This window comes from Passer montanus, unplaced genomic scaffold (genome assembly GCF_014805655.1).
Source record: "Passer montanus isolate IOZ18808 unplaced genomic scaffold, ASM1480565v1 scaffold10, whole genome shotgun sequence".
Lineage (NCBI taxonomy): Eukaryota > Metazoa > Chordata > Aves > Passeriformes > Passeridae > Passer > Passer montanus.
The window spans coordinates 12,484,275-12,762,266 of NW_024356505.1; the positions used below are offsets into that span (position 1 = coordinate 12,484,275).

The window sequence follows — 277,992 nt, forward strand, 5'->3', positions numbered from 1 at the left end:
CTATATTAAACACAGTGCTGGCTTTCATTTCCGTATCCTTTCTTCATCTTCAGGCAACGTTTTGTTTGCACTGGAAAGGCTCCACACCCCCAAACCCCTCCCCCACAAGCCCACCATTGTATCTGTACGAATGTGGAGAATTATGAATGGTTCCTTAGACCGGGCAGGGGGAGGGGGGGAGGAAAAGAGGGGGGGTCGCCAAATCCCTTTGTGTGCCGTTACCAGCCGAGGGCAACGGTGCCTTCGCGTTTCCCCCCACGCCGTCCACCATTGCCCAGATGGGAAAGGGAGCGCGGCCCCCCCGCCCCTCCCCGGGCCGGGCAGCTCCCTCGCCCCAGGACTCTCTTCTTCATCATCCCCCAACTCTCCTCCACCCCTTTGTCTTTTTTTTTTTTTTTTTTCTTTCCCCTCTCCCCCTCTTTCTCCTCTCCCTAAGACTCGGCGCGAGGGGCACGGCGAGTAATGCGGGATCATTACCATATGGGGCTCCTCCGGGGCTGGAGGGACCCCCGCCCCCGCCCCGCAGCCCCCCAGCACGCAGCCGCGCTGCGCGGGAGCGGATCCCGCTCTCTGCCCGGCCACCTCCCCCCACCATCGCACCCCCTCTTTTTCCTCTCCCTTTTCCTCCTCCTCCCCCCAGCCCGTACTGCCGGGGAGCGGGATCGCCCAGGCACGACCCCGATGAATAATCCCCACCGCCTGGCACGGCGGGGGAGGAGCGGGACGGGGGGGCGGGCATTGCGGTGCCTTTTCCCCTCCCTCCCCGGGATCACACCCCGCTCACACGGGGGGAGGTGCGGCCGCCCAGCCGTTTTTGGGCGGAGGGGGCGAGCAGAGCGAACTCCCCCCGCGGAAGGGCAGAGGCGGCGCAGACCGGAGCCCACCCAACTCCGGTTTCCATTTCCCCCGCCCTCCGGCCCTCTCTAAACTTGTCCTGTCCTGTCCAGCCTCCCCCCACCCCTCTCCCCGTCCTTCACCCCAGCCATCCTCCTCCTCCTCCTCCTCCTCCTCCTCCGTGAGTGTGTGCGCGCCCCATCCACTCGCTAATTGAAGAGCTGGGATTCCTCACGTGAGAAGTTGATTTGTAGTTTGAACACGTGGCTCATTCAAAAAGCCGGAATATTCAAGTAATTTTTTTTCTCTCTCTCCGTCCTTCCCTCCCCCCCCCCCCCCCCCCCCTCCTTTTTTTTTTTTTTTTTTTTTAATACGGAGAGGCGGCGCCTGCATGCACGTAGTGTGACATTTTCATAGTCCGCCTGCTGCTGCCAAAGGGGCTTGGGGGCAAGACAAAAAAAGTAGTTTTTTTTTTCCCCTCCCCTCCTCCTTTTCCTCTTCTCAGCCCGCCATCCGCGGCCCCGGCGCTGGGTGTTTCCCCCGTGCCCCCCATGCGCCCGGGTAGCACGGCAGGCACTTAGGGCTCCCGTTTGGCCACGCTTTTTTTTTTCTTTTTTTTTTCCTTTTTTTTTTTTTTTTTTTTTTTTTTTTACCCCTCGAGAGAGAGAGAGGGAGGGACACAAGCTGCAGATCTGATTTTTTTTTTTCCCTCTCCCTGTCTCTCTCTCTCTCGCTCTCTCCTTCCTCCATCGCATTTTGTTTTATTTCCCCCTTCCTCCCCACCTCCTCTCGCAAGACGAGGGTTGCAGCCCGCGGTGCGCGCCTCCCCGAGCCGCCAGGAAGATGAACAAGCTCTACATCGGCAACCTCGGCGAGAACGTCAGCCCTCTCGACCTGGAAAGTCTCTTTAAGGACTCCAAGATACCCTTCTCGGGCCAGTTCCTGGTGAAGACGGGGTACGCCTTCGTGGACTGCCCCGACGAGAGCTGGGCCATGAAGGCCATCGAGGCACTTTCAGGTGAGCGGCCCCTTCCACCACCCCCGCCCTCTCCCCGCAGCCCCGACGGCTCCCGCCTCTCGAGCTCTTCCGCGGCCGCGGAGCGGCCGTAGCGGCGGCCTGGGCCGCGCCGCTGGTCTGGGGGGTGCTGAGGGGGGCCGGGGGGGTTCCTGTTCCCTCCGCCCGCAGGTGAGGTGGGAACTGTTTTTTCCCGAGCGCGGCCGGAGCCGCCCGGCCTTCCCGTGGAGCCTTTGCGCGGGGCTTACGCGGCGGTGGCCCCCCGGGAGTGGCCGGGGAGGGGCGGGAGCCTGGGCCCAGGGACCCGCGGCGCGGCGGTTCCCATGTTTTTCCAAGCCCCACGGCCAGCCCTGCCCGCCCGGGGGCCCTCGCTGCATTGGGGGGGCGGTGAGTGCAGCGAGGCGGAGGCGGGCTGCGGGCGCGGAGCCCTGCGCGGGGCAGCGGCTGCACACACCCCCCGGGCACAGCTGGACTCCCCCGCGGCCCCTCGCAGGGGCCGCCTCCCCCCGGAGCGGGCTGAGGCTCCTTTCGGCTCGGCTTAGGCCGCGGGGCTGGGGGCGAGCCGCCGAATTGCTCCAAACTTGGGAGGGGGCAGCGCTGCCGCCCCCCCGCCCCGCGCTGCCCTGCTATTTATTTCGGTTTCTCTTCGCTGCTCTCACGCACCCATCACCGCCTCCAGCAGCGCCGGCTCCCGGCCCGACATCCTGTTTTTGTGTGCTTAAAAAAAAAAAAAAAAATTTCGCGTGAAGCGGCTTTGCGGAGGTCTGCCGAGAGAGGCTGCCTCGGAGGAGATGGGCTCAGGTCTGCTGGGAGCGGCGGTTTCGGAGGAGATGGGCTCGGGCTGCGCTCCGCGCCTCCCTTCGGCTCCTTCCCGCCCGCTGCCGCGCAGAAAATCGCCCGAAGTTGGCGGCACGGGGGGTGGCGGAGCCCCCGCTCCCCCTCCCCGAGCGGGGCCGAGCCCGGCTCCCGCACACGACGTTTCGCGGGCTGTTCGCGGCGGGGCGGGGAAGGGGCCCGGCCGAGGGCAGCGCGGCTCCCCGCGGCAGCGGCCCCGGGCCGTGCCGCCCTGCCGGGGTTATCCAGTGAGAAGCAATTTGAAAAATGCTTAGGTTTGTGTTTCTCTTCCCTGTAGATAAATGGACCGCTTTCTTAAACCCACAGGCGTGCACTGAGTGCAGTCCGAGAGGTTTTCTAGAATCACTCTATGTATTTATAATGTAGTGCTTTGGCCAGACAGCAGTGGTACTATTTAATTTATTTTTTTAAAAAGGCACCTTTCTATGGGAGAAGCAAATTATTATGGTTTGATGGCAAATGACTGTGTAGATTTTAAAATTTAAAGTTCCCTGAGAAGAGTTAAAATGTGTGCTAGCAGGAAATGAAATGTGGTGTTGTGCACTGTATAACGGGCAAGCACGTGAGCTCTGCTTCAGCAACAAAAAGCACCTTGTAAATATACTGGTGGTTATATTTTTTTGGTCCTGCCATGTTGGAATCTGCAGCATTTTACAGGCACATAGTAGAAATCTCATCTGTATTTGAGGGGATTTTATCATCGCTATTTTGAGCTGGTCTATAGAAGCAGCAGGAGAAGGACTCCTTCCCAGTGAGGGGACACGATTTATGCATCCTTAATTTCTAAACATGCGTTTAATTTTTGCAAGGCAGTAATTTTGCTGGGCCTCATGTAAAGAAACAATATTTGTAATAAAACAGTAGTATTTTTATGCTGCCTGTAGCAATTCAGCCTGCTTCTTTCACAAATATTTATATGATAGAAAACCTGGCATGCACTAGAGAGTAAAAAAAAAATAGATCAAACTTTCCACGTGCTTGTTCCTGCACTCCATTATTGAATCTGGGAAGTATGTCTGTCTGTGAAACTTTATTACAAGGGACTTCTACTATTTCAGGATTATTTTTAAAATTGCAGTCTTTTTAAGAGAGTTGATTGGAAAAGATGGTTTATCTGTCTCGATGGGCATTGTGTCATGGTATTTTGAGAATTAGAAGTTTGGTCATCTGTTTAGTGTTAGAAGAAAGCTTCACTTGAGAAAGTATGGAGGTTTTTTGCTCTAGTTAAGGGAAAGGGGAACCCCTCTCTGGACAAATTCGTTGCATGTGACTCTTTATGGCTGCATTTATTTTATACTTTTCATTGAAAATGAATATGGTGTATGTGCTCTCTCAGCTTTAATATGCAATGCATATAGTTTTGAATTACAGTAGCCTGCATTTAATAGATCTTGTATAGAAAAATACTGTTGTAGATGGAATATACTTTCAGATTTAAGAAGACAATTCCATGGGACACATAAAAATTGATGATTTCCTATTAGTCTAATAAATTTACTGTTATGCTTGTTAATCTTAAGCTTGCACAAAGAGCATTCTATTTATGCTTTGGAAAATAAATTCATTAGACTCATACAATGGTAAATTTAAAATCACTGCTGCTTCCCCCACTTTTTTCTTGTTTTTTAAAATAATTGTTTAATGTGTTTAAAAGTATTTTTCTGTTCTTTTAGCTGCCAGCTGAAATGGTGTAAAAGTCCATTCTTTGTATTGGGTACTGTGCCCTTTTTGTGAATTAGCAATTACCAGAAACATTTATCTGTCTGTAACTTGTTGAAAAGAATTCTGCACTGAACTTCAAGCACTTTCCTAGGCATGCGTTGCCTGCATATAGGCATAGTGAAAAAATTGCAGAGGTAATTGTAACAGCACATCCGTGTTGCTTCTCCCAAAGCCCTTGTTTGTTAAAACACTGTTTCATCGTGCATTATCTTGTTGGAATGCATTGGATATAGTTCAGATTTATACTACTGTTTAACAGAAAATTAAATTGTATTTCTCATGACTGTATTTCCTTCCCCTTTGTTTCTGCTCCCCCTCTCTCAAAATTTAATATAGAGAACTACTTAAAATTCATTCAGTGGCCTCCATATGTAATAGTGACTCTCTTGTTCCTTTTATAAGTGTCTAATTTTTTTTTGGAGGCAGGGGGAGGGTGTCAAAAAGTTGAAGATTTTTTTTCCTTGTTTTTCTAAGCATTGCTTACTGGGCGCATATTTAGAGCTGTTGGTTACACCTAAAAGCTCAGTTTTCAAATGTTGAGTATTGTTGGTGAAAGTGGTAAAGGTGATTTCAAAGTAACTTATTTGGAGCCTTTGTATCTTTTTGCAGCAGGGAAAGGTGTAGGAGCAGCTGGGGTGTGGTGGGGGGTGTTGCTCGCCAGGCCCACCCAGTGTGTTTGCACGCTGTAAGGCCGGGAAGCACTTTCCAAAGAGCCCCGTGCTCTCCAGCGGGCGAGATATGGCTGGAGAAGTGACGCCATTTAAAAAAAAAAAAAAAAAGGATGCGTCAAGTCTGCCTTTCAGCGTGAAAGTACAATTAATAGTTTGGTCAAATGACTGCTTCGTAAGAGCAAAAGTTGTTTTGTAGCGCAACAAAATTATTCAATACATTGTATTGACCTCTGCTGCTTTGAGGCTGCTTCATGGAGACTCCTAGCTCTCCTCCTCACAGCCTCCTTGAACACGATTTTTATGGGGGTTTCTCTTGTTTTATTTTTAATTTTTTTTTAATCAGAGTGCGTTCATTGTCACTCCCAAAGGTAGTTGGTGGGTATCTTTCTCCAGAGACAGCTGAGGTGCACAGGAGGAAAGGGTAAGGGTTTGGTAATCCATATCCTTGTCACATAAAGGAAGGTCAAGAGGTGGTGTCAGCTAGGGTTGCCATAAAGTTGGGCTGACTCTGGAAGACATGGAGTGTGCCTGGCTTGCTATTCAGGGCGAAATTCTTGGGCCCAGTAGTCACTGCATTCCAGCCTTTGCTGGATCTTCTGATTTGAAGTGGGCACACCCAGGTTTGCAAAATTGCCTTCCTACCTGCTGTGGAAGGAAGCAAGGAGAGAGCCTGTGTGTGGCTTTCCTCCCCCCCACCACTTCCCTGGAAGTATTTAAAAAACAGACCAGGAGATATGCTGTGGTTGAAAAAAGAGCCCTGGTCAAGGTTTTCTTGATGGAAGGGTGGGGAATTACTTTGGGGGAGGTGCAAAGCATTTAATAAGCTCAGGAGTAGATTCCTGACTTACTATTGAAATCTCAAGGGAATGCCAAAGGAATGCAGCATTTCTGCATTCAGACCCCTTGGTGTGGAAGAAGGCTATTGCAATATTTAAGGGTTTAGGTCACTTTATGCAAAAGTTAGATGAGGCATTGTGATGATTTTGACTCTGCCAGGGAAGGCAGGGCTCCGTTGGTCACATCCAGCACTTAGATGAGTTTTCTCCTGACGAAGCGAAGTGCCGGTGCGGGAGGAGGATGGTGGCTGCCCATGGCGTACGTGGAGCTTGTGGTGCGAGGCTTTGGGTACTACCTCGCACAATCCAAGAGCAGCTGGTATCTCACAAGGCGATGTAGGCTGCAATCTGATTATTCAAATGGCCTGATGTCACTTGTGCGTAATGAGGGGGGAGGGCAGGCGCTAACTCTGGGCACCTGGGGATGTGCTTGGCGCAGCCTCCCGGCCTGGCTTCCATGTCCAGGTGGGCTTCCCACCCAGACCTGATCCACTCTGCCTGCTCCTGGGGCCCTCAGGTACCTAAAATGCTCACAAACACCTCAGTTGTGATAATGACGAGGTGTTTTTCCAGTTGGAAGGTTAATTTTTTTTTTTTCCCCCCCACCTCAAGGGCTCTTTGTTAAGAAAATAAATTCATTGTGTCTCTTCTGGGGGATTTGTTTGGGAACAGAGCAGGAGAAGTGGGTAACAGGGCTTCACCCTATAGGTAATGCTGCTCTATGGGGAGAGAAATAGCCTGCCAACTAGGCTTAACCTCTGATGCTGAGGTGTCCAAAGGCTGATTTGAGGAAAACAGGCCCCAAGTCCTCTTTGTGCAGCCACCTGTGTTCCACGAGTGACCATTAGATGGGAATTGGATTGTGTGGCTAATTTTCAGTACAATGAGGGTTCGTGTCCCCTGTGCACAAGATGGTGGGAAATGGTTTTGTGAGGCTAAAGTATGCATGGTGCCTGCGATGGTCATAACAGTTATTAAAAAAAAATAAAATTAGTGGCATTGATTTTTAGTTTTGCTTCTGTAAATATCAAGTAGATAGAAGTATGCTCAAAGAAGACATGTTAGAAAATACGCCATTTCTTAGCTGTATATGTTGTCTTTTCTGTGTGCAAACAGTGTTTTTGAGAGTGCAGGGCCAAAACTTCACATAGTGATTTAAAGTTTTTATTCTGTTTCCACATTTGTTTTTTGCAGATGTAAACAGAAGATTTTTTTTGTTTTAATCTTTGAAATTTTACAATTAGAGTGGAAACGCCAGTTGTGACTATTTCTATACAGACAATGAGTTGTTATGGCAAAACCAGATAAACTTCACCAACCTTGTTAACTGTTACATTGTGGGAAATTTAATTTTTATAGTTCCTCATGTTTGATCATTAATTAAGAAAAAAATCCCTTCTTGATGCAGTTTTTAAAAATCAGCTGGAACACATGAAACACAGCTGTAAATGTGTGTCCTGAAAGGTTGGTCCTGTTCTCATTTTGCTAACTTCCCTTTACAGGAGGTACCCTGAGAAATATACTTGTAGCAGATTTTAAATTGTGCGTAGATATGGTAAATTTTAAAGGGGTGGAATAAAAAATAACATTTTGGAAGTGTAATTCAAGGGTAGTAAAAATATGATCAGGAAATGTTTAAGATTTTTTTTCTATTTCTCCCCTTTTTTCCCTTCAAGCATGGCATAGTAACATTTTCCACATTTTTGAGACCTTGAAGGTGGCATTTTTATAAAATGGGTCTGTGTTCATTTCAGTCACTCTTTTAAGCGCAGAGCATAGGACTCTACAGTGCTGGAGTCCTTTTATGGCTTCTGGCTAGCTACTGGGTGGACTTCAAATGCTTAGTTTTGACCTGAAAAATTTTAAATGGCCTGAGATTTACCTGCCTAACAGAAAATGTGATGCTTCCCAGAATGCCTGTGAGAGAGGGACCCAGAGAGAATTAAAATACACCTAATACTTAGCCATGGACGGGGCTAGTCCTTCAGGGAACCTCACAAAAAAGATTCTTCACTCCTTAAACCTGTTCCTCTCCTTAGGGTCATCTTATCTTTTGACATTTTATTGTTCTGGGATTTTGGTAAAAAATACATAGTGGCATGGATCACAGCTAAAGACACTCTTTCTTCTGGGGAATTCATCCTTACATGAGCCCAGTGAGACAGGCACAGGACAATATTGATGTAGGACCTTTTTTCTTGTCATTTAAGAGTAAAATTTTTTATTAGAATTTGATTATTCAGAATCAGTAAATGGATAGAGAACACCTGCAAAAATGGAATGCTCTAAAATCTAAGTATGGATGACTACTTCATGCTTTGTATATAGAGAGGGATAGATTAGAAAGTTTGAATAGGTTTGATACATTTAGCAAGATCAAGGTGCTTTATGTAGTTCTAGAGTGCTTCAAGACCATTATATTTTAATGCACTTTTATTTTTATGTGCAAAGTGTCTATCTCCACATCAGTCCATTCTTCATGTCTAATGATGCAGAATATAGAACTATGTACAGTTATATGCTAATTACTGTTGAAAGCTAAGATAAAACCATAACTTTCCCTTATTTTGTCTAGAATCATGATGGAATCAAATACTTGAGCATTATTTTATAGTTTTAGTCTTAGGCTTCCTTACTTTTTCCTTTATTTTTTTTTCCTGGGCATGTCAAATGTAGGCACTTGAATTCCTTTTCATCCTGCATCTTTGCTGGGTGAGTGTTACCTCTGCTGTCCAAATGAGGAAAATGTCTTGAATATGCCATTCAAAAATCTCCCTGTGTGTCTGTGTTGGGGGTGTGCTGGGAAGACCAGTTACCCAGTGCTTGCTGGTGCTACCCAACCTCTCTGGGCATGTCTGTCCATCTGGATACTTCAGTGATAGTTGTTCCTTGTCATCAACTGGAATACGTGATTTGGCTTTGAAAAATTTTTATGTGGGAGCAAGAGCTCCTGTGTGTTTGTGGTAAGTATAAAAAAAATTGTAATTTTGTATTATCTCCTGGTTTTGCTTCTTTCCAGATCTGCAATATTGGTTTGTGAGTGTGTTTTCAAATATGGATATATTTAACAGAGAAGAAAATCTTGTTATATGTAGTGGGATACTTAGGAAATGAAGTGGATTACTCTAATATTGACCACAGTAAACTTTAAAATACTGTATGTGTAAAGGCAGTAAAAGAGTGGTGCCGTAAAAGGTGGCTTTCCATTTTTTTTTCTGCCAGTGCATTGAAATTTCAAAATGAAAAATTACAATATTAATTGTTATTTTGCTGACTTGTATTGCTGTGACAAGCTGGCACAAGGGGAACCTATAGTATAAAATGTCTCCTGTTCAACACAGCCCAGCAGCCATGTGCTTCCCTATAGCCTGCCTCTTCATGGTGCAGGGTGGAATCAGCATCTACTCAAAGTGCCCTTTTGCAGGTCTGAATGAATGGAAAACTGCCAGTGACATGCAGAATGAGGTATTCTGTGCTTTTAATTAAGTTAAAATTGGGATAAGATGACAAAAAATGAGTCAAAGAGGGATCTGACTCTTCTTGGATATGGTACTAAGTACAGAAATGAAACCACCTTGAAACAGAATCTTCAGCTGGGAAGGGTTTTACTCCATTTTAAATTTTTTGGTGTCTAGATTATCTTGTGACTGTAGCCTCTGCATTATTTCTCACCAATCAGTAGTTTCTAAGAGAATGTGTATGTATATGTGTGTCTCTTGTGTGTGTGTATATATATAACTGCATATGCATTTTAAAAGATTGTATTACCATAAAATAATTTGCAGTTTAAGAAGGGACCAGCTAAAAATATCTGGAGAATTTATAAAAATAGTAAGGATAGGGGTTTTTTGGTGTTGTTTTTTTTTTTTCCTAGTCCAATATCCTTGAACACAACTGGAGCTGAATGTTCACTTTTGAAAGATTAACTTTCATGCTCAGCTGAACTTTAGGAATGTTATTTTAAAATATGTAGTCTACACCATGTGTCTAATACGTGTTTCTTCTTTGAAAGTAGAAGTGTTTTATTGTTTTGGTAAATTGTTTTCTAATTTTTAAATGTTAAATGTACATCTTCTATATGTTTTCCCTCAAAAATGGAGCTCACTTCACCTTAATGGAGCCTTCAAAATTGTAGTGCAGAAATCAGAATTCCCAGTAAAGGAACTCTAGTGTGTGTGAACAAAAAATCCTGTTGGAAAAAATAATAAGCTTAAGTTATTAGTTGGGTTTGCAGTTACTTATTTTCCTGAAATTTCATATTAAAGAGCAGTCAGAGAAGGAGTAAAAAGCTTGTTGGGCTTGGATTTGGTATTATTCATTAAATATCTAAGTATGCATTGATCGAGGTCGGGTTCCAATCTTCTAGGAACGATCAGGGCAGGAGGGTTGGCTATGAGATTCCCTGCCTCGGGTGAGTTGTGCTAAGCAGGTGCTCCACACAACTTTGAGCCTAGAGCCTGATCCTGGTCTCTCTCTGTCCCCCCTCCCCTGCCATCAGAGGGAATCCTGAATCCCCGGTGTGCAGCAGGGAGATTCCTGGGAAACAGAGTTGACAAAATGTCTCTGGCTTTGATAGGGAAAATGCATATATCTAGCAAAGGCAAAAGACACCAATTGTTTGTTTGTTTGTTTGGGTTTTTTTAAACAGTAGTTTTAAAGCAGTTACAGAACAGGTAAACCAGAAGTTTATTTTTGGTGATAGAGTGGATTATTTGGTTTATATGCATTGGGGAAATTCTTTGCGATGGTGACTTCCTGATTATCATGGAAGAATAGTTCAATTTTTCTTCCTACATCTAAAATAAAAATTTCAAGGAAGAGTGTCTTTAGGACAGTGCTTGGAAAACATAATTTGTGGGATTCTAGAGGAATTTGGATAGTAGTTTAATCCATGACAATAAATAGTACTTATAATGTAAATATTTTTTTTAAAATACGAATTCTGATATACATGCTTTAAATTATTTTCTGGTGAAAGTTTGGTGGCAAACTTATGCAGTTAATGGCTAGGGAAAATATCTTGGACTATTGCAACTAATTTAGAAATAATTTTTCAAACGACTTTGCTAACTGTACACCAGCTTGCACAGACCCCCCTCACCACTGAGCTGCTAGTTTGTTAGAGTTATGTACTTCTGTGCTGTAGAGAGCACAAGGGTCTTTCCTACCAAGACAACAGGATTCCTGGATGAACCACATCTTTCTTCATGGAAAACCAGCTCTCTGGTGTACAGAGGGAGCTGTTCACCAGGGTCAAGCGAGAGGGATTTGATGCTAAGTGTCTCTTAGCGGTATCGATCTCAGTGGGTGCTGGTGCTGATCAGCAGCAAGAGCTCTCACATGGCGAGGTTTGTGTTTAATAGGGGCTTGATTATTTAAATGAGTTCTAGATGGTGGTGGGCAGCAGCCTAACTTGGTGTTCTGCTAACCAAAAGTGTTAAAAACTGCCATTGCTGATCAGGAGGCACTACTACTGACCCCAGAGAAGTGCTGCAGTATCTCAGTACTTGTTACCTGATTGTATGAGTTTTTACAGGCACAGAAACTTTTAAGATAGGATGAGAAATTATTGAGAGAGGGACAGCTCTTATTGCTATTTTTTTTAAAAAGTACTGTGTAGTCATTATTAATTTTTTGTTCAGAGTTTAATTCTGGAACTCAGTAGGAGTGGTGAAAAATTGTTCTTGTACTGCTAATACTAGTTCATTTGAAGATCCATCAGAATGGTTATTCTGCTAATTTTTTTTTTAAATCCACTTCTTAAAGCAACCAAACATCCCCATTGTTGTAATAGTCAAAAAGTAGAGGATATTTTTTTATTAAATACTAAGATTTTTTTCCTCAGAGATGGTCTGAGTCCTAATAGCAAATGGTGAGTTCCTGTTCTATTTGATGCCTTGCTCAAGGCTGCTGCTTATTGTATTTATGTATTATATACCTCTATTCAGAAATTTAAATTTTTTTTCCTGTCATGCACTTCAGAGAGGATTTTTATAAATAATGTGATTTCTACCCATTCTTTTGCACTGGCTAGTCTTAAACAAGAAGTGATTGTGGACATGTAAATATGTCCCAAATTCTGCATTTGACATAGAATGGTAAGCTTTAGATAAAAGTGGTGTACACACCCTTTGTACAACTGGGCTTTATGACAGTTGTTCAATTGAACTCAAAGCACAAGCAGAATTGTGCTTAACCTATTTATAGTTGAAGCTACCAATTTTTTCTTGAAAGTAGTCTTGGGAAAACAGTTTGAAGGCTTGTCATTAACTGAAGTCTTGAAATTATAAGGATTGCTCTACCTTTGTGTTTGACTAGCTTCGCTAAAATCACAGAATTTCATTCGCTGGCTGCGGTTGGGTTTTGCCTGCCTCTGTGGCAAATAATAAGCTTATGTATATTGCTTTCTTTCCTGGCCCTTGGGCTCACGTCACCTGATCCACAGAGTTCACCCAGAATGACTGTTACTGGTTTTGCACACGCTAAGCTCAGCATCTTAATGTGAAACTGAGACTTCTGCTCGGATCCAGCACCGCACGTGTGGTTATTTCAGTCTCCCACTCTATTGCAGTGCTGTGTGTTGTGCTGGAACACTTCAAAAAATGGTTTTTCAAATGAAAGTCGAAGTTAAGATTAACTTTTTAAGCTAGAGACTGCCGGTGGAAATCACATGTGATTTTTGTATTCCAGACAGGCTCTCTTTGACATAGTTCTTGCTTATGTCACTGGATGTATCATTTTGGGTGGTACCTTTGGGAGAAAAGGGCAGTAAAAGGGAAAAAAAAAAGGGCAAAGCATGGAAAAGTCTGTCCAAAACTTAACCATGTTTTACCATGATGAAAGTCTGCAAATTCCAGGGGAGCAAATGGCATTAGAGCAGTGATAGTTTTTTGGAGGTGGCTGTGGTGTGTCACTTATCTGAGGAGAGATAAGCAGAGGTTGGCCTGGTTTGGGGGGCTCGGGAGGTGTCCTGGTCTCTTTTCCCTCTAACATTCAGCCCTGTGACCTTCCCTTGCTCTCTGTGTATAACATGTATGTGGTTGTGAGGTATTAAAGCATGTCTTTGAGGTTTGGGGGAGGAGGGGGTGGGAGTGATTGTTTTGTTTTGGGGTTTTTGGTAGTTCAGGTTCTGGTTGTTACTGGCAGTTTTGTCTCATTGCATAGTCCAGCTCTAGGCACAAAGCTGGTCCTAGCATAGTTTGAAATAAGCTGAATTTTTGGGGGATGATGGTGGGGAGTGAAGAAGACACACAAGCACTAATGTTAGCAAAAAGTTGTTAGTAACCCCCAAAGAAGGATGGCTTATATCTGTGGTTAAATACCTTACAATACCAGTCTTCCTTAAGCTTTTTTTTTTTTAATTTGCTATTTTAACTTTCTCCAGGTGTTTAAAAAAAATGTTCTTAAATCCTCAGTTGTTTGGTGTATCTATATCCAGGTGGAATGGCTGAATTTAGAAGCTCTGAGAGGTGTATTTAAACTATGCTAAATGGTGCTCTCAGGTAAAAGCAGCTCAATCTGTTTGTGGGGGCAAGTACCACCTAATTTGGGTATCTGTTTATGAATCAGTACCATACGATTGTAAAAATAAAATAGTAATTACTGTCTTGTGTGATAATAAGCTTGCACATCTGTATACAAACTAAATTCAAACTAATTATCTACTAAATAATTTATTAAATGTGGTCAAAATTATCATCTTCATTTGTATGAACTTTGCTCATAATCTTGATTTAAATACCCAGCAAAATGCCATGTCTTGAAAACTGCAACTAACTAAATGCAAATAATCTTGATGTTAATGGTGATTAACTTATAAATTATATTTATGATTTAACTGGTTAGCTGTAACATGATATAAGCCTTTTCTCTTCTTTAAAAGTAACTAATCCAAAATTACAATTTTGCTTAGTTTAATGTGAAGTGAACTAAAACAATGTCAATGTTAAATGCTATGTAAAGAGTGTACTTTCCAGTGCAGAAATGTAAACTCTTATTTTTTGTTCTCTGGTCATGGCAGTGTATTCAAATCTACAATGACAGTGAAAAAGCCAGTGCTGTCTGTGATATTCATCCTCAAAACCTGGTGCTATATCCTGTTTTCTGTGAAAAAGAAATTAAAAAAAAAAAAGAAATTATATACAAGGTGATAGTATTATCCTATAATTGCTCTATATACCACTACCTAAAGTCAGAGTAGATTTTTTAATAGTATTACCAATGTGGAGGAAATTATTTTATATTAACTGTAAAGGTTACTAAAGAAAATACACTTACACCTCTTATATACAAACAATTTTTCAGAATAACTTCTCTTTGAAAGAAATTGTAGAATTGAAATGTTGCATAATTTAAAGTCAGTGAACAATTGAATTTTAGTTGTTGACTTTTCCAGTTGAACAGAATGAAATGATACTCTAAGGCTTTAATCAAGCCCTGGTATGAAAGCTCAGGGATTGCTTTCATATATTATACTATGTAAGCCTGTGTGCACTAATCAAAGCTGCTATGACAAAAGCACAGAAGATTGTTTTGGTAATTCTTAAAAATGAAGTTTAATGCAAGATATAGTTACCAGCATTTCTATTAAGTCAATATAAAATATTGCAAAAGATTCTTTACACACAATCTGTGTATGTACAAATTATTTACTGTGCGTGAGGATTTACTAGTGTAGATATACTTACTCTGATCAAACCTATTGCTCAAAAAAAAAAAGGGAGGGGAAAAAAGAAAATTTTGCATGGTTATAACTGCATAAATTCAACTTCTTAAAACATGTATATTAGAAAGCTATTTTTTTTTTCAGTAATCAGTCTTTAGATCACACCTTAATGTAAAAAGTATTGCTTATGTGTGCAAGGTGTGTCTCTTTAGTTCTGAGCACCAGCTGAAGGATGGCACATTCTATACTTCAAGGGTGTAAAATTTTTTGATGGGAGACTGTGCAGGTCAATTAAATAACATGCTACATTTTTCTGAGAGTACAGGTATGAAATAATTTCATTTGGTGCTCTTCTCTCCGCAAAATTTTTGTGCAAGTGGATAACGTTGGATTTGTGGAGGAGAATTCTTCAGAGAAAATTACTAAAAAAGTGAAAATAATGTTTGAAAGCCATACACCAAATTTGTTTCTCTTTGCTAGTAACAAATTATAGAAGTGAGAAGTAACAGAAATATAGAAGAAGCAATGGCATTTAAAAAAGAAATTTCTGCATCTCTTGATGCTCAGCATAAAAATGACAAGTCAGACAGCAGAGTGGTCACTTTTGATGACTTTTGGGTTTTGACAGGGCAAGAGAAAGGAAGGGAAGCTGTTTGGTGGTGACAGTGCAAACCCTAAGGGTTCTAGCACTCCTCTGGTGAAGGTGTTCCATCTCATCTGATTTAGGTCACTTAATCAGTTTAAGGCCACGTGGAATTGTCATTAGTAAGGGACAGCACCTGAGTGCTCTTCTTGCTGGTCTTCCATTAGTTCAAAAAAGTGTACTACTGAAATGATGACTAGAGCATCAAAGAGAGAATTGGTATCTGTGCAGTCTTGGCTACAGAATGCATCAATTCATGCTTTAAAAGTTTGTTTTAAACTTGCGTTAATAAGGCTTATTGTACTGAAGCTGTTGAGACAGAAGAACTTATTTTAAAGATAATGGGAAATGTACAGTAAACTTGACATTTCTGATGTAAAGCTGGTGGAGTATTCTACTTTTTTTTTTCTTCTAGTGTGGTCTAGAAATTTTAAATAAACAGTTTGTCTTTCCAGCACTTTTTAAAATTTTCTTGATTTGCCTTGAGATTGAAAGGTAGAAATTATTTTTAATTAAAAAAAAGGTTTGTCATGTGAGCAAATTACCTGCAGGTCATTGTTGGGCTTTGCTGGAACATCAGATGATGAGCATGAACATAATATCTTTCAAATGCTCAATTATCATGTCAGTCTAAGCTGTCCTCTGCAAAGTTTATTAATATATGTATTTCTGAAAAGCAGTAATAAAAATGGAAGTTTCAGTCAGTGTGGATGCAGAGTGAAAGCCATGTGTGCATGTGCACACACACACTCTAAATACTTTGAGTGGCTCTAAACACTGGAAAGAGTTTGAAATCTGTGGCTGTAAGTTTTGAAGTGTTGATTTGCTCTGTGCATTTGTTAATTTTACTTTTAGTTTATTTTGTTCTTTTAAGCGCTAGGACTATTAGTATTTTTAGATGTTGCTATATACACAGTTGCCTAAATGAAGTAGATTGCCCTTGTTGTTATCCATTTGTATGGTGGAAGAGACTTGAAAATGTCAGGGAGCCAGTAGGGTAGCTGAAGTTCACATCTACACTTAAAACCAGACTAAGGAGATATTTCACTTATTCTAGTTATAGGTTGTAAGCTTTTTGAAGTTAGATGGTGTTTTCAGCAGCACGAGTGTTTGTGTTTCCATTTTCTAGACCCTGCAGGAATCTTTATTTGCCGAGATCCTTTTTTAGGAATTGGACATTAATTTGTGTCAGTTTTTGTAGAGTAGCCTGAGAGAGGCAGCGAACAAGCTTGTCTTTAAAAATTGCACGTGTGGGATGAGTCCCTCAACTACCCTAGTGCCATGCTCAGTTTAGGTTCTGAAATAGCTTGTTCTCAACCTGAATGTTTTGAATCTGATATTTGATAGCAAAAAAAAAAAAAAGTAGCAAATGATGAGACTGTGTAACAGAGGTCTTGCAATTAAATATTTTAAGAGTATAGGAGGAGCAACTCTTGCTATTTTGATTCTCCTCCACTCCCTCCCTCCCCACCGCAACTGAATTTGTTTCGTTTGGAGCATACCGTGAACTCAAAATGAGTATGAGCAACTGTAGTTTCACTTAAGTGTGACCTGAAGGAGACCAAAATAGGCTGGACTCCCTGTCTATCGCTGTGGTGTAAGGAATCTGGGAAGCATTTCCGATGTTCTCTGCACACACAGGCTCGTGGTTGAGCAGTTGGTCTCAGCAGCATGGTGGCTACTGAATTTGTCTACCAGTGCTGCTAATTTTATTTGGATATTTCAGTCTGAGAAGGGTGAATCACTGAGTTATTGTTAGATGAGATCTAATCTGGTGCCATACCTCCCATACCAAAAAAAGTTGCCAAAATTTTACATAGTGTGTGCTATGTGTTACTTATTTCTATGGGATTTCTAACTGGTTTGCAAACTCTTGCCAAGTAAGAGATGGTAGTAGAGAAGAGGTGCAAAATAAAAGCACTACGAGGCTTTATCCAGCAGCAACTTAGAACAAAGTGTCTTGTTGGCTTTTTAATTATTGCAGTCCTGGTACCTTTTTTGCTTTCAGAAATTACTCTGAAGCATCATTCACCATTCTTTTTTGCTGCTTGAGCTCTTTAAAGGGAGCTGAATTCACTGGAAATTAAAAAAAAAAAAAAGAAAAAAAAAAAGAAAATATTTTTTTTAACAACCTACTGCTACCTAGTCCCTTATATCACCACATACCGCAGGGGAACCTGATGCAAATTTCAGTCTGGGGCTGCTTCTTACAGCTGATGTAGATTTTCATAGCTGGTCCATAATGGAAGTAGTGACTGCTCCAAGTAGCAGGACCCTGTGGGCACTAGGAAAACAGGTGATGGGAGAGAAGAAGCCTTTGGCTATTTTGGTGGCTGAAGAAAATGAGGGGTGGGGAGAAGAAAATAACCTAAATGGAACACTGTGCTCAGCTTTTATCTAAGTAAACAAAATATTTTTGCATGCTTAGAAGTAATTTTGCTTTTAAAGGTGCTTATTTTCAGTCTTTTATGTACCTCATGAGTGTTTTCACTTTTATCCACATCCCAGTTAGTTGCAAGTTAGTTGTGTGGTGAGAGAATAAATGACAAGTGACTGTAGCTTGAAAAAGTTTGGTCAACAAAATCAGCTCCATAGAACAGTTGTTTAAGGAATGGAGACCCCTGCCCAGAGAAGGAAGGAAAGAGAGAATGTAGCATTTAGAAAAAAACAACATACACCCCCACCCCAAAAAGAGCAGGAGGAACCAAACAAAACCAACCCAATCATAAACATCACAAGCCACAAAGATAGACCCATTTTCTAAAGGGCACTAAAACTTCATGTTAGATTTAAAGCAGTTTAATTCTTTATTAAAAAAAAATATCATAACAAACTTTTCTGTTAACAACACCTGAAAAATGAAAGTTTTTTCCTTTTTTAATGAGAAATTCAACATTAATATGGTAATGACAGAATCTTCAGAACTTGCTTTTTAAAATGCTTTATGATCCACTCAAGGGAATTAACAAATAATGAATATAAGCCTATAGTTTAATTAGCGATGTGAAGAATTGCTGGGCTAAAATCCAAAAGCAGGTGGTAACAGGTGAGAGCCTACTATCCAGGTAATCCACATAAACACAAGAACTACAGCTGGGTTTATGCTGCTTGCTTTGCCCACGGTGTGACTTGGACGTGCCCACATAAATCTTCTGGCCGTACTCGTGGAGCTGCCAGCCCATTCACAAAGCTGCAGGTTCTTTCGGAGTGTCCGAGTTACTCGTGCAAGGAGAGCAGGGCTCCGTGGGCTGGTGGCTGTGGGCATGGGGCTGTGCTGGCCCCGTGCACGGGCAGCTTTGTGACGGCTCACCCCGGGGAGAGGTAGTAAACAAACCCCATGTTTTGCAGGCAGTGGTAGGAAATTTGATCGTCAGCACAGAGGGATCTGTGAGGTAATCCAAGAGTCATATTTTCATTCTGAATGCTGAGATAATGCACCTCTCCAAAGCGGCCGCTTTGCTGGGCTGTACGTGCAAGATGAAAGGGGAAAAGTGTAGTTAGGAGCCAACTATTATGTCTTGCATGAGCTTTGAGAAAAAATTTTCTTTGTCTAAATTTTATGGAAAATCCTTATTCTGAGTGGTAGTACAGACTGCTTTTAAATCGGGTTCTGGGATTAAATGAGTCAACACAAAGAAGTATTGCTGCAGTTTGCCTGTGGCTTAGCCAAGTTTTGTCTGCTTGAATTGCTGAATTGGGTTTGAAATTGGAGCAATAACATTTCCTCTTCAAGTATTGTGCTGACCAGATCAGTGTGTAGAAATAAAAAGTGGTGCTGTTTCTTAACAAGTCAGTATTTGAAACCTTTCTCCTTTCTTCTGCTAGGTAAGTTCAAGACGAACTGGCTGTTTCACAAGCTAATGGCTTTATTTGACAAAATGTAGTCATGGTGCCATCAGGGTGCCTTGTAACATATACTAGATATTTAATACCTTTTTATATAAGTGATAGAAACACCTCTGTTTATAAGTTAACTGAACCTGAGCTTGTTTTTGAAAGAAATTCAGAGTACCTTCATTTTAGGTGGGAAGTGTGACCCTTTGGTTTTGTATTTATCAGAAGTACTTTTTAGGAAAAAGCACATTGAGATATGTAACTGCATGAGTAGATCTTTATCTATAAAATTTTGCATACAAAATTTTATAGATAAAGATGGCTTAGAATGTCCATTTAATAAGCTTTATTTGAATGGACTTACTGCTGTTTGTGAGGTACTTGCAGGAATGAAATGTGAACAATTTAGAGTGAAAAGACTGCTTAAGTCCATGAAATTTCAGTGTAAAGAGGGGGGTGACTGCAGCACCTCTTGCAGGACAAGGCACTCCAGTGGCTCAGTCTGTATCACTACCTCTGTTTACCATGAAAAAAATAATGACAATTACCCCTCCCACACCCTGTAACTAGAAAACTACTGCTTTTTCTCCCAACCACACTGATCTGAATTGAGAGTTCAGGATTATTTATTTTATCCTGTAAACTTGCCTTCTTTTTTTATTTTCTTTTCTTCCCACTAGAAGAGCATTAAAAACACTGATTCACTCTGTTGTGCCCAAGCATCAGCTACTTGAAGCAACCAGAGAGGGAGAAATTAATGAACTTTGTGTGGGATTCTCCCTGGCTGTTTTTATTTTGCTGGCTGCAGAGTAAACAATAAGACACCTCTTTTCCTTCCCCTATAAATTCAGTTGATTACAAGCAGTTTTCCATTTGGCTATAAGAGTTGCTAACTTTGTTACTATGGCTGTTCCTGTCAGGACTTTTATACAGAACTCATTCCTTACCGTATGGCGTTACCCACACTTCATAGAAGGCTTTTTTCCCTGTGTGGTGTGTTTTTAACATTTCATCTCCAGCTGTCTATGTTCAGTTTGGGTTGTCAGTGAAGTAAGGCTGAGAACTGACAATTTTTGTCTCGGTGCCATTCTTCGGAGCTGGGGGAGAAGAGGGCTTGTTTTGGTGAGTGGGTTTGCAGTGGCATCACGTGTAGCTGTCAGAGCTGGGGCACCACAAGCTGGGAGACAGTGCTGGGGGATATTGGCACACTCTGCACCTCTGGTGGGACGTGCAAAGACCTTTTCCAGGTACCCAGCACGGCAGTACAGACCTAGAATGCATGAAATGAGCCAGCATTTGCTCTTTGCGTGTTCTTAAGAGTGGCAAAGGTAGACCATTTGCTTTCTATCCCATAGGTATTGAGTTCAAACAGTTGAATGGACTAAGATTGTGGATGTTCACTTGATCTGCTTTCAAAAATGTTGAAGTCTTTTTCCATAGGCTCTTGTTTAAAAGGAGTATGTTTGTGCTCTGTGAATTTGAGGCATTAATGTTGTGTGTAGTTCGTATGGTTGCTGAAATAAGAGACTATTAAGTGATGTTATTGTTGAGAAATGGGAATTAAGGAGTAGGAGGCAGCATGTCTCCGGGGAGGGAGGATGGTGAGAAGGGGTCTGGTGAGAGTGTAGGTACAACCGTGTGGAAGTGCAGTCAATTTGTTACTTGCATTTGTTTCCCTCTGAAATTTGTTTCCCTCTGTAAAATTTTCACACATCTATGAGATACAAAAAAAAAAAGTTCGGACTGCAAACAAAATCATGATACTTTATTGTTCTTTTCTTTATAATTGTCTATCTTCTCTTATTTAAAATTATTTTCCCCTATCAGGAGGTACAATCTGATGTGATTTGACTTTGCTAAGTGTCATATAAAGCATAGAGTGAGATTGTATTAGTGAAAGTCTATCGTGAGACTTAATATGGGGATGCAAAAATAGACAATTTTGACACCCTTTTAACTAAAGGGGAACTTGATCTATGGAAGGAAAAAATCCTGGTGTATATATTGGGGGCAGAGAGAGAATGAAAGGGTGTACATAAAAGAAGTGAAGAAGAAAAGCCACAATTTCAGCATTTTCTTTCTCCCACCACCCTCTTCCTAAGACATATTTAGTATTGTTTCATATGTCTGGAGGGTTCTTGTGGGTTGGGAGCACTGGGTGTCCCTGAGCATGTTTGTTCTGTGTGTTGATGTCAGAGAGGTGACCCCTTCAGAGATCACTAGAACGGCTTTTAGTAAATTATCCATCTTTATGGCACTTTGCCCTTTCCGTCTCTGCACACATGTGTAGCACAAATATGCTGCTTGCCTGGTGAGGGGGCACAGTGGTGACTGCTTGTTTTACTTGCTTTCAGTGTTGCAGAGATATTTGTGTCCCCCAAATACAAAGCTCCAGAAGAAATATGTTGGCATATGGTCATCAGCAGTGGCTTAAAGTAACTGAATCCCGTTACCTGGATAGTACCTGAAAAGAAGAATCTGAATGTGTGCAATTCTTCTTAGGGAAAGTAAATTATTGCCAAACAATTGGTTATGGACTAACCTTGTACAGAAACAGAGAAGTCTCTTTTATTCTTGCCCAAAACACTTTTTATTGGGTATCTTTGAAAAAGACAAATGATTGGGAATACCTGTTCACATGCTGTGAGTATAGGTAGCTTTCCAAAACCATAGTATTATACAGAGCACAAATCTAATTTGCCCAGACTTTTTTTTCAGTTGATGTCTATTTGCAATGCCTATTTAGAATGGGAGAAATGAGTTAAGAAATTTGCTTAAACTGGAAAAAGTGCATACACAAGGCTTACGTGAGTCACATTGATGAGAGGTGCTGGCAGGGTTTTACTAAGAAGTTAAGACTAAATGGGCTAAATATTAAAGGAAACTAGGGTAATAAAATACCTTCATGGGATGAGAAAGGACTGTTTCCTGTTTTACCCACTTGTTATGAGCGCAGGTAGTCATAAAGTAAGAAAACTTGAGATGATTTCAAAGTAGAACATAACAAAGCCCTCTGTAGGGTTCTGCTGCCTGGGATAAAAAAGCTATAGGATCTTTGCATATTTCTACTTTGCTGAAGAAAACAGGGTCATGAGGAAGATGGAAAGCATCCTGAAAGAGCTAGCTGCCTGAGATGGGAGTGTATTTCCAGGAAGATATGCTTTTCTCTTTCTTTTCCCCACCCAATGTGTGGAGTTTTGCTCCGTGCAACAGAGTGCTTGCTGAAGTCAGAAGGCATCCTCGTGGAAGCAGTTGCTGCTCTGTGAAATCCAGTCAGGATTTGTCAGCTTCGTCCCTTACCCTTTGCTACACTTTTGCATTTGGTTTGGGATTTTTCTTGAGGAGTTTGAGAGGCGGTTTTCTGCTCACACGCGAGCAAGCAGTAGAGCAGAGCAGCGAAATCCCCGGAATCACTGCGCTGCCCTGCCCGGGAGACAGCGGGAGGAGCGATCTCCGAGCGGGAGCTGCATCCGCGGTGCTGGCAGCACGTGGGAGAGGGTCCCTGTGCCTGTCGCTGCTCCTCCTGCTCCTGCCAGCACAGAAACAGCTAGGTCACTTCTAGCCCTCCTTCCTGCGTGTAGAGGGGGAAAGAAGCACAAGCGTTGTGGACTTGTAGGCATTCCTTAGGAGTATATTAGGACTTCTTAGACAGGGGCTCATAGCAAATGAAATGGCAAAATCTTAAATGTGTTCATGATCTCTTACGCTGGTTCTGTGTGAGTCCTCTCTCAGACATGCAACGTTTTATTCAATTATATTTTTTCCCCATGGCTAACTGCGATACAGAAAAAATGAAGAAAAAAAATTTCACACGCATCAGTAAACACCAGATTTCAAACTTGTGCACTGGGTGACAAGTTAAAATTACTTGCAGCCAAGAAACTGATGAAGGCACAAATAGCTCCAAATTAAATGGTGTGTTTATAGCTACTCTTGTACTTTTGAAGTGACCTTTCTGTTTTGTACAATAGGTGTCTCACTATTGCCATAAATTGAGGTGCACAACAGGACTGTACCTGTTTCATACTTGGCTTGCCATTTTCTTTTGCTGTTTGTGAATGTGGCAGGAGTTCTAGTAATTTTAAGGTGGCATTTCTTCCTTGCTCTTCTCCTTCCTTCTCCTTTTCAGAATGTTGAAGTTATTTCTGTGCTGCAAATGTTGTCTGGCTAAAGTTTTAAATTGTATCAAACTTTTTTAGTCCCTTGAAGTCACAAGGGGAAGGAAAAAACCCAGCGCCAAACCTTGCGCTAGTCCTCAGCATTAGAGTGATTAAAAGCACAGAGTGCTTTTTGTTTGGTCCATCTTTTGGGTATTGAGCACTAGAGAAGATTTTCAGAAGGATTTCCTTCTGAAATGAAATGTGAGGTGGTAGTTTTGTTGAACTTGTTTAAGTGTTTCTGGAAGGGACTTCCTCCCCTCCAGCCCCCTTCTCATCAGTGGATGTACCCTGTTCAGTGGGAGCATTGGTGGCCAAACTTGGGTGTGGGGCTGGGGTGAGACCTGCTATTGGTGTGGGGGCTGTTGGGCTTGCATCCTTCTGTGAATGGTGCTCTTGCTATGAAACTCATGAATTTTAATTTGAATCTACAAGTGTGAGAGAGTAATGGCACAGCACGGTTTGAAGCACATTGAATAGTGTATCGGCTGCCAATTTTGTGGTTTGGGGTTTTGCTGTATTAAAATTGCCCAGTATTTTTAATGTTGTATGAACATCCCCTTTTATGTTCTACCTCAGGACCCAACTTCCAAGTTCCAGGTTGCAGTGTGAGATTATTTTGATGTTTCAGAGCAGTATATCACTACTTTAGGGTGACTGTTTTGCAGCTGCATCACTAGCTGAGATGATGGTTTAAGGGAAACTTTGCAGGCTTCAAGGAAATTTTCTGCTCTCCCTATCACAGTGACGCAGCTCCTGACTTTCCCTGCTTTACTGAAAATGAAACCTTAACAGGGCTGTGTGTGGTTTGGGTTTTCGTTCTCCCTTCCTTGCCTATTTATATGATCAAATGCTGAAATCTGCTCCTACTTGCTTGAGAGGGAGTGAAAACAGCTGAGAAATGCTAGAAAACTAAGACCTGATTCTGTTTTCTGGCCAAATCATGTTTGTTGCTTGATCCATGGTTGCTGTAGTGGTGGGGATGACACCTCCACATGAGGAGCAGTTTGGGGAAGTGGCTTTGTGCTGTAACCTCTGCTTGTGCTTTGTACAAAGCCTGTGGGGAAGAGCATTTCAAGATGTAAAACACTCACTGCAGGCCTGGGTAGGTGGTGGTGTTAGGGAAAGGAGTGTATTTTAAAAGGATTTGGGGGCGAAAACGAAAGCTTTTGATTTTATTGCTAGACAGGAACATCTCTAAAACTTGTTTTGCTTGAAGACTTCACTGGCTTGTATAAATTTAACTGTTATAAAAAAATCCTTAAAATGTTAAGCATTTTTTTCTGAGAGACGCCATTATTGAGCAATTAAAATGTGAGGTAGAACTAAGTGCTTGAACACAAGACACTTATTTTAGCTGCTTTGGTCTACCATAATAATGCAGTTGAGACCTTCAAAGTCTTGACTGCTTTCTCTTGTCCCCTCTCCCTTCCCCAGAGCTCCTCAGGATGGTCAGGCTGACCCTACCAGCTCAACATACCTGAGCCTAGCCGAAACTCTGTTAATCTACACATTCTTGTAAATCCCAAGGGGTTTGTGGCATCTCTGGCATTTATTTGTTCTCTCACTTTGGGGGAAGGGAGAAGACAAAGGACTTGGCTGTGAAGGCAGCCAGCACACTGCCAGGCTTTGCAGTAGCACTTCAAAGTGAATGTTTTGTTTAGTAGATAAGTGAAAACTGATGTAAATTTGGGGTGAAGATACAATAAATTTACTGATTCTTACCCTCTCCTCCCAATAAGGAATGAAGAATGTTAATAACCTAAATATTAGAAAATGGTCCACAATTAGATTAATGATAAGTTTAATATTAAAACAAATGTATTTATTAAAATTTATATTCCTTACCTTGAAGTATTGTAACATCGTGATGTATTGTCTTGGTGAATTATAAAAAACAAAATAACAGCAAAAAACTCTTAAAGTGTGTAAAGGAGAACCCAGCACAAATACATGGGTTCATCACACCCATTTATAATAGTGAATTAGATACTGAAGGCCTTAAAGCTAAAATAGAAATACTCTTCAAGAAAAGTGGAGGCTTCATGAAATGTAACAGCTGTCAAATGTGTAACAAGTATTTCTGTAACAGTTCTTTGGACTTGAAATGGTTTTGACCTGACATTCCCCCCTCGGCGATCTGTTGGTTTTTTTGAATTCTGTATTTGGTTTTGCCCCTTTTAGTATGACAGATGCTTAAATGTATGACACTGCTATGTATAGTCTATCTTGCAATAATGTTTTCTCTGGGTTTTTTTTAAAACTATTTTCTTTAATTTATCTGCAGGAGTCGGAAGCTTCAGATCAGGAATATCCCGCCTCACTTGCAGTGGGAGGTAGGAAGTTACTTAAAAAAAAATTTATTTTTGCTTAAAAACTATGCTTCTGTTTCTCTCTTTATCCACAGGACTTTTCCCCTTCCCCCACCTTTCACTTGCTTTGCACACACCACCCATTCTGTTCTGGGGAAAAATCCTTTGGAAGGGGGAACAATAGAGCCTTCTAAGCAATTCAGATAACTGCCTTCATTTCTGTTTTCCAAGTTAACCATAAAAAATGTTGAAATGGATTCCTTGGTGAATGCCAACTTCCTGATGCAGACACTCTCTTTGACTGAAAACTCATCCATTTTGGACCTTGCTGGTGTTTGGTGTATGAGTTCAGCAAACTTAATAAAAGTTCTTATTTAAATACTTGGTCAAAAACCTTTACAGAAGCAGATCTTTAGTTCTGGTCCTTTTTTGGATGTGGGGCTTTTTGGGGGCTTTTGTTTTCCTTGCTCCTCTGTATTGGTGGCATTATGGCAAATTGTTTGTTCACAGTATTCTGATTATTGGCTCTCACCAGTATAATATGTACTTGTTATTTACACTCCACAAATAGTGTTCTAATTTTTGCAGTAGATTGCCAACTGTGAGAACGGATAAGTTTTCTTTGCTGTTTTTCTGCCTAGTATATATTTAAAATGTTTTTTCATGTTTTATTAGTGTTAAGTCATCCTCTTGCCTGAGGGAATGTAGGGGGTGGTGGTTTTGGGGATAAAGCTCCGGTAGCATTGTTCTCCAGTGGGTTTGGTCTGCTGCCTTCATCTGACTCTCCATCTGCAGCTACTTCTTTGTTTGCTCTGCCTGATTGCCTCCTAGCTTTGAAGGAAAATGGAGGCATTGGTCTGTTGAATCAAGGCTGTCACCTACAGGGTCTCTGTCAGGTATCACACCACCTCTCATTGCTCCAATCTCCCTTTCTGGTGCCAGCTGTCCACATGAGCTTTTCCTCTGCACTTTTCCCAAGCCTTGCATACCCCTCAGCTTAACAGTATCCACTTGATATCTCTTATTTCAATTTCATAACTGCTTTTTTATGTCAAACTTCTGGGAAGCATAGTAATAGAAATGGTTGAGGCTGACTAATTTGAAGATTAACTTATTTTTTGGTACAAAATTCCTCTGAGGATTTTGTGTAGGAATAGTAAGTATCAGAGCAGAGGCATACAACTCAGATGTGAATAAAGAGATGTTTAAGAGAAGTGCTGTTGAGCAGAATACTTAAAAATGCTTCTACCTGCTCATGACTCCTTACATACACAGCTAATACTGCTTGTATATCATGAGTATCTACCCTGCTTCCCATCTGATTTCTGACTTAAATGATCCCTCTTCTCCATTGTTGCAGTTTCTGTCATGACATCTGCTCTCAGATATTTTCTCAGCCTATCTTTTTAAAAACACTTTGTCTTCCTAAAGAGCCCAAGGAAGAGTCAAAATCATCCCTGTTAAAATCATCTCAGCATTGCCCACATGCTCTAAAGTTACTTTTTCAGTCCTGACCCTTTAAGCACAGAACTTATAGACCCAAAAGTTTCTACAATATTTTTTTTTGCATTCTCTTGCAACATCAGGGTTGCCTGGCAAGTACAGTTCGTCCCCTAACTTTCTAAAGTGTTTCTTTGTAAGTGTTGGTGGTCTGGCACCTCTGCACTTAAGCAGGTAAGCTTTGTCTGTCCTTAAAACAGTGCTGATAAAGTACAGTGACTGGTGATTAAATTAATCAGGAAATTGTCTTATGTCAGTTTACCTTGGGTTCTGATATCTTTTTTTTGGTGTTAAAATCCTTGACAAAATTTCCTTTGAACTCTGTAAGAAGGTTTTTGATGATTCCCCCTCAAAACAAGTCTTTCTTAGTGGGGAGAGTAGAAATGTATGTGTTCAGAGAGGTATTTATAGTGAAGCAATGTTCCTGCAGAATATTTTCTGAGTGGATGGTATGTGAGTGTGCATGTGTAGCAGCTGGAGTGATTTTACTTAGATTGTGTTTTACAGTCCCTCTGTGCCAATTCTCTTGCCTCATCACCCCTTCGTTAATTGCTTGAATCAAGACTGACTTCTAATAGGTGTGAAATCCTTAAAACCAGAGCAAAAGAACTGATGAAAGAGGTCTCTAGGTTAGTTAGTCCAGCCCTCATGTATGTTCCATATTGAAATACAAAACACACTTTGTACTCTGCAACACCTTTCCTTTTTCTGTGACATAGGATATGTGAAAAGAACAGCAGATTTATGTTCTTGTGAACAGTTTTTCCCCTGGTATAGCCATTATTCAGAAGGCTACAGTGCCATTCTTTGCAAAAGCTCTAGTAACTGTCTTGTTTTAAATTTTTTTCTTTATAAAAACAAGCTCTTTATAAAAAGCCCATGGGAATGCCCCTAGAAATCAGTGATTCACAGCTGTTCTTGTTGCCAGGATGTCACACAGTGGTACCTGTGTGCCTTGGGCCATGTGTACCTGGGACCAGCGAGGACCTCTGTGCACAGAGATGGCCCTTGGCTCACAACAAAACACCCACAGGGGCCTCTTAAAAGGAGGGCATCTCTAACATTCTTAAATACAGCTCGTCTGAAGCAGAGTTTGGTAGCAGCTCCCACTTCTGGTCACCATGGATGAGTTTTGCCTCCTGGTTTCCAAAACCATAAAATTTTTCAGGAAATATTGAAGGTTAATTTGAATGAGAGTGTTTTGAGATCCATCACCTGAGGAAGGTGCCCCACTGTTGAGACAGGTCCTTTGTTGTCCATGTAGGTAGAAGCTGTCATTTGAGATCAGTGAACTGCTGGAGTAAATCTGCTTCTAGTGAAAACCTAGAAACCGTTCCACTGATCTTTCTAAGAGATATGCATGTCTATTTAGTAAAATTTAGTGCCTTTAGTAGAAGAGAGAAAACATTGAACTTTAGTGATAAGGAAATTTTGACTTCCCCTTGGATGTAACTGTGTGTCCCAAAAACTCCTGGTAAACACTTGGCCCACAGCTATTCCATATTGATTAGGAAACAGTGGGTATAAATGGCCACAGAGAAACAGGCATTTATTAGCAAGACTTGTCAGGAATTAAGTCTTGAAATTCAGAGTAGCTATTTGCCTCTTTTGACAAAAATATTCCAACTAGTGTACTTCTTCATGGAGGTTGACATTTCTGATTAAAATACTGACTCTTAAAACCAGCCACAGCAATTGGGCTCGTTTCCTCTATTTTATGTAAGACTTCACTTATGCACTTATCAGACCATCATGGTATAAGCAAAAAAGGTAAGATAACCCTTTTAGACCATACTCAGAGCTAAGTGGTGGAGAAAAGGGCAGATAATGAACTGCTATAATCTGCTGAGTTACTACTTTGAAGCAAAACCATAAGGTTGCTATCCTGAAGAGCTCACTTGAAAAGTGCAGCTGTAAAAGATAAAATTCTAATTTATTCCAAGTCATTCAAGGTTAAGTTTGTACAAAACTTGTCTGGTAATTAATTTGAACTTGACAAGATTTTTGGCAAGGTTCTGTAGGTTTCTCTATGTGTGGGTTGGGTACTCTTGTGCTCCTTGCCCAGATAGGAGAAACTGGAGGTGGAAGGGAGACAGCATCTCTGTATGAGCTAAGAAAATTTAGAAGTTGCCTTAGACTGCAGTTGAAGGCTGGACTGATAGAGGATTAGCCAGGGTCAAGTTTTCTACTCATCCCTGAGTTCACTTGCATCTTGCCCCTACCCTCACTGGGCTGTCTCTGAGGATCCTGGATCAGGGACTGGTTCCATAGGTCCATCATAAATTCTGCATGCATAATCTTCCTTTTCTGCTGCTTGCACATAATTTGGCTATAGAGGTTATTGCAACCATAATTTGTAATTTGGAGAACTCGTGCATGATCAGATCTTATTGTTTAAATAAATAATTTTATCTTGTTGCAAAGTCGGTTTTGTGAAGCAAACTCTCAAACAGTTAGTGCATATTTTTTAGCGGTAGTATGTGGGTAGTAGCAGTGTAATGTGTAGTGGTAGTATTCTTCCCCTTTTCTGTCCTCACTCTTGAAATACAGAGCCCAGACTGATGGTAAGAATCATGACCAGTGAAGGATTTGGAAAACCCTTGTTTCCTATTCTTCACATATACCAGTCTTTCCTCACTAATTGGAAACAAGTACCCTGGCTCTGCTGTTGCTGCAGAAAAAGTAAATAGATCTTTTCTTACTGTAACTTTCCTGAACTGCAGTCTGTAGCTGATTTGACTCCTAATTTTTAATGGCAAGTACTCTCTCTCTTAGCAAGTGTGTATTCAGCACTGGAGGTGTATTTGCAAGACTAAATTATAGACCCTCTGGAAGGAGATATAGGTATGGTGCTTAAAACTGAAGTACCTAGAGTGTTTCTGGTGTAACACAATGGGGATTTGAGTAGAGTTCTGAGAAGGAACTGTGCAATGCCAACCCCTTTTATTTCTCTTTCTTTTAAAACATTTTAAAACTGGCATCTACGGGTGTAGAAGATGCTTAGAGAGATTTTCTCTCCAAATATTTTTTTCCATGTTTAGTGAATAAAACACTAGAGAACAGACTTTCAGGACACAGATGGTGCCAGAAATGGCACTTGCTGGCTCAGCAGGAAGGTAGCTGTTGAAGAGTTCCCACTTATCTTCTGTGGGCTTATTTCCTTATCGGTTTGGATGGAGCAGATAAACAGATAGTGTTGATGAACTTGGTAACAAAAAAGGTAGACTGAAAGCCGAGCCTGTGAAGTGTGAACCTGTTGAGTTAGCAAAGAAAGCAAAAAAAAAATTTAAAAAAATGCTGTGAATGTGTATTCCTAGCTTTGCTGTGAGACTTGCAGGTTGCTTTTGGGGACAGAAATGTGTGGGAAGAAAGGTCTGATTTAGCTCTTCTGAAAGCAAAAGAATGTTACTAAACAGAGTTTGCTTTTCCTCACTTTTTCATGGAAATGAAAAATGAAGTCTCATAGTTATGTTGAGACCTCCAATGTTGCAGATTCTCCAAGCAGAAGTAGTAATGGAAAAGGATTTCTAGAGCTGCAAAGTGAGTCTGGGTTCTGCATCGAGATTTCTGACCAAGCAAGGAAGGGTGGAGATGTCTAAAACTTATCTGCACATTTTGTAAGACATCTTTGAGTATCATTAAAAGAATAGAGGCTGATTCTCACTGGACAAATGTTTGTAAGTCTTACAGTGCACTGAGTAATTGTCCTGAGGATCTGTAGTAGCTTGTATCGCTGCTTTGAATAAAGCACCTAAGCTCTGTGGGGTGCATTAATTGTTCTTCAGAGATGCAGTGTAAAAACTAATTTTGATTAAGGGTACCTACTTAAGATGCAGGATGTGAAGAGGATGGGTGTGGATCTTGTGGGTTTTTGGAAAAGAAAACCAATGAAACTATAGCAATTAAGAGTGAGTTATGATAATATAAAGCAGATATTTATCATAAAACCAAGACGTAAATAGGAGATGCAGGAATGAGCTGTAAGTAAAATGAAAAGAACCCTAGAAGTAAGGTGACTCAACAGTAAAGATGTATACAATATATCGAAATAGGGCCTCTCACCTCAAGCTTCCTCTAAGAATCCTAACTTGATGTACTGCTATAAAAATAATGTTTAGCTATAAAACGCTAGCAGAAAGCTAAGCATGCACAAATCTGCTGCTGCCTGCTAGGTCTGGGAATCTCTGGTAGGGATCTTTGAGAAGCAAACAGAAAACAGTGTGCTACATCAGGCACTAAGCTGTATTTCTTGTCAATTTGTACTTGTTCTACTCAGCAGGTGAATGAAGAACATGTTATTCTGCTCTCTGCAGCAGTCTTTTACATATTGGAAGAACTATGATGCTTTGGGAGGGTTAAGGAGGGAGTTTAAGTTCTTTCAACTTCTTCTCAAGACTCTTATTTCTAGGCTATTGATGTGAAGTCTCTTACCTGAGAATGTCCCATGAGGCTTCTCCAGAGTAATTTCTGTAGTTTAGGATTGCTTTGGCTCTTGGCCCCAGGTATATTGTCACTCAATTTCAGCTTTGTGCTGTCTTCAAATTTAGTGAGCAGGAACCTGATGCAACACTAGATGGTGTATTCCCTACAAACCCTGTGAAATGGAGCTTTTAGTTTGACAGTAGGCTGGCAGTGACTGATAACTGACAGGGATCCCAAGGTCGGCCTCTCACCTGCTGTTGCACTGTTGTCAGTGTTTGCTTTATGAGCTTGTTGTAGGGACAGTGCCAAAAGCCTTTGGAAGGGAGATTCCCTTCCTTTCCCCAATTAATTCTGTTATAATGAGAAACTGGAGAGATTTATCAAGAACTATGTGCATCAAACAAAATTTGAATCTTGATCACAAGCTTAATTTGATTTCTAACTACAGGATAGAGGGCAGAGTAGCTTCTGGGGCAATGCAGAACCTCAGGCACTGCTTCCTCCTTGGCTTGGATCTATACCCAGGGGAGCATGGGGGGCTGCCTTTGCTCCTCTTCTGACAAGAAGAGAGGGTGATCATCTTTCCTTTCTTATCTGACCTGGGACACACACACTGAATTAACTGTTTTTCCTGATCCGCATATATTTCCCATTATCTGGCTGGGCTTAGCTGCAGGTGAGGCAATCTGATATACAAAAGTGACCATGGCAGACCACCCAGTTTTCCCTTCAAATGACATGTTGGGATTTTAATTGCCTGGCTTAATCATATAGGGTGATATTTGCAGCTATATGTGAGGTAATCAACACCACTTCCAGATGCTTAAAATACAGTGAGGGAGTGGAGGTCCTGGGATAAATATGCAGTTAGCATATTTCTCACTTAGATTGATTTATTCATACAAATATGTTGGTTACAGCACTGCTGACAATTGTCATACAATTGTTATAAACAAAGGGAAAAGTCCTATGAGGAAAGTTAATTTTCTTTGAGATTTGGGCTACAGCATTTTTTCATTTAAATCAGAGGCCTCCTAAAAACAGTTGATAGTGGTACTTTTATTACACTTCTGCTCCTCTGTAAGACTTAATGTCTTAGAAGTCCCTAATGAAGGTATTTTGTTGTTCTTCTGTTATAATTGTAGGCTTAGAAAAGTCACATTGCATTAGCTAACACAAAGGTTTCTCCAGGAAACTTGTATTGTAGTAGCTTAAGTAGTGAGCAGGGAAATTGGAGGTGAGGTCAGGGCTCTGTTGCACTAAGAACCTAGAAGATATAGAAGGTAGTCTTCCAACCAGAAGAACTAGACATAGTGTTAAGACAATTTCAGAGAAGTAGTACTGTTTCAGAGAAATTGGAAGACTCATGGGATCAGAGCTGGTTGACTGACCTAATTCAGAGGTGTGCAAGTTGCTCTTCTTACTCCAGGTGGCCCAGGTAATTAAGCCAAGAGAAGAGGAAGTAGAAGATTTTGGGCTGTGCTGCAGGAAATGTGGTGTTGGGTGGATGTTCAGGAAGCCACAGGACTCACAGGGCAGAGGCAAATAATTTGGCTGAGCTACTTTTAAACTGGGCTGTGAGGCGTCTCAGCTTTTTGACCATGATCTTGAGACAGCTGAGTAGTAAATTGCAGTGACTTCAGAGCAAGGTTTGTGAGATGCTGGGGAGGGGACAAGGAGTGGAGAAAAGCTTTCACTTGGACCCGAGACTTTTAAGCTGGGCTGCACAGCTCTGTGATTCAGTGAGTTGCCTACTCACTCTGTCTGTTTTAAGAGTGTAAGCTGCTTTTGGTTGTGATGGGCTCTAATTGTCAAAACACAGCAAACTGGTGAGTTTTAAGTGTTAAATTCCAGCTAATATGTGCGTAATGTTTGTCTTTTGAGACTGTTTTTATAGCCTGTTCTTACTAGTCTTACTTCCCTTTCAGAATTCAATGCTAGAAATAGCCAAGTGAAGGGTATAGAAAAAGGAAGAAATGTTTCAGTGCAACTGTTTGACCAAAAACTCTCCCCCCATCCAAATTTGCTGCATTGTTCTGTGACTGAAATGAGAGAGTCTGTTCTCATTACTGATTTTTAGTCTTCTGTGATAAAGGAAATCACAACTTGTAATCTCTCAAATTTTCAGAAGTGTTCTAATACCTAAAACAGCTGCTAGTGTGCAAGAATTTTGGCATTGTCTCCACAGGGTTGCTTGGCACTGTTAAAACAATGTGTTGCTCACAAGCCTAGAATAATAGTTTCTTGTTTACCCTGTCACTAACAGTGACTCCATAGCTTGAGAAATCTTAACAGACATACAAAATTTTCTTGGTACAAAACTTTTTGGGAAACCAGCCACCAATCCTTCCTTTTTATTTGCATTTCTAGAAAGGTGTCAGTGAAGACCTTTGTTCAAGGACTCGGTTGTTAAGGTGTTGCACTCCTTAGCTATAATTTCTACTTAAGAAGTCACTTTAATCATGATGCAACCACTTTACCCAGCATTGTGACATGTTTATTATGAGACTTACAAAACCATTCAGGTTGAAAGGGTCTCAGGAGGTCTATAGCCCAACTTTCTGCTCAAATCAACACTCTGTATTGAATTCAAGCCGTGTTGCTTAAGGTTTTGTCCCCTCTAGGAGATCTCTAGAAATGTAACCTCTCTGAGTGACCAGTGCAAAGGATTAATTATCCTGTTGATGAGAATTGTTTTCCTTATACCTAGTGAGGACAACTGTTGTTCCAACCGAAGCCTGGTGTCTCCTGCTCTCCCACCCTGCACCTCTGTGGAGAGCTTGGGTCTATCTTCTCAGTGAGCTCTGGGGCAGGCTGCTGCTGTGCTCTCCCCAAAGATGTCCATTGCTTGGTGAAAAGGGCAGGTTCTGAAGCTTGCAACCTCAGAGCAAAAGTCCTAAAGTGTGTTTTTGGTACACAAAGTAATATACTTTTTTAATAAGAAAAAATTTACTTATCCTTGTCAAAGCTATTGACATAGTTTTTCTTTGTCTTTCTCATGGAAATTGTTTCCTAATTAATTATTCATGATGCCTGGTATCCAAATCTTCCTTAGTTTTCTCTCTGTCAAATAAGGAACCAGTAGTTCCTACTGGTGTTGCATCTTCTGCTGAGGTGATGGCTTTAGATGCTGAGAGTGCAGCCCAAAAACTCCTGAAGAAATTAGACATCCATGCCTTTTCTGTTGGTACGAAGCTGCTGGTAAAGCTACATGCTTTTATAAACAAGACCACCCTTCAAATATTGTAAAATTGGTGTGATTATGAAAGTAGTTATTTCTGTCCTGCTCTTAGGGAAGTTCTAAACTAATTTCAGTTACCTGCCTTGAAAGAAGAGGCCACTAGCAGAGATTGTTGCTTTCAGACTTAGCTATTGTATAATTTGAAAAAGAATTGAAGGAAATGTATGAAAGAGTTGTTCCTCAGGCAGTAGTACAAGAAACTTTGAGCTCTTGTTCATAGTAGCCAAAGGAATAGAAAAATGTTAACTTCAAGTGACCTCAATGATTCTTAATCCACTCTACTCAGTTTATGTATAAAGAATAGGAAATCAGCAACACTGGGTCAGAAGAGAGGTTAACCCACCTTTGCTGTGCCTTGGGACGGGTACAAGGGCAAGGATATAGTGATAGTTCACCAGAGCAGTCTACTGGTTTTTGGCATTTTGCAGCCCTGAAGCCTACTGACCTAAAACCAGAGAGTTTGTTTGAGAAATTAATCCAGATTTTCTGGCAAGCATGTTGTTGAGCCATGCAGACTCCTGACATCTGCAATACACTGCAGTGAAGCGGATTCCTAGGGCATGTTGAAGGAAGAGCCATCCCATTTCACATGCTTTGAACTTCCACCTATTTCCCAGTTCCTGTATTGGAAGGAAGAGTGAATGGAAATGTCTCTGTGTTAACTTTTTCTCCTTTTTTTTCCTTACTGTTTTATCAGCCTTTATTTCTTAACATTTTATTTTTCATGCTGAAGAGGTAGAACCTGCTTAGCTGTTTTTTGGAAGCCGTTTCCCATTCTTTGATTATCTTTGTCCATTCTTGGAATTTTTTTATTGATTTGGAACTGAGAAACTAAATCTGTGCATTATTAATTTTAGGTTATTTCACTTTATGAAGGTAGTTGCTGTCAGACACCTCTGTGTGTGTGTTAGGCTTTGCTCCTTTAAATAACAACAAACCCCTTACCCCTGCCAGACCAACCAACCAATAAAAACCTGCAGTAAAACCTGTAGAAAGCTAATAAGTGGAATGGGACTTGCTTCTTGCATCTCAAGAGATTAGCAGACTTTTCTTTTTTATGGTGGCCATGGCAAAAATTGACATTATCAGTCAGTAGTGCAGATCCTCCTCTGGGCACGCTGCTGGTTGCCAGGAAATGTTACATTTGAATCATATGTGTACCACATGTTGACCTAACTTTATGCAACTGACTCTTTTGTGGAGGGAGGGAAACAAAATGTGATTATTTCCAAGGGTCTGGCTGGTTCCAGTCCTATTGATGCTATAATGCAATGGTAGTCAGCACATCTCTCTCTGCTCATAGTTTTGCTTAGGCATGTGGGATTTTTGTGTTGTTTGCTAGCCAAGTGGAAACTGGCTCTTGGGCTGTCTCTCCAATGACCAAGTCTGTTGTGGGGCTGCTCCTGACACAAAACTATTTCACTGCTACTTGTACAAGTTACACTGCTGGATGGCCTCTGTGCTCCCTCCCACAGTCAGTTTTAGTTGTAGCCTTGAAGTTGACCATTCAAGACCGAGGCCCCATCTGTATCCCTTCTTGCCGCTCCTATTTGCTTTCATCCAGTGCTACAAGAAAATCTTGTGTTATTTCTTGGATGAGTGGGATAAAGGAAGAAAGTGAGCTCGGCTGCAGAATCTCCTGCAGAAGAAAAAAGGAGACCTACAACCGAGGCAAGCAGTGAAGCTGCTGTATCAAGCACAGGAAAATGTCAAGAGGCTTACAGGAAGGCAAATACCAACACAACCTGCAGCTGCACAATGCCATTTCACCAGCAGCTAGTGTCACTCCAGGAGCTGGGTGATTTGGGTACTGGCTGCTGAGGCCTTCAAAACTTGCAATGAGGACATAAAGCATAGGTAGGAGGTCTTTAAGATGTAGGTGAACACCAACAGAGCCAAATCTGCTGAGCAGGGGGAAGAGAGGTAAAGGTCTGTTAATTTTGTGTTATTCTGAAGCCTGAAGCTCCCTCTGATCCTGTGTCCCAAATTGGTAGCCAAGTACGTGTGGGTAGGGAGGGAAGGAAACGTAACTTGAAATAACTCCCTTATTTTCAGACATTGAGTGTTGTGGCAATCAAAAAGGGGGGATGTGACTAAAAGCCATCAAAACCACTTCCAAGCACATGCCTTTTAGTGAAGCAAATGAGCAGGATTTTTAGAATATAATGCAAACAGGAAATCACTCTGAAAACTGTAGCCCACCATTAACTTGCTGGGGGAAGGGAAGACAGATTAAAACTATCCTTGCAAACAGCTGCTTTGTTATGAAACCTAATAGGGGATTGAATGCATGTGTAAGAAATGAATCCAAATCAACACCTTTTATTGGGTGCTGGGTTTTTTTTGGTTGCTCTTAGTATATAAAATCAGGCTGCTCTTATGTGAGTAGTAGATAGCTGCTCATGCAACAATTTCACTTATTTGTTCACATAGTTCCTTTACTGGACTTATAGTTGCCCAGTGTGAGCAGCAGCTAGGAGGCCAACCTCAACTATGTACTTTGAAGTGGAGGAGTTATAATGATGTGCCAGTGGCTTCTAGGAAGGTGTTGCTCAGCCCTTTGCATGGGATTTATGATTAAACCTGTAGCCTTCATGATTTCATATAGCAGCTATTGCCCTTTTGGATGTGGTTATTAATCTGCTGCCCATTAGTATGTGCTAGTGTCATTGTGGAGATTCAGCAAAGTTTTGGCCTGGGCAAGTCTTACATCCTTCTCTGCCCTTGTTTCCTTTTCTTGGCATGTTGTTTTCTGGTATCTCTGCTTTTCTCTCCAAATCTATAGAAATTTACAGGAACCATCCATGCAAGCCTACAGTAAAGTGATGTGTATTGCATCCCAACTACAGGAATAGTTTTGTTTCTTCTTTTTAGGTACAGGACTCATGTGGACCTGCAGCATTCTCACAGGCAGTGTGAGATCAGCTCATTATCCCTAACTTTAGGATTTGTAGGTACTGGTTTTTGCAGCCCTAATGGTTGCTGTCACAAGCTGGGATGACTTTAGTACTTTAGTGACTGCAACCTTATAGACTTGCTTGTTGCTATTTAATTTCATCCTCTTGCTAATGTTCAGTAATTAGCATGTGTCTAATCCATCAGCAGTCTGGGTTTCATACCCAGGAGGTAATCTGCTCCTGGTGGCACCCCATTTTTTTCCAAACATGTAGTGGAAGAAACAGCACAGTGGTGGGAATATTTGGAAACATGGCTTTGTGTCTGGGACTGCAGTGGGAGTGTGCTGAGGGGATTCATCATAGATCAGTGATTGGGACTCTTCCAGCTGTACAATCTTCTATGAATTGTGATGGACTCTGAACACCTTTAGCTTATGCAGGTGGCTGTATAAAAGGTATCAATGTTTTGGATATGTAGTATACACACTAAAGCCAGCCTTTAAGTATCTGAGCTCACTGGCTGTAGAATTAATTCTGGGATCTAGGAGGAGGGTGAAAGGACTATGAAATATATCAGAAGAGAACATAATCTTTTGCCAGCTCAGCAGCTGTGAGGAATAAAAAAAATCAGGTGTTGCTAACTAATGTTAGAGACAAGTGCTTTTGACTTCCACCACTTCGCTACATAACAGTTTCTAGTCTAAGCCAATGTCTTGTGGTCCCTCTGGACCTTATGAAAATGCACATGCTGCTGACCCTTTTGGATGGCCACATGTTCTAAAAGTAACTTCTGCCTTTGTAAAACAAATAGAACTCTCAAAGTGGTGTCCTCACCTGACTAATGGAATATCTTAACTTGCTTCAACATGGAAGTGTGGGTTTGTTTCCAAAATAGATATAAGCTATGCAATGCTTTGTTTCAGCTTGCCAAGGTGATCTTGCAGCTTCCCTGGGATGCATGAGGCATTGATGTGCTTGCAACTGCCCTGTGTGCCTTCCTGTTTAAAGTCTGCAGGCAATCACCTCCTCCATCCTTTTGGAATGTTACTGTCTGCAAAGCAAAGACAGGAACAACTTATTTTGTTCTTGCAGTAGGAATACTTGATTTTCTGAGATTATGTATGTCAACAGTTCCAACTAATTTGCCATAACCAACCTGTTTTTTGGCCACCCTTGTGTTCCATTGTTCATGTTTCCATGGAGTGGCTGTTAATTTCTCCACCATTTAAACAGTGAAGAAATGTACCTCACAGAGGTGAGGCAAGAATGGGTCATTGGGACTGTAAGGGGTGTCAGAGTTGCAGCCTCCAGCATCCTGGGATTACACTGGCTACTCTGCATTGATCCCGATTCTTCTGCTGGCATTATCTTCTGAGCTTTGTGGGATTAAAAGCACTGCCTCCTACATGTGATTTGTAAGATGTCTTTCTGCTTGGCAAGGAAGGTGCAATGATGTCTTTTGCTTGCATTTTTGTTGCAATGAGACCAGCTGTTTTAGTAGCTGATGGGAGCTTCCCAAATGCAGGGGAGACCTGACCTTGAGATTAAGAAGCAAACTCATCAGGTCTGTTTGGTCGTATGACCTTTGCTGTGCTGGGGTGATTGCAAACTGGAAAATCTCTCCCTTAAAAATATTTTAAATAAACATGAACACCACCAGATCAAATATGTAACTGAAAAGACCACAGAGCTTCTGAGTTGCAGCAGAATTTGCCACTTTCAGAGAAGCAGGTGGTACAGGTTGTGTGAAAAGGTGGAGTGGAAGTAAAGTAATATATACTGTTTTCTGTACTACTTCAAAAAACCCCATCATATCTGAGCAGGTTGTAGACTATCCTGTAACTAGTAGAGTGAAAAATCTTCATGGTGCAGTGGCATTTGACAGATTTTCTCTTTAGATGCCTAGTTTTAGAGGAAATAAGTATAACTAGAAATTATCAACAGCTGTTCCAGCAGAACTTTGACTATTTTCTACTCTGTATGTGGTAAAAAAATATGATCTTTCCTGCCTTCTTATATCTAACCAAGTTCATGTGATTGGGTTTGGGACAGAAGAAATTTCCATTTTACAAGAGAAAAAGTTGCCTTCGGTCTGAATGGGAAATTTTCAATGAATAATGCTAATGTCTAAAGCATAAGAGCAGGTGCTGCTGACTTCTGCCAGAGAGATCAGTGTTGGGGGGAAGACCCTAAAAAGCCCTACTGACTTCTGCAGCATGTTGACTTGGTTCACCGTCTCTTCTTTGGGTCATGGCAAAAGCTTCTTAGTTGTAAAAGTTAAGAGTTTGAAGATTTTTTTTTTTAAATGTGGAAAAAGAAATACTTCTCAAGAGTGTTTATCTTTTGTCATCTAATTAGGGCAGATAAAGGTACGCACTTCCTTTCACAGGAGTTTTCTCTCATTCAGGCAATGGTAAATTTACAATCAAGTGAAGGATCATTTGAATATTAAGTTTCAGGACATTGATATCATCACATTCAATTTTTGTCTAGGAAGTTAATTATAGATATTGAATATTAGTTCTGCTTTCCTTTTTGACATCTTAAACTTGGCAAAAGAAAAATGTAGATTATAAAAAGGTTGAAAATTAAAGTCTCTAGCTGAGTTCTAACATCTCATGCACAGTTACTTAAACTTTAAAAAAAATACTTTTAAATAGATCTTCCCAGACTGTTAGGCTGATGCCAGATGAACAGTTTTGGGGTATTTCTATAAATCAGCAAAGGAAAATTTTACCATGAGCTGAATCCCAACTTTTGTCTGCAAAGAAGAAAAGTTAAAAAATAAAACCCAAATAATCCAACAACAACCACAACCCCAGCCCTTTCTCTGTTTGCATTTAAAACCCACTAATAAGCATTTTCATAACCTTACCTGAAAAAAACCCCACTGTAGTTGTCCATGAATTACTCTCTCATTTGAAGTCAGTCTTCCTCCTTGCAAAGTATTTGCTTTTCACCACTTTGGTTTCTTTCTCCGGGTTGAGCAAAAGGTGAGCTAAAAAATAAGCTTCTGTTATCTTACCTGCTTGGTAACCCTTCTGATGCTGGTGCTAGCAGGGAAGTGTAGGTGCTGTGAGCCATCCTGGTGTATTTTTTCAGCAGGCAGTTTACTCAATGGCTTTGTAGCCTTGAAGAGTATTGGGTGAGGCTTCATACCTGGAGACTTACTGCCCCAAAAGGAGACTCCTGGCCTGTGAGCCAAGGGTCTTGTCCTTTCTGTCAAATAACAGTGCTCTGCAATTCCCTTTTTCTTTCATTTCAACTAACTGTTGGAGGAAGTTGCTTTTTATTTTCTTGACTCCCACCTCCTGGTCCTCCATGCTCTAACCACAGCAGCTCATGGTAGCATCCTTATGCTGTATTCCATGGGTGCTAGAGGGCCTCCTGGGATTTGTAGGACACACAGCTTTCCTGGGCCTTTTGCTTCCCTCAAACATCAGGTCAGGGTGGGGACAGAGGGCATTTTATCCTCCTTGCCAGGGACCAGTGCCTGGTTACATTGGTATGGAGAAGGTCTTTTATGAGCTTAAGCTAAAGAATTTTGAATCTCTGTATGTGGATTTTTTTCCAGTTTTTGTGTTGTCCTGGTGCTGAAGATGTCATTCTTTCCAAATCAGTTTGGAGGATACAGAGATGATTAGTATTCCAGCAGTGCTTGAAGATAACCAATGTGAAGGGGCAGGAAATCTTAAACCTATTCTTTTTGGGGAGTATGAGGAATAAGTAGTTGGAATTATATAGCTGTGAGTATTTCTTTCACCAAATTAAGTAGGTTTTCAGATCCCTTTTTTTCTCTTGTTCTAGTGAGAAAATTAAAATTGTAGAATCACTACAGTTGTTTGGAGGCATAAGAAATACCTGGTGGGTGTTGTGGCAAACATTACTTTAGAACTAATAGATTGCTTCAACACTTGCAACTTCATGGATGCTTTCTATGAATTCTGTCTAAAATATCTGCTTCGATTTAATTTTAAGGAAAACTGGAATTAATTTTCTAAATTTAAAAAAATCATCTGTATAACCAGAACTGCCAGGAAGTTTTATATTGTGCTAGCTCAAGGAGGTATTCTTAATATAAAACCTTTATGTTCTGTGGTAGCCCATAACAGGAATCTTTGCACCTTTGATAAATGTCAGCATGTGCATCAGGCTCTCACATGATCCTAAAGTAGAGATTTTATTTTGTGGCTATCTTGTGTATAAAGCTGTAACCCATAGAATAATCAGCTTCCTTCAGTTGCTCATGATCATTATGAATACAAAAATCTGCCAAATGACATATACAGGAGGGAAATGACCATAAGTGAGCTTAGACCTCCTAATTCCCTGTTCTTTGCTTTCAAGTCATAGTCTGCTAGGGGCTTAGAAGAATATTAGTTGAATTTGGGAAAGACAGGTATAAATATTATCAGCACAGCAAATGTTTCATACAGAACTGATTGTGGATTATGTTGTTTTGCAAACCGCTTCTGGAACCAAGTTCTAGAGGTATTAATTTGCAGTTCTGCACACTGACTTTCTCTTCAAAAATGTCTGAATAACACTTTCTTGTTCACACTTTTTAAGGTTTCCCTCACCTTGTTGAGTTCATGAAACTGCTTTTTTCACCTCACTGCTTGTGTTGCTTAACTACCTATCATCTGATTGTAACTAATTTCTAGTGATCATTGTTATGTGATGCTTGTGTTTTAACTTGCCAAGGTGTGATGGTCACCTGAAACCGTGGTAATTATTGTGCCAGGGTGCCTTAACTTCTCCTTTATTTTTGCTAGCATTTCAATTCATATCATCATTGCCTCTTGCATGCATTTGTAGCTCTGGCATATGTGGCAGAATATCTTGTAGAAGCGTTGCTTTTCATTTCCCTTGGAGAGAGATCCAGATGTAGCAATACTGTCTAAGGAAATCCTGCTGCTTGACTCCAGCTGCAGTCATAAGGGGTCATTAACATGGTCTTTGCTCTTTCCTGCAGTCCCATGCTATTGTAGCTGTTGTCTCCTTTGTTGTGTATCTGTCAAATTTATTAATCAGCCTAGCCTTTCACAATCTATAAGAGAGAAGATCTTTAGTCCAGGAAGCAAGCAAACAGAAGATTAGAGAGAAATGTGGGAAATTAAAAGGCATAGCTTCTTCCTTTCTGTTTTCTTGTGACATAAAATGTAGAGAATAACTTTGGAATGTATCTGAATGTTAAATTTGTTTCTTATTTCTAATAGCTATTTCATCAAACTGTTCACTGAGTAATGTGAGAACACTGAACATGAACATGGAACATGTGCTATCACCCAAAATACACAACCCAGAGGGTGATACTGACTCTGTTGGATGCAGGTGCCATGATGCATACCACTTGCACTGGAAGTGGCATGCTCCACATTAGAGTCTGTTTTGGGATCATCAGAGGCATTTGAATGAGCAGGGCACTTGCTCTTTCATGTGCGTCCTGCATAATTCACTGATTTAGCGAAATTGGAGTCTGGATGTGTGGATGGAAGTCCACCATAAGCAAAGGTACTTGTCATTTGGATTTTCTAGTTTGGTTTAGGGGAAGAATACAGGCTTTTTAAAATATTCCTGAAGTGTGTTATGCACTGTTCCCTTTTGTTCATGACGAGTCCACTTTGTGTTGTACAGTTCTTCTTAGGTCTACTTACAGTTCCTGGGGGACATCTGTGCTGCTCACTTTGTAACCTGTGACACCTCATTACATAGTTTGTCCCCACCACCCTCTCCTGCTTTCTCTGGACTGTGCCTCAGCCGGTGGGGCTTGCCAGGGTGTGGAGAGGCACTTTCCATGGTGCAGGAGTCCTCTGGGTGGGTCTTGCCGAGCGCAGCCCTTCCCAACCCAGGCAGGCTCCCTGGTTTGGCTGAGGCTGAGATGTTCCTAGAGTGCGAGTGCCGGATTCTGTGTGATCTGGCTTGGGAGACTGCCCATTTGGCTGCGCCCCTCCCTCGGTGACGGCCCAAAATAAACATTGCGCAAATCGCAAGTCCCTCAAACAAGCAATCAGTGAAAATTGCTGAGCTTCCACTAAGATTAAGACTAATCAAAGTGGGCAGTGGTTGCAGGAGTCAGTCTTTGCTTGGAGTGTGTTCTAATGAAGCCTTCGCTGCCCCATGAAGGCACGGAAAGAATACGAAATGACACAACCTACAAAGACTTTACCACTAATTGCATTTTATGTTGTTCAGCTACACCACAATCTTTCTTGGTCTCATTTTTGGTGGAAAACCCTTCTGGTAAAGAGGAAAATTTTGTGTAGGCTAAGTAAGTAGGAGACATTGAGCTTTTGCCATGAGGTGAAACACAAATTCTGTGGTAAATACACTTCAAAATGCTAATCTAAAAAAAAAAAATCAACACCACCTCCTGCAAATCAGTGAATTCCTGTGTCTCTAATTAGTTTAATGGGAAAAAAAGATGGTATATGAAATGTATACAGTTTCATTTTATGAATTCTAGTTTACTGTGTGAATAATTCTTTATAAACATAGCTAATAATTCTTTATAAACATAGCTAGTGATTTAAGTGATGACTCATTAATGGTTTAAAAGAAGTATAGTAAAAATGAAACGTGGTTGTTTGTGTGAGAGCTATTTTTATGTGTGTGTGTGGTTTGGTTTTTTTACAGTTATTTTGGGAGTTACTTTCAGTGGAATCCTAACAGTTCTCCACAGTGCAACCGTGATTGCCTATCTCACTGGTTTTGGTTTTGCCTTTAGTACAGTGGCAACAAACTGGGAAATGTTGATGCCAGGAAAGCTAACTAAAGGTACAGCTTTAAAGAAGGGTTACAATGAAGGTGATGTTAAAATGATGGTAAATTTTGATTGTTACAGTACCAAATCTTTCCTCCTTCTGTATTGAAGTTATGATTAAAACCCAGTGTAATTCTAACTTTTGAAGTGTGCCACCTCAGTGATTCTTGCCTGGCCAATTCCATTATATGCAAGAAAATTCCTCTTCTTGAATACAGGTAGTAATCTTAAGAAAAAATTTTGCAGTTAAGTTTTAGAAGACTTAAAGCTTTGTACCTTTTCTTATGTACTAGTTCTTCAGAGTGAGGCTTTTTATGATTCATTATATAAGTCACTGTGTTTTATTTAGCACTTTACTGAGAGTATTGGACTTAAGAACAGTATGCATGCCTCCTAAAATGTGCATAAATATAAGAACTAAGTTACACCGATAAAGTAATGTATTTAAATTTCAAAGTGTCATTTCCTGTCCATTTTACTACAAAAACTTGTCTATGCATGGAGTTGCAGGAAAAACAACTAATTGAGATGTGTTCTGCACTTGAGCAATGTGTCCCTTAGTAATATTGTTGCTCTTGCATCTTCCAATTAGCAGAATTTAATTCTAAAGATAGGCTGGGCTTAAAGTAACGGGAACTCCAAATTCAGTGACTCGTGGGAGGTTCTAAACCAGTCTGCTTTTCTCAGCCTTGCCTCTTCATGTGTGTATAATCAGGTCTTGAAATCCATAGTTCTTTTCCATTATCTAAAAGATGTACGTGATTTTGTATGATCCTTCTGTCAGACCCTCTGCTCATCTGAAAGAGGCAACCACACTTTCAGAACACTTCCAATGAAGAGTTAGAATTATTAACTGGAGTCTTAAAATAAAACATTTGCCTTGAATAACACTGTAGTATACTACTGCTGTTAGATTGGAAACACTGACCTATGATTTTTAAGCAAGCTATTGACTTTGTGGACACTTGGTGTGACACAGTTTTAACAGATGCCAGTGAAAGGTTGATGCATTTTGTATTAAGACAATGTTTTTAACACAGTATTTGCTTTCATTTTAGACAAATTATTTTAGAATGGAGAATTTCACTTAATCATTTGAGACGAAGGGGTAAAAACCAGCCCTGAGCATAACTTTGATGCCTTCAGATTTATGTGATTATATACCCATTTCCCCCCTTTTTTTTCTTTTACTTTCCTGAGGCTTTTCCATTTTGCTGCTGCTTCTCTTCCCCGAGTCTCACCTGCTTTCCCTGGTTCCCTTCCCAACAGAGTGCTGCCCTGACCAACCAGTTTGGATCCCATGTGCAAAACCCTGTCTGGATGAGGCAGTCTCAGAGGGTCAGAGCTGGAGGGATGGTGGTGCAGGCAGACTTTGCTTGGAACAGAGGGTTAAAGGTGGCCTGGAGTGACACAATTTGTGCTTGCATGATAGGGAGAGCGGGGGAAGGACAAAGGTAGCCACATGCCATACCTGAGATCAAGGTTTTGAGGTCAACGTGCAGCAACCCAGTTAGTGATTGCTTGGGCTTGGAGGGCAGATTACCTGCACCCATTACCCCTTGGCTGTAGGGCTTAGCTGGGTAATTTTTCAGCAGTAGAACATCCACAAATCTTTAGTGTTGAGCTCTCTAAGCTTCAGCAGTGTGGATGCTCACAAAGCAGTTGTGCTGGGCTAGTTTGTGAAAATGTCACCTGTGGTTTAGACAGATCACCTGAGTAGAAGAACAGGAGTATGATCATATTTAGGAGAGAAGCTGCAATATGGGCATTAGGTCCACATCCTATTTTGCTTATCCCCACACAGTAACTTGGAACTGTCTTTTGTTTAATTCAGTTTTCCCTTATTTTTTTAGCAGCATGTTTTGTGTGATGTATTCTCTATGAGCAAGTGTTGCAAGTGAGGTAGTGTTAAGCAAACATCTGTTCCTATGGAAAATTAGTGGGATTTCTGTTTCTCAACACCTTATTTACTAATGCAGCCAAACAGAGATGCAAATACCTCTCCACTCTGTTCCTCCCCCTCAACTCCCCCAGTCCCAAGCTGTATTTGTTTTCTTGCTTTGCTGGCAACAGGAACTTTACAGTGGTCCCTTGCTGTCCTTATTTACTGTCCTAAGAACATCAGTTTGCACATCAGTTGCAGCAGCCAAGGCCGTATGAGGCTGTTAAAGCAACACTGTCATTCTGTTAACCCTTCAGAGCAATGTCTGACCACATCTTGTGCCATCTGCTCCTGTCTTTGACCTGTTTGCTAGATGACCTTCTCTTCTGCCCTGAACTCTGTATGGATAGCACTGGATGTAGCTGCCAAGTGTACTTGTAGTATCTGTATTCTGTGGACCATGCTGATCAGCACACAGCACTTAAGTGTTTCATTGTCTATGAGAGTTTGAAAAGAAGATACTCTTGAAAGTTCTGCTGACTTTTCTGAAACAGAACTTAAGGTAGTTTCTCAAACTAGTGAAAATGGGTGTTGAAGTCAGCATACCTGAAGATTTTCTTATGCAATTAAAAACTCAAGTAAACTGACCTAGGTTGTTTTTCTTCCAATTTCTGACTTCAGTCCTGTAACAGCTGAATGACTTCTTCAACTAGAACTCTGGAGAGCATGTGGCAGCTAATTTCCATATTTGTGCTCAGAATGAGCAGAGCATACCACAGGCTGTTAATTAGTACCTGCTCTAGTATTTCTGGTTTTTGCAAATCTGTTAAGGATGCTGCCAACCACATACCAAGTTGTAAGGTTTTTTGGTGGGATAGGCATGCCCATAACTTCGAAGAATAAAACTCTTGGGTACAGAAACCTCCTGTAACCTTAGATAGAATGCTGGTTGTCTTGCACATACATTTGTCCTATTAAAATCTTATTTTATTTGGTTATTGCCATGTTTTCAGGCAATGCAGTGCTTCATAGTTGATCTGTTTGTTTACACACAGCTGTGCTAGCTTTCTGACTCAGCTGGTGAAGGTTTGGAGATCTGACCTTGCTGCTGACCAAAGGTTTGTTTAATTGCTTGTAGATGGCCTAAGAACAGCTCTTGTGGTGCCCCCATGCCACTAGAGTGGAGAAAGGAGGAGTTTGTATGCAGTTTTCTGGAACTGTGCATCTTTTAGTCCTTGTTGTCTTCCTCACCGCAAAGCTTATTAGCTAAGCGTGAAGATGCTCAGTGCCTCATGGTAAAGAATTTGCTTGGAAGAACTCAGCTGATATTTCAAATAAAGGACACTTGATAGTGGAAAATAGACTTGTTTGTGACAGTGGCTAGAGAGTAGTGGGTATATAAGTATTAATTGAAAGCAGAGGGTCAAGTGTTATATGTACTGGCAAAACCTTTGTTGTTTGATAATTTTTCCTATTAAAATATGAGAGCTACCTGGTAAAGCGTGGCCTTATGGTGTTAGCACAGTGTTAGAGTTTTGGAAGTATTGAATGACAGTAGAAATGGTGGTCAGGATTAAGGCTTCTTGCCTCCTTTAGGTGGCTGTACAGGCTTTCATCCAGTGATGAAACATTTTTTCTGGGCTTTTTTTGAACAGCTGATGCTAGAGGTACTGAAAAGTTGGAAAATTAGTCATATGCAGAACCTAAAATAGTAAACTAGTGGGGAATGTAAGGTCTTTGACAACAGTTCACTTGTTTTTGCAGACCCTTTATCACTCTTGCCTATCTGAAAGATTTTCTTTTCACTTGAAAGACATTAATGTAGTCCATTAGCTTTCAGTTTACTGCCCAGCCCCTCTCGTGCTGCTTCAGGATTTTTGAGTGCTGTGCAGCCATTTCCTTCCGCTAGCGCTGAGCTCCGGGGCTGTGTCAGGAGCCTGATGCTGCCCTGGTGAGTCACCCTGTAAAACTGAAGCAGTCCCATGTGATTATTCACACACAAGATTTGGGCTCATCTGTCTGTAAATAAGCATGTGCTTGTCTACCTTGTTTTTCCTGTAAACTGCTGAAGCAGTGAAAGCGCTTTCTAGGCATGTGCCCTTGACACACAATGCTAAAAATAGGGCAGCTTGACATTGCTACAAACTCGCAGGCTTCCTAGCTGTCTAAAGAGTCACTCCCTTATTTAAGCAATTGTTTGAATAGGCACGCTTTCACTTGCAAGGTGAGTTCTGGGGTGGGTTTTTTTGTGTCCTAATCTAATACATAGAACTTCCAATTTTATTTCTTCTGTATACAAGTAAAGTTGGGCAGCATATCTGTCATGCCCTCAGTAACTTTTTATAATGTCACTGAAAGAGAGCAGAGGTGGGTTTCAGCCTGTTTAAGGCATCTGTGCCCTTTATGATATTTGTGCTTTATTGAGTATTTTAAGCACTTGTTTCACTTGTGAAGTGATAGAGCTGTCTTTTGTCCTGGTTGTTGTCACTTTTACTGAAACCACTTCAGATGTGGTTGAGACCTTGTTAAAAGAATAATCAGTTATATTAGCCAAAGCTGGTCTATTTTTGACTGTGCTTTTGTCATACCTTTCTTCCAAAAAAGCTGAACTGGTTAAGCCCCTGAAAGCATTTCATGCTGTTTTACTGGCGTGGCACTGGGTGCACCATGTGAAGGTTTGCTGTGCTTCCCTCAGATGTGTTCCACAAAACTTGTGCTTTGGACCCGTGTGCTGTGCTGTGACACCATGTGGTGTTTCCCTCTGGTCATTCAGGAAGCAATTCCTCAGAGCACAGCCTGGTTGAAGCACAAAGCTTGCATTTGGAGCCTGATCCAGAGAGAATACTCTGTTCTGGGAGTGGGAAGGGGGATGTTCAGAGCTCAGTATATGAGGCCAGGGGGAAGGGGAGGGGAAGAGAGATTTATTTTAACTAACTGAAAGCTTGATGTAGCTTCCTTCCTTCCCTGCTTCCTTTGCCCCCTGTTTTACCTTTACAGTAAGAGCATACAATAGTCTGTGTTTCTTTATATCTGCTGCCCAAAAGCAATGGGTTTGCCCCAGACTGTCCTCCCAGCGTGCCTGTGCCATGTGGCGTGGCAGGGTGTGAGGACAGCACAGGCAAAGCAGGCTCTGAGCAGGGGACAGTGCTGGGGGTGGTTGCTGTGTGAGGAAGGACTATGTTCACCCTCTAGCCCAGGCAGTGGAAACATGTTGGTCTGGCAGCCCTGAAAGTTCTGCAGCAGCGGAAATGCGGCGTGTGGGGAGCAGGGCTGGCTGAGCAAGCGGCATCCGTGGGCCAGGGACAGGCTGGGAAAGTGTCAGAGGTGTGAGCAAGCACTGATTTTGGTAGGGCAGAGCTTTGCTTTGCTGGGTTGGTGCTGATGAGAGGGCAGTAGTCTGTCGCATGGCCTCCTCGTATGGCCTTGCTAATCAGCCTCCTGTTCTCTTGGTGTGGCTGTAGCCAGCTTACAACCCAGCAGATCTGCTGCTCTAGGTGGAGAAATTCCCTGTGCCCCCTCTCTCTCCACTTCCTCATGTACATCCACAGGCTTGAGACTTCTCTCAGGCCTTTCTCTTGTAGCTGGTATGACTGCAAGCCTTTCAGCTGTTCCTTGGAGATCATGTTTTGTGGGCTTTGGAGGGCTCTCACCCCTGTGCTGCAGAAGCCTTCAGAGCAGTTTTTGTGTTTTCTCAAGTGGTGGCACATAGAGAGTGACCAGGGCTGTGGGGAAAAACCTAGGGTACTAGCCAGGTAGAGGGAAGACTCAGAGGTTCAGTGCTGGGAAGCAGCATTTGCAGGGAGCCTTGCCTCTGGAAACATAATTTGGCTTATGCCAAAATGATTGCCCTTTCAAAGAGAATATCTCTTTAGGGCTTGCACTGTATCCTGCCTTACAGCAACACTTAGTGTTGCATGGAATTCCTTGGCGCTTATACCCATGAAACTCTTGAGTGACTTTCACTTTAAAATAATCTGAGATCCTTGAGAAAATGAATGTTTAGTCTCTGTACTTCATCATTCTCTATTGCTTTAGAAGTAGAACTGAGGAGTTTGCAAGCTGCGCTTAGTTTCTTTCCCAGCTTGAGCCACTATAAAGAACAAGTTACACGGCGTTAAAAGACACAGACCAGGCTGTAAAGCAGTACAAATTAAGCTGTGCATTTCTAAATCACGAATAATTCTGAAAACCCTGTTGTATGAGAGAAATGCATGCCCCTGCATTTTTGAATCAGTCGCAAAAATGGGGTATGGTTGGGACAAAGAAAAGGGGAGGAACGTGACTCATGATGCATGAAAATATATAATTCACTGAAGTCTTCAACAGCTCATAAGCAACAATCTAAAAAGAGAAGAAACACAGCTTAAAAAAAAAAATCAAAGCATGAAAGGACTTCCTCTGTTAGCATCCAACAGGTTGACATCCTTGGTAGAGTGGCTGCACAGCTTTGTAAGCAGTGCCAGGTCTCACTTTGTGAGGTTGGTGGCCAGCCACCCTCTCCAGCCTCTCATCCCATTGTCACCATCTGCAATGGCTCTTGGTGGTGCAGGAGAACATGGGCTGTTGCTAGTGAAGCTGCAGGTGCACATCTGGCGCCCACCTAAGGCTTTCTCCCTCCTCTCTCTTGGTTAGAAGGCAGGCTCTCTGTCCTTGCTGCCCACGTGCTCGGAGGTGCAGTGCAAAGGGCAGCTCTGCCTGCTGCAGCCACTCCCAGGTGTTTCTGCATGGAAGCCCTGGGGTCTGGATCCGCTCATGTGTGCTGGGAGCGCAGCCTCCTCGGCAGGGACGAGCAGTGCAGGGCACGAGCTCGTTTCCACGGCACTTCACACAGCTGTGTGGGGCTGCATGCTCCTGTCGCCAGCTTTGCAGCCTTTTGAGCTTTTCTTGGGCAGTTACTGTGGTAAGCAGGCATGTGCATCACATATAGGGCGTTGTGCTGTGTTTTTGACGAGGGAGGAGCACGGCACCCGCACAGTGCTGTGCCTTGCAGTCCTCACACAGATGGCCGTGCCCTCGCGGGTCTGGTTCCTGCCAGAGCTACAACTGCATGCTCGTTGTTAGATCTGGAGCTGTGCGTGAGTGTTTGCTGTCTGCATATTTCAAGTTTGCACAGATACAATTCTTCTTGGTGATGGCTGGTAGAAAACCATTCTTTACTTAGCAGCTGACACTGGAAAAAAAAAATAAACCCAATATACTTGTTGTGAGCATTTGATTTTCTGGAGCCAAATAAGTAAGATTGGACACACTTTTGGGGGTCTAAAATATTTGCTGTCTCTGCTGGGAAAGGCAGGGGTGCTGAGCTCTTCTGCTAGTTGGCTTGTTCTGGATTACAGAATTTATGTTTTCACATCCAAGTTAGAAAACTGAGTATTTTTTGGAGCTGATTAGTGGTTTGGAGCCACTGCAACAGTACAACTTATACTTGCATGGGGTAATTTAGAGGTATATACAATGGAGCATTTATTCAATTTTTATTATTATTGGCCAGTGCAAAGAGGTGATTGTATTTTACACAAAAACCCAGAATATTTCAGCCTCTCCATACATAATTTACCACTTGGAATTTTGTAATTATGGTTCTAGTTGAGTTTGCAGTTGGTAACTCCAGAACTTGAACCATTTGCCTTCTCTCTAATGGTTAGAAAATGAGCTTTTATTGAAAGGTTTAGGGTGACCGATGGCTGCTCTTTCTTCGTGGTGTAACAAATGAAGGACAGGCATACAGATGGTTTCCTGCCTGGTATGCTCACAGCACTTCTTGGGGCTCATGTGCTAGTGATGTGTACTTACATATTGCAGTTAAACCTTTTCAGACCTTTGGAGCTGGAATTGCAAGTGTTTCCTTAAGCTTTTTAAAGAAAATTTATTAAGAACTTTATTTTCCAAAGCTCCTGATGGCTAGGAACTAAGAGATTTTGTAGTTTGTGCTTTTACATCTTGATTCACCTCTGTTACAAACTCAGGCTGTTGTCTGTTGTGTTCATGGCACTGCTGTGATTGGTAGGGAGTTATGTTGTCACTTGTTCTTACTCTAACTGTTTTTCATGGTTGGCCCCCACTGCCATATTTAGAGGCTTTTTTAAAGGCAAAAATTGTATGTAAAAAATATCAGCCTTCAAACCCCTAAACCAAACCTTTGCTATCTTTTCTGTTTACAGCTGCAATCAGCTCCATGTACCCTTAGCATCCACCAGCTCTTGAGCTGTTTTCCCTTTTTCTTCAAATCACTGCACACCTATTTGATACTTCTACAATGCTTTTAATTTCAATTTAAGAACCAAATAGAAAGTAGATTTGGAAAAACCAAAGGGAAGAAAACATAAATCCTTGTAATACTGTTTTTTTCCTTACATATTTTGTATTTAAAGGGCAAATATGTTTACACAGCTGTACTTATTTGCTCCCCCAGTATGTGAACTGTATAAAAGATGGATGATAATGTTTTGTGCCTATGCACTCATGTACAGATTTATATTAACAAATGATATTTTGCTTTATGACCCCATTTCTGTCTTTTAATGCTGCATAACTTGCACGTCATAGTTGGCTCAAACTGAACAAAACTAAGTAGCTTGCAAACACCTTGGTACTGTTTCGAAAGCAATAGAGAATGATGAAGTGCAGAGTCTAAGCATTCATTTTCTGGAGTATCTTGGATGATTTAAAAATGAAATTTATTCAAAGATTTGATGAATGTAGGCTTACTCTATGCCAGTTACTGATATATCAAATTCTATTTGTAGACACGAGTTTTAACAGATGATATTTTCCCACTGTGAGTGGAATGGCTGTAGGTATTTCCCTTTACTTCACACTGCCACCTCCTTTGAGATGAACATCCTCCTCTCTGCTACTTCTCTCTTGTTAGTCTCTTTACCCAATTGTCTCTCTGGAGGCCTGGGTTTGCTCTTTGTGTGCCATTGTTAGATGTGTGTGGACAACTTTGAGGGTATCTCCAGCAGGAGAAGTAAGACTGGACCAAGAAAGGCCTAAGGGCATAGAGTCTTTCTACTGCCTTTCATGAAGATGAAAGTCTTCAAGTGCATAAAGTGTTTCAGTACCTGTTGTGAAGTGGTAGAAGTCACAATAAGTATAAAATCCATGGTGCTATGGGAAGGATATCCAGAGTGGTGAGTGTCTAACATTCATTCATACTCCAGCTGTACAGATTCAACGGTTGACTTGAAATCACTGAGGTGCCTTATGCTGGGTGAAATGACCTGGTGTTTAGACCTTGCATAGCTCTAGTGATGGTGTTTCACATAGCTGTTTACAGAATTTGGGAGCCCCACCAAGAGCCAAAACCATCTTCAGCCTAATGCTGAAGTCTTGGTTCTGACACCAGGTAGCTGAAGTTGTCATGGGGCAAGGTCTAGATTTAGTCCTCAGCTGCAGTCCTACTGTGACATGAACACTGGTGGTTGGCTTGGCTGGACTTCAGCAGATACTGAAGGCCAGTGAAAGCGTTTGAACTTTAAGCCAATGCTCTGTCCATGCAGCTTTGTGTGTGTCCATGTTGGCATTGTCCTCTTCAAAAGAGTGCGAGTGGGGAAAACACACAGGTGCCTCAATATTGAGATAAGGGAACACAAGTACAGGGTGTGCACATGTCCCAAGTATGGTATTCAGGTCTCAGAGTAGAGGGTTGCTGTCTTAGAAAAAGATGTGCACAAAGCCTGCCGTGTACTGTACGGCTGCTGTATATCTTTTCCTAAATTAGTAATTTTTGTTGTTGTAAAACTGTCCCTGGTAGACCTGCTCTCAGCTGCTGATGTGAGTTCTAGTCATGTTTTTTCTGTTTTGCCTGAGGAATGTTTAGCTATGAATACCTTTAGGAGACCATTTGAATTGCATTTATAATGATAAACACAATGCTATGACAAGATGCTGAAATCAGCAAACAATATTCCATATGTCCTACCATACTTTAAGATGTCACTTTTTAAATCAACCAATTGTGAGTGAAGTGACCAATATTCATCCTATGCTAATGCTGTGCAGAGTTCTTTGAGATGTGTGTTCTGTGAACACATCCCACAACCTGTGTTCCTATGCCTGAAGCAGCTTCTCGAGTCAGCTTGCTCTTCCATGCTGAGTCCTGCTACCCTGCAAGTGGGAGGGGTATGAATGAATATGTATAGTATGTTGTGTGTGTGGATATGCATTTGTACACAGTGGAAGGATGCTATTTTAACTTCTAGAAGAAATATGTAGTCAGCTGCATGCATTGAAGCACAAGCAGCTGCCGTCCACATCTGTAGCAGTGGTAGTGAAGACCTGTGCAGGAGTGTGGTGAGAAATGGGGGGCTGGACCACTTCTGTGAACAAATTTAGGTTATCCCAAGGATGGATTTGCTTAGACTTACATCTGCCAACTGCCAAAACTAATCTGAATGTTTTCCTATGAGGTTGCTTGGAGAATAATATTCCATATTACAGTATTACTTAGGAGAATGTACTAACATGGTTAACATGACAAGTATCTTCACTAGCTTTATGTTTTTCTTGTTAAAGCTTGCTTTCAGCATTTCTCCTGTGATGAAAAGCCAGCTGAAGGTGTTACCTGTACCATAACAAGAAACAGATGAGAGGAAGTGGATAATGGTTATTTGTTGGCTTTTTTAAAAATTATACCAAGTATTTATGTAACATGTAGTCACAGATGTAGTCAAGAGTGCAGATAAATCAGGCTTCCTTTTCCCAGAATTTGGACAGAGATCTCTTGAGTTATTTCCTCATTTCTTGTCTGAAGATATAAAAATACCACAAGCACTGAAGATTTTAACAGGAGTTTTAATGCAACCAAAACAGTTTGAAACATCATGTCACACAGGCATTGTTGTTCAGAGACCGAGGTTCTGTGCCATTGTCACATAAGAATTTATTTGTTGGCTAGGTATTGGGAAGAAAATGACTTACAGAGGAAACTACTTAAAAAACCAAAATGGATAGGGGTGAGGTGGAGGACAAGGGGAGTCAGTGATTTTTGATTCCCCCTGGAAATCCAACTGCTTGGTTGTCTTGTGTTAGATCCCTACACATATGATGTCCTGTTTTCATAAAAGTACTGAGGGGAAATTTTGTCCTCTAGTTTTAGTCAAGACTCATGGAAGGAAAATAACCATTAAAAAAATCACTATAAGTTAGCATTGAGGTGAGTTCAAGGGAAAAATTGAGAGTGGAGCAGTTGGTCCATCAGTCCAGAAGAAAATGGTAATTTTCTCATCTAGAAGTAGGTTGCTGACATTTTTGTGAATGTCCATTCTTGTGAGGATTCTTCTGAAAGGGTCAAGGAAAAAAATAGCTGGCAAACTGAAAGTGAAATCAGTCTTGTCTGTCTCTGAGCATGCAGAAATGAACATTAAATGAACCAAAATTTAACCTTAGAAGATGCCAGTTGACTGAAATTGGATATCTAAGAGAGAGTATTGAAATGGCTGCCAGGAAAAGGAGGGTCCAAGGTAAGTTAAGTCTGTCTGTGGTAATGCCTGGTATGTGCTTTAGGAGCTGTTCTGTGATGGCCACTGCTGATAGAGGTTAAGGAGTGCCCTGCATTGTCCTGGTGGGAGACAATGAAAGGAATAAAGCTTGCATGATTCCTTGTCACCATCTATTCATATTTTCAGAGCGTTAACCCTGAGGTGATTCCTTTATCGTATTGGAAGGCATAAAAGCCTTCATTAACCACAAAGAGGGCACACCCTGTGCATGTTGTAGTGTGCAGAGGCAAAGTGTGTCTGCCTTAATTGTGCTTTTTGTTCCTGAACACCCCAGAACTGGGCTGGAGGGTGACAAGAGGAAAGCCTGGGTTAGGTTTTCCCTTGCTTCTTCAAGGAAAAACTAATATGGTCATCAACGTGTATTAAACTATTTGCCTTTTTCCTGTGAAAGTTCACTATTGTAGATAAGGTTACGTGCAGAAATTTTCCTGCATGCTAGTTGGGAATAACAGCAGATAAGTTGGAGCCTGCAGCTAAGATGAGCATGTTGGAGTGTCTGTTTACAAATCAAATATCTGCCTGGCATGGCCTGCCCTGGCAGCAGAGCTGTGTGTGCACTAAAATTAAAGAGGAGGCTGGAAAGGGAGACATTCCTTGTGTTCTGGGCCGGTCTCATTGGTTCAGCAGCATGTACCACTACTGTGCTGCTGGCATGGTAGCCAGCACAACTACAGTAGCACATTGTGCACTGGTGGGTAAGAGCTCAACAATAAGGGACTGGAAAAGACCACTTTCCATAGAGAGGTTTTTAGAAGGCTGAATATTACCAAAATAATTTTGCAAAGCTATATAATCTGAAAAGCAACTGAAGTGACTGCTCTTGATCTGCTGCCAGACCTCATGGGGTATTGCTTTCCACAGGCTGCTGCAGCACATTCGGCCATGTTACCCCATCCCATAATTTTTTTTCTGCCATAACTGAGCTTACTATTTGTGCTGATTTGAAAGTTAACCATGCTCTCAAGTAAGCAGAGGGAAAAGTGATTTTACTGTTGCTATGTGGCAGAATGGCCAAATGCTTGCATGTATTTTTGGGGTGGTACAGAGTGTTTAGACTTTAAATTCTAGCCAAGGGTGTTCAGGTTTCTAAGCTTGCCTCTGTGCCTGGCAGCAGCTCCTCTAGTGTTGTCAGCCCTGCTGCCAGGGATGTTGTGATGTCCTGGAGGGGACAATATGGCAGCCTGTTAGCCTGAAACTCTCAGATTCATTTAAACTCTAAGACATTAAATGTTGGTAAAAGGTCCCCAATGCGTGGAGCATTTTCTCTTTTTAAAGTAAAGAAATGCTATGATGTCCTCGGCTTCTCCTGCCTTGCAGTTTGGAGCAGTAAGTCAGCAGAAAGGCACCATTTGTAGTGCTTCCAGGAGCTGTGCTGGTGCAGGAGCCTGCTCTCCACATTTAGTGTCCATGTTTTATTTAGAGTTTCTGACACATTCTCGTTGCTTATCGGGAAGTTTGCTTCTAGTTTCACAGGCGAAGAGGGTGGTTTGGGCTTTTGCATTTATTTTTTTGGCATTTAAATATTTCTCATCTCCTCTAGGATGCTGTGCTCTGTGTCTTGTGGTCATCATTCATAACTTAAGAACCTGTCTTTATAGTAGTGTAACCAGGCCCACCTTTATTCAGTTGACTCATGTCTGAAGACCATCTTGGAGTACCTTGGTGCTGAGCACAGCTCTGCTGTGTTTGTTAGAGGGTCTTCTCTGTCATGCTTCTGATTCTTCATCCTGCTCCCCTGCTTTCAAGTATCTGGTGCTGAAAATCATGTTGTCAGTGTTGTCTTGTGTTTTCTAGCTTCATGGCTTTCGGTGTATGACTGTTTAAGCATGCTGAGCTATTTCTATTTCCCTGAAACCAGGCATCAGGGGATGTGGCATGTGTAAGGGTATGTGGTTATAAGGGAGTGTGTATTAGGTGACTTCTAAGGCTTCTTCTACTGTGTTTCTCCATCCTTCTCATTTTTGTTCATCATATGTTCCCTTGCACTGATAAGCTGCTCTTGTATGGCCACTGACCTGGCATCCTGATCTTCTTATTTGTTCCCTTCTCTGTCCTGGTTATGATGCAGCTTGTCCCTAAATGTTGTTGAGATTTTTTTTTTTGATGGCTTTCATTTTGCAAGCACCTTTAGAACTTATTGCTTCCGCAGTAGCTGGAGACTTAATCAATGTCTCTTCCTACAAGGCACAGATCAAGTTTCCTCAGAAATCTCTCCTGACCACTCCTGCCTCACTGTTCAGCTCCATGTCCAGGAGACCTGGCAATGGCTGGCCACTGGTCCTTGTGTCCATCCAGCCTCCCAGCTAGGCTACGCTTCCTTCAGCTGCCTGTTTTTCATTTTGGCATCGGGGCAGCCCTTGGCTACACCTGCAGGCTCTCTGGGCTGCCCTGGGTTGGTGCTGCTTGTCATGCACAGCTGCTGACCTCATTCTAGGGGTGAGTGTCTATAATGCTTCAAAATAAAGCTTTCCCCTGTTCTAGCAGTCTACTGTTCTAGCTTTCGGCATCTACTTGCTATCCTTAGCTCCAAATAGAGTGCTCATTCTTATCCAGATGCCATGAGCAAGGATTTCAAGATCCGTGGCTCCCTAAATATTCAACAGGCGAATAACCAAGATTTCTTAGTTCCTCTTACACCGCCTCCTCTTTCTTTCCATGTCAAGAGCAAAGCACTGAAGTACTCTTTCCCTCAGTGCCTAAAAATCTAATTCCCCTTCTGTTGAGCTGAGTATTTAGCTATGAATCAGTGAAAAATCAGAATGAAGTGTGCATTCATACAGGCGTATACCGGGATTTACACTCCTACTTCCCTTATTTTAAACAGTGCTGGCTTTTTAAATGTCAAAAAATTTAAATTTTAAGTTTTTTTAAGGAGAAGGAGTTGTTTTGACAAGGGAACATAGTTTGTTGTACAGTAAATGTGAAAGTGGTAAATGGCATACAACTTCTTTATGCTCTTGCAGTATTCTTCACCTTTACTCTTAAATTTTACTGCTACAGATTGTTTTTATTAATGCTCAGGGAAACATTGCTGTAGAGAGTTATAGTACTTTCAGCAGAGGATGGCTTGTGCAGCTACTTATGGAGCAGCAATGAAACACAACTTGAGCCACTTATTCTAATATTTGCAGTGCCTGTTCAGAGCATAAGAAAGAGGTTGCATCAAAACTGAGTCCAGGCTTCTGGAAAACAGAAGGTTTGTGTTCATGGGTTTTTCTTAAGACCAAGTGTATCGGTCTAGTCTGGTGTAACCAAACTCCTCAGATCCTTGCGCAATGATGACTTTTGCAAAGGACAGCTCTGCTTGAGTAAAAGAACAGCAAACACCCTAAAACTGTATATCATCCACATTATTTAATATTCCCTCTTTTCCCTATGCATCTCAATGCTTGTAAGGAATGAGGGTAGGTTTTTTCAGATCTGTACAACTATAGAGTAATAATTACTGCAGAGTGAGTGCAACAGTGTAAACTTGCCTCCTTTGTGATTGCATTTCTTTTGTTTCCCCTTTAAAATGAGGGAAATTCTAATTTTATTAATAATGTGGTTGAACAATAAGCTTCAATGTTTGAGAGCTTGCTGAGGACTGAGTACATTCTGCAAATGGAAAGCTCACTACTTTGTAGAAGGCCCTGAATGTAAGTAGATGGAAGTGAAGATCACTCTTACACCCTAGGTATAATTAACTCATTTAATTGTGGCCCTTTTCCTTGAATTGTTCCAGTGATCTTACTCTTCATTTAACTGCTCCTTCAAAACTAACTCTTAAAAGTAATTCACAGTCCGTAAGCTGTCAGCTAATACTCAGCATTCACACTCTGAATTGTTTTGTTTTCCTACATATAGGTCAAATGTTGTTAACATAGAGTATCTCTTGAAATCTTAATTTCTAGTTTAGATAATTGCATTCAAAAATTTGTGGCTATTTGTAAACATCCTCTTAAACCTTACCTGTCAGATTACTGCATGAGTTGGCCTAAATACTGGGATTCTTTAAGGTAGACTGGAAAATCTCACAGATCTTGGTAAATTTGTGTTTAACAGAATTTCATTATAATATTTCTTTAATGGGGATTTTGGTAACTTGGTTTTGGGTGTTTAAAATACATACACCTTAATTTTTATGACGGAGTGATTAGGTAGCCACTAGATTACATGTTTTACAAGAGAAATTTTCTGCACTCAAAAAACCTATGCTTCCCCCTTGCTCCAAGGTTCATGTTTTTGAAGTCTGAAGGCTTTGACAGCATGTAATTGTTGTTGTTTGCAAAGCTTTCATCTCAGTGTTAGCACTGTGGAAACTTTTATTGTGGATTTTATTTCAGTTCAGTTTTGCAGCTCAAGTAACTCAAGCACTTGAAGGTGGTGTACTTGTTCTACCAGGATCAGTCCTCGTTATAAAGTGTGTATGATTTTTGCTTTTATTTGATTCCAGGCTTCAGTTCTTGAGTCTTACCTACAACTCCTCTCCACTTTTTTCAGTTTTTAGTGGGGACTAGGTAAGGTTGCCCTCTTTCCTCCCCCTTCCCTGGAAACAGCCATACAAACGAGGAGAGGTAGGTTAAAAAAAAAGGAAAAAAGTCTTCTCTAGCTGTGGGGATTGACTAATGTAATTTCAGGTACAGCTGTTACAACTGCTTGGGCAACAGGGCTGCCCTGTGAGTTACAGGACAGCTACTGATGGTCTGCACTCAGGGGCAGGAGTTTGGTCATGCCAGCCCGTCTAGGGAGGTGAAGTATATGGTGTGTACTGACAGCTTCAGGGAAAGCTTTGGATGAGGATATCCAGCACCCATGTGCCTGTAAGCCTCTGTAAATGCAAATTGCAGCTCCCTCCCTTCAGCAGTCTCTTGTCTGTCAGAGCCTCATTGCTTAGAGGCCAAACCTGAAATGTCTGGTCCACAGCAGTGCTCTCCTGAGTAGAGCTGCTGGGAAGCCAAAGGCACGGCATGCATCTTATGGATGACCATTTTGAAAAGGGAGAAAGGAAATCTTATTGCTCCAGAAAAATGCTTCAATCTATTTATAGTTTTTTCTGGTTATAGAGAGATTCAAGATATTCATGAAGTGGTTGTTAAGGACTTATCTTTCTCCTGAAAGCTTGTCATTTTGCATCTTGTGCACAATAGAGGGAATGTCTCAGACGTGATCTCCATCTGAGTTATAATATACTTCCTATTTATCCTTTTAATCTGCATTAATCTGTGAACAAAATCCATTTTACAGGATTTTCCTCTGTGATTCCCTCTATCATTTTTGGATAGTTACAAGCAAATCTTAGCAGAAATTCTTAATGTTAAAATATGGGACAACTTTCTCAGGAAAGGTTTCCCTGGTATCAAGCTCTGGCTTGGCTCTGTTTCTACAAAGCACAGTCATATCTGTACCAGAGGGAACACTTTTCATACATGTGGCCCCTTCTTGAAATTATGCCTGTGCCCTTGTGGAGAGATTTCTCGGAATTTGTAATTGTTGATAGGTTCCAAAATGATGATTTGAAAATTGATTTTTTTTTTTTCAGTCTGACAGATATTTGTTATAATTGCAGGATTCCAGCTTTACAGAAGGCATTTTTTTTGAATGCACAAACTATTATTGTGCTGAAACTAAAAATATCAGACTAGCACCAGCCTTGTAGAGGAGTAATGAAGTGGCATCAAGACTCTTAAATAGCTACAGAAAATAGCTTTTAAAAGTGCTATTTTTGCACACACAGACAAAAGAGAGTAAAGTGTATAGGAGAAATACAATTTTCCCTGATAAAGCTTGCAATTAAAAAGAACACATTTTCTGTAATGACATGGAGGTAGCAAAACTGAGAGGACTGAAAGGTTGAAGGGGAAAGGATAAAACATAGATGTTTCTGTTCTAGTTTTCATGGCCCAGAGCAGAACATGGCAGCTTACACTGTCAGGCAGAGCTACAACCTTCCTGATGGAGACCAATGCTTGATGCCTCCACAGGAAAGTATAAAAACTGCCAATAAGGCACCAGCTGTATCTTGGTATAGCCCTGTGAGTAAAGCAGAAAAATCATCCTTTATCCCAGTGTCTCTTCCAAACATTCTTTTAAGATTTGCTGGTTCCCTTGCTTTTGTGTAGTCTATCATTTAATCAGAGTTGGGTAATGAGTGTTCAGTGGATAGTAATGCTTTTATAACTTTTTTTTTCTTTCCCTTTGGCAAACTCCAAATGACATCGTAGAAGTAGTGAAGAGTGTTTCCACTTAAGCTGGCCTCCTCAGTTGGAGAGGAGGCAGATGAACACGAGCTAGTGTTGCTGCTGCATCCTACTACGTTTCACAACACCCATCTGCCAGCCCGGCATGTGATCCTTCCCTCATGCCGAGCCGCAGAAATGTCCTGGTAGCCCGTCTGCCTGAGGAGGAGGGGGCCCCAACAGTGCCCACAAGGAGCACTGGGAACAGGGATTAGCTCCATAAAACAGCAGTTCCTGCCTTTAAGGACCAATCAGTGTGACAGTGCTTTTTAATTTTCTGGAAATAAGGATGGGTAGTGAATCAGGAGCATTAGCATTAGTGTTAACCTGGCTCATAAACTCCAGTGTTATCTGAAACTGCTCTTGAAGTTACACCTTTAGCGTGAAGAGAGGGGAGATTAATGAAGTATTGTAGCAGATATTGTGAGGTGCTTAATTGTATTCAGATAATGTTTCATAAATACTTATTCTCTGTGTTTTCAAACTTGTTTTCATTTAATTTAGATGAAGGGTGAATAGAAGCTGCCAATTTGGCCATCTCTACATGATTCGTTATTTCATAATACCTGTATCATATTCACTCTCACTCCTTTCCAAACCGAATTATCCTGCTCCCTTTAATCTCTTTGTGAAGGAGGCCACCCATGCATCTAATAAGTGGGGTTTTTTGCTTTTCTCTTAAACATTTCTCAAGTACTTTTTTTAGCCTTGCAGACCATTTAATGCCATTTGTCAGCCTTGATACTATGCTTTTTCTTTCTCCATCTCATGCATCCTTAGCATAATGTACACTAATCTTTCTTCCTTATCAGACATTAAAGAGACTATTTCCAGCTTAGGGTGTAATGTGGGAACATGAAAGCACATGAGAACTTTCTGTGTGCTGTGTTCAGCACCTGAGCTAATTTTGTAGCCCAAAAATATCTTTTGAAATTTCTTCTATTTTCAGAGCTTTATTAGAATATTATCTCAGTGAATTTTTCTATTGTATGAGTTATATTTTAGAAAAAAGAAGAGGGAGTTTTGATACCGATGTTATCTGTAATGATTTATCGTGTTGCTTATACTTGCTGGATTCCTCTTTTTTTTTTTTAGAAACCAACCTTCTATTGGTAAATCATAGTAATTATACTTTAAGCAATTTCTGACTTAGCAGATTCAAGGGCAGGTACTTTTATATGTTATTTCATATTAGTGTGGTTTTAAAGCATTTAGCCTTCTCTTTCCTTTACCTTTTTTGATATACACAGGGTTGTGTGGGTATATATATGTAAATGTAAATGGTCTAGCAGTATTATCTGGAAATACTTAAATACATGTGGGATGTGGAGTTAGTTATGACAGTTGTACTCATAGTTGCATATGATGCTCTACCTGAGACCTATTTTCAGTTGCTTTCTGTCTTAATTCAAAACACTGGAACTGAAATAGTCTGCAACATCTCTTACCTCCTTATTTCTTTTAATTGAGCATTTCAGAAGTCCCATAGTGACAGCAAGGTAAATGGGGTGTGCTCTTAGCACTGTAGGGAGGGAAGTTGGCTGGGCCAGAGGGCGTCTCTGCTGCCACCAACAAGTCCAGCCTGTGCAGTGGAGTCCATAAGAGTTGTGACCTAGTTATTCACCACACGCTTTCTTAATTTGGTAGCAAGTTGAGGACTTTACAAACCCTTTTGGGGAAGACAAACCCTTTTGGTTAAGTGAATTGAATTTGTTGCCATGGCAAACTGAATCCTGCACGTTCTGGTCTCTGTGCTAACCTCCCTAAGCAGAAGTTGCTCTTAGTTGCTAACGGTGCCTTCAGCTTGTCTTGTGATGAGCCCGAGGTCTTTCTTGCAGAAGTGCCGTGTTCCCCTTACTACCAGAAGTGGCTTTGAAGCTGCCCTTTGAACACACAGACGTGCTGAGCGCTATGGAAAATCAAGCCCTTGGTGTCCAAATTGGTCACTCAATTAGTAGTTCCTTTGACAATTTTGTCTTTGTTCTCTGTGGTTCAGCATTACATTCTTAAAACCCTGGTAATGCCACCTAAACAGAATTGTATTATAGGGTAAACTTATTATTAGTTTTGAACATTTGGATATAACTGTAAGTTCCCAGGAGAAGAATTCACTCCAGGGTTTGTATGGGATGTGGTAAATAAGCCAGAGTTATTGTTTTCAGGCGCTGCCTTTCTGGTGTGTGCAAACAATGACTTCAGCAGCTTCCAGGCTTATTTTTCTGATTCTTCCAGACTATGGTCATGGTTTCATGAGACAGTAAACTGGGTTTTGGAGGGCCTACAAGATGAAAAACACCATCACCACATGCTGCAGCACATTGAGCCATTGCAGGCTGGCTTTGCCTATTCAAATGCCTTCACGAGGTTTTGGAAAAATAACTGTATCCTAGCAGACTGAATTCGGTATTTCATGTCCATGCTGCTTGGTCTTTACAAGGAACCAGCATGCTCTGACCTTTTTGGTGAAAATGGGCAAAGTTGTTATGTTTGGGCTGTGGAGGGGTGGCAGAGAGACTGCCCAGGCTGGGAGATGCACTGGGTGACCTGGAGCTGAGTTCACCTGTCCACCATAATCTCCATTCAGGCAATGCAGTGTTATCCAGTTATTACACCTTTCAAAAATAACCCTCAGGAATTTATTAGGGGCTTCTTCCATTTAATTTTCCTTGTAAAGCCATGCTACCTGGTTCCCTTGTTGGGGATATTGTTTCTTTTTACCAACCAAAAACAATGCCAAACTGAAGGTGCTTTGAGGAGCCTTTTTTGCTGTGGTCAGTTGTTGGCAACTGGTGTGGCTGTGAGAGGAGCAGCACCTCTGCCAAGGTAATGTCACACCTCCAAGCCACAGAATGCCAGGTCTGCTCCTGCTGCATTGCGAATTCTAGTACACCAGGGCCAGATCAGACTAGTTGAGCTCAATTAATATAATTAATGGAAATTGGCATTATGGAGAGTTTTTTGGTTGGGTTTGGTGTTTTGGTTTTTTTTTTGTTTTTGTTTTGTTTTGTTTTTTGGTGTTTTTTTTTTTTTTGTTGTTGTTTTTGTTTTGGGGTTTTTTTTCCCTGTTGTTTGTTGCTTCTTTTTTGTTTGGTCTGGTTTTTTTTGGTGGACTTAGGCATATCAAGAAAGTACTTGAAATACACAGAAGGCATTTGTGGTTCAGTCAGGCTCAGAATCTGTGATATCAGCACTGCTCTTTACTCACCCACATCCTCCTTCCCTTACCTGGGTCTTTTGTTCTCCTTCACCTTGCCCCTGGTTAAATCAAAACTGTTTGTTTGTTAAATCACATTGTACACTCAAAGTCTTTGCAGCCAAACATTTCTATGTGGTTTTTCAAATGAATTGCCCTAATACTTCTGTCTCTTTTAGCCTCTGCTATTTATGATTTCAGTTTCGTTGTCTAATTTTAATTCTTTGTCAACATGACACAGGAGTCATGGAAACAAGGGGGTGGTGGTGGTCTAATGGATTTGATCTACATGAGTGGAGAAAATAACTTCAGGTTCTCCAGCTCCACTGCGACGTTCCTGTCGCTAAGTGCATGTGTGAGAGAGAAACAGTATGGATAACCGTGCTTACAGACCAGATGTCTTGAGACTCATTTCCTTCCAGTGTACGGCAGAAGTCCTACAGCACTATAAGATGATGTGTATAAAATAGTCTGCTCTGAAAGTGCAGAACACAACTGCTCTGATTTGTTCAAAAGTGCTACTTCTAAACCTGTGAAATCTGTACGAGAACTGCAGTATTTTAACGTGTGCATCAAGCTCTCGGTTTCACTGAAGAGTAATGTTTCCTTCCTTTTTTTTCCATGTAAAGCAGCCTCGATCTGCGGGGCTTGGTGTAGGGTAATGCTGTTTATAATGAAGTCAGAATTGGCTTTTAGAGCCTGATGAATGAAAGTCCACAGTATAAGACTGCAGCTTTTTGTGAGAGAGACATCTGTGCTATAACAAGAGCAGGAGACCCAATTTAGACAACTGCTAGAAGGAGAGCTCAAGAAAAGGAAAGACTTTTTTTTCTAGCTTAGATTAAATATTTGTACAAATAAACTTTTCAGCTGCTCATCAGAATTGCTGCTGCACCACCAACTTGGCTTTGAATTTTGTTCTGATTGCCCAACAAGGCTGTATACGAAGAGTGTTACGGAAGAGCAGTTCAAACAAAACATGTTTGTTTTGCAGCAGAACTATGGGCTTTGGGCTAGAGATAAAAATTTGGGGAGAGGGAAAAGACAGTGAGAGACATATTAAGAAACGAAAGATGTGAGTAGAAAGTGACTGTTGCAGTAAATACATGTGAAGCAAGAAACATGTTCAGGAATTGAGTTTTGTGTTTTGAAAGTGAGTTACAATAGAGGATCTGGCTTTGAATATGACTGCAATGACTTTTCCCCACTGGATCAGCTGGTTCAGTTAAAAGTGTTCTCACTCATGGAGCCTGCTCCTCAGAGTCACTCACACATACCCCAACTGCTGCTGAAACATTTGTTCTAGTGCATTTTTAGTTAAAAGGCTACATCGGCAGTGTTGATCACACTTAAAATCCTGCTGCATGAGGCTGACGGTGATGAAAATTCAAGTTTCTCCTGAAGACAGTGCCGTAGAGAATAAGTGTCTTTGACCAAAGAGGATTGTTTTTCATTTTAGTTAAAGCAAGCTTAAGTCCTTTGAGGAAACTTCTCATAAATCTGTTCAGTAAAACAACTCTTTTAAAAACAAGGGAACCCAAATCACTTGGATTAAAGCCCAGATGGACACTGTCTCTGACCAAAATGGATCAGAAGAGGATTAAGGAGCAGCATAAGTGGGGAACTCCTGCTGGAGAGGGGTGTGATGCTGTATGTGCCATTCTGGGCTGCTCCTCAGCATTAACAGTAAAGCAGTCTTTGGGTTCTTAGGCTCCTGGGAGCAGATGCAAGGGATAGTGTGGTGAAAAGTTTCTGATGGCTGATCACAAGCATGCTGAAAATACTTTTTAGAGAAAATGTGTCTTTTAAAAGTTGTGTGGATTCATCTTTAAAGCATTTCTTTTCTTAGTGTAGATGGCTACTTTAATATGTGGGCCTCAGAATATAAATTTAATACAGAAATACCTTACAAAATACTGATTTATTATTACCAAGTAAACTGTTGTGGTACCTTTGGTATTCTAGCACTGCTCTTTGCCTGTGTGAATAAGGATGAAAATGAACTTCTGCTTTGAAATGATGCAGCTTTGGGGGCAGAGTGGCCATGAGCTCGTGGTCTGCACGATTCAAACAGAATAACAGCTAAGCAGATTTGCTCATGTTGTGGCACAGTCTGAGGTGTAGAACAGCACAGGTGTTGGCATACTGTAGGGACAAAGGAATTGCTTTATCAGACTAATGAACTCTGTGGAATCTTATTTCAACTAAACATCTCAGAAAGGATCTCTAAGCCAGGAAAAGCTTTGCTTTTCTTGTTTTAAATCCCCGACCCCACCTGAGATTCTGTTCACCCACTGGTTTCAGTGGATCTCTTAAGCAGTCTGTGGAAGAAGGTTTTCCTCTAATCTCTTGCTGTGGCTCTCTTGGCTTGTGTGAGGTACAGCTGCAGACCTGCAAGACCTCACAACTCTCCCACTCATCTGTGCCAGTGTTTTAATTGTCTTAAAAGGGTCTTCCAGAGACTTTTAATTTATTTTAATGCCCTGGAGCATCTCTGCTTCAGTAATATTTAGCAAATTTCAGAGCAAACATTCGCTTAGATTCCAATTGTCAGATTCGAGGAGCAGCAGAAAAAATATTTTTTAGGGGATTGAAAAGGGAAACTCTCAGACTAGGCTAATCTCTACTTGTAGAATGAGAGGACAATTAACAACTTGTCTATGAAAACAAAACTCTTGCCAAGAAAACTTACTAGAGTCTCTACAAGAAAGACGGGGGAATTCTGCAGTTAGAAGCAGTAATGCATTGCTCAAACTTGGTGAACACTGAATTGCTTTTTAAATACCTGGTTTGAAATGTCACCTTTGAAACATCTATGTGCAGTTTAAACTTTAGTGGGTGGTAAAGAGTGGAAACTGCGCTGATGGAAGTTGTCTTCAGGTTTGGCATATAAACTATAGTTTATCTTAGAAATGTCTTTTACATTGCAGTAAAAGTGTGTGGTAGATTGATAGATTATAATTTAGGAATTTTAATCTCATGAAGATGTACTCTGAATTTTACATTTTTAGAGACTGGGGTTTTGTGCACACTTGATTGCTGGTTATGGCAAAGGGAAGTGTACTGCAACGGGAAGTGGCACAGATGCTTTTTTATGCCTACTGCCTTCCTTTTATCTTTGCTTCCTTGTTTTCTTCCTTTCCCAAAGGGGTTTCCTCCCTTTCTTACTTACATTTCCCCTTAAGAGATTAGCTGAAGAAATGTAATTTTTTTTACAGAAGGGAGTGCAAGCTTACTTTTTCACTTCTTGGTGTAAATTGTGAACTTTTCCAGCATCAGTTAAATTTGAGAAAAAACGTTAGGATGCAATACACCACGGTGCTGCATTTGTGTCTGTGCTAGTTACTGCCAGAGTCACCATTTTCTGCAATATTATTTCTCACTAGGAAGAAAATAAACTCTATACCATGTGAATTTTAGATGTGGTACAACTGTGGGTGTGTTAATGCTTTTACTGGAATACTGACACCTTGATTTTTTCCCCAGAAGCTTGTGTATTTCCCCTTTCTTCATCCTCCATTTGACAAGAATAAAACCATGTGAAATACAACTACTTAATTTAGATTTCTTTTGCCCTTTGTCACATACATTTACCTGTTTCTTCCTAGCTTTCTACTGAAGGAAAAATTAATTGTGACTTTCAAATAATGATGAAGATATTGTTGTGAGTGGTTCCTCTGGAATGGTGATCTTTGAGAAATCTGCCAAATAATTGTGAAACAGCTCTTCACATGCTGGTTATTCTTGTTACATTTTCTGCACAGATAATTCTCCACTTAGGAAGAGAATAACACTTACGTACAACCTAAATGTGTTGGGAGGAAAAACCCTAATAACTCCAAACAGGGACAAAGTTAGATATGTGTTCTTGGAATACATGGAGAAAGTTTTATTTTGGATTTGCTGTTGTCTATTTTTTCTGTCTTTGCTTTAGCCCACTGTGAGAACAGGTGATTTTTTTTTGAAGGTTTATTTTTATTGAAGGTTTATTTTCAAAGTTTGGAATATAGAGTGCAGTGTGTCTTCCTGAAGTTATACTTTGTATTTTCACATTAATGGACTTTTAAATGCAGATTTCCTGATGTGAGAGAAAACAAGCAATGTATGCTTATTCTTCCTGGGATAATAATTTCTTCTCTATTGGAATGGCTGTCTTAAATGATCTATATTTTCCTACAATAATTTAAAAAATTTTGGTGGTTTTTAGAGGCTTTTTTGTTTTGTTAATCTGCTTTGAAATTTAAACCTGTAATTTCTTTTACCTCTTATAGGTGCTGGATAGTTTGTTAGCTCAGTATGGAACTGTGGAGAACTGTGAGCAAGGTACTGTTTCTACTCTCAATTTGCTTTTAAATTTGTAGTGGGAAGTGAGTGCACACTGAACTTATCCTCCTTCTGTTGCATTTTGCTTTCTAGTGAACACTGACACGGAGACTGCAGTTGTAAATGTAACATATGGCAATAAGGACCAGGCTAGACAGTAAGTATCTTATTTAGTTTTTTCTGTCATCTAACTTGCATTTCATGTTGTGACTTTATATGAGACTGCTTCTAATCACATCGCCATTTTAACAGTAAATTAAGACTTGACTTTTAAGAAAGTATGGTGTAATTCACTTTAACAATTTTTTTAATCAGCTTTTATTTCATTTTGATAAAAAGTGAACACTCTTGCAGTGTTCATTGTTTTGTGTCTGTTTCTTAACAAACCATCATAGCAAAAATAACTGGAAAAAAAGAAAGAGGGTAGCTGCTAACCAGAATACAGGGCTTTTTTATTAGAAAATGTAATGCTGCTTTTAAGCACACAAAAGGTGTAACCTGTATACCCAAAATTATTTATTTGGTATTTTTAAAATTTAGGCCACTTATTTTATGCTTGCCTACATCTTCTGTAATTGAGAACTTTTAATCTAGATATTTAAAATTTAAAAATGTTTTACTTAATAATTTTGTGCACAATTTTCCTTTTAAAAAATCTGTATTATGTACCATGCTAAAGGTTTAATTTTGCTTCTCTACCACAAAAAGAGGACTTGTGTGGTTCATAAGTTTTAACCTGGTGACATAAACTTCCTCTCTTTCTAATGATAGCAGGTTGAACAGAACCAAACTCATGGAATAGCCTACAATGATCTTTCCATTTTAACTTTGAAATTTCTGCCACCTTGTGGCAAACTAAAACCAGCATCTAAGATGCAGAGTGTGCTTATGGTATGCATTAATTCAAAATTACAAATGAAATAATATTTGTACATATAATTAAGTAATTATCATCTGTGCGTAACTTGAATGCGACACATGTATTTAATCTTTCAAAGCATTAGGTTACTTGTAAATGTATTATAAACAAATGTGATGGGAAACTTGTGTCAGTGGCATCTCCTGTGTATGCTGGAGCTGAAGGAAGCAATGTTTTCCTTGAATTCACTGTTTAACTTTTCCCAAAACCTGAATTGTTCTAACAAGCTCTTCAGGTTCTTCTGTTGCTTTTACTTCTGTTGCATAGCAGTTAAGAAAGGCTGTATTTCTAGTTCTGAAGAAACTTACTGTGCAATGTTACAGACTAATACTGCACGTGCCAGTTTCTCCTTTGAAAGTATAAGGAAGTACTAAAAATACCATGGAAAGAAGTATAATATATTTTTTGAGCTGTCATCTGTGATGTGGGTTCCCAGACTTGTGCACTCCCTTCTGAAGACAAAAAAACCAGTTTCTTCCCCAACTTTAAGTGCTAAATTTTAAGGTGGATCCCAAGGAAATGCTGGCATAAGCAAAGACTGCAAAGAAGTGTCTAAGACAGTTTTTGCTTTTTCATAAGAAACCATGACACTGAGAACCTCTTGAGTTTGAAGCAGGCAGGCAAACTGGCATGCAGTATGGATGTTGTAGGGGAGCTGAAGCAGTACAGGTTGAATGATGGCAGTTTGGTTCCTTGGAGCAGGTAGGGAAAGTGGAGGAGCACTGACTTACATCTGTGAATGGTTTCACATGACACAGATGTTCTAAGCAGATGAGTCCATATTCTGTACAAAAAAATGTTAGCACAGAATGAGTTTGGGAGATGACTTTGCAACTGTTTAGAAACCCCTAGGAGAAGTGTCTAGATAAAGTATTTTTAGGGGAAAAAAACTGTGAGGAATTGGAATGAAGGCTCACTACAGGACCTGCATGTGTGTGGGTTTTCCACAGTGACTGCAGTGCTGTTTCAGTGAAATGGTTTTCCCAGACCTGACCTAGCTTTGCTGCTTGGAACTGGCTGGGGGGGATGGCAGTGGAGAGTGAGCAGCGTGCAAGTGCTGATAGCTGATAAAGGCAGTGCTGGTCATCCTGTGAAGGACGTGCAGTAACAAGAATTGACTTTGCAACCCTAAACAGCTTTTGATAAAGAGTCAGCAGCTGGTAACAAGCTTTGTAGTTTGGAATTCAGCTCTTTAGGGTAAATGGTGCTCTTTGCCATGGCTTTTGGATCAGACACCACGACGTGAAGATTTCTGTGCTGCCACATTCAGTGGGTCCCTAGTACTAACTGCACCTCTGCTGTACTTTTTGCAGTGCACACACTAACCTCACAGTAGTGTTGGCTGACAGAGCATGCAAAGTTGGCTACTTCCCTGCTGGATATCTGTACAGCATTGCCATGACTGTTGGAGTGTGCACTGGCAGTGTGTGGTGAAGGTGCTGTAACACAATCTGGAGATACATTTGATAAGCAGTTCTAAGCAAGTGTGGTATGCATTGCTTGGAGGACAGTACTTTTGAAAAAAAACTTGTGGTTCCACCCAGCTGGGAAGCTGAGCTGCCTTCTGTCTTGCAAATCTAAGTAGTTGTGGCAGAGGTTTTTTCCTCTAGGCTGGTACTACAGTTGTGGCATGTTCAATTCAGGTCTCCATCCAAAATTAACTTGGAAAATGAAAGCACTGAGGATTGCTGCAGTCTTTTTGAGAAAGCAGTCTTAGAGCACACAGCACACAAAATCTGAGATGTGCAGAGTTCCTGACTTCTAGTTGGGACAGAGGTCTGTGTCTTTGATCTGTCGTGGTGATGCCCCTTTCCTGGCTGGAGAGACACAGCCTGTCTTGTCAGGAAAAACAGGATGCTGCTTATGTGACCCCAGAGCCAGGGAGCCAGCATGGCAGATCAGGTACTTTTTGGCAGCCCAGGAGCATTGTGGAGGGGTGTGCAGAACAATGTGTGGGCCTTGGAAAGCCACCCTTTGCTCTCTAGGACTGTGAGTAGCAAAGAGAAGGCTGTACTACCAGGTCTGACACCACATCCCTCCTCTCCTCTCCTGCAAGCACTTGGGAGCAGGAGGGATTTGCTCCAGCTCTCAAATTGCCTCTGCTGCTCTCCTTCCCAGAAACTGGAGAGGGCTCTACAGAGTGTGTGCACTGCTGTGGCATGGGCAATGATAGAATGTTGTGGTGGGTTGTGGAATATTTGGAAGAGAGGAGAGAGAGTGAGGGACAGAGCCTGGAGCCTGTGGTTCACCCTGCAGAGCCCAACCAGCAGGTGCTGAGGCAGCTTGGGACATGCTTGCCAAAAGACAAGGCCCCTTCTCCTGATAGCTGTCCTTATGGCAACCAGCAGGACATGCTGGCTGTGTCCTTGTGATGTGCTGCCACCTAAATTATGGGTGCTGTCTTTAAAAGTTGTACCTTCTCTTTCCCTCCCACAAAGATTCCAGTCTGTATGAGAAGTACATGCTACAAGATTTAGCTCTACCCAGGATTTTGAAAGTCCACTAGTCCACCTCTTAACCAGAATACTTGCAAAAAATTTTTATTACCCTTTCAATAAAGGGTAATTTTTATTACCTTTTCACACATCTGTGTGTGTGTGCACAACATGTGTCCTTGAATGAATGAGGGTTCACATAACTAATACTTTTACATGCCATTGTGGGACAGGGCTAATGTTGCCATAGGAATGATAATACTGAAAATTCAGTGGTGTATTATAAGCTTAGGTTTTGTTTTGGCTTTGTTTTCAGAAGTCCTGGTGAAACCTATATTTTTATTTAATGTAAAAAAAAATTATTATGCTAAAGAAAATGTGCCATGTATGTCTTTTCATATGCAATTGTATCTGTTCAGGGATGAAAAAAGTGGTGTGTGTAAAAGCCACATGTGGGAGTGAAATATGTTCTCCTTCTATTGCTTAGTGTCATCATGCTATCAGTGGAAGAATGATTTCCAGCACAAGACTGTGCTTCTCCTGTAATAATTTATCTAGGGTGTCTAACCTGCACTAGCATTAAAAGGGAGAAGAAGGCTGGATGAGCATCCTCTTGCAGGGAGCTCATGAAAGGACAGTGGTGAGATGTCGTTTTGATGGGAAAAACTCAGGTGACTAATTTACAGAATATTTGTTTAAAGGTTTCATTTTTATGAGGAACTCTTGCTTCTGAGCAGGTGTCACATGAACATAAGCCAGGCTGCTATCCATCTTATCAGTGCATAGACAGTAGTTGCTGCAGTCTCTTAATGAATTCATTTTATTTAAAAATTCAGAACTATGCTAAAAGAGTTCTGTGTACCAGGTCTCGCTGGTATGTCAAATGGAAGCATTTTCCATTTTTACTAAATGTAAATTTTGAAGGATGACTTCAGGGAGGAGGACACCTCTTAATGGGACAGGTAACTGAATTTTTCTCCATCTTTGTCTTCACTGAGTGAGTTTTTAGGCTTTTAGCCTCTGTGTAAAAGATGTTTTGCGGGTTGTTTCAGCAGTGCTCCCTGACAGATGTAGTCTGGGTGGTCTTTATTAGCTTATGCTCGTGGAAGGAGACTCTCCCAGCACTTGGGAAGGCAGAGGTCTTTGTGGGAGGACAGAGGTGGAGTTGCTGTGTTCTGGAGCTCTCAAGTCATGAGAGGAGTATGTGCTTTACAGAAGGAGCTCAGTGTAAGCTGTTTGGTGGACTGTAGCAATGACAATAGCTTTGCCTAAACCAGATGCCCCTAGTGCTGTGACAAGCTGGTCACTTGCTTTCAGCTGAGGCTCAGCATTCCTGTGAGAGCAAGGCTGGCTCTCCTGATAGCAAGTGCTGTCCTAGATGCTGTTCTACAGGAATTTTGCATCCATCTAGAAGACAGTTCTTAACCGCTTCTCTTCCTGGGTTTTCTTCCATATCTGTCTCCAGCCCCCAAAGCAGTGCCTAGATGCCTCTAAAATTGAGCTTGTTATGGTGTTGAAGGGCTGCTGAATCATCATATTGCCTAATTCTAGCCCTATGTTTTGTGCCACAAAATTGATAAAAATTAGTCCAGAACAGCTGAAGAAAAGCGTATGACAGGATTTTAAAAGCCTAGGAACAATTGTGAAATATTGGAATGTGAAGGCCAGAATTAACAGCCAAAGGGACCTTTCAAAAGTTGTTTTGTTTTTTTTTCTCTCTGTAAGAAATGCACTAGAACAGTGTATGTGCTACATCCACTGCAAATGTTATCTTGGCATTCCACTGTGTGTACTCAAATGGGTGTAGAATATGGAACCACGTACCCAGGAAACATCAGTTCCACAAAAGGCTTGAGAGATCAGTATTTAATTACTGATTCTTCTTTTGACTTCCCATCATTTGAATAAGTCAAATTATACAACAAGTCAGGCTGTAAAATATGGAGAACTCAGTGACTCACAGGGTGAATTAGTGTGTTATTTTTCCATGTCATCATATGGCTTTGGTGGCCAGAGATTGTTCACTACTGACATAATTAATTTTCCACAATGGCAAATGAACTTTTCTCAGTTTTCTTTGAATTTAAGGTACTTATAGACATATGTAACCATTTAGCAATTTATAAATTGTTATTAAGAAGAAAAATTCCAACCTTCTTTCTAGGAAAGGTATGGTGCACATATATGTGTATATGTATGTGTGAGGATATACACATACTTGTTGCTGTAAAGTGTTTTTTGTGAAAGCATGATAGGTATGAAGCCTGGTTACAAACAATAAGCCTAGTCTTTCCTTGCCCAACCACTTCTAAGGAAGAGTGAGAAGTCTGTTGCACTGATTTACTGTCAGGTTTTTTGTTGATGCTGGGATTCTGGTCAAAGATGTTTTAAAGCCAGAGGAGGCTGACGCATTTTGGGAAAGAAGCAATGTCTGAACTTGTCAAATGAACGTGTGGAGGGAAATGAGTTGGGATGGACGTTAATCTGGAGCCTATCAGCACATTTGCAAAATTGTTGGTGTTTATCTCTCCAGCATCTCGATGTTTGAGTCCAAGAGAAACAGGGCTTGTGCAACTGGATGGTCTGGCAGTGCCGTTTCCCTTCCCCGTAGAAATTCAGCTTTCTGGTTGATTTTAGTGAAACTCAACCTAGAAACAGAGGTCATGGATATTTGCAATGAACAAGAAATTAGCATGTTCAGGGTGTATAAAAAGGAAAGGTCTCAGACCCCTTTTCCAAGTAGGATGTCCAGAGAGAGAGACTTGAGTGAAATGCCTTTCAGACATTGGAAATCTATGCAGAAATTAAAAATCGAGACAAATCCATAGAAACACAAGTTTCACTAGTCTGCTCACTGCTCTTCCTGTTTTGTAAACATGTTTTATTGTGTAATAAAATGTTCTTCAAAGTCCATGGAGTAAAAGATTAAAAATGTCAGCTCTGAAATAACCTCACCAAATTTTAATCCAGCTCGTTTGCCACTTACTCTAAAGGATTCTTCTATTATGGGAGTAATTACACTCCTGGCAATTCCCAAAGGACCTGTGTCTCATTTGGTTAACGGAAGTATTTAATGAACAGTGATCAGTTATTCAATATTTTGCTTTCTTTGTTCATTGGCATTGCCTTGGGCCTTATTTATTATCAGCCCTTATTAAACATTGTTCCAAAGACACAAATTACTTCTTTTCTCATAAGCTCTTTACTGTCAGACTGGAGTATTTTGAGGATGCTGGCTCAACCCCAGGGATATGAGGGACCTGTTATCCTTGGTATCCAAATACCACTTCTTAACTGGGCTTCAACAGCTGCTTGTGACCCAGACTGTCAAATGGGACACCCAGGAGACAAATAGTATTTTTCACTTGCTGCCCTTGAAAATGTAGGCAATTGGCTCTCTTCATCCTTTATCTCTGCAGTAGAGGCAGGCATAAAAGTGTTACTGAGGCTAATGTTTGGTAAACTGGCAGCAGTGTCCTGCAAATGTGCATGAATGGAGGAGCTGGGTTAAGTTTCTGAATTCAGAAGCCTTCTTCCAAAGCGTGTGGTTGTTGGAGCTTTTTAATGAAAATATTGCTGAGTTCTTTAATAAAAGATGGAGACTCCCTCCCTCCCACTATGGCCTTTAATTTAAATTTTTTTCTAAAGAAAAATCTGTCACTAATCTTTGGTCCAATATTAAGTTTGGCATTTATAAACTACAGTGCATATTTCAGTGATCAATATATTGCTGATAATCTGAATAGTAATGTTTGTAATAATAGTTGTAGTACTGGTACTAGTAATGTTGTAGCAAAACTTGACATGCCTTTTTGGGGCAAATGTGTTTATTTTATACCACTGGTTTACCAATGTGTTGCATGTAGCTTAGTTGTCCCTACTGTTTGCTAGCTATTTAGTCTTATTGACTCTATTCTGTTTGTGAGTGGAAGGTATTCTACCTTCTGTAAATCTGTCATTTTTGAGTTGAGTTGTTCTGCTCCTGTGAAGAGGAGACCTAAGAGCACCTTTAGACTTGTCCTTGGTTAGAAAGAGGGACAGAGCAGAGGGAATGCTGAGTGACCAGGAGGTTTTCAGCATGAGGGACCATGGTGAGAGGGTGTATTTGGGCATTATCACTCTGTGATGCTTAACTAAAAGAACAAGAGAAGTTGAAACAACATTTTAAATGCTTTCTAACAACTTCACTTTCATGGAGAGTTTAACATAGACATGGGGCTTTAATTTCCTTGTTAACTTTTAAACCTACCTACAACATGACTAATTAGGAAGTTGCAATGTGCTGTTGCAGTCTAAGGGGCATTTCAGGTGCCATTGACTGGCTTTGAGTGTTTCCTTTCCTGCTGAGGTGAAGGTGCTCTCTTCTTTCATAAAAATGGTTTTTTTCATTCCTGTCACAGCTATATCAGTTATTGTGAAAGCTCCAGCCAAATAGCTGTGCTGGCAAAAACCCTAATGAAGGTGCTGTGATAGCAGCTAAAAAGTTTTCCCTCTGGTGCAGCTTTAATTCTATTTGGGAAATTGATTTAAATTAAATCAGGCAAAAGAATGCTTTTGAGTGTATAAGCTCTGTCTCCTGTGAGGTTTTGCTGATAGGGTTGGACCAGCAAAACCTTTAAAGTGCATAGAAGCCCAGAACAAGCAAGAGCTAACTTGTAGTTCTTAATACAGTGACTTTGTGTAATCAAAATCTTGGCTGAAGAATCTCAAATGTAACTTTTCATCTTGGAATGTGTTTTTAGTTTCACCACGCAAGTAAGAAAGGACAGAAGTCTGTCTGAAAATTGTCATTTCATACGGACCTGCATGTGCTCGTGGGACTTTTTTTAATCTCCTCTCTCCTCCCCTTTCCAAATAAACAGAGCAATAGAAAAACTGAACGGGTTTCAGCTTGAAAACTATTCCTTGAAAGTTGCATACATCCCTGATGAGATGGCAGCCCAGCAACCTCCACAGCAACACCCCCAGGGAAGACGTGGATTTGGCCAGAGGGGTCCTCCCAGGCAAGGGTCACCCGGCGCAACCACTCGGCAGAAACCACAGTCGGACGTTCCTCTGCGGATGCTGGTTCCCACACAGTTTGTAGGAGCCATTATCGGGAAAGAAGGAGCAACAATCAGAAACATCACCAAGCAGACACAGTCCAAGTAAGTTATTTTACAAAACTGATTAATAGCTTCAATGTTGTGTCATCACTTCTTGTGTAAAGAGGAGTTTGTAAAACTTCATTACTAATCTGAGTGGTCAGAGAGCAAATTAAGATAACAGAACACGAAATATTTTGCAATATTTATTTAAGCACTGGATTCTGTCCTTGATACGTGTTCAAATACTAGCTGAATTTTTTATTCCTCTCGAAAAGAGGAGAGCTAGCAGGATGGTACTCTGTTGGAGAGTTTTGCTTACAGATGTACTAATATGGGTCTGGCACAAAAAGTGAACCTGAAAGAGCTGTAATGTGTTGTTCTGGGGGACCTACAGTCAGTGTGGTGATGTACCCAAGTGTCCCAATTGTACTTCAAGTGTTTATTCTAGTTTTAGTTTGATTAGGGCATTTTTAGGATTTGTCAATTCAAATGTTGTCGATTCAAGATGTGAGGGGAAAGCCCTAAGCAAAGAACCTTTTTATCTCTCCTCACTACTTCTTACACCTTACACCCCTCTGTTTCTGGAAAATACATTTGTTGCTATCAAGTTGCAGACCACACCGAAACACAGATTAAGGAAATGCACGGGAGGCAAAAAGCAAGCTGCTAAGTGACCTAAGAAGCTTAGAGCACTGGGGTCTAGAGACGCTGGAAGAGATTGTTTCCAGTGTGTGTTAAATCCTACCCACAAGGAAGAGCTCAGCACAGATGCAGAGGGAGGTGGGGGTTCTTATTCCAAGAATTTTTCCTGGATACCCCTAAAAGCAGAGAATTAAAATGCTGCCTTCAGCAGCCCACTGTAGGAGACCCCAGCTCTGCAGCTGTAGCAGAGAGGGCCTGGGAATGAGCTGTGTGTGATTGGAATGAGGGAGGTTGGGAGCCTCAGTTTTGAGAGTAGTTAATGAGGACAAGGGACTCCTCTTTAATTACACCTCAACTCCCACTAAACAGACTTACCCCCCTCCCCAAACCCAGGATTATCATGATGCTCCTTCCAACCTCTCATTAGCACGATGTAACCCAGGAGACTATTTAGCATGTTTAACAACACAGGTTTAAGAGATTTGTGGTGTCCTGACAGGACTTGGGTGTAATTTTTCTATGGGTAACCAATTTTTCAGGTGATATATAAAACATTTAATTCTTGGACTGTAAAAATCCTGGAATATTGGCATAAGGAAAGCTTTTATATCTAGAAGAAGGGTGGGTAGAGCAGAAATAATTGCAGGTTGCTAACTTTACAGATACGTGACTTTGAGAATGATGTTTTCATTGGTTTGGGATTAAAAAAAAGGAAATTTCATCTACTTTCGTTTCCACCAAGGATTGCTAAGATGGGTTTCTTGGAAAATCCTGCATTGTGAAACAAAATGAGTTTTCAATACTTGAAAGAATTGCAAAAATAAAGGGGCTTCTTGAAAAGCAGCATGGTTGTTTCAGTTAGAAAACAGCTGTTACATGTGGAAGAGGGGCAAAAACAAACAGAGGTGGAAAGAATATGTGAGCTGCAGTTATTGGCAGGTAAAAGTAATATCCAAAGCATTGTCTTTATGCAGGTCATAACTAAATTTGTTAAATTCTTAGAGCTGCATAAACCTGTTGTAGAACAAAGCTAGTAGTTTCCGGGTGGTAGAGGGTACAGTAAAGGTAATTTCAGGATAAAATCAGGCTGGAAAAGAATAAGAAACTAGTCTTGTGGATGGATGCAAAGTACTACCATGCTACTTGCTAGCAGAGGAGTGCTAGGAAATTCTGCTGCTGATGTATTTAAAACAAGGTGGGACAAAGCCTCACTGTCCTGCAGCTGCACAGTCATTGAGTGGAGCAGTGGGGCTGGAGATGGGGCACTGGGAAAGCTTGAGATGTTGTCTTCAGGGGTGTACCAAATTTTCTGTCCAACAACACCCCTCAACACCTTGATGGGAATTTACTGAGAAAAGGAGATCCCAGTGTCCACAAAGGTGGGTTTTAGCATGTAAAATCAAGATAGGAGAGGCTCTTCATAACACACAAATTTGTATTTAGGGTATGTTTAAATAGTCATAAGCTTTTCAAAGTTAAACTACTAATATGTAGTCACTGTTAGCTCAAAATAAGTTAGTTTTATGACAGTTGGAAATACATAAGGTTTACCATAGAGTGTGTGGTTACAGTTAGTGTTTTTCTTTCTTTCAAGAATTGATATTCATCGTAAAGAGAATGCAGGTGCTGCTGAGAAACCAATTACCATCCACTCAACTCCTGAAGGCTGCTCAACAGCTTGTAAAATTATTATGGAGATCATGCAAAAGGAAGCTCAAGATACTAAATTGTAAGTAAAAAGCATTTCATTGTGGAAGCATTAAAAATTCTGAATTCTCACTGGCTCCATTTAAAGATGTAGTCTTTAAAGCTGTTAACAAGTGAATATTTGCTGTTATCCATATCTAAGTAGGTAAAGAACTGAGATATTTTACCTTTCAGGACAGTCTATTTGCTTAATTAGCCCCAGCATGCTTCTGTGATTTCAGTTGTTGTCTGGCTCTGATTTTGAGGTGAACAGGAGCAAATATGGAAGTTTCTTGAGCAACTGATAGCTTCTAGTTTGAGCGAGCATAACAAGTTGTGAGCCCTCACTAAAAGCTTGAAGATATATTCCTTCCTTTCCAAGAGCTCTGGTTACTTCAGTCTGAGCTTTATGTAGTTGAAGGTGTGTTGCAGTTAAGCTATAGGTGATAGTGCTGGAAAGCCCATTGCTCCTTGACTTATTCTGCATCCAGTTGTGGATATTTCAATGAAAATTGAATTCATGCATGACATGCATAAAAGCTTGTACTGTGGTCTCCAAAAGTCTCACTAGGTATAACTTCCATTACAGCACAGAAGAAATTCCTTTGAAGATACTGGCACACAACAACTTTGTCGGCCGACTTATTGGCAAGGAAGGAAGAAACCTGAAGAAAATTGAACAGGACACAGATACTAAAATCACAATATCGCCGTAAGTTTTTGGTGGCCTAATCTTTTGGTGACATGTCAAATGGCAGCAATGCTGCTGTGAGACCTTCAGATACAGAGTTTTTAGAAAAATATTCTGTGTGTTGAAGGTTGAGATAACAGCCCTTCAGAGGCCTTTCCAGCATATAAATTAAACTGTTACTTAAGATCAGTTAAATTTTATGTAAACAGTGAGTCTTCATTGTAAACTCAGTCAAGAGTAAGTTAAAAATAACGTAGGTTATGTGTAGCTTTTGTTAGACTATATTTTAAGTGTCAGTTGTTTTTAACATATTATACCATATGTAATGATGAGTGTTTGAAACTATAAGTCTGGTTCAGTTCTGAGCTATGTGTGAAAATGAGTGAAATTACTGATGTTTTAGTTTCCAGTATATATTAAATTTTTGGACTAGAAGGAAAGAAATAGAGCAAATAAATACTGAAAAGGTTATCTCCAGTAGAAGTTTTGTCCCACTTGAACACTTAACAGCCAAATTACACTATGTTGGCTAGTCTGCTGCAAAGTAATAACTTTTTCAGTCTGAGTTTGTGAGGGTAATTGAGACCTGTTCAAATTTAGCTGAGATTAAACAGGAGTTTTCACCTTTACTGGAAATCTGTAAATCACTGATTAGATTAACATCTCTATAGAAGCTTGGCAGTCAATAGTAGTTCTACCCTGGAGTAATATCTTCAGAGAACCTCCTGTTCTGAATAATGAATGCTCTGGCATGAACTTCCAAGCATTTGAAGGCATCCTGGATTTGGCTTTAGCCAGGAAGGGTGAGAATTAGGCTTACAGGCTGTAGGAAAGGGAAAAGGTTTGGAAGACACATGAAGATGTATGAAGAGGTGTGAATACATGCAGGAGACAAGAAAAGTAGTGCAGGAAATAGCTCAAATGAGGACAAGGAAGCTGGGAGTAAATGTGGCTCTTCAAAAAGAGGAAAACAAATTTGGATGAAAGCACCTGAGGCCTTCCTTAAAGGTGTGTAAGTGCTTATGGAATTAGTCTGAGGAAGAGAAACAAATAGAGAAAAAACACCTAAATAAGTGTGCTTCAAGAATAGATTTTGTAAGGCTAGCATGCTGTCCTGATTGTGTTTGCTAAATATTTTGTCTGCAAACAGTAAACAGATTGTTAATGCTAAAAGGGGAAAAAATGTGTACAGAGTACATGAAAAAATGGTCTTCATTCCATGAAATCCACTTGTCTTTATTGATGATGACACAAATAACACATTGTCTGTAAATAGCTGCAGAGTATTTTTTAATTTAGCGAGTTAAAGGTATATTTGCATTAAAATCTTGGCCTCAAGATTGTATTTGTCATACTATGCCTAAAATAGCCCCCTGAAGTCATCTGGTGTAATCAATACAAAAATGAGAGCATATATGCCCATTGATTTTGCTGTTTCTAACAAGTCTTTTGCATGATCTCTTCATTGTGGCTTTTTGGTAAGCTTGTCCATAAATTTATAGTAAGGCAGCTGGTTTGGGAAAGCGTTTCCTCTCTTCTCTGGGATGTTTCCCAACACTTTCCTTCCTGATGCAGTACTTCAGTGCTCATGCACCGGAGAGTTAAGGAGTGCTTCGTGGGTGTGTTCTGTGCCTGCCACTGCTTGGCTGAGCGGTGCAGGCTGCCACAGTGCCTGCTGTGCAGGAAGGCAAGGCCTTGTGTGCTGCTTCCTCTCCTTCCTGCACGGGCTTCCTCACGCCTGCATCGTGCTCTGGACTGGTCTTCACCCCTTTACCTTTCCTCAGTACGTGGCTATGCCACGGCTTCCCAGCGTGTTTAATCCATGTGATCACACTGGGTTAGCATTTGTTGCCAAATAGAGCACTGGTTTAGTGCTGTCACCCTTTCATTTTCCCTGAGGAGATGCTGGTGATGAGCAGCAAATGTTGACTTGCACACAGCTTTTCTTTTCCCCATTTTGAGGGCTTGGAGGCTCTCCTGCAGTTTCACTGAGGCTGGGCTTTTCTCCAGTTTCCTTAAGGAATACACTGTAGTTCTCAAGGAAATAATGATTTATGGTGTGTTTCAGGGGTGTCTAGAATGAGTGTCTGAAGCCTTCTCCCTGCTGGTAGTGCTGGTGTGGATGTGAAGGGGGACGTTTCTGCACTGCCCTGCAGCAGCTCTGTGTGTCCATGCATGGGATGGTGGCTTTGTTTTTTGCAGCACCTAAAAATGTCCCAGCCACCCCATGCCAAACCTCTCTGTGAGGGTTTTGTTGTGTTTCCCATGAGGACAGAGTTTCCCCAGCTTATCTGAGGACTGTATTTGAGCCCTGTTATGAATTGATACTACACTCTTTGGAGGGCAAATTCGACATGCTTGGATGTTGTTGCACTCAAATAATAAATCTGGATTATTTTCTTTGTTTGCTAATTAACTGTGCTTCTGTGTCGTTTGCAGATTGCAGGACTTGACACTCTATAATCCGGAAAGGACCATTACAGTTAAAGGCAGTATTGAAACTTGTGCCAAGGCTGAGGAAGAAATCATGAAGAAAATCAGGGAGTCCTATGAAAATGATATTGCTGCTATGAATGTGAGTTTCCTTAGGGTGTGGGCTCTTTCTGCGACTAAAACCACAGAGGGATTTTAGGTGTGAGGGACCCTGGAAGGTTGCCTGGCCCAGCAGTGGGTTTGCTCCATGTAGGCCACACTTCAAAGTTAAACCAGGTTGTGTAGGGACTTTTTTTCTCCTTAACATTTCCATGGATAGAAAACCCATAGTACTTCTGGGCAGCCTGTGCCCTGTCTCACTCCTCTCATGATGATTTTTTTTTTTGTCTTAATATCACATCAGATTTTCTGTTGCAGCCTTTCTGTTGCCTCATTTATTTGTGGGAGTGTGGGCAAGCCTTTTTGTTATTTATTTATGCGTGCTATTTTAATGGAAGATTTTTCTGGTTTATTTTTGAGTGGGGGAACTGAGAACTTTATTTAGACTGAGAAAATTAATGAGCATTTAACTTTTTTCTTGTTGCAAGAACCTGAAGCAGGGTGTGTTTATGCTGTTGTGGCTTATGTGCTCTGGCTTGCATGTTTTTTAAAGTAGTGATTCAGTCTCATCACATAAATAGCACAATAATGTACGGAAGAAAGATCTCTACTGTTTTTAATTATTTAATTTAAGAAGATCTTATTAAGTTTTTTTCTTGATATAGGTGATAAAGGCATTTAGCAATTTGAAGATGATTGGTGATTATATAATGAAAACAACATACCTCATTAGTTTGCCAAAGTATTACTAATGCATATTGAGAAATGATTGAGATTTTTGGTAGTTAGGAAAAGCATTGTATGTGCATGTGTTTCCAAATCTTATGGTCTAGAGTTAGAATGAAAATATTTTTTCAGTTTACAGTAGTCCTGACTTTTTAGAAATGTCTGTTATTCATGCTTATCCTATCAAGTGAATATTCTCCTCACTTTTCCCCCCTGCCTTCCCCACAAAGCAAATTGCAGTACATGAGGTGCTCGTGAGGAGCAAAGTATTCGATAGTGGTGCATTTGTGTTTCCTATAACAAGCAGGAACATAGGGTGAGTTAGAGACTGTATTGCTATTTGACAAATGTATGGAAAGTAAAAAAACTACCTCTGTTACAATATAGATTTTGAGGTTAGTTTGTAGTGATTATTAAGGTAGTTTGTGAGGTAGTGAAGTTTTGAGGTTTTTTGGTGTCTTGTGATTGACTTATCTTAGTGGCCTGAGATAACATCTGTCTCTCTAGCTGAAATATTTCTAAAGCATATTCATGCTTTTGAGTAATAATCTGGAAAAGGGTGCTGACAAGTTTTGTATCAGACAACAAATGCTTCCTACCACGTGATGATGCCAGTTTTCTCAGGTGTGGTCAAACAAGGGACATGCAACTTTATAGTTAATCCTTTCCCAGCAATTGCTGGAGGTATCTCACTTCATCTTTTGCAGGAGAGGGAGGATGGGGTGATAGTGTCACATATATATCCCCCAGTGTAAGAAAAGCAGGTCTTTGTGCATGATCTTTCTCTCGTTCTACAGGGCTGTCTTTCTAGTATAAAAGTAGTTTAGTATAAACTACTGATACATTTGTTCACTCTGAATGTAAATAGTACTATTATCTGAATTGCTGTAAAATTTTAAATGTGTTTTGATGACTAAGCTGTATCAAGTGATCCCTATCTGCCTTTCCTACTATGTGTTTTTAATGTTGTTGGTCTGTACATGTGTCTGGGAAACAGGTTTGAATGAGAGTCCTTTGGGTAATGAAAATGACTTTTTAAAAAAATAACATCCCAAAAGGTTAATAGCATATGCCAGGTAGGATTTTACCAAAGTTAATAACCAGGGCTCTAAATCTTAACTCTTCTACCATTTCAGCTTCAAGCACATTTAATTCCTGGATTAAATCTGAATGCCTTGGGTCTGTTCCCACCTTCTTCTTCAGGAATACCACCTCCCGCAGTGAGTGTTGCCTCCGCTGCTGCTGCTGCTTCATATCCACCTTTTGGGGTAAGGGAAGCTCTGATTCTGGATGGTGATACTGATCTCTGCAATGCTGCTGTTCAAAATTAAAAAGAATGCTGTGTTTTTTGCCTTTTTTGCCAGAAAATCTGGGCAAGGTGTTTTGCTAGCTGTGTTCTGTCATTTTTCTAAATGTTGTCTGTCTTCCTGTTTGCACACTGAAAATTATTTCATTTGGCTGCAGTTGGGAGCAGGCATTAATTGCTTTTCTAGTGAAATGCTCAGTGAAACTGGAAAATAGTGCTGCTTAGAAAAGTGTTAGATTTTATTTTATATAGAATTTGAATTATTGCAGAAAGAACACATAAAATAGCATTTCAAAATTGCTGGAATTGGCAATTAATAATGCTAGTCTGCAATTTTATTCCTTGTGATATGGAAGGAAAAGAAATGATCTCTTATCATGAAGTGGGGATCTATATGTACCTGAAATGTTTGTTTGAATGTAGCAGTTTTATAAATGTCCTGTTGAAATGCAATACTGCTAAATATATAGGATGTAAATTGTATGGATTAATCTCCAGAAAACTGTGACTTACTTGCCACTTTGCTCTCTAAAAAATACCTGAAAAAGTTTAATAGACTGCTACTCAGATTCTGTGCTGATTAGTAAACATAAATGAGGAATTTTGCTATGGAGCAGGTGACCAGAAAGCTCCAGAGTCTGTCTGGACTGAGAGGGTATTTTGTGTTCAAGAAAAGACAACCTCATTACAAGGAGAAGGTGGTTTTTCTCATCTCTTTCCTGTGTCTGACCCTGGTGGTTTTTAGCAACTCAATGCAAGGTGAATTTTCTAAACAATTCTAACAAGTCCCTTAAGATGTAGATGACAGAGCTTTACAAACTCTGCTGAGTTTGACTTCGTCCCTTCTTTGCCCAACAGTGACATCTAGAGAGCTAAGTTTGAGACTCTTCATGAACTAGAAAAATGAAAATGCAGCACAACACACTAAACTTCATCAAATAACTCCTATTATATTGTACTAAAGGGTAGCTGTGGTCTAAATATTTTTTTCCCAGAGGAAGAAGCCAAGAGAGTCTGTGCAAGGAGCAGGAAAAATTGCTTTCTTGTAGCATTGTTTGTAAGAATGAACAACTTTGGTGTTATGAATGTATCATGAACTATATTGAGTATAATAGTGGCTTTATCAGAAAAATGTTCTTCAGTGAAAGGTACAATAGAAATATGTTTACACTCAGTTATTTTACTGTCAATAGCAGAGCCTCCCTTTATGACAAATTCTCTCCCTCACAGTCCTCCTGTACTTCAATTGGATTGGCAGACTGAACTAAACAATACAGGTTTCTGCTTTAGTGTATTATAGAAAATGCTATCTCTGGTAACGAATTGCCTCAATTTTTTTCTTAATAGTTATTAGATGTGGTTTGTTAAAAGTCTATGATTTTCTTTATTGGTAATTATAAATTGTGGCTTTTCCTGTCATTTTACTCCAGACTTGCAGACTACTTTGCTATTCTTGAGACTCATACTGTAAGCCCACAGTTCTGTTCATCTCTTGGTTTATTTTCATTTCTTTCCCAATTTTTCCTCCCCCGTTGTGGTTCCTTTTGCTTTAAATATGCACCTAAACAGTGCTGAATTTGGTGGTTACTCCTGTCTGTTCCTCTGTTGCTAGTGCACCTTTACCCCCCAAATGCACCTTTTTTGGTCTGCTAAGATATCTGGCAGTATCCAGGTTTCTGGATATAGGATAATGGCAACATCTGGAAAAAAGCATTGAGAAACAAATGTCATTGTAGAAACTGTGCAGCTGGAAGGACCAGTGTTTGAACTCTCTAGCTTCTGTTTGTGCTCAGTGCTCTGAAATGGCTCCCATTCCATGCAGTCTAGATGTGTGACAAGCTAACATGCAGAAAGAAGGGATAAACTCACAGATTGGGAGGGTGAACTCTTAACAGATTTTGTGAAAGCTGGGGGTGGTACTGATACAGCCCCTGAGGCAGATACTAAGAGCTTCTAAAGCAAATGTATGAACAAGGGGAATTATCTCACCTGTTTGTACTTAAATGTGTTGGTATTTGGAAAAGAGCAGGTGGTTCTGTGGGCTTCAGGTGAATCAGCCCCTCAAATTACTTGGAGAGCTTGTTGCTCTCTGAGGAGAGAACACAAGAAAAAGTATGAGTCTATTCCTTTAATGGATGCATTAGTTTCCATTTTTAAGACTTTCAAGTCTTGTTTGGTATGATTTTCTGTAACTTTTGAGCTTTACTCTCCTCTAATTTTTTCCCCAGTAGAACAGTTTTTCAGACACTGATTGAATTGGTTATTGGGGCATTCACAAGTAGAAAGAGAAAAAAGTCTGTTATATTTTGAAGGAGAAATTGATACAATTTGAAAGGCTAAAGGTAACCACAGGGGGAGATCTAGGAGAACTCATGAGGGATTTAAAAACTAAAATGAAATCGGCGTATCTGAAAGAGGTTTTGGGGAAAGAAGGTCTTAGAAGAAAAATTAATGAAGAACTCCCAGGGAGACTTTATGTCCATTTATCTACAAGCTATTTTTTACCAAGCTCCTTATTTTGACAAAAGCATTTGGACAACCAAGTCCCTTCACCTTGTTTTCAGTCCATGTCCTTTTATGCTTGGGAGCAGGGGTTAGTGAATATTGAGGATATCCCTTTCAGAAAGTGGAAATCCTTTCTGAAAACACTGCTGGCATCAGGGTGTAAAGTAGTGTATCCTGCTTCTGTCCTGCTTATTTTTGTGTAGTGCAAATTCTGCCTTCTGCTCGGGGCTGACAGGGCTGGCTCTTCCTGTCTCCTGCAAGGTGTGCTCCCCAGCAGTTTCAGCTACACTGTCACAAGGGGCCTCTTGGCATCCAAGTGTGTGAAGCCTGTGCTTGCAAGCCATACAGTGAGCCTTGGGACACCCCTGTACTGTCTGAGGGTGGGTTTGAAGCTCTTGTGATATCTTTGTATGGACCTTTTCTTCACCTTATTGTGGGGATGGACTCACCTGGGGCTCTCCCTTGGATCAGAAGAATTAGGTGGATGAGTTTGGGCATTTGCCAGCAGGGTTTTCATATGGAGTTGATGGTTCATATGTACTACTTTCAAGTGACAAGGTGTGGCTGTGACCTTGTGTAGGACTTGTTCCCAAAGAAACTGAAGTGTCATCTTAATTATTGAAACAATTATCTGTCACATTCCTGCTGCTGCTTTTTTAACATGGGTGTAAAGAGGAAAAACCTGCACAGTAGACAGATCCAGGATTTTGTTACAGTGCCAGGGCTTAGCAACAGTTCTCAATGCTCATATACACAGCTGGAGCCAAGTGTTCCTAAAACATTCTGTACTCAGGAGCTTGGGGCTGAGTATTTAAATAGGTTTGGCTGTGTTAACATGCGTGTGATGCTTCATCCTATGCCTCTTCATGCAAACCTTTAAGACATTTGACAAGAGCATAAACATTGTTCTCCAGCTGCTTCAGGTACACTGTGGTATCACAAACTTAGGGAATGGTGATGTTATCAAACACTAATTTACATTTAGCTCCTTGGACTGGGTCACATTCAGGAGAATGATTTCCATGTGACTCAGAGACCTTACTCCATGGCGGTTAACCCTGATGTACAGCACCAAAGCCTCAGCTAAGTTAATCTAATGAGATGCAGATTGTGTCTCACTAATAATCTGGGTGCTGCTTTTACTCTTTGTCCTGCAGTGGAGTCCCCACAGGAAGGCACAAGTTGCCCTTGGTACCTGTCTGGTGACAATACAAACACACACACGGGCACATGGCATTGCACGTGGCTAACTGTGTCTGAGCACCACAACCAGGGCAGGCTAACCACCCATTTTCTTGGTTTTTTACCTATTGCTAGCAACAATTCTTGATATTGTAATTGTATAATTCATTTGCAGATTCCAAGTTCTGTCTGCCTGTTCAAAGCACTCATTTTGTGCAGTTGCTGAAAAGGGATGCAATGGGATTGCATATTGTGCTTCCGTTCTTGAATGTTCCTCTCTCTTCTTGCAAAAATCCAAGATCTGTTTGGTTTTTTCCTGGACTCCTAAAACACAAACAAATCAGAACATGTGAGAGTCGTTGGAATGTTTTATGGTTTGAGGAAAAAGTAGGACTTAAATGTTTCAGTTAAAAGTATTAAGAGCTAAAAAATTCTTTTTACTGTCAAATGGGCATGATTTTGCTCTTAATGATCCTGGTGATACAACCAAGCTAATGGCCTTTTTTTGACTGATCTGTGCCCTCATGTGACCATGTTAAGGATCAGTAGCCTTTCTGTGCCTATTTGTACCTGATGTCTTGTCCAGCTGTTTTGGGCCTGGAAAAACCACCACTTTGTGTTTATCCTTAAATCTTTCTCCTTAGCTGTGCACTTAAATGCTTGTGTGTGTTGCAGCTCTGACACTGCTGCAAAGAGCTCTGTTAGTCTGCCCACTGTCACTCGTAACAAATGTCATGACCTGAGCACCTGCACAAAGTGCTGGGATTTCTGTGAGGAGGAGAGTAAGGTCCTACAAAAGGGAATATCATCCATGCTTGTGTTTTCCAGAAGATATGTTGCCACCAAAAAAGTACTTTTAACAAGTATCCCAGCCAAACTGCTTCAGATGTAGTGTTGTACTGCTCAAAGCTGTTTTGATGGAGTTGTTGCTTCTGTCTTCTGAACTGTGGGGAGAATATGCACATACTTGTCTCTCAAGAATAGAATTTTGTTCTCATGCAACACTGAAGGTTTTAAAGCTCCAAACAAACAAGAAATCCTTATCTTGAAATCCAACTGTGTACAGTCATGCAATTAATACACCTGGCCCACCTACTGGGGTTAAGTGGGTTGCACCCTTCCTTTTATAATTGGAACTTTGCATGTTTAATTTTACATCCAACTGCATTTCTTTTGCAGCCTCTGGATCTGAAATTTGGCATCTCAAGGGCATGGGGGAAGAAGGGATAACCTTTGGAGACCTCATCCTGCCCTTGAATGCCCTGAAACAGGGTAGTAGAATTAATTCTGTCTCACGGCAGGTAAACTCAAACATAAAATAAGGTGTGAAGTAGAGAGCTTTTCTCCCTAAGACAAGTTCACACCAGCTGCTCTCCTTCTGTGAGGTCACGGAAGAGATACATGAACTTCTGCCCTGTGAAACTTGGCTAGAGTGAAGAGATGCTCCTCTGCCTGCAGTGGGACTGCTTTCTCTGCTGCCCTTTTTGGACACCTATTGTGGCTCCTTGAAGCTGTGCCTTCCCAGAAAAGCACTCTTTCTAACCTTTTCTTTAGCCTCACAGTAAACTTTCAGGTTATGTGATATGCATATGGGCTTCTAGGAAGAGACAGGGGGAAAAAGGAAAATTTTAAAAAAAACTAAAACCAACAAAACCAAAGAAGAGGTAGTTTAATACAGTAAACAAAACCAAGAAATCAAACCACCTTTTTCTGCTAACAAAAAAAAGTCTTGTACAGTTAGGCTGATAGGTTGCTTTCCTTTATTCTTTGTTGCCATCTCTTGAAGCTTTTTGTTGCAGGTGAGGAACATGCCAGTGGAAAACTTTCTCCTTAGAAGATGTTGTGGTCAAGAGAAAGATTCCTTCTTTACTCTCCAGTCATTTTCTTAAATAATAATAGTAAAGAAGACATCTTCTATATGGAATAGAAGTAAGAGAAGAAATAACTGTATTGTGCTTTTGGCAGGAAAGAAAAGTAATTTAAAATGAAAAATTGCTTCATTGAGGGCCTTCATTTGATGCCCTGAGCATAGATGACAAACACAAGGAAGAGGAAAATCTGTCCTATGTTTCCAGGTACTTTGACTCTTACTGGGTGAAGCTGGGCTCCTTTGGATGTCTGGGTTTGATAGGATTAGCTCGTGCAACTGTTATGTCTGATCTACCCAGAGGCAGTAATGTCTGTACATCTATGATGTGTGTAGTTGCAAGTGGCTTTGCCCTAATTTGCCCAGCTTGTTAAGCAGTAGATGCCTTTTGAGAAGCTGTCCTGCAGCCAAAAGAGGATGTGGTTTTGAGGGGGAAGAAGGATTTGCCAGTGTTTTTACAAAATGATTTTATATTGGTGAAATTAGAACCATACATGTGTAGCACATGCAATCTTGAGGAGGGCACTGTAGGACAACAGCACTGTCTGACAAAATCTACCTGCTAATTAGACTTCTTTTGAAGATTGTAACCTCAGTGCCTTGAAATACACCTTTACTGATGCTTAATTTCTTACATTCATTAATGATGCATTTTTTTGACAACTAAAAAATTTACCTCATGGTGTGTAACATTGTGGGATTGTTTTGCCCTGTGGAGAAAATGGTTGGTCTTCCCACTGTGCTGAAAGTCTCCTGCTTCTGCCATGCTGTGCTGGCTAGGATGTGTGTCCAGAGCAGTCAGACTATTCTGCCCCTGGAGATGGACCAACCCCTCGGCGAGGGAACTAAAAATGCAATTGGCACCATATAATGTACAAAGATCTGGCAAGTCAGTGGTAGTTTTTCAAGGTGTTCAAGTTTTTCAAGGAAGCCTCCAGTTGTTCTTAATAACTTCTTTTACGGTTCTACGGTTGTCATAATAGCAAATAGCATCACTAGTCATCCATGCTTTTTAAAATAAAAATGATTTCTTCTTTGCTGCAGGTTTGAATACTTGTGGAGATATTTGCAGTTTCTTGGAACAAGGGAATTAGAATTTGTGTTGGTTCCCTGCTTTTAGATTCTTATGAGAAGATTTCATTGGAGTTCCCCTTGACCATCTCAGACTCTCAGGCCCTAAGTACCAGGCTCCAAACCTTCTGAATGCTAAACTGAATGGGAAATTTAATTCCTTAAGGTGCCAAATATTTTGTTACTAGGGTGTATTGAGCTCCTTCAGGCCAGAAACAAAAGTAGGTCAAGTCCTCATTCTGTTATATCTGGCTCCATCTCTGGTTTGTTTGTTAAACATGATGGAAAAATAAGTGATCTTTGTGTTTACACAACCTGTTTTTCTGGCAGCTGTCATGGAATCTGAGAGCAGTGCCTTTATAAACCAGAGCTGATGAGTACCTGCATCTTCCAAAGCCACTGATTTCATGGGCAACTTCTATGGATTTTGAGTACTCATGTGACTGCTGTTCACAGCTATGGTTTTTGAAGTGAAAGTGTTTATATACATATACTTTTTGGTGGTCATACAGTGTTGCAACACTGAATACCTATGCTTGCTGCTTGTGAATGACCAGCAAAATTCCTGCTTGCATAGTTTCACAATCTGTTCCTTATGTTGATTTCTGATTTTGGCTGTCTGTTCTGAATAAAAGGTGGCAGATTGCTTTTTTTGGCATTGTGGCCAGTCAGATTTTGCAAAAACAAAAAGTTCATGCCATTTTCAGAAATATGTCAAACCAGTTCCTGCTTGTAAAATGCCTTATAACCAGCCTGCCAGAAAATGTTCCTTCTCTGCTTCTGTGATTTTTACTCCCGTGTTGCTAGCTAGGCTGTCATGTTGGAAAAACTTCTGATATGCGTGGTCCCTTTAGTGACTTCTAGTAGAACCAAGAAGATTCCCAGTTCAGAGACGATCGTGATGAAAAGTACTAAATTTGAGAGCCAAGGTGAGTAGTACTGAGTGAAATTATTTCAGTGAAATGATCTCACTTAAGGTACTGACCACTGTGTAAGAACCAGCTGTGTTTGAGTTTCAGGTATTAAAATGTGGTAGTCCCCAAAATGGAAATGTAGACAGGGTGGGTCATTCTTAGATTTTCAACCAAGAGGGGAGGACCAGCTCAGCTATATGAAGAGAGGACACTCACAATTTTTTTGGTTAATTGTGGGGAAAAGAGCTAGAGTTGCATGGCCTTTCCATGGGCTGCGTGTCCCAGAAAGGGTCATGCCCTTGGTTCATCTAGTGACATGAGTGTTTCTCACGTAATGCAGCAGTTAGACTAAAGGGATTGGATTAACCTGGAGCTCATGGCAAGGTGAAACCCTGGCTAGATGGTGGCTGGACAGTTCATGCATGGCAATATGAGTGATGCTTTAGCATTCAGATCAAAGTGAAAAATACACGTTGCTTCTTTTAAATTGTTTTGCTACTTCTTGACTGACTGAATTCAGCAGCACAGAATTCTTCTGAGTGTGGTGCTGGCTTTTCAGGCAGTGAATGTGGCAGAAAGCTTTAGACTCTCAGCATGGATCTAAATCTGTTTGAAGTAGAGCTAAAAAGCCTGGAGGGTGCAGGGAGTTCAGGCTGCAGTTTGTTGATTTGCACTGGCAGCAGCACTTCAGCCCAGTGATTGTACAAGATGGTGCCACAAGGTGTATCTGCAAGGATGTTGTGAAACTGTGGATCATGTTAGACCTATCTACTAAAATTTTGTTTTCCTTAATGAGCCCCTTGTTTCCAATGAAGGTTTAAAGTTTTAGCGCTAGTATTGCAAAATGAATACGCTAGGATTTCTTTCACCATCATCTCGAGCTTATTTCTTATCATTGCACTGAATCCAACTAGAATGTCTTCAAGGATACTTGGCTTAATATTCATTTCCCCTTGCTGCAAGTTTTTATTACTAAATAAATAAGAGCATTTAATATAGCTGTGGGCCAGGATAATTCTTCACAGTACATTGCAAAAACGTGGTTTAAATTTTGGCTTTGGATCTGGTACAGGGTTTGAATAATATGATACCTCACTTCCTGACAAACTCAGGGTATTCGGAAGACTGAATGAGTTGTCTGCAAATCTGCCTTGTCTTGGTTATGATGGTTGTTGGGAAGGGGTAGAAAGACAAAAAAAGCAACTTTTTAATGCAGTCACTTACTGTCTGTATTTATTTACTTCTACCAAGTGGATTTGTTTACTATGTAAAAAAAAACAAACCAAAACCAGTATCTCACTAGGCTAGATGGTAGCTCCATGCAGTCTTAAAACAGCTCTTAAATATTTCCTTCATAACTAAAAATCCTGATGCTGACTCAAAATGGATAACATGACTTTGTGACTTAAAATAAATGTCTCATGCTAAGGTAATTTGCAACATGAAACATAACAAGCTTTGAAACCAGGAAAGATCTGATTCTTCTCTCATTCATGTCTGGCTTAAAAGCCTATTTACTTCAGTGGGTACAATATTTTTAAAGATTTACAGCCTTATCCCAAATGTTGCCAAGGATTTACCAACCACATGCATTTGATGGAGCAAGGGGTCTATGGAGACACTTACGCACACGACTGGAAAAAATTTTGTAGTGTTGGCAGACTTGCAGAAAAAGACTGAGATTAATGCTCAAATTAACTTGAGGGACATAAATAACAAATATACCCCCTTATGAGGCCTGACTCATGCTGACTGAGGGAGCTGTGGACTGACCTAGCAGCATCATCAGCCAAAATCAAAAGAGGAGGGGTCGTCTTGGGGAAGAACTGAGGAGGCAAACCTCTCTTGGCTTTTCTGTGTATTATTTGTTGCTCTGTGTTGTTCTTTGTTTTGTTTTTCAAGTGCCATTTTTCAAATAGGATGTCCATTCCCCCAGCTGTAGTTGTTTGAAACCTGCTTTTTTTACCTACCGCCCTCTACTCTGGAGGGTCATAGCTTACTTTTCTGAGTTTTCATTCTTGCCTGGCTGTACTATGGCTCTGTTACCCAAGTGTGAGATGAGGAGCAATGCTTTTCTTTCTGACAATCTAACAGGTAAGGGAAAAGCTCTCCTCCTGTGTGGCTTTCTGCAGTTTGTAGGACTGATGCACCAGGAGTTGGCAGAGAAAAGTTATAACAGCCTTATCCTAAGGGCAGATGGTCTCTACAAATCTTTCTAACCCTGCAGGCAAGAATTGCAGAAAGAAGAGTGAATCTGCAAATTTTCTTGGCTGGGACTCCTCAGCTTTGAGCTCTGGTGTGGAGCAGTAGCCCTCATGCTGAAGGACTAGTGGCAATATCCCAAGGAGAGGAAGAACCTCACTCCTGCTGAGGCTCTGGAAACCAGGAAATGATGGCTGTGCTAAGCCAGTTGCCTAAGAGTTAATGTGTAGGGTTGGCAGCAGAAGGAAAAATCTCCTGTAGGGCTGCAGGGTCTGGCTGGAGTGAAGGGGATAATCCTGATGCTACATGTAGTGCAGGAGCTCCAGGTGAGCCCAGTGTAATGGGGAAGCAGCCAGGGTTACAGGATTTACCAAGAGATGAGTTTGTCTTGGATAGTGATGGTGGGAATTTAAAAAGAGAAATATTTTAAAAAGAAAACAAATAGCTGATATAGACTGTTAGGCTGGGGACAGATGGCTGGAGCTCAGGGACCTGCAGGGGGTATGGAAGGAGGTGTATCCAAGCTGCTTCAGGAAAGAGTTGTGTTAGTGTAAAAAGTCAGAGCTAGTAATGTGCTGTAGCAGTTGCTTAGTGTCATCCAGTGGGGGAGATTAATTTCCATCTCTGTGTTAGATCACCATTTTCATGGTTTCATGATTTAAGTGAGCAAGAAGGAAATCTGATTTAAGTTGCTTTATCAAATTTTACATGTGTACTTTGGTTACCTTTCTGAAAGCCTTAGAGTGGTCTGTACTTTTGCTTACACTGAATATATCTTTCCATTTATACAAGTATGCAATTTGCCATTTGCTTTGGGTAATGTATTTTTTCCATTTTCTGTTAAAAAAATGATGAATGATACTTTTCTTATTTGCTTGATTTATTTTAACTTCTGATTTTCATCAGGCAATATTTGGATGGAATTGGAATCCAATTAATGAACAAAACCAGCATTTAAAATTGTTTTCATTAGTTCAATGTGCTGGATAGAGACAAAAATTCCTTATCAACCCTTTTTTGTGACTAAAGCAGACCGATTTTTGCAGAAACAAAGCAAGTATTTTCAGCTGTTTATGAACTGAACTAATTATTTCTGGTCACCATGCTTTTGAAGAATCTGTTTCTTATATCTAAGAATCTTGTTTTCTTGGAGCTCTTCTCTTGAAACGCAAAACCCCTGGAAAAAAAAACAAACCCAGAACCCCAAAACAACCTAGATTCTCCATTGAAGTGAATATCTCAGTGGTATCTGTGTGCCACAGCTGCACAAGACAAACTTCTCTTATTTGGGTGGACTGGCCATGAGCCCATGCTGCAGATATTGCTGAGGGTAGAAGAGGTGGTGTGTGCATCACAGATACTGCAGATGGTTACTTGCAGATTAGGGTCGATGCATGGACTATAAATCTTGGTGAACCCAAGCTGCTACTCTAAAAGATTTTCTTTCTGCATTCCTGTCTGTTCCCAGGGCTGGGTTGACTTTGAATAAAATATTTTCTTATGTGGGGAAAAAAATAAACTGAATGGGGAAGAAGAGAAAATTGTCCAAGAGATCTTACTCTTGTCAAAAAATATATACACATACATATTTTGGCTTTTAAATTGTAAGTATATATTTAAGCAGACTTGGCTATAAGGGAGTGAACGTTGAAGCTCAGATTTCACAGAGTGGGAAATCAGTTCCCTAAATTTAGTGCTTCTAACATATGTTTTAGGTCTAGGAATCTATTTCTGATATAACTCATGTTAGGAGTTCCTGGAAAGCTCTATGACTTATGTGGCGTGGCATGGGTAAGATTAAATTATAGCTGATTTTCTTCCATCCTGAGATCCCCAGAAGCATCTGTAAGATTGATGGGTGGTGTAGTCATTGCATTATGTTTTGATGTGTTTCTTTTGCAGGCTAGGTTTCCAGTAAATACAGAAGGATTTAAAAATTATTGTGGGTAAGGAGATGGACAGATAGTGATTTGAACTTGGTGTTGTGATACTCTCAGAAGCCTTGGTTAGACTTGATTTCTGCAAGAAGAAAAAAAGAAAAAGGAGTATGGTTTTTGAGTGGCTAAAAATCAGTGTATATAACATAATTTCTCTAAGTTATGTGTGATGTTATACTGGAGATGAATTTGGTTAGATGTATATGCAATGTGGTACTCCAGACAAGAATGAACAGCTGAATATTGACAGATTCTCCACTATTCCTTAAACATGTATCACTATTGCACCAAAATGCAAGTGTAGTATTAAGGAACCTCAGTAACTCACAGAAAAGGACTTGTTAAAAAGTCCCTTAGGAAAAAATAAGTTGAAATGTATCAAAAAGTCAAAACTATGAGGAAGGGGATGGGAGGAAAGTGCTACAGTGAGGTGATTGTAGTTATAAAGGCACATGTACATCTTCTGTCTTCTGTTGCCTTTGCTGCCTGTGTTTCATGCTTAAGGGTGAAGCAGCAAAAAGGAATTTCAGTGGTGGATTGAATCCAGCCAAGAAAGTGGCTTGAAATCAAACTTTGGGAACGAGAGGGGAAAACTGCTCAGCAGGCAGATGGGCAACAGAGGGAAGGCAGGAAATATATGCAAACAAAAATAATGAAGTTTGATTTGTTTCTATGGTACAGAAATGTGTCTGGAGGTGGGTTTAGGTAGAAGCTGTGTAAATTCTTGAAAACCAAGTCAAATTACAAGTTTGCTTTGCTGCAGTGTTGTAGTAATTAGCTGGAAGAGGCTGGCTGGAGAAGCACGGGAAAGGGAAAACTTCAGCAGTGAATTTTTTCAGGAGCTGGAGCACGTGTGGACAATTGAATGTAGGGGTCAAGAAGAGGAGCAAGCAAGGGGGGTAGATAAGTTGTCAGGATTGGAATGAGGGGTTGACTCTACACCCAGTGCAATGGCTCCTTGCAACAAAGCTGGAAAAACCCAAATGCTTAATGAACTTGCAACCATTTAGAAACAGTTTTTTGAAGTGCTAAGATCAAATGAGTACCTACAGTAGCATGTCCAAATTGCTGGAAATCTTGCTGGATTCACAGTGAACATGTAAAATGACTTACTATGACAACACTCAGGATGTCTGTAATAACAGGAGGAGAATATGAGTAATCTTCTGGAAACTGGTTTAACTTATATACTGAAGTGACTGTACCTTTCATTACAAATATGTAGTTTTAGGGTGTAGTTTTGAGATAATTTTAAACTGATCTGTAGGCAGATTAAAAGGGGTGCTCCCACCTTTTCCTATTTTCTAATTGTTGTTACTTCTCCTTTGGTCACAGACTGCCACTTGTGTGTTGCTCTGGTTATTTGGGTCAGGGACTTACTGCCTGCCTTAAAAATCAGCTGGATCTGCAAACCTGCTGGCCTCAAAGCATACAAGGCAGTGGGGAGGCTGGGAGTGGAGGGCTGCATCCATGTGGACTTAAACCAGCATGAAATGCCTCTGAATCCTAATGCCTTGTATGTGTGAAACAGGGGGTAAACTGTGCAACTGCTGCAATTGCCTAAAGTGTTTCTGTTCCCAATATCCTATTTTGGGGTTTCTTCACCTGGTACGTGGAGCTGTGCCTGGAATTCGTATCCCCTCGGGTTACAGTTGACTTGTGTTTACTGAAAATGAAGTGGTAAAACTTGGAAACGAGCATTTTGTTGGGATTTGTTTATGGTTAATGCAGTGGGACCTTGCCTTGAAAGACTTAACCTTGAAAGGAGTTACTGAAATTTAAAAATAAGCTGGGGGTGCTGTTTTTAGGATTGCATCTGCTTTTTGCTTTGTGTTGCATATAGCGGTGTGGAGCTGTTTCTGAAAATATCATAGAAAAAGCTGTTCAGGCGAGCTTCTCTATGCACCTGTATTCCTATCAAAATACACAGCTGAGCAAAGCTCAGTGAGCTTGGTTGGTCCCACGTGCTCTGCTTGCTGGTGTTCAGTGCTGGTCTGCATGGTGGGTACTGAGACAGCAAGGACAAGGATGTCTCAAAATACGTTGCCTCAAAATACCTCCACACCAAAGGGGCTTGTTGGCTTGTCTTAATGAGGATGAGCAAAAGTAATTTTGAAAATGCATGAGATGGGTACACAGAGGAAGAAAAACTTTAGAAGGAGAGGTGTGTAGTGTCTTAAATACCTGCTAGTTCAAAGAAAGGCTTGTGTGAAATGCTTTTTAGGGGTAGCCCTGACGGAAGCGGATGGATCAATGGTCCAGCAGCATGGGGTGTGCTTTATGGTGCTCCCTTCCTCTGAGACAGGCTCTTCTGGGGCTGCTAACATAGCTGTGACTTACTGTGGCACTTGCAACCCTGCAGTTTGATCATTGCCACGTAGAGAGGATCTTGAGCATTATGTCATGCTCTCCAGCTGGGGTGTCTGCTTGAAAGCAGTAGGAAGATGCAGTGATGCCTGATATCCAGTGGGTGCAACGCTGGGGTCCTCTCACTTTTCAGAAACACGGTGTTTAATTTACTAGCCTGTGTGAGGAATGCTGCCAGGGCTCCAACTGTTGCATAATGTTACACAGGAGGAATCACTGGCAGATTTCAAGCTGGCTATCATTCCAGATCACTCCCACACAAAGGAAATTGTAGCATATATGTAACTCTGAGGCTTTTTGTACTGCTCTCAGCACAATCTAAAATTAAAAATATAACTGGGAAACTAGAAAGAGTTTGCCTGCTCAGGCTGTAGTAGCCTCACGTGCAGGGTCTTGCAGGTGGAAGAGTATCCAGACAGCTACAGGTAAGAGTTGAAAGCCTCACAAAGATGCAACTCCTCAATTGTTTTTTAAAATTCTGTGCATTAAAATTGTGAGTATTTCATACAAGATGAAAGAATCCTCTTTTGGCTCAAACTGGTTTTCTTGTTCTGTGGATTTTGTGATTCCCAAAATGCCAGACCCTTAATACTCAGACATCACAGGGGGAAATCTTATTTCCCCCTCATTTCCATGCATGCCTGTTCTGTACCCATTTTCCTGTCAGTCTGATTCATAATGTTCAAAAACATTCACTGCATTTTTCCTTCTTCCCCACAGCAACAGCCCGAGTCTGAAACTGTTCATCTGTTCATCCCAGCCTTGGCAGTTGGAGCTATTATTGGCAAGCAGGGACAGCACATCAAACAACTTTCTCGTTTTGCAGGCGCATCTATTAAGGTATTATTACACCAACTATAACTTTCTGCCTATTCTACATGACACCTTCAGCAAGTTTGCACAAGCCGTGCTTTCCTGAACATCCTCCCCCACTCCATGCTTAGAATATGATGTGATAAATAGTACATTTGTTTATAAATCATCTTTTAATCTTCCCTGAGACAAGATAATTAGAAGCATGTTTTCAGACGTCTCCTGAGGTGTGAAATATAAGCTGCAAAGAAAACTACTTTGGTGGTCTTAGAAACAGACTTGTGCCTTAATGATGCAGTGCTTAAAGGCTTTCTCCTTGCTTTAGGTAAAGTGAAAATTGGTGGGGTGAATTCCACTTCTGAACACAGCAGCCCAGTTGAAGTCCCTGTTCAGGTGGCTGCCCTTGATCTGTGCCAGATGGATTGGTCTAGGCTGTCAAGCTCAAATGGCTCCATGCTGAATTATTGGTGGTGTAACTTCACCCATGTGCTGCTCCAGGCTCCTGGGGCCAGTCAGCTCTCAAACAGCACACTTGCCTTCTTGTTATTTGGTTTAACATCCAGCTGTTTGTGTATTGACCACCTCAGGGTAGCTAAGAACAAGATGGTTTGCACAGGCTGACCTCTAACTGAAGTTTGAGTTTTAGTCAATTTGGTGAAATCTTTCTTGGCTGTCTACAGGGCTTAGAACCAGTTGCAGCCTTAGGAAGGCCCTGGCTTTTGCCACTAATCCCCTTGTAACCACAAGTATCTTCTCTAGATGGCTGAGCATTTTTTTCTTACAAATAATATTTTATGCTGTTTTATGCTGTAAAGATAATGTTTTGGCCTAAATTAAAATAAAAATCCTAGAGAACAGTGCATTTAAAGTACAGCTTTAATATGCTTTGAGATGGACATTTTACTGCACAGATAAAATGTTTTTTTCTCACCCTCTCTATTTTCGTTTCAATGGAGTGATGTGCTTAATGAGTGCTATGGCAGGGATCTGCCACAAGTCTGGGGCACAGGGCAGGAGCTGGCCATGCTTAGCTGAATTTGGTGAAGCTGAGCTTGGCTTGGAAGATGTTCATCTAAGTATGCAGAGCAGAATAACTGGGAACCCTGATGAATGAGTCTTGTGTGTGGTTTGCCTAGTGCTGATCTGTTTACTGGCCAGTCAACCAATGACACACTGCCCAACTCCATCCTTTTTTGAACAGAATGCTAAATAGTTATATTACCCAGATTGTTTATGTTAATTGAGCACTAATAACCATATTTTTAGGGGGAAAAAATGAAACAGGAGAAAATGAGAGGTGTTAATATTTCTTGATTGAATCTGTCTTGCATGGGGCTGTGATGCATCATATGTATTTCCTCTTGCCCTCTCCATTCCTGCAGCTTGTATCTAAGGTTTAAGCAGTGTGTGGAAGGTACTGCTAGGTGGAAAGAGAAATGTGAAACAATCTGGACCTCCAAGAACCCGTCCAAACTAGTTCTTCAGTTGGTCCTTGGAAGACAGTTTAGTGGAAAGGGAGTTTCCAGTATTTCTCATGCATCTGGCTAACAGTGGCCTCAGGCTTCCTCTACTGGCTGGCACCACTCTACCCCATGCATTTAACATTTCTGTCTTAATTTAAATTCAGATAAAAGTTTTCTCAGGCTCTGGTCTTTTGTTCTTTCAGTAGGAAAAAAGTAAAGGTGTTTTTTTGTGAAACTATGATTAAATCTTAACAAAAGTACACAGATTCAGGGTGTGCTTGCAAAATTGGGACACTGCATGTGTATTTATCTGTTAAAATAATGCAACTTAACCTGTAATCTGGCAGAACAATGTGGAGCATCAGGCTTGCTTCTGTGTGAAAGTATTAAATATGGCAACTGGTAAATTATTCAAAACTTGTAAACTTCCCTCGTGTTGAAATGGGCCCACTTCAACTTACCCTCTGTCATAACTTTGGAACGAAATAATAAATTGTGAATCAAGGAATCTGTGCTTTTAGCTGAGAGTTGGAGGAAGTGCTGCCTGAGTAACTTCTAACTTGCCAAACTGCAGTAACCATACTTTGTGGAGGAAGTAAGTCTGTACATAATGCTTGTTTTGAGTTGTGCTGTAGCTCGTTACAGCTGAAAGCCTTTTACGTCCTCCTGCATCTCCTCTGTGTTCATTCTGAGCTTTGTAGATCTGGTGAAACTCCTAACCCATGATGTAAGACTAAACTGCAGATGCACTGGGGTTCTCTTCGAGGCTGCAGTGTTCAGGCTGTCACCTCAGAGGTGAACATGGCTCTTGCTGAGCTCAGGTTGTGTCCCAGTGCTGGGGCTCACTGCTTGGCCAGGCAGGCTCAGTGTGGCACTCCAGCAGACTCAATTATTCAGCAAAAGAGCCAGGCAGAGATTTGAGTTGTCTGTTGCCCACCCTGTGGTGCTGGGACCTCTTGTGAACAATTGTCATCTCCTTGGTTATAAATTCCTTGCAGAGCAACCCTTCCTGATGAAAGCTGGGTTTGGGTGTATAAAGTTGTGAGTTTGTGGCTTGGCATATAATATATTGTTTTCTGGTTAGGAATGTAAAGTTGCTTAATCTCAAAAGTTAAATTCACAACTTGTATGCTATTTGTATGTATAGAACTACTTTTTCCAAGGGCAGACAGACAAAATTAGCACAGAATTCTCTTAGGTTACCTGTTCAGACATTGAAATGTTAGTTGGTCTATGTTTCTTTTGCAGCCCTCAGCCATGCTTTACCCCAGCTTCTGAGAACAGAGTATTCTAGGCTAAAATTAAAGCAAAATATGTCCCAGAATATTTAGACACACATAGGATGTAATGAAGATTTGATAGAAAATATTGTTTGTAAAATTTTAATGAAGGTGCTGGTGTTTGCTAAGAAAACTAGAGGTGACTGAGAGACAAATCTGTCCATTTTACACGAATGACAATTGTCAGGCTGAACTCTGTTCAGTCAGCTGCCTCTAAATGTGTCCTGAAATTCTGCCCCTCTAAAATACCTTTTCCAGAGAATGAATGGATTTAGTCTGTGCTTGTTCTTACAACGTCATGTCGTATAAATGTACTGCTGTAAAATTAATGTGTATTTTTAGATCTAGCCAATTGGAATTCATAAATTATGAAAAATAGATATGCAAACCAGATAACTAGTATGTAATGCCTTCTCCATCTTAGGGTACAATATGAATAATGTTATAAACTTTCCTTAGCAAAATTCTTTAGTGAAAATGATGCCTGGTGACTTGTAATTTGTCTGAAATAAACTACAGCTGTTAAATATGAATAACATCCCTATGCCAACAGCTGAGATGAAATTCTGTAGTGTTTAATATATTGCTCATTCAACAGCAGCTATGTAATACTAGATGCAACAATGGAAATGTCAGTTGAGATAAACAAAAGATTCATTCGGAATGTCAGAGGCTAGCTTGAATTATTCAATGCCACTGGAGTCTGAGAAAAACACCCACAGAAATCTTACTGTTGTGGTGACATGAACTGCTAAAGACCCTACAGGCATCTCTGTCTCAGCTCTGGTGGAGCTTAATTTTTATTTGGGTCACACATTGTCCAGTACAGAGGAATGTTTTGGATCTGATTAGTTACAACAGTAAAGTGATCTTCTGTTCTCAGGGGAATGGATGAGAGCTTTTGCTAATGAGCAAAACTTGTTAGAAGGACTATTCAAGCTAGTGGGTAGGGATGAGAATCTCAGTTTATTAACCAGATTTGTCTTTTTGAAGGCTACATGTCTTACATCACTCACAGCCACATGAAAATGCCGTGTGGGATCCTGCCATGTGTGAATGAGTAGCTGTGTCTTTAATTTTCAGAAGTAAATTTGCTCATGGTGGTTTAGCCAGTTTCTCCATATTTCATTACAGCTAATTAATGCACTTTAAAGAGAACAAACCCATCATGACTGAAGTGTGATGCTGCTGCTGTAACGAATAATTTTTCACTCCTGAACAGAATGTGAGACTGAAATGGGGAGGAGGTGGCTTTAAACTATTCCTTCAAAGACAGCTACCAATAGCTATGTTTATGCATTCCAGATTGCCCCTGCTGAAGGACCAGATGCTAAGCTGAGAATGGTTATCATCACTGGACCCCCAGAAGCTCAGTTCAAGGTACAACATACAAAAACTTGTCAGTATGTAGTGCCCTTCGGATCCTAAGGGACAATACTGAAAACAAAAGTCTTGGTTCCAAGCATGCTTTATTCAGAATTTTAGTAAATACTTGAGTTTAGCTTTCCTTCTTCTGAAAGGTGTCTCATAGGAATATGAGTAATACAGTACTATTAGAGGCCATATTCTGGTCACCTGAAAACTCATGTGTTTCATGTAAGTAAGAATCAAGTCTAGCATAAAAATATGGCCATATTACACTCCTAAATGTCTCTTCTATCTACAAGCACCTTTGAGTTGAGTCTTTTAATCTCTCTTGGTATGTGCAACAGTTTTGTGTGCTTAATTGAAATAACAAAGCTGACAGATGAAATTGAGTCTTCCCAGGTTGCTGTTTTGTGCCAAATGGAAAATGCATTTTGGGTAGCTCTGCAGATAAATGCAAGATTTCTAATTGTATTTCCACCGCAACTACAAGGAGATACTCAACCTGATTATCCCATCTGTGCTCAAATTAAGTTCCAGAGTGGCCTTCTGCCTTAAATGTCAAGGGATAAATTTAGTTACCCCAAAAGGAGTTGACTGTGCTAGGAGTGATGCAGGCAGCTCAGTGCAGCAGCCTGGCATCATCACAGATGTGGCCTGGAGCATGTAGAAAGTCACTTGAGAATTTGTATCCTGGCATTGTTTTCTTGCCTGTTCTCGTTTTTGACTTTGTATTTTTGCTTCAGGGCATCTTGCAAGAAGGAGGTGCACAAACTTCAGGGATATCAGTTTCAATAATGCCTTTAGGATTTTTGGAAAATTATCAGGGCAGGTATTTTGCAGTGGTAATTACAAACTTAGATGTATTTGGGATTGTTGCTCAGTTACCATATGCATTTGAGCTGCCATTGAAGGCAGAGCATGATTAGGAAGCTCTGTCTCCTTGATATTTTCTGTGTGTATGTGGGCTTGGCCACATATACTCTTATGGTCTGGGGTCAGCACAAGGTCAGATACTGGCTTCTTTTCATCAGGTGTCAGTGGACTTGCCCTCAAGGAGTAGCATGGCAAAGGAAATTTGGGCATCCCTTATATCCTGACTTTTCATTTAGGCAAAGGCTTGTCCTCAGGTTTCCTCCCCAGGATAAACTGGGAGTCCCACAGGGTTCTTCTGGATGCTCTTCTCTCCAACCTGACTCATGCAAGGAAGAAAGTGTCCCTTTTCTGCACTTCATACATAGTTTAATACCACATCAATCAGTCACTACTTGACACTTGAGCTCTGCTTGCAAAGGTGCATCAGTGTCATAGTGCAGCCAATGCTCCTGGGGTATGCTGGTCTCCAGGAAGGAAAGGGGTTGTCTCTGGGGCTTTATTCAGATCCAGACCTTGTAGTCTTTTAGCTTCTCTTTGAGCAATCCCTCTTGACTGGGATGGGCAGAGGCAGAGCTCAGTCCTTCCTTTTATCACTACTGTCAACCTGAAGCTGGCCTTAGGGCCAGGTCCACCTTCCTTAAACTCTGATGAAGAAGGGTCTCCTCTCTTGGGACAGTGGTTGTTGGGGAACCAAAAATGTAAACTGGTGCTCAACAACTTGGAGAGGGAATAGCTGCTGCTCAGATGAGTAATGGGCTCTTGGAAAGGCAGTGTTACCCCAGAGCCCATGACTTTGTCAATCCTTTCCTTACTGCGCTCTGCTGTCTGTGATTCATGTGCCCGGCAGCTGCAGTGGCTGCATCCCTTTCTTCCTCTGCTGCTGCAGCCTGAGGATGTTGCAGTGTGCAGGGCTAGTTGTTAGCAAGGCAATGGGAAGGGAATGTGCCACTGTTCAGAGCCTCTGCTGCAGTGCTGCCCAGGGTTCAGGCACCCCTGTGACACCGCTATTCGTGCATGGCTCTGTTGCCTGGGATCTGGGATATATGAAAATGAAGTGGAATCCAGGGTAGACAACACATTTCAGCCACCATTTTACTGTGCAGGGGCTTGCAGCCCAGTTATGTTGTTTCATTCCTAAAGACCTTTTAAAGAATTGACAGATTGGAGATGTTGGAAGACCATCTACAACCTTTTTTTTTTTTTTTTTAAAGAAGTCCACATTGCATCTTTCTTTATAATTTGGCAGTAATGTATGTTCTTTTGAAGCATCTAGGAGCCAAAGAGTAGAAGATTGGTTACCATTTCTCACAAATTTGCCAAAAAATGGCTGTGAATAAGGAAATAAATGTGTTTAAAAATCAGCAAATGTACAACCTTACTCTCAGTGGACATTCTTCTTGCTATCTGGCACTTCTGTGTTTCCCAGAAAAAGGAACTGTGTGCTGGTTGGAATAATACTGTTCCCATGGAACTATTTAGATCTGGGCAGTTTGATTCTTTACTTTGGAAATTTGAGCAAGTGCAAATTTATTTATTTTTAAACAATATGTTGTAATGGATTGTAAAAGCAAGCTCTTTGCTTCAGTTGGAGTCTTTAGACCATGACTTGTTGGGGTGTTGTGGCTTTTTTAGTTTAGCATCTTAAAATAATGGGTTTCTGAATCAATTAGTTGCATTTTGTGCTTCTGGGTGTAATAAAAAATTTGGGATTGTTGTTCTGCCTGGCAGTTCTTCTCTCCACCACTCTTTACCTCTACAGAAATGTGGTAGTTTCTTTTAAAAGCAGTATTTCTACTCAAAGGCATAATAATAATAATGATCTCTGTTAAATTGCTGTGTCGTTCCCTGGTTTGTCAAGCAATCCTTAAGTTGGACACTGGTACTTCCTAGTTTGGTACAAAGACTTGTTTTAGAAAAGTAGTGTATTTATTAGGGAAAACACTTTGTCAGGATTGTGTACTAAGAATTCTCCTTTCTGTGGAAATTCTTGATGTTAACTAGATCCCAAGAAGAACATTCTCTAACTGAAAGCAATTTTACAGGCTCAAGGGAGAATCTATGGAAAACTTAAAGAAGAAAATTTCTTTGGACCTAAAGAAGAAGTGAAACTTGAGGCTCATATAAAAGTGCCATCCTATGCTGCTGGTAGAGTTATTGGTAAAGGAGGCAAAACAGTAAGTAGCTGAAATAAAACCCTTAGTGTTGCTCTGTTATGTTTCACATTCAGTGAAAAAGCTGAACATATAAAGCTTAAACTTTTAGCTAAACTAATTCTTTGGTGCTACATTAAAGCAGGAGCTGCTTTCTTAACTGTACTTGTTACATTTTCCTTTCTTCTACTGTGGAGTTGAAGCCAATCTCAGAAAGATTTATTTCATTTCTAAATAAGTGGTAGAAATTTAAGACATGTTCAGACCTCAGTATTACAAAAAAAAGTGTACCTATCTTTGTTTCAATTAAATTGATGGCATTTCTTAGACTCAGTTTGTAAAATAACATCACTGAGATTTTTCAATCCTAAAAAAGGTGCTGGTGCTCAGGTGTTTTCATATGGTGTTAAGTCAGAAGCTAGATGATATTTGCAAAGACTGGACCATGTCTTGGGTGTCAGTCCTGAGTGCAACAGGGTCTTTAGGTCAAGTGTCAGGAGGCAGTGTGGCCTCTTCCATTACTTGCAGTGGCAAGAGGTCTAAGGACAAACAAGTCTGAGAAGCTGCTCATCTAAAACTTTAATTACACAATGATAAGCATTTCTAAAATAAAATTAGTTTTAATGAGACAAAAACTCTAACCTTACCTCTATTTAACATGACGAAAGCCTAATAAGCTGCCGAAAATAATTTGAACAAACAGAATTTCCCACCTGCTCAGTCTGAAGTTCTCTGTATTGTGTAGGTTTTTGAAGGAAAATCTGGCATTTTTCTTCCCTATATTGTATGATTTTCTGACCTTACACCTTTTAACTCAACTGTAAATACTGTGGCATCTATTTTCTTTTTTAAAGCCATGTATTTAACACCTTCTGTGTGTTGTATTTAGTCTTTAAAACACTTCTACAAACCCAGAGGACTTGGTGCTAATTTATGTTAAGAGGCACATGAGGCTCAGCTTACAGAGTGCACACTGCTGCATAAAGATGCTTTCTGTTAGTGAGGGGTTTAAAAAAATGTAGCTTAGAGGATGATATTTCAGTGGTTGGTGTCTTTGACGCTTGGTGGTTGTATAACGTTTGTTAAAGTTTTCTGACTTCTACTATCTGTTTATAGGTAAATGAGCTTCAAAACTTGACAAGTGCAGAAGTTGTAGTCCCTCGTGACCAGACACCTGATGAAAATGATCAGGTGGTTGTGAAAATAACTGGTCACTTCTATGCATGCCAGGTAGGAGGACTGCAATGATTTTCTGTATTTGCCTTGATGTTTCCATGGTCTTTCTTTTATAGCCACGTGCAGGAGCCAAGGGATGGAAGACTTTTGCTCAGGATACAGAAAGCAGTGCTTGCCAGGCTCCTCTGGTTGTCTTGCTGCAATAAACTTTCCTCATGCCTGTGAGAGAGATTTATAACAATACTGCACATTCACATATGCAAAACAGTCTCCTTAAATTCTTCTGTCAATTTATGCAGGCTCTGGCACTGCTAAAACTTTGCTAAAAGCAAAAGAAAACCCAAGTTGTGATTGGGCTGAAATTCAGAAGGAACAGAGACACAAGCCATACCATAGGATCTGGAAAGAATACACCCAGATATGTAATTCATCCACATTGCCCAATCTGTTGATATAATATAAAGAAAAAGATCACAAGATTCCTTCCTTCACTTAATGCAGACTCATTGCTTTTGATACTTTGCTGCAGGTGACTTGTAGTTTAGAAAGGAGATGGGGGGTGCTGTGAAGTCCTGGAAGTCTGACCTTCTGGTTACTCTAGTGTATAAAAAAATGGTACCCTCTTTATTACAACAGTAGCTCTTATAAAACATTTGTATTTCCAGAAGAGTAAAATTAAGGCTGTAGCTTCAATAATCTCAACATTGGTAGTCCTCTACCTATTCTACCTATTGTGTTCTACACTACAGATGAGAAAACTGACCATGCATGTAGTTATGGTAGGTTGAAAAGAGAAGAAAAATTAAAATTTAGGCTGTACATCACAATTAATTTCAAGTGTATTTTAATTAACAAGTAATCAAGTCAGTACTAGAAATTTAGTCATTCCAGATTTTCTTAATCAGAGTAGCATCTCTTGTTGGTTGTAAACAGCAGTCACTGCAGCATGGCATCATGATGCGTTGTTTCTTCTTCTTTGTGTCCTTCAGCTTGCTCAGAGAAAAATTCAGGAAATACTGGCTCAGGTAAGAAGGCAGCAGCAACAGCAAAAAACATTGCAAAGCGGACAGCCTCAGCCAAGACGGAAATAAAGGTTTAGGAAATGGCCCATCAGAGACAGATGCCAGACCAAAGACAGACTGTGTGACAGAGAGACAGGTGGTGAGCACCTGTTGAAGTTTTATGCAGAAGATCCACCAAGCCAATCACCTGTTCGAGGACCAGGCAACCGTTGAACGCTGTCTCTGAGAATGTATTCTTTAGGCTCTCTCAAACTTTTGAAACCCAGCTTTAAAATAAGGACCCCTTCACTTCCCTTTTGTTCTATTCTCACAATTTAACATAAACTCGTTAGTCTTTTTTATTGTTCTTATTATTCCCCAACAACTTTAGAACTTGGTTTAATGAAGCTTTCTCTTCTGAGTTCACTGGTTAAAAAAAAAGAAAAGAAAAAAAACCAACAAAAAAAAGAAAAGGCATTGCTCTTATAGGTCCAGTTAATAAACACATTTGGAGGGTGGGATTGCGGGTGGGCTAGGGTTAGAGCAAGGGTATTGATAAGAGTTTAAGTGTTAGTCCCAATGTTGAAACAAGTGGCATTTTTTAAAAAGAATTTGGTTGCATTTTTACATAACACTGCCATGAATAACCTAAGGGAAGTGTTGAATGGTGTTGGCCAGGGCATAAAAAGATAAATATGCATTTTACTAAACTACCTCAGGCATTTAGTACCTCAATGAGAAATTGTTCCTTTTTTGCTTTTTTTTTTTGGTATTTTGTATACTTTATAAAGCTAATAGTTCTTGAGCATTTTATTTTTTTAAAAAAAATTAAAATTTGATCAGCCACCAGCCAGGAGTACTACAGACTTATCGGGGAAAAATATAGTAGAGCACTTCTAGCTGCTGGCTGATGGGAGTAAGGTGGGTAAAAAAAACACAGCCTCAGATTTCCTGAGGGCTTCAACACCATCATTTGTTTAAAAAAAAATTCAATGAATGTTCAAAAGATAGTGAATGATGCCAACATTCTGATAGCAGCAATGCCGTTTAGTTTTCTTTTAAGATGGGATGAAAAAGTTTGTGACGGTACTTTTTTGGGAACAGGACAAGGAAGTGATGGCAAGAGGCTGGGGTTGGGGGAAAAATTTAGAAGGCTGCAAGAGGCTGAATTTTTTTTTTTGTGCTACTTGATTGAATGCATGAACCCTTTGTGCCTTTGACCATCACTACCTAATAATGCTACATTTAACCATTTGCAGCCCATTTGGACTTTGCCATTTTGTTCAAAGAGCAAGCTTCATCTTCAGTTTGATAGAACACTTGATCTGCTGGAGCATTTTTGAGGCCAGGAGGGTCTCTGCTGTCTGCAGATCACATCATACTGCTTTCAGTTACCACGATGGGGGAAGGTCAAACAGTGTTTGATCACATTGAAAGATAATGAAAGGCTAAGTTTACATATCCAGCCGCTGTTATGGGCCACACTAAGCCACTTTGAAGGTTTTGAAAATGATTACAAGAAAAAAAAAACAAACAAAACAACAACCTCTCTAGCCTGGCTTATAATAGATGCAGCAGGATTTATGCACGTTCTGCAACCAACCATTAGAGGAGAACAAAAAAAATGTCAAAAGGCAGGGATAACAGGAAAGTTACCAAATTTAAAAATTTCCAAATGTAATTTGAATGATGATTGTGGTAATAGTGACACATTCAAGTTTCTACAATAAACTTCAGTCTACCTCAGTTTAAGAAAAAAAAATGTGGCAACACATGGTGCATAAAGACTGCTGTGTGTGTGTGTGCGCGTGCGCGCCTGTGTGTGTGTGGTCGACAGAGCCATGCTATTACCTCTGAACCTTTTTTTGTGATGTTTTTTGTGCATGAGATGATCAGAATCACCATGCTGCACTGATTTGAGGGGCACAGCGAGCAAAAACATTTGTTTCATCATTTTGTTATCTACCTCTTAGGTTCATGTTGAAATAGAGGCATTACTACATAGACTAGATAATTTTCCCAAAGATCATTGTTGTACAGATTAGATAATTTTGAAAATGGTCTGAAGTGTTTTTCCTGCATCTCTTCTTTACTAATTGGTTTAAAAACCACAAACTTATGTTGTAGTTTTAGCAAAGAAAATGAGTTTCTTTTCCTTTTTTGACAGTGACCTTCATCTAGCCTTTAGGATAATTTTTTTTCTTACAATGAATTTAAAATTTCTGAAGTATGGAAAGTACATAGCATTTTAATTTTTGTTGAGGCTTAAGTCAGTCGGACGTTCCTTTCTTAACATTTGAGAAGGATTTGACTTCATTATTTTCCATTAAAAATTACTTTACAGATAGGCGCTGCATTTACATCTGCTGATTTAAATACTGTCATCTTTCTTAAATTTCTAGACTTAATATGGTATCTCATGTTTTTCTTTTCAATTGAGACTTGGTAATTTGGAGTATTTGGGAATAGCTAGAAAGTAAATACTGTAAATGATTTCAATATCCAGAAAGTATGGATCATTTTTCATCTGTAATGTGCCCCCCAATGCAGCTCTACTTGCCAGATGCCTCTGAATGGAATAAAGAGTTTAACTCCTATCATCAGATAAAGTTGTGTGGTGTTTTTTTAAATTATTGAGGCATAGGGACAGACTGTCCTGAGTACTTGTGCTGCTTTGATCAAGTTGGTTTTCTGTCTGTAATAACTGGAGAAAGATGAGCAGTAACCTACAGGTATTCCACAGCTCCTAGGACAGCCATGTTACAATGTTTGCACTTCCCAAAACAAGCTGTGACTCCTGTGGCTTGTAATTAATCTTCTTCCTCCCATCTAACAATGCCATATAGTCAGTAGGACAACCCACAGTTCATGGTTTGCCTTGCACCACTCACTTAGGCTCATTTGCTGTGGAAGGAATGTGGACTTGACAGTACTGACTGTCAGGACAAACACGAGATTAGAAATGCAGTAATTTTTTTTTGGGGGGGGGGTGGTGGGGCGGCAGGGGAGAGGGAAGCTTTTTTTTACCCAGTCTTTACTGTGGTGGAGTGATGAAGCTCTGTCATCACTGTGGCCCTAGAAGGCAGAACCAGCCGCACAAATGTTCACACCTCTCACCCCTACCATGACCACCCAAATACACCACTTGCCATTGAGGTGGTATTACCTCTCCATTTAGATCCTTTTTAACATTATTTGGAGTAAAATGAGACCAGATATTTAACTGAATGCCTACATGTGAGAGGGATGTGTTAGGGAATGAAGGAGCATTATTAATTACACAATTCTTTGTTTTCAAAGAGAACTGGGATGCCCACCTTGTTTTCCAAACTCATTTGCCTTCCTACTTCACAGCTCAGTTCCTGGGACCAACCAGTAGAAAGAGGGAATTGAAGATATTACATCTGTAGAAGGCACTGCATAGAGTATTGCATTTCACAGGGCACACTAAGCTCATTTCTCCATGTCAATATCAAACTTTCAGAAACAGCACCCTGTCATTTGAGCAGCATAAAGTCAAGCCTTGCTCTGTACTGCTGGTACATTTGTGACAGCTCAGCTCCTGACTGTTTTAAGCATTTGCTTTATCATAACACTTTTATTTGCTTCTAACCTTCCAGAGCTTTTATTCTTAAGCTGCAATTTCCAAGGCATGCGCTCTTTTCCATTAAACAGAGCATGTGTGCTGGGCAAGACAGCCTGGGCTTCATATGGGTGAGGCGCAGGATTCTTAGACAAACATAAAAACTGTTGAGAAAGCACTCAAGCTGGGCTCTGACAGATGTTTGTTCAAGTGATGGGCATAAACACTGCTTGAAAATGAAGTTACTCAGATGCAGTGCAGGAAATCAGAGAAATGATGACTACAGTCTCAATTGTTTCTCCCATTCATCTCAGCAAGGGATCCTTCACAGAGCCAAACCTACGAGTACCTGTCTGGAAGGACTGAATGCTGACTCTACAGACTCCTTGCACAAACTGTTTGGTATTTTTATTTTACCCAGAAATCACCTGATTTATCCAAATCATTCCCAAATGTTTTCTTTCCAAAAGGGCTTTAGTGTTGCACAGTACTGGTCATCCAGCCTGGGTTAATTCCTACCTCCCAGCTTCTAGGACTATCAGGCCATAGTCCCAGCAAGGCTGGCAGGTAACGTGGCTGGGGCACTGCAGTAGCTCACCAGAGATTAGAAATGCTTCTTTTAAATGTATGAGGATCAAGTTCTTTCCCTGGGCTGGCATTCTGATTGTTTAATAGCAACCAGTGGATGTTCATAGAACTCCTTTTCACATTACACTTTGCCAGTTAAGTCAACTGTATTTGTTTATTTTACTGGGTTTTTTCTCCTCTGTTTTTTTTTTTTTTTTTGTCTTGTCTTAGAGAGGAGTAACCCTTTTCACCTCTAAGAGTCCTAGCCTGTTCACAGAGCTGCTCTTTTCTGGGTACTCCTTTTTTTACTGCTCTTTCAGACAGGATACTGTATGTGGTTCTAGTTACTAAATGTGGCCTCACATAATGGTGTAATGTTTGCTGAACCTACCTCTATTCATCACATATCCACAGCAGCAGTGAAAGGGAATGAGTTGAAGTTACTCCTACGCATCACTCCTAGGAGGAAATGCCTGATTTAGAACCCATCAGGCTGTAAGACAGCCAAGGTTATCTTTCTCCCATGTGATTACTTTCAAGAAGTGTCATGAAGCATTTTGAAAACCTTTCTCTGCAGTTAGATTTCCCAACAACATATTTTCTGTGGGCAAAGATGTTTTATCTGCATGGTTTAACTACACTTAACAAATACCCTTAATCACAGAACTATCTGCTGCCTGGTATCAAAGAGCAGGTGAACTTGGAGGCAATGATTCATTAAAAACAGAGGGTAGACACAGCAAGAAAACATGACCTGAAATAGAGGGAGAAGTGGGTTTTGGCTTGTTTGGATTCTTTTAAACAAACACACTTCCTCCTGAACAACTCAGCTACAGGCATGAAAACCAGGCTCACTTTGAGCATTACAGAAGCTGTGGGCAGGGCACAGATGCAGACAGGGCTTGCAGTAATTTGTGGGGCTTTGGGGAGAAAAAGATGATTACCCTCAAGATCTCCTGTTTCTGCTTTCTGATACATGGCAGAGCAAACTTTTCCAGGAGGCAGAGATCCTAACCCAGTGATGAAACCCCTGTCCTGTAGTATAGAACAGCATCTTGTCTTACACAAATTGGTTACCACCTTGCAGTTCTTTAACTGGTTATGAGACCATGCATCAGTCACACTAAGAACCCACTCAACAGTGACTTCTGAAATTGCTGAACAGTCCATTAGCAGCAAATAATGCTCAGTGACCAAGGGCTTCCTATAGAACTTTTTTCCCCCTTCAAAGAGTTGAAGGTTTTCACTGCCTTGGTGTATTGTCTCAGTATCCCTTTTCAGAAAGTAGGTGAGAAGAAAGCCAGGAGAGGAGTCAACTGCACATGCAGGATGAGCTGAATCCTCTCACATGAAAACAAGTAATTGAAGCACTTCAGTTTGGGGCTTTTTTATTATTAAAACCAGGTTTGCCTTGGCTGGAAAACTGATTTACTGTTCTGATAACTCAAAGCACATTTATTTGTCACTGTTGCTCTTGGCTTTTATGTTCTCAGTAACACCAGTCTGTTTTCAGCCCCCAATTCAGACCATGACTTGCTTTATTGTGACCAGAAGCAAATGGCTCAACACAAGAAGCGTCATCTCAACTGTACTATTTCAGTTTTTCCTTGCAGCACTCCAGTCTGTTTTGCACTACCACTACAGGGTGTCTTTCAAAGATTTAGAAAAACAATTACTCTAGAGGCTGAGCATGAGTTCCAGCTTAAGCAGCTGTCTTTGCCCTGCTCTTCTCACTGCAAACTCCACTAGGCCAATGGCTTCCCTGGGAAGCTCTGCCAGGACTCCTTCTCTGACATTTCATGGCTGGACTCTTCAGGGTTTTTCCCAATCCAATCTTAAGTTTCCATGATTCTGCTCACTTTAGCTTGCTCAGAATTCTACCTGGGCAAATCCAATAAAAACTCTGTTTTGTACTGATCAACTGTACTGACTGCTCAGTTCTCAAGACTGTATGACTCAGGCACACTTGTCCTCTTTCCATGCAGTAGCTGCTTCAAGTTCTTGTCTCAAGATGATCACTGCTGTTAGGAGTCAGTCCAAAGATAAAGTCCTTTGGCAGGGACTGTGGAGCCATCTGTGCTAACTGGTCATCGTAGGGACCAAGAGTCCACAGCTTCTCCAGTTCATAAACTTCTCGTGTCTCTGGCAGCATGAAATGGACCACTATGTTACCTGCACAGAACAGAAATTCACAATGAATTCATGGGAACAGTAAAGCACTACTACACCTCCAGCTGAGCAAAGAGTTTAAGCCCTCCATCCCCTTTCTGGCTAGATACAACATGGCAGCTGACAAAGGTCCCTTCCTAAGCTGCTGCTTCCAGGTCGCAAGCAGCGTTAGGAATTGGTCAGTCTTTCAAAAAACTCCACGACTACAGTAACAAGACATGAGACACAATACTTTCAAATAGGACACTATCACAAGATTCCAAACCAAAGACATTATGACTTCTACGAAACAGAAGAAATACAAAGGAATTTCACTTTGTGAAGAGTTCCCCGAGGTGACAGATGGATTTTAAGCTTTCTTGTACTGTCAGCATTCTGCTAAAGCCAAGTAATTTTCCCTAGGTGTGTTGCTCACACTTCTCAGGTGGTTTTTATAATGAAGTAGGTTCAAATTTTGATGTACTAAGTTCTTCTGGTTTCATTAATCCTGTGCAAACAGCACAGAATGTTAATTCCACTGTTTGTCTAATGCACTTCTCTGTAGTTATTCCCTTAAATTCCAATCAATTTCTGCTCAGCTCCTCAGGTGGTTTTTATAATGAAGTAGGTTCAAACTTGGATGTACTAAGTTCTTCTGATTTCATTAATCCTGTGCAAACAACAGCAGAGAATGTTAATTCCACTGTTTGTCTAATGCACTTCTCTGTAGTTATTCCCTTAAATTCCAATCAATTTTCAGTTATTACCATCAATAATTATTATCATTAAGTAGCCAAGGCTTAACATCAGTGGCTGCAGTGCTCCTCACTCATCCGTAAGTGAAGTTTTCATCGTTTATGTCAAAACACCAAGCCAGGGGCTGAGATTCTAAAAGTAGCAGTGAAGGAGAACTGCTTTTTGAATGTAGTCTTTTGTACTTGTGTAGAGTTTCACACTTGTAGAATACAAGAATTAAACTCAATTTCTTAGGACTGAGGTTTTACCCTGATAGCATGATCTGGTCAGAGAAAAGTCTGTTCAACAGTTCACTAGTAAGGCAGTCTACAATGAGCTCCCATTTACCCAAACATAGATTACAGAAACCTGAGAAAACTGACTGAAGCAGCTTTCTTCCCCCCACTATTGTTACCTTCAATTTATTAGGACCTGTTTTAGCCACTGAAGAGTAATTACTGTTTTTTTTTCTTAGTGCCAAAGATATTTAATGGAAAATCATTTATTATTTCAGTGAGTTCAAGCAACAATTGGAACTCCCAAACAGCAGAGAACTGTGAACTTTCCACAGCAACCAAGGTTCATGGTGAGATGCTTCTGTCAACAAAGAGCTCATGCAGAACTTTGTCTTCTCAGATTCACAAATATTTACCAAAGTCAATGCACAGCCAGTCATCTGTCTGTTTTCCTTCAATGTGAGTATGAGGACCACCTTCTTCTTTGAGATGCTTGTACTGAAAAAAAAAAAAAAAGGAAAATTAAGTCTTTTACATTTATTTAAAAAGCACTCAAACTTAACAGAGAAGGTTGACTTTGCTGAGTTGTTTTAAAGCTTAAATGGGTTAGATTGCTTCATGTTGGTCCTGGGGTCTGCACAAAAGAAAAAGGTTAATATACACTTGCAGTGTAAGGAAATAGGTACAGATTTCTCAAATCTGAAATCCTAATGCTCTGGATTTCCATACAGTTGTCCAAGAATTTTATAGGTATCTTTTATCAAGAAGAATATTAAATACAACTGCTTACAGTAGTCTTTCCATTACTGGGTCCCTATAGCTGCCACCACCACCAGGTTTCATTTCTGATTCCTTTCACTGGTGGTTTACACTGGCAGGCTGAGGATGCAGAAATGGAGATGCTGAGCTTATTCTCTTCTCAGATGGAAGGGAGTGGGGCAAAACCACGTTTCATCCCCTGCCATGAAGAAGGCATTCAAACCAGCCCCCTGCCCCTTGAGGGCACACAGCCAACACTCACTGCATGCTGGGGGAAGCAGGACCAGCACACAGACTCCTGCCTGGGAGAGGGGAGGAGCAGCTCAAAGCAGGGCTGCACAAGGGCAGTCAGGGAAAGTGGGCAGTTCTCTGTGCAGCACGTGGTGCCTTTTGTAGGTGCCAGCTTGAGAGGCTCAGCTGTCCCCAGCCAGAACATGAAGAAGCCAAACACCCACCAGAGCGGGAGAAATTTGACAGCTCAAGGCTGAAGTATGGTCACTTTCAGATCTGGCCATAACCTACTTGTTCCTCTACAAGGAGTATGGACAGAAATGGCTCCAAAAGTCCATTCTGCCAAGGAAGACAGAACACAAAACATCATGTACCAGCATGGCTGGCTGGCAAATGAGTCTCACTTCACTGGGAATGCAATTACCACAAAATGCAGCTGTTCCTGGTTGCTCCACACAATGTTAGCTGCTGGGTAATGATGCTAGCTTTCAAACCAGCATGGAAAACTTTTAAAATGTTAACTCAGAACCAGTTCTACCTTCCTTTCTTTAAGATGGCTTGTGAGGTATCTTCAAAAGACTCCAACAGTCTGCTCAAAATGCTAAAAAGCCCAGTATGAACTGCCATCAGCTATCATCAGGTTTCAAAGGCTGATCCCTGCTACAAGTTTCCAAGCCTCCTCTTTAGAGGCTGTGTAAGGTGAACAGATACAATACAGCCAAGTGTTAGCTTCTTCCTCTGACATGAAACCAGATGGGGATGTGGGCCTTTGCCATTCACAAGTTCCTGGAAGTGGAACAGGAAGAAGATCTCCTGCTACACCTGAGCACCTCTTTGTTTTACTGAGAGTAAATCATGAAGGTTTAGGAATGGTAGTAAAGCTTGCCACCTGCCTGGCAGCACTCTGGAGCACTTGTTCTGCTTTACATCTTAAGCTTCTGTGACTATTTACCTAGAAAATTTCCAATGTGAGACAAACTCAGGAACCCCCAAGTACTTGACCAGGCTTCCCAGTTCCTCAGGATGCCCAGGAGGACACCATGCCTCCCAAGAGGCTCTGCCCTCGCAAAATTGCTGTTTTTACAGCCACCAGAGGGTGCAGCCATGAAGCCCAGCCAAGTTTTTGCAGGGCAAATGGTACTCACTGATCTCTCCTGGTCTGGAGGAAATGAAAAACTGTTAAGACTAGCAAGTTATACAAGCAATAGAGTACATACTAAGCACTTTGATTTAGCATACTCAAATCACATTAATGCAACTTCCAGCTTAAGGCAAAATTTTGGTTTGCAAAGATGTGCCAGTTCCTGCAGAGAACACAAGAAACTCCCCATACCTGCTCAGAAAGGCCCTGAAAAGCTAAACCATCTCTCCCACTCTCCTTTCCCCCAAGAGTCTCACAGCTGAAACAATGGGATTGGAAGGAAGAAAGCAAAACCAAGAGTGAAAGGAAAAGTGGGGTCAGGAAGGGCAATAAAGTAGGTGGTGAGGAGGCAAACTCCAGGCTGAGTACAGACAGCTGCCTGATGGGGCTGGTCACATTCCTCACGCTGTGCTTTTGAACAGCTGCATGGATCTTCTCAGGCAAGAAAGTTTCTCCCTCCTGAGTTTCACCCTCATCTCTAAGCTCAACTGGTAATTTCACTCTGACCTGCATTCCTGTACTGAAAAGCTCTCATTCTTCCAAAGCCAAACAGCAGAGGATTTCTGGGCAGGGATGGCTGCTGCTGCTTCTCCTCTCCTGCAGTACATGCACAGCAGGGTGACCAGTTTGCTCAAAGCTCATGAGGGGATCCTGGGCCTCTTAAGAGGCCAAGCTTTCTTCCAGCCTCATAAGGTACCTAAGAAAGTGGAAATTCTAAGATCAAGGTTTGAGAACAGCCAGATGAAGCTATTTTGAATGACTGAGTATTCCCAGGTGCTTGCTGGACAAAAATAAAGGCAGACAGAGGTCATCATCACCATCTCACATCATTCACGTTCTAGTCACCCAGCTGTGATGTCCTCAGGGTTCTACACACAGAGAGGGCTGTTTCTAAAACATAATACCTATATTTTGTGCAGTACTGCTAAAGGAAATAAACCAGTTACTTCCTAGATGTATTCAGGACTAAATGACATAATGTCACCAGTTTCATCTTACCTGGCACACCCCTACACATGCAATCCTGGGGAAATTCCCATCACAACACTTAAACCCACTCCCAAAATTCAGAGAGAGCAGCAAGATCTGTCTTACCATTTTCAGCATGTAATTTGCCATTGCATGGAGATGCCGTGTTGAAAATCCGCTCACAATTATAAAATAATCACAGTATTTTAGTTCTGGAGATAGCTGGATGACACAGATGTCTTTAGCATTTTCTTGCCTCAGCAGTGCTACAGCCAAGTCAATGTTGAACTTTGGAAGAGCAGTATCTGGAGCACATAGAAAAAAAAAACAGTACAGCGGCAAATTTTCTTTTTAATTGCAAAAATAAACCATTTAGAGCCATAAATTAACAATTAACTGAACTATAGCCTCACTGTGAGTTTGGCTTGATACTGACAATGCAACATGACTGCAGATTTTTCAAAATCATTTTTACAGCCACCAAAGCGGAGAAGTAAGCACTCTTCCAATGAACAACACTATCACTAGATGTAACAGTTGCCCAAATGAAACGTTGGTATTTGCTAAGTTACTTATTTCTTGGTTTTGCCATTTAAAAGCCAATAATATCATCACACTTGTAAATGCAAATGAATTAAACCTAAAGACTCGACATTATTAAAACAACAGACAAAATTGAAAATATTTCAGAACTATGCCTTTCAACAATCTGTGATAATACATTGTGATTAAACTGTTCTAGAATCTTAAGCAGAAGAAACCAATATTTTAAAAATGGAGCTGACATGATGCAGAGTGAAGACATTTTTTCATCTGCAGGCAGAGTAAAGCCACTTTTTCTTCTTTTTCCTAGCCTGATCTGGTGCAGAGCACTATGATATTGTAAACAATGCTTCAGTCCTTCAACAATTTAAGGAAGCCAGCTTACAAAACAGTAAATCAGTGAAAGTATGTTCTGTTCACACTATGAAATGAGTTTATTTCTAATTTGTCCTAATTAGGTAGATACAACTTGTATGCGCACTTTAGGCATAATTTGAATCTGTCAGCAGCGCTAGTCTACCACTATAAAATGAACATTAGTGCAGACTGAGCACCAGCACAAAGCCAAGCTTTATATTTCCCAATATAAAGAAGCCAAACCAAGGAACAATAGCTACAATTATATGCATGAATGGGGATATGAAATTGGATCAGATCTCTGCAAATGTAAGGCTTTCAGCTCAGGGCACACGTTCAACTTTTTGCTGTGGTCACACATCTTGAAAATTAGCAGTGGCCACAGACACTCCAGGCACAGCGGTTACAGAAGTCAAACATTTGCCCGGCAGCCACCTGAGAAGCCTCCCGAGCCTGCCTGGAGAACGGACGGCCTAGAAGTCACCAGGCACGGCTCGGCGCGGTCAGACCCAGGCCGGAGGAGCTCTGCGGAGCGGCTCGTGCCGGTCACCAGCTGCTGCCGCCGGGGCGGCTGCGAGCGCAGCACTCCCCGCGGCCGGGCAGGGCCCGCGCACACGGACCGCACACAGCTCCCGCTCCCCGCCCGGCTCCTCACTGCCAGGGCCGGCCCAGCGACCCCGCGGTCCGGGCCGGTCCCACCGCACCGGGCACGGCGAGGATTCCCCGCAGCCGCGGTTCCACGCCTGCCCCTTCTTCCAGGGGCTCACACTCCGCTCAAGGTCCCGCCGGGCGCCTCCGCGGCGCGGCCCCGGGCTGGGCCCTACCTGCCGGCTGGCGCCGCTCCGCCGCCCCCAGCGCCCCNGGCGCGCGGCGCTGCCCCCGAGGCGCTCTGGGCCGGCCCCGCTGGGCCCGCGGCTCCTGCGCTCGGAGCGGCCGCTGGCTGCGGGGCTGGGCGGGCCACGGAAGGGCTTCGGTTGGGAAGGAGCTTAAAGATCATCCCGTTCCGACCTGCCTGCCTTGGGCAAGGATGCCTTCCGCTAGACGGTGGCTCAGGGCCCCATCCAGCCTGGGCTTGAGCACTTCCCAGGGATGAGGCAACCTCACTGAGCAACCTGTTTCAATGCCTCACCACCCCCATGCCTCACAACAGAGAAATTTTTCCTAATACCTAAACCTCCTATCGTTCAATTTGAAGCCATTTCCCCGTGTTCTGTTGCTTGTCTTCCCAGGCAGGTGCAGCTGGTCTGTTGGGTTTGCAGCCGCATCTGGCCTGTGGGATTGTGAGCCAGAAAACAGATGCGGGTTAACTTGGGATGCATCCTGAGGGTGGCTGTTCCATACCACGGCTTGGGAACGTGGGCCAGACAACTGAAGAAGCATCACTTCTAAAGATGATTTGGCCTGTCTGGATTTGAGAGGATCATTCCTGCTCTGCAAACACCGCTGTGTTGTGCGGGGTTGATGGGCAGCTGGAAAGGGGCAGGTACAGTACATGGGCGCTTCCATATACACCCAAACCACATATCCCAACTCAAGCCTTTTGCCCCCTTTTATAGGCCACAGTTTTGCCTAAAAAACTGCACCTTCTTTGAAACTAACATGATTTTCCTGTGGAATGTGTTTTCTGTTTGTGTAATTCCTGCATGGTGTTAACGGGCACAGGTTGGCAGTCTTGCTATGCTTGGTTTGCTATGGAGAAAGTTGTCAAGGGTTGAGAAATTATGACCTTTTAGCATTTGTATTTAATGTGGGTGAAACATATCCCTCCGTCTCCTTCCCCTGGAAATCCTGGCATTCACAGGGACACTAAGAGAATTGCTATTCAGAATTCCCACTCTCGCCAAGTATGATGGTCAAATAATGATTTTAAGTTTCAAAGACATAGTCATGGATGGTGCCAGACTCCTTCTGGTGGTACCCAGCAACAGGGCAAAGAGCAGTGACCATAAACTAAAACCAAGAAGTTTCATCTAAACATGAGGAAGAACTTCCTTGCATTGAGGATGGCAGAAGAGGGTGTTCAGGGAGGTTGTGGAGTCTCCCTCTCTGGAGATATTCCTGGACACACTCATGTGTAATTCACTGTAGGTCACCCTGCCTTGGCTGGGAGTCTAGACTAGATGGTCTCCCGAGGTCCCTTCCAACCTAACAAATCTGGGATTATGGAATTTTGTGTGAGTTGTAAAGACCTGCAGTGATATCAGCTTTATCATTAAAGAAGATTTGACTATGCTGCATGAAGCTGGAAGTGATTGTACTAATAAGCCACAGTGGCTGGATGGCTCTTGAAAAGTTTTGTTTCATTCCTCTACAATTCCTTCAGAGGCTGGTGTTTTTTAGCCTTGGTCTCAGCTTAAAAATACTTTTGGTAAGAAAAAAAAGCCACATCTGATGAGCCTTAATTGTGTGCTATAAAAAATATTCAAGAAAAAAAGGCGGGAGGAACAAAACAAATGGTTTGAAGTAACAGCTCAATTTTAAAAGTAATTCTTAACAAACTTGCTACCCAACTGATGTTTCTGTTTCTCTTGAAGACATGTTTGAAAGGATGTTCTTTCTATGAAGACAATGTACATTTATCTTTGATGTCATTCTTGATGTTATTTCTCCAAAGGGAATGCCTGAAACCTGTCTTGTAACATTTGCTGACATTCACAAATCTGTTGTTTGTCAGCTGTTCTTGCCTTTGAAGGACATGAAGCTCATTTGTATCCTGATCTGCTCTGAAATTGTGTCATCTGGGTGTTAAGAAAGTCTCCTTGCTTCTCAGGTTTGTGGTGCCATTGCTCTGAGTACCCTTGAAGGGAGACTGCAAAATCAGCTTGATAACCCATGGTAGAGCCAGGTGTGAGCTGAGGGTAAGGCAGATCCTGTGTTTTGTGGAGGTAGACACTCTTTTGATCAATAATTGGGCAACTCATCAAGTTGCTTGTCTTGCAGTTTGGCATTCCGAGACAAAGCAGCAAACTCTTTAAAATCATTACATGGTTTATTTGTCAGTGCAGCAGTTAAATTCCATTGTATAAAAGTAAAGATGTATGAAAAATTACAGCTGAAAAGGCAAAATGGTCATATAAAAATGTACTATTCTGATATGGCACTTAAAGGGAGATAGTGCAAGATATTCCTAATATTTAGGTTAAAGTATAAAATAGTTCTTAAGGTATGCCTGAAAGCTATTTTCTATGCAAAAGTTTAAGATGAGCATCTAAGATGCAGCATTTTGCAGAAACAAGATGTTTTCTGTATGTAGCCCAGGTGGTAGCCTGCATCTTCACTGATCTAAGCTGTGACAGGTTTTATGTTTTCATGCTTCATTACAGGTGATCTTAAGCTTTCCACTAAACCCCTGTCCTGCCTCAAGCTAGAGCAACAAATACAAATTACGGTCCTGCCTGACTGATAACAGAGGACACAACACTTAAACAGTAATTTTTGCAGAAAATGTGTTTCCTGTTTAAGTCAGAAAAGAATTTGAGATGCTAGTTCTTAGACAATAGGATGTTACGTATGAGGAAGAAGGAACAATAGCAAATATACTGCTTTTAATAATATAACTGAAATAGCCACAAAAGAATTAAAATAATGGGAGAACCTGGAAACAAAAGAAGAAAAGGGGCTGTTGAATTTTCGAGCTAAAGAATTAATCTCACGGGTATGTTAGAATCTGCATTTTTTAAAAATATCCTTAAGTCAATGAAAGGTGTCTGTGCACACTGGGAAGGAGCAGTGAAGACTAGATTCAAATTACAAATAATTAATATTTGGAATATCTAAAACACTGAGAAAGTGTGTTTATGATTACGTATTGCCACAGGAACAGAAAACAGTATGTATCAGAGTTGTTTCAAGAGATGTCAAATAAGCTAATTATATTGAAATACAGATCTTTAAAGAATTCAGTGTTTAGAAATGGATTGTGTAAGGTCATTTGCCAGCCTCCATTTTGGCTATAACCTTTGCTGACAACAAAGGAGTTTTTTGAAACATGAGCTATAAAGAATTTTTGGTCTGTTTGCTCATCTCTGTGAACCTTTTTAGCAACCTCTTCCCTTTCTGCAAATAAGATGCTCTCCTTTCCTCATCATCCAGTGAGCCAGCCTTCAGCAGTTTGTGCTGGTCTCCCACTGTGAAATGCCATGATGCTGAGTGATGAGCATGTGTGGCTGCGAGGCCAGATCACTTGTGGAAGGCTTCAGAATGAGTTCTTTTAACAGAATTGCAGCTCGAGTGAACAAGTGAAGGCACACTGATTTTGCATAAGTTTACATTTTCTAAGGTGTGTCATGTAAAAGCAGAAACTGGAGCAGAGCGTTTTAGTTATCTTGGGGTTTTTGGGGTATTTGATTTAGTGGTCAGAGGGATGGAGGAGCAAGCAGAAATTAATGTCTCTTTACAGCAGGAAGGACAGAAATGAAAAAAGAGGAAAAGGCAGATGAATGCTACCCCTTCCTGCTAGATCCCTTCTTCTGCTGACCCTTCATTGGACATAGATCATATCTGTCCCCTTGGGAGCAGTGGTGCCAGTCCAGACCAATGGAAGCAAAGGAGGCAAAGGCAGCATCAGCAGCTGCAACTCAGAATTTTACATGGGACTCAGTTTGAACAGGGAGAGCCAAGCCAATGGGTGCTTGTGTGTCTGTGGTCTAATTTATAGTGAAACTCATGCCCTGGTGGCCATGTCCAGTGGGAAGCTAAGTGTGTCCAGCCCTGTTTTCTGGCCCTGAGGCCAGCTGGCATTTAATGAGCTGCACCCATGCTATTGAACCCTGAAAAACAGGGTGGCTGCTGCCAAACTCACAGTGGGGGCTGTGCCTCTGGTGCTTCCCAGAATCTAGGGTTTGCTCGGTGGGGAGCTGGCCTGCCTGGGGCAAGTCTGTGCTAGGACCTCCTGAACAGTGCAGCAGTGGCAGCAGCTCAGTGCCAGGGCCTGGGAATAGGCCATGGCACGTTTCATTCCACAGACATAACACGTGCCTGCCCCCCATGTCTCCCTTTACAGCAAAGGCATGAATCCTGCTAAGGCAGTAAGCAGCAATAAAAACTAAGTGTTTACAAGTTGGTTGGTTGATGGGGTTTTGTTTTGGTCTTCTTTTTTTTTTTTTTTTTAATTAACCTCTTTTATTTTTCCTCCCCCTTCCAGATTATGGATGTGATTAATTTTGCAGGTTGCTAACCTAGAAATAAGAAAAGCCAGATAAGGGGGTGGGGAATATTAGTAATTCAGAAGAGTGTATCCTACATCACAAGCAAAAAGAGCAAGTGCTAAAACCTACCTCCTTGTTTTTCTACAAAAGACTACTTTAATGTTGCTAATTGCACCAAGCCCCAAAAGTTACCATCCCATCTACATGTGCTTTCACCTTACTCCCTGGGGTTTTTTTTATAACAAGAAAGCCCCATTAAAGTACAGCTCAGATACAAGTGCTGAACTTAATCTAATAGTCAGTGTTACACTAAAGGTTTAAACAATGCCTGGTTTACTCTTCAGCAGAGGATTTCTCTCAGTGCTATTAGGGAAGAAAATGGCTTTGAAAGTGCTGAAGTAGGCAGTAAATCCCTCCTGCTTCTCTGTTTGCTCTGCACTCCTCTCAATAGGCTTGTATTGCTTGTATCTCCTGCAAGGAATGGGAACAGTTAGTTGCTGAAAGACTTTTAAAGGAGGGTGCACATTTGGCATGTGACCAGTGTATAAAAGCACTAATCATGTGCTCATCATGCATTCTCTCTCCTCCTTCCCTGTTCAGTCACATCTGGTGTCTGGCAGCCATAGGTCAGTAGTGGTGACAGGGACCTACTTAGGGAAAAGGAGTACTGCAGTACTGCTGCTCCATGGAAGTGTGTGTTTCTCACTGGGAAGGGTGAGCACACACTTGACTCAGGGGTCTTTGTGCAGTCTCAAAAGAGAAACTTCCAAAGTCTCACGACAAACTTCCAAAATAATAATGCAGCAACATGTGCTTCTGTCAACTACTGGCCTGCATGCTCAGCACCTTTTCCCCCAAATAATTTATTGATCAATTAATGAAGAATTTGCTTGATTTCACTGCATATATAAATCACATCATGCAGTTTGAGTTTGCTTTCTGCTTAGATGAAGTTCCCAGACCTGCTAGTATTACTGTTTGTGCTTATGGGCACAGAATGTGCCCATTTTTTATTTTTTTTCTCTGAAAGTCCTTAACATCTGCATGTTGTTCAATGGTTTTGTGGCCTAAACCAGTAATCTCATTTTCTTGAATATTTGCCAGAATATTTGTGAGCTGCAATAGTAAAGAAACAAAAATGTAGCTAAAGCAAATCTAAATTGTTCGGTTCATTAATTTAAATAATACTTTGACAGTTCTTTGAACTGTTTTCAATCATAGAAACTAGCAACTTACTTGTAAAGGACAAATGCCCCAATGGTAGCAAACACTGCCAACAAGCCAAGGAATATAAAGACACCTTCTGTTGTTCCAGATGATGCTCCTATAGTTCAGAAAGTAGATTGATTAAAAGTTAGCCTCTGTTTTACAGTGAGATACACTTTCCAAAGAAAATGCCATTTTTACTTATTGCTGTACGAATCAAAGCACAGTTAGTAATTCTAATATGCTAAGCACTGGAGGTCAGTGACTGGCAGGAGATGGTGCTTTCACATCCTAATCCATATAATTCTTCATTCCACCAGAATGTGAGTTGTGCTTTGCCAGTTTTCTCATATGAGCCCTGCTCCTCAGACACATGGCTACGTTTCCAGCATGGAGAGGAATGAAAGGCCCTGTTGGCACCCCACAAGGTGAAACTAATTTGATCCTTGCCATTTGTTATGCTAGAGAAATGTTTACACTGACTATAGGATGACTTGTGATGACAGTGATACTGAATAAATAGTTTGTGTAATTACTGTACTCATTGGATTGTAAACAGAAGTCAAAACAAGGTCTAACAGCTACAATTCCCACAGGGAAATGATCATCATTTTATCTTTGCATGGACTCTTGGACAAGCTGATGCAGTCTCAGCTGAGGCTTCCAGGCATTAAAAAAAAACCCAAAACCCTGTGTATTCCTGTGTTCTCTCCCCCTGCAGGGAAATGACCACAGGGAGAAGCTTTTCACCAACGACCCACGTCTGCTCTTTGTGCACTCACCTCCATTTACAGAAATCAGGGCACTGGCAAGGGCTTGACTCGTGTCATCCCCCAGGGTGATGTTTATACAGTATGTCCCAGGTTCCTCAAAAGCTCTCCTGACGGTGAGCAAACATTCATCCGTGACGACGATGGGGTCACACACCGCGCTCTTGGACACCTGGCACGTGGGGTCAGAAACTACTGTGCAGACATCTGTGGGGAGGCTGCCATGGGAAGAGAGAGCACATTGCATCTGTGGAGTCCTGCCAGCCCAGTTAGCCCAGTTCATAGACACATTGCACTGGTGCACCAGTTTTATGCTGGTGTCTGTTGAAATCAGTGGCACTATAGTGATTTTTTGGCACTATATATATTTTTTGCATACCTATACATTGATATATGTACATGTGGATTTTACATAGAATGCATGCATACAATCTGTATAATTATCTGCTTGTTTTGCTTATTATTTAACATTTTAGGGTGATCGCAGGATTACCTGGATCAAATCAACTTGTAAAGTCCATGACCTTTAATACACTTAATACACATCTTTAAGAAAGGAATGCAGATTCTTTTAAGTAGTATCATATGCTGGAAAAGAAAATACTCCCTTAAGAGAGGTTAATTGTATTCCAGTTGTATTACCTCAGTGTTTCTTGTAATTCTTAGTCCTCTCAACTCTAACCTTCTAAGACCTAGGAATACTAGTCTAATGTTTTTGCATCCAAGAAGTTGCTTGGACTCACCCATTTACTCCCAAGTGTCAAAAACTCATGGCCAAAAAGAAAGGATTTCCTTACAATTTCAGTAAACTGCTTCCCACTTTACTGTAAGTGCTGAAATCTTGTCTTGGCCAGGAGTCTGTAAAGCGTTTTTTCCCCTCAATCAGTTCCTTATTTTGAGACTGGATGTTTGCTCTGAATCCTAAGTCCCTGGCAGTAGCCTCTGTTGGCATAGATTAAAAATGAGACTTACATTATCTTTAGTTCCCATCAAGAAATAGAAACACTGCAGTTCCCAAATTTTGTTTGTACATCTGCATCTAAGTGCATATAGCATTCCAGCACCTAATTAGTTTTAAACAGGGAAGATTGACAGCTTCATTCACAACTTACCTCCCTTGGCAGGTAACAACAAAGTCAACCAGTGAGTTTTCAGCTTGACTTTCTGTCATCTGGATGCTTGTCATCTGAATAATATTTACCTCGAGGATTCCCTCTGGGAGAGGAAACACATATCAACTGTAGGACACATGACAAGCTTTGAAGTCTATGTGTACTGAACCTCGAGTGTTTGGCTGATGCTCAGTTCAGGTCTTGTTTTTCATAACCTACTCCCTCCCTTAGCACTCCTCTTGAAGACTGAAAGCTGAGAAATTTTCCATTGCTTTCCTGTGAGGCTGCTCCTTTCTGGTCTGTCTTTTTTTCCCTCATTACTGTTATTTACTTCCTTATTTTGCTAAATCACTTCCCACTACATGAGATCTCTTTGCATTCAAAGGCCAGTTCATCCTTACGTAAACCTCCTCCCCAGCCCATGTGCTCGCTGTGGCATTTCAGAAGCTGGTGGCAGAGAAAGGAGTGACACAAGACACATCCCCACCAGCACTTGGGGTCAGCCATCAGCAGGGATCCAGACCAAGGTCCAGCCTCATGTGTCTGAAAGCAAGGGCTCATAACCTCTGCAGCTAGCCCCTGGCAGAAACCAAACTTAGATGTCTGTACATTAATCCTTAAAACTCTCAGCTATGTCTATGAGAAGGATCTTTTTGTGGATGTCATGTAATTGATAAAAATATGTCTAAATCAATATTATTTCTACCATGCATTGTTGTTCATTGTTAACATCATTTCTCTGTTCAGGCGTTGACACACATCCTTACCTACAACATCAATACTACTTCCATAGTATCCATTTCTGTAAATATGGCAGCCTCCATCAGGATTGTCCTCCACTGACTCCACAGTGGGAGAAGAGTCAGAATCAGAAGAGGGTCCAGTTGTAACTGAGGCAGAAGAAACAGAGATGCAACAACTTTAGAATAAGCTCTGCTTTGGGGTACTCTGAACTCAGCCACATGTTCCAACTCTTCCTTCATTCCATGGGCTGTCAGTGGCTTTGGTTTGGAGCTGTGCAGTCATGTTTGTATCTGTGTAATGAGCTCATGGCTGTGATCCCTAAAGAATACACATGTGCCCAGCTTTAGGACCCTAGAGTGGCCTGGGGAGCCCCACTCCAAAAGCCACCTGGCTAGTCACCCATCTCTGTGAAATAAAAGGGGGACTACAAGGTGTAATACAATTAAATACTTCTTTAAAATCCCCAAATCAATTATGTAAGAAATCCAAAGGCCAATAAAACATTTAAAATGCTTTTTTAAAAGCTGGTATTTTCCCACTGCTCTACATTACAGCTAGTGGAAAAAATGAAGAGGGGAAGTGGTGAAAATTAAATCTTTCCTTTCATTTTTCATTCTCACTCCATATTTTGGTAAGAGCATATATTAAAAATATGAAATTTGAAAAATATAGCCACATTTACAGTTTCACAGTAGTATTATTATGGCTGAAACTGTAGGCCTTCTTAAAACCCTCTGAGATGATAAACCAATGCTGAACATAATAAAAGTTATTCTGAAATATGTTAGTCAATAAATTTAGAGTGGAAAAGCTGTTCTGGGTTAATGCCATGTGGAAATCCCATATTTTTGAATATGGCTAGGTTTTTCTAGTTCAATCCAATCTCATTTAATTTTGGATGGAAGTTAATGAAATCCAGACAGGAGCTTGCTATAAGAGTGTTCTGAAATTCCTTTTTCTCACTTGAAATTTACATCTTATCTCAGAAGATGACCCTGAGTAGACAAGACTAGAATCTCCTGACCAAGTGTGGCAGAGATAATACAAACTTACATTTATGTTCACCTGAAACCTTTGCATGCTGTAAGTGTGGTGGTAGAACTGGATGCATAAGGAGTTAAATGTGTAAGTGATCCCTACCATAGAATCCTAGAAGAGTTAATGCTTATTGATTCTGTCTCTAAGCCAGTTTTATAGAGGGTTTCCAGAGGCTTGCAGCTCTTTCATGATGACAGTAAAACTACTAAAGATATTAACTTAAAACATCAGTTTTAGCATAGCTCCTAATGCCAGTGCTGTTTGATAAATTCTTACCTGCTGAGGTGGGCGGTGGTGCAGTGGGTGTTACTGGCCTGCAAGGTACAGGTATAATGGCTTGGACAGTTAAATTCAGAGTGAAGTTTCCTTGCAGAGTGTAGGTGTGAGATGTACTAGAACCGCTGGCTACAAATAAACCACTTCCATCTCCGAAGTTCCACTTGTAGGAGATGGCAGAATTATTCAGATAGTAGCTGGGGTCATGGATCTTCACATCAAATGTAATTGGCGAGTCTTTGATGAAAATGGAGTCTGAGATGTTGCGGTCATGTTTTTGGAACATACTCACAATTAATGGGATTTTGTCTGGAGGGGGGAAAAAAAGAGGTAAATAAATAAAGCAGAGATGCCTGGCTGCAAACAACAAACAGTTCCAAAGCCCCTGAACAGCAACAGCCAGAATGTGAGATGTAAACATGGTATCTTTAACACAGGTGTTACTTTAATTTGATTTGTGACCTGATGAGTGAATGTCAGTAGGAAACAGCCAGAAAAATATGGGAACAAATGAGGAATCACAGACATCTGTGGAAGATTGCATTATCTCTCATAAACCGTTTTCCATTACAAAGTGGAGGTGTCACTACTGAGCTAGGCAAAAAGGTTACTTAAGCTACTCAAGACAATTTACCAGAGATTCCGCTTTCATGCTAAAAACCTTTCTCAGGCCAATGTCTTCTTTTCATGCCAGACTATGCTTGTGCTGAATTTTTTTAACAGCTAAGCAACAAATCCCCCCAGCATGTCACCACAGCCGACTCCAGCACGCTCACCTGTTACAGAGTAGGTGGTTTTTGCTCTTGCAACTGGAACAAACCCCGAGTGCCCTCTCCTGTAAATGGACACTGCCATCCCGTGTTCCCCAAGAGTGATGTTTGCTGTGTTGACCGAAAACTTGGCTGAAGATCGTCCCGTTGTTTGGTAATACTGACCTGAAACACAATGTGAACTTAACATTTTCCCCCTCAGCCTCGCCACAAGTTGGTTTATGAGAGGCAAAGTCTCTGAGAATCTTGGATTGTCAAAGTCAAAATTAATAGTTTAGAAATGTTTTCCAATAATATGGCAGGTGATTTTGAAAGACTGGATACTTTTACAGTGTGTTTACTCACATAATTTCTGGTTTTTCAAAGTTGTCAAAAAGATGTCCCCAGTTTCACTAATCCAAGAAAAAATTGCCAAGACATCTACATCTTTCCAAAGCAGTTACATTACATTAAGTCATTAGGATTATGTAGTGGATGGTGTGAGGCATTTTAAGTGATCTTGTGTTTGCTTTCAGAGTAGCCAGAAGATACAATACCTCTTGCTTCATACTCTACAACCATTTTTTATATATTTGATTACTTGTCTTTTTAACAGCTGACTGAGGTAGGTAAATGGTATCATCTCTGCATAAAATTTGGAATATTATTATTACTCATACTGACAATAATACCGATTTAGCCAGGAGAACTGAAGGCACTAAGATTTAGTACATAGCCAATGGCAGGAATAGCCCAACCATTACACACTCAGGAGCAGGAAACATTGAAAATCAGCATCTGTGACCAGAGCAGCAGAACAGCCAGTGGCAGCTCTCACCTCCCTAGAGACAAGAAGTGCTGCACTGTTAAACTGGTGATACACAGCACTGTGTTCTCTCTTAAATCTAAAAGTCTTAAGTGGCAGTGAGCTGTCAATAAATTGTCTGACTGACCTGCTCAGACTCTCTGTTTTCCTAGAAAATGATCTTGAGTAGTACTGAAAGGAAATTAATTTTCTTCAGTGGTAGTATTGTGAATGCAGGTTTAAAGAGAATCTTCTGGTAATTCATGATTTCTGGACCAAAAACTGATGGCCCCTCTGGAAAAGTGGGGAATTAATTCAGTATTTCCACTCAAGAGTGTGGAATAATTTTTAAAGTGCTTTTAGTAAAACATACTTGACAAATGAGTTGTGTACAAAGGGAATATAAGGTTTGCAGCATCACCCCAACCAAGGCATGTGTTGCAGTACTAACCAAAAGTGTGAAACACATAGACAAAGTTCCTTCTCCTCCAGCCAGGGTGATGAGGGAAGGGACGTCCATCTGGGAATACATTGTGGCTGTGGTTGCTTGTGCAGTTTTCCCAGCCACAGTTGTCAGTCCATTCAGTCCAGTTGTAGACGTAGATTTGCTGATCCATGGAAGCTGGAGGATCTAAGGATAAAAGTAGGGCATGTTCTGGTCAGCTGAGAAGTGTGCAGAGAGTCAGAAAACAGGAGGCAAGCACTGCAGGTTATAGCAGTTGCTGCATTTAAACAACAGGTGAAGTGGGGTATTTTTAGATTGATGTTGCTTCTTCTTTCCTGAAGTTGTGCTTTGTTTGGTTTTTAATGTAAACACAAAATGGTTTTGTCTTGGTGCTATTTTATTAAGAAGTTTTAAAAAGACTTTACTGTCTCATGGGCCAGACACAATTTAGAAGTGCTTGCCCAAAAATTTGGTGTTGACTACACAGGATGCTACTGTTTTGCCTAGGGTAACAGAGCTACCTATATATTTGGCAGGCAGAATCTAAAATTGTAAGTACAAAGAGTAGCTGTGGAAGCACTGTAAGGAAGTGACTTTGTTTGTTTTGTCAGAAAAGTTTTCTATGGCACCTTTAAATAAAGTAGACATGAATTTCTGTCATCTTCTGAATAGTAAATAGGAAGTTTCCTCCCCCAATATCAGCACAGCAGTTATTGAATATGGATATAAGCTGCTAACAAAATATTAGATGGTTAACTGCAACTTAGGCTGACAAAAAACTTGCTGATATGCCTTGAAATGAAAATTACTTTGATCAGTAAAAAATTTGTTGAACATTTATGCATTCAGAGGATGAAAGGTAGAACAGCATGTGTTGTTCTAGATCCAGCAGCTTAAAACTGGAATTATGATGGGCTTTTTTCTCCATGTAGTAGTAAATAAGATGAAAAAGGGTGATTTTTTGAGGAAAATATTTCTTGATTTTTAGATATTTACTTGTTTAATTTTTAATTTCTAAAATGTGGAAGTGTGAGATTTACTCTTTTGCGCAGATGTGGTAACTGCATATTCTACAATTCACGATTGAAAAAAACCCCTCAATTTCATAAATTGACAGCTTTATAAGTTTGAAAGAAAACACAACATTGTGCCTGAGCTGAAAAGCAGTAACAGTTGTGTTGGGAAGTCAGATTGTGTGACTGCTTTGGGAAGGCAAGTTTATAACGATGGTCAGTGTCAAATTACCCGGTCAGAGTATACGGAGTGGGGCAGAGCACGAAAAATACCACAGTGATCTTCTTAGGAAAAAACTGGTGTAGAACAGGCTGGGTATGACAGGTAAGTGTTATCAGTTACCAGTTATCAGTTATCAGTTTTCAGTTAAATATCCAGCACTGCTGTTCATCGGGTGTGCCTGTGGTGCTTTCAAAGCTCAGTGACACGCTCACGGCAGCACCAGGCAGATGTGAGCGCCATGCAGGGAAATTGCCATTACCTACCCCGGGTACAGTTTCTCCTGTATACGATGTTGCCATCACTATCTTCTGTCTGGCACTTGGGAAACTGAAGAGTCACAACAAAGCTCACGTTGGATCCTACCAGTGCTGGGCTGTCACTGTCCAGTTTGGCTGTCACCCTTCCGCCTGTAGAAAAGAAAATCAGTCTTTGCAGCAGCAAAGGGTGCATCGCAACAGCAGCTGCCATCAACTGTGCACCATTTGCAGTAGAAATGCTTTCTTGGTTACTCTAAGGGCTTTCATGCTCCTAAGTCACTTGCGCTCTTACCAAAACCCCAACTTCAAACAATCAGAGGGACTCAGCATATCCCCCCAGGTCACTTATTGGTCTGCCATTAATTTTCTTCCTAGAGTTAAGGATATTATTTTCTGCCTGTGGGGGTCAATATATTTAAAAGGAGAAAATTTTTATTTCTCCCCAGGGATGGTCATTGGCCCTGAGCTCAGACCAGGTGACAGTAGACATGGTGTTTGCTGAAGCTGTCAGTCTGAAGCCCACATGCCCTACTGAGGTAGCAGTTGAAGCTGCCTGTCCTCCAGGGCATGTTTCATGTGGTGGATTGTGCTGGATCCCTGACCATCAGTACTTCTTGGTAAATATTAATGTCTGAGATTAGCCACAATGGGAAAGCATTTTATGAAATAACTCACTGTTCTGCTTCCTCAGGCAACCCACTGGGAATGGTATCAAACCCAGTCCTCTCTAACTTGCCATTCTGTGCAGCAGTGGATATTGCCCCTATGAAAATGCTCTATAGCACCTGCACTCTGCACTGTGGTGGATTTTGTGGCCACTACAGTTTTTCAAGTGTGTTTGAAATGTGTGTGTGCTATCACCTTTCCAGCAGTCCTTCCATCTGGGATCTCCTTCTTCCCAGAAAGGATAAAGTTTTTCATTCCATTTATTTTGATCACTAGACCAGCCTTGTAGCTTCTTGTAGGATGTGACAGGAGAAGTGCTTCCATGGGTCAACACATCTTGAAACCCTAGAGAGAAAATCAAACATCAGTGTTAACATAATGCATGTTTCCCTACTAGTCTATAAAAACATTACTCTTGTGCTGAACTGTAATCTTGTACTGGTAGAAAACTTTCCACCAGTAGGAAATGACAGAATTTTATCATTGCAGCTATAAACACTTACATCAACTATAATCAACATAAAGACAATTCCACCATTGTCAGGCTGACATTTTTTCCTACTTGCAGTATTGCAAACTTCCCAGACAAAGAATAAAAATTTTTATAATGTTTTGAGCATATCAGAGCAATGGTTTGCAAGAGTTTACATAACCCTGCAAGAGTCAGGCTCTCTGCACAGAGGTTGCTTGATTTCTGACTGCTTTGCCTGGTAATAAATCTACAAGTAAAAGGCTGACAGGATACATTCATTCTGTGTCTGAGCTGTGCTCTGGTGGAAGTTGTGCCAGGAATTAGCTTTGACCCAGTGCAGCTCCTTTGGTGAGTTGGCTGGTGGTTTGAGTGGGAGGGGTGGAACCAATTATAACAGAAGCTGGTATTTCCAGAAAAGGAAATTTAGAGCTGAATAGTAAATTCAATGTGTTTATAATATAACAACAATAACATATTAGCTTCATGCCTTTTATTTAGAAATGGCTCCGATATTAAATAACTTCAATAACCTCTTTCTTCTCATATTACTATAAATGATGGGCTCAAACTTTTCCCAGGCTTCTAGGATCCCTCTTTCTGTCACAAAGGACACATAGTGGAAAGCAACGTAAATATCCAAGTAACCTGTAGGAACACGTTGGCCACTGTAGGATGCCATAAAAATATGTTAATAAGAGGGCTCATGGGCACAGTTCCATGAAAGCCTGGAGGCTTTAAAGAGCTCTGTCGTGTTAATCATGTAAGGTAACTGCTGGGTGTGCCATTCTGTCACAATGTTAAGGGACTTGTTAGAATTTCTGCTTTCCATGGCTTTATTGTAAAAGTACAGCTGATGCAGAATGCAACTTAGATTTATACCCAAGTGCAATGAAGTTCTGGATGACTTCAAAGAAAATGCAGAGACCTGTAAGAAGGGCAAGAATTGCCCTGTATGCTGTAACCTAACTGGTTGTGTTGGAATTTCTCTGAATTTTACACCTACAGAGCAGGTGTAGCCAGTTTAAGCATGGTCTTTAGAGGTGGGTGGCTCCTAATTTTACTGCAAGAGAGAATCAGAGAAACAGCTCAGAGGAAGAGGCAGGAGCTGCTTTCTCTTGGTGTTTTATTGCCCAGTGAGATTTCTGCTGGGCAGGAAGAACATCCCTTGGCCAGTCCCATCTCCACTCTGAGCTGATGCTGGTAGCTCTCTCCCCACTCTTGAGGACTGAACAGTTAAAGGAAAATAACAGATTTTGCACTCAGAGACACAATCTCCCACAGATTTTTGCTCTCCAGGAACTCCCTGCAGTCTCACTTAAATCACTTGAATCAAGTCTTTCCTGCAGATTTAATATTTTTTGATGTGAGCAAGCATAACATTATGACTGGTATTTACTTAATGACCTGTATTACATGGTGTATTATTTTGAGTCTTGGTCAGAAGGAGAGTTTAGTAATGTTGTTGTTCAGAAACTTTACTCAGGAAAAAAACAAATTAGCAACTATAAAAGTACTTCACAAAGGCTTAGCAAGTTCAATTACACTTTAGGTATCATTAAATTAACGTCTTATTCAAAAGTAAATGGCTACATAATTTTTGTAATTTATTTTTCCCATTCTCCTTGATTTTATCTAAAATTTATTTGATGAATAAAAATGTTTTGATTTTGTCAGATCAAAACTTTTCAATCATTGTTTTTTTCCCAAGTGTTCAATTTATCAAAAACAGCTGGAGCACTTTTAATTGTAGAAATGCTTTTAATTTTGTGTTTTCATTAACAATCCTTGAATTCAGAATTCATTTTCTAGTCTAGTGATAGCTGTTGTTACTGCTTCTAAATCACAAGCTGCTTAGGTATTTCTTTGCCTCTCTGATGTGCTTTGTTTGCTTCAGTCAAATATAAAGTGTTTCACAAGCTTCAGGGCAAGTCAAAGATGGTTTTTCAGATGAGGAAAGACTTCTGCACTGGTTTCTCTAACACATGGAACTGAAGATTTTCAGTTGGTGAATTTAAAGGAACAAAAAGCTTTAATGTATTTCTTTTTTAACAATGAAAACCACTCAAGAACAGATGTTGGTCATAACCAAAATTAGAGCAATTCAGTTCAAAATAGACAGAGTAATGTTATGCTCCAAGGAACAGATTCCTGTAATAGTTTTGGTGAGGTGATCATAGGGGAAGAGATCTTATACTCTGATTGACTTTTTTCTTTCTCATTCTGGCTTTCATTTTGGAGAAAAACGTAGCAGAAACAAGTTCAGTATTTCCTGTGAAAGTGTATTAGCCATGAAAGAGAGAATGAGAGCCAATGTTAGGACAGCAGAAATAGAAAGATGACCCAGCTAAAGAGGATAAAAGTGTATTAGAAGTAAAAAGGCTGATGGAATGGCACCAGACTGTAACATAAGCTTTCTAAAGTTATGTATAGAAACATAATAAAGCAGGACATAAAGGAACTTGAGGAACAACTTGAAAAAGCATAAAAACTACAAATTAATTTTTTTTCACCAAATATAAACTAAGTTGGAAAGCTTGCTAGGATGTATAGGGCCAAAAGATTATGTAGATGCAAAAGAAGCATTCAGGGAAGGTAAAGGAGTAGCACAAAAGTCAAACAGGTCAATTGGTTTATATTTTCATTCACAAAGGAAGAACTTAGGGAGTTTCTGTGATAGGATTTTGTTTTTACAATGACAGAGAATATCTCTCAAAATGAAGTGTTGGCACATAAAACCCAATTATAGAACAAATCAACAAAATGACAAAGTTGTCTAGATAGGATGGCCCAAGTATGGAAGTTATTCAAGAGTGAAATAAATGAGCTATTAACCATAGCATGTAACATCTTGCTTAACACTGCTTCAGTGACTGAGAAATAAAAATTGGCAAATGTGATGACAGTTTTTAAAAACACTTCCAGGGAAGATTTAGAGGATTAAAAAAACCCTTTGGGGCTCAAGTTGGAGAAGCTGGTAGGAACAGCAGTGAGGAACAGAGCAAGTAGGTACAGTGCATTAATATGATTTGCCTTAAAAGGAGTGCATTGCTCACAAACATATTCTGAATTTTGCAAGGGAGACAGAGAGCATGGGAACAAGGCTGACCTGCTTGTTACAGTCTGCTTGAGTTCCAGACAGCACTTGATGAGGTCCCTTGCTAAAGGAACATAAAGCAATTAAGTTACCGTGGGATAAGAATGAAGGACTGATTTCACATGAGTAAATGATTGGTTAGGATATTAAAAAAAAAGTTATGAATAAGTGCCCAGTTTTGTCCATTGTTAAAATAATTTTAAATGTTCAGAATCTGGAAAACAGGTAAAAAGCAAAGTTCTTTAATCTGCTGAGGACTGTGCATTAAAGTAATAGAGGGGAGGACTGTATGAAACTAGATGACTCAAGAATAAAATTATTAAAGACAGAGTTAAATGTAACCTTACATTAAGAATGAGGGACTCTAAACCCAGAACTGGGATCTTGCAGCTTTACAGTTTTGAATGCAGTACTCATTGGTAGTTGAAAACCTAGGAAAAGGCTAGATAGAGAACAAATATGGGAACATCATTACAGCATTTTATAATGCCATGTCTTGAGTACTGTATGCTCTGTTCTCTGCAGCTTAATCGCTATAAAAGAACTGAAAAAACAGAGAGAGGTGATGAGGATGCTACAAAGGGATAGAATTGTTTCCATATGAGGAACAGCTGTATAGACTGTGTCTTGAAGCCTGGAGGAGAGGTGACAGGGGAGAATATAAAAACAGAACCATGAACAGCATGGAGGAAGAAGCTGAAGGTACAAAAGTTAAGGGGAATCAAATGAAACCAGCAGGTTACAGGTTCTAAGCATATGAAAGGTACTTCTTCACATAAGGTACAATTAAGGTGTGAATTATTTTGCTGGCAGGCCATAGCGTGTCCCAAAAATTTACACGTGTTGCAATGAAAACCCAAATGCATGAACAGATGGAAAAAGTCTAGTAAAAACTGTTAAATGCAATGACTCTGCATCTGACAGAAGCAATTCTATAAATGCTATAAATCATCAAAAGCTGAGAAAGTGTCCTGACCTGTGCAGTTATACATCCAGTACTATTCTCCATTGGAGGCAGGCACAAAGCTAGATGGATGTTCAGATGGACTTCAGCTTTTAAGGTTTTCAATTTCCATACTGTACATTCTGGAATCTGAGCTTAAAATCCCGTTTAAAATTCCCAGCCCTGAACTCAGGGAGTCATCCTAAGACTTGAGTCAAATTGGGAGCCCAGAAAGAAGCAGATCAGCCCACTCCCTGCCCACTGTGGCTTGCAGATCTAATTCCTTGGCTGGGCTCCTTGAGGTTTGGGATCCACAGGTGCAAGTGTCCCAGTGGGGAGCACTGTTCCTGACCTGGCCTCTCCCAGCCACAGCTGAGCCAAGCCAACTGTGCAAAGCCCATTCTGCATCTGCCGTTTTAGCCATGCTTGAACCGGGGAAGTGTTGCTAAGAATTGCTGCCGAGAGCCAAGCTTTAGCTCCAGTCAGCTCCATGCACCTGTGGACCACAGGGAGCAGATTACTGAGCAGTTCTCAGCACACTTCTCCAGCTCAGGCAGCTCTTCCACCCCGAGCCAGGCAACCCTGTGGTGGAACCGGCTGTCGCCTACTGGGTGGCAGGCAGGGCTCCAGCAGCCACCCAGGTGCTGGGAGCAGCCGCTTTCCTGCTGGGTTGGCACATGGAAGAACCCTCCGAGGCAGGGATGCGGGGCAAGGGAAGCACTCACGTGTGGCAGCAGTGCAGAGCAGCGCTTGGGCCAGGAGCAGCAGTCCCAGGGGGTGGCGAGCAGCGCCCATGGTTCCGAGAGCCGGGCCGGACAGCGCCTGCCGGGAGCCGCACACGGACACTCCTGCGGTTCCCACCGGGAGCTCAGAGTGGAGCTTCTCTGCTGCTCTGCTCTCCGATTAAATGAAGGGCCCCGGGACTCATCATGTGATGGAATTAAGCAGAGATGCATGATTTTGTCTTCAGCTTCTTTCAGCTCATGTGCTTATGACTCACTCCCTTTGCTTTCAGCGTTCCCTGGGATTACTGAGAGACCTGTTTGGAGCCACACCATTCACCTCACAGGCATTTTTATACTAGTTTTGCACTGTGATCAATTTTTGTACTTAATTTGTTTTTAAATTAGGAATCCAAATTAACTCTTGCCCCAGCCTGATCTGCAAGTGTTACTGCACCAGCTCACTGCATTTGATGAACCCATTGCTACTTAACCCCACGGCTCATCCCATATGCTGGGCACCAACTCTGAACTCAATGGAAAATGGCCAATTCCAGCACATCTCTTGACTTGGCTCCTGATCCGAGTTGATTGTTAAGGAAAATAATATTTAAACATTTATTTGGTACATGCCTAACAATCTAACCATGGCTGGACGTGCCATCACAGCCCCTGTGTGGTGATGGCCACTCAATATCCACAACCCTCACACAGACAACTGGTTGTATAAACTTCTGGATTGTAGCAATAAACAAAAAATAGACTTTGCTGCCCAGCCTAACAATGAGGTTAGCACATAGATTGGCAAACACTGCAGTAGTGTTTCAAATTCAGGTTCAGTGGGCTTGCCCAGCCCAGGTGTTCTTCCACAGGCAGCGCAGCAGCTGCTTTTCACTGAAGCCCTGGCAGCCTTGTGAAGTTTCTTGCTGCTGTTTGCAGCAAAGAAGGAGCTTTGGTAAGATGGCAAGGCATAGGGCCAAGTACAGTCCTCAAGAGAACATTGAGTAGTAGTTTTAGTAAACCAGTGAGTTGGGCAGCAGCAAACCATTTTTATTTTGGGCAGGGCAGGTGGAAGTCCATCACTCCAAGGCACTGTCAACAGAATGAAGACATTGCCCAATGAAAAGGATTTTAGAACTCGAACTACTTTTTTTTTTTTTTTTGTAATTTCTTCTATTTTTCTAGTGTTTTTATTATCTGTGTAAGTTACTACCACTATCCAGAGCACCCTAGCCAGCATTTCTCTCAGTAGTGCAGGCTCTGATGTCCAGTCCTGTGGATCTTGCATTTTTAGAATCCATGCTTCAGCATCCTCCCGGCTGGAGCTAACCCTCCCTGCTGCTGCCAGCCAAGGAGCAGGGTGACAGCAATAGCCTTAGGGCTACAGGCTTGTTTAAACTAAGCCCTCATTATCTGACAGAAACAAGGGGGAGCATAAATCGAAGTCAAACTGTGACTGACTGTGCAAAAAAAAATCATATGACTGCAGCGTCCTCATGTGATTGTTGCTTTTTTTTGTTGTTATTCAATCAGCTGCATTCCCAGTTGAAATGTCAGGTTTCGAAGGCATTCACAATTATTTTTTAAACCATGTGGGATATTAACTTTAATTGCACTCCTTTGTTTCCAGGTTGTTGATCCTAGAAGTGAAAAGTGACCTTCAAACACTGTGGTTCAGCACTGGGAGCCTGATCCAAAGTCTGCTGGGGAGAAAGGAAGTTTGAATGCTCATTCCCAAGAGGGTTTTGAGAACCTCCAGAGGAAAACTGCTGACAACAAATGCCTGTTAATTAAAACCAAAAATTTATCAGCCTAAAAACAATAACGTTGGTTACGATGGAGTTTTTTGCCATGTTATTTGATACATGAAATTGTTACATAAATTTTGAGTGACAGTCTGAATAAGAACCAGCTGGTAGAAATTATTAAACATGTTGTAAATAGACTTCAGAGGCACTGAGGATCAGGCCTGTGGTTAGAGGAATCCAAACCCACCAGGGCTGGGGTAATAACTAAAAGGTGGCTTTGCTGTGACACTCCAGTCCTTCACATTCTTCCTCCTCTGCTCTTGGGCCTTAGATTACACATTCCTGCAGGGCTGACACAGAAAATATTTGGGTCCACTTGTGGTGTGTTTGCAGCCAACATTCACAAGAGGAGAGGAGAAGGGAAGAAAGAGCTAGGGGGAACAGAAGTGTAAAGGAAGTGAATAAAAAGCTAAGAAAAGTATGATAAGTCAAGACTGAAGGGACCATCTGAAAACTGAGCTGACTTTTCTAAGTGTTCTAGCCATAGCTGACTGTGTCTGAAAATGAGTGTCTGGGACACTGAAGGGTTGCTTGAAACCTGTGGATCATCATCAGATCTTAAATTACCTTCATATTTTCTACATTATTATTCTTGGTCTCTGAGAAACAGCTTTGCAATTTAAACAAGTGAATTGAATCAGGCAGCTATAAAGAAGAAAAGGTTTGAAATATATCCTAAACATTCTCCCAGCAAAGAAACACACATTCAGGGAGATTTAGGGCTTCATCTGACAAAGAAGTGCGTGGGCAGGAAGTGCGTGGTACTTCACAGCTTTAGCAGCTCAGTTATTAAATCTCATTGAGGAGATACACATCTCTGCTACCTGAAGGCTGTCAGATGACAGGGTGTGAACACATCATGTGTACCTGCATGTCTAGACTGACAGAGCTGGCATGCTCACACTGCTATCACACCGCCAGCAATGCAACACCAACATAGGAATTGTTTATCACCACTCACAGGAACTTAAAAAAAGATAAAAAGAAGAAAAGTGCAAAGAAAAAAAAAAAGGAAAGGAGGAAAAAAAAAAGGATTTGAAGTATGAACTTGGCTTTTGGCCAATAAAGTAAAGGAAAACAAAACAAAACAGACAATCTTGTTTTGGCAACCAGGTACATTTAGGTAAATGTTGTCTGCCAGTAACAGTGATCTCTCAAGGGAACTCTGCTTAGGGCTTGACAAATTCCCTTCCTGGGAAGAAATCTTCTCTGCCTTGCTTCACACGGGACAGTGGGCATCAGCTGATTGAACCAAACATGTAAACAAAGCTGCCTTAGCAGTCTGCAGTTCTTCTTGTACTGGGAAAAAAAAAAAAAGCTCCTGATCAGTTTCTAGTACCAACTATCTCAGTTTATCACTGAAAAATTATTTAACCCTTGCAACTGATCAAACAGGCTTTCGGTAATTCCAGTACCTTTATTTTTTGCCTTTGTAGTAGCTAGAGCTATGCATTTTACCATATTTTGTGGGAAGGTGTTTCCTATCAGTCACGCATTTCTCAGATTCCTGTGTTGGGGCTGGTCATACAATCATAGAGTGGTTTAGGTTGGAGAAGATCTTTAAAATCATTGAGTCCAACTGTTAACCCAGCACTGCCACTAAACCACATCCCTAAGGGACCCAGCTACACATCTATTAAATACCTCCACCACTTCCAGGGCAGCCTGTTCCAATGCTTGACAACCCATTCTGTGGAGAAATTTTTCCTATCTAATCTAATTTTTCCAATCTAAAACGGTTTCCAATTTTAAAGATTTTTTTAAAGACAGTTTTCCAAACTTGGCATTTGACTACAGCATAGGAACAAGGAATGACCACAGCATGAGATAAGGCCCAGGAGTGACCTTATCTCTCTCTACAGCTACTTGAAAGAAGGTTATAGCAGGGGCTGATCAGTCTCTTCTGCCAGGTAACAGCACACAGGATAACAAGAAATGGCCTCAAGTTACATCATGAAAGATGTAGAATTTCTTTTGTGATACAAATAATTTTTGGCCAGATTTTCTCTTGAGGGAAGGCTTGAATGAGCCTGCCAGCTCTCTGCTTTTTTTGGTCCCTCCCTACAAATGCTGAACTCCCTGCTCAGTCGTAGCCATGTGTGTGACCGTGGCCCAAAATGCCTCATGAAAGCAGCTTGTGGGGAAGGTAGGGGAGCCCAGGAAATCATCTGCAGCACTTTGCCAATCCTCACAAGAGCTCAGCCTGGAGACACAGACCCACAGAGTGCCCTGGCCCACTCATCCTCACAGGTGGACTTGTCTTCCCTGCCCATAGTAGGGCTGCAGATGACCAGCAGCTGAAGACAAAGCACAATAACAGATACTGATCATCCAGATTGCACCACACACCTTTTTTAGAGGTATGTAAAGCAAGTAAGTTTATTTATTATCTCTGGATAAGTTTGTTGTGGTTTTTTTTCCACTATGATGACAGTGCAAGGAGGAGGGGCAGCTATCCTGTCCCAGGGCTCTGCTGTGGTAGCCCATGGTCTCCCAAAGTCTCTGTAAGCTTCTGGCCTCTTGTATGTGCACCTCAGCTGACCCACTTTCAGTTTTGCAGCTGCCAGAGTTAATTTACAATCTGGACACTGGTTTTACTCTGCTACTTTTCTCATACTGATTTAATGAATTGTTAGTGATGTATTTTATAGTCACCATGATTCATTGAGGTACAGACCTCTTCCAATCAGGAGAGTAGCTAATTGCAGTGAAAGCACATGATTGTGGCTGCACGAGACCCATATTTTTTCATCATATTTTAATGAAATTGATTCAGGCTTCTCTGTTGCTCAGAGAGGCATTAAAATATTGATTTTGTATCATTCAGCTCAAGAGAGCTATCAAATATTTGCTGAAAAGTTCTGTTTTCTCTAAAAACATTAATTGATATTTTGGCTAGGAAGAAGCAAAAAATTTCTTTAAAAAAAAAAAGTTATCCAGAAACAATCAAACCAGCAAACCCAGCCAAAAAAGTGACCTATCAAAGAGAATATACTTAACAAGAAATTTGTTCTGTAGTCTCCTTGGTGGGAGGACACTGAAGGAATAGTCTCACAGCCAAAGCTCCTTTAAAGCTTTTCTAAGAAATAAAGTAAACTGAATGTACTCAGTTGCACCTTGCTCCCTGTACATGCTATGTTTCACTTATTATGGGTAAGGGATAAGAGTTCACCACAGCAGCTCAGTTGTTTTATGGTCCAGTGAAATTGCCTTGACTGCTTAAGAAATAACCTCAGCACTTCCCAGAAATAGAAGTCAGACATAATGAAAATGCTGGCAGCTGAACTTCAGTGTAACATACTCTTTAACATGTTAACATAAAAAATGGGCAAAATGCTGCATTTTTTGGACTGTATTCCCACTGACTAATAGCAGTAATTCAGAGAGTAACCTCTTCCTTGGAGGCTTGAACAAGCAGTGAATATACAAGCAATAGAGAAAGGAGAAAAAAGATAAATATGTACAAAGCAACCAGCCTTCTATCTAAATGCCCAATTTAGATACTTATATTTATGGCATAAAAGGGAGGCAAACTGAGCAAGTGGGGCTGTTGTGCTCCCAGTGAGGTGTTGCTGTCATCTTAGGACTTAAATCCACCTGGATCCACCTTCTGTGGCTGACAGCATTGAGGAGGACTCATTGGGGTCTGGGGGCAAATAGAAGGAAAGAGATCATACAGGGCTTGGCTTGGCTTTTCCCAAGTTTGCCATGTGCACAGCGTGGTCAGGGCTTGCTGGGGCCATGGGTTAACCAGGAGGAGCTGTGCCATAACTTGCCCATTCCCACCCATCCAGCACCACCCTGACTCACCTTCAGCTGCTGCAGAGCAGCAGGTGGCAGGGTCAGGCCCTGGTGTTCTGCTGGCAGGGCAGGGGAGCACCCTCAGGCTCTTGCAGCCCCAAATCAGGGGGTATCAGCCCGTTCCTGCCCCACAGCTGGAGGGGCTCCTGCTTGCAGAAACTTCAACAGGAACTGCTGCTTGACTGGGACAAATGTGTATTTTTAATGCCCTGCTCCCAAGTGCATTACATAATAATCTTTAAAAGTTCTGATCACATGTGGGCAGGGAAATATATTAAATGTATAGGAGTTAGTCTTCTGAGTTCATCTTAAATGAACACTCATATCCATTATTCATGTTCTCTGTGATAGGAGCAGTAAATTTTCACTGATTCTGTTGTAAATCTGCATTGGAATATGGTTATTTTATTTCAGCTTTCTTTGCCAATGCTGGAAAATCTAACATGGCTTTACTGTGTTACTGTGTGAGAACCAAAAAATTGATTTAATACAGCAGCCTACTTGCAATCCCTGGCTTAAGTGAAGTACTGAGGGTAAAATCTGTCTAGCATGTGGACTGCACTGGTCACCAGAGCTATGAGCCCAGCATGGGAAACACTATATAACATTATTAAAATCATTACAGAGATGTGTGTGCATCCTGTAATAGAAAAATCTGCTTCTTAGATCTGTAATTTAAACTGTCTCCCTGAAAAGAATAAAACAGCTTAACAAATCTTTCCTCAGCCACGCTGCTTGACTGCAGCTGGGTGCTCAGAGCATTGCTGCATGCAGTGCTCTGGGAGGAAGGGAAACCTCTTTGGTGCCCAACACAGGAGGCTTCACTGCAAATGGTTCAGTTCTGCTGCTCATGGACAGAAGGTGAAAAAGGTTATTTAAAAAAAAATCAGATCCAATGTGTGGTCATTGCTGTTCCTCTCAGTAAAGGTTATTACATCCAATATGCATAATCTGAATTTAGTCCTGTACTGTGTCTGGCATCAAAGTCTAAAAAATGGAATAGACTTGAAGAAAAGAAAGTAAAGAGAAGCATAAGTAAAAGGAGGAAAATGTGTTGCACATTCAAACCTCTGTATATTCACTATATATATTCTATATATATTTGCTATTCAGTATATATCTATTGACTTTTCATGCTGCTGTTATAGTGAGTGGTATTTGGATGAAGGCAAAAATTAATTAATAACAAAATGAGGAAATGAAAATAGATGTTATTTGATCTCTTGGTTACTAATTGTTTGTTCTATTACATTTCAGAGTACCTACTTCTTCCAGTATTACATAATGCAAAAGAACTTTTGGCAAGAAAAAATAGTAATTGAATGGTGTGTTGTAGAATGACAAATAAAAACAAGAAAAATCAGGTTTTGCTAAGACATAGAGGCCAAAGAAATTCAAGTTATAAATAATTCTTCACTGAGCAATTTTTTTATCAGTTCAACTTTTGTGGATGTTCTGGTAACAAATAAAAACTATACCAGATGAGTGCTGAGATAACACTAATTAATTACACTAATTAATTACTAATACCTTCCCTTGTGTTTGAATTTTATTCAAATCAAGAAGAAATCAAGAAATTTAGCTGAGATATTGACAAAAGTAAAGAAATGTAGTATATAACCCAAATGGCTATATTTGTTTTATTTAGAATATAATAGGAAGTCAGAGCTTCTTTACCTTTTCAGGCTCTTTATTTGTCTAGGCTGAAATTCAAAAGTCTGAAGCCAGGAGCAAATGATGAAGGTTTTTACCTGTTTTGGCAGCCAAATCACTGGATTTCACCCAGATACACATTTATATTCCCGTCCTCTTCTACGACCCCATACTTTTACTTTTGACGTACAAATGTGTACATTTTTAGGCATAATCTTCCAAGTAGAAAAGCTCAGCTGAAGGCCACTGATGAGTGAAAATGAGGAGATGAACCCCACAGTGAGAATGCCACTGGATGTCATTGCTGTGGCGGCATTGTCACTTGGCAGTGGGGTGAGAAGTGGCCTTGGCAGGGCTGGGTTAACATTGGGTGAACCACAATCTTAAAGGTCTTTCCCAGCTGAATCTGTGGTTCTGTGATCAAGAGCATTGCCGAGGCACCACAGCCCCAGGCTGCAGACTGCCACTTTGGCTCAGTGTTTTGCATGGGTATGGTTTTCAGGAATCTGTGGCTCTGTGATCAAGAGCTTTGCTGGGGCACCACAGCCCCAGGCTGCAGCACTGCCACTTTGGCTCAGTGTTTTGCATGGGTATGGTTTTCACCAATACCTCAGGAGAAATCCAGCTCTGGCTTCTGGTAGATGTCTTTACCCAACAAGACATCTCAAAATTTTCTTGTCAATCTGCAGATGAACTATTTGAACAGTGATATCGCTGTTAATATTTTTTTTTATATATAATTTTTGCTTTACACTTAGCACAGAAGTGAGTTACAATGCAAATCTCCCTAACTGGAATGTGGTGGAAAGCTTCAGAATAACTTCTCAGGGCCTTGTGTCTGAGGACAGAAGGGAGAAAGAATTTTCAGAAAAAATGTTAAAAACAACAATTCTGAGGCTGCTTTGCACAGTGTCTGCAACACAAGGGTTCTTCATGATCTTCTTCATCTCAGCCATGCAAACTGAGAGGGAAAGCACAACGAAGTGGAGTGCTCCAAACATCTTCTGCAGCTGTGAAAAAAGATGCATGAATATGAAGAAGAAAACAACTTTACCACTCTAGTTTTTGAGTAAAAAAATTATTAATAATTCTACAAGTGAGGGAGGAAAATCAGGTGAAGGGAGGGTTAGTAATACTTTAAGCAAAATGAGCTCTGCAAGTATAACAACGTGTAAAATAGCGTGCAGCTGTATCTGTACTTAGCAATAACCACTCTCGAGGCTCTGCCCCCTGTCCTGAGGAATGGCAGTGGATTTCTGACCCCCTACATTCCCCCAGCACCCCTGATGCTCTGTTAAGGACATGTGCTTGCAGTGATTGAGCACATTTGAAGGAAACTTGGATTTATTTCTTCAGGTCATATGAAATGGGAAGATTCTGAAAGAAAGTGACTGAAAATGACATTATGTTTAGCAGCCCTCCAAAACATGATGAACCAGCTCCCCTTCCCTGGATAAGCCAGCATGGTCTTCCCAGGAACTAATACAATCTCTGCCTGGGATTGATCTCACACTGACACTTCCTCCTTTGTTTAAGCAGCTAAAATGTTTCTGGCTAGTTGAATTGTGTAGAAAACTGTATGAAAATCACAAAATATTTAATTAAGGGTTTTGTGCTAGGTCTTCAAGGCTTTTATAAGTACAGCAACTTTAAATAAAATTAATTAAATAAAAATTATGACATTTTTGAAGTCAACCATAGTAGGGCTAAAGGACATTATTTGATTGTGCTGAAGGGCACAGGGAGGATATTTCAGCTGGTCAGTAGTGACATGCTTTGCACTTCAGGTGACATTTGTTGGAAAGCTTCAACATAGTCTGTTCATACAGATAGAAGTCCAGAGCTCCAGAAAAGGCAAGCTCCTTAAAATTTTTGCTCACATTAAAGAGCTAACAACTCTGCACTGAAAGCAGAGGGATGTGCAAACTCTGTCTTGTATTGATCTACAACATTTTTTATAGTTTTCGTTCCTGCGGAATTTGAATGCTTAGCGTGTGTTTTCAATTATGCAGAACTCTCTCTCAAAATATATTTGTAATGGATACTATTTTTAAATTGAAAATAAGAGTTTTAGGTTATTTACAAAAGAGGAAAGGTGATTTCCTGTTGGATGGGGACCACCAAGACATCCAGAGCTTTGAGATAACTTTAGTTAAAACAAGCATCCATGATAAAGGTTTTGACTCTTAGGAGCTAATTCTGGTTAGAACATAAATGAGAACTAGTCATTATTTAAATAAGAGCAAATACAGACTAAAACAAAGCAGGGAATTTAAAAGACACTCCATCCTTAGTCATTGCATTCTTATTGGATGGGTTATTTTGCTAGGCCTCAGTTTAGAGCCTTTCAGTCACCTTTGGTTAAATTCCTTTCTGAATCCCATCTCCTTTGGTGCTTGAGTCAGTCCTTTAATGCTTTTGCAGAAGTTTGTGTAAGGAAAGTTGATGGGCACATTTTTTTTGCTAATAATAATTTGCAGAGATGGGGCTGAGAGCAGGCAGATACATCTTCAAGATACATCACAATCTTTAGTGAGAACTTTAAAATTCAGTTAAAAAATTATTGGACAGGGGATTATAAGGCACAATTTGGGCAACCAGAAGGCTCTTTAATTCTATTTCTTACGTATCTGCAAACCATTAAAAAGAAGCAATTTTGTCCAATATATGTAACCTTTCATTTACCTTTAAAGTCTCCAAATAAGCATATATTAATTTAAATTCTAACAGCCTACAGCAGGTTTTCAAATTGAATAGGGTGAGAAATTTTAAAAGGTCATAGGAATAAAGACAAGACTTATCTGGTTAGCTAAAAGGATTCCTTTGATGTTTTTATCTTCCCAGGTTTCACTGCAATTAAGAACTGCCAAAACGAACTTGCTAATAGAACCACTTAGTGCTGGAACCACAGCAGTACTTAGCAGGCATAATCAGCTACCTCTGCTTTGTGCTAAGCATTTCATGACCATGTAATGACCATCCAGGCAGCCAAGCAGCAGAACTGCAGGAGCATTTTCATGTGCTCTTGTGGTTCTGCAGTACAACCTTGGCTCAGCCAGAATTCCACCACTCCAGCTTTGGTGTCCTGGACAAATGCAACCCGACTTAGTACTTTCTTATTATCTGTATGATTCATTAACTGTAAGCAAAGGGCGCTCTTGTATCAACCCAAGCTCTTCTGGCAGCCACAGGGTCAGCAGGGGCTCTCTGGGGGGTTTCAGTCTGGCCAGCACCTGGGGGCAGGGAGCGTGTGGCAGCAGAGAGTGAGAAGAGGCAGTGGAGTTACACCTTTTGTGTATGGTTAGGACAACGCTTTGGTCATCCAGGACAGAGGAGAAGGTGCACAGAGATGCAATCCCCTCCCTGCTGGGGACCCAAACAAACTTCCAGTGTCATCCTTTTCTCATTATCATTGTAGGGGACTTCTCAACACCTGCTTCCTTTCTTTTACCCTCTCAGGCTCTAATGGGCCACAGCTGAAGCAGGCAGGAAGGAGGTTCTGTCCCCTGCCAGTGCAGGTATGCCAGGAGTGATGCAAGAGGGATGAAGACTTGATCTGCTGGTTGTGTCCTCTTTGCTTTCTCTTACTCTTGAATGGGTCAAGTCTTGCCTGACTGTTTCAAAAGTTTTATCAAGCCTCGTATAATAACTAAGAAGTCCCTGTCTGGAGCTGATGGAACATAAACAGGTAGAAGCTGCATCATGTTAGAGGACTTGTGATTACTGTTCAGTAGTGTTTCCTGTAAAAGCCCATCTGAGCCATGCTCTGGAGTCTGCCCAAGCTTCAGTCTTCTGGTGAGTTTAAATATTCTTACTCACACTTGGGTTGCCTTGAATGTTTTGGATCCTTTTCAGGGGGCCATGGTTGCCCTGTGGAAAAAAGGAGGCTTCATATACTGATGCATGGACAGCTCTCTTCAGTTTGAGCAGAGGCAATCACTGGCTTTTTCAGTCTGCTCTTTGTGAAGGAAAAACATCTCTTATTGTCTGGATTTGTTCAGTCACAATTGCACTCTCCTGTAGCTTAAGCCTTATGGAATAAGTTACATTTAAAATTAGAAGATGAATGAATATGCAAATTTCCTCAGCTGAACCAAATAATCAGGATATGTGAAATGTCTTGAAAAACTTCACATGCTTTGGCAGAAATGCCATTCTCTGCTATATGAAAGGGCAAGCAAATTAATATATTGTGTCATATGATAGGATAAAAGGTTAGTGATACACTAATGGGTTCATGCACAATTATTTCTAGAAACTGATCAGAAGGCAAAAAATGTAATAACAATTGTTTTATTTTAATCAGATTGTTATTTCCAGTTTCATTTAAGTGAAAGATTGCCCACAGTTTCTGTTTCATCTTAGAAGCTCTTCTGCAATGATCCTGTTTTTCTGCTACGTTCTGGGAAGCTGAAAAGTTCTACAATGGTAGGATCCTAGGAATCCTGTGAGAGGACACTTGAGGTCCAACTGCAAAGCTCTTGGATCATGGATAATTTCATTGCTTTCCATTAAGTATGAAACTGGCAGCAAGTTGGCAGTTCCCAGGGTGAGGTCATGAGCTTTGGTTCTTTTACATCTGAACTTACATAGCACCTTGTTCCTTGGTTAACTTCATATTTGAACATGGAAGAATCTTGCTTTGATACTTGAAACAAGATGATTTTGAGCCACAGAATGTGTGTATGAAACCTGGTTTCCTGCAGTTTGGTGCCCTTTATCCTCTTTAATACCCCAATGGGGCAAAAGTCTGGTAAACTACTCTAGATGCCAGATTTCCCTGTGTGCTGCTCAGCCAGCCAGTTGCTAACAGCATCCATAGCAGCTGAGTTTAGCCTGCTCTTCCTTCCATCTTCGAAAATTAATTTCCTGAAAATTTGCTGCAGGGTTAAAAAAAAGACTGGTGCAGAGGGAACCACAACAGAGGATCAGATGGTATGATCAAAACTGTGTAATTTTTTTTAGGAAACCTGCTAAGATTGAGTAATTTGGATATAAATCAGAAAGCATAATGGATTGGACCTCAGCAGTTTCCTGGCTCCTGTGCTCTGTGCCAGAGACTAAAATTGGTATTCGGGAGTCCTGTATTCATGGGGAATTTTTCAGATGGATACCAGCCAGCAGCACAACCCTGGGACATCTTCTCTAAAGATGAGTCCACACTGAGGGCCTGTGAGAGCTGAGCAGAGCACGGGAGATGCACAGTGTGCACTGGGGCTTTGTGGCTTCTGAGTCCCCTGGCTGACCTCCAGGGCTGTGTGAATCATCACAGGCCCAGCAGCAGAGGTGGGAATGCTGTAAAATGCAATTTATTTCATTTCCTCTTCCTGTACACCAAGTACTGCAATATATGCAGAGGTCTGAGTAAATTATTTTGGATGCAGAGCCATAAATTTCAATCACACACACTCTAAGAGATTTTTTAAAACAACAACAACAACAAAAAAATCACATATTGTTCTCATGTACCCTTTAGTTACTTTATAGGACTCCCTCTGTTCGTGACTGTTTCTGTTATTGTTGGAAGAATAAACCTCCTCAAAATAGATCATCGTAAGGATGGAATCTGTCCAGTGACCACTTAAATAGAAGCTTGCTGCCAGAACCAGTTTATTTCAGCTGTAATCACGAGGTTTTTTGTGCACTTATTTGTTTGTTCTTCAATGCTGTCTGTAATATTGAGACGCTCTGCTAGTGTCTTTAATGTTATCCAATGTTTTTCCAAAACAAAGTAGATAAATACATAAGAAAAGGTCAGAGAGAGATCCTTGGGTTTTTTTCAACAGACAGGAAAGCCTAATATGTCATCAGGTGTCCACCATACCTCGGTTACCTCAGTATGGACCTATTATTGGCATATGTATTTTCTTCTGCAAGAACTAACTTAGATTGCTTGTGTTACTTGCATCATGTGTGCTCTTTGATAGGTGCTGCTCTGAAGCTTTGCTGTGAAAAGGAGGATGAGCTTGTGTTTCAGCCATATAACCCAAAGTTAGGGTGTCTGGGTTTTTTCCCTGACAGTATAATGAATTTCAGCAAACCTGCCTGGGTATTTTGTGCCCTTTTTCTCCCGTCTTTTCCTCATCTTCTGTACAGCGATTTTCAGAAGGGAAAAATAGGAGAAAGTTAATTTGATTGTTATCAGACACAAACAATTAAGCAACTGTTTGCAGACAGATTGCAGTCATTTCTGTATGGAGTCCAGAGGTGTCTCCTCCTTTCTGGGCTGTACCCTGATGGATGACACAGTGTGCTGCCCCTCTGTCCCCAGTGCACTGGAGGGGTGGGGGGCAAGAGCACAAGCCAGAAGGAAGGTACATCACTGTAGCAGTGTTCTTTGGGAGAAAATAAACCTCTAGGTGTGTTTCAGACAAGTGCCTGGAGAAGCAGAAGCACTCTCCTGTCATGGTCAGGGAGGACTTTAGCCCCCCTGAGCTTCTAGATGTACTGCCCCTGAAAAGTGCAGGTAGAGGCAGCTGTCAGGGAAGAGCAGGCAGGAGGAGTTGAACAGTGGTTATAAACCATGATCACAGGTTAAGTGGGAATCATTTTGCTAGAAATGCCATGTGATAGGGAATTTGAATACATGAGCAAAGGGCACTGATGGGACAGAACCTGGAAACAGCACCAGCTGGAAAGACAGGTCCTGCTGGAGCTGTATCAGCACCCACTGTGATGTCCAGCTCTGCCTGCATGCTCGGGCTGGCTTGGAGGTGTCTCAGGTCATGAGCACGGTGTCCTGATATCATGGGAGTTCCCACACAGGCTTCAGGTAGAGGCAGAGACTTCTGGAGAGGAGGGGATCCTGGTGGCCACTTCCCTCTGCAAAACCTGCACAGGGAGGCTGAGGAAGTCAGAACTCCATGTATGCAAATGCAGGGACCTTGTGTGCAAGAGCTTGGAGGATTGGGAGGCACACAGGGCAGGGAGGGAAGAAATCAGTCTCCAGCAACTCAGGTAGGTTAGATAGAGATGTCTAAAGCAGACTGCAGGGAGAAGGATCTGCAGTAAAATTTGGAAAGGCCTTATCTCAAGTCAGGCAGGTCTGCCTTCAGGCTGGGGCTCTCTTTTAGGCTCTGCCAAGCCCCTGGGGTGAAGTTCAAGCAGTGCTTCACTTTGCAAGGGCCTGTTGGCCCCAAGCCCATGGGAGCTCCTGAACAAGACTATGGGAGAATGCTGAAGGCTCTCTTCTGCCCCAAAGAGTTCATGTATCCTGAATACAGAAGGTTCTTCTCCACCTCATCTGTTGTCCATTTATCATACAGGAACAGTAAGTGATACCAGCCTTTTATTTTTGTTTTTAATGCAACCCATGGTTATAAAGTTTTATTTCAGTTTTATATTATTTTATTTCTATTTAGTCATTACAGATACTTCAGGAGAAGCCATACTTGCAGAAGTAAACTGTAATAACAAAATTTCATGTGCCTATAAAGAGTACCTTAATACTGAAGTGCATCACAAGCCAGAGATGCACAGATGCTCGCCAGAAAACCACCACAGCATTGGGTAGTCTTTTCTCTGATAGAAAAGCTCTCAGAAATCAAAAATGTACCTCAGTCTCCTCTTAAATGGGATGTGACATGGTTTTACATGCACACATGCAAATGTTGTTTGTTTGATTCACACAGGAGGATTGGTTTATTTGGTATAATTAGAACTAATCTAATTAGTTTGCAGGGCATATGCAATGGGAATATTTCATGTGACTTGCAAAGATAAGGCTCTCTTCTCTTGAAGAACAGAGGCCTTCCTTGATGTTGACCAGAATGCATTTAGTTTGCTAAGAACTCACTGCCACAACAAAATAGAAATTCAGGTAGAACAGGATATAATTGCTGCAGGTACTTTAAAACCACCAGATTGCATTTCTGATGACTAACATGCAATTAGCACCGTAACAGACCTGCTTGCTGGAAGGGGAAAGGCATAAAACTTGTTTCTTACATCCCTCATGTACATGGTAAGAACAAATCCTACTGGCTGTGGAGGAAAGACAAAGCAAACCTGAACAAAAATGTGCATCAGCCTACTGACATTTAAATCTTGTTCTTCTTGCTCTTCTTCCCTCCATTTTAAGATCTGGCTGTGGTTTTTTTGCAAGAGAGTAAGTCCCACCAAGGAGCCTGTTGCGTGATACTGAAATTTGCAAGGGTGTTGGAGATTAAATAAGCATATTGCCTAAGGCTGAGCTGCTAAGAACAACTGTGGTTTTTTACTTAGCTATTCTCAGCAGGAGAACCAGGCAATTGCAAGTGAGAGTTTCAAGGCAAGTGTAAGTTTCAAGACCAAGAGGCATATTCACTCCCAGGGTTAGAGAGTTAATCTGCCTCTTTAAACTCGGTGGAGAGAGGCTCCCTCTTTATGGCCAGCACCCTGAATCATTCCCAGCACAGGTGGCTGAGACACACAGAGCTCCCTGCCCCAAATGCTCAGTGTTGCAATCCTGTCACTCTCTGTGAAAGTATTGGTGTATTGTGGTTCAAAGGAACTGATCAAATCTACTTGTGCTGACTGCTGCATCCCTGAGGACATGTGCTGTTAGTCCTGACAAGCAGGGACTTGGTTCTCGTGTTTTGGTTGGTTTGGCCAGATCTTAACAGAGGTGTAGAACAGGACTTTTCCAGGTGGGAAACTTCCTGTCTAAGAGAAGCCCGTGAAAATAGCACAATATTTTGGTTACTAGAAAAGTCTTGTTTCCTCCTTCCTGAGAGGGTACCCTTTCAAAAAGACAGTCATTGCTCGTCACAGCCTCTGCTTTCACCAAGCAGTAAATATTCAGCTCTCAAGTTCCCTCCTGAATTCTCATTTCCAGTGGCTTTGCTTGCACTCTGAATCTCCTTCTACTCATCTTGCAGCTTTCTAGCAGTTGCAGGCTCAGAACTAAGCACAGCATCACTGTAGCTACAGGAGATTCCTACAGCTCAAACTACATTTTCCTGATCTGAACCAGCATGGCCTCAGATCTATTACTGTCAGCACCTTTCTACTGCACAGTTGGCTCCCACTCTCTGAACACTAGTAGTCCAGACTTTTCCTTCAGCTTACATTAGGCTTATATTGGCTCAAATATAATTAGATACCTACTAAAATTGATATCAATTTAGACAAATTGTCTAAATAGAATTTGTGGCTTTTTTTCGTCCACTGTTGCTCAGGTAAATCTCTCTCTCTGTCTTCTACATTAGGACATGGGAGGTGGACTAGAAACAAAAGCATTCACTCATAGATGTTTCTGATTGATAACTAACCCTAATCACAGTCACATAAACCTCTGAAACCTCCTAAATGGTTGTATCAAGTGCCTTACTAAAAGCCAGTTAATCTGTCTTTATAATCTCCTCAAATTATTTGTAACTGTCAACAAATTAAGTATCTTTGCTCATTGAGGTATGTTTTTTCCTCAGTCTGCTAGCAAATCCCTGGTGTTCTGCCACTTATCTGAGTGATATCACTTACCAAAACTGTGGTAAGTCCATTATCTGATTCCTTTACTGACCAATACAGCAAATTGTCTGGACTCCCACTATGCTGCAGTAAGCTCACATTTCACAAATATTTTCTTACTTGTTTCCATCAGTTACTTCATGACATCCTTATTGATTTTCAACCATCCCTCATTTCGAGTACTTTTTAAATAGATTTCCACCATTTCAGTTTTATCAATCTCAATTCAGAGTTCCTGTATTAATAGGCTTTTCATATTCCTTTCCCTCCCCAGGCACATTTATGAAAGCTCTTCTTCCCTCAGCCTTCTGGTCATTGTTAATTTATTGTTGTGGATGCCCTTAGCTTGTTCTCTGAGGCTTAAATCCAGCCAGCTGATCATTTGCAGTCCATCTTCCCTCATTCACTGTAAGGCTACCATGCCACTTGCTGCTGCACATTGTGAAACTACAGAACATGGGGCTACTGTGATGTTTCATTTTTAAGACCTAATTGTAATGCTCTCTGAGGTTCACAGGGTTGGGTTTTTTTCCTTCTTAGATGCTAAATCACATTTTGAAATCTGCCAATGCTGCTAATATATGAGGAAAAAGGGCAGAGAAAATTCCATTTATTAGATGCTGGGCTGCTTCCCCAGCTGGGCAGCAGAGAGTTTTTCTCCTGTATACAGCCAGCCTCAAATGCTGCTGTCTGGGGATTAATCCAGGATATCTTGAAAACCAAAACTCCATTCTTCAAATTAGTTGTTTGCACCACACTGCAGGAATTTCAGTGACTCATAAATCCTGTTATTTCAAAGTAAGGGAAGTACTTGAAAATATCACATGGAGCTTGAATGTTCCAGCCCATTTCACAGACCAAGATTTTCAGCTAATCAGGGGACATTACACATCTTTGCTTAGACACTCACCTCATGTTTCCTGTTCTAAATCAAAATACAGTAAGTGACATCTGTGAGTTTGGTGCCACCCTATATATGTTTTTATATGCCAGATCACAATATTATCATGTTCTGGGGAGCAGCCATATACCAAACAAACAAACAAAAAATAACAGTTGCAAAAAGGAGAAGTTAAAAAAATGAAAGAATTGTAGCTAATAGAAGGTATTGTTTAGCCTCCTTTGTGCTTGCAATCAATGTTGATATAAAGTATACCAAAAGCAGAAAAGGATGAACAGGAAAAAAAAAAATTGGGATAATTTTCCTTGGTCTAATAAATTGTTGCCTATTTTCTGCAGTTTAGTAAGCCCCCTAGAGTAATATTATTCCCTTCCCTTCTGTCCTATCCTTATCCCTACTTCTGCACCCAGCTTGCCTTTGCCAGATAAGTCACATCACACTGCTCCCTGCCATCATTTCAGAAGCTCATTTGTAAAAACACCAAATCCTAGTACCTCTGTAACAGTAATTAAAAAAAAAAAATTAAGGGTGAGGAAATTATTTTAAAAATCACATTTGATCAAACTTTTTTATTTTTTGTCATCAGGAATACCTCATTTAATCTTTGTTTATTAATGGCAATGTGACCTAACACTTAAAAATTCCTTTCTTCCACTAAGTCTCCATGTGTTAGAAGGATGCTTGAGAACATCAAGCCAATATTGTCTGGCTGTGTGCAGGAGAATATCCATATTTTTTGCCCTTACACTTTTTTTTTTTTTTAAAAAGCAAAATACTTCCATTTAAGGCATCACATGCTCACCTTTAAGCCTGGGAAGCTCCTAGAGTTTAGCAGCAACAGGCTGCTGAGATATGTAACACCTGCAATTTCAGCCACATCAGCACTGAGCACTCACAGTGAGGAACCTGGATCTCCATGAAGGCTGCAGTGTCCACCCCCAGCCTACCATCCTAGCTGCTGTTCCAGTCATTCCCACTCTTAGCAAGTCAGTCTGTGACGGACCTGTGGTTGGATACACAACATAGGTGAAGTTTTATGTAGGACCTGAGAACTGAAATGCTATCTGCAAGTGTTAAAGAAGCCACTGATTTAGTTATGTGTATCCTGAAGTAAACTTTTGCTTTCCTCTTGAAGATGAGGTCTGGCAATTATAGACTACTAAGGGGAGGGTCTGGTCAAGAGCAAATGTTCTCCTTCCCTGAGTCCAGATGTCCTTTGGAAGACTCCTGACTCCTGCTGTAGAGCGTCTTGGCAGCAAAGCTGATCCCTTAACACCATGACTTCAGGAGAGGCAACGTTAGTATATGCACCCATCAAGTTTTCAGGACCTGACAACAAAGTGCCATCATTCACAGAAAGGCAGTTTTGCTATTGCTTGCAAAGTTTCACCTAAGAGGCACCAAAATAACAACCCACAAGCTCCTTCTGCAGGAAAAATGCTTTCGGGCTGTATGACATTCCTGCAGGCTTGGTGACCTCAGGTGAAACTACTAAAACCAGCTGAATTGTGTCAACTGGCACAGGAACTGGCTCCCAGGGGACAGAAGGGTGTAGTGTGGCACAGACCACACAGGAGCCATACCTCTCTCTCAACACACAGTCCTCCAACAGTGCACAAACCTTTGAAGAGGCATAAGAAAAGGCTGTCCAACAAAAAGCACCTCCACTGCATTTCTAGGGTTCCATTCACAGCAGGCTCTGAATACTTGACTGAAGCACTCTTTCTTTTGACGTAACCTTTTCATAAAGAGTGTTTACCCAAAATTTCACAGGACAACAAAGAAAAGCAAATGTTCCATTTTATTTTCAACAGTTCATTTCTCAGATGTAAAAAGTCTGTCCCAAAATAACTAAGAAATTATAAAATACAATGTCCACATGTTTATACTTGTAATTTTATTCCTGCAGGAGACTTGAGAGATTAAAAAAAAGTTAAAAGTAGCATTTCATTTCATTTCAGAACATGTTACTTCTGAATAAACTTACAAGATCGAAAGCATCCATTTGTCCTGGAGGGGAATTCTGCTCCAGTCTGCTGATCCTCTCTTGGAAGAGTCAACCCAGCACATGGGAAAAATGGTGTGGTAGGGATTGGCCTCTTCCTGGTCATGTACACAGCCAGATCCCAAACTTAAGCTCTGGTCGTTTTCATGTGGCTTGCAATGAGAGTATTCCAAAGCTGGGATCCAGCTGCTGCCTTGCTAACATGGAAGCATCCCTATAAGTACATTTTTCCTCAGTTAACTGAAGGGGTTTATAATAGCACCTGGAATTCACTGATTTCAGGAGTCCAGAGAATATGCCCAGGTGGCACATCACAAGTGCTACATCTCAGAAGTTTTTATACCCATAAGAAACATCTGTGTAAATTACTGCATTAAAAAATGACATCAGGCACAGAGACATGTTGGTATTCGTTAACACTTACCAAAGCTGCTTTTGTTGATGCATTTAAAGCTTTTAACTGAAGTAGCCGATTTTTCCATTGTACTGCTAAGTTTTGGACAGCATTGATCTGAAAAGGGGTAAATAAAGCATGGTATTATTACTGAAGTGTCAAAAACATAAGAGTTATCTGGCAACTGAAGGGAAAAAAGACATCCAGAATTAGAAAAGCAATTTCATTGACCCAATAATATATTTTCTTTCCTGAAACTTCAACGTGAGGAGCTGATGTCTCTGTTATTAACAGAGAATTCCTTTAAACTCTCTTACTATTGTCCTTAAATCAACCCTTTTACTTTACATAGGAGTAACATTCAAACGAGTTCTGGGACTTTTTAAATCCAAGTTCTATTTTTTTCTCAATTAGATGCTGGGGACAAAAAGGACACAAACAAGATATATAAGTTTTATGTGTATGAGAACAGATTCTTCAATCTGGCCTTTCCACTTATGCACTCACTCACTGAAGTCCCATGATTCACCTTAGCTTCTTCCTTATTTTCAGAAAATAAAATGCCCACTTTCAAAACACTGTAATTCAGAACAATTCCATTGTATCATCCCAAAATAGTTACTTCTGATGAAATTAACTTCCTTCATTTAAATCAACCCCCTTAATGTGATCCATCAGATAACTGCACAGAACAGTGCAGCAATAAATGGTATCTGTGTCTTGATAACTGTGATTTAGTATTAAGCAAAAACCTAAAAAGTCTTTAAACAACCTTTCAGGAATTTCAAACCTGAATTTCCTACATTTATATTTAAGTTTAGCAACACATCTAATTTGATGTCTGGCCTAATTGAATTTTCCCTAAACGAGTTAAACAGCTAGTGTCACAAATGACTGCAAAAATTGAATGAGTAATCTTTTTGTAGACAAATGTCTTAATTTTTCAAGTCTTACACCACAAACATCAATAATTCTTTTGTGTTTAGGCACATACTGGAAGATTATGTTGCTTGGTATCTGCTCCTATACAACAAACTGGAAAATTCAGATTTTTACCCAGTTTAATAATAGAAATACGGAAAAGACATGCTGTACTTAAACATTTTGTAAGAGAACTGTATCACATAGCTATAATCTATACATGAGAATTAGAAAAACGTGCATTTGCTGCTTTGATGACAATTTATTTATTTATTTAAATAGCCATGTACAGCATATTGTTTATTATTTGTTATTTATTATTATTTTAGTTTATTATTTTAATTAAAGTTTTAAAAAATTATATGTCTCCTCTCTCTAAAAATGCAATTCTGGTAAATCTAAACCTATGAAGCAAGAGTGGTCACAAGAGCACTTCCTTCTGTAACATAGAACCAAGAAGAGGAAAAGACTGCAACGTAGTTTGAATTAATTTGTACTTGCATCTATCCAACAGCCTAATTTCTTTCCTTTCTGTTAGCTTTCTTGGTATTGATAGGACTACAAGGAAGCAATGATATATACACACTGAGAGATGTTTTATATAAAAACATATGCCTTACTTCCAAATGAGTATATACGTATCTTTTTCTAGGAAAGAAGTATCTGCTATTTTTATCATTAATTCCCTGCAACAAAGGTATGTGAAAGAACAAGGTCAAATTCTCTTTAAAGCACCAAATAACCACCTGTAACAATCAAAGTGACTAATAGTGTATAAGGCATTAAACTTCTGAGACAGGATTCAAGTAACTTCTGCAAGTAACAGGAGCAGCGACCGACAAGATTAAGTCAGGGAGTGCTTAGCAGCTGTTTTTGCATTCACTTTGATGTACAAGAATTGAAAAATATTTTGGCATTCTGATAATTTCCTAGAGCTGGGAGATAAATGAATCAAGAGTTGCTACCTGAGTAACAGTAACAAGTCCTGTGCCAAGGGTGCCCACACCAGCCAACATTTTAAAAATACTTACATAATTTCCAATGATATTGTTTGCTCTGCTGTCGTAGTACTCCAGACGCAGCTCTTCTGGCGAGACATCTGAAAAGCCTGCAAGGACAGGAAGAGTCAAAAACCTCTGAGAAAACAGATTGATACTTCCAACTGCCCTCTAGAGTTACAAAGACATGGACCTTGATACCGTCTCTCTTAAGAGAATCAGAGACAAAAAAAACCAAAGATTCATTACAGAGTGTCAGAGGTGTGAATGTCCAAACTGAATTTGCCATCAACTAACATTCTTTCCTGTTGTATCACAAGGCAAATTATCACCTTGTAAACGGCTGCTCAGAGGTACAACAGTGTGGCCTGTCACGGAAACATCCTAAACAGCAAGCAGCAATACACAACACTGAAAACATTACCTACCTGAGACATTCGGCTTTTCTTTCATTGGTGAGTAACATGAAAATATCCATTGTCCAGAAGATTCCCAAATTTCCATGTCTTTCACTACACATTCACTAACAAACAAAACAAAATCACAGATGAAGGTGAAATTGCACGGTCAAACAAAAAATGCCAGTAACAATCAATGCAAACAATTGCTTTGAATCCAAATTGAGAGCCAAAAACCTGCTATAATGAAAAGCAAGTTTTTTCTTAATATAATCTTTAAAAAGGTAACAGAAAGTGTTTCCAAAACTTTGCTTCTTTGGGAAATCACAGTGCTGCCTCTCAGGACCTACCCTGCAGATACTGGTCACTTGTAACTGACTGTAAAAAAACCTTTGTGAAACCAATAGTTTTGTTGTTGACAGAAAGATTCATTGTCTTAAGTGACAAAAAAATCAAGTAAAATAATTCAATTTCTTAAAGGGGCTCTGATTTCTTATTTTCAAGCACTGAAATCTGTTTCTTTCCTTATCCTCCTGATCACAACCTAAATAACACACCATCTTACCAATATCACAGTTGACTATCTGCCCAGCCCAGGCCCCAAACAAGGATCACTTCCTCCCCATGCCAGCATCATTCCAGAGAATCAAATGAAGTCATGTTCTCTATGTTTCTTCCCTTGTCCAGCTTTCTCCTCACGATCCTGTCCTCTGCATTATCCCTAGGAAGTCAGTGAGCTTTCAACCTGCTCGTTCTAAATGCCTCCAGTAAGACAGGACTGTAACTTACAGAATTCTCTCCTCTTCATCTTTAGAGCCATCAGCAACACTTTGACCGTGGGCTAAGGCAGAGAACCTGTTCTGTGAAAAGTCTGCATTTCTGCTGCTGCCGCCTGACGATCCAAAGTCAGAGGAGCCAAAGAATCCTCTTCCGTGATCTCTGCTGCCACCCCACGAATCAGACTTGAAGGAAGATGGCTGGATAACATTACTGTATCTCTGGTTAGAGGTACCCCATCCTCCTCCTCCTCCTCCTCTTCCACTAGTAACTGCCAATTAAAACAAACAAACAAAAAAGCAAAAAACAGACATTTAAAATCTCATTAATATATGAATCAACATCAGCAAAAACTGTAAGTCTTACAGTGGCAATAAAAAGTTTGAAATTAAAACATAGTTTTTTCCTAATAAGTTAACCTCATTATTAAGTTAGCTTAACTAGTGAGGTACCCAGGTTAGTTCTCAAGTCCTACTTGTCAAATGGAACAGTTTGGGTTGGAAGGCTCCTTTAAAAGTCATGCAGTTTGATCTCCCCTGTGCCATAATGAGCAGAGACACCTTCAACTACATCACCGTGCCAACAACAACTCGTGGCACTGCAGAAAGACACTGGCTCAGTTTTGCTTAGGCTGTTTCATGAAGTAACTACCCCAGCAGAAAAAGATTAAATTGAACACACCATAAGTTTATGTTAGAGGCTCCTGCCTCCGTAGCTACAGCAGGGGCTCAGCTCCAGCACAGGGAGCTCCTGAGTTCATTTTGAGACCTCGGACACACCTGAGCGTGTTGTTACAGGCAAACCCCGACCCTCCTTCCATCAGGAATAAGGACAAGTGAGTTCCTGCCGTGCCAGCACTGCAGCCCTCAGCTCTCTGTCGTGCCCCTTTCCTTCCCAAAGCTCCCGAACACCCAGAGCAGATGAGAATGGAAACAGCCTTCACTGGGTACAACACACAGCTGCTGGAGACTTGCTCGCTGCTCATGAGAACAGTTTCCCAAGCTGTTTCCCCACTGCCTTGTAGCACACCCCGCAGTCACAGAATCACAAGATAAATTAAATCGCAAAAGAGCTCTGAGACCACCGAGTTCAGCCTATGACCAAACAGCACCTTGTCAACCAGACCACGGCACCAGTGCCACATCCAGTCTTTCCTAAAGCACCTCACTCCAGGGACAGTGACTGCACCACCTGCCAGGGCATTCCATTCCAGCGTTCCGCCAGCCCAGCCCTCCCGTGCCGCAGCTCGAGGCTGCCTCCTGGTTGCCCGGGAGAACGGACCGACCTCAGCCCAGCCCCAGCCTCCTCCCAGGCACTCGTGGAGGCGATAAGCCGCCCCCAAGTCTCCTTTTCTCCAGGCTAAACACCCCCAGCCGCTCCTCGCAGGACCTGCGCTCCCGACCCTTCCTCAGAGCTCAGCTCGGCCAGCGCCGAGCCCGAGGCCGCTGCCGCACCCGTCTCCTGGTTGCCCGGGAGAACAGACCGGCCTCAGCCCGGCCCCAGCCTCCTCCCAGGCACTCGTAGAGGCGATAAGCCGCCCCCAAGTTCCCTTTCTCCAGGCTAAACACCCCCAGCCGCTCCTCGCAGGACCTGCGCTCCCGACCCTTCCTCAGAGCTCAGCTGGGCCAGCGCCGAGCCCGAGGCCGCTGCCGCACCCGCCCGGCCCGCTCTGCCCCGGAGCGCCCGGGACGGGCAGATTCGCGCCCGGCCCGCCGTCCCGGTGCAGGTACCGTGTGGCGGGGGCGGCCCGGGGCGGCCCGCGGCGCCGCGGGGGTGCTCGTTCCAGCAGCGCTCCCCGAAGCGGCAGTAGCCCCGCAGGAAGAACTGGCAGACGCCCATGGCCGCTCCGCCGTCGCGCGGCTCTGACGCGCCGGGCGCGCGCCGCGCTGGGCTCGGCCCCCGGGCAGGGCCGGGAGCCGCCTCCCAGAGCCGGGAATGGGCCGGCAGTGATCCAGTCAGAGCCGGGGACAGCGCAGTGACGGGGTACTGATAAAGCCAAGCACGGATTTGATTCGTGCTGGGCAGAGCTGCGGTCGCGGCCGCAGTAAAATAGCCGCCCCTCGGCTGTGGCCGCCCCTCTCTCACTGAAGCTCTTCTCCCGCAGCCTGCGCGGTACAGCGTCCGTGTGCTGTGTCTTTACATAAGGGATGTACAGCCCATGGCTACAGAGTCAGCGGGGTCCGAAGAGACCTTTCGGATCATCCAGTCCAGCCACCAACCCATCCCTACCACTGTAATCCACTAAACCACATCACCCAGCAGATCCAGGCGCCTCTTAAACACCCCCAGGGATGGTGATGTTGTCTGCAGAAATTGGATTAATTACACAGTGATAAGCCAATAATTACACATTTGAAAGACTGTTTATTTCACAGTTGCACAAGCCCGGGTGCTAGATGGTATTCCACAAATCAAGCACACCAGCTATCAAAACTTTTTGCTATTTATACATTTTAGCAAACAAAGGAATTAGCATTCATCAGCTACAAATTACACAGCTCTCTTACTAATTCGTATTCTATCTTCTATTGATTAATTACTCTCTCACTTCTCATGTCAATTAGTCCACATGCTCAGTCTTTCTCTTCTTGTGGGCCCATGGCTTTCTTGGGTTGGTGGTCCACAAGCCGGTGGTCACAGATCCCCCTGCTGGAATTACCCTTTACCCGGTCAGAGCTGGTTTCAGCACAGTTGCTGAGTTGTTTTTATTATTTTCTTCCTTATCTTGGAGGTTCTGACAAATATCCTTGTGGTGTGTAAATTCTGCATTCTTTGTGTCCTAGCACTATCAGTGCTACATCCTTCTTCCCAAGCTTTGTTAACCTCACCCAGCTCTGAGATCACTGAAGCATGTCCAGCTCTGAACCCTAACAAGGCAATTCTACCTACATCTAGCACATGAGCATCATTTAGAGCTTTCCAGCTGCTATCTTTTTCAGGGTTAAATCTCCCTTCTTGTTGATTAGGCTTGAAAGTATATAAAGATCAAGCATTAAACAACATCCTCTCTTAGGAAAATTGTACCACATATTGCAACAGTGACTCCACCACCTCCCTGGGCAGCCTATTCCAGTGCCTGACCACCCTAACCGTGAAAAACTTTTTTCTAATATGTAACCTGAATGTCCTGTCTCAGGTCAAGGCCCTTTTCTCTAGTCTCTCACTGTAGGTACACTATAGTTTGGAGATGTTGAGCTGTTGCTGTTTGACGGGTATAAAAGTGGCGGGCTGGCACACAGAGGCTGTGCTACATTTAGGGATTCACTGCCCAGCACCCATGTGCACAGCCATGTAATAAAAATCTCTATGCATCAGGCACAGCATCACCAGCCAGGCAAGGGAGGGATTGTCCCGTTTGGCTCTGTACTGGGGTGGCTTCATCTCAAGTTCTGGGGGCAGTTCTGAGCACCTCAGTATAAGAATATAAAGCTGGTAGAGAGCATCCAAAGGAGGGCAATGAAGATCAAGAAGAGCCTTGAGGGGAAACAGTGTGAGGAGCAGCTCAGGGCACTTGGTCTGTTCAGCCTGGAGGAGATGAGACTGAGTTGCAGTCTACAACTTCTCAGGAAATAGAGGGGCAGGCACCGATCTTTCCTCACCACTGACCAGTGACAGAATCTGAGGGAATGACCTGAAGAACCTTTTTCTAATACCCAACCTAAACCTCCCCTAACACAATTAGGGAAGTTTAGGCTGGGTATTAGAAAAAGGTTCTTCACCCAGGAGCTGGTTGGGTGCTGGAGAAAGCTCCCCAGGGAAATTGTCACAGCACAACCTGACAGAGCTCAGGCACATGTGACTCTTGGGGATGGCCCTGGGCAAGAAGTTGGACTTCGATGATCCTTGTGGGTCCCTTCCAAGTCAGGATATTCTATAAACTCTCCCCTGCATGCAAATCTGCTTCTTGCACCCAGTACAATCCATATTGGGAGTTCGGGATATCCCGGTGGCATGGCCAAAAGCCTTAACTAGACCATCTTGCTTCCTCTGGCAATGGAGAGCTGGATGAGACAGGACTGCAGCATGTACTGACCACCTGATCACAGACTCCATCACATCCTTTCCAGTCCCAAGGTGGTGAGCAACTCAGAGGTGCAATGCTGCAGAGAGACTCAAGTAAATGCAAAAAGGGGAACAGAATTCTTGGATTGGTAGGTGCACCAGTGTTCCTCTTTCAAATGGTGTATGTTTATCAGTGTAACCAGTCAGGGGGACTAAGGTCATGTAACTATGGAAGGTCTGGACCTAAGGGTAAAGGAATTGCATAACTTGAATGTTATTAAATTAAATTATGAGAACATGCCAATGCACAATTCTTCCCCATAGCTGTCTAGGATGCATCCCCAAAAACTGGAATGTGTTTAGGGCAGAACCAGTGACTAAAGATACAATGAAGAGATAGTGGCCATTTTATAAACTGGAGTATGGGGAAAATGTGCCATTGCAGATTAATATTATTTTACAGTGGATGTTGGAAAAGGGGATGAGGTTTTATGTGCAAAAGTTAGTTCCCTTCATTCCACACCCCTAAAACAGCAGGGTGGAGATGGATAAAGAGGATACAGCTCAAAAGCACAGACAAGCAGTGGGGGCAGAGCATCAGCCATTTTTTTCTGGATATGTTCCTCGTACTACTTTTGATTTTTTGAATTGGAAATGATCTGTGGTTCATAATGAGAGAATCCTGAAAGAATGTATCAGCTTTCGGAAAATATCATGCTGACTCATAACCCTAATTGGTGGGAGATGTAGGTTATATTGAACCCCTTTTTAATATGGATGAGAAAAGAGAAGGCAAAAGGATAGGCAGGGGTTGTGTGGGATTTGAAGTGGCCCTTCCTTTTGACCTGAATCCATGTGCCATTCATGGACAGGAAGGGTGAACTTAAAGATGTAAACATTAGGATGCTGGAGGATTTTGATAATTAGTGAAGGGGACTGGAGCAAATTATAGAGGCATCCCTTAGAGATCATCTAGTTTCAGTAAAGCTGGGGAATAAAACAACAGATTTTTGAAAGACAGCAAAGGCACACATCCAGTAATAACAGTCAGTAAGGGCTCACCAATAAATGTACAACACCAATTGTTGGGGCAAGGGGGAAAAAGCTTTCATGGTCAGTCCTACATCCCACAGACGTATATCTGGAGATATTACATTGATATACAAGAGCAGGTTTTAAATACCTGACTGAAACATTCTTTCTTTTGACACCATATTTTTCATATAGACTTTGTACAGAATTTCACAGGACAACATACAGAAGGCATTTTAGTTTCAACAGTTCATCTTTCAGATGTATGAAGTCCATCCCAAAATAAGGTTCAAAAGTTTATACTTGTGCATTTCTTTCTGCAGAAGAGAATTGAGAAAGGAGACAAAAATTAACATTTCAGAGTAAACTTAAAAGGTTGAAAGCATTTAAAAGTTCTAATGGTGGTGGCTTAATAGGAAACTTTCCGATTGTGAACTCCTTTGCTTCAAACTGCTGCCACTCTTCAGCTGACAGTTCGCTCTTGGGTGTGAATAACTTCTCTGAGGCAGGGCTGGGGTTGGTGGCTGCAGCAGACGCCGAGGTGACAGGATGGCCAGAGGCACTGGTGCTCTGTCCAAATAAAGCACCGCTCGCAGGCGAGCTACAAGTGGCACCGGTGGCACCAAAGGCTCCAAAGGCTGCTGGAGTGGTGCTTGCAGAGTTCACAGCAGAAGCACTGCCAAAGCCTGAGAAGCCAGAAGTCCCAAAGCCACCAGCCGTGGCAGCTGCTTTAAAGGAGAAGGAGGCTGCGGACGGAGCGGCCGGGCTGCCAAAGCCAACGGGTTGGGGCGCGCTAGGAGAGGATGCTGTCCCAAATGCAGGAGCGTTTGCAGCAGCAGAAGAGCTCCCAGCAGCAGGGCTGCTCCCAGATGATGTTGAACTGATGAGGCTGGAACTGGCCTTAAAGGAGAAACTGCTGGCACTGGTACTGCTGCTGCTGCTGCTCACTGGAAAGCCTGCAAGTAGAGAATTGACAAAAAATAGTAGAATTCGCATCCCTGGGATACCAAACCACTGCTGTATTTCAAAGATGCAGCAGCAAACTACAGAAAATGTGTAAACGTTTTGGCTCTTAGAACAGGCACTTACTTGACAGCCCAAAGCCTGAGGTTTGCTGTCCTCCCATTCCAAAGGCAGGTGCTGGTTGAGAGCCTGTGGCCTTGAAAGCAGAGAGCTGAAAAGATTCCAGAGACATACATGAAAACTAGATTCCAGAACAGGGAACTCTCTCTCAGTAACTAGCTGAAACAAAACCAGAGCTGCCCAGTCCTACTGAACCCAACTCAGGCCATGCTGGACAGTGATCACTCCTCACATCTGCCTGTTCTTGCAGTGCTTTACGTGCTCTAAGGCCATACAGGCTCTTCTGTCTAAAACCCTCCAGAAATGCAAATCTGTAACAACTGATCACTTTTTGGCTGCCAGTCAATGAGCTGATGCCCTCTGGGAGCTCTCCTTCTCTCCTCTCACTGCTCCAGGTTGTGCTCCATGACTGCTCCATGACTCGGGCACAGCTTTGACTCTGTTCTCTGTCCTCAGCACATCTGTGTCTGTTTTAGCTCTCCTGTGCTAAAGCCCAAATCCTGCTTGTCCACCTTCAGCACTGACACACCAAGGGCTGGCATCACATGACTCAACCTTCCCTGCACCTCCTGCAGACTGCACTCAAACAGAGCCACTTCCTCTGCCTCCCTCATTGTTTCACATGGGCTTGAACTCAGGCATTTGCTTCTGAAAAACCAGCTCCATTCACAAGTGTTTCTCACCTTCCCAGGAACAATGACTCAGTCTATCATCAAATCCAAAGGACTTCTCTCCCACCTATCCCTCAATTCTGACATTGGCCAAATGCTCCATTTATCCTAAAGTGTCCTGGAGGGGAATTCTGCTCCAGTCCGCTGATCCTCTCTTCAACAGAGTCAACATCAGCACATGGGAAAAAAAGGTGTGGTGGGGATTGGCCTCTTCCTGGTCATGTACACAGCCAGATCTCAAACTTAAGCTCTGGTCGTTTTCATGTGGTTTGCAATGAGAGTATTCCAAAGCTGGGATCCAGCTGCTGCCTTGCTAACATGGAAGCATCCCTATAATTACTTTTTTTCCTCAGTTAACTGAAGGGGTTTATAATAGCACCTAGGATTCACTGATTTCAGGAGTCCAGAGAATATGCCCAGGTGGCACATCACAATTGCCACATCTCAGAAGTCTTTTTACCATAATAAACATATGTAAATTACTGCATTAAAAAATGACATCAAGCACAGATACATTGCCATTCATTAACACCTACCAAAGCTGCTTTTTCTACTGCATTTAAAGCTTTCAACTGAATCAGCCAATTTTCTCACTGTTCTGCTAAGAGTTCAACAGCATCTATCTGTAAAGAGAGAGAAAAAAGTGCATATTCTTATTTTTGGGGAAGACTTTAAAAAAAAGCAAAGTGGTCTATCAACTGAACTAAACAAAGATATTTACAATTAGAAAAGAAACGTCATTAATCCAACAGAGGAATTTTGCTTTCCTTCCCCTTCAAGGTGAAAATATGTATTTTTTGTTATTAATACAAGATTCCTTTAAATCCTCTTAGTGTTGCCCTTATATAAAATTTTTATGTCTTTACATAAAGAACAATATGAGATATGGCATTCTGAGCCAGAGATCTCGGGCAAACAGATGATGGTAGGGTAGACCACAGGGACCAGCTGCTATTTTGTCATTCTCTTTGGGGCACAGGAATTGAAGGATATTTTGGCATTCTGATAATCTCCTAGAGTTGGGAGATAAATAAGTCAAGAGCTGCCTCCTGAAGATTGGTAACAAGTCTTATCCCAAAGACTGTCCCCATCATTTTTAAACTGCTTACACATTCCCAATTACACTGTTTGCTGTCATAGTATTCCAGGTGCAGTTCTTCTGAAAGAAGGCATCTGAAAAGCCTGCAAGGACAGGAAAAATCAAAAACTTCCAAGAAAACAGATTAATACTTCTAACAACCCTCCACAGTTACTAAGACATGGGCCTTGGTACATTGTCTTGTCCTGAAACAGTTACAGTCGGAGACACGAAGGATTCATTAAAGAACTCCAGAGGTGTAAATGCCCCAGATGAACTGGCAAACACCGGCTCTTTGACCAGGAATAAAGACAGGCAACCGCAGCCTTCGGCTCTCGGTTTAGTCCCTCGCCTTCCAAAGCTGCCCAACACCGAAGGCGGTGAGAATGGAAACACGGCGCAGCGGCTGCACGCTGCTCCTGGCAGCGAAGATGCCCGAGCTGGTTCCCCACGGCCCCGCGGCCCATCCCGCAGTCCTTCAGCCAAGCACAATCCTGCGGGTGCCGAGCAGCGCTGCCGCCGACAGCCCCGGCGGGACCCGCCCGGCCCCGGAGCAGGGCCGGGAGCCGCCCGCGTCCCGCCCGCCCGGCCGGGCTGCGGGGCCCGGGAGCCGGGATGCTCCTGGCGGCGCCGGGCCCCCGGCGGCCGCAGCCCCGCGGAGCCGAAGGACGAGCGCGGCCGCCCCCAGGCGTGCCCGGGACTATTCAGCCTGGCGGCTCCGGGGCCCGGAGCTTAACAGCGGATGCGAAACAGATAAAAGAACCTGTCCGGTCTAAAAAGCACAGTTCCCTCCAGAATTCCAGTAGTTCGGATTCAAGGAATGGAGACACCAGGAACACGATTCGTGGACAGGAGAAGTGAAAAGGCAAGGGAAAACAAAAAATGTCGCATGCCCTTCACTTACTGCTGAATAAAGAAGGGAGTTGCAGGAACCACAATGGAGGCCGTGAGTGTATCTAATCCTGTCTGTACAGGCAGAGTAGTCAGGATGAGGAAGGAAACGAGGAGCAAGTCTACAAAGAAGCACCGACTTTGAAAAACCAGGATGTACATAGAAGCTGGAAGAACTTCAGAACTAAAACAGACTAAACATCCACAGCATGAGCGAGGTAGAGGCAGGCAAGCACCAACTTTTGAAGTTAACTCACTAGTCTCATAGAAATAGACCTGAAAAAATCAGCAAGTTAGAAGAGAGGTGACAAAACTATGATGCAGCTAGGAATAAACTAGCACGGGAGCAGGACAGATGTCATTTGTATAGTTTTCCAGAACTGGGAAGAAGCACACAATGTCGATGGCACCCAGAGCTTGAGTGGCTGGACTTTGAGGCTGCGTGAAGAAATTGACCATCACGTGGGCTGGAAGCATTTACAGAACTCTGTGCTTCTAAACCAGAGATGAATAACCATGCGCAACTTCTGAAGACTTCTGTAAAGTATCTTTAATGACTTGTTTCATGCCATTTTAAAAACAATAATTTTCAAGAAGAAAATCAATATATCTGTTGTATTGACTTTGCTTTTCTCATTCCTGTTCCCATGTTTGCTAATGGTTTGGCATCTACAGTATCTACAGTCTGATGCCTGGGAAGATAGATTGAAAATTCTTTCCAAGTTTCCAACTTGCTAACTATAGTGCACAATTGTCGTCGACTTGCCCCACCATTCCCTACCTCAATGTAATTAAAAAAAATAAAATCCAAAAGTCTTTCTGTGAAGGCTCCACAAAATGCCAAAGAGACCATCAAAATGTTTCTCTAATTTTTATGTATGGCCTCTCTAACCTTAAAAAATTGATAAGCAGTCATGCAAATGATGGAAGAAACTCACTGGAAGAGGGCAGCTACCATGATCTAGAGAGCTGTTGAAACATTGGGAATCTTTATTAGACAGCAGTCCTTGGTCTTTCCTGAGAAAATATCTTCATTTCATCCCAGTAAGATTTCTGCAGGTAGGTATGAAGCAGAAAAAATTGTTGCTCCTCTTTCTCATCAGTCAAGCTGTATTTACTCACTTTCATTAAAGGAAGTGTCTCTGCAACTGATCTTGATAAAATGTCATTTAACCAGAATGTGTTCAAATGCTTTAGAGGCATTCTAAGTATTTGGATTGGGTCTCTGTTTGACAAGGCCACACCTACAGTTCTTTGAAAGGAAGATGCCATGTGATATCACCTAGGTAAGTGGATTCTCAAAACACATCCCCATCTCTTTAAAACAGACAAGAAAATGGGCATGACAAAATCCACATTACACAATATGTTGTATATACAAATTAAAAGACTGCATCTCATTTTTCCCCTGTTACTAAATTTAACATGATTCAGTAAAACATGGAAGCAAAGCACCAATAATCATCTTTTTCCAAGTCCTCGAAGAATGCCAGTCTTCAGATCTCTAGAGTTTCTTCATTTGCCCCACAAGTGTCTACAACACAGATTAAACAACTCGTCACTGGGAAAGCACGGACTTTGGAGTTGGCTATCCACTTGTCTGTTTCAGTGTTATATTCAAGAATGTGCCCTAAGCGACCAACACCCTGAAAACCAGCCAGGACATAGACTATAGATCCCACGGCAGCACACTTCACTGTTACACCTTTCCATGGCATTGGAGACACCATCTTCCATTCATTCATCTTGATATCGTAATATTCTACATTATCAAGGCCACCTACAAAGCAATGAGATAGATAACTGCTTATTATGTTGCACTGTATGGACTGCACTAGAGCATGCAAACTCAAGTCTTTGTTTTCAAAGTTTCAAAAACCCTACACTTAAAAAAGCAAATCTGATAATACACCCCGGTTTCTAAACTAGCAGCTTATCCTTGTATAAATACAAAACCAAGAGATTTATTCTCACTAATTCACACTAGATGCTTTCTAGAGATTCCCACATGTTACTTCATAAACAGAAGAACCTTCAGTGATGAATTTCTGATGGATTTGGGGATAGTGACTAAAACTCAGGAATTACCTGAAACTTCCCTAGAGCAGTGGCATTTCATTCTAGAGGGCTCATGGGTACTTTTACTAAAACTGGTAATTTACTGATAGAGGAGGTCTCTTGTCATGATGAATCTAAAATCATTGAAGTGTAAAGGCCTAAGTCCCTTTGAAAAGGGCTAAAGTAACCAAAAGTTATTAAAGAGTAGATTTTGTGACTAAGATTTGCTTATTCTTAATTTGCTTAATAATTTGCTTATTATTGGAAATATGCTAGTAATTACACTTGACAATAGCTACAAACATGCTACTGTCCCTATTTAACTCAGTTTTTACTGCCAGTACTGAATTATTAGATCTGAGAGATTAAGAAATCTCTCTATCATATTAACATATATGAGTTTTTAAACTCAGACATAACTCTTCCTGATTTTATTACATTAAGAATAATTTTTAACACTTCTAAGAGGAGCATTCGGTGAATACACTTATATTTTGCAAGGTGGCAGATCATGGATTGATAAAATGTTCGTGCAATAAATGTATCTAATAGTTTTGCATTAGGAATCAATCACGATGGAATAGTTTCAGTAGCCAATTAAAAATCAAGCTGCATTCTAAAACAGCATTCATCTGAAATCAAGAATTCCACTTACCTTAAGTAGTGATTAAAAAAACCCCATAAATGAGAATTTTCCATTTTGAAAAGCATTTCAGAAACCCTGCGCAATTAAAATTCAATTCTTCTTGTAAAGTATCATTCTTCTAGTTTTAACAACATGGAGACAAGGCAGATCATAATTGACCTGGCCATTACAGCAAATCGTATTTCAAAGCTAGAGCAGTCAAAAGAGGACTCCATTTTCACCATTTTACAATACCAGACTAGATTTAAATCTTTAGTCTAAAGTTCCTAAAATATGGCCTTTATCTGTCTCTCAAAACACATGAATAACTAAAAACACCCACCAAAAATAAAAAACAAAGAATTTTTTTTTCTCAGATGCCTGGTTTAGCTATAATAACTGCTTCAGAACTGGGCTACAGTAGGGGTGCATATCTGAACTTGACTATCACGAGTACAAGAATTTGAAAAATAAGATAACAGTGAAATGGGGAGGTGAAAGGAAGAAGGCAACACTGATGTAACAAGAAGGTCTGTTTGATGGTGCTGCTCAAAGCTTTGCAGCTAAACATAGTGGAATGAATTCATTCCAAAACAGAAAAAAAACCAAACCATGAAACCTTGTGTGACCAGATAGAGAATTAATAAAATTAAAGTACCTAAACTATTTTGTCCACCCACAGCAAATATTTTGTCCTTTACAAACACCAGCCCATGATTCTTTCTGGCTTCAATCATTGGACAGAGTTCAGTCCACCTGGGGAAAATAAATCAAACAGAAAAGGACAAATCACCATCTAGTTCACAGAAAAGAAGTATAACCTATCATTAGGAAAATAAAATATGGAAGAAAGCTGCTTAAGAATAAACATCTTTCAAGTAGAACTGATTTCTTAATGCTGACTCAGGAAAATTCCTTACCAGAGTTTTTCCTGTAGTCATCTACACTTCAGTCATTAACACAAGTGACTAAAGCCAACCTGAATTAAAACAGCACTTACGTTTCTGTGGCTGGGTCGTAAACTTCACAGGAATTCAGGACTCTTCCGGAAACATTGTTTCCCAGGCTCCCTCCGCATACATAAATGAGCCCATTGGCCTCCACCATCCCATGGCTGCAGCGCTGAGTCAGCATGCTGGGCTTTGTGTGCCAGCTCTCTGTTCTCGTGTCATAGCATTCAAATAAATACAGTGCAGAATTGCCTTCAAAAAAAATAGAAACCCACCAAAGTGGCATTAATCTTTATGGTTGTCTTTCAAGAGAAGAGTCTAACAGCAATTATCAAATTGATGTTTTGTTAGTTAGTGAAAAAGGGAAAGCTGCTTTCCCACCTCCAAAAGTAGAACTAGCCAGCTTTAAACTTGGGATTATTCAGAAAGCACATACTTGTAATTATTTTGATTCCTTTGTTCCAAAATATGCAAGTAAGTTTATAAAATTGCTATTTGTGTTTAAAAACAACACGAAAAAAGGGAAGTTTTTTATCTTGGAGGGGAATAAATGCTAAATAGATACACATATTAATTACCCATCCCACTGTCATCAGCCCATGCTACTCTTTCTATTTGGAAATATATTGAACTTTCAGATGTGAAGATGAAACCATCTTTGTAAACTCACTACAGACTCATGAGTCTTTTTCCTCTAAGCAATGTGACTTGTCCAATACCCAGAACACCCATTGCCTTTGGAATTTGATAGCTTATGTCATAACATACTCCTGGAATCATTAGCAACCACAAAACAGCCACCTCTGCCCAATTTACTTTCTTCCTGATGACTGGTAGATACTCATTGCCTGGAAGTGCAGGGTCTGTGTACTCTTCCCTCAAAAGCCAAGGAAACTATTACTGAAATCAAAAGCAATTTTTCAAATGGAGATAGATGGGGGGTCAAAACTCATGCTCAAGTAAGTGACTGAATCATAGCCAAGGCAGGGAAGGCTGAATACAACTTTCTCAGAACATAAACACATACTTCTTCCCTTTGTTTCAAAAGATATATTCACCTAGAACAGTTAAAAGTGCCTTTTCTTGTGCCTGTTTTACCTTGGCTTTCTACTTCTAAAAATAAGAATGTCACACTAGCAGCACTTACTACCAGCTGAGAATTTGAACCTTCAACAGGATGCTGTTTCCAGACCCAAAGTGACTCCTATAAACACACTCCTATAAAGTGTGCATTTGTTCACTCCCACCCTGTCACCCTCAGTATCACCAAAAACTGAATAGAGTGGGACATTTCATTCTTTGATGTAAATAGACATTCTTATTGCTTTGAAGTTGTAGAGATTCCCATCCATGGAAAATCCATCAGACCTGTCTTTTTTTTTTAACAGGTAGAAGCTTTCATTTTCCATACAATGTTAAGTATTTCTCCTGCACTGAAACAAGAGTGGAAGAATCTGGTATGTTTAGCTTCCAAACTCTGCTACTTGTTGCAAACAGAACAGGACTCCTATCAATTCAAGAAGGGGAAAAGAGCCATGTTGTCTGTAATGGACTGGTACAGTAATCCAACCTCTTCAATTGATGGAAAAAACATGAAAGTTTTAGATTTCTTTACAGCTAAACACACTGCAGCATTTTATCAGATTAATGCTTTCAACATAATTGCCTGCTTCAAATTAGAAAATATTAGATTCAGGAGAGACGGACCATTCCAATTTCAGAATTCACTGAATTCTGAAGAAAACGTACAGGCAAATTAAACTTCATTATTTATGTTTAGACTATTCTGTCTTGATTAATATTTATGGAAAGCAAAGTGAAACTGTGCAGTAATGTGTATTAGTAAGAAAACTACTACATTAAAACTTCAACTATAGTTCTATTAACTATTTACCATGCATTAGAAAATATACTGTACCATCAAAAAGTTGTACTGTTATTCCCCATGGGAAACTGTGAAGATTTATGAGATGATGTAGTGTTTGTTGCCTAAGTTGCCCAATGTGGCCTTAGTTAAGCCTATTTAAAGTAATGGGAAAGGTGCTATTTCACATTCACCACACGAGGTGGCAGCTGGGAACTGCTTATTCTGCTGCTACATTAGATCTCTTAACATATTTTAGAGGTCAGAAAATGTGGCCTAAATGTTACCTCCATTAAGTGACTTATCAGTGTTAAGCACCGAACATGACAATTTTTTCCTCTGTTCACCTCCCTCTGCAGCAAGGCAGACCTCAAAAGGATCTTCCTTCTAGGATTTTTTTTCCCCATTTGCTTTTATTCCCCAGAACACAGCTTTATTACTAGAACTATTTTTATGGCTATACCATTTGGCCTGCATTTCAACCTTTGGGTTGTTGATGATGTGTCATGTTTAGACAAAATAAAATGTTCCTGCAACACCACAGCATAAGTCACCTTCTAGGTTTTTTGGAGAGAGAAAAAATCCCAATGGTCTTTTTTTTTTTCCTTTACTATGCTGAATAATAGCATCTAAAGGAAGTATCATTTCTCCATTTGTGGAAGCAAGCCAACAGAATAACAAAATAACAGAAGATAACTTCTGTCATTTGACAAAAAAATTGGACAAATTCCTTTACAGGACCAAGTACAATTTCACCACCAAAAGCATTAATTATTAGATTTCTTTTCCACTTCCCCCCCCTTCCTTTAAAACACCTCAGTAGGCCTAACATATGCTGTATAAAAGGAAGGCCATTGTCAAAATGCAGCTATTCTGGTCACACATTACAGAAAATTTTAAACTACACTGAATTCTGTGAATTTATAGAAGAAAGATAAGAGTGGGATTCCCAAAATCTATTTCATTCAATCACACCATCATAGAATGCTTTGGGTTGGAAAAGACCTTAAAAATCATCTATTTCCAATCCCTCTGACATGGACAGGGACACCTTCCACTAGATCAGGTTGCTCACAGCTCCATCCAATCTCTTCCATGTTTAAGAGCTGCAGTGTACTTTTTACTAATGTAAATACTACTCATTTCAGTGAAATCATTTTCAAAACACAGCAGAAATAGGTTGTTGGACTGGGCAAAGGGGGATAAAATCCTAAATATGGGGAAATAAACTCATTAGGCTAACATGGCAACGTGCAGTTTCTTGTCAACAAAATCATGCAAAAAACCAGAAAAATTTCCAGCTATCTTTCTTTGTGCTTTTTTGTTTGTTTTAAAGATTTTTAGTGTCTTACCCACTTCTGAACCACCAGATGTATAAATTTTGCCCTCAGCAGCACAGGCTGCAAGGCTATCTCGAGGTGTTGGAGGTCCTAGCTTGGAATACCAGCTATCCTTCACCACATTGTAGCAGTCCATTCGCTTTATAGGGAAGAGCTGGGAACCACCCAAAATATAAACTACGTTGTCCCAGAAGACACAAGCTGCATCCCTGCGCTTTTCAAAGGGACATCGGATGTCTGTCCAGCTGTAATCCTGCATTACAAAGAACAAGTAATGTCTAATAGATTATAACACTTACCTGTACAGTGAGTGTTTTCAAACAGAGCTTTTCACAGAGATTTAGATATGGTCAGTTTTAAGTTCCTTTTCAAAACAAACATGAACACTGTTTATTGAAGAATACTCCTCAGGCGTACTCTTGAAAAATTCTCTTAGACACAGACATAGTTAGCTGCAATGAACCATGACATTAAGAAATTCTATTTCCACATTCCCTGTGTGCACCCAGTACAGCTTCCCTGAAAAACAGTTTTGGTGTTTTTTCCAATACAATTGGCCTCCAGCTGCTATCATGTTAGAAACAATGCATGTAACCAATAAAGTAGGATTGCATTTTCTTTTATAGCAATGGAAAAAGACATCTTACATATAGTAACAGATTCTTTCTAAAAAATAATAAAATACAGAATGTACCAAACAAAGACAATGGAAAAAGGATAAGATAATACCCAAATTGACAAGCAACTCAGTAAAAAAGCTCTGATACATACTTTATTACCATGACAACTAGAAGCTTATTTACAGAATTTACAAAACACAAACGTTCTATAGCTATCCACAGTTGATAGCATGAGAAATAAGATAATGCTCCATCACAAATACTGGCAGTCATGATGCCTAGAAACTGATTTTGCACAGATTGGCAAAATCAGCAAGTATCAAATATGAGCAGTAATGCCCAAAGCCTTAAAAACACCAAACTCAACAACTGATGGCAGACCAGGATAGCATACAGCACAAGAAACACTTCTTGAGTAATAGCATCTCACATATTCCATGAGCATAGCTTGAATCCTATACTGAACAGGAAAGTATGGGACCTTAACTGTTATCTGTGCCACCTCAAGAAGGTCTATCTCAACCTGCTGAATGACCTTCACTGTAATGGTTCACACAAGACGTTACATCATTACATTTTCTTAGCAAGGACATACTTCAAACACCTTGGTCAATGAGGAAGAACAGCGACTCCTACATGGGGGTTCAAAGAAAGAGAGGCAGAGCATGTTATAGTCCAGAACATCTTACAATCTTTTCTTGTAGCATCCCCCATATCAAGAAGAGCTGTCAGCTGCATGTGGCCCTTTATGGTGACAAACAGGTCCTGGGGCATCCTAGAAAGGAAAGCCATACTACAGCATGGCAAAATAAATAGCTGCATAAATCTTAAGAAAATGTCTCAGTGCATTGTGCAAGATCAACATACTTTCTAGCTCAAACTTGTGGCAATTTTACAAAACATCCCGTTGTTTTCCTTTACTGTTATAAAGGGCTGTGACCTGACCCACTTTTATGGCTTCCGTTCATGTATCCATTTCATCCATACCTTTATCAAATGAAAAGCCATAACTTGAGTATACTCAGCAGTATCCTCCTCTTTCAGCAGGAGGCAATTTAGGTCATCCTCTTGCAATGCTCTTCGATGTTAGTCTGTACCACATAGAATTATTTCAATTTTTGAATTGAATACATTAAAGAATTATGCAGAAGTGTTGCTTTACACCACAGTCAAGATCCACACAGCCCTGGGCAGTGCAAGTCTCCGTTCTCAGGGACTGAGTAGGGAAAGATGGACCAAGGTAAGTATATGGTGACTCTTTCCCTGCTGATCTCTGTTTTCATCAAGTTGCAATGCAGGACACCAGAGCCAAAAGCTATACCTTTTTCTCTTTCATAAATTTATTGAATCACTTATTACAACTACCTGAAGTCCTGAGAGCCTCAAGACCCTGTGACAAGAATGGCACACACAACTATGGGCCCTGTGAAAAAGTACCTTTTTTTGTTTAAGACTTTTCTTCATTTTCAATTGATTCCTCTTCCAAGTTTCCCATAAAAACCAGCAGACAGGCCCACTGTGGACAACCTCCCCACTAACAGCTTACTGACTACAGCTCTATCTCCTTGTAAAAGGTATGCTGGTTCCTTGATCATCAAGAAATAGCATTGCCAGGCATCTGTTACTTTTTATTTGCCATTGTTGAATTTTGCACTGCTGAGAATTTAAAACTTCCAACCATTTCTGGCCACTAGAGATACTAATTTCAAACGAATAAGCATATTGCTGACACAAAATATCAATCATATATAAATTCTGTACTAAGAATTCATAAAATAAAACAACAAGTATTTTATTCCCAACCTAGGGAATTTTTTTTTTAATTCTGTGAAAAATTCAACAAGAAAATGCTTCCTACAACTGTTAATAGAACATCTAGGATTTCTAGTAGTATTCTGAAACCACGTATGTCTACTCAAATTCGTGCCAGACTGCTCCACAAGTGTTATGCCCGTCTGCATCTATCCCATTGCATCATTTTGCTTTCTTGATGAAGAACATGCATCAATAGAAATACCAGTTACAGCACAACAAAGGTAGCAAATATAGTCTTAAAATAATACTAACATTCTCAACAAATAAAACACAGTATCCAATCCAGTCTTATTTGAAGAACCCTTCCAACAACAAGGAAATGACTATCAGCATTACAGACTAATTTTGTGTGCAAAGGAATCAGTGAAAATTAAAATTTTTGCACTAGTTTTATCATGTAACAGCTATGGAAACTCATACTTCAACCAAGAAAACATTTTCAGGAAAAATGTAACCTCTCTTTTGAATTGTTTATGTGACATGTAACAATTTAATTAAATTTCTGATTTTGATTAATATCAGAAGTGAGGGACTAGGTCACTATTCAATCCGTTAAACAGACTAGCAAAACTCCAATTTTTCCCAAGGTCCTAACCTTGCAAAAGTATACACAAGCTTAATTCTCTGTTCTGTGACCCTCCCATCATCTTTTGATGAGATCACTTAAAGTGAGTTAAATGGTAATTCAGCATGGTTCTGGATCCTTGGTTTGTTGCATTTAATAAGCTATTGTCAGAGTTTAAAGATTAAAATCAAATACTCAAGCAGAACATCCAGAAAAGGACCTTTAAATAGCTTAAGAGTTGGAAATCAAGTAAAAGCTGTTCAACAAGACATGACAGGCTAGCTAAGAGTACCCAAGAAAGCATATAAGCACTATGAAAACATTGAAGGAACACATGCTTGTTAGAATAAAGATCTTCAATTACCCACTTTTAAAATTTTCCTTCCCTGCCTCATTCTTCCCCAACTCCTTATTCCACATGCAAGGAATAAGTCTTGATTAAGAGGCAGTTCTTCAAAATTTCTTCCAAATTCACTATACCTGGACAAGCAGTCTATGAAAGGTAAAGCTCTTTTATCCTATGCTTTATGTGGACTTTCACAGGCACTACTCTGTCTACAAAACAGATTTCTTTGCTAAAACCATGCAACTGCTTGAAAAGTTACAAATGCCCTGATCAAAGGCTTCCCAAACTTGGACCTTGGAAAGGAATTCTCTGCTCTGTACCCCTCACCCCCAGCTGAAGTGCTGCTTATCTTGAGTATGTGTGTAAAGGAAAAAGGCAGTCAATTAGTTAAGAATTTTGAATTCCCAATAGGAATACATATTAAGTATCTCTCAAGCTAAGTCAGCAAAGCTGGTAGGTTTGGGGTTCCCCCCCCACTCCCTGAACTGGAGTGGTACTCAGAGAAGGTGACTTGGATTTTATTTTACAAAAGGAATGTGAAGGAAAAGTTCAAAACGCATCCCAAAGGCTCATTCATTCAAAATTAGATTTGACAGGGCTCACATTGACTATGAGGTTCACACAGCACATAAAACTGTTTGAAATTTTAACAAGCATTTAATATGCTGAGTTAGAACCAGAATTTCTTCAATAAAATATTACTACATGCATGGGATCTCATAACTTAAGACAGCCCTGATGCTTATGTTGTAAATTTTTTCTATATTACTGTATGTGCTTGCCTGGTAAAACAGGGTATGGGTAATCCTTGCAGTTGATGTTTTTAGACCCTTTAATCTGCATAGCTGAAATATACACCATACCTGTGACTTGATTTTATTCAAGAAACATGGGAATAAATTTCAGGCAGAACTTGCTTGCTCTAAATTGATCCTCTCTAAGTTTTTTTTGTTGTTGTTGTTGTAAAAACTCACTCTCTTCCACTTATGTAATACTTGGCTCCCCATTCTTCTCCTTATATACTTTTAAGAACAAACACAACTGTGAACCATTGGGATTTAGAAGTGATTGCATACTTATAATAAATGCACTAAAAAACCCCAATAAAAACTGGATTCTACACTAACATACAAGCCAGTAAATGAACATGTACTAAAAAAACCCTGCTTTGAGTAATCTCTAAACACCTATGTGCATGCACATGCATACAGACTTTCATATATTCCTAACCAATTGCATGATGTTTTAGTGACCTTTTGTTTATTTGCAGCTGAGAAATGCACATAGCAATCAATGCTCTACTCAGACACATTGATCAGCTTTCCATATCTAATATTGCTAAGAAACAAACACAATCATTCTATTCAAAACAAAGTATTACATCTAGGTACACAGACTTAAAATTAACCATATTCTTCCAATTGTATACCCAGGAGGGAGGGAATACTTCCTTCCTATGACCATTTTGTAGATCATTACGTCTTAGTTAATATCACCAACCAAGAAAACAGGTAAGATTACAAACAGTGAATCTTAATGCATTCTGAGGTAACGATTACCTTGGGATTAAAATATCTGCAGGACTGGGGCTGAGAGCCTCCAAACAAAGCAATGCGATAATCATGTTTTTTTCTTCTTGGTCGGGTGCCTTCCACTAACTCTTCTCGGTCTTCCGGGGAAAGGAGGTGGTACCGCATCCCACCTGCAAGGAAGACAAAACAGCTGCAGAGCCAGTGTAGCTCATACATGGACTGGGAGGTTTCAGAGGCAGGGATGGGGGAGAGATGGAAGGGAAGGAAAAGAGGAAAAGCAATTTTCTATGTTACACCTATACAGCTTTGATTCAAAATGGAAGAACACACATCAGCATGTGAGGGTGGGAGCATACATCCAGATTTACACCCTATTCCAAACTGGCTGCTCCATGTGAAAACAGGACAGATACAGACTCATGTTATGTACCAATGGATTGATCAGCTCATTTATCCAGTATCAACAAGCAATTAAGATTATTGCATTGAAACAGTCAAAAGGAAGCAAGCCCAAAAGAAAGCATTCCTAAGAGTGCAAAAACACCAGTGGCATTACAAGCCACTAAAACCAGACAAAAATCTTTACTGCCTATACAAGGTACCCAACTTGGTGTCAGCAGATACTTACCAACATATAGGTTAATTTGAATCCTGTTCATTGAGTCTGAAGGAAAACAATTATGTACTGATTTTTAGATCTACATTAAATTGAAGCCAACTAGCTAACGGCTACTGAAATTGTTTTTCTTTCTTACATGATAAAATTTTACAAATGGTGTCTGAAAACAAAAGGGAAGCTTGTTTCCTATTTCACCTGCACCCTGAGAATGCAAATTTAGGATCAATCATTGTAGCATCAATGCTCAGTGTATAATAGATAAAAACAGTAAAACATACACCTAAAATTCTAATTTGCTTAGGAAAGCTTTAAAATATTCAAAATGTTGACATATTTCTCTTAATAACACACATACAAATATGAACAATATTGAAGTTACAAGCCTGTCAAAAGGCAGACTAACTTTCAGTTACCCTAAGGAGTCATTGACAAAATCTCCATTCCATTACTTCTCATGGAGTTCATGCCATTTGCTAGGAGAAAACAAATGAAAGTCACACTGTTACATAAAATGAGTTTTATTTACATAATAATCTGCTAATCCAACTTCAACTAAAACACAGCATCCTAGAGGGAACACAGATGGATTTAATGTGAAAATGTTAGAGCATTTTAAAGCAAACAATTTTCAAAAACTTTCAAAGCATTTTAAAAATTATATAGAAGATCATAAAGATTTCAGCTAGAGGTCAACTTACTGATCACCATTTTAAGGCATTCTGGGTTATCCTGAATAAGTGGTTCAGCCTGAACAGTTTTACTTAAGAAGTTCTTTGATATTAGAGGAAATCGGACTTTAGCAAGAATATCAACCATGTACGGCTGGCGATTGGGCTCGTCATACTTCAGCCATCTGACTGCTGCATCATACACCTTCAACAAGAGACAGGGAGAGAAAGGGATAAGGCACATCACCACACAGCATGACAAGTAACAGAACCTTAATGCTATAATTGATTCTAATGCTTGCTGGAGGTTAATCTATACTAACATTTCATTATGTGGGGATGCCATTGCCATATTTTGAAAAAAAAACCCAAAAAACCCTTCTACAGCAAAAGTCAACAAAGCCCAAAAAAGACAATGCTCAGACAAGTAAAACAAATGCACAACCACTGAATAAATCTCATCTACAAACTTCAAAAGCCTACTACTTCTGCTGTTTAACTTTTTTTACCTCCAAAGGAAAAACATTAATCTGCAGTTCACATTTATGTGGGTAACTCCTGTAACAGGTTAAATCTAATGCTCTTCAAGTTCAGTGCCATAACATCAATAATGCTTTCACAGAAATGAAATAATTCTACTTGATACAGTCTCCTGAGGTGATAAACTGGTTCCCTGAGTAAACTGTCACGTTTGGTATCCAAATACATTGCTATTGTGTCTTAGGGGACCACTTAAATCAAAGTTTTTATCTGCAAACTATTGTAAATTTACCAGAGCATCTCCTCTTTTTCTCCTCCTCACAGGAAAAGACAATGGGTTTTCTTAGGGGTCAGAGAAAGTAGAACAGGGAATATAATTAAGAAATCTGCTCTATTTATAATTAAACACTGGGTCAGAAAGAAATGAAAAAAAATCCAGGATTACATACATATTCTGATACTTCCATGCTGTTCTCAGACACAGCAAGCTTACTCAGAAACACTGGCTCTGAATTGGCAGGACAACCTCACTGTAAGCAATAGCATAGGCAGTGTCTATACCTGTAGCTGAAACTGGTCACAGTGATTAGTGCTGAGAGACTGAGATATGACATGGAAAGACACTTCATGGAAGAATTATTCAGGACTACTAGACCAGCCCAGCTATAACTCTTCAAAATTACCAGGGAAAGTGGGAGAGTAAAGGAAACAATTAAAGGCTCAATTACGATTGAGCCATCAGCTCAGGAAATCAGCTGATTTCCACCAGCTAAGGAAATTCAACAGAATGACTTGAACAGGAACACTGTATAGGAACAGAGCGTACTTAAGGCTACCGTCCCTTTTTGCTAAATGTAACTATGCTCCACACCAAAACAAAAGTTAGAGTATAACGTCAACTTTTTAGCAGTACTCTAAGAAATAAGATTCCTGTAGTACAATTGTCAAACTTTTGTAGTTTCCTACTGCACACTACCAGTTTCCTAAAGGAATTTTAATGATGCGATGGTGAATACATAACATTTCTACCACTGCTGCCCTCCTACCGTACCAACAGAACGTCAAGAATGTGCCATTTTGGCTGCAAGCCAACCAACACTTCCAGCCCTGAGAATGTTATCCCATGATCTGAACTTCTCCCAGCACTCAGCAAGAATGTTGACCTGTGACACTACTCATATTTATTTATACCTGTAGCAAACCAACCACCATATTCTATCACCTGTTATTATCCCCCACCCTTACTAATTTTCATAAGTTACATCACCATACAGTAAGACAAATAACTAAACCTTAATGCTTCAAATCAATTCTTCTGCCTGTTGGAAGTCAATGTCAATGGAAACTTCAGCAGAATATCCATTTTCAAGAGGATATACACACCATCTCAGCTATAGCATCCCTCTGCTGACTTTGAAGGTATGAGTCAACTCATGATGCCATACCCACACAAACTTCAATTGCCTAATTCAAGCACCAGAACAGCACAGCTACAAAGGTAAGGTTTCAGTTTGCTTTCAACAGCTTTGGCTGAGAAGCTACAAGTGCCCAGCAGTGACAAGTACCACTCAACTGCTAAAACAGCCTACAACCACCTGTCTGGGCTGCAGTGTAGACACCTATATGCTTCCTATTTTCCTGTAGTAGGAAGAACAAGCTGGAAAATAATCAATCAGGGCTGTGCTCTAAGCTGAATCAAGCATTCCAAAAGGGACGGCTGCGGATGTGATTCTACTACAAATTTTGAGTGAACTCCAGGCTCCTTTCAGCCACCTAAACTTTATGTCCAGTCCCTAAGTAATGATCTGGTCTTCCAGCAATCCACCACTGCCAATGCATGTAGCTTTCAGTGTTTTACTCATCTTACTTCCAAGTCCCTCAGTTCCCCAGGCTTGTGCAGTTCCCCAGGCTTGTGTGTATATATATATATATATATATATATATATATATATATATATATGTTTCCATCACAAAACTCCTCTCTGGAACAGGCTATGCCATACTCAGGTAGAAATGTGCATCCATTAAGGTGCAGTTTGCTCACCACTTTGAAGTGGTCCACTTTCACCAAAAGCACATAAATCCCAATCTAGAAGCAACCACTACAAAACAAACAATTTAGCTCATGTACTATTGAATCAGAAGTCCTACAGCTACATTGACAAAGTAAACTGTTTATTCCCTCTGTGACTTCTTTCTTCCAACTTTGCTGAAACAACACATCTATAAACTACAATTGAAATGTGAATATTTATTAATATTTGGTTTTGACCAAGTTAGGATGCACCTTTTACTCCACAATTTAGCAAGCACTAAGTGCATCATATCCTCTAGGAATATCAGTAAGTGAGATACTTGAATATCTGAAGCCAGTTCTTGATTAAAAAAAGTTAAGTTCAATGCTTTTAGCTACCATGGAACAGGAATCTCACCTGGTCTTCTGCCCTCACTGTCAATGTATCTTGGTTCAGGAGATGTGTCACACGCTTAACATCAAGCTGAAGAAACTCATCTGTCTTGTAAACCTCAGTGAAGTGCTGATGGATGAAGTCGTCTGCAGTGGCTTTCAGTTCTGGGCAGTCTAGGCATTCTGCTAGCACACTTATGCCTATGAAGAAAAATTAAGAAAAAAATTCTTTTAAACTTGAACTGCAATTACCTTTAATATATGAAAATAGAATACAATTACTGCAATTTTAGTGATACTTAAAATTCTAGTTTAATATTTATTACCATGCCTTTTTTCCCCTCATTAAAACACATGGTATCATAACTCATCTGCAATTCAAGGCAAACTAAGACAGGGGCGAGCTGCTGATCCCTATTCCTACTGAACTAATTGGAAAGTCAGACCTGCAACACTTGCTGTGTTAACTGTCTCTCCAGCACTATTTCCTCACTTTTTCTTTCCCAATTACAAAGCAGACAACAGTATCTTAACCAAGTCTGAGCCAAGTCACACTAACCAGAACATCTTGAGAAACTGGATCCACATTTTACAACCTCTCCTGACCTGCTCATGCACCATCAGTCACCAACCAAGCCCAGTTTCCTTCAAGAGCCATAGTGAACTGGGATCTTTCTATACATGTAGCACAGTCAGCTGCAGACCAACACAAAGTCAAGTTGATGTTGCTGGAAGGACAGAAGGTTGGCATAAAGGTACAAACAGCAACAGCAGCTGAGAAGCACCACTGCCAACTTTGCCATTTAAAACCATGAGCACAGAGCTTTTCAGCAGCAACTTCTCATCATGCCACAGGTCTTCCTTCTCACAGAGGAAATGGCAAGTGGGGTAGGAGCAACTCACTAACATATGGGTTGCAATTAGTGTGAGCTGCTCAGAGTAGTAAAATGCAAACTAAAAGGATAAAATCCACCTATGTGACAAAACTGCAAGATTCAAATTAAGCCATGTTTTCTTTCAAATACTTTTTTTTAAAAAATGAATTGTGTACTTGCTTCTGAGTCTGCACAAAATATGTTTCAATTTAAAAACAATGCTGTAAGGAAAAATTGTTTTCATATTTTTGCAACAAATTAGCAACAAAGGGTGCAAGTGTTAGAGACCACAATTAATTTTCCACCTAACAGAAGCCAGAGGGCAGAAATATGCCTCAAAGCAAGCCTAAGTGGTATATTCCTTAGATAATGCCTTTCTTCCAGCAGTTGTTTCAGAGCCACAGCTGCACTGCACTGAAGTGTCAGCTGAGTCACTGTAATTCAGATATATTCTGCAAAACATTTCTATTGCTGCTAGAAACATCTGTAATATGATTGAGATTTTACTAGGAGAGTACTTAACAATGGCAATAAAAAACACTAAAAAAAGTTTCTCTTAAATTTCTGATATATAAAGTGCACCAAATCTTAAGCATGAAAAAGTATTTAGTTCTACTTGTTTACCTTCTCTGTAACACTGAGTCCACATTAGAGCTACAGAACATGATATCAAACCTGCCCAGATAACATTGCTTTCAGCCAAAATAAAAAGGGAATAAAACCAAAAGTAGCCTAAACTTACTCTGTTTATACTTGTAAAAGATATGCTGGTTTTGTAAAAGTTACAAATATGTAAAATTCTGTTTGCAAGTACAGCAACAACTGAAAGCTCCACCTCACTAAACACATGCAGTTCTCTAACAAATAAAAAGCCCCAGCATCCTGCCAAGCTGGAAGAGACCTTGCACAGTCAGCAGACCTTGTGGCAAGGGTAACAGTTCAGATTCAGAGAAAAACTATTTTTACATGCCTTGATTTAGCCAAATGTTATGGCTATCCACAGACAGACAATACAGCAAAGTTAAAAAATAAACAACAAATGTAAGTCTATCTCTCTCACCAAGACAATTGGAAGCATCAACTTGTTCTTTTAAAAAGTCCACACACATTTTTTTCACAGGTTCAATCTGATACTGGTTTGCTGCATCTAGTAAAGACTGGACATTATTGCTGTTAACTGAGATTCTGCAAAACAGAAGGTGTAAAATTAGCATCACTGAAATGACTGAAGTTGCGGCAATTAAAAAAAGAAACTTACACAAAGTCACATAAATGGCAAAATTATTTCCCTCCTTTTACCCAAGAATCTTTCACATACAGTCTAAGGACACATGCTTCATGATCTTTCCAAACTGCTTTTTTTTGCTCTACTTCACCCAGGCAGGACAAAGAATAACCAGTCCTGAGATCTGAAAAACAAGCCTTTAACACAGGTCCTGTGAAGTCCTATACTATTGCTGAGTTGTGTGATTAACCACTTTCACAAAAGGGAACAAAACACCAAACCCAGAACCTTTTTAATGACCTTTTTCAAATTCCAAACAGGTATCAGCAAAATCTGTTTAAACTCTGTCAGGACTGGTCTGGCTGATTTGCCCAAAGTGCATAAGCAGAACAACCAGTTTGGAGTTTGGCAGTGATTCACAAGAAGCTATGGAGGCCACAGTCCAGTGCTTGGCTATCAGGGCAGGCAACCCTGTGGCTGGGATGGGCTGTTGACACAGACTGTCTCCTATCACTGATGGACTATACAAGAGGATTGCTCTCAAAAGAAAGGAGAAAGCCTCCCTAATGAGAGTTAACCCCATCAGATGAATGGTCTGCCATCCATATGTCGGATTAAAGCTGATTAAGTGCTGTTTACAATCCTAACCATCTGCAAGAGTTCTGCTTGGGATGGGGGGAGGGGTTGAAAGAGAAAAAAAACCCACAAAAAACCCCAAATATATGAACAAGCTGATATAGGGTGGAAACACTTTCACAGAGGAGTTATCCACCCTGCCTGTTTTGAGATGAAGGTATAACTTCCTGGAAATGGTTCTGTGCCATAGCTACTATGGCAGCAAAGAGGGACCCTGCTGACATCAATAAGGACCTGAATTACAGAACCATGGGAAACATCATTTGACTCCAACACTGAAGTCAAAAGCTTGAAGTGCTTTGAATTGCTTTGAGACAAACACCGTTTCCTTTATCCTGTAGGGCTTCCTCCTCATTAAAGAAAAAGGAAGAGTGAAGAAGGATAGAAGGTCTAGTCACATCAGGCTTTAAACAAAGGAAAGAATTTCAATGGTAACAAAACTGATGAATCACAAAATCATTATTTTAAGTTTTTTGTAATTTAAAATTGGCAGGCTTCCTAGAAAAGCGTGAGCTTTAAATAACAAAACTACCTTGCAGTATAGGCAAACTCCACAAGCTGTTCAATAATGTCAGGCTCTGCATCTTTTAGCTCCACTTCAAAGGATTTTGATTCAATCATATTTGCTGCAAACAGATTAAAAGACAAACTTTTAATCAAGAAGTCACTCTAGTTACTGTACGTTCTGCAAACAGTAGAAAATAAAGCAATTATACAAAGTGGTAACCTCCTAAAAACTGCTCAAAGTTGATTGCTGTTTTCCCAGGGTTGCTAGTGCCAGTCAGGAAAGGAGGCGGCGGAACAAACAAGATAACTGGTGTGAGTACATCCTTGTATTATCTAAATTATGATAAATTGTATTAAGGAGAAAAATTCCTAGACATTGTTGACTGCAGCCAGACTGCCATGTTAACATTACCACTGTCAAAAGCCGTTTCCACATCCCAGCTGATAACAAAGGAGACAGCTCCGAGCTTCCCACATCCAGACACAGCACTAGGTTTGCCACAGATGGGCAATTCCATTCACTGACCACTGGAATGAATGGTTATTTTACTTCCACTCAACTTTGATTTTACAGTAATTTTACAGTTCATGGGTAAAGCATACAAAAGAGAAGACACTACATAACTGAAGTTTTAAAGAGAGCATAAATGAAAGAATTACAGAATCACAGAATTAAGGTAATCACATTAAGGTTGGAAAACATCTCTAAGATCATCCACTCCAGCCACTAAATCACATCTCTAACCTCTGATAGCCCAATTTATATGCAGAAATACCTGATGGCAGACAAATTCTGTAATGGGACAAAAAAATCCCAATTTTCAGGTTAAGGAAGGGAGATAAACTAATACAGTGTATAGCCCCAGTTATTAATTAAGAGAGCTTATATATGAAGTAACACTTGACTAGATCAAAAGAGTTAAAGGAAAAATGAGGGGAGGGGTGAACAGAGATGAATGGACACAAAATGAGATATCTTCACTTACACTTATCCTTCAAATTAATCACATTCATAAGATAAACAGGTTGACAGACACAAATACAATAGGATATCATCATAAAATTTTAAAATTAATCAATTTTTAAAAGACTTACTAGTAAACATCAGGTTAAAAAAATGACTGGCTGAAGCAAGCACAACACGGTGAGCTGGGATCTTCCTTTCTTGAACCATAAGAATGACATCACAAAGAGTTTTCTGAATCAGAGGGGAAAAAAAAGACAAAAATCAGCATTTTTGAAAATATTTCAACAGTATTTCTTTAAAAACAGCTTATGGAAATTCGTTACTTTTTGTAACACACACAACTCAAGAGCACTATGAGATAAAAAGATTTTCTGGAAGTCAAAGTTCAGTAACCTGGAGAACTACCAAACATCAGTTTACCCATGAATTTGTACAGGATTGTCACAAATAATGTGAACTCTTATTAAAGTATTTCCTGTAGCTTTTGCATCAGCCTACAACAATGTAGTTCTGCAGCATCTAGTAGGGGCTGCATTTATATTGCATTGCTTTCATCTACCAGTGGCTCTCCTTTACTCTGCTGCTGATTTTCAAAAAAGTTCTCAGGAACCTCATATCTGAAGACTGCCATCCTATTTGACTCCAACTGGAGTCAAAGTGATGAATGAGTTTAAAGCATTCAATGGAGCATTTTAAAGAAAATGTATCAAAAAATACCACTTCTGTGGAAAGGTTTGACTGGTCATACTTGATGAGCAACTAGCTTCTAAACAAAACATAATTTATTTCTCATTTGTTTGCTCTTCATATGTAGGCAGCTAGTTTCTCCCCTACATGTGAACAGTCATGCTCTAGAATCAGTAGAGAAAGCAACAGAACTTATAAAAGCTGTCAGGGGGGATTGGGGTAAAACCACATAATTTTAACAGATTCTGAAATGCTATCTCTTCTAAGAACATACTGAGTGAAATTAATGCAAACCATACTACAGTTAATTATAATTATCTACTAAGAAAGAAAAGCTGAGCAGCACTGCTTCCTCAAAAAAAGGGAAATAATTTTGGAAATTATTAATGGAATAATTGTTCATGGAAATGCATTCAAAAACACCTATGTACACCCATCCCAAGGCCAGTCCCAGAAAAGAACATTTCTACTGTGGGAAATACATACCAGATTAAAACTGCAACAGTTTTAGTTTTCCACATGGTGACAATATTATCTAGGGCTGATAACCCACATTTACAATTCCTTTAAACATGCCTGTTTTTATTTTTTTTACAGGACACTCAAAAGCACATATTGGACAAAATATAAATAATACTTTCAAAAATATTATCTAAAAAGAAGTTAGATGGGGGTGACATATAGATTCCTTTGTAGTTTTAAACCATTAAGGATTGAAACAACACCAACAAAAAGAGAGCATTCTGGAAAAGTTTCAGAGGAAATCCTTTAAAGGCTGAAATTTCTAACACTTCTGGCTCAAAACAAGCATTGGAAACTAGCAGTCCAAGATACCATAAAACCCTATGGCCAAGCTTTGCCAAGACATGCAGCTGTTGCTTGAGCTCCACGCTGCATTTCTAAGACACTTTAACTGCCTCAGTATTTGAAACACCTCAGATGCTCTGAGGCTGCTCTGGGTGCATTTGCCAACCAAAACAGACCATCATTTAACTTCTTTCCCTGGGATATTTCTGGGTGTGATGGTTCCATTTCAGCTAATGCTCTTCTGAGGATTTCTGCACTTCTTTCCAGAAGGAACCACTGTTGTCACGGGGTCACCTCCATGATGCAACAGGTGACTGGTGTTAACCAAAGGACACACCCCAGCGTCAGCTTCTGCTGGGCACTTCACCTTCTAAATAACAGGTTCAGCAACACCTTGCAGCTCTATCCCAGCTTCATTCCCAATGACTTCATTCTTGGCTGGCCTCCATTGAGCTCCAATGTTGCAACAAATCATTTATGCACAAGATCCCCAACAGCTCTGGAAAACCCACAAAGATGTGGGTCATCAATGCTCCAGACAAGCATCAAGTCCTCCAAGCACACACTTGGCCCCAACATCTCACATGTACTCTGTGCAGGAATGTTCACAGTTTACTCTAAACTCCATACTCATGGAGGATTCCTCTTCATCCCAGCTCACACAAAAAGCAGCCTCCTTAAAATGAGCTGTAAGTTCCCACTGGCCCAGATTCCTACAGGATTAAACTAATGACTTAAATATCTAGAGCTGCATGTGCACCTAGACATTTCCATCACAGGAAATTTTAACTCATATTCAGGTTTTGTAACTACAGCAGAGCTCTTGACTTACCAAAACACAAGAGGAAAGAGGTGACTACAAATCCTCTTACAACTTTAGCACAACTAATGAGTTGAAACTACTGTGTTTTCCTCTGGCTACTGCTGACTTCCCAAATTTTTCCTGTATAACTACACCTCCCCCTACTCCCTCAGCAATACTTGAGCTCCTCTTCCAAACAACTCCTAAAATAAGCATGAGTTTAATGAAATCTGCAAAAATTTCTGGACCGGTCAGCACTGCATGGGATATGTAAAGCTCATCTGAGGTCAGATGAGAAGTCTGCAGGCAAAACTCAGAGCTGCAACTCCCTGGGCATAACAGATTCTGGAACCTGAACCAGAAGTACACACAAACCTCACAGCACTTAATCTGAACCTCTCACTCCTTGTTTGGAGTGGCTCATAGTTACATAAAAGCTGGCACTCCAAGATGAGGCACTCACACAGAACACTGTGGTACCACACACTGGAGCAGGGACATGGCAAAGCACTGCGAAATTCTGTGCTGGGGACTGCACATACATCTAAAGAAGGACAATATTTCCTTTATCTACTTAGGAATCATAAGAGCATCTGGCATTCCCTTTTAGACAATGGCAGAGGTGTGAACTAGACATAGAAGAACCAAGTTATGAATTCAGCCACACCTTGGAACATGTTTACACTTTTAGATCAGAAAATAAGCCTACATAAAAAAAACCAGACCTTAAGTCTTTACTATCTGAAGTAATTGAAAAAAAATATTAGTTTTTCTTATATAAGAGCTTAGTTGCATGAAATGGTTTATGCAGACAACATAGCTAACTGTCTATTACTGAGAGAAGAACAGGGCTGAAGTGCCAGAGAAAAGCAGAACCAACAGCAATACTTGTGAGGTCAGGACCCAGACTGCTGGTGCAGACAGCATTAAACGCTGGACTGAGCCTCTGGCAAGACTAACACTGGGGGACAAGAAACTAAACCCTAGAAGATGCAACACAAGGCAGTGCCAAGTGTGAAGCCCCTACATGGTGTGGCTTCAGAGTCAGCTTTAACTCTGGCTGCACATCAGTTTTTCAACAAAGTTCCACAACCAGTCTAGATCCTTGTCTGAGAAGAAAGATTTCTTAATATGCAAGGAGTTACATGTATCATCCTTCTGCTCTTGTACCATTAGTTTAATGTTTTTTATTTAAAAAAAAATTAGTATTTATTTCAGTTCGGACAGCTCAACTGAAATGCACTTGTATGACTGCGATTTTGGTTGCCACTCTTGCTCTATTGGTAAACAGAGGAGTCACCTTTAATACTCATTAAACAACAGACCATGGAAGGTGATCAGGCAAGAGTTTCACAATTCGAGGCCGGATGAAGCCACCAAAGTCCTACATTGCCATTGGCTTCGTAGTGCGATGGCCAGAGGTAGTCAGGACAAAAATGCCACCTGTGAACCCAAACCACGGCTCTACTCTTCCCTCTCCTCCCGCTGCAGTTTCACTGTTCATAGGGTACACAGAGTTTCTGCTCAAAAATCCAGCATCAGCGCCGTTCCCTGAGGGCTGGGCTCGGGAAGGGCTCCGGGAATGCTGTCCCTGGAGACACCGGGCCATCGCTCATCCTGCCCGACCACCCGCAAGGAAAACACATCCACGGCGTCTCCTGCCCCAGCGCCCGCGGGGAGCCGGCGCAAAGGAAACCGGAACCCGCCACTCTCGCCGTGCGGCTCCGAGGGCCCGAGGCGCCGCCGGTGCCGGTTCCGCCGGGTTTTCCCCGCAGCCGGGCCCGGGAGACGGGAAGCCCTGGGGACCCTCGGCCGGGAGCGGGACCGGCCCTCAGGCAGCACGGGCACCGCGGGCTGCCGGCCGCGCCGAGCGCCTCCCGTACCTGCTTGCGCATGGCGTTCATGACGCCCATGAAGGAGGCGAGCAGCTTCGCCTCCTCGCGGGCGGCGAGCTTCTTCTCCGTCTTCTTCTTGCTGCTCTTCTCCGACCCGGGCGCGGCCATGCTCGCCCGCGCTCACCGCCGGCGCGCCGACCCCGCCCGGGATCATGCGCCCGCCGGCTGCCGGGCGGCGAACAGCGTGTGCCGGGGCGGGGCGGGGACACCGNGGCGCGCTGACGCCATCGGCCGGCGCGCGGCCCCACGCGGGGTAAACAAAGAGCGGGGAGGGGCTCGGAGGCGACACGTGGAGGGCGCGTGCGCGGCAGCCTGAGGGGCGCGGCCCGTGGGGGCGTGGCTTTGCCGGAGGACACGCCCCCGTCTGAGGGCGTGGCCCGGGGGCGGGGCCGGGGCTCATTCCCGGGAGCTGCGATCCCGGTGCGGGTCGGGCGCGCTCGGAGCCCCCGGGTCAGGCCGTGCCCCTGGACACCCTGCCGTGTCCCGCCTGCCCAGGGACACGGCGCTGCCCTGCCCCGCGCCCCGAGCAATGCTTCCTGCAGGGATCTCATCCCGCCTTGGCGACCTGTGTCCCGGTCTCGCGTGGGCTGGCTAAGGAAACAAACGCGATCCAAAAGAAAACTTCTTTGTCCTGGCAGCTGCAGCCAGCCCGCTCCCAGAAATGATGACAAAATGTCTGGTGCTTTGATTCTCGTTTTTTGAATAGGATGGTGACAGCCAAAGGAAGGTTTTAATGTTCCTGCAGCTCTCCTGCAGGGATCTCATCCCGCCTTGGCGACCTGTGTCCCGGTCTCGCGTGGGCTGGCTAAGGAAACAAACGCGATCCAAAAGAAAACTTCTTTGTCCTGGCAGCTGCAGCCAGCCCGCTCCCAGAAATGATGACAAAATGTCTGGTGCTTTGATTCTCGTTTTTTGAATAGGATGGTGACAGCCAAAGGAAGGTTTTAATGGAGTTTGCTGTTTGTGCATTTGTGTGATGTTCTGAATTTTAATTCCACGGATAACAAGGCGTTGAACAGCTTAATGCCATGACTTGAAGGGAGAAAGATTCCTGCAGAAATAACGTGATACTCTTTTATTAATAAAGCGAATGAGCCACTTTGTTCATGATATCATGTCCCATATGGTAAGGTTTTAAAAAATAGACTTTGATATCTTGTGGTTCTGCCATCTAACAATTACTACTACATGGAAGCTGTAAGAATTTTAATGCATTTGACCTTTGCTTCAGTGAAATAAACAAAACTGACACAGCTATCACTTGACTTTCCAGATTTTATCATGTGACAGTAAAAAAAAAGGAGAAAACTGGGAATGTGCTTCTGGCCATTTTCAGATTTCATGGTATAAAGAGTTTACATACAGAGTTTTAATTTCATCTTGAAGGTAATCATAAGATGCCTGCTTTATCTGTGGGGTGCACAGAAACAGCTGTGCTGGGAGGATAAACATCTGTGCTGGGTCCCAAGTGCACTGCCATGTTCTGGAAGATTAGTTGGCCAGGTTAAGGAGTTCAGCTTGTTGCTCCCAAGGTCAGACCCTTTCTGACATGAGCTGTGGTGAGGAAATATAAAATCAGAGGTCTGCCCCTCCTTTCCCTGGGGAGCTGCTTTTAAGCAGAGGATTTACTGCTGGTTCCTTTTCCACTGAGAGCACTTGAGCACCTCCAGACCCTGCTGGCACTCGGTGTGTAGCTCCCTTTGTACTGCTCTGTGCCTGGGGTGGGCAGCACTGCTGACCTAAGGATGAGCATCAGTGTACAGGAGACAGCCGGGGAGCTGCCTGTGACACAGGCAGGAGCTAACGTGAGGTACATCCCCAGATCTGGCTCATATGAGGGGCTGGCCATACCCGAATTCTGCAAGCTTCAGCGGGGTTTGACACTGAGGGTAACCTGGGATGTGGGGAACCTCCGTGTTCCCTAAAGGACAACGTGCCACAGAGCCAGTTTCCTTCGTGAATTTTTCAGTTTCAGACCACAGTACAAGATGGACAGCTTGTGAGGGAACAGCAAGGGCCATCTGCTCCAAAAGGAATTTTGAGCTGGGAGTGCAGCATGATACCAAGACAGGTGGGAGCAGTTGCCTTACCAACAAGAAGCTGGCATGCTGTGCGACAAAGTTCTAGATTTACTTTAAATTGAAATGCTTTCAGGGTCAAATGCCATTTTATATGAGATAAGATGCTATCCACCTTCCTGATGAAAACCAGCTATTGTGTGTACATAGAACCATAGAATGGCTTGAGTTGGAAGGATCTTAAAAATCATCTAGTCCCGACACTTTCCACTAGACCAGGTTGCTCAGAGCCCCTTCCAACCTGGCTTTGAGCACTGCCAGGGCTGGGGCTTGGGGCATCCACAATTCCCCTGGGAAACCTATTCCAATATCTCACCACTGTCACAGTAATGAATTTATTCCTAATACCTAGCCTAAGTTTCCCCTCTTTCAGTGTCTCCTCATAATTCTTTGTCTTATCGCTACAGTTCCTGATGAAGAGTGCCTCTCTCATCTCCCTGCAAGCCCTGTTCAGGTACTGGAAGGTTGCTATGGGATCTCCATGTAACCTTCTCTTCTCTAGGCTGAACAGCTCCAACTTTCTCAGCCTGACTTCACAGGACTTCCAGTCCTCTTACCAACTTTGTGGCCTCCTCTGGACTTGCTCCAACAGTTCCATGTCCATCTTATGCTGCGATACAGACGCAGACATGCACTGTCATGTGTAATTAAACAAATACAAGAAGAACACGTCACGATGAAAAAACTTCCAAACATAAAGTGGAACTAGATTTGAAGACCAAGAAATCACCATTTTTGAGAGATGGTAGAAAATACAGAGACAGTAATCTCAGGGAAAGAAGTCTCTTACTCAACATTTTGAGGTAAGGACTGGAAAGAAGAGTTAGCTCCTTGTGAATGCTGAGAAATTAAATTGAAATAATCCAAATGATTCAGAAGTGTGTAACAGATTTAATACAAATGAAAGCGTTGTAATGTACCGTGTTTCTTCTAAGCACATTCTAAGGTATTCTCAATGCACTCTACAACCACTAATAGTTTAATGGTATTTTATCCCTCAATTCACAAATTGAAGTTAAAATCAAAAATAGAAAAGGCTTATCCTCTAATGCTCATGATAGGAAAACCATTGGCCTGACATAAACAATATCATATCCATTGTGGTTTCAAAACCATATCAAATTACATTTTAAGTCATCAACTAATGCTGCTAAACAGACTGGTGCAAGATAGATAGATATCCTGAAATGTTTAGTAAACATTGTTTGTTTAATCTGATAGTCTCTAACACATACTTGTTGTAGAGATCTGTCCATCAAGAAGCTGAAGTAATAAACATATTGTACTGAAAGGAGAAGATTAGCAACTCCTGGCTTTGCAGTACAGATCCAGAATGACTGAGGGTATCATGTTCAGCTCTTTATGCTAACCTGGGAGTGAAAGGATATTTCAGCATGCTTGTCTCTCAGGGTGCATGTGCTTTCTTTGGGCAGGAGGAAGGCTACTCAGTTCCTTTGGCACTAATGATTTGTTATGTGCTGTTTATAAATAGTAACAGTTCACCTGTGCCTTGTTTTCTTTTTCTGATTCACAAAGACAAGATGTAGACATTCTGAATGTGAGTATATGAGATATCTCATAATGTCACCAAATTAAGTTCTTTCACCCATTGTGTGAGAGGCCAGTCCACACGGTGTCAATTTATTGTCAGTTCTGTGCAGGAAGGGGTGCTGCGTGGGAAATCCTCAAAGCCAGCACCAGGACTAGGAAAACTGTTCACTATTTGTACATGTTAGCAAATGAAGGAATTAGCATTCATTGGCTACAAGTTATCTCATTCTTTTATTAATTAGTATTCCTTCTTTTATGGTTAAGAATTCCCTCGCATCTCATGCTAATTAGTCTGCATGCCCAGTTTTGCTTTTCTGTTGGTTTGTGGATTTCTTGGGTCGGTGGTTGCAGATTTCCCCCCGCTGAAATGACCTTTTACCCAGTCAGAGCTGATTTCAGCACAGTTGCTGAGATGGTTTTGTTAGTTTCTCCCTTATCTTGGGGGGTTCTGCCAAATGTCCTAGTGGTCTGTAAATTCTGTGTCCTTTGTGCCCATTATCAGTGGTACATCCTTCTCCCTTAGGCTTTGTTAACCTCCCCCTAGGTCTGAGATCATTAAAGCACCTCAAGCTCTAAACTTTAACAAGGCAATTCTACCTACAAGTAATTTATCTTTCTGACACCTGGACATCAATTATGTCACAATGATATGGACTTTGTATGGAATCTGCAGGCACACTATGAATTCATCTGTCACTATTGCAGTTTTGTGTCTTTTCCCCCGAGCCTGTGGCTAGTAACCCATCTCCACATGTCTTTTCTTTGTTCAGATGAAGCAGCACTGCTTGCAAGGCCTCTCCTTTCCTTGCCCATTGTCTTGCCTGGAGTGCCTCTGCCTTTTGTGGGCAATGTGTATGTGTTTGAGAAGATGGGGAAGATGAGGAAAATTATGGGTCCTAGTAGGAATGTGAGTGAGAAGGGGAGGGTTGTGCTTCACAGAGAGAAGATCTCATACCAACTTGCAGTGCCACTTTTGCCCTGAAAGGAAAGCTGCCAAGAGAGCTCTGCCCTCTTCTCACAGAGATCAGGAGGACTCCCTCTTACCATGCCAAGTCACCTCTCTTAAGAAAGCACAGTGATGCTCTCGGAGAGATTTCATTCTGATATGACACTTAGCAGTGCTATGATCTTATTCCTGGCAGTAGTGTAGTGACAGACTGCAATGCTTTGGTCAGGTTTTGTGACAGGCTGGGTGTCCTCTGCTCACCTGGCGTGGATGACTGACAGGTACAAGCAGTGCTGCTGTCAGGAGCAGAGCCAGCAGCCCAGGTGAAGCAGGGAAATCAAGCAGAAACCTCTGACTTGGGATGGGTGACAGGCTTCATTCAGTGCATGAAGAGGTGCTGGCATATGTGGCATGAAAGAAAGATTGCCCAGATGAGGCCCGAATTATGCATTTAGCAGACACTGCTTTTAAAACCAGTTATCTACAGTTTGTCATTGATTTGTATTCCGTGGATTAGAGAAATACGAACTAACTTGTCACAGCAGAGAGCAAAATTATCAGACAAATGCTCAGACGAGACTTTACTGGATTAGTGGAAATAGGACACCAAAGAAGAAAATAGACACTTGACTGAGACAGTATTAAACCAGGGATTGTCAGCAGGTTTAGCTTTTGGAAGTGAAGAGCATAAGGGTCTCTGGTATATTTCTAACACAGTAGCAAGATACTTTTCAAATTGTAATGTTTCTTATTCTTTTAATCTCAGCCAATCCCTGATATATTTTGTTTCAAAAACAATCATTGTCAGCAGGTTTAGCTTTTTGAAGTGAACAGCATAAGGGTCTCGGGTATATTTCTAACACAGTAGCAAGATACTTTTCAAATTGTAATGTTTCTTATTCTTTTAATCTCAGCCAATCCCTGATATATTTTGTTTCAAAAACAACCTCAGGGCTGTTCTTTGTTTATCTTTTCAAATTGTAATGTTTCTTATTCTTTTAATCTTAGCCCATCCCTGATATATTTTTTTTTCAAAAACAACCTCAGGGCTGTTCTTTGTTTATTCCAGAGCAGCCTTTTTTTTTGTTTTTTTTTCCATTCAGCTACATACAGGAATTTAAACTGTGTTATGAGAGAAGGAGTGCCAGGACAAGTCATAGCATTGATGCTTAAAAGAGACATAAACTTCAAGGAGAAAATGAGCTTATCACCACATTAGCCAGGGTGCCTTACTGTGTACATTAAGAAGATCAAAGGTTTATTTCCTTGTACTCCCATGAGCAATGGGAGGACTTAGACTTCCTGAAATCAATATTCCTGTTCTGACCAGTCCATTCTTACCTGCTGGTGTTCTCAGGAGCTTGGTCTTACTGGGTGCCAGCAGCCTCTATTGAGCAAGGATGTCTTGTCCCACCAAGCTGTGCCAGAGCACGAGGGGAATTTAGTTTGAACAGTTTCTCCATGTTTTAAGTATTTCCAGGATACTCTTTCACCCACAGTTTACTAGAGGTCATGATTTCTTTCTTTGGAGAGTTGTTTTAATGAAGGGGAATTTAGTTTGAACAGTTTCTTCATGTTTTAAGTATTTCACAGTTTACTAGAGGTCATGATTTCTTTCTTTGGAGAGTTGTTTTAATGTTTTGAATGGAGGCTTTCTCACTGCTTGTTTCTAGAATCCAAGTACCCTTTTCACATGGCTTTATTTCTCATTTTTAAAATAAAATTCTTCCCTTTTTTCTTTCTCTCAAGTTTTAAACCTGAGCCTTCAGTGCTAATGAAAGGAAAACTTTTGTTTTCTTGCCATGATGTGAACTGTGGCTTACAATATCCACTGGCATTCCAAATTTTCTGTCTGACAGATGTATCAGTTTCATTAAACTTTACAGGCAAAGGGAAGAGAAACTAAAATGGATTTATACTTTATTTGTTTATTCATGATGGTGCCAGCAGCAAGGATGTCTTGTCCCACCAAGCTGTGCCAGAGCACGAGGGGAATTTAGTTTGAACAGTTTCTCCATGTTGTAATTATTTCCAAGATAGTCTTTTACCCACAGTTTACTAGAGGTCATGATTTCTTTCTTTGGAGAGTTGTTTTAATGTTTTGAATGGAGGCTTTCTCACTGCTTGTTTCTGGAATCCAAGTACCCTTTTCACATGGCTTTATTTCTCATTTTTTAAATAAAATTCTCCCCTTTTTTCTTTCACTCAAGTTTTAAACCTGAGCCTTCAGTGCTAATGAAAGGAAAACTTTTGTTTTCTTGCCATGATGTGAACTGTGGCTTAAAATATCCACTGGCATTCCAAATTTTCTGTCTGACAGATGTATCAGTTTCATTAAACTTTACAGGAAAATGGAAGAGAAACTAAAATGGATTTATACTTTATTTGTTTATTCATGATGTAACGTAGGTGTGGGGTTTTTTTTTTCCCTTTTTGTATTAAAGATTAAGGTCCCCTTTGAAAACTTGGACCATGAAATAATTCACAATTGAAGCCACAACTGGCACGTTTCACTCTGTGTAGCTGCTGTGTGTACTGTGTAATTTTTACTGCTTGTTCACTCAAGCAAGTAATGCTTATCTGGAAGCAGCACCTTTGTGCCAGGGAGCAGGAAGAGCAGGGCTGCCCCAGGAGGGAGCCAGCAGTGAGACCCCATCCTGACCCGGGAATGCCTTCTTGGGCAGGGTGCCTTCCCCCACATCTGAGCAGAGCCAGGGCTGTGACAGGAGCAGCCGATGATCCTGAGGCCAGCAGAGGAGCTGTGGATGCCAGTCTGGTCAGGGAGAGAGAAATGGCAATTGTTTCTCACAGGGGCTTGTGAGAATTTTAGGGAGGTGTAGGAATGTGATAACTTGTTAGCATAAACAATCTGCAGGTGCTGTTTTTCCACCTTGTTTTCCTGTTCTTCTCAAGGACAGTGTGTGAGAAAGATGTTTTTTATTAACTAGCCAGTCAAGTGGAATGTATCCTATTGGTCTATAAAAACTGAAGAATCTTTTGCAATAAAACCTTCTTTTCTCCTCATGCATTTGGGTGTCTTGTCTGTTCTTGTGTCATTCTTGGCTCAAGGGTGACAAGGAGCTGAGGTGACAAGGAGCAGCCAGCAGGAGTCCTGGGCCAGGGTGGTCAGGGCACTGAAGCCTGCCCTTGTGCTCACAGCTCCAACAGTTTGGATGGGGGAAATTCATCCAGCAAGACGTGTTTGGTTTTGAAAGTGCGCCTCCTGCATTCTCCCAAGCTGAATTTAATGCTGTTTAATTGTCCTGTTGTTGTAATATAAGTGCTCTGTACTTCACTGGTCAGGCTGGGGACGTGACAGGCTGCTCTGGCCTGGCAGCCAGGAGAGGACGTGCCTTCTGTCAGGCAGCTGTCCTTTTCCATGCCAGCATTTCCATTTTAGATTATTGTGGAATGATTTATTGCCAGAGCCAGCCAAAGGCAGTAACTGTGACAAATGAAAACTCTGGAAACAATCTCCTTTCAGGAACAGATAAAGTAAACAAGACACGGAAAGCAGAGGATTCCCTGAATTGCTGTTTGGCTCACCCCAGGCAGTGGGCAATTGTACCACAAGAGGTGTTACACAAAGTCATTAACATCTTCTGGAAATAAATGGATTTCCTGGGCTTTGGTGTTATTTGGAACCAATTCCAGACCTTTTCCTTCATTTAGATTTTCCTCTCTGGAGAACAATAAATACTTGGCTGTTTGCAAAGCTTCTAAGCTAGCCCACTTCTTTGTCCCTTTGTCAAGGGAAAAAATAATATTTGATGTGTCCTAAAGCCAGTTCAGTAACTACTGTAGCATGGGCTGTACCAACATAGCAGTAGAGCAGCTGAACATATCAAGCTCTCTTGTGAAGTATTTGGGTTGTTTTTTCTGTCTCTTTGTAGCATAGACTCCTGCCCTCTGTGATGGGAGCTTGCCAGGGGCTGGAACTGCAGAGCCTGAACCTGCTGACAAATTTCTGGATACTGGAAAATGGCCTAGACTAGCTTGCCCATGAGAGGGAAAAGCAAGCAACCCTAGCAAGGGAGATTTTTGTAGCAAGGTCATAAAAAGCATAGGAAAAAACCCCTAAGTGTACAGGGGAATTAATTGAAAAAGTGACCATCTTGATTTTATTGCTTTAAGTTTTTGGGCATCAGTTTGATGAACACTGAAACACACATTATTTTTAGTGAGTTTGAAATACCATAACCTTAAAGAAACAACATAAAATAAGATATTGCTTTGTCTTCTTCCAGCATGTTCTGCCCTTCAGCGTGTTCTAACAACCCCAGCCAAGAGCTGCACTCTCTTATTGAGAACTAGTCTTTTCTTGGGAGAAACCTAGCAGGAAGGATTATTTACACCTAAATAGCCCCTCTTGGGGATGGCTCTCAGTGTTAATAATCCGCTTGCTAAGTAGGGGAATTCAGGCAGTATGTGCTTAAGTGTCTGAACTTGTCTAAGCTCTCAGTAGGTTGACCTCCATGCTGGAAAGTGGATCAGACAGAAGTGGAACTGTTTGTGCAAAAGTCCAAACCCATGGGTGAAACTGCTGTCTTGTGTTACAGAGAACATCAGTCTTCCACAACAAGGGTTCCATCAGTTCAGAGATCTATTTTCAGCCAAATAATAAGCATTATCTGACCTTCCAGTAAAAATCTGTAAATGAACTCTTTGAGTGTGTCTGTTTGCAGCATAAATTTACAACTTAATATCTTTTTACTTTTTTTTTAAAGTAGGAACCTACAGGCCAATGTAGGAAGAGTGACACCAAGGATTAGGTTTATCTGAGATTGCCTCTGTGAGCTTTACCCACAGCTGAACTGAGGTACAGAAAAGGAATGTAACACTAACAGTTGAGCAAGGTTTATGCCATCTCACCTACCAAAGAATGGCTGCAAAACAGAAAAGCTGGTGTTAGCAGTTCTGATTCACAACTTTTTACAGATTTCCCAGGGTGAACAAGGGGTATTCCTCAGGCCCTTCCACTTGAATAAGTCAATCAACTACTTCTTGTTCACAGACCAATAAAAAGGAGAAGAAAAGATTTCACTCATATAAGGAAAGCTCTTAGCAGGCACAAATGTAAATTTTTTAATAGCAACAAAAGAGGAAATGACAAAACTGCCTTCATAGTCATGTTGAATTCCACCATTGTTTAAAGACCTCACAGCCTCTATGCCCTAACAATAGTTGTATATATTATAAACACAAATATAAATGATGTAAATATATATGATTTAAATGATAGTTGTGTATATATATTTTTAAACAAATCATATTTTTCCACTCCAAATGCTGTCTGGAAGAGGATGCCTTCAAGGAAACAATGTGTGAGTCATCCTCAGGAGACCTACAACTGAGGCACCTCCTTTGGAACAAAGCCATGTACATCCATCTAAAATATCCAATTATAAACAGTATTATGTTACTCACATAATTGCCCAACGGCCTTAGAAACAATCTGGTTTTTTTATGATAGTAAGAATTAACGTTGAGTTGTTGATGTTAAAAGCTAGAATAACATCACACAACGATTAAAATGTCTTTTCAGTGATAGTTTATTCTGGATTATGTTAAGAAGTATTAGCCTGTGATCATTTAAGAGTCATAAAATTTTTACTCCTTGTTAAAAACTTATTTGAATGTCTGAATGTAAAAAATACTTTCTGAGAGTTAATGTGTGAACCTTAGGGCAGGTGAAGAACTCATCTGTGACTTGGCAGGTAAGATAACACTCACAAACTTGTGTGGATTGTTCTTTTTTTCTGTGTACCTTTCTGTATTATGAAAATACTATTATAAAATAGATTTTCACAAATTGCCAGTGATACGTGGGCTTGTTGCTTGCTGTCTGTCTCAAATCCTTGGCTCTAGTTTTGAGTTCTCCCACTCTGAATGGTATGAGAGAGCTAATGCAAGAAAAAAAAGCTTTGAGAAGAGGTAAGAATGTGCTAGAGCCTGTTAGTTACAGGTGAGGGGTAGAGGGTCTCACAAAATAGAAACAAGGATACACCTTGCTCACAAGGAGAAAGATCCTTTTGTGTGACTCAATGCATCAACTGAAGGACTGTGGAACCCATCCTACAGCCAGCAGGACCCTGTACAGTGGTAAAGTTATTTCTTGTTATTCCTGTTGTTCCAACCTACTGCTGGAGTGGGTCCTGTTGGTCTCATCATTCCTGGGCTAACACGCCTGTGCCATATGGGGCTAGCACAAGAATGAGCTGAACATCCACTCTCCCAGGGTGAATAAGGGCTCTAGAAGGAAACCCAGAAAACACTGGTTAGTTAGCAAAGTGAAGGCACTATACAGGCAAGCTCTGTCATTTCAGCATTTACCTGAAGAAAATGAAATACCTAGCCCCTCCAACTCTTCTCTCTCCAGTCACTCATCAGGCTGAGGTTTTTGGAGGTTTTCCATAGGACAGAGGTGGGGGAGAACCTGGGAGTAGCCTGGATGCTGAATGACTGCTGGAGCAGTAGGGATTGTTGGTGTTGATAATGCATGTGCTAGTGGGAGAAACTAGCTTTGAGAAATCATCTTATAATGACACTGATGTATTTGTCATGTTCATTTGACTGCACATTTGTTTTGTGGGTAGGAAGAAGCTGGTTTTGAAAGAAACAATTAATGGTGATTAAAAGAAGCTGCTCTGCAGTCAGTTGCTTTCTGAGCAATCACGAGGGTGGCTAGATTGCCACTGAGTCCTCCAGTGACAGTGGTACCTCTATATTTCCCTACCTATAATATTTTATGCCTTTCCTTTTTAGTGTCCTTCCTCTTGGACCTCTTAATTTCCCCTATTCAGCACCTCTACCTGTAATTTTCCCTTCCTTTTGCCTGAACTGTCTCACAGCTTTTGTTCACAATTCTCTCACAAGTACGAGTCAAGATTATGCAGCTAGCACATGCTGGACCTGATCCTTGGCACAGATAGCTGGGGGTTGACAGAGGAAGTGACCAAGAGGGTTGAAAGACAGGAGGTTACAGGATGCAGTAATCTGTCTGTATCCAAGCCCAGATGGTGCCGAGTATGTGCTGCACAGATGATGGGAATGGTACAGCTGCTTTCAGTAGTGTATTATCCCTTTATAAAATCATCTGAAATTCAAGGAAATTAATAGAAGTCTTTATGAGAATGTAAAAGTCAGTGCCTGATACACACTGACCTATGATATCTCCCTTATTCAGTTACTGCAGTGTGTTAGTGTCTCCCTGATGCTACTGGGATATAATAAAGGCTTTACTGGTTTCCACCGGGCAGTGAGCAAGGCTATGACACAATCACTGACCCAGTTTTATCTGAAACAAACAATCCTTCTCTCTCCTCCCTGAAAACAATAAGATTGTTAGATCCAAGGCCAAATTCATGTTGTTGTGAACAGCTGCAAATCCACTGACGTCAGCAGAGCTGTATCCACTTAGTAAAACAGGGAGTCCAGCTCACGGTGGGTCTTTGGATGAATTTCAGTGGAAAAATTGCATCTATCTATCTATCTATCTATCTATCTATCTATCTATCTATCTGTCTAAAATTCTCCTCAGTTTTTCTTTAGATGGATATGTTTTTTCCTGTTCTGTTTAGTGCAGGAGTGTGCTAGCTGCTCACGTAAGTGATTCTTGCAGTTCTGTACGAAGCAGATTAAAGTCTGGCTGGATGAACTGGCTACATCGTGGACAAGTATGAGATTGTAAGAGGAGAAATAACACTTCTTATCTCAAGGGCCCAATAAACATGATATCCCAATGCAGGATCTATGGAGCATAGCAGAGAAGTGCAGACAGTACATGGCCAGCAAGAAACATGACTGTAATGTTCAAAGGGCTGCTTAAAATGGTCTTAATTTTAGAAGTGTCAGCCACTATGGCTTGATCTTGCAAGTGTCTAAAATCATTAGCCCCATTGACCCTGAGTTACACTAATCTAGAGTGAGGCAGGGAACCAGCACTGCAGAAGTTGGAACTTCAGAGCAGTCACTGCTGATTGGAAGGATGATTTTTTTCTGTTTTCTTGAGAAGAAGGAAAACTCCACATGGGAATGGAGAAAGTGCTGGAAGGGCATAATGATCTCCCCTGGCTTCAGCAACAACTTCCAGAACAACACTGCTGTGTCTGAATCACAGTGGAGCAAGTTGTTTGACCTTTGGTACAAGAAATTTCTTCCAATAGGCTGTCTCTACATTAGATTAGATTAGATTGTGCTGATCCCATTCCCTAATCAGGGCAGCTGCATGGGAGTTCACTCCAGTTCTTCCCACTAAACTTTCATCTTTCTCAGGAGTTTGTGTTCTCAGTGTTGAAATGAGTGATAAGTAAACAGGACTTCTCAGGGGAAATGAAAACATGGCTGCTTATAATTTAGTCAAAATAAGTTTCTGTATGGACATTTGTACAAGTAAGAAACTCTGGCAGTGCAAGAATGCTCACAGTTCTAACCTTCATTTAAGTTATACAGTGAAGTATTTCCAGATTACTCAGGAGGACTTTCAGAGGCTGACATGTGCGTAATGCAACATCAGCAACGAGGGTCCATTGATGATCTTTATGCAGAGTCACATTTAGGCTGATCTTTGATCCAAACAGTGTGAATGACAGTGGTTTGGGTTGCTTACAATGGGTTACTAAAAAAAAAAAAAGAGGATATGTAATAAAATTATTAGCACTAAGATGCAATGATGTGGTGAAAGATACAGATCTGAATCACGAGGGAAAACACTGCATGTACAGGATGGATTCTGAGTGTCCCATCTTCATCTTACTTAGCCTGAGGCTGTGGGAAGAGTAAACAAAGAACATGTAATTGTTCCCACACAAGAACAGACAAGCCTACATTGAAAAGATAATGAGTGAAACTAGCAGGATTCAGGGACATGGCATGCAATCTCCAAGGAGAAACAAACTTCAGTCTGAGACCTTGAATATCAAAAGGAGTTGAAAGACTTATAAACCCTTTGAGAAGACACAGGAGAGGAAGATAACCTTTCAGAAGTTCCCTGTGGAGACAAACTGAAGGAGAGAGATTGCAAAGAGAATTTAAATATATCCAACTGTTGAGAGATGCTAGTTGTTTAGATTAAATAAGTTTTAAATAGAATGAGTCAATTAGAGTTACAAAATTGTATGATTTAGTATGCTATTTGCTTAGTTTTACTTTCTTACCATGAGTAACTGGATTTGCTGAAGCCTTAGGCCACAAGTTATGAACTTTCACTGACATCTATTCTTTTGGCTGGAATAAATTTTTCTTACTAATTTTCCTAGTAGTTTGTACAGTGCTGTGTTTGGGATTCGGTATGAGAATAATATTGATCACACATTAATGATTCAGTTTTTGCTTATTAATGTTTTTCCTAGGTCTTGGACTTTTTTAGTTTCCCATGTTCTATTGGTGAGCAGGTGCAAGCGCCAGAAGAGAAAGAGGATACAGCTGGCAGCAGAAGATGCAACTGGAGGAAACAAGAACAGTTAATGGCCTGCCTGTGTGGAGATGAAGAAAGAATCCCATATGGTGTTAGAATACCCCAGATCACAAATCACCATTGAACTGAAAAGTCCTGTGCAGGGCACATGAGGCATGGGTGCATAAATCATAAAGGTGTTATTGCCCAGGGATGTCTTTGTTTGCAGTCCCTTTCTGGAGACACCCAGATCAAGCTGACTCTGTTGCTTTAATATCACACTATTAAATTATTTATTGTTAAAAAATCCAAAGCCAGAACTCTGTGCAAGAAACTTAGGGTTGAGACTCAAGGAGTAGGAAACACACCCGAGAATGAATGTGTGTGTGAACAAGGAGTCAAAAGGGATCATCCACTGGCTCACTGGAGCTGCCCTCTGTAAAGGAGCTCCAGTCCTGTCAGTTCAAGTGTTGGGTCGTGTGTGTGCAGCTCCTTGAATGGTGTGAGAATGCTCAGGGAGGCTCAACACAGCCTCCCTATGCCAGGAGAACAGCAAGCCTGCCAGTTGTACATGTGGACAGTTTCACAGTTTTAGAGATATTTTTATCTTTCATATGTAAGTCACAGATCTGGATTTAAGCTGGGCATTCATTACCTCTGTCACTGACACTGGAGAAAACAGAAGCACAGTCATGTGAGAAGGACTAAGATAGTTGTAACTAATAGTCTGGAAGTGCAGACAGGACCCCAGTAGGAAGAAGAAGCATCATGATATTTCATCACACACACAAAAAAAGATGATAACTAAAGGCTTGGGATGTGGGAAGAAACCTGCTCAGACTGGGGTCAGAGGTATTTTTCAAGTACAGCAATGATAATAAGCAAAGAAAGAAAAAGAAAGAGAAAAAAGAAAGAAAAAGAAAGAAAGGACTATACTCTTCCCTTCATGTCTTTTTCCTACTCTATATGTGTGATTTTATCTTTTGCTGTCTTCTCCTTTTTGATATGTATAATCCTCCTAAGGGTAGCATTTTATGAATGGGCCTGTTAGATAGTTGCATGTACTAGTAGTTCTTGTAACTATTCCTCCAGCTATGTGGGTGATATCCTTCAAAGAAAATGAACTAATATTTCCTAGAAGTATGATTTAACATCACACTTCTAGGAAACACTAGTGCCCTTAGTGTTTCTATGCACTAGTGCACAGAAACAACATCATTGCCCATTAAGGGGGGTAGTTTGAAAAAGCTTTTTGTAAAGTCTTTAAAGTATCTTCTTATCTTTTTGATAGAGGTATAGTATTTTCTGGTTTTTTTTTCAGCTTGTGACTGGTTCCTAAGCTGCCAGGCACTGACAGCACATTCCCAGCCTGCCAACCCTAATACCTTTGGCAGTAGATGGCTGCTTTTAGCAGCAGTTTTCTGCTGCCAAATTACTTTGCCAAGGCACTTCTGATTTCTAGACAAGTTGAAGTGCAGGACAGGCGTGCTCGGGAAGTTTGACAAAGGGCACATCAGGATTCCTACCCATGTGTAGACCAAGCAACTGCTCAGCACATATCATACATGGTGCTGTCCCTTGCTGGCCTGCTGGTCACAACACTGCTTCATCCCAGTTTATCCTGCATCATCTCACACTGCTGCCAGTACCAAGATCTAATTTTGCTTCGAAGTTTTCAGTGTCCCTTTAAGTATTGCCAAGTTTGAGATTCAGGGCCTTGCTGTCAAAGACTCTTGTGATACTCTAGTCTCATTTTTTTCTCTTCATGTTTCCACAAAAACAATTCCTTTGTGTTATTCTTCTGTCCTCACCTCTCACCCTTATTACAGTGAATTTTCTTCATAAAATGTTCTCATTTTGTATATAGTGATTTTTCTGAAGAATTAATTAATTTCAGACTACCTCTTCATCTGCAGGCTCCCATTACTGTTTCTCTTCCTGTACAAGAAAAACAACAGGAGCTCCAGGAGGCAAACAAACTCTTTTGTTAATTAAAGCCCTCTTTTACAGTGAATCTGTGTTAGTGCAGACTTATTTGCAAGTTTATTTCATCAGGAGGATTTGGGTTATTTATTTGCAAATTTACTTGATCAGGAATAGTTTTGATTGCTTTGGTTTCATGGCAAAATCTGGCCTGTTGTGTGCACTCCTTTTCCTGGGAAATTCCTCCATAAACCTACTCAGAAGCAAGAGCCAGAATCTCCATCCCAGACACAGAGTGAACCTGCAGACACCACCTGCTCTCACACAGCATTTGCCCCACATCCTTATTCTCTGCTCCTGTCTATTAAAAAGGAACAGAATGGAGTGAACAAAAGGACAATAGAATTACTTGGCACATGCCACCCCTCTTGCAGGTGGTGAACCTCTGGAGGCTGGAAGGAGGCAGCCAAGGTGCAGCCATAGTCTGGCAGTGGAATGGGCTTAAAGGAAAATAAGTGTGCTTCCCTGTAAAATTTTATTTTGAGAAAAAATCTACAATGAATAGTGACTTCAGTTTAATTCAAACAAATTGCAGAAACTCATTTCCAACAAAAGAAGTTAGATATGATGCTTCAGAAAACATATTAATTCTCCTTTTCAGTTATTCTCCTGAGTAACTCCTTTTCAGTTATTGTGAAGATCTATTTGCATTTGCAAATATGAAGTGAAAATGTAGCAAGAATATGCACTATTTTTTCTAGCCAACATCTGGTATTTTTATTGTGGAGAAAACAAAAAACCTCATATGCAAACCATTGAATATATTTTCTTTTAAATTTATACTGTTTTGCAAAACTGATTTCTAACATTTCCTTTCTTTTAACAAACCTGTGCTTCAGGTTAGCATATCTTTGAGTCCACAATAATACATATTATTTAATAGTTAATGCATATTTGAATCTTTCGAGAGATATTTAACAAGTTTCCTTTCATATAATAATATAAAATTAGCTGGATGAGCCAGTTTTATTTACCCATGTTAGATTAGGCTTGAATTGTTTCTTCTAATCCTTTTTTCACATGTGTCTCTTGAGGGAGTTGCAATTTAAAATATCTAGAACACCAACATTGTCATGTTGCTCTTCACACGTTTCAGTACTGTAGTAGTTCTCAGTGAGTGAAATGACACCAACCCTGCTGATGCTGGAAGCTTTCACACTTGGACAGCAAAATCCTTGTTCAGCCCTATCCCCTCCAGTAGATGTCATCGTGGCAATGGAGAATACTGCCGGGGATACCGGGAATGACATCTCTGCCAAGGCAGGGAGAAAGCTTTGCAGTAATAGACTTTGTTTCTGTCAAAACAAGGTAATTCTCTCAATGCTTTGCATTTACAGAGAGCTCTCCCTTTCCATAATGCTTTGAAAAACAGGTTGACTAGTAAAACAGCAGGCCGTGGTCCATGGCAATGGTGTCTACATTTTCTGAAGATGGTTGTAAGTATAGATGTCTGGTGATCACATATCCTCTGAACAGAGACACAGCTCCCCAGGAAAATCCTGGCAGAGCTATGTCTCTCTCTGTTCAGAGAATATGTGATGACCACATCGATGTATATGGGAAGAAATGCACGTGCAATACTCAGTTTGTAGATTCTTTGATTTTTGGTCTTTTTCCCACAACTATACAGTTTATTGTGTGTGTACAGTTTCTTGTCTTGCTCAAAGCCATCTGTTCTACTTCACCCTGCCTGCCCTATTCCTCTTTAGAAATAATTTCTCCAAAGGAAAACCCAGATCCTCCTATTTCATTTTTACCAGAGTGAATCTTTCCACACCCATCACCACTGAGTTGCTGGGTGCTCAGTCAGTTTTAAGGTTCACAGCTGCCTCAGTGGGTCATTGAGCAAGGAGTAAACCCACAACCCTGAATTATTATCAGCTCTAATTTTAATCTCTCCAACAGAGAGCAAATCCCCAGAAAAGCCAAGAGTCAAGTCAGTCACTGGCAGTTTTACTTGCACAAGGGCCGCAAGGCTCCAGCATACACATCTATATAATTTGAAAAACATATTGAACACATATTGATTTATTGAAAATATGTTTACCTATTGTTCAATATCTGATCTGATTTTCTCACAAAGGTCATGAAGTTCAGGATTAGAAAACAAATCAGACACCCTTCTCAACCTTGGAAGTCCCAACAGTTTTGTTTGAATGTGTGATATGTGTTTAGTGAGTGTTGTCCCTTTTTAATTTTAGCCAGAGCTACGTATGTGTTCTTCATGACAGACTGACAATATGCAAGATGTCGTCAGATAAAATAGAGCACAAGCTGAGCTGAGTGAAGCAAGCTGCTGAGCTGAAATGTGACTTTCTAAAAATCAACAGGGTGCAGCTATATCAAATAATAAGTACATAATTTGAATGTTCTCTTTTGTCTAGATAATAGCCCTATGAACAATAAGTTTTTATTTTTTAAAATGGCAGGCTTTGGGGAAGCAGATAGCAAGAAAGCAGAGCACTAATGGCCTGATTAACTTAAGAGTCTGCTTCTCCTCCTGACTCCAGTCTTTGAGACTGAAGCAAGTCTCTGTGACTAACATAAATTCTAGGTGAAATGGCCAGATAACTAGAAAAAATTCATGACCTCTCAAAACTAAAAGGAAAGCAATTCTTGTTGGCAAGATTTTTGTCATTGTTCACATTCTTAAAAAAAACTGTTGGCTGGAATTTTGTCCTTGACCAAGTGGAAAGGCTCTCTGCTGGCCGGAGAACAATGTAATGAAAACAAAGCAACTGATGCTTTTGACAGAACAAGAACAGACATCTGTCTGGCTGTTCTGAGTAAGCAAAAATAGCAGAAAAGCCCCCTAAAATTCTACTAAAATAAATGGGGTAATGAAAGGGTTGCAAAGAATGCACTTGTTTATAAGTTATCACCTCATCTGGGCACTGTAAAAGAATGTGGGGGAAAAAAAATATGTCTTTTATCCTCAGGAAATGTAGGATGTTATATTATCAAAGTTAACAGTGAAAGCAAACTGTAAAAAAACCCTGCAGTAACATTTTAAGAACTGTGAAGATATAGCTATTAACTACAAAAGCAGGAGACAAACTTAGCTGTAATCCATCAGAAAAGATAGCAAAGATAACTACATTTCTCATGTTCACCTGTATTTTCTTCAAATATTTTTTAGATATATTGCCCTATTTAAGAATATTTATGTTCCCATTAGCAGTGTTCACATACCTTTTCTAAAAACATTTCATAGCACTGTAATTTAATTTCACACAAGTCTTAAAATATTCAGTCTCTAACTCTTTGCTTTGAGAGGAGAGAATAAGTATCACAGATAGAAGCCCAGAAGCTCCAAAAGGTAATCATGAAGAGACATCCCTCAGATCTCTGTATGTCTCTCTGAGCAGGGTCAAATATGCCCAAATTCTTCTTAAAAACCTGAGCTGATGGTAATTCCACATTTTTCTCCAGGGATCAGCAGCTGCACTGCTATCAGCACAGTTAGAGCAGGCACACAGGAAATACAGAGACAAACTTTTTACTCAGGTCTGTAGCAATAGGGCAAAGTTTAATGGTTTACAGTAAAACAGTGTCATTGAGACTAGGTATAAGGAAGAAATTTCTTTTAATGAGGGTGGTTAAACACTGGAACAGATTGCCCAGAGAGGTGGTGGACATCCCATCCCTGGAAACATTCAGGGTCAGATTGGATGGGACTCTGAGCAACCTGATGTAGTTGCAGATGTCCCTGCTCGCTGCAGGGGTCCTGGACAAGATGACCTTTAAAGGTCCCTTCCAACCCAAACTGTTGTATGATTCTATGATTTCCTAATTGCAACCTTCTGTCTCCCTTGCAGCTTAGCTTGCAATTTGTCATCCTATCTGCTTTAAAATAAACATTAATCTCTCTCAGGATTATGAAACTCAGCAATGTAATTGAAGCCTTAACTTTTCCTGGGGGAATTGCTTGAAATGCAAGTCTCTAAGCTAGTGCTGGTTCTGGTACACTGGAGGAGCTACAGCTGAAGGTAGGATGTGGCCATGGCAGTGGGGTCGGGTCAGACCAAAAGATGTTTCTGTGCAGACACACGGATGCTGCTTTTCAGGGCTGCTTCCACACTTCTGTGTGGAGCCTACCACACGGCCTGAGGACTTCCTGGCTGGGTGTCAGGATGTCCAGGCTGCTTCTCTGGGTTAGCAGAGGACCCATGAACTTTGTAGGCTTGGCTCTAGCACCCTAACTTTGGGGCTAATGGGCTTACATGAGAAGGGAGAGCTTCCTGCATAACAACGTGTGCATGCGTTTCCAACTCTCGGGACTCAAAGGCAAAGCTGAGAAGCGTGACCCAAGGGCAAGCAGTGAAATGTCAGCTGAGTACAGCTCCGAGCAGAGCCACAGCCCTTGCTGAGCTCAGGGCAGCCGAGGGAGGAAGCGGCGAGCGCAGCCGGGCACCCCCGGCACCGCTCCCCGGGACACGGCTGGGCTCGCTCCCTGCCCAGCATCCCCTGACCGCAAGTTTCTCACCAAAAAAACATGCAGCTCATGGGCGGCCACGGTGTCTGACCGCCCTAGTAAAACGAGCTGCTAATTTTCTGTAGTCCAGCAGCAAGATAATAAATACACACACTCAGAATACGTGCCCAGGCACACAGGGGCGGGAGAGGAATTTTCTGTAGGCGTAACAATTAGTAAGCATCTGAAGAAGCATGAAAACTGAAACATCCCTGAATTGCTTTGTAGCATTTTTCCTCCTGTCTCTCACAGCATCCTCGCCAGCCCTCCCTGTTCCTCCTTGTGTGTGCAGCGAGGAGCAGATCCCAGTCAGGCTCTACACACAGTTGTGGCGAGGGAGAGGAAACCCAGCTCAGCCGTGGTAATTAGAATAGCTGTGATACTTTAATTGAGCTGCTAATACCAAGGCAGAGGTGCTGCGTAGAAGGCCTGTGGGTAGCAGCTTTTCTTTCGGTCCTTTGCTGAGCAGGAAGGACTGTGGTGCTGAGAGCGTGGGCAGCTGCCACAGGACGCACAGGAGATGCTCTGCTGTAGCAGATCCTTATCTCTTCCTCCTAGCTTCCCCCTCCCAAAGGCAGCCTGTCCTGCTGTCAGTTCTGTCGTGCTGCTCTGTGTTTGACTGTACTTCTCATAACAGCAATCTCCACGCTGCTCCTCTCTTCCCCTCCCTTACCTTGAGGGTTCATTTCTAAGATTTTGGACAGGCTTTGATGCAATGCTTGTGTCTTTCCACTCAAACAATTAGCCTTGTGAAGTGCTGTGCTTCCAAACTACACACCCTTTTAACCTCTAATTTTTAAGTGTGAGGAAAAAAAAAGTAATGGATATCCTAGCTCTTGTGTAGTGAGGATAGTTTATATATTATTTATGTTTATTATGATTTGGTTGCTATGTTTTTAAATATTGCCTTATGTTAGTGCTATAGTAAGGAAAAGCTTTTTCTGTTATCAAATCCTTATAGTATTTTCTCCTCAAAGTTTAATAAAAATCAGAATCTATTATCTTGTATTTTCAGGTGTTGTAAACATCATCTCAGTGTAAAATATGACATGGAACATACTGTTTAGATAAATGACCTTCAACAGGAAGTCAGATGCAGTTTTAAATTTGAGTTACATGAATTTAAACATTTGGAAAGCCTTTGCGTAGTACAATAAATTAACTCTTTTGGTTTTGATTCTACTGTAGTGGTTTTGTAATAAGAATTTCTTTGCAATATTAGCAAATCAAGTAGCATTGTGCCTGTGTGTAAGCTTTGTCACAAAAAGCGAAGTAAGGAGAACTCCAGGTTGTCTGGAGACCTTCCAGCTAGTAAGAAGTGTCAGATAAAAGCTATCTTTATTTAGAATACATAAAACTTACCACAAATTATAAGTTAAGGATACTCCTTTATAGTTCTATGCTAATGTATGATTTTTATTTTTAATTTGAAGTTAAAGTAAAAGGACTTTATTCAAAAAATTGACCAACAAAATGGTTATAGAATCCTTCCGTCTCGAACAGTTTCCTTTAAAATGCTTTGTGATAATATGAGAAATCTGTGACTGTGAGATATTCAGTGTTTCAGAGTCAAACAGATGTTAGCTAGTGATTTTTCACTTTCTGGAAATATCTGGGAAAGAGCTTTCTGCTAGAGCAATTTTCTGTCAAAACATGGATTTGATAAAATGTAACATTTTGTAAGAAGATATTGATTTCTTTTATGTTTTCATGAGAAAGCTATAGAAATATTGTATTTATGGTTGAAACAAGAACATAAAGAAGAAAACCATAAGTCAAACCCGAATATCTGACACTGTTAAAATATCATAGCCAGTGGTTTCAGAGGCCCTAAAATAAAAATTGCAGAATTTGTGGGGAGTTTTTACAAAAAGTGCTGTCATCCTATTTCTATTAGAAAGGAAAATTTGGAATATCTGTTTTTACTTCCTAGTTCAGCATGATTTTCTTACATTTTTTCTCCCTGACTTTCTACATGCTTTGGTTACTGAAAGTGTTTTCATGAAGAATGCCAGACCAGGAGTCTCCAGAGCCTTCTGAATTTGATACAAAGCTCTTGGACCTCTGCTGATTTGAAGAATGACTCGATGCTTCCTTGTAGACCCAATTAGGGGAGTTAATCAAAGGCTCTGTAGGAGCGCAGTGTGAGTTCTGGGCATCTTAGAAAATCTTCGCTGAATTTCTAATCAAGAGCACTGACTGCTCTTAATTCTGCAGCGAGTGTTGCTCCATCCTGATCAAAACAGAAGGGCTGCTCCACACTGGTGCTCCCATCCACGTTACTGTGGTCACAGCCAGCCTGGCCTAGGCTGGCACTGGGACAGAGGGCCAAGCAATTGTCCCTTCTGGAATTCTGTCTCTCTCCCTAAACATGCCCTTCTTGGTGTCTCATAGGCTACAGATTTGGTCTGAGAACAGATGATTTTATCATGCTATCATACCATGCTATTTTATTCCCATGGTCCAGATGCATTATCTTTTAAAAATGGTCTCTGTGTTGAATTGAGCTTTAAGGACATGGTCATATGACAGAGATTAAGGTTGTTAAGTATTTATTTATCAAGGATTTCTATTTTTAAAGAAGCTTACAACTCCATTATATATCTAAATATAAGAACTTGTAATGAATAGGCAGAGATTGAAAATTATGAAGCAGGCAGAAGCTCTAGGTTCCAAATTATATTTCTGAGAAATGAGAATGTTTTATGAAATCTGAAGATATCTTCTTCCTGGAAATACTGTTCGTGAAAAAGCACTGAGCAGTCCTGGCTTCTGTGAAAGTGGAACAAAACTTCTGATTCTTTGTGGCCTTCCTCTGAGAGGGCAGTTTGAAATGAATTGCTAATGGCAAAAAACTCTGCCCTAAACATAAACTGCAGTTAATGATGTGTACATCTCTGCATAAAAGTCTAAACACATTAAAACCAAAATTTATTGCTTACTTTTTGTGCATCTAGAATATTTAAGGCTAATGTGCTAAGAATGACTGAAACAGTAAAATAATTTAGAAGTTACAAAAATAAAATCTGTGAAAGTAATGTAAGCTGAACTATTTTCTTTTGCTAATGTGACCCGACATTGAAGGACAGTTATCTGCTGCATGAAAATAATTTGCTTGCCTTTTGTTTGCAGATGATTCATTACTTTTGATAATCATTAGAGATATAACACATTAATAAAAGTAAAATTAATAACTAATGATAGCATGATCTCAGCTCCTCTGTTTGCAATTATCAGGGTCACTTGGTATGTCACAAGCCACATCAGTAGGCAGTCTCCCTCCTGACACTGGCTCTGAGCATGCAGGCTGATAAACTCGCCCTGCACTGCTGTATCTCTGCTTGTTCTTTGGTTCTCTCAGAACTGCTGCTCTCAGAACTGCAGAACTAGCAGTAAACCAACTCAGGGGACAGAGCTGTGTTTGAAAATACTTGGGTTTTTCTACTTGGTTCTCTTCAGACTGAATTGACTTGGCCTTTTTTGTAGCTATTGGGTCACAAAATCCAGGAGGGTCTCAGGAATAGCTAGAGGCAGCAGGTGGGAAAGACACTGATGGAGGCTGTGTACGCCTGCAGTGCTGTTGGCAGAAAGAGTGATGGGAGTGCAGAGAAAGGCAGTCAGGTAAAGAGCTTTAAAAAACCAAAACCTCCAAACTGTTAAGTATTCTTGCTGTGATACAGATGTACATTCTTTCAAAAGTAGAAGTTTGTTATCTCCCTTTAAACGTTCCATTTGGTTGTTCCTAAGATTATGGCATTTAACTGTCTCTCTTCATCTTAGTGAAATAATAAAGCTTTTCTAAACCTTTGTTGGAATTAATATCTATCTTGTCAGAAAAACAGACCTATTTTATCCAGTGTCATAGAAACTGATGACAGAATGAATTTAGACCATAACACAGTGGGAGTATTCTAAAGACAAATGCCTTAGTAAGACATTTATATTCCAAAGGCAATTTTTATCTATTATGGTTTATATTACAAAAGGTCCTTGAAAATAACACATATTTTATTGTCAACAAATTAGTATACTATATACATATGGAAATGAATGGTTCAATAGCACAAGTCTAGAAACAGCTCAGACAGAATGGTACTCATGTCCCTGTGCTGGATGGCCAAGAAAGAAGAAGTGCATGAACCAGGCATTTATTTTCTCAGGTTCAAGGCTCCAGAGAAATCAATAAACTTGTGTGTGAACACAGCATCTACATCTGCAGTGTAATTGAGGAAATTAACATGTGCAAGGCATAGAAGACCATGGCTTTTAAATGAGTAATCATATAGGACAGCACTTTGTGACAGTGTTGGTGGTGTTAATTCAGTGATATTTGACACAGACCAAATCACAGCCTCCTTGCCTTGATTTCATCACACAGCAATTAGATTACCGATTAACTCAATTTTTATTAATCCACAGGATTACCAGAAGTGCGTGCTTCTGAGGAATAAAACTTACATCCTGAAAGCTTACTTAAAAAGAAACTCCGGTGGTAACAACAAAAAAAAAGGTAAAAATAAAAAACTAGCTATTTGTGGGACACGTGGTTTTATTGCAAGATTGTTCTTCAGAGCAGTCCAAGGATGTCAGTAGGAAAAAAAAAAAAAAGGGGGGGAGAAATAGTACTTGTATTTGAAAAGGCCTTGGAGTGCTGTGGAATTAGAATTGCCTACAATTGCTTCACTTAGGGAAGGCTGGTAAGAATCAGTATCTAAATAATGATTAAGACACGGCTGATGACAATTAGGAGGCATTCAATCGCGCGTCATTCCCATCAGGGTGCCCGCAGGCATCTCCTGGGAGCTGTCAGCCGCACCTTTGCCGGGCCGGGGCACTGCCAGACCTGACTGCCCGTCCCCGCTCCTGCTTCCAGCTCTGATTTTATTTCCAAGTGACAGGCCGGGGGACGTGTGACTTGGGACAGCGGCAGAGCACTCGCAGCTCTGGAGCCGCTCTCTCGAGCGCATCCCGAGCGCTGCCGCCCGCTCAGCTCCGAGTGCCCGCCGCCACCCGCGCTCGCAGGGCAGCTTCGGGAGCGGCCGCTGCCCCGAGGGGCGCATCTCTCCGCAGGGCACGACCCTGCCCGGCGCTCCGGACTCCGCCTGGGCTTCCCGCAGGTCCACGCTCCCGTCCCAGCCGCGGCACGGAGCCCATGATCTGCCCGCTTTCCGTGCCCGCCCCGGGGCGCCCTCACAGCGCGCCCCCCGCTCCCGCCCGGCCTCGGAGCGGGCCGGCCCCGCCCAGCGGGGAGCGGGGCGCCGAGCGGCGGCATCGCCCGGGCGTCTGGGAGCCGGCAAGGCGCCGGGAGAAGGCGGCCGGGGCTGCGGGAGAGACAAAGGAGCTGCTCCCGCGGCGTCCCCGGAGCGGGGCAGGCAGCGCGGTGCCTGGCAGCGGAGCCTCGTGGGGAGGTTTGGGGCAGAGTGCGGAGCCCCTGGTGCCGAGCCGTGCTGTGGGGGTGTGTGTTGGTGAGTTGGTGCCCGCCGCGGGGATGCGGGAGGCGGCAGCAACAGTTAGGATCGCGGAGTTGGGGAATCCGAGCGGGCAGCGCCGCCGGGCTTCGGCCGCGGGATTCGTGCTTTAACTCGGAGCACGTTGAGTCGAAGTGGCCTTCCGTGTGCTTTGTGGATCAAAGGTGAGGATGAAAGCAGAGGTAGTGCCCGTGGATTTGCCTTGTCCCATGTAATCCCGACAGCCATCACGTTTGTTTCCCGTCCAATTGAATTCTAGCTCTCTGCCGAAAAAGCTCCCCGGTCTTGGGTTCACAGGGAGCAGATTTGTGGACTTGGAGATGATGAAGTCCTGCTAGTATGGACCTTTGAGGAGTTTTAACCTACACTGCCAGTCTGTGAGGAGGTGACTGTAGAAGAGCCAGATATTAAAATTCCTATTATGTGCTTTGTGTTGGGATCCTCAGCTGCAAATTCAGATTTAGTGACTTTTTAAAGGCAAGCTGAGTAAATTGCACTGCAAAGAGGCAAGAAGCTGTCTTGTGGAGTAAAGCGTAGACATTGATGACTGCATTTTGTGGTATCTGAAAGGCTTTTCTGTAGTTTTTCCCTTCAGGATGGATTTATATGCTACAGTGGTTTTTCAGAAGTTTGTGCTTTCCACAATATCATTGAAAAGTAGGAGTTAGAAGGGACCTTAAAGATCATGTGGTTTCATGCCTCTAATGGCATCTTGCTTTTGTTCTCTCCACCTGTCAACAAGTTCTTTTATGTTACAAAAATTAAGTAATGTTGTATAATGTGGTCAAATTAATTTGCAATCTATTGTAGTTTCATCAGTGAAATAGTTTTGGTAAAAGTAGTCTACTTTGAAGTTGAATGTTAGATCCTTCTGGCAGTGTTTTTGGGTGTATTTTTCCTCCAGAGTAGGAAAAAATATAAAACCGCTAATTTTGAAATACAAAACCTGACTACTTCTTTCTGTGATAATCTCTTTGTGAGTGAGGCAAGGCATTTCTAATAGGCCTTTTATCAGAGGCATGATAATTTTGGGGAAGTGCAGTACTCCTTGGGATGATTTATTAACTGTAACAATTCACTTCCTTGCAGTGGTGAGCTGTTTTAAAGGGACATGTTATATTTAATCAGAAAGCTTCTTCCAAGGAAAAAGTCCGTCAGGGGCAGGATCACATTGAAATTCTGCTGTAGTCCCCTGATGGGCGGGTTTGCTTTCACTTGAGAGAGTCCATGGGAGACATGTTCCCAGGCATAGCTGGCTAGTTAAGTCACTTGGATTTTGATTTTGTGAGGACTTGTATCACAAGCATGTACGTGAGATATTATAAGGCTGGGCAGTACAAGTGGTGTGTGTCATCTGGGAGACAAGCCCATTTGCTGATGCAAATATCAGGGTCAAACCTAATATTAAGTCACTGAGTTAAAGTCTCATTCATAGCACACGTTCCTCTCAAACCCCAGTATCTTGAACCGTCCTCATGGAAATTGATTTTCATTAAAGCCTGCCTTAAGGTACGTATTAGGTTGTCTTAACTTGTTACTGACTTTAATGCATGCAATGTGAAAATCATCTTGTTCATTCTGGAAGTATAAATTATTAGTTATAAAGTGTTGGCTAATGTCTGGTTATTCTAATTAGAAAATAAGTGGTCTGATGTGACACTGTGGTTTTTTTCAGGTTGTATGGAGAATGCATGGTTTGCAAAATGATTTCTTAGAGAAGTCACAGTTCCCTTTGGGATTAAGAGCTTGTGGAGTATTTGAGGCTTTAGGATGAAACTTTCATGAGGCAGAAATGGTTATGTTGATGAGAATATGAAAATGTAGTAGTTCCTGTGCTCTTAACAAAGATCACCTGTGCACTCAGCAAACGTACAAAGCCTCAGTCGGGAAGTGCTTAGACTTAAATCCGTTAGGTGAATTGCCAGGTCAGGTTTCATTCCCAGCCCTTCCCTTTGACAGATGTGCTCTCTGCATAACCTAGCACGCTTCCTCTCTCACAAGTGGAAGGCTGGGTAGAAAGCTGATCTATCCTTAGGTCTCCCGTAGGACTGTCGGTAGTTTTGTTAGCAGAAGTGGAAGTTACACCTGTGAATCACTGCACTGGTGGAAGGCTGGGTAAAAAGCTGATCTATCCTTAGGTCTCCCATAGGACTGTGTGGGTAGTTTTGTTAGCAGAAGTGGAAGTTACACCTGTGAATCACTGCACTCGTGTGCAGTACGGCCAGTGTTACCAAGCAGTCACTCTTCCAAGAGCAAGGTGCATGAAATTTAAGCAGGAGATCTGATCTGGCTGTGTAGGAAATGAAAAGCCTGCCAGTCTGACCTTCCCTGCCTGCATACTCTGTTTTCTTTGAAGAGAACTAGAGTCCAAATCTTGTACCCTTCAGAAAAACTGAAGACTGCCCATGTGTAATTATATTCTGAGGTTAAAGAGTTTGACTGGGGTGACCCAGTCTAATCTCTGAGACTTCCATGGGATTATGGAAATACAGCATGCTTAAAACCTGCAGTTTATATGCAGTGTCTTTCAGTGTGTTGGTTTGTACTTGGTATGATGTAGTTGAGAGAGGTTGTTGATTTACTGGAATTTTGTAGTTTCTCTGCTTAGGAGAATTACAGCTTTTGTTTTGTTAATGCTGTTCTGTTTAATTATGCAAATATATGTATATATATTAAAAATACCACTTAAATTTGAATTTTAGGCCTGAGATATTTTCTTTAAATCTGTGTTTTCTTTCTGTTCCAGGAAAAATAGCCCTTTTGGTGTTTGCTGTTCTCAGTTGCTAGAATTGAAATGGTGATGTATGAAATGCACATTTGGAAGTGAAGAATGTGTTGGAATTAAAGCATTTTTTATTAGCATCAGTTATTTAGAAACTACAATTGGATTAGTTTATTTGAAATGCTTTGTGAGATGATCTTGGAAGCCAGCAACAAGGTGTCAGGATAAGGACAGAAATCTACATCAGTGTTGAAGACAAGGAATACTAAAGTATGAAAATGTTTTTAATGTGTAGCAACTGCATATTGCTGCTAGGCTGTGTTTAAAGCTGCTGCTCCAGCTCTGCATGCCATTAAAATGTTTATTCCTGCAATGACCAGACTCTTTCCTCTACTCTATAACATGTAAGTGTATGCCCACACTTTTTAGATTAAGTGCTTCTACATGAACTTGAGATTTTCTCTATAAACAACTGACACTTGAATTACTTAAAGTTATTTGAAAACATTAAAAAAGTTTTGCTAAAAGCTGAAAGGTGAAAAAGGCTTCTGCATTTGTTCTTTCTGTAAATCAGACTTCTATCAGAATTTGTGTCGGAACTGTGCTGGCATGAAAACTCAAATACTCTTGTATTAGATACAAAAAAACCAAAACAAAAAAAAACAAAACACCAAAACCAACTTCTGAAAGATTGAACAACTGTAATAGTTTTCAGCTTATAGCATTTCTAAATTAGTGCTGGATATGAAGTATATTCTTGTACTTGTGGTGAAACTGTTTTGAAGCCTTTGCCCTAATCAGGACCACGTTCAAGAGGAGCAGAATAAAAATAGCATCTTGGCCGAGTCTGTGAGGGCAGCTGTTATTTATGGCAATTTCTTTGGTCACATCCCCACATGAACTTACATGCTTTGCTAACAACTGGAAAGTCAGTGAGTGAAAGCAGTATAACTTACAGCCAAGTGAGTCCTGAAATTGTCTGCATGTGACCCTATTTTGTCTTGTAGTGCCAGAAAGGGGAGGATGTTGGTGTAGGTGTTTGTGCAATGAATGCAGGGTTCTGTTTATAAGGCTTCAATTTAACTTCTAAATGGCGCACAAATGTAAAACAGATGGGTTCAATAAACAGTATTTATTAGTAGCATTATTTATTAGAACTGGAATCAATAAAGGACATGGAATTTGGACAGATATTTAATTATCATCACTCATGTATATGGAGAATACCATGGAAAGTGAGGGCGTGCATGAAGCGTTTCTTAATTTATAAATGACCAGCAATGCTGAAGAATCATCTGAGTGTTGAGATGAAGACTTAGAAATGGGTTATCTCTTCAAAACAGATGTATGTTTTTGTTTTTCCATCTCTAACCTCTGATGATATGAAATGCTGTGTAGCAACTGAAGCATAGCAAAGAAATGTAGGTGAAAGTAATACTAGTAAAACATGCTTATTGTGATGTAAAAGTTGCTAAGTATCTGTATTCCATCCTGATTGGCACAGGAGCTCTCATTCTAAACTTTGTGACAAAAAATGTATACTTGGGGCACTTTTGATAGCTATTAAACACAGCTTTGTTAGGCTATCTTATCTCATACCTTTACATTTTGTTACTTTTCTCTATTTGGAATCTAACCTTTATTTAAAAATAGCATAGCATGCTCTGAAGCTGCACTGGGTACTAATTAACACACTTGAGTGCTTAAAGCCATGCTGTCTACTAAGGTTTCCTGCTGTTTGCACTGGATAAATATTTATGCTTCAGCAAGGCATTAATTTCAACCTGACAAACAGTGCATACACCTTTAAGATTTTGCTAATACTAAACACCATGATTCACTCCTTTGGCTATATTTTATTGCAGCTCTTTTTTTTTTTTGGAACGGAGGAAAAAATGCCATTACACTTTAAATATGTGGCAGGAAATTATATCTAATACTCAACAATTAACCTGTCTAGTAGTCTGAGTATTGTACAGGAGCTAGTGCTGGATAATATAAGGTCTCCATGAGCATCTGGTTAATGGACAAGGCTGTACTATGTAGTGATTTGTAAAAGCAATTATTTTCTATTAATTATTTTCAATCCTTTAGTACTATTTGCTGTATTAAAGGAGATGACTGGAATATGTGTAAAAGCATTAAGTTGACCTAGTAAATTTTTTAAAATTGCATTTGACAAGTTTTAACACCACTTACCTTCTCTGTTAGGATACTGTGAATATTTTCAGTGTACTGTGCAAAACATGTCAGGTATGCTACAGTCACATCTCTACCTGAGGAAGTAGACTAAAGGATCTTCAGGTATAAAAATGATTTTTTTTCCCCCGGGTAAATACTCATTTGCAGTATTTACTGGCTGAAGGAAATTATGTTTCTTCCTGATTTTAAGTAGGTAGACTGCAGCATCATGTATTTGGTGTTAGGCTGATGAAGGGCAGAACAGTGTGATCAAAGTGGGGGAAAGAGCAGGGTTGGGGAGTTCCTTAGCTCTTGGTACTTGGTGCTAAAGCAACAATTTCATGTTCCTTACAGTCAGTTTGGACTCATTTTGCCAGTGAAATGCTGAGTATTATTCTGGTTTGTGTTTAATAGCACATCTGGTTAAACCAATTACTATATACTCAGTTAAAAGAATATATTTCTCATTGACTTCCTTTAGTCTGTGCCAAAGTACCTGCCTGCTTCATGTCACATGCTGCAGACGTGCTACTGTTTTTACTCAGTTACAGCTTTTAGGCTCAATAAGCTGCAGTCTTTCTGCTCACATCTCTTACGTTCCTAATTGTATTGACTCCGTATGTCAGCTGTAGAAACACTAATAGGCTCCTGCATTTTTTCCCCTGCTTTGAACTAAATTCCCAGTGCAGCAGCCAGAGGAGCAGGTGAGAGGCTTGTGACAGTAATTCTGCGCATCTGCTTACACGTGCATCTGCAGCTTTGTGAGTGCTGGTATAATATTTATGAATTTTCTGCCTGTCTTAAGAGAATATGATTTATATTTAACTGTAAAGCTGAGGAAAAAAATTTGAGTTTCTTTACCCCTCTCCCTGTTTTCTCAGCAGCATTATGTGTCAGCACTGTGTATTAGGGTTATTTTCGCAACAGTCATGTTGTGATGAGACACTTCAGACTATCAAATTTGTTCTGTTACTCAGTGAAACACAAAAAAGGAAACATCTGTTTTGCTTAGAGTGTAATGATACAGCATGGAGTAACAGGATTCTGTTGTCTCAGCTGGAATTGGTTGAAGTTTTGTTGACTTCAGTAATGTGTATAAATATAGCAGATCTACTCTTCCAGCACTTCTGCATCATGCTAGGGATTGGCCGAGTAAATTTGCAGTCTCTGCTACCTTTCATTCTTTTGCTGCCTTACTTTAGTTTGGCATATGTATTTTTAATATCATTCTCTTTCTTCAATTTCAGCCTGAGAACAATATCTAAAGCATATGCATTTGCATTGGTTACCAAGGGTTTTTACTAGCATGGAATGGTTATTTGCGCAGTGACAAATTTTCTTCCAGACTGTTACTGGCAAACTATAGCTGCACAGGGAAGAACGATAATGATTTTCCACCCAAAAAAACACAGTCAGAGGAGATCTCTAAATTGTGCCATTCCCTTGTATACATACTGCACACATTCATTCATTCATTCCTTAAGGAAGTAATGGAAATCTTTGGTTCATTCTTATTTTAGTGGTATTCAGAAGTGGCTTAGGTTTTGTCCTGTTGTGGTAAAGAAGTGGATACTAGTTCACCTGTGCTCACAAAGCCGCTGCAATCCTGTGAAACAGTGGCAGAGACTGCCTTAACCATTTACAGCTGCTTGGTGTGCTAGAATAAAAGTCCTGTATAAATTCAGTAGGTGGAGAAGAATGTGCATACATTTGATATCAAGGGAAGAAGGAGCACCCTGCCTTAACCATTTACAGCTGCTTCTTGGTGTGCTAGAATACAAGTCCTGTATAAATTCAGTAGGTGGAGAAGAATGTGCATACATTTGATATCAAGGGAAGAAGGAGCACCTAGATGAAGGTCCTTCTTGTACAGTAAATAGAGGAACTGACGAAAGTGGGCATAGAAAGTTAACTGTGTGATGAAACAGGAACCAAATGATGCCACACCCTTGAAGAAGTTCCTTAAATGTGCCTATTGATGTTAAATGATAGGTGTATGAACTTTTTGTTTTGTGCTATTAACTCTCACCCCTCAAATGTCATATGGTCTGAAAAGTGGCCATTCACTTAGATTATATTTGGTTTTTTTCATCCAGTGTGATGGAGTTTGCTCTTGGTTCATTGCAACACTTCTTTCATATGCTTATGACAGTTTTTACAAGCAGAACATGTTGTGTCCAAGGGTTGTTAGACTGTATTGATGTCCTTTGGCTGTGGTTCATCCAGTACACTATGCCCCAAATACATGTGCAGTCAATGACCAATTTCCATGTATTGTCACAACTGTGTCTGTTATTCAAGTGACTTCTCAGACACCGCTTGTAAGCACAGTACTCTAAATCAAGTTCTCAAGTTCACAGACCTAAGATTATTACAGAAATAAATTTTGATCACTTTGTAGTTAGGCTACAGAAATATTTGCCTGGCTTTAAATAATCAAATCTGTACTCTAAGCTAGAACTCTGAATTGATTACTGATAATAGGAGCACCACTCACTTGTAGAACTACTAGATATGTAGGATATGTAATAATGCTCTTAAAAGTCAGGCCTGTCTTGAGCAGAAGACATTGTGTGATTTAATGAAAATGCAAATAAAAGAAAAAGAATGTCTGCTTTGTTATTTCAGATCTTAAACTGTTTTCTGCTACCGAAGTGGTAACAATATAAATTCTTTAGAAACTTTCTGTTGTTGTGACTTTGGAATAATGGCAGATTACTTGATAATACCAATTAACTTGGAAATCTGAATTCAAATAAAGAGTCCTTCCAGAACCTGTATAATTTGAGTTTTATTAGCTTTCTATTTCTTGGAGTAATTAATATTCTGACCTTTAGGTGCTTTCATGAAATGGGAACTTTTTATTTTAAAAGCTTTTTCATCTAACATGAATTCAATCTAAATTAATACATCTTTTAACGTAAGAGAATTATAATCCTTTTCTGCTTTGACAGTATTATGCTTTTGGGATTTGACTTTAAAAAAAAATTACAATGCAGAGCAAGACATACAGGGTAGTACATTCTCTTGAGACTGAGTTGCATATATTTTGTCTGTACTACATAATTTATATGTGACAGAGCATTTAATGTATTGGACTCTGAATGAGACAGAAGTGTGGGTCCTGCCTCTAAAAATTTTAGTTGAAAAGTAATGTTTTTCTGTAGCTTGCAAAGTATGTAAAAACCCACAAAATTGCTCTTAGTTGCTCTGAAATGTTTTTCAAATGAGTGTGTCTAGTCTTGTGAGTGTATGCGGACGGGCTGTTGTGGGGGTGGGGGAATGTGAAGGAATGAGGAAGAATAAGAGAACTGTCATGAAGAGATAAAGCATGTTTCTCCTGAAGCTGTTTAACACAGCCAAATACATGCATTGCATGCATATGTCGATGGATAATTTTAATTTGTAATTTAACAGGGAGCAGTTATCGACCACTAAAACTAAGTCCTAAGGTTATTTGCAGTATTGATGCACCCCTCTTCTGGAAAATGTACCTTGGTATAGAATGTTGTTTTTTTTTTCTATGTGAAAATGAGCTACTAAAACACCTGTCAGTAGACTATAATAAACCTCTTTTTGCTATAAAATCTGGGGTGTATTCCTGGTAACAAGGTTCCTGCTTTTCTTTGATGATCTTTGAGGAAATGGTAGAATGGTACACTGGAGATAATATTTTGCAGATAGAAAGCTATCAGAAATGCTAATGCTGCTGCACTGGTAGAGTTAGGGTGCTGTATCATAGCACTTGCTTAAAATAAAGGTTCTGGAGTCAAAATGAAACCTTTCCATTGCAGTTGTGTTGGATCACGTGTGATATTGTGCTACATTGTGGATCTTCCCTGGATAGCCCAGTGCAGTGACACAGCTTACCTGGAGAAGTCACTGGGAGCCCCGGGAGAGTTCTCTTTTCTTCGTGAAGGGCTGGGTGCCCTGGAATAGGTTTGGCTGAAAGAGGCCTGTGCTTTACCAGATAAGGCTGTCCTTGCCTAGCAATGGTGTTCCCCAATTTAAAGTTCCCACTGAAACCTTCCAAACTGCAACTGCTCGCTCAGTCTCCCTTTCCCTCCCTCTGACTCTCCTGCGTAGGGATAGAGAGGAGAATTAGGGGCACAAAAAGTAAAGATTACAGGTTGAGATAAGAAATTTACTGGAAACAGAAATAGAATAAGAAAGTGAACAGTAACAGCTACACTATCAATAACAGCATACACAAAATAGGCAAACGATTCACACGTGATCTCTCACCATGCAGAACTGGCTATCTGGAGTGCTTCCCCTGGCAGCGATGAGGTGGTATAGAATAGCATCTGGATCCTTGCTATGCCCTTCCCAGCTACTGCAGGAATTAACCCTGGCCTGGCCTGAACCTGTCAGAAGTCACTTCTGAAGCTCCAGGGACTTTTGCAGCCCAATTCTCAGTTTGTGGAGTTCCTCTCATTTTATGGAGGCAGAAGGGCGACTGAGTTGAAATGAAGTCCCAAGAGCTGCTACAAAATTTCTTCTTCATGTGGCTTGGGTAGTATCTTCTAAAGTTAGTGTCTGGCTTGCAGGTTGTCATGGTTTTACAGGCAGGCATCTCTGCTTTCCAAATTGAATGAGGTGCAGATACCTAGAGCAGGGTTGGAAATAGGCAGTCTCCAAAAATCTCACTCTTAGCCAGCAGAATTGGGAAGTTTTGGTCAAAAGTCTTGCATTCTTAATGTTGCTGCTAAAAAGTAAGTGAAGAGTCTCTCAAACTCCTGTCCTGCTTTGGGAACTGTGTTTTTTTCCTTCTGCTAGGTCACTGCCAGATGAATGTTTCTGGATTTGTACTACCTGAAACTATGTGCTGTAATGGTAGAACATGTTAAAATTGTGTCTTTTACAGTTAATGCTCAGAGATGGGGTTCAGGCCCTGCTCAGTCTCCACAGGCTTTTTAGTCATACTCAAGCTATTGTGCAGCATCTGCCTGTGCATGCTTTGCACTGAGAGCCTTTCAGCAGCTGAATTACCCAACACCTTTCTTTTCATATGGCTGAATGTTCTGAACAAACTCTAACATGAGATGACTTGCAATTTTCACTTAGAAAACAAAACCTGGTTTTTAAAATTGGCTTGCAGCAAATTGACTTCACAAACAGATTAAGTGAATAACTGCCTGTAAAGGTAATACTGTGTGGCATTGAAGGTTGAGGAGGCAAGGAACTACATGACACAGCCTTGCTACCAAAATAATGCTCCATGCTTTTGAGAAGACCACTGGTTAGTTCAAGACTTAAATGCAATACTAAAATTAAAGCTGCAACACAATTATTCTCCCTATAGTTTATTATATTTCACTGTTTTAAATTTGCCTTTGGTTTGGAGAAAGCTTACTAACTTTGTAGGGATGTAGTGTACTTTGGGCTTAGGGAACTAAGGTGTGAACGAACAGTAAGTATGTTTGGGGTTCTCTACAGAATGTTTCTTGTCTGTGGTGAACTTGTACAGCACTGCTTTTCCTTACAGAACTGATAAGAGCACTGTGTCATGTACTCTGGAATTAGTTGCCAGTTCACTGATGTTCTCAAGACGAGTTATGGAAGTCTTGAAACATAGAAAACAGACAAGATTTCTAAAGCTTTCTAGTTCATTTATTTGGTTAAGCTTGTTCTTATACTCATTTTAATGTGGCTTAATTTAAATTCTATTTCTGTATGATGCACATAGTTATTATCTTGATTTTTCTTTGTGTGTGTTGGAACAGTTAAGTATATTAATCTAGAAAACATAAGGATAATTAAGACAAGATTTTTCAATTATATGCGTTTTATTCTGTCTAACATCATGCTGTTTATATATCTGTTCTTTCTTAAAGAGTCAATAAGATGTAAACAGTAATGTTTGCATGAAATAAAAGTGGAAGCAAGTATATTTTAGCTTTGAAAGTAATAAATCTTACTTCATTTCCCTGTAATGAAACTATTGATGAATTACAGATGATAGAAAAGCTAACTTTTGAGGATATACTGCAGATGAAATAGTTTGGAAGAGGAGGGATTCTGCATGCCAGAGAATGGGGTGTAACTGGAGTAAGTTGTCTTACAGGCGGTCAGTTTTGGCTGACTATGGTTTTCTACATGGCAGATGTACTTAGAGTGTGCATTTGTGCAGTAGGAACAGGGAAGAAATAGTAAAGCAGGATAAAAAAATGCTAGCAAGGAAGAAGTAGTAGAGGACAATGAAAAAATAAAATTCAGGCTGTGGAAGTTATTTCGTCTTACTTCATTTTGGCACTGTATTGTTAGGGCTGCTTTTGTCCTGCTTAAACAATATAGATCTGATTTACTGTGGCTTGTATAAATTCAGGTGAATATATCAGTGCTTGTAGTCTCTTATCTCTATCCTGGTGACTTGCTTGACCGGAATGAGTAATTTTGTTTTCTTGGGAAACAATTCCCCTTGGTAGTAAAGGGTGAGTACAAGGTTAGTTTAGTACAAATGTGGTTTGTAATTGATTGCTAATCTGAAATTGAGCAAATAAATTTGCCAGGAGTCAAAGATCAGGATTACAGTCTTCAAAAGCCTGTGCATTAGGAGTCTTACCTTCTGCTTGAGACTTTTCAGAAAGCTTTAATCATGAATGTTTTGGGTCGTGTGTGCCTGTGTGACTGTTTACCAGCAATGTAAATGGCCTTGTGGTTTCATGACCTCATCCACAGGTTTGTTGGTTTTTGGTTTTTTTTCCTCTCTTGGCAGAATTGAAAGGTTGTAGAAGACTGAGTTACAGTTTGATACATCAAGTATTTGATGCTTTACAGATCAGAAACCTCCAAACAGTGTTCTGTGGTACTGGATACTTTGCATAAGAAGCAACTGCATTTAAGACAGTTACTTATAGTTTCTGTATGGTCTAGCTGATGTATGGTTGCTTTCTGTAGGCTATTTTTTTCCTTTATTGCTGGCACCAAAACCGAATTGAGGTCTGTCATCTGTGGGAGAATATTAGTACGTGTAATTTTTTTTTAATTGTAATGGATATCATTCAGGAGGACTTGTCCATTTGGTGGACAAATATCTATCACTGTCATATTCAAGTGTTAAATTGTTGGAAAAGCATATGTGCACAGGACTGGGAAGTATTTTTTAAATCTATATCATGGAAGAGTCCACTGACTCCCGACTCTTTAAGGCTGATGTTCCACATTGTGGTACAAAGTGTGAGCTCTAGATAAGAGTTTCTATCTGTGGTTGCTTCTGTCACTGACAGAGGGGAGGGGAAAATGTGAAGCAAAACTGAATAATGCCTTTGGCAAGATGAAATTAAAATTGACTGCAGTTTCACTTCCTAAGGTTCAGTAATCTTTACAAACCACTGGAAACAAATGTTCAGAACAGTTATTTTTGTGTGTTCACTACTTTATTATGCAGAAGACTGCAGAATGACCATAGTGAACCAGATGGGGATTTCTGAAACCTTATTGTTTAGCAGTGGCTGTTAAATAAGAGGCCAAGAAAGGAACTGAGAGAAAACTGGAAGAGTGTGCTGGGGGAGCAACCTTTGACTCCAGCTTTCTGAACTAGAAGTGTTTATATATTTAGTGGCTCTGGGTAGATTTTTCCATGCAAATGTCCCAGTGTTTTTTTTTTCTATGTGCTTATGTAAAGTTCATCTACCTGGACCTCAGTGCATACTTCCTTCCTACATTGTTTTTGGTAATTCTTGCTTGTTTTGAGCCTGTCACCTCTAGTGTCATCTACAACTTGTTATTTCTCTTGTTAGAAGATGCTGAAATAACCATTTTAGGAATTTGCCTGAGCCTAAGTCAGTGATGCTTGGTGCACCATAGCTGTCCTGTTTTAAGCTGAAGATGGCAATTATCAGAGAATATTTGATACTGAGTCTTTGAGCACTGTTTGCAGTTGTATATTTGAATAGAACATATGACTGTTTCAGGCTTAGCACAATGGGGTGTTTGTTTCTTTGTGAAAGTTTGAAAAAATCAAGAAGTCAGACCTGACCTTTGTGGTTTCTGAAACCTGTCAGAGTGGCTTTTGGAGTCCACAGTAGCATCTGTTTCTTTTCTCAAGAGACTTCAAGTGTTTTGCTGCCCATTATTGCACCTATAAGTATCTGAACAGAACAGTCTGACCATATTCAAAATTGTATAGAAGATGAACAGATCACTGTATCACTGAGTTGTGCATTAACATTAGGAAAATACATTTTGTTCTTTGGCAATTGACTCAAGAATACACTTGCCTTAGTGTTCTTTCCTGTTTTGTGGCTTACCAATGATTGTGTCTTTGTCTCTGAAGCGAGGGAGAAGAAAGGGTTCAGCAATGTGAATTTTACATGTAGACTGTAGTCCTTTAAATGAGCTTGATGAATCAAGTAAGAGCTGACTAAAAGGTTTTTAATATTTCTTGTACCACTTCAAAAGGGAAGAAAAGTTGAGTCCTCATTGGCCCATCCCTACTTCTGTGTGCAAACTACTATGGAACAGAGGATGAACATTTACTAGGGGCTTGATCTCTTATGGGTCTGATGCATCCTAATGGAATGCTCACAAGTTTACTTTGTTCCTGTTTTGGGGTGAGTTGACATATTTGGCTGATGGTTCATAAATAGCTTAACTTTCTGCTCCATGTTTCCCTTTTAGCTATTTTTTTTTCGCAAATAATGCAGACTTCCAAGCAGATACTTTACAGATTAGGTAAAGACACAGTATATGCTTACTCTCCTCTTCCAGCAACTTCCAGAGGATGAGACTTGAGCAGCTTTTGGCTCCTGTTTTTGTATTTTCCAGCTCTGTGACTTTCCCTAGCAAATGTCTGATACTGTGGTTTCAGAAGGTCAGTTCTGCAGAACTCAAGCATTCGTTCTTTATCCAAGTCCAGCCTCCTTGTGTTTAATCCAGATTGCATTTACACACGTGCATTCTGTGGATGCATTCCACAAATGCTGGGTAGCTGTAAAGAGCAAGAAAACCACCTATTGTGAGAATTTATTTTTAAAGAAAAACCTGTGCATGTGTTGTCTGTGATTTTATTCAAAGACACAATTTGATATTATTATATTAAAGTCTTGTGTGACAGGTATGAAAATCCAAATAGATGGATGCATTAGTAAATTTGCCAGAGAATGTCTTAATTTGTCTTGGCTGGCCCTCCACCAACTCAGTGCCTGTGACTTTTTCTGCCTCCTCTATTAAAAACAGGAAATTCAGTAAGTTCCTGATGTATTTGTGCTGTAAAGGGTGAGGAAGGGAAAATTACCTATTTAGGGACTTTGTAGAAGTCTCTTCTAAATGAGACTTGATTTTGTCTGATAAATTTCTTTGGTGTCTTATTCAAGTTACACTACTCACCTTGAAACAAAAGAAATATTGCAATTTCCAAAGGAAAGAGAATTATTACATTATTAGAATAGAGCAAGACCAATTAACAGCTGTCAGAGGCTGCTTAGGACTTGGGAACTTGTTAATTATTATTTATTTTCAATCCTGTCTTTGGCGGCTGATCCAAGTTGGGAGTCTTGTAGAAAATAAAAGTGCTTTTAACTCACAAGGCACAAGAATACAGGTTATATTAGCCATATAAATACAGATAATTAGCCATGTGTTAGCTAGACTGCATAAGACATGCCTGCTTTCATGTGGCAAATATGAAGTTAAGACCTGCAATGAAAGAGTATTACCTAAAGTGGCTTAACTTCATGTGTGAGATAGACTAAGAATATATATTGTCTAATAAAAATTCAGCAGTCCTGAACCACCTGGCTGTTAGCTCCATCACAGGTAGTTTTGTGGCATTTAAATATTGAGACTTCTCTTTCCTGTAACAATCTTCATCAGGAGATCCAAATGAACGAGGAGCATGGGGACATTTGAAGCTTCTCTTCACATTGAACCAAAGTATTGTTTCATTTGTGGTGACAAAAGTTGTTTTTAAAGAAGTTCTCAAACTCCACTCATTTGAAATCTTTGCAGGGACTTAGTAGGAAGAGATAAAAAATATTCATTTAAAGAGAATTACATGCTGATGTACCTTAAAGTAATACTTTTTTGGGAAAAATTCTGTGTAGTGTTTGCTGTGTTATTTGAATTTCCAGTTTTGGTATTTATAAAGTACATTCTTAATGCAATTTTACACTTGTTTCCCTCTTTTTTTGTATCTCAAAGTAGTAAAAATTCAGCATTCCTGAACCACCTGGCTGTTACTCAGCTCCATCACAGGTAGTTTTGTGACATTTAAATATTGAGACTTCTCTTTCCTGTAACAATCTTCATCAGGAGATCCAAATGAATGAGGAGCATGGGGACATTTGAAGCTGCTCTTCACATTGAACCAAAGTATTGTTTGATTTGTGGTGACAAAAGTTGTTTTTAAAGAAGTTCTCAAACTCCACTCATTTGAAATCTTTGCAGGGACTTAGTAGGAAGAGATAAAAAATATTCATTTAAAGAGAATTACATGCTGATGTACCTTAAAGTAAGACTTTTTTGGGAAAAATTCTGTGTAGTGTTTGCTGTGTTATTTGAATTTCCAGTTTTGGTATTTATAAAGTACATTCTTAATGCAATTTTACACTTGTTTCCCTCTTTTTTTGTATCTCAAAGTAGCAAGTATTTACTTTATCCACTTTATGTTGCTTTGATTCTGTAGTAGCTGGGACATCTCATGTTTACAGTCTCCTGTATCTTGCAGTTATATCTGCTGAAACAAAGCTGTAATTAAGGCATGCTTTTTTTAATCCTCTGGGTATTTTTTTCTGTAAAAGTTTAACAGATGCTATAAATTAAGCCATATTTTGGTGCACTTAAGTGTTAAAAAATCCCGTTCTGGAGTTACTTTTTAAAAACATTTTGTGGGCTTCAGCAAAAAAAATGTGTTGTTAACTGAAACTTGTTAATCCTTCTTTTGGAACAGTCTTGGGTTTTCCAACTCATTCCAAATATTGTGCCCAGTCCAACTTGATCTGTTATGTAACTAGAACAAAATGAGGCAATCCTCAGTAAAGCAGTAGGTTGTCGGCCTGTTTAAATAGATCACACACAGCTGATACGTGGAATTAAACCTTTTTTTCCCTTCTGGGGGACACCAATTGAACACATAATCCTTGTCTTCACGGAAAATAATTATGAAGTTAAGAGTTCTTATTTGTGAAACTCAAATATGTATTGCTGTGGTTTAAGCAGATATACATAGATTTTTTAAATTATGAAGGTAAAATAAGGACAGTCTATCCCCTGTATGTTTCTACTGCCTTAACTCTCCCTGGAATGCCTCTGCTACTTTAAAAATAATAAGAAGAGATCTGATCAGCAAAAACTTTGTCCTATTTCTTTTCTATAAATGTAATTTCAAAAGTTCATGCTGTTAAAAAAAAAAAGAGTCATCTTTAAATACTTAGTCATAAAATTAGTCATAAAAACTTAAAGTATTTTTCCAATGGATAATGCCAGCCAAGGATGCTCTTACTGTTTTTATTGGTCAAATGAAGCCTCTGTTCTCTGGGAACCTTTAATCTGAAAGTAATGCTTGATGGGTCACTAGAGTAGGGTGAGAAAAAAATTTAATCTTTGGATATGTTGTATCAACTATGGACTTGGTGTATCCAGGACTTCTCTTGCCTCTTTTAAGTAATGGGATTTTTGCTTTGAGCAATCAATATTAGGACAGATATTTGTGCTATTAATGGGGCTCCGTAGGGAGTGGGTACTGTTGTCAGCTGTGCTGAAGCATGGGATGCTGCAAAAGCCTTTGTCCACCTTCACAGGAGTAAAAGTAGGGTTAGTAGGTTGTGGGATTCTGTAGGAACTGGCAAGGTGGTTGCTTCAATGACTGTAGTAGGACTAGTCTTTGTGTTTGTTAGCACATGGTGTCATCCTTCAGGGCCTCACTTCACAGCAGGGTCTCACACACAACCTATGCTGAGCAGTCAGAGGCTGCTCCTCTCCATTTTCATTGTTACGCCTTCAGAGACTGTCAGTGCTGATCAGAAAGACTTGGTATTCAGCTAAATTAATATATATGGCAGTCCTTCCCATTTCTTTGTTGGTACAGGATGACAGAATGGATGAGGTTTAAATGGATCTTTGGTCATCATGAAGTCCATCCTCCTTTGCTCAGAGTAGTGAAAATTGGAGCAGGTGTTTGGCTGCTCAGGATCTTATCAAACTGGGTTTTCAATGGCTCTGATTGGAGACTCCTCAGCCTGATTGGTAGTGAAAATTGGAGCTCAGGATCTTATCAAACTGGGTTTTCAATGGCTCTGATTGGAGACTCCTCAGCCTGATTGGAGACTCTGGCACCTGAGGCAATTTTCTGTGCTCTGACATTTAAGGTTCCTGGGGGTTGCTCTTGCTGGTAACAACAGAAGTAAAGGTGACAGTGAGTACCTTGGCCTTTTCTGTATCTTCTCTCAGCAGATCCCCTGCCAATTCAGTCATGGAGCCCTAGCTTTCCTGTTGCTACTGCTGCTATTTTTGCAAAAGCCCATGAACCATTCTAGAACGTTCTTGATCCTCCTTCTTGCTTTGATCCTTCTTATTGGGATTCTGCGATCTACTTTGTCATGGCCATTGCAGCCGTGTCTGCCCTGACCTTGGTATCCCTAGCCAGTTTTTCCATGTTTGTAGTTTAGTATGTTTAGCAGAGGACCTGCCTTTGGTTCCTCAGTCTCCTGTAGTAACCAATGCACTTGTTCCCTCTTCTGTTTGCCCTCCAGGAGATAAGAGGGTAGTTCATGTTCCATGTGAGGACCAGGTGCCTGTGATGCAAGGCTTCTTCTGCTGTATATGAAGAGGAATTCCTGTGTTTTGTCTTGCTCAGATGATGAGTAGCAAACACCTGCTGTAATGTCACCCATATTGTTCTGCCCTCCCATCTGTGACCCATAAGCTCCCAGCTGTCTCACTGTCCATAGCAGGGCTGAGCTCATGTGTCCCTGCTGCTCTCCCAAATAAAGGACAGCTTTCCTCCCCCACAATCCTTGAAGAGCCCATATCCAGCCATGGCAGTGGTCTGGTCTCCAAAAATTAAATGCTTACTCTTCCTTGGGCCTTCCCTGTTGTCCTTTCATCCTCAAAAGGCAGAGTTTCAGACTTGTGTAAGTTTTGTGCAGATTTGTGTGTCTCTCTAGGGTTGTGAGAGGACATTCCCCCCGCTGCTTCCCTGGGATTTCACCTGTCCCAGTCCATTATTTAGTGATCATGCAAGTTAGGAGAGGGGGCATGGAGGTCTCTGGTTGCCATGTGTTATTATTGTGTATTAAAATGATTCTGCAAATGAAATTGCTGGACAGCCTGTTCAGTTTTGTTCCTTTTGCCATTCATATCTGAATAGTAATTTCCTCACAACCCTGTCTGTGCATTGAAATATCTTGGTCTCTACTTAAAGCCTTATTAAGTTTGGACTTTCCCCACTCCCCTTGCTTTGGAGGGTTATAGTGAGCTCTTGCTGTTATATCTGGTTTCTCTCCCTTCAGGCTTTCTAAAATATACTGTATATAGTCTGTATAAGCTCTATTACTGTCTGAATTTCAGAATAAAATACATGTTTTATAAAAGGCAGTTCTTATCTCCCATCTTTTTCCTTGTCTTTTCCTGGACAAGCCCATACTTGGATATCAATACTTCAAAACTAATTTTAAACTGGCAAAGTAAAACTTGATGGGATGTCTCCCATGACTGAACATTTCACCAAGACAGTGTTAATTTTTTCCTCAGATGAGTATTTTAATTTTGTCACTAGTTGAAATCCATGGACACAGTTTGGATGAGCTAACAGGATGCTCTTCTAACTTACAGTAGTTTTGTATCTTAATGATATTTGGTCTTTTGTGTCTTTTGCTCCAAGGGACAGTTGTTTTTAAGTGGTTTCTCAAAACTGAAGAGAAATCAGAAATTAATTTCAGTAGCCATTCTGCGTGAAGCCCAGACTCAGACAGAGGGGTCATCAAGCCCTATTGCTGATGACCCCTCTGTCTGAGACTGGGCAGAATGTTGGGCTGGGGACTCTGTCTTAGGCTCCATGCAGAGGCAGCAGGCTCATTGTCTAGCAGTTGCCATGGTGGGGGAGGGCTGAAAGGTTTTCCATCCGCCTTTATTTCAGTGACCTTTTCCAAGCTGGGAATAGCGGTTGACTTGGAAAAACCTAAACAGTTCTTTCTCTTCAGTGAGTCCATACAGTTTCCTCTCGAGTCTTGTAAGCTGAAAAATAAATTGAAATTGAGGAGGTAATATTTTCTGTTTTCAGAATTCCATTTCTGAAAATCTTTTACTTACTTCCCACGCAATGCATAGTTGGAATTTATTAAACTGCTGTGTGTGAAGACTCCTGTGCTTAATGCTTCCAGCAGCATGCATAAGTGAGCTACAATAAAAGTTCAAAGTAATGTCAGCATGTAAAATGTTAACAACTAAAAGCATGATAAGATTCTTTAAATATTCACAGAGACTTAATTTTCATCATTGACTTAATGCAGCGACTGGAGTATTCACAAACTGTGTTTGCTTGTTCTTTCAGGCTGAAGGTTTTGAAGCAGATGTTGGAAGATGTTAGCTGTGGATACTGGGGTTGTGGAGGAGTGGTTATCAGAGTTCAAGGTAATACGCTCTCCAGTATATAGCCAGAAGTGTTGAATCACTGCTGCTGAAGTATTCAGGAATGTTTGCATCCTGTAGAAAAAGAAAGATAGTAACCTTGGGTTTTGCTGAGATCATGGGATAAATACAAATGTCTGCTTGAAGGGATTTTTTTCCTTGTCTCTTTGGGGCTACATACTTCCTGACAGAGAGCAGTGAAAATGTATATCATAGATGAATGATTTTATTGGTTTGAGTACCAGACATGACTGTAGGTTTTGCTCCTAGTCTGCTTAGATACACTGGAAATATGATTTCCTGTCTGTAGAGTGGAGTTCTTTGAAGGACTAGAGATCAGAATTACTGTAAGACTTACATACATTTAAACATACATCTTCTAAAAGAGTTGTTAAAAACATTAGATTTTTACCTTTTTAAGTATTTGCAGAAAATATGTTTAGTGTTAGAGAAGAGATGGAATTTGCATTAGCTGGAATCTGTGCTTTTCCATAGTAATACTGTATCTGGTAATAATGTTCACTGCCCGTGTACAGTTAGTCTTCAGAACCCCTTGAAGCATGGATCTGAAAACTGTAAAAGTTTCATGAAACTGACATCTCACAGTGAAATTTCAGTGGCTGTTGCATTTTTGTAACTTTTTTTTTGATCAATTTCCCCTCTGCTGTTGTTACATTCCATATGAAATTGCAAAGTAATAGAGTGCAGTGTGTCTTCTGGTCAAGGTCTGAAAAGTGGGGATTTCTTTGTGAAACAAGGTTTAGTTTATAGTAAACTCTGATAAACAGTGACTTCTAATGGAAAATTGTTTGTTGAAATAGCTGTTATATTTTAATGATAGAAATTGCTTATAGTGTTTTTATTTCAGACACTGCCAGAAACATCCATATCCAGCTATGCTGCCAGCTTGAAAGACAAGACTGCTTTGATTTCATCTCTTTACAAAGTAATTCAGGAGCCACAGAGTGAAGTGAGTATTCTGGATCTCTCACCCGAAATGTCTGACATAACACTAGCAGAATGAAACCAAGACCTTGCATGCTAGGTAATTGATGAAGAGTCTCCTTCAGAAAGCTTGTTCTTAGCAATGGCATACTGTAATAGAAAAAAAAAATCTCTATTTTTGTAATCTACTGATCACAGTTAAGTTTGGAGGTCACATTCATGGGCTTCAGGACTTGGATGTAGAATTGAGAAATGCATTAAGGAATTGAAAAGATGTTTGTGTCTGACAGAATTCTTTCTGTAATTAACACTTGAATGTGAATCTCGGTGTCAGAAGCTTGTCTGTACAATGCAAAAGAACAAAGTAAGGTTAGCCATCCTTTTTAAACTGTTGCTTAGGTTTTTTTAGGTTTTTTGTTTGAAATGCATATGATATAAAGACATGGATTTGTATAGTGAATGTACTCTTACTGAAATGAAGGCAAAATATGAAAAAAATTGTGGGGAAGGAGGGCAGCTTTTCTCGGTACCTGTACTAAGAAGGTTCTGTACCCTATGACTGCCCTTGTTTTAAAATGTCCAGGTATGTTCAGAACATCCTGATCTGGGTTTAATTGTGTGTTGTTAACTGCCTTGTACCATCCAGAAATCCTTTTGTGCATTATTTTAATGTTGCATCAAATCCTTAATTCTTCTGAAATGACCCAGAAATAAGGCATCTTCCCAAAGTTTGAGACTATGCCAGTACTAAAAGTCAGAGGATAAAATGCTTTCGTATATATGCTTTTAGAGAGAATGCTGATAGTGAAACTCCCAGGTTGTCCAGCAAAGAACAAATGCAATTTTAATTTGCTGCTCAGAAAGGCATTCTGAGTCATTCCAACTACTGAGTCAAGCCTGTCTGGTCTTCAGAATACATATAAAAATGTAAATTAATCTGATGAGTCTCCTTGTTGATAGCCTAATTAATACTTTCATGACTTCTTTGATTTCTTACTACTTCTGACTATCAGTAGGTTTCTCAGGGGCCTTAGTAGCAGGGTGCTGCTGCAACTTCTGCTTGAAAAGGTTGTTGGCATAATTCCAGGGGCAAGGTATTGAAGATTTCCCTGTAAGAGAGACTTTGAATTGCAATGAAAAGCTAGTACTGGTGCTGAGTGTTGTGCTGCCTTGAGAAAAAGTCCTAAATCTTTTTTGGACTGTTCTCCAAGTAGCCATTGCTTTGTGGGAGAGGCTACTTGGAGCTTTCCACATCGTGAAAATAATTACAAAGCAGCAGTTAAAAAGAAAAGTAATGTCTTTCAACTATTTGAGATCTGTTAGCTGCTGTGTAATGTCAGCTTGTTGTACTGTGGAGAGTATGTTCTGTCCTCTCTTATCTCACGGGTGTAATGTAAAGGGGAAGGGTTAATGCATGAAAACTCTAAATACTGCAAAAATGGACAAAACAGCCCCATCTGTGCACCTCTGAATATATGTACTTATAATAATTATGAGTACCGTAAAATTGTGATTAATCTTGTTTTGCAGGATAGATGTGGGGTTTTTTAAGCATTTGAAAAGTAATCATGGGTATTGGCATCTGTAACTGCATTTTCCTGCTGGTTCATACTTGCTTTTTATATGGGTTGTTTTGGTTTGCTTTTCCAAAAAAATTATTAGCCATTTTATAAGATAAATGGACTACTTGTTTAATATCCACTTCATAGTAGCTGTGTTAGTAAAGACTTTGTTACTTTTGAGGTTCTTGGGCCACTTGCTAGGTGAAAAATATAGTTTAGTGAAAGGGAGAGTCCAGAAGATGTGTAGATTTAAAGGACTTAAAATTCACTAAAAATGTCCAGTGGGCAAAAATAATTAAATAAATATGTGATTTTTTTTTTTTAATATTGACGTTCTTTTGCTTTTTACTTAAAACACTCTTGCTGTCTTTTTAGATAGGAGCCAAACAGGCACTTGCACTAGGAAATAGCAAGTGTTTGGAGTCTTAACACACTTGGGTGCAGCTTCAAAGGAAGAGGGATGAAATTGCTTGGATGTTCTTCTGTTCCAGCATTAAGAAATGTCTCAGTCTAGTTCTTTTAGAACTGTTTAGTTCAAAATGATATCTTGAAGCAGCAACAGTCATTAGTGCATTTTGATATTAGGTTGTAGCATGTGGTGGCATTTTGAGGAAGAAAATCTGGTTTTGTACTGATTATGCATTTAAATGTTCTGATACAAAGCTGTCTCAAGTGAGATAAGGATGTAAACATGGATACCTGTCACAGCTATTTTTGGGCCTTTTAAAGTTCAAGCGCATCATTCAGAACTGATACTTCATTATGGGAAGGATGCGAATTGTGTAAAAAATATAAGCTGAATATGGAGCACAGTTCTGCTGGTAAGGTTTTCTAGAAGGATCTTTGCTATATTGCTCTTAAAACTCATGACTAGTTTAGCTTGGCATGGCTTTTTTTTGCCTTTACTGTAGATTTTTCAGGGATGATTTTTCCAAAGTGAAGCTATATCTCTCAGAAGCTAAAAGTTCCTCTTTTTTAGAATGGATCAGATTGTCCCAGATAACTTCTTAAAAAAGAACTCAAATCTGCTAAGATCTTTCAGTTTCAGAAGTAGCTTTGGGAGGTAAGAAATGTTGACTCGACTTTTTTTTCATGTTCAGGAGGAAAAGCTTAGGAAAGCAAGCAGGTATTTTTACAGCGTGGTCTCCCTGGTGATTTTGCCTCCTTTGCTTCAGTAAAGGGATGAATATAGAATTGGCTTTCTTATTTTTCTGAAAACTTTACTAAAACTAAAGCTGTGGTCTAGACGAATAGCAGAACTGAATTTAGTAGTTCAGCTGGCTTTGAAAGTGCCTGCTGATTTTGACAATATTTTCTAATTGGAGAAAATTAGGAAATCTCCTTATTTCCATACATTGGCAGGTGGTGCTTAACAGTGTTTCATCCTTATATCAGAGGTAGGTGGTAGCACAAGAAGGCACATTAAATCCAGGAACACAGGCAGGCTGATAACTTCATTGTTTAAAAATCTTTTTTAATCTTGATCTAGCTCAGTGTATTACTTCCAGTTCAGTGTTTACATCCATTTGTATCAGCTTAACCAATTTGATTCTAAAATTACTCTTGAGGCTTCCCATTTCTCTCTCAAGTGTATAAATACATTGAAGCTTCTAGAAGCTTATAATGAAAGTGGGAAAAGAAATTTATTCTATTGTATACTAAGTTTTTGTAATATTTGGAATTTAAGTGTTACACAGCTCTTCTCACTAGATGGATAAAGCTTCTAGCTTCATTTTGTGTATGCTGTTGGAGTTGTAGAACAACAAGGCCTTTTTGTTCAGGTACTTTGCCTGTATATTAGAGATACTGAGAGGTATGAGGGATGTGATAACTATCCTTTATTTTTTGACTCTGAGGCTGGAGGAAGTGAGCCATAAACAAGGCAAAGCAGCCATTGGAATCTTTTTTATTCATGTAGGATGAATGGCTCCACTTTATCATACAAAAGTGTGTTATAGGCATGAAAGTGTAAGGTGACTTGAGCAGTTATAGTCATGCCTTGATAACTAAAATGTCATTTTTATCAGTTTACAGTTTTGGTAAAGGATTGATCCAGACAAAATTGCAGGTATTAATTTATTTTTATTTAATGTTTTGTTCATTCATGATTGTAACTTGTATTTCAGCTTCTGGAGCCAGTTTGCCACCAGCTCTTTGAGTTCTACCGCAGCGGTGAGGAACAATTGCTGCGGTTTACGCTGCAGTTTCTGCCAGAATTGATGTGGTGCTATCTTGCTGTCTCAGCCAGCAGAGATTTGCAGAGCAGTGGATGCATAGAGGCTCTTCTCCTGGGAGTTTATAACTTGGTTTGTATTTCAACATTTTGGTTTGGAATTAAAATGAATTGATTATTTCAGTCTCAGCTCTTCAAGTTGGTGTCTGTCAGAAATCTACAACGTGAACTTTCATTCTTTGGTCAATATTTTCTCTGCTCTTTCTTCTTGAATTTTTTGTTACTTATTTCTTGGTATGTTGATTAAACTCACATTCTGCTTGAGAACTTTTCGAGGCACTGCTTTTGAAATTGTTGCCTGTATTTTGAGTATCTGGATTGAAACCACCAAAAAATTACTTTCAGCTAATACTTGACTGCTGAACAGCTTGCTTAGCTTTGAGTAATTAAAGGCGTCTATTTGGAAATAACCTTGACATTTAAAAAATACTTTTTAATGAAAATATTCTGTTTGTTGCTATATCTATGCTTTGAATTACAGAATTAATAAGAAGCCCTTAAAAGCACCATATTTTAGTCTTTTTATGGGTATTTTGAATAACTTAGTGTTTTATTATGTCTGTTGGGATTCTTGTCTGTGTAGTTTTTTCTGGTTGTTTTAGGAAGGCTTTTTGTGAAGTGAAATAGTGATGAACTTCAAGTCTCTTCATCTGAAAATCTGGAGAAGGCAGCTGCTATCCATGTCCTAGAAATAATTATAGGTGTCTTCACCAAGCAAGTGGAAATGTCTTTTTCACCCAGGAGTCTAATTTAAAAGACCTGAGCCCTTATGTTCTACTCCTGGCGAGGCAGAGTACAAGCTTGCTGCCTTTTCTGTATGCTTAGTTGTATCTGACAAGAAGAACATTCCTGAAAAGCATTTGCTCTTATCTTCTGCTTTAAGGCAATTCACTCCTTTATATCCACGATGAAGTCATTTAAGATGTAGTTCATAGATGTGGCTGTAATCACTTGTTTTTCTCCCAGAAGAGATTACATTTAAATTAAGCTCGAAACCAGTCTGGTAACATCCTCTCTTAGCTGTGAAGAGTTTCTTTCTCAATTAGTAACTTGGCTTTCCATTTCCAGCTGCCTGGAGTCATAAGAATTTCACAGCAAGCTTCTCTAGGAAGCTGTAGATCAGCATGACTTTCGGGAACTTTTTTCCCCTTTTGCTTTAAGACATAAGGAATGCTTATGGTAAAACAGTGCCTTGTACTCACACTGACTTCTTCCCTGCTGCTGTTGGTGTTGCATAAAATTTATAACTGAAACAATCAAGATGGTATTGTTCTTTAGTGTACAGGTTGAAAAGGTAGTAGGTGACCTGCTCAGATACTTATTTTCTCTTTAACCAACAACTTTATGTGTTCAAAACCAAGAGGAAATATGAAGTAATTGCTGTGTAAATATCTACAGTGGACTCTTGGAAACTTAACATGTTCAGCAGGAGTCCTGCAGTTTCTTACTGAAGGAGAATGAAAAATGAAAAATATTGCTCAGAATAATTTTAAATTGGCTGCATTGTGAGGGGTGTGGAATTATTGTGGCTGAACCTTGAGATCATGAACTGGATTGTTCTACCTTCAGCTTAGGGATGTACAGTGGTAGTGCATGCAGTTGAAATTTTTTGCTTTCCTAGCTGTAGTCATCAGGGTTTTTTTTTTAATACACTTCATACACTTTAATACACATCATACGCTACAAATACATCTTGAAATATACTCCTGAAACTTAATTACAAATCTGATTATAATGAAGAATATAAATATTGATATTTTTAGAATTTAGAAGTTTGGATGTAGCCATTTTCTTTCCCTTTCTCCTATATATTGAGGAACATGTTTTCCACATTTATCCAGGAGCAATATTAAAAATTAAAGTATCAGTGGTTTATGTGGAGAGTGGAGAAGCTGTGCAGCTTTTCAGAAGGAGCAGCTTTGTGTGCCCTTTTGATCCTTTTCAGTCTCCTTTACTGCTTTGTCTTTTATTTTAAGACAGGAGTTTTGATAATTACTATGTGAAGTTAGACCTTCAGCCTTCCAGCTCATGGGTGTTAGGAGACACTGAAACTTCTCTCTAATTATTACTTCTGGATATATGAAATCAGCTGCTGAAATTTAGAAAAGAGGGAAGTAAAATCTAACATGTGGTGTTTGTTTTGGTCAAGTCTGCTTGGGATCTTTATTTTTTTTTTTTAATACTCCAGTGCTCTTCTGTGGTACAAAACCACATCTTGTTTTGTCTTACCCATTAGTCTTCTGTTAACTGACAGGAGCAAGAAGTCTGCCAGCTGCTGCTGTGGTGGTATCTTTCAGAAGGAAAGTAGCTTCTCTAAAGCTTTGCATCCATGCTTCTTTTGATTCCATAGAGTGAGTTATCACACTTGGGCTTTTGCAAGTGCTGTGGTCTGCTGCTGTCAAATCATATGAGGCTGCAATCATTCCAGAGCTGTAATATTTCCAAAACAAATGACTTGTTGAGTGCTTACTTGATGGTTAATAGTTTTCAGAACAGAATTTTTGATCATTAACCTTCACAACTAGCACATAGTATATAATTAAGAAGAGATAATGCTGTTTTAAACATGATGTTTCCTCTTAGTGTTTTAATGTGGGTTATTTATGCAAATGGATGTGCCCTTGGCTAAGTTATTTGAAGAGTTTTCATAAACAAACAAAATGTGCTGTGATAGAAAGCAAATAGAGAGATAATTTCTAGCTTGCAGCTTGGATTGTTATGGTATCCCTATCAGTCCCTATAATAAATAGTATTTAACACTTGAGGATGTCTGTTTTCTGTAGTACAGTGTAACCATTGATATCTTCTGTCTTTTTCAGGAGATAGTGGACAAAGAGGGACATAACAAAGTGCTGAGTTTCACAATTCCATCTTTGTCCAAACCTTCGGTCTATCATGAAGTAAGTGACACCTACAAAGTGACATTCCTGAGTGAGAAGGGCAGTGTTACCATGAATGTCAGGGGTCTTGGCCAGTCAAATATCTCCCAAGGCTGCAGGCATCTCACTGGCCAGAACCTGAAGGAGAGTGGAGTTCAAGCCAATGAGAGCATCAAGACTGGGTCTTTGAAATGCCCTATGTGCTTTGGGGGCCTGGTTGTTAACAACAAAAGTGAAAAGTAGTTTTAACACATTGTGTGATGACATAAGGACATACTTCTGAGATTTTTTAGTACTGCTAATTGGTCTCTGAGGCCTTTTTAAGGTGGAATAGTCATAATTGTACAATACCCATGCAGCAACTATGTATTTTTTTTTCTTTTCTGAAGCCATATGCCTTATTGGTGTAAAATGAACAGATAACATCTAAACAATCAGATAACATTAAGGTTCTTGAAAATTCATCTATAAATATGGTGATGCTTATTGTTGGCTATTTTCACTTGCATTCTAGCAAGATTTGAGGTTGTTATGCTCTGAATGACCCTTTTGTTCCTTCAGCCTTCCAGCATTGGCTCCATGGCTCTCACGGAAGGAGCTTTGTCACAGCACGGTTTGTCCAGGGTTGTGTACAGTGGACCTCATCCTCAGAGGGAGATGCTGACAGCCCAGAACAGGTGAAATTGTATCATGGGGTTTTGCTTGAGAGTCCCTAATGGATCTGAGCTTCTCATTTGTAGTACAGTTGTGGACTGAAAGAGGATAGGTGTATGTTATATTTTGTCATGTGTTTTTTTGTTTCTAAACACGTGTAAATGTAGATGCAGAAAGATCAGCAGGGCATTTTACTTCCTACATTTACGGGAAAAGCTTACTCAGTTGTTGATTAAATTGAAATACAATGCCAGATCTGTTCAAGTAATTCTTAAAAATTTCCCTGTAAATTTGTTTTCTTTTAAAAAATAAAGTTGGTAATGGAATTCCAATGTTTCTTTCAAATCCCAGGTTTGAAGTGCTGACTTTCCTTCTGCTCTGTTACAATGCTGCCTTAAGCTATATGCCTGCAATGTCTCTTCAGTCATTGTGTCAAATTTCTTCAAGGTAATTTCTGTAGGTTGTTTACTCTTGAAATGGCATTACCAAATTGAAGTGCAGTCAGTTTGAACTTTTTTAATAAAAACAAGCTTTGAGTTCCCAAAGGCTGCTTTTAAACTTGACTTCTTCTCGTACGTGTTTACAGCTGCATTATTTGCTTTTAAAGTATATCTTATATAACTTTGGGTCGAAATCTCAAAATGGGGAGCAGTAACCTGGCTTATATGTAGGTTAAGCTTCTCCTTTAAGAGGAGAAGTCAAAGGGAACTGTTTGTTTTTCATAACAGTAGTTGTAGTTGTGTTAACTAAAGAAAACCAGAAGTGTCTTTTAGAAGTGTGGTATATTTTGCATTGCAGGTTTACTGAATAAATTCAGATGCTGTGAAGGTTTAAACTTTCTTGTAATTATAGTAGGTGTTGAAACTTGATTTACACCCATTTTTATGGATACATTCAGCATTTCCAAAATCAGCTGTTGCTTCAAAAAACCAAAATAACAATGCCAACACGCCCCTCCTGACCTCAAAACAAAACAAAGCCTACCTCAGCTTTAATTACAGTGTCTATTTTTTGATCAGTATCTTTTTCCAAAGAAGAGAAATATGTAGTAAACGTGTTTGTCTGTGGATTTTCAAAAGTGGACTGTATGTTAAGGGAAAAATTAGAATGCTCTCCTTAACCCAGGAAACCCAAATTACAAGAAGTCACCTGCAGCAGCTTTTTTCTAGGATAGTTCCTAGGGCTTCTCTCACAACTAAAGCATGATAATGAATGCTTGTAAGATTTCCTTGTCTTAAGAGACTTTGGAGTTTGAAGCACCTGGCAATATTTACAAGAGTAATTATGAGATCTTTGTTAGATAAACTGCTTTAATATAGGAGGTAAAAACACTTACAAGCTAAGGATTATGGAAAGGAGACTGATGTTGCTTATTCTGCTTGATTAGGTTTTGATTGTATTTGGAATAAATAATTTTTAAAGCATCCAAAAAAACCCCAAGCAAGTTACCAGTGGATGCAAGCAAGTCTTTCTGCTTCAAAATGGTGAATGTTTGGATACTGAATTATTTAATGTTGTGCAATTTAACTTTTTTCATTGTTCTTCATTCCTGACTGGTTTTGTCATTCATCTGCTTACTGAAAATCCTACCCTGACTGCAATTTAGAATAGACAGCATGTTAGAATACTGGGAATATGTGTCTGAAGCTCTGAATATCTTTCAGTGTCCTGTTTGGATGTAGTGGAATCTATATTCTGCTACTTGGATGTATAGAATAACTCCTTTAATTGGTTTGAGCAATGGGGAATTTAGGGAATTTAGAGGTTTTCTTTAAGATCTACAGTAAATGTGTTTTCTTCTAGTAAGTCTAATTCAATTTTTATCACTTTCTTAAATTACAGATATGGATTGTAAATGTGAAAATTACAGCACAAAATATTTTGTGCTGATCTCAAGTTGTAAATCCAGATTTTTTTGCATCTGGGCAACTACTAAGTCTCTCTTCATAAGAATGTTACCTTAGTTGGATGTCATTCTTGCATTTCTAGAAGAAGTAACTCAGGGCTTCTAAAAACTGATCAGTACTGGTAAAGTATTGAAAGTCTATAACCTACAAGGGTGGTTCCACATTATTTACTAATGACAAATATATTTCTTTAGAATTTGTGTCTGTGGATATCCTCGCCAACAAGTGAGAAAGTACAAGGGAGTCAACAGTAGGATTCCAGTTTCATCTGAATTCATGGTGCAATTGCTAACAGGGATCTATTATGCCTTGTAAGTAGTTTGTTTTTTTTTTTTTCCTAATATGCAAACAAAATGCCAGCCTAATTTGTGTACTTGTTCAGACACACTGCCTTGGAGCCATTTAATTTTCTATGGGCAGATGTTGTGTGTAGCAATAAGGTCCTTGGGAAGAGACAGTTCTCCAGGTAGTTGGATGAAGTTACCTGTGTCATACTGGGGAACAATTGCTGGAGCAGCACTTGATAGATGTAACTGCTGATGGGAAGAAAATACTGTAAAAACTTTTCCAGCCATTGTCTGCTGTTCACATTTTTACATGGTTAGTTTTGACATCAGTCTAGTTAAGGAGAAGAGGTTATATTTTTTCTCTGAAATGCTGATGTCACCTACCCTTTGAAAGTCATGTTAATGTGTGAAGCTTACTCAGTAACTGAAATAAATGGAGACTAGTAATACAGGAATACTCAAAAGGTGGAGTAATATTAAAAAATCCTGATTGTATTTCAGAATATTTTGTGACTAGCTGATCAACAGCTAATGACATAATTTTTTAACTGCTTGGGGTGGCCAATGAAAATAAAACTTTGTCTCTATAGATGCTACTTCAATGTTCTCTAATTAGCAGGCTTACTGCTAACAAAAACAAGCAATTCCAATTCTCTAAACTGAACTCTCAAGGAGCACCAGAGCTGTGAAGGTTAGGTGACCAAGAAGGTTCATCTGTTGCCATAGATGCTAATTATTACATGTAATTTTACCTTTGCAGTTATAATGGAGAATGGGATCTGGCTCGTAAAGCTATGGATGACGTTTTGTATAGAGCACAGCTTGAGCTGTATCCAGAACCTCTGCTGGTAGGTATTTTATTTTCTACTCAGCAATTTGTTGAGTAGAATTTTTAGCCTGGGAAGTCCTTGCTGTGAGCATGCATGATACAAGATGATACCAGGAACCTGAAGCTGTGTGTGAGCTTGTGCAAACATCTGGATCTGTTAGTGCACACACTACGCAGGGCTTCTCACTGCCCTTAGTCGTGGTGTCACGTTTCCTTGTGACCAAGCTGTTTTCAACAGAGCACTTCTAAGTCTCCAGAACTAACATAATGGTGCAGCAGGAGGAATAGCCACATCTTGTAACTGGAAACTTTGTTTTAAGAAAGTGGCAAGTATAAGTTCTGAGAGCTAATTGCAAACTGGCATTCTTTATAGGCCATGCAAAAAGGTGGCATGCTTTTTGACCATAAATGGGAGTTGTACACGATATTCTTCTTAAAACAGGAAGAATCTCCATCAGAATTCTTCTAAAATGTGTACCTTTGAGATCAGAACTTAAGTGCATCTCTTCTGTTCTAGGTTGCTAATGCAATTAAAGCTTCACTGCCTCAGGGTGCCATGAAATCTAGTAAAGAAGGTACAAGATGCATTCAGGTTGAAATTACACCTACTTCATCCAGAATATCAAGAAATGCTGTGACTAGCATGTCTATAAGAGGGCATAGATGGAAAAGGCATGGTAAGAAACACATTTTGCAATGAATTCTTAGCTTTTTCCATGTTTTAAAAATAATATTGAGAATTTTATTATTTCACATATTTATTGCTTATAGGCAAGCAGCAATTTGGAGGTTCTTATTTTCTTGATCGGTGAATGGGAATCTCAATACAATTAAGATGAAGTATATTTTTTATTTCCTTAACCATGTTTTAATAAAAACACAGCACACACAAACCCATTTTGTTAAAGGAAGGTATACAGAATTAGTGCTCCCTCAGAAAATTATGTTCCTGCTTTCTTCTGAAAACTAGTTTCTAGTATCTGAAGCAAAAATATTTAAGGACTTTACCACAGAACCTCATCTCTCTTAAAGTACTTAAACAAAAATTGAATTCAAGGATAGAGGGGTAAACTCTTATGTTTTGGTGTTAGGGTTTAAGCCCACACAACAAGTAAGCCTCATACAGCTGCTTACACACTCCCTACAGTGGGATGGAGGAGAGAACTGGAAGAGGAAAAGTGAGAAATCTTGTTGAAATAAAGCCAGTTAGTGAGATACAGCAAAAGCTGTGCCTGCAAGCAAAGCAAAATAGGGAATTCATTCACCACTTCCTATGGGCAGGCAGGAGTTCAGCTATGCCCAGGAAAGCAGAGCTCCATCACTGCTAACAGTTGGGAGGACAAACACCAAATATTCCCCCTCTTCCTCCTTCTTCCCCCAGCTTTGCATACTGAGTATGATGTTACATGGTCTGGGATACCCCTTGGGTCAGCTGGGGACAGCTGTCCCAGCTGTGTCCCATCCCAGCTTTTTGTGCACCCCCAGCCTGCTCACTGGTGGCGGGGGTGAGGAGCAGAAAAGGCCTTGGCTCTGTGCAAGCAGTGCTCAGCAATAACAAAAATACCCCTGGATCAACAAAACATCAACACCATTTCCACCCCAAATCCACCCCGTACCAGCTGCTGTGAAGAAAGTTGTCTCTGTTCCAGCCAAAGCCTGTAGATTTGGGCAAACTCTAGTTCAATGGTTTCCACAAAGCAGAACACGTCTGGGCTAAAAAGTAGGGAAAAAATGTTGCTGAATGTACTGCAGAAGTAGCAGTACCAGCAGGAGATTCTGTGAGTCTAAATGTTGTATTCCTTCACCTCTGCCATCTCCAGATGAGGGAAGAGCCACTGGACCAGCCACCAGAATTGGCAATTGTTCTGTTGGGCTTGTAATCCTGGTAGCAGGCTAAGTAGATAAGAGTGCTTTTCTAATAGGCTCTGAAGATTTTGTAGTACCATTAAAATTTCTGTATGATGTTACTAAGTCAGCTTTTGTAGTATATGGACAGTTAGAAAAATTTTGCTAAGTTACTTGTCATAAATTGGCCAAGAGGTAATTCAGGTAAGCGTTGAAAAGCACTTGGTGGTAGAACACATTTGTGGTACTTGCACCAATAGTAAGCTGCCAGAGAGGGTGAAGGGCAGAGAAGAAAGATAAAACAACTAAATTTCATTGCAGATGATGAAAACCTACTACTTAAAACCATCAGACAAACCTGAAAAGAAAAACATTAGTGTCTTTAGTGAGATGGGGTAGCAGGTCATTACTGACATCTCAAGGCTGCTTTCTTTCTTCAGCCTTAAAGTTATTAAACATGGATTATTGACCAGATGCAAGAAAACAGTATGATGTCTTGGCTTTTAAATGGACAGATGTCCTCTGAAGCTTGGCAATTTTGTTAGCTATTATTTTTGAGGGGTTTTGATGCTTGTACAAATGAGATGGTGGAGAGTAACACAGATTAAGGATACTTAGTGCTAGGTCATACAGAGAAATTGAAAGTGTATTAAAATAAACATTCCCTTTGTGTTTACAGGAGAAAATACAGGAGACCAAAGTAGTACAAAATGAGTATTGGATACATCCTTATAAGAATGCAAAATTTTCAGCAAATGCAGAAATAGAGAAGTTTCTACAGTTATTGCCTCCTTGCAGGGAGTCTGGCTTGGTGAAGTTCAAGGAAAAAAGTGTGTGACAGGTGTGCCCTGCAGCAGATAACAGTAAGGTGAAAGGGAAATAAAAATACCAATTGAACTCGGAAGTGGAGTGGAATGCTGTGTTTTATGTGAGTCTTATAAAGTAGGACAAATTGAGGGAAACAGCAATAATCTAGTTAGTGCAATCCAAGCAAGGAGTGAGCAGTCAGTGTTCAGAGATGAAGACTGAAAGATTAAGGACTTTTTAGCTCATGCCAACATTTTGTTTGGGTTTCTGTGAAAATGTTGGATTTGTCTCAACAGTACAGGATTTAATGAAGAGGAATAAAAACATGTGGTGTAAGGTGGGTTGGAATGGAATATGTGGCAGGTTGTGGGAGTAATTGTAAATTTGAAGGCTATGCAAAGACTAGGCTGATTAAGAATCCAAAGCTGAATCTATGGTATCTAGCTAAGTGACTGCCATTTGTGTTCCTTTAAATAGTAAATGTTCCATGCATAAATCACTTCAGCTAATCTTCTCAAAATTCTCATTATAAAATCCTAACAAACCATTTGTTTGTGACTTGGACAGCCTTTTTAAAGTCAGAATGGATTTCCAAAATTCTTACCAAACTAATTCAGTGCCACACAATTCCTGAGGACAGAAAGATATGAAATACATCTTCATGATTGGCATGCAGAAAGAATAACAAAGCTTGTGCTTACACATGCTTCTTCAAATTGAAATGAATACTGGAATTGGTAGAAATGAGATGACCAACCTCATACCTCTTGACCATTATTCTCTCTAACTCTCTCACAGTGTAAGAGGAAAAAAGTATTTGGGGGGGATTATTTTTATTTTCATTATAATAAAAATTAGTGTAAGTGGATTCGGAAGTCAGAGGAGACAGCTGAGAGGTATTTGATGTTATACATTACATGGACTGATGAAGCAAATTATCTCTTGGGGAAGCAAGGGCAGCAATTTTCAGTCAGTACTTACATGTGTAAAATAAAATAGAAGAACCCTAGTGAATCATGTTTCCAGTTGAGAAGCATGGGCTTTATTTTCTTTATGATTAAAAAAATTAATTTTACTATAAAAGTTTTCAGACATTAGATCTTGCTAGCCTTTGCTAGAACTCTAGACTGAAGTCAGTTTTGAATAAAGTTTGACTTAACATTGACTCTTGTAATACTTGCTCCTGTAATTTGTTCATTAGGAGCAGTTACTTAGAAGGACTTTTAAAATTCAATCAGTAATGTGAATTTGGACTTAACAGATAGGTACTTTAGAGGTACTGAATGTGAGGGTGATTTGCAAAATAGATCCATCTAATCACAAATGGGTATTGTTTATGGAGTGAGCTGATACTAGCCACTACTTAGCAACAAATTATTTAGTGCTGTTGGATTAGATTGCCTATAAATTGTCACACCTGGAGGGGAGCATTGGCTCATCAGAGTGTTTCTCAGAGTGTAAGAGAAACACTCTGATGTAACAGACTGAGAAGAGCTGATCAGACATCAGTGAGATACACAACACAAGAACAAAGACATCAACTAGTGAGGAAGGACAAGAAGTTACTTTTTTCTTCACTGCAGAAATTGGCTTTCATGTAGTTTAGAAATACTAGTCTTTGAATTCTGTCTGTGGAGAGAATTTTCTTACTTTTTTTTTTAAACAGTATTAATTCCTGAAATAATTGTAACTTGCAAGAATCTGAAGTTAATGCTAATTTTAGGGTATAAGCCTGGTCCTTTTATGACTAATTAAATATACTAACACAGTTGTGCAGGACTTGCAGCTTGAGCTTGTGGGGGTTAAAATTGAATTACATTCTGAGTAGTCAGTTTGCCTGTGCAGTCTGAGGTAAATTATCTGGACAACTGTAATATGGTAGACTATAATTTTGAATTAAGTTTTAGCAATTAGTAAACATGAAATGCATTTATCAAAGTTGGTTGTACTACTCAAAGCATTCAGAAATGTGACACCAAATACATTTTCCTTCAACTTCTATGGGTATATCTATGTTATTCCTTCAACTTCTATGGGTATATCTATGTTAACAATCAAATGGATGTAATTATTCATTTTCATCTCTACACTGTTCAGCAGTGTCCTTGGTTTTCTCTTTTGTTACCTACCTTGTGCACTGGGTATTAATAGCTCTCTCTCTCAAAGTCTAGACCCCCAGAGCTGTCCAGCTTGAAAGCAGTATTATCTTCACACCAAGCACTATGAAGCTGAAGGTTTGGGCGTTTAAAAGCTATAAAATAAGGAGGGTGTGCTGCTATGGAGGATGTTATCCCTGCCCCAAGCCTGTAGAAAGTGTTAATCCCATATCCTATTTTTTCCATTAGTTTCCTCCTGTAGTCAGTTAAATTCAGAGAAAGGTATATTTCCTTTAGACATAATTATAATGAGTAAAACTCTTAACTTTTTTGAGGGTTTTTTTCCCTCAGTTCATTGTAGTAAGGGTTACTCAGCTGTGGGAGTGCAGCAGTATTGGGTGAAGTGCTGATATCACAGCTGGATGTTACATTTAGAAGTGCACACCACCAAATAACCATAACTGAGTAATGCTTCTATACAGAACCTTTTACCAAAAAAAAAAAAATCTTCCTCTGTTTTTCTGATTTCTGCTGTGTACTTTGAGTCTTCTTTCTTTGGATTGGATAATCAGTACTTTTCTGACAGCTAAGCTCTGTTCTGTCCTTTTCTCTCTCTGGGGGAGCAGGAAGGAGTTTCAGATTGCCATTGGAGAGGCACAAGTTCCTCACTCCAGTGAAGTTAGAGCACTGAGGCCTGTCAGAGCATTGGTCTTCTTACCAACCTTTCTGCTTCTGTGTTTTTAGAAAAAAAGAGCTATATTTGATGGTGCTTTCATTATGACAGTTGTTTATTTATTGTTATTACTATTCCAGTCCATGGAGCTCTTGCCACCTTTGCTATTGGAAATAGAAGACTTTTACAGAAAGTGCTGTTACAAGTGAATGGTTCTGAGTTTCCTCCCAAATATCAGGAATTTAATGAGGAATAGCATCGATTATTAATGCCACTTCCTTTGGGTGGTGCAGCTTGTTAAATAGATACTTTGATTTGTCATTGATTAGTTAGAAAGACATATGATTATTAGAATTTTCAGGTAAAATAAGGGATAGCTGTTACCCCAGGGGACACTGATGTCCATCCCTGCCAGAATAACCTTCTGCCTCAGTTGTGATCAGTGCAGACAGCACAAATGGTAGTCAAAAGCCCAGTGCTGGAGGCACCTGACCTAGAAGTGCACTGTACCTGCACAAGAGTCGTCAGGGAGGGGACAGGAGGAAGAGGGGATCCGTTGAATTAAAGAGCATTAGAGCTGCCACTGTGAAAAATCATCTCATTGCAAATTCCTCTGGTTTTGGACTTCATACTGTCAGTTCAGAGTGCTGCCAGCTTCTGTCATGTGCAGTAGCAGACTGGCAGTGTGGTCCTTACTTAATCCTCAGGTCTGAAAGAGCTGCATTACAAATGCAATAGGGACTCACTTGAACTTTATTCTGAGCTGTGCTTTTAGTGCATTTTTAGTCTCATCAAGTTTCTGTGTCACAGTGCTCTTCTCCACTAATTTTTCTGTGGTATCCAGAAATACCTTTCCAGTTGAAAACAGGTTTTTAAAATGAAGGAAGAAAATGGATATCAAAGTTGAGTTGATTTTGTTGTTTCACTGTTAGTTTTCAAGCAACCAAGGTGCAACATCATGACATTGTGTGCGTAGATTTTCTTGTCTTGAAAATAGCCTTGATAATATATGAAGTTGATATGCCATTTCATTGTAAAAGTAACTGTCACTCTAGCATGGTGATATGGAGAATATAGTCATAAAAGGGAATTATGAACTGTTCTTTGGTTTCTGATAATCTGTTCCATGATCCTCAGAAATTTCAGTTTTGAAAGATCAAGCATGGGCCTTTCCAGTATGTAATGCAGGCCAATAACTGGAAGATTGAAGACTGCCATTTTAGAAATAAAGCAAAATTCCATACCTGCTAATGTTGCTAATTAACAAGAGGTTAATATGTGTACATCTGCTTTAATTTATAATGCTTAAGTCATCTGTATCTATTGGCTTTTGTTTCATGTTTTGTTTCAGACATCTTTTGTTTGTTTGTTTTTTTATCCATCTTTAATTCTAGAACAACCAGAGAATGGTAATGATGCTACTGAATTGGGCAACTTTATCATACCTGAGATTAGTGTCACAAGTGTGGCTGGAGAGAGGACCGGGAATGGGGAAAAGAGCAGAGCTCTAGCAGAGAATGATGTTCAGCATTTACAGGGAGTACAGGAAACAGCTACAGAACCTAGAACTGACAGCAAAGGCATGCCAGAAATCAGGAGGCAAAAATCTGTAAGAAAAATGATGGAGGATGGAATAAACTCATCTGGCAGAGTGCAGTTTTAGCAGAGCACTTGTAGCTGCACTGTAAGGTACCGCTGTTGATTGAAAGGGTCACTGCTGCATGTTTCAAGAATTAAAGTATGCAGTTAATATATTTGCATGTGTAATAACACAGTTGCATGTATTGCACACAGCTGTGCCTGTGCCACAGACAATGACATACTTAAAAGTAGATCTGGTGATCTACTAGTTAATCTGGAGAAAATACACCGAGACTCAACATACCTTTGAGTTTATTGAGCATATTTATGAGAGTTTACAAAATCCAGTGATCAATGGTATTAAAAATCCATCAAAATGGATGTTAAAAGTATCTTGCTCTTGTAACTCAGAGTTCCCAAATTTTACCTTTCACAGTGTACTGCAGATCTCATGTTGTGCTTGAGTTTCCAACTGTGTAACTCCTACCACCAGACATGTGATGCAGAAAGTGACCTTTCAGTCCTAAAGCATTCTTGGGTTGCTAAACATGCAGGTGCCATAGGGTGTCCTGGGGCATTGATCACATACCTTTGTAATTAACAAGCTTGGCCAAATCCTGTAGTGGATCACTTGCTCAAAATACGATTTACACTTTTGTTTTGTTCTGTATGGTACTTTCTAATCTCTAAGTTTCTAATTTCCTGCATGAATTAACAAGACTGCATTTTTTTCCTTCAAAATCACAACAAAATGAGATTGGGGGCATGCTTTTTGATATAGTTAATGTGTCATTACTTTCTGTAACTCTATATCCAAATGAACCTTAATTCCAAAATGTCATGGAATAGGTAAGCGTTGTCTTCTCTTGTCTGTTCTACTGCTGTATGGCTTCATGCTTATAAATATCAAAATTGAATAATATGTAAAATCAGTGAATGTGAGACAGTCAATTGCTAATTTTTTATTTCTGTTTCTATCATGCAGATAATTCTGACTTAGCAATTGAAGAAGAACTGATAGAAGTATCTGAAACCGATGAAGGGTTTTACTCTAGGGCTACTTCTGGTACAAGTCAGTCTGCCCTATCTAACAGCAGCACCATGAGCAGCAAGAACCTCTTGGGGAAGAGCCAGCGAAGGTCTGGAGGAAGCAAACCCGGAGGAAAAGAAAAAGAAGGGGAAACCTGCAGGGAGCATTTATCACGGAAACAAACTCAGAGAGCCATGAGTGAGAATCTAGAGCTTGTCTCTCTGAAGAGACTGACACTGACAACCAGTCAGTCCCTGCCTAAGCCTGGCAGCCATAGCCTGGCCAGAACGACCACTACTGTGTTTAGTAAATCCTTTGAACAGGTCAGTGGTGTCCCAGTTCCAAATAATCGTGGTGGTGTCTCTGGTACAGAGGCAAACAGGTTTTCAGCTTGCAGTCTTCAGGAGGAAAAATTGATATATGGAACAGAAAGAACAGATCTTCCTATTTTAAGCAAACAACCTAATCAGCAGAGACCTCCTAGTATTAGCATAACTTTGTCAACAGATTGATATTAAATTGGCCAGTATAAAAAATAAATTACTGAGACTTTATCCTGATATTGGTACATTAAGCTCTTAATGCCATACATTACTTCCTTAAGTCTCAAACCCGTAAATTCTTACTTGGCTCATGTGTGACAGTAACAGTGAATAGACAACAGTTATAATTATTGTGAGTCAGCTTCTGCTATCTTTACAGCTTCATGGAAAGTTTATACCTTCACCAGCTGAACAAGTGAACAAGCGTTAATTGTTTGGTTGTCACCGGCCAAGGTGTGTGGCTTCTTACAGATGTACAGTGTGGGAACAAATAGTGTCTCTCCCAGATTCTACTTTTTGTCTTCCACTTGGCATAGGCAAAACTGCAAGTACTTGGGGTTATTTTAGGAGGAGTCTTGCAGTATCGCCATGCAGTTGTGGAAGAGCATTGTAAGAGCAGACATTGTCTTACATGTGAGCTGTGCTTACATGTAAATATAAACTAGAAGCATCACTTCAGTGTTTGGTGTTCTGGTGGCTTTTGTATTGGTAGTTAGTACATGTAGCAATGTTTGTACTTCTTTATGCCTGTATGAGTCCAATTTTAGATGCATTTTGGTTTATCTGTATGTCTTTGAAACTGGGCCTAAAGTAATACAGCAGCAGAGCTTGTGGCTGGGAATTATTATCAATTGCTATAGTAGTCACTCTTAAGACTTAAAAATTATGTGACAGACTCTTTCTTTAAGATTCTTAAAATCAGTTCCAAAACTACTCACTGAAAAGCCAGTTATCAGTATTTTTATTGTCTGTGGGGAAGAGATGTGCTTGTGTACCAGTGTTATGTAGAAATATGAGCCTTGCACTGACTCAAGCAAATCAGGAGTGTGAATGTGCTTAACAGGAATTTCATGCTTGAGACTAAGAGAACACTACCAAAGGATGTGTACTTTCAGTTACTTGCAAGCACAAAGGGGAACTATAATGTAAATATAAGTAGCACTGTAATTCCTAAGGTTTTTTATATCTATTATTTTTCTAGTTCGAAATTCTAAACCAGCAACCTGTTCAAGGTTTTAGCTAGCCTTTAGCCTTCAGTGACTTTGACAACAACTTTTATAATGTTAGGATTTTAATTAAAAATGGACATTAAAAATTCTTATGCAGAAATCTGAAGAAGCAGCTGCTGACAAAGCCACTCTAGTAGCAGTTACTAGGTGATGAACAGACAATATATCATTATGAGTGGAGAAGTAGGATGAAGATCTAAGGCATAGTTGCTCCCAACTGTCCAGATCTCTGCGGCTGATAATCCATTTTTATCAAGAACATTGTAAAAAAAACAAACACTAAAGTTCTGGTAGACTTTCCCATTTGCTTGGAGATGAGTAGATACTTCTGACTTAAACTGAAGCACAAGTAACTTTTAAGCAGTTAATGTCATTCTGGTTTATAGCAATTAATAAGCTGGTTAATGAATGAAAAGAGTAAGTAAGTTGTATAATTGTACTAATAAGACCACACACTGGATGTGTACATTCCTGAGAATGCACCAAAGTATGCAGAATAACCCTATCAGTCTGTCGGTGTTCATATTTACCCAAGAGCCTGAATTTAAAGGAGTATGCCACAATTTCTCATTCTTCATTTTGTTGTGTGACACCATTCTATTCTAGTGATGCAGTACTTCACCTTTTTACAGTGAAATATTTTCCTAATTTTACATGAAAACTTATATTCCTAATGGATAAAATACAAATTTGCCCTGTTTATTTTTTAATACTGACCAGTGAGAAAAAAACTGGTTCTTTGGGGTTGTTTTTGTAAATACTTTCTACAGCAGAAAATGTAGCCTCTTTTTTATAGGCTTTTCTGCAGTACACATCAGACAGGACATTTGTTTCACATTGACTAATGCATCTATCTGGCTGCTGGACATGCATGGCCACCAGCAGCAGCAGGGTGTTAGCAGCTGATAGTTGGCATTGGCTGTCTCTACACCCAGTGAATGTAGAGCTCTTCCTTCCCTTGAAATTTGATCTAGATGTTTCAAAGAAATAACCTGCAAAACTTACAGCAGTTTCCTAATCCACTTTTGCAGTGTAGGATCTAAAGAGTACATTAGAAAAAAATTTGCAGTAATTTAAATTGACATGAAACTAGAATGGATAAATAAAATTGCAGTAGACAAATTTTGTTGTTATGGTATTAGTTGTGAGGTAGTGTTGAGGGGCTAGAATTTTTGAGAATTCTGATGGTTTATTTCATAATTGTTTGTTACCTCCATGGTAGACACTCTTTCAAGCTGGGTGTTGGCATAAAAGATATTTATTATACTGGGAAGATTTAGCTCTAAATAATTAGGATTTCAAATTAGGATCTGAAATGTCATAAAGTGTAGATATGTAACATAATGTTTCCAGTACTCCTGACTACAAGCCAAATGGTGTTGAAATGAAGTTTGTTTATCCCTTCTTATCCAGCTGGTCTGGCTTGAACCCAAGACATAGGCTCATATTGGTACAACTGAAATAACATAAATCTTCATACTTTTTTTGAGAAAATTATAAAAGAAAAGGCTCTTGTTACTAAAGACTGTTCTGTCCATACACATGTGGCTTCATATAAACACTTTTGTATTTGTCTCTGGAGTAACTTACCCAGTGAGGAGTGTGTTTTTGTGAGCTGGCATCACACCTTCATACTGATCAAGTCTAAAGAATTTCTTTCTGGAGTACCAAAACATTGAGTTGTGCTTCTTTCTTTTCTTAAAAATTGAACAGTTAAAAAAAAAAAGGCACAAGGGGAGTGAGGGCAGAATTATTTGTTGACCAAATATCCATGGTGCAGGATTAGGAGAGGGGTGGGGAGGGTGATGAGGGAAGTTGGGCAGGAAGCAGATATTTCTAAAATTGTCACACTCTGGGGGTTTGAGCATTATCCAATCACTGTCAGATGGAAAATCTTTGTTAAAGAAGTAGATGTCTGCTAACAGTGTAAAGGAAACCCATTAAGACACCACACATTAGTCTGCCCAGGAGTGGGTAGTTCTGATGAATACCTTCCAAACACACACAGCTGCACCATTCTGCAGGGAAAATGTTATGTGGGAGTGAATCATCTCACATTGTAATGAGAGAAGTTGTTTCAATGCTGACGTTTGTAACTGACCTTACTGTTCCAAATCAGAGGACACTGTTTTCCAAGGATGGCTTTGAACAGCAACACTTGCAAAACTCATTGAAGCTGAGAAGAATTATTTTTGTTGTGAGAATATGTAACATTTGTGCAAAAAGCGTATGGCCTCTGACCACTTGCTGTAGAGCTGCAGTGACTTTTCTGAATGGATTTAAATGTCTTGAATTGCCTTGATTACCTAACAAATTTGAAAGGTACAGAAATAGAGCTGTTTTAGCCACACTTCTCTCTAAGGAGGTTTCCTATGAGAAATTCTAGAAATTTCTAATGTAATTGTCCAGTACCTTTTGTTGGTCTTTGAGGCTTACCGTGCTGTATATAGATGTATAATATATTGCCTTTTGTATTTGTATAATTCTACTTCTAAGACTAGATGTGCACATTTGATATTCCCTGAAGTCTGTGGAACATCTGCATCAGTCTATAGATGTATGTCTTTCACATGAGAACCTGAATTTAAGCAACTGCCACACTTTCATTCTTCAGCTCATTATGTGACACTGTTTTAGAAACACAGTTTTTCACCTTTTTTGCAGTGAAGTGTTCTCTTGATTGTACAGGAAAACTTACATTCCTAATGTATAGGCTACAGGATTGTCTTTTTAGTGTTTAATAATTTTGGCAGTAAAATAAATTTGGTTTTTTTGCAGTTGTATGCTTTTGTGAATACTTTGTACAGCAGAAAATTTTGCCTCTTTACAGACTTTGTTGAAATACACATTATATAGCTACATATTTGTTCAGTTTTCATTCTACACATCCAGAAGTCATAGTAAGGTTGAGTGCATTACTTAGAATATGCTGGGTACCTATTTTATACAACATAGGGTGTGCAAATGCAGCGCTGTGAGGAGGGACACCATGGCTGAGAAATGCTGATGGGTGAAGGGCGAGTTCAAGACAAGTTGCAAATTGGCAGAAGCAGATGGTGATCCTGTCAGTAAATTAGCACTACCTGGGCAGATTGGTAGTTTTGGTGGTGTGGATATTAACAGTGGTTTGATACACAGCCATTGTCTGCCCTGTGTGCAGGGTAGCTCTGGGGACTGTTCTTGCTGGTAACAACAGAAGCAAAGGTGGCAGTCAGTGGCTTGGCCTTTTCTGTCAGCAGCTCCTCTGCCCCACTCATCTGTGGTGCCTTTTTTATCCCTAGTCTTTCTGTTGCTGATGATCTCTCTGCTAAATCTTTTTCCCCTTGCCTTCCACCTTTCATATTCCACTTCATTTGGGGTTTGTCTTTCCTAACCCCACCTGTGCATGCTTGGATGGTGCATCTCCCCAGGTCGCCTGCTCTTGCTTCCACCTCCTGTATGCTGCTTTTTCATGTCTAGCCAGGCGCTCCTGCTTCATGCTTCCATGCCTTCTGCCACCTCTGCTTGCTTTTCTGTGTGTAGCCATAGACCTTTCTTAAACCTGGTAGAGATGATTCTTGAACATCCTCCAGCTCTCCTGGGCTTTTCTCTCTAGGATGGCCTCCCATGGCCATCAGCAGAGAAATTCCTGTGCGAAGCAAGCTCTGTTCTGTAGGTCCAAGGTTGTGATCCTGCATTTAGTTCAGCGTTTTTTTCCTTTGCCCTCACAAATGTAGTCTCTGGCGCAGTGCTGTAGAGAAAGCTGGATGAATGAAAGAGCTGTAGTAGAGGGCAACAGTGGGAGATCTCACTGCATAGTTTCATATTTTTCGGATGTCAGTGTTTAACTGTGTCTTTTGAAAGGACAAAACTCAATTTCCCATCATTTAAATGGGTGAGAAGGGAAATCTGATTCCAGGCATTTGAGTAGGTAAGTTTTCATTTGCAAAAGGTACAAATTAGGCTTGATGCTGTGATTGTCCTGTTAGGTGTGTAGGATTTGCAATTTCAGTTACAGTGAGTGAAAGGCAGTGCTTAAAATGGGCTTTTATGTAGTTTCAGGGTCAAATAGCTGTTGATTAGTGAAAGACAACATGAATTTTAAAATTTCAAAACTTCCCAAAATGTGGTACTTCAGAATATTGTCTGTATTTGAAGATGAGAGTATAGTTGAGAGCCTGCTGGACAATTCATGGGGAAAGGGGTGTATAGAGGAATTAGAGGCAATTAGTAACAAGTTACAGAAATTACATTTGCTCCTACAGACTTCACAGCTGGTTGCCTGCACTGAGCTTGTAATAGTTGTTTTTCATGTTTTATGTTAATCTGGCTCTGTATTAAAGATGACTTCAGTATGGGGGTTTTCTCCCAGCCCACAGCTGCCAGGTAATAAATACACCTGCTAATTCAAGGAAGTGGGAAGAATGTCACTGTGAAAGTGCAGAAGCCTTTGTGAAACAAGCCCTCACATGGCACGGCGCTCGCTTCGTTAGCTTGATTCCTAAAATAAGGTGGTGTTTAGTCATTAAATGCTGCTACTCTGCATGTGCAGGGACAATATAGAAATGTAATGGTGCGGAAGGACTGGTGGAAGTCAGTCTGAGTCACGCAGCACTTCTGACAAGCTTGTTGTTCTCATCAGTAGTGCTGACTAATCCTGGCAGTCCCCCACACAGACTTGCTTGGTCTGGAGCATGAGGGTAGGTTTTGTGCTGTGAGAGGGCACATTTCAGAGGGGATAAGAAATGCCAGCTTCTGCCTCCACCATGCACAACAAAGTAAACGAAGGTGTGTCACGTATTGGCGTAAGAAGTCCTTGGTGTGGATTTGGTGTCATTTGTCCTTGGTGTCGTTTCTGCAATACAAATAGTCAACCAGAATAATGAATGCTCAGTGGTTTCTCTGGAAAGATACTTCCTTCTTGCATGAAGTCATGGAATCACAAAATGGTTGGGGTTGGAAAGGACCTTAAAGATCATCTGGTTTCTGTTCCCTTGCCGTGGGCGGGGATGCCACTCACTAGAGCAGGTTGCTCAGAGCCCCATCTAACCTGGCCTTGAACACTTCCAGGGATGAGGCATCTACAGCTTCTTGGGGCAACCTGTTCCAGTGCTTCACCTCTCTCACAGTAAAGAATTTTTTCCTAATGTAAACTTACTCTCAGTTTGAATCCATTACCCCTTGTCATGCCACTACATTCTCTTGTGCATCATCTTCAATTCCACTGAATCACTAATTTTAAAATTACATATAAAACATATGTGTGTGTGTGTGTATTTTACCCATATTGTTTTCCTCTTCAGCTATCAAGGTATGGAGATTGTAGAACTGCCATGGAGACTGCTGGAGCTGGTAAAACCTTGGACCAGCACTGGTGTCAATGACCTAGGATACTATGTTAGGTAGATGTAGCTAAGCAGTAAAAGGTTGTATTGTTATTCATGTATTTTCCTTGTGGTTTTATCTGCCAGCAGTGAATTGAGTATAAATTGTAAAGGCTCTTGAAGTTATTCTTTAAAGATGTTTTCTTTTTTTAAAAAATCACAATACTCCTATTTTTCCTTTTGCTTTTTTTAGTTGGTAAATTGCATTGTGCTTTCATTGTTTTTAATAACCTGCAGTTCAGACTTCAATAATAATTGGGAGGGAATCAGGATAGTATTATATATGATAACATTTTGTGAACCAACTGTCATACCAAATGTCATCTTTCAGCAGACTGTTTTGCCCCTCAAATGTTGGTGTTTAAGAAATGTGCTGTAATAAATCAGTAGAACTACTTTCACAAGGTAACATCATTGATATTTAGTTTACTTTTTTACTTATTAGTTCACTGAGATTTATATTCCTCATTTCAGACATTAGAAAACACCAATCCAACTGCTCTTTAGCAAAAGAACTGGTTTCATCTCTCCCTGGAGAAAGATACAGGCACTGTCAAACCGATTCAGGATATCCTGAGCTAGGAAAATCCTTTCTGACACCCACGAGGTGTTTATCCCATGTCTTCCTCCCTTTTCACCCTGAACAACTGGCTTAGCATTGCTGCCTTCCTTCTGATTCTGACTGAACTGAATCCCTACATTCCCTTTCTTGCTGAATTAAGCCAAAAGCAGCTTTAGCACAGCATCAGTGGCTTCAGCAGAGCTCTGAATGTCAGCAGCTGTCCCCTTTGCTAAAGGCCTTACAAGCAGGCAGATGTCTAGGAAGAATAGATCTGGTTTTGTGGTTTTCTGGCCAGGCTGTAAAGATCAGCTTGAAATAATGTGGACAGGTGCTGGGATTTAGCATTCAAACTGCATCTGTTCAGATTATATGACTAATCATGAAGTAGTTGCATTTTCAACCATTTTCAAATGTCTAAAGTAGGGAAAGAAAGAGAAAAGAAATAGAGCACAAATCTCTATCATTCTAATTTCTTTATTTCATGTATTTCATTCTCATTTCTCCTAAAGCTATTGCTTTATGATCCCACTTAGAAGTATGCAATACTTTACCAGCTTTTGAATTTTAAGGTGGAATAGCAGCAAGGCTGTTAAAGCTTCCTTATAAGTGGATGATTTTTGTTCAGCTCTAGCTGAGTCCTCTGGCAAATCTTTATTTGTAACTATTTTGGTTGGGAAAGCTCCTTGACTGTCTTGCATACTGTATCAAATTCATATCTTTAGGCTTCCTTGGTTATCCATGAGAACTTGCTTTTTCCTGCTGCCAGCATAGGAAGCCATGCTACAAAAACATTGAACAATTCCTGCTAGCTCCCTGCTTTGGCATCATTGCACAAAATAAAATGTGCTTGTGGACAATAAAGAAATTACTGAGCAATGGATTTCTCCAAGATCCAGATATGATCCACCTTTTTCATAAAACCTGGCATGTGTGATACAGACTGCAGCACAACACGTGGGCCCCATTCTCCATGAATGACAGGGTGTTACTGTGGCTGAGGAGCCATGCTGCATGAAAAATAGTGATGTTTGGGAGCATAAAGAGTTTTGACACATTCTGGTAATGGTGAGATGAGTAACTTCTTAAGTACACCAACAAAATTAGGTACTAGGTAGATCTACTTATAAGATACTCGATGCTGTAATTCAATTTCAAGCAGAAAAACAGCCCCTTGGAAGAATCTTGATTTGCTCTTGAGATACTGAAGAGTTTTAATATGCCTTGACATTCAGTACCACGTTCATAATCCCTGTAATTATTCCTTCCTACTCCAACAAGAGTAGGCAGTGTACAGCACAAGGGCTGAGGGACAGTTCTGTTTCATGCTTGAAAGGAGGAACGTGTCATACAAAGCACACTTTGTACTGAGCTGTGGGAAAAGAGGTGAATGGGAGGCGAAACCAGAAGCTCTAAGAGCAGTTCAAAATGTCGCTTCCTCTCTGCGTCTTTCTGGGGGCACTTTTGTGTGAATGAGGAAACTGCACAAAATGAGACACACATAAAGCTGAGAGCTTTTGGAAGAAATCTCTTCTCCCCTGGCTCCCTCCTGACTGCGAGGGCAGGCGTCTTCCCATCAGGCAGAACTTGTGCTGTGGCATTCTGCCCCTTCCCTGCCTCTGCTTCCTTCTTGGAGGAGAAGCGAAGTGCTGGAACTACCACAGTAACAAATACAGGGAATTTAGTCCTGAAACAACCTACTAGAACACTTGTGGGCAGCAGTGGTGGCTGCACTCCTCTTCCTAAGTTTAAGTGCTGCTGATTTTCTTGTCATGCTTTGCATTGTTGTTTGTCAAGAAATGCGTGGCTGGTACCTTTTGGAAAGCAAAAAATTAAATGCTCATAGAAGATTTAGCCAAAGGATAGAGTCTCTGGCATTTGCCACCTTAAGAATGAGAGGAAAATTGTGTGGAAAGTTGGCATTTGACATAAAATTAATTTAAGGAATATACTTGAGGACCTGCAAGGAACTGAATGAAGAGGGAGCAGAATGTCTAGTCTAGTGGGATCAGAAAGTCTTCGTGGTAAATATTGCTAGAAGAAAAAAAAGCAGAACCCAACTTCTGCAAGGAAATTAAAAGTACAGATTCCTTTGCTATAAAAAGAGAACAAGGGAAAAAACAAAGGGGGAGGAGCAGGAAGCAAGAGAATGTCTAGACTAGTGGGATCAGAAAGTCTTTGTGGTGAAATATTGCTAGAAGAAAAAGCAGAACCCAATTTCTGCAAGGAAATGAAAATATAAGTACAGATTCCTTCGCTATAAAAAGAGAACAAGGGAAAAAACAAAGGGGGAGGAGCAGGAAGCAAGTGTAAGAAAGTACTTTTTAGAGCATTGATGTTGCCACCCTATGGCCAGTCAGTACAAGCACAGAGTTGTTTCAGAACCAGGAAGGACCTTCAGGGATGTCAAAGAGCAACATCTCCAAAGAATGGACTTTCTCCTGAAACTCAGGACTTGTTTGGACTTGAAACAATGAACATTCTTTGCACAGTGTTGGGTTTTCTGATATTGTAAACCTTGTTTTAGTGATATAATAGAAGTAGATATTCTACAGGTAAAGAATCTCCTTGACCATTCTACATCAGCACTTGATTGAGGTTTCAATTGGCCACCGATGTACCTCTTGAGATGTGTTTGCTCTCTCTTCTGCAAGGGCCCAGCAGAAAAGTTGCAAACACAGCTCCTTTTCTTTTTACTATAGTAAACAGGGGGAGGGGGAAAGGTGGTATTCCCTCTGAACAGAGAAATTGTGAGCCAAGCAGAGAAGAAGGAAAACATGATTCTTATTTCTCTTGCTTTGCTAAAGTAGAATGCAATGTAGAGATTGTTTACCCAAAGTGAGGATGTTTTGTTCTCTTGGCCTATCAAGGCCAAGTGTGTGTGAGTCTGGATTGTCACGAGACAGTCACGAGAGAGTCAGAGGACGAGTGCAGTGCTGTGCAGTTGTGAGCAAGGGGAGTGCAAGGCAGACTCATTTTAGATGAATGCATATAGTACAGAATAATAAAGTAATTCTTTAGCCTTCTGATGATGGAGTCAGATGCCTCGTCATTCTCTCCCCTTCGCTGGGAGTCACCCGTGCTACCATACAGAGTGATGCACATCCGAAGGCAGAGGTGTTCCTTTGGTCAGTGCTGCTCAGAGCTGCTCCTCGGAAATGGCAGTGGAAGCTGGGCACCCTGAGCAGTGCCAGCCTGAGCTGTGCATCATGCCCTGGTGACCCCACAGCTGCCCTTGAGTGGCACCAACCTCTGAACAGAGGGGACTCTGTGCCAGGAGGAGCAACCCGGTGACTCACAAGGTCACTGCCTGATCTGCTCTCAGTTATCACAGCAGATAACATTTCCTTGAGGATTGCGGGACTGTGCTATACAAAGTACTTGCATTAACCTTTTTCTTTGTGCCTTTGCTTGCCTGAATGGATGACATGGAGCTCAGCAGGGTTACAGTCCTGAAGGGACTTTGTGGGTCCTTTTGTCAGAAGTGTGATCTGACTTGACAACTTTGGCTCAAATTTCTCAATATCTGCTCAGTGGTTATTAGCCAGCATAAGCTCCTCTCTAGTCTTGCCAGTCACTTCTTCTAACCTCTACACTATTCTGACAGGCAAATCAAAATGTCAGCTCAAATAAAACATCGAGTCCCTATTAGGGAATACGAGCAGGCCACCATATGGAAAACAGAAGAAAGTAAAAAAGGAGGTTCAGGGTGCCTTGACAGCCTTTTCCCTATGGACTAATAATATACAGTCCAAAGGAAAGGAAACAGCGTGAGAGAAATACCGACTCACTTCAACAGCAAATGAGAGACACCTGGATCATTTTTCACACAGGTACATGGATGTACCTCTTTGTAGATGTGCACATGACTGTCATCAAATGATGACAACCCCAATCATATTTCTTGGGAAAATTTTCTAGAAGCTGACTGAATTATCTGAAAAACTACATGGAATTCTATGAGAATTTGTGTTACAAGAGAAATACTGGTTAGTTAATTAATAAAACAGATAAAACCTAACTTTTTCTAAGTTACTGCATTGTATAGATGAAATGAGAGTTTTGCTGTCATACGTGATCTGTGCTAATTACTGCAATTATAACACTTGCAGAGAAGGAAATTTGCAAAAAGTATATTAAATGTTCAGCACTCAGCTGCTTGTCAGCTGAAAGGAAGGCAAGTTAATTGAATGTAACAGTCAATCCTCTTTCTGTTGTTAATCAGTGGTTAATTATAATGTGCAGCTACATGGCCATATGTCACTTGCTGTGGCATAAGAGTAACGTGTCACTGTTATTGATCACTGCACTGGAGGAGCTGGAGCTGCTATACCCCTGTGCTAAATGCCATACTGAGAGGTGACTGCTTTCAGTATTGCATAAAATTAATCTTCATTCTAAGTGTAGGAATTAAAATTAAGCTATATATCCAACCAGAATCTAACATTTGTATAGTACATTGTATTAGTCTGATTTTTGAATGATAAATTGATATAAAAAAATCAAAGAATCATTGAGGTTGGAAAGAATCTTTCAGATCATTGAATCCAACCACTAATCTAACACTGCCAAGCCCACCACCAAACCACTTTCCCAGGTGCCACATCTACATATCTTTTAAGTACCTCCAGGGATGGTGACTCCACCACTTCCCTATGCAGCCTGTTCCAGTGCTTGACAGCCCTTTCAGGGAAGAATTTTTTTCTAATACCCTATCCACACCTCCCCTGACTCAGCTTGAGGCCATTTCCTCCTATCCTGTCACTTGTCACCTGAGAGAAGAGACTGGCCCCCACCTTTACTCTGGAGAGCAGTAAGGTCCTCTCTGAGCTTCATTTTCTCCAGGCTTAAAACCCCCATCTCCCTAAGCTGCTCCTTGTGAGATTTGTGTTCTAGACCTCTTACCAGCTTCGCTGCCCTTCTTTGGACTGAAAATCAAAATAAAATAGATGAAGTGACAGAAAGATCTCCTAGGAGGAGGCACAGAGTTACTGAGAAGAGTGCTATTGCCAAGTGCAAATTTTCTGTAGACTCCTTGAAACTAAGCAGAGCTGCTCAAAACTGATTTAATGTTCCTGGGTATCTGGAAATTGACTACTTTTAATCTATAACAACTTTGGTTGTCTGCTAAAAAATGCAGAGTTGTCTAAAGGACTGCTTTTCTGAAAAGTTTATTGTCCCTTGATCATTTACTTGTGCCTGCTCTACAACACTGCTTAGAAATCAAGCATGGTTTTCAAATTAGTGTCCCATAGAAACTGATCCTTTTTCTCTCCTGTTCTGATGGATTTTCAGGCTTGAGGACTGGCTTATGTAGGTGCAGATAGCAAAAATGACCATGGGAATGAAGACAAAGCCTTAAACCTCAGAGGCTGAGTGCTGGGTACAGTAGAGCCCAAAGCTGTAACCTGCAGCCCCTGGAACTGGAGACGATGATATAATTATCACAAAATTAAAAAGTTAATAAGCAATATGCACTACAATACATTGCCAAATATTCCTCAAAGTTTCCCCTGAGTAAGCCCTTTTCATCTGTGAGGATCAGGCAGAATCTAACAACGTGTATGAGGTAGGAAGAGCAATTCAGCACAGTAGAGAAGGTTCCTGAATGAAGCTGGTCAGGCTAACAGTCAAAGGGAGGCACTTTCTTACCCAGATCAATTTTCTCTTCCATTCTGCTTCAGGTTGGAAATTGGGATGGAAAAATATCATGTTTTATGATGGCAGGAAAAGCATTATTAGTCCAGTTTGTTAGACTGTACATTAGCCAGTGTGTTTAATAATTTTTCTTCCCTAATAACATTAAATAAAAGTGAGAAATGTGTTGAAAAAGGGAGTTGAGTCTTTACAACAGTTAGTTGTTTGAAGGTGAGAAAGTATCCCATTTATTCTCCTGTGTCTGGAAAACAAGGAACTGGCTATCTGCCTGAATATCTGCGCTTACTTACATTGAAGGACTCCAAAGCATGAATAAAAAAAAAAATAAAGGAAGAATAAAGGGTTATTAATGCTTTGCCCACTTAGATTTGAGCTTTTGATGTCACTTCCTCCTCGTGACAGCTGCAGCCAGAAAGGCTTGCTCCAAAAGCAGAGCACAGCATTGATCTGATTTCAATAGACCAGCTACAGTACTGCTTTCTTCTGTCACTATTCACAGCACTTCATGGCAGGCTCCAGCATCCTTTCAAAATATTTCCACTTGCCTGGAATGAAGGTGGATGTTCTGTATTCTATCAGCAAATGTCTTGACTTCTGAATTCAGTAAGAGTGGCAGTGTTGACGCCTGTGAGAGAAGAATGTCCTTCTTCATCTTAGACTGTGTTCTTATTGCACCTACCTTAAACATCATTTTTTAGGTCCGCTGTTTCGTAGAAGAACATGATTTGAATGCAGATTATTACTTGAGAGTCAATGGCTTTCAAATTTGTTTTTTCCAGGCCAAGACAAGATACTTAATGGAACCAGAGCTCTCAACACACAAGCTCTGAGCTTCTGTGGTGGCTTGCTTCATTTGGTCCTAGGGCTTTAGTGCTGTGGCCCTGGATTTGGAGCATCTCTGGAGGTCATCTTTCAGTCATACACATGGTGTCTGCTCAAAAGGTGTATCAGTCATGTGTGCCTCCATGGCATAAGAGCCCTCTCTAATTTGACCAAACCTTGGGTTTCCTCCTCTCCCCTTGGCCCTCTTAGGAACACATGAGCAGAAAAGCCAGTTGGTGTCACTCTGGGTCTCTCTGCTCCAAAGGGCCAAGAACAGTGGCATTACTGAGAGGCACTTTTACTTCTCAAAGTGCAGAAATCTATCCAAGAGCTGGTATCTTCTCAAACACCACACTGTTTGGGGCAGTGTGCCCAGAGATGTTGGCATTTGAGTTGAAAATGTAATTGTTTATACAGCCCACTTCCTGCATTTGTCTGTGTGGTTATGGTATGGATCTGCTTTTCCAGGCAGAAACAAAAATACCCTTCCACCTTCTCCCTTTTACTCAAAGGGTGTTGCAGTGTAGGAAATAAGGAGTCCTTCTGCATAAGGAACAGCTAACATTTATGATTCCTGTGAAGGAGGAAAATGGAATATCTCCATCAAAGAGTCAAAAAAGACCCGACAGCACTGATACCACTGGCAGCCTACACAGACATCAAAGTGTTACAGCTGGAGGTAATGGAATTTGTTTGTCCTCCTTGCATGATGAACTGCATGTTTTCAGATAAGATGGTCTTCTAACAGTGTTCATCAGATTTTTCACCTTTCCTCTGTGTTAACAGAAACTCAGCTGCCCTGAGGTGAGTGAGAACAAACCAGTTTCTGACAGTAGTGCAAACCTGCCTCTGGAGGAAGGGAACCTACCCCACTACTAAAGGTATTCTATAGTTTAGGTGTCAAGGCATTTATTCCATAATTTCAGTGTCTTCTCACTGGGCTGGTCAGGGCAGACAGAGTTGCTTGTTGAACAGCACTGTGATTTTTCTAATGTTTTGTGTTTCACTTGCTAGACCTAATCATGACCTTGCAATCAGAGAAACACTTGCCATCTATACAGGCCTGGGAGGAAACATGAGATTTGCTTACACAGAAATGTCAGCATTTTAAAATGCTCTGTTCCTAAATGGGAATTTTACAAGGAAAGAATGTCAGAAGTACTAGTATGTGTCTTTTTCATTGTTCGTCTATGTGTTGTATATAAAATACATAGAAGGAAATTACCTCAGTGAGGTTGGATGGGACTTTGAGGAGCCTGGTCTAGTGGAAGGCATCCCTGCCTATGGCAGAGGGGGTGAAACTAGGAAATCTGTATAGTTCCTTCCAACCCAAACTGTTCTACGATTCTATCATCCTGTTCCATATCCTGTCCACTCCTGATGGTCTTCCAAAGACTGTGCACACAGTTGAATTCTGCCCTCATGGTCAAAGATCTGCCCATAAGTATTTTTGTATTACTGTAATATAAACTTCACAAGACAACAGTCAGAGGTGCCAGCCTTTCAGTCAGCTCCCCTCAGATTTCTCTCATGCAGTTAGTAAAGCAAAACAGTATTTACCATGTACCTATCAGCAGATGATAGAGCATCCTGTCCTTCTGTAGCCAGAATAACACACCAAACCTTTTCATCAGGATGTGCCTCGTCCTCTTGGAGACTTGATAATCTGAGCTTCATTTGTAAGTGATGCCTGGGCTGGTCTCTTTACATTGTGCTTCTATGCAGGCAGGTTCATCAGGCTCTTTTTTTTTTAGGATTTTCCAGTGAGCTTCTTTATATTTTAATGAAAATGTTTCTGTAATGGCTTCAAAACAGCTGTTACACAGCTGAATGAGAGCTCATTGCATTTTGGCAGTGGCTCATGCACCTCTTTTCTATCTCCTGGTTATTGCCTTGCTGCCTGCTATGGAGCTGCAGCAGAACTGAGACTGATGGCTTGTGGTGTGGCTGAATTACTGTCAGTGCCCAGTGCCTGGCTGCTTTCACAGCTTAATTAAATTTCAGCAGTGTCGTTTTGAAGCTCTGTAATTTAGTAATGCCCGAATTAAGACTCTTTATCCTTGAAGATGATCTAGCAAGTGGATTATTCATTGTGCTGGGCTCTGGTGACCTGCCTTGCCTGATAAGTCAGAAGGTGATGCTGTTGGCTATGAGCATGGAAGTCCTGAGCACCCCCAGTGGAGCAGCTTTCGTTGTCACCCCTTCCAGTCAGGTCACCTCCTTCCGCCAGCAGATCTTGATAGTCAACTGAGACTATCCCTCAGGTCACCTACCTTGGTCCAGCTCTGTGAGGGAGCAAATAGGGTTTAAACCTATTTTTGCAAATCACTTTTTTCACTCCTCAAATACATAGTTTGTTGTGTGGCAGACACAGCTCTTAGCAAACCAGGCGTTCCCCCTCCCCAGAGCTCATTTTTTGATTTGAGTGCCAAATATTTATGAAGGCAGAAGCTTGGCAAGCCTTCTAGGATTGATTGTAAGAGAAGAAATACAGAGAGAATTTCTGCTCTTGAGCTCTACAGATCTAGAGGCATTCCAGAGAGGACAATTATAAGACTGCTGGAT

The 277,992-nt window shown here is 40.6% G+C and overlaps 7 protein-coding genes across 13 annotated transcripts; 2 read left to right on the plus strand and 5 right to left on the minus strand.

Moving 5' to 3' along the window:
- Nucleotides 1-971: 971 nt before the first annotated feature.
- On the plus strand, nt 972-112,287 carry IGF2BP3 (insulin like growth factor 2 mRNA binding protein 3). Its single transcript, XM_039712965.1, has 18 exons — nt 972-1,127; nt 1,631-1,852; nt 10,510-10,549; nt 20,009-20,023; nt 21,059-21,070; nt 25,520-25,568; nt 69,435-69,486; nt 69,580-69,643; nt 77,703-77,987; nt 80,164-80,298; nt 80,845-80,967; nt 83,386-83,521; nt 85,341-85,472; nt 100,276-100,395; nt 104,417-104,491; nt 107,395-107,526; nt 108,619-108,732; nt 109,668-112,287. Exons 2-18 carry the CDS (start codon nt 1,678-1,680, stop codon nt 109,767-109,769), a joined length of 1,761 nt encoding a protein of 586 aa, XP_039568899.1. The 5' UTR covers nt 972-1,127; nt 1,631-1,677; the 3' UTR covers nt 109,770-112,287.
- Nucleotides 112,288-115,200: 2,913 nt separating this feature from the next.
- MALSU1 (mitochondrial assembly of ribosomal large subunit 1) lies at nt 115,201-122,442 on the minus strand. Its single transcript, XM_039703141.1, has 5 exons — nt 122,436-122,442; nt 121,773-121,916; nt 120,175-120,353; nt 117,365-117,446; nt 115,201-116,001 (listed from the first exon to the last, which is right to left on the minus strand). Exons 1-5 carry the CDS (start codon nt 122,440-122,442, stop codon nt 115,823-115,825), a joined length of 591 nt encoding a protein of 196 aa, XP_039559075.1. The 3' UTR covers nt 115,201-115,822.
- A 1,476-nt stretch (nt 122,443-123,918) lies between these two features.
- On the minus strand, nt 123,919-140,811 carry GPNMB (glycoprotein nmb). Its single transcript, XM_039713584.1, has 11 exons — nt 140,634-140,811; nt 135,595-135,744; nt 134,740-134,883; nt 133,247-133,426; nt 132,018-132,176; nt 131,242-131,550; nt 129,951-130,073; nt 129,184-129,286; nt 128,084-128,289; nt 127,332-127,419; nt 123,919-126,566 (listed from the first exon to the last, which is right to left on the minus strand). Exons 1-11 carry the CDS (start codon nt 140,701-140,703, stop codon nt 126,413-126,415), a joined length of 1,686 nt encoding a protein of 561 aa, XP_039569518.1. The 5' UTR covers nt 140,704-140,811; the 3' UTR covers nt 123,919-126,412.
- An 18,463-nt stretch (nt 140,812-159,274) lies between these two features.
- On the minus strand, nt 159,275-165,582 carry NUP42 (nucleoporin 42). Its single transcript, XM_039703154.1, has 6 exons — nt 165,464-165,582; nt 163,746-164,004; nt 162,987-163,081; nt 162,592-162,668; nt 160,670-160,756; nt 159,275-159,304 (listed from the first exon to the last, which is right to left on the minus strand). Exons 1-6 carry the CDS (start codon nt 165,570-165,572, stop codon nt 159,275-159,277), a joined length of 657 nt encoding a protein of 218 aa, XP_039559088.1. The 5' UTR covers nt 165,573-165,582.
- A 3,333-nt stretch (nt 165,583-168,915) lies between these two features.
- LOC120500019 (nucleoporin NUP42-like) lies at nt 168,916-172,641 on the minus strand. Its single transcript, XM_039704355.1, has 5 exons — nt 172,504-172,641; nt 171,631-171,703; nt 171,058-171,144; nt 169,857-169,941; nt 168,916-169,723 (listed from the first exon to the last, which is right to left on the minus strand). Exons 4-5 carry the CDS (start codon nt 169,891-169,893, stop codon nt 169,125-169,127), a joined length of 636 nt encoding a protein of 211 aa, XP_039560289.1. The 5' UTR covers nt 169,894-169,941; nt 171,058-171,144; nt 171,631-171,703; nt 172,504-172,641; the 3' UTR covers nt 168,916-169,124.
- Nucleotides 172,642-173,025: 384 nt separating this feature from the next.
- On the minus strand, nt 173,026-196,993 carry KLHL7 (kelch like family member 7). The gene is made up of 11 exons (XM_039704345.1): nt 196,769-196,993; nt 192,718-192,820; nt 191,648-191,741; nt 190,315-190,439; nt 188,405-188,580; nt 185,523-185,697; nt 184,233-184,375; nt 179,340-179,580; nt 176,174-176,375; nt 175,832-175,929; nt 173,026-174,270 (listed from the first exon to the last, which is right to left on the minus strand). The coding sequence occupies exons 1-11, from the start codon at nt 196,886-196,888 to the stop codon at nt 173,987-173,989; spliced, it is 1,761 nt and encodes a 586-aa protein (XP_039560279.1). The 5' UTR covers nt 196,889-196,993; the 3' UTR covers nt 173,026-173,986.
- A 25,495-nt stretch (nt 196,994-222,488) lies between these two features.
- On the plus strand, nt 222,489-268,797 carry FAM126A (family with sequence similarity 126 member A). 7 transcript variants are annotated; one of them, XM_039706032.1, is made up of 13 exons: nt 222,489-224,183; nt 225,421-225,666; nt 242,069-242,148; nt 243,000-243,115; nt 246,779-246,958; nt 249,705-249,785; nt 250,326-250,441; nt 250,770-250,865; nt 252,520-252,636; nt 253,373-253,460; nt 253,959-254,118; nt 260,257-260,471; nt 261,429-261,579. In XM_039706032.1, the coding sequence occupies exons 3-13, from the start codon at nt 242,088-242,090 to the stop codon at nt 261,441-261,443; spliced, it is 1,245 nt and encodes a 414-aa protein (XP_039561966.1). In that variant the 5' UTR covers nt 222,489-224,183; nt 225,421-225,666; nt 242,069-242,087; the 3' UTR covers nt 261,444-261,579. The 7 variants fall into 7 exon arrangements, with proteins under 7 accessions (XP_039561966.1, XP_039561950.1, XP_039561960.1 ...); XM_039706016.1 differs by having other exon boundaries at nt 222,491-224,183; nt 260,257-260,551; nt 261,429-261,563; XM_039706026.1 differs by having other exon boundaries at nt 222,494-224,183; nt 243,014-243,115; nt 260,257-260,551; nt 261,429-261,563.
- Nucleotides 268,798-277,992: the final 9,195 nt, after the last annotated feature.

What these genes read in the sequence shown, in the direction of transcription:
- LOC120500019 (XM_039704355.1), bottom strand. Translation starts at nt 169,893, where the DNA reads ATGGGAGGACAGCAAACCTCAGGCTTTGGGCTGTCAA. An exon ending in CTCAGGCTTTGGGCTGTCAA is followed by an intron (nt 169,724 to 169,856) that starts GTAAGTGCCTGT and finishes CTCTACTTGCAG; the next exon opens with GCTTTCCAGTGAGCAGCAGC.
- GPNMB (XM_039713584.1), bottom strand. Translation starts at nt 140,703, where the DNA reads ATGGGCGCTGCTCGCCACCCCCTGGGACTGCTGCTCCTGGCCCAAGCG. An exon ending in GCTCTGCACTGCTGCCACAC is followed by an intron (nt 135,745 to 140,633) that starts GTGAGTGCTTCC and finishes TTTTCTCTCTAG; the next exon opens with GGTTTCAAGATGTGTTGACC. An exon ending in AACCACCTACTCTGTAACAG is followed by an intron (nt 131,551 to 132,017) that starts GTGAGCGTGCTG and finishes TCCCCCCTCCAG; the next exon opens with ACAAAATCCCATTAATTGTG.
- FAM126A (XM_039705978.1), top strand. Translation starts at nt 242,088, where the DNA reads ATGTTGGAAGATGTTAGCTGTGGATACTGGGGTTGTGGAGGAGTGGTT. An exon ending in AGTGGTTATCAGAGTTCAAG is followed by an intron (nt 242,149 to 242,999) that starts GTAATACGCTCT and finishes AATTGCTTATAG; the next exon opens with TGTTTTTATTTCAGACACTG. An exon ending in ACAGGGATCTATTATGCCTT is followed by an intron (nt 252,637 to 253,372) that starts GTAAGTAGTTTG and finishes TTACCTTTGCAG; the next exon opens with TTATAATGGAGAATGGGATC.
- NUP42 (XM_039703154.1), bottom strand. Translation starts at nt 165,572, where the DNA reads ATGGGCGTCTGCCAGTTCTTCCTGCGGGGCTACTGCCGCTTCGGGGAG. An exon ending in ACAATATCATTGGAAATTAT is followed by an intron (nt 160,757 to 162,591) that starts GTAAGTATTTTT and finishes ACCCCTTTTCAG; the next exon opens with ATCAATGCTGTCCAAAACTT. An exon ending in CATCAACAAAAGCAGCTTTG is followed by an intron (nt 159,305 to 160,669) that starts GTAAGTGTTAAC and finishes TAACACTTGCAG; the next exon opens with ATAGCATTTCAGTTCTCAGG.
- KLHL7 (XM_039704345.1), bottom strand. Translation starts at nt 196,888, where the DNA reads ATGGCCGCGCCCGGGTCGGAGAAGAGCAGCAAGAAGAAGACGGAGAAG. An exon ending in GAGTTTGCCTATACTGCAAG is followed by an intron (nt 190,440 to 191,647) that starts GTAGTTTTGTTA and finishes TCTGTTTTGCAG; the next exon opens with AATCTCAGTTAACAGCAATA. An exon ending in TGATGCTTCCAATTGTCTTG is followed by an intron (nt 188,581 to 190,314) that starts GTGAGAGAGATA and finishes TTTTCTTCATAG; the next exon opens with GCATAAGTGTGCTAGCAGAA.
- IGF2BP3 (XM_039712965.1), top strand. Translation starts at nt 1,678, where the DNA reads ATGAACAAGCTCTACATCGGCAACCTCGGCGAGAACGTCAGCCCTCTC. An exon ending in CGCCTCACTTGCAGTGGGAG is followed by an intron (nt 25,569 to 69,434) that starts GTAGGAAGTTAC and finishes TACCTCTTATAG; the next exon opens with GTGCTGGATAGTTTGTTAGC. An exon ending in TTGCAGGCGCATCTATTAAG is followed by an intron (nt 100,396 to 104,416) that starts GTATTATTACAC and finishes TATGCATTCCAG; the next exon opens with ATTGCCCCTGCTGAAGGACC.